The following is a 249,017-nucleotide window of genomic DNA, read 5'->3' as shown; positions in this document are numbered from 1 at the left end:
GTGAAGCTCTGGCCCATGGCGGCGCAGCTGGAGGGCCTCAGATGCCTGGGGCCTATAAGTTAACTTAGCAACACTTCCCTCCTCCTCCCTTTTCTGACACTGCTGCCCAGTCCCGGCAGGATGCGGCTTCATAGGCTTTACTTCCCTCCTCCCTGCTCTGATGTGCTACTGCTTGATGCTTATGCGGGTCCACTCTCCTCAGCAGCTGACCTAAGAAGTTGCATTCTGTTGGGACCGGGCAGTTGTTTTGGAGGAGGGAACTGGCTCGGGGTGGGGGGGGCAGGGCATGGACCACAGTGCCATAATCTTGTGAGCCAGCCCTGCACCCAGTATCTCATGAAGGCACAGAAGGGCAGTGGAATGTCTGATGCATGGAGTAGGTGCATTGCACTACCTGCAGACCTTTTAGATCCATGAGGTTGATTTTCTTTGCTCTGTTAAGACATCTGCTTGGTTTCTTTCTTTCTTTTTTTTTTTTTTTGTTTTGTTAGAAGGGTGCACCTGTTAACCATCAGATGTTTAAATCCAAATGGATGCTGTTCTGTCGGGCTTTTAGACACAGGCCCAGGCCCTTACGTGCTTAGGAAAGCTTTGCATAGTGTTCTTCAGACCACTGTACACTTTGAAACAGCAGCTGGCATGTTTCTGGTGTGAAAGAATAATGTAAATATCTATACATTATGCAGTGTTTGTATACTTTGAAAAGCAATGTGATTAAACAAGTAATTTAAGCTGCTACCTGGAGTTTTGGATGTGGTTCTTCTGCCCACATGATGGTGCTGTAGCACTGATTATTGAAGTATTAAATTTGGTAAAAAGGATAAGCTTTCATACAAGGGGGGTCTATATATGAAATCTCGAGATTTCATCAAGCTGTCCAAAACATTCAAATCCAGCCCAGGTCTCTTGTGACCTTTACATTTGTGGAGAATTCTTGACAGCTTGGCTTACACCACTTTTTCTCACCTCTTAGCTTTCCGCAGACCCAGAATGATTTCCGAAGATGTTAATAAGTCTGCTCGGCCTGTCACATGATTGTATGTGGAGGGATGTTAATAGGACGTGTGTGTGTCTGTATGTGTGTGTGTGTTGACATAAAAAAATCTAAACCGTGATGACAAAGCATGCATTGTTCCTAGGTGTTCTGTGATTCAGGTGCTATAAGAAAGAGCCTTTTGCAGAATTACAATGTTCAGCTTTTTAGAAGTTTTGTTCAGCACCTGGCTGCACTTTGACCTTTTTCTAAAGTGGTTTCCAGCGTTGGGTTCCCTTTTTGAAACTCTTGTCATAGCTCTAACCCAGCAGTAGCCCTAATGGTTAGCGTGATGTCTTGAGAACAAATTCCCACCTCTGCCCCTTGTGACCCTTGGCAAGTACAAAATAAGTACCTGTATATAATATGTACACTTGTTTGATTGTTACAACAGAAAGGCGGTACATCCAGCCCCCAACCACTTTCCCTATCCTCTATACCAAGTTTCTAAGTTTATTCCAAGTTTATTAAGTACAGTGGTACCTCGGTTTACGAGTGCACCAGTTTGCGAGTGTTTTGCAAGACGAGCAAAACATTAGCAAACTTGGTGCCTCGTAAACCGAACCTTTAATAGTAATGGGAAACTGGAGTTTGAGACCTCAGTGTAAGAATGTGCTCGCTTGGAGCGGTGATCTCCTCCCATGGCTTCCAGTATCACTTCTATGCTGATGACTCCCAGATATATTTTTGCTGAAACCCAGACCAAAGTCTCAACCTGCCTGTTTGACATTGCCGCCTGGATGTCTCACCGCCATCCAAAATTGAATATGGCTAAAACAGAGTTGCTCGTCTTTCCGCCCAAACCCACCTCTCCACTTTCCTCATTCTCCGTGTCTGTGGACAACACTCATCCTTCCTGTTTTGTCTGCTCGTAATCTTGGGGTCATCTATGACTCCTTTCTCTCCTTCACCGCCCAGATACAACATATCACTAAAACTTGCCACTTCTTCCTCTATAACAGTGGTTTCCAACCTTGTCCTGGAGAACCACCAGGCCAGTCGGGTTTTCAGGATATCCCTAATGAATATACATGGAGCAGATTTGCGTGCCTGTCACTTCCATTATATGCAAATCTCTCTCATGCATATTCATTAGAGCTAGCCTGAAAACCTGATTGGCCTGCTGGTCCTCCAGGACAGGGTTGGGGAGCACTGCTTCATAATATTACCAAAATCCAACCCTTCCTCTCTGAGCACACTAGCAAAACACTTATCCACACCCTCATCACTTTGCACTTAGACTACTACAACTCGCTACTCAGGCCTTCCGCTTGGCAATCTCGCTCCCCTTCAATCCATCCAGAATTCGGCTGCACGACATATTCTGGGAGAGCCGCTTCACTCACGTTATCCCTCTCCTAAAGTCGCTTCATTGGCTTCCCATCTGTTTCCGAATACAATTCAAACTCCTATTACTGACCTACAAATGCACTCACTCAGCTGCCTCTCACTATCTCTCTTCACTTATCTCCCCCTGTGAGCTCCACTCAGCTGGTAAGTCCTTCCTATTGGTGTCCTTCTCTTCAGCTGCCAACTCCAGACTCCATCCCTTCTGCCTTGCTGCACCATATGCTTGGAACAAGCTGCCCGAATCCCTTCAGTGGGCTCCGTCTCTGGCAGTGTTGAAGACCCGTTTAAAAGCCCACCTCTTTGAGAGTGCTTTCGACTCCTAACTCCTCTCACCTTGGGTTCTGCATCCCCTACACCAGTGTTTCTCAACTCGGTCCTGGAGTACCCCCTTGCCAGTCAGGTTTTTGTGATAGCCACAATGAATATGCATAAACTTGATTTGCATACACTGCCTCAATTATATGTAAATTTCTTTCATGCATATTTGTTGTGGCTATCCTGAAAACCTGACTGACAAGGGGGTATTCCAGGACTGAGTTGAGAAACTTCTCTACACTCTGTCATGTCTTGTTTGTCCAAGCTAGATTGTAAGCTCCTCTGAGCAGGGACTGTCTATAAATGCCTTTCAGCTCTACATAAGTGATAAGTAGTAGTAGTAGTAGTGTTCTTCATAAATGACCTGCTTTCTTTGACTTCATTAATTATATTTGCTATCTTAGGAAAAGTATAGCCTCTCTACCCCCCCAGAGAAAAATGCCAGCTTTTCCTTGAATGAAAGCTGCATCAAAAGTACCTGAATATAGCACTTGCATATCGATACGTGTCTTTAAAAAGGTTTTTATTTTTCCAAAGATTTTTATGAGAAATAAAATGACATTAAAAAAAAAAAAAAATTGATTCTTGCTTCTCTGTTAACCAGATTTGTTTTCCCCAGAAATAACAGATTGAAGGGAAGAGAAAATTTAAATCTAACGTTACTATGGCTATAGAATCCAAGTAACCAGGGAAAAAAAAAAGTATCTACCGTATTCTTAGACAAAAGAGCTCCAGAAAAATTAGTTAGAAAATGGTAGCAAATAGGCAATGGCCAGCTTGACATTTTGATGTCAAAAAGTAATCCTGGCTCCCTGAAGCATAGAGCAAACATGGAGGCCTAAGACAAGTTGCCTGGTTACACCTTCCTAATTTTGGCTCTGGGAGCTGATCCCTATAGTGAAATTTAGGTGTGATGTAGCACTTCCCTTGGTACTAGTTGTAGGTGAGACCCACCAATCTCTGAAGTGTGGCTACCTATCAACAAATGATGTGTATTCAGGATGGCCTACAAAGTCTTCCACAACATGGTACCAAACTATACACCCCGAACTGGCAACTTTGCTCACAAGAAGAAAAAAGATTACACATATCTTCAGGACACGCTCTAGGCCTTGAGAATGCCCAGAAAAGATTCTACTAGAGAAGGACATGGGAACAAATTTGTCCCCGTCCCCACGAGTTTTGTCTCTGCCCCTGTCCCATTCCTGTAAACTCTGCCTTAACTGCACAAGCCTTGAACAATTATGATTTTAAAGTGTTTGAGGCTTGTGCAGATGAGGACAGAGCTTAGGCAATGGTGGAATGAGGCATTATGACATCACAATCTTGAGCTCTACAATGTTGCAACTTATGATTTTAAAGTGTTTGAGGCTTGTGCAGATGAGGACAGAGCTTGCAGGAACGGGGATGGGAAAATGAGTTCCGTGGGGTCGGTGAAAAATTGGTCCCCGTGTCATTCTCTACTACCTACCACGCTTTTAAAACCAACTACCACCTCACATCAGATCACTAGAAGGACTACTGAACTTCAAGAAGGCAATTAAAACTCGCCTCTTCCTCTAACCTTCTACAAAATACCTCCAATCTAAATACCAACAAAATCAACCATTACTGATACTACCATGCCCTGCCATATATTCCATACCATGTAATACCTAACACATATGCGCTTTCATGTATAATATCTTGCCATAAAAAACGTTCACTAACAAGAAAGAATGTCCAAATATTCAATATCCAAATCAAACATTCAATATAATTTTGCACTACCTATGGTACCCAATAAAAAAGGAGAAAAGACCTCAGTGTCTAATAGGGGTTCTGAACAAACTACCCAAATAGACAAGCCAATCTCAAAAACTCAAGTTTGAGACCAGCAGACACATCCTCGGTCAAAAACTCCAAGATAAGTGGTATTATAATATAAACAAAATAATAATAATAACTTTATTTTTATATACCGCAGTACCACAAACAGTTCAAAGCGGTTTACAGTGTAAGAGACTGTACATTTACAGCGAAGATACAATGAGAACTGTACATATTCAGTAAAGGTGTTTATACAGCAAAGAACAGTGTAGATTTACCATGCAGGAGACTGTACATATACAGCAGAGATATGTATATAGTGGAGAGGCAGTCATTCAATATCATCACTTATCTGAAAATATGGTATTCCAAAGGTTCCTTTACATAGTTCTGAAACGTGGAAGCAGGAAAAAACCAGCACAGTGGAGCACAGAGCAATAGCACAGCAGCTAAACAATCATCACCGCTAGCATCAAAGGTTCCACAATATCCAACAGAGCCCCCTGTTTCACAATCAAGCTTCAGGAATTTGAGCATCAGTTAACCCGCTTCACCTCCTGCTTAACTGACGCTCAAATCCCTGAAGAAGCTTGATTGCGAAACAGGGGGCCCTGTTGGATATTGTGGAACCCTTGATGCCAGCGGTGATGATTGTTTAGCTGCTGTGCTATTGCTCTATGCTCCACTGTGCTGGTTTTTTTCCTGCTTCCACACTTCAGTACTATGTCAAGGAACCTTTGGAATACCATATTTTCAGATAAGTGATGATATTGAATGACTGTATTTTGTTTATATTATAATACCACTTATCTTGGAGTTTTTGACCTAGGATGTGTCTGCTAGTCTCAAGGAAAGCAAACCAAATGTTGGGTATCATCAAGAAGGGTATCACGGCCAGGACGAAGGAAGCCATCTTGCCACTGTATCGTGCAATGGTGCACCCGCATCTGGAGTACTGTGTCCAGTACTGGTCGCCGTACCTCAAGAAGGACATGGCTGTACTTGAGGGAGTCCAGAGAAGAGCGACTAAACTGATAAAGGGTATGGAAAACTTCTCATATGCAGACAGGTTGAAAAAGCTGGGGCTATTCTCCCTGGAAAAGCGGAGACTTAGAGGAGACATGATAGAAACCTTCAAAATCCTGAAGAGCATAGAAAAGGTAGACAGGGACAGATTCTTCACACTGTGGGGAACCACAAGTACAAGGAGGCATTCAGAGAAATTAAAAGGGGGCAGGTTTAGAAGAAATGCTAGGAAGTTCTTTTTCACCCAGAGGGTGGTGGACACATGGAACACACTTCCGGAGGCCATGATAGGCCAGAGCACGTTACAGGGCTTTAAAGAAGGTTTGGATAGGTTCCTAGAGGATAAGGGGATTGAGGGGTACAGATAGGAGTTGAGGTAGGTTATAGGAATAGTCAGGGACCATTGCGCAGGTGATGGGCCTGGAGGGCCGCCGCGGGAGCGGACCACTGGGCGGGATGGACCTCTGGTCTGACCCAGCGGAGGCAAATTCTTATGTTCTTGAGTTTTTGAGATTGGTTTGTCTATGTGGGTAGTTTGTTCGGAACCCCTACTAGACACTGAGGTCTTTTCTCCTTTTTTATTGGGTACCATAGGTAGTGCTGAATTATATTTTGCCATGCCATGTACTGTCATACATTGTCATTGCCAGTAGTTTCACACTTTGTTAAACATTCCATGCTATACCACACCTAGCATATATTTTCATTCACAGGTATATATTATATTGCCATGCACTGTTACATTTCTGCCATGCTCCTGTATGCATTGTCTGCCATACCATGTACTGTCGTGCATCCTAAATTACTACCATGCTCTGTTATGTACTGCCTTACCATGCGTCGTACTGTCAGGCATGATAAAGTACTGTCAAGCTTCTACTACTACTATTTAACACTATTCAGCATCCCCAACCCTATATGTCATGTCTGTCTGCCCAAGTTAGATTGTAAGCTCTTCCAAGCAGGGACCATCTATAAATGTCAAAATGTACAGTGCTGTGCACTCCTTTCCGCGTTATACATCCTGGGACTGTCTGCCAAGTCTCTTCCCTGAAGAAGCCCTTTCTGGAAACGTCAATCGCTCCTCCTAAACTTACTTGCTCCACTTCATCACTGACGCTGAAACCGTGGATTGAAGACAAAGTTTTATTTTATTTTTCTTTCCAGCTTATGATTTATCTTTAATCTTATCTATTGTTTTGCCTTTTGTCTTTGTTTTGTTCTATTTCTATCATTTAAATTTCTCCAGAATTCTACTGTTCAACGGCTCCCCCTTCTGCTTCTATTCCTTTCTCTCCTCTCTTCTACCTTCCAAAGTATTTAGATCAATGCTGTCTAGTTAAAATGTTTATTTTATTTTTATTTTTCCTCTAACTCTACTTTTCACTTCTCTATTACCCTCCAGGTACTTTAGTTAGATTGTGAGCCTTTGGGACAGTAAGGGAATTTTTCAAGTACCTTTCTTATTTCTAATCTTAATGTATATTTTCTGTAAACCGCTTAGAACCTAACGGATGTAGCGGTATATAAGAAATAAATTACATTACATTACATTATAGATGGTCCCTGCTTGGAAGAGCTTACAGTCTAACTTGGACAGACAGACATGACATGTAGGGTTGGGGATGCTGAACCCAAGGTGAGAGGAGTTAGGAGTCGAAAGCACTCTCAAAGAGGTGGGCTTTTAACTGGGCCTCGAACACTGTCTGAGATGGAGACCGCTGTAGGGATTCGGGCAGCTTGTTCCAAGCATATGATGCAGTAAGGCAGAAAGGACAGAGTCTGGAGTTGGCAGTTGAAGAGAAGGGCACAGATAGGGACTTACCAGCTGAGCGGAGCTCACGGGTTGGGGGGGGAAGGGATCATAGGAGTTATAAGTGAAGAGAGATAGCAAGGGGCAGCCGAGTGAGAGCTCTGTTAGTTTTCAATGTCATACCAAGCTCATAATCTCCAATAGTGCACAAAAACTTCAAATTGAATAGTGCATCAAAATTTAGTTACCACCACTAGTATTGTAACTTTTCACACCATGTTCTTCAAAATGCCACACAAGATAATAGTGTGGTAGCCGTCCTCATAGGAACCTTATACAGTGTAACTTTTTCAATAAATCAACCAATAATTTCATTTGGAAGTGCTAAAATCTCTAGTCATCTCTGTTTATAGACATTTATAAAGTGCCAGTGCTTATATTTAAATAGATAGTCTTAACTACCAAATGTATATGCAAAAATGCCACTTAGCTTAGAGCAGCTGTGCCTCAATCCCCACCGACGCGTTTCATTCTTTCATCAGGGTCGGGGAAGGAGAATGCAGAGTGGTTCAAAAACTTAGCATAAGCTAAATCCATAAATTGTTCGCCGGGACCAAGCTCATAACATCGCCACCCCATGCTGTATGAGATCTTGTCCTGCCATATCCTATTAAGTATTGCCATGCTTTTTCACTACTACCCTGCTTCCCTGTATATTGTCCTATCATGTACTGTCCTAAAATGTACTGTCTTGCTCTACATTACTATACCCTATTATGGTTCATAGACAACGGCGCGAAAGACAAAGGCGCGCCCGGACAATTGAGCGCAGCGCGGAGGCATGCGCCGCTCAAAATTACTGTTTTTAGGGGCTCTGATGGGGGGTTTTGTTGGGGAACCCCCCCCCCCCACTTTACTTAATAGACATTGCGCCGGCATTATGGGGGGTTTGGGGGGTTGTAACCCCCCACATTTTACTGTAAACTTAACTTTTTCCCTAAAAACAGGGAAAAAGTGAAGTTTTCAGTAAAATGTGGGGGGTTACAATCCCACAACGCCCCCACAACGCGGCACGATGTCTATTAAGTAAAGTGGGGGGCTTCCCCCCACGCCCCCCCCCGTCGGAGCCCTAAAAACAGTAATTTTGAGCGGTGCGCACCTCCGCGCTGCGCTCAATTGTCTGGGCGCGCCTTTGTCCCGGCGTGCTTTTGACCTGACACCCCCTATTATGCTTTATTATGTATGTAAACTTGTAACCCGTTCTGAGCTCTTCTGGGAGGATGGGACATATATCCAAATAAGTGAGATCTCTGGGTGCATTCCGGAATCTGGAAGCTGTGCAGAGGAAACCTCTTATGGTAACCTTGGAATCGTTTGGCTTCCTGAAGCTCTGTTCAAGAGCTACTAGGTTGGAAAGTGTTGAATTGGGTTCTGTTTTGGAACCTGCCATATTTTTTGCACTATAAGGTGCACCTGGGTTTAGAGGAGGAAAATAAGAAAATAAATATTCTGAACCAAATGGTGTACTAATATATTTAATAAAATATAGCAGACTAATATTTCAGCCATGTAGAGTCAACACATGGAGGAGAGACTTTAAGGTTTTCTGTACCCTGTCCCACCTGCCTGCCGTGTACCCTGCCCTTTGGTGGTCTAGCGGTAAGCTGGGATAGGAACCATCCATCCAACAATTTTTTACACTCCCCTCCCCCAGTACCTTTTTTCACCTTTTTAAATCCTAGTGGTCCAGCAGTGTATTGGCAGGAACAAGCTTTCCGTGCTCCTGCCCTGCGCTGAGCCCCTCCTACACTGGGCAGCTGCCTCAGATCTCGCGGTTAGTGGCACACAAGACAGGCGTGAGCTTTTCACGCTCCAACCTGGGCCCGTGCAGCTCCCTGAATGGCTGCCGTTAGTTCTCGACAGATCAGAGGCAGCCGTCCAGCGAGGGAGGGGCTCAGCACAGGGCAGGAGTGCGGAAAACTTGCTCCTGCCAATACACCGTTGGACCACCAGGGTTTAAAAAGGCAAAAAAAGATATGTTTCCCTAGCAGACAGCTGGACGCTCACCTAAATTAGCTGGGCGCAGCACCCGGCTAAAAGACGCTAGGGAGAACACTGCACATCTGTGATGCAATATTTGTTCCATAAGACACACAGCCATCACCCACTTTTAGGAAAAAAAAGTGTGTCTTATGGAGCAAAAAATACGGTACATACTACTGTCTGCCAGAGCCTGGGTGGTTTACCACAAATAGCAGTTCAGCAGTGAGCCAAGTTTTGAAGTTTTTCTCCACCCTTATTCCCCTTTAATTCAACTGGTACTAATGCTGCTTCACAGCTGGGTTCTCTTGGAAAGTTCACAATTGGAATCATGTTGGGACAGTGTGCAAAAGCTTGTGCACGACAAATTTCTGTATCAAATTTTCAAAAATGTTTCCAGAAAAAAAAATTACAGCAAGATCTCACCGATTTAGCTGAAAAAGCTGAAGCAGGGTAAACAGGACCAAACTTTGAATTCAGCAGCAGTAAGTTATGCTGACAGGCACAAGCTTTGATTATATTTTGGTCATATACAAATAATGGGAAGGGTTTGTTGTTGGTTTTTTTTAGCAGATGAGGTTAGCACTTGACGATGTCTTTTTTTAGTCCGGGTTCTGAGGCTTTTTCCTTCCCAGCTGTCGTTAGCAAACAATGTTACAAACTGTTCTTTGTGACTGAACAATTTAACACTGATTGTGTATGGTGGAAATTGGTGATTTAGTTACAGTTGGGAATATTCCACGTTCCTCTGGTTTCAAGCACTTGATTGGTGGTATCTGTGAGTGACTGACTTTATCACCTCCAAAATTGGATTTGGTTTCCCATATCTCCAAAGAAGAAATTTGGGAGCAATCCCTCCTGTCCCGGCCCACCATGCCATACGGCAGGCCTCCTGGAGGCCTGCAGGACATCGGGAGAGAGGGAGGACAGGCAGGGAGGGGGGCTAGGTGCAGAGCCTGAGAGGGGGGATGGTGGCAGTCTAACAGGGAGGGAGGGACAGAGTGGGGAGGGAGGGGGCTGCGTGCAGAGCCTGGCAAGGCACATGAATATGAACCCCCATCTTATATTCGAGTCAATCTTTTTTTCCTCGTTTTTTTTGGGGGGAAGGGTACCTCGTCTTATACTTGGATTGAAAAATTCAAGTATATACGATGATCAGATCTGATAATTGAAGGCTCCATTAAAAACCAATTAAAATTATTAAAAAATTAATTTGATGGTAACTGTCTATACTACTAATCATTTCTATAGCGTTACTAGATATACACAGCGCTGTGCCTGCCAGCAAGTAGGTGTGATTAGGGGCAGATTCGGGCCGGAGTTTGTGTGTGGATTGACCAAGGCACTCTCATTTAGGCCAAGAAAAACCTAAGAACGCTAGGTGTGATTTTGTAAACGGCGCTGAGTGGTTGATAGGTGCCGATCGGTGTGGTTGTCAAAGAGAAGACTGCGAGGGGATATGAGAGAGACTTTTAAAATACTAAAAGGATTCGACAAAATAGAGCAAGAAACATCGTTATTCACATTGTCAAATGTGACATGGACAAGAGGTCATGGACTGAAACTGAGGGGCAACAGGCCCAGGACAAATGTCAGGAAGTTCTGTTTCACACAGCGAGTGGTGGACGCTTGGAATGCTCTCCCAGAGGAGGTTGTGACGGAGACCACCATTCTGGGATTCAAAGGCAAGTTGGATGCACACCTTCTTGCAAATCACATTGAGGGATACGGGTTAACAAGGTATTCATCAGGGAACACCTAGCTTAGCCTCCGCGTGCGCGGGTCGCCGGTCTAGATGGACCTAAGGTCTGATCCGGTGAAGGCATTTCTTATGTTCTTATATTTAGTGTGGAATGGTCACACACTGATTGGGAACAGATCATATTCTGGCAGTGCCCAGGAATTTGCCTTCATTCTGCTTATGAGGAGCTAGGTGGTTTTAAGTGTAATTCACTTGAAAATGAGATACCTGGTATTCTTATTTGCTGTTACAGCCGCCCAGGTGCCGAGAAGTTAAAAGAAGTAGCATGTATGCCAAAGACTGCCTGGGTTGTGGCCATTTCCCTACCAGGCTGGCTTTGAATCCACTTTATTGCTGCCAAACAGGCGCAGATAGGCTTGCTAGGTTGTTGCAACAAGAAATGGGGTGGATGTTGATTGTCGGTTCAGTAGCTACACTGATGCCAGCCATGCTGAGAAGGGGTCTAATGTGCTAAGGGAGAGCAGAATCAAATAAGGTTTTATTAGCATACTAGTCTTTAAGCCTGTTACATTAACGGGTGCTAGAATAGATGTGTCTGTCTGTCTGTGTTTCTTTATCTCTCTCTCCTTGGACGCTGTCTGTATCCTTCTGTCTCCTCCCCCCCACTCCCCCGAGCAAAGCTGCCTGCCCCCAGCACACACCTCCCCCCCAAAGCAGCCCCCTTTCCCTCTCCCTAACTGTCTCTCCATAGCCCTCTTCTGTCTTCTCTCCCAGAGCAAAGCTGTCTGTCCCCAGCACACCTCCCCCCAAAGCAGCCCCCTTTCCGTCTCCCTATCTCTCCATGGCCCCTTCTATCTCCCCCCAGCACACCCCTCCCACCAAAGCAACCCCCTTTCCCTCTCCCTGTCTCTCCATGGCCCCTTCTGTCTTCCCCCCCCCGAGCAAAGCTGTCTGTCCCCAGCACACCTCCCCTCCTAAGAAGCCCCCTTTCCCTCTCCCTATCCATGGCCCCTTCTGTCTCCCCCCAGCACACCCCTCCCCCCAAAGCAGCCCCCTTTCCCTTTTCCTCTCCCCCTGGCTCCTGGTATTGATCCCCTTCTTACCCTCCCTCTATCCCCGCGTCTTCTGGCCTGCTCCTCTTCAAAGCAGCCTGCGATCGTGGTGGCTGGCTTTAGCGAACCTAGCAGGCCGCTCTCCAACTCGGTAGCATGTTCCCTCTGACGCGATCCCGTGCAAGTGCCGTGAGGTGTCAAATAGAATACTGCCACAGAAGCACACCTCACGGCGCCAGAAATCACGAATTTTCAAGAGCGCATGCTCTAGGGTTTTATTATTATAGATTTTAAGCAGTAATAAAATGCTCAGTTCTGTTCGGTTCAAGAGTTGCTATGTGAGCTATGTCACGTTTTGTCCTTTACCCTCAGTCCTACCCTTGCAGCATCTTCTTACTGACATGAAATTAGTGATGTGTTTTTTTACTGAGAGCTGGCAGCCCTGCTGGGGACAGTATTGGCATCCTTTGCCTTTGGCTTGGACTTGACAACAGGAATTGGTCTTAAGGGCTGCTGCTGGGCACGTGGAGGGGCAAAGTCAACACATACGTCCAAGTCTGATTTGGACGTATGGGACTAGACGCCCAAAGTTGGCACTGGGAAAATGCCCATTCTTGAAAGGCAAATCACTATACGTCCCAAAAATTATTTTTTTTTTTCAACAAATCCATCTATTTCAGGGATCTCAAAGTCCCTCCTTGAGGGCCGCAATCCAGTCGGGTTTTCAGGATTTCCCCAATGAATATGCATTGAAAGCAGTGCATGCACATAGATCTCATGCATATTCATTGGGGAAATCCTGAAAACCCGACTGGATTGCGGTCCCTCAAGGAGGGACTTTGAGACCCCTGATCTATTTGGTAGTTCAGGCGGTTGATCGTCCATATTTTCGACTAAAATTTCATCTAAGTTCCAAAAGTCCAGAACAAGACCATTTGAATGTGGGAGGGGCCAGCATTATGATGGACTGGCCACCCAGACATGGCAACAGAGCAGTGAGGCACCTTATAGGGCACTGCTGTGAACGTCACAAAAAGGGTGCCAGATAAACATCTCACCAGAACTCATATAGGTTATGATTAGCCTCCCCCCCCCACGTAACACCCCCAAAACCCACTAACCCCCAATAGTCCTTATGGCTGCAGGTGTCACCTATATGACAGTAGAGTAGGGTTTTGGTGGCCTCACATTTTCCACTATAAATATAGTGGTTAGAATGACTTATGGGCCTGGGTCGTCCTCTCTATGGTTCACTAGCCCACCCCCAGGCTACTTAAAGACACCTGTATGCAGCTTTACTGGGCTTTCCTATACCAGGTGCTGATGTTCCGGAGACAGGTATGTATGTTTTTATTCTGATCTTGGGGGGGGGGAGTTAGTGCTCACTGGGGGAATGTGTGAGGGATCTTTACTTTGTCTCTGCAGTAGCTATCTGGTCACTTTGGATACCTTTTTGGAATTATACCTGTTTTCACATTGACTAACTCACATTGAATAAGTTTTCGTCCAGGAAGTCTCGTAAAAACATTTGATTATCCCTGAAGGACAACTAAATGTAAGTCGGCCCACATACTGCCCTAACCACTCCTCCAGATACACCCCTTTAGATTCGTCAGCTGTGGGTGCACAGCAGCATTGAAAGGCCTAAAAAGTCCCTCGATATGTCTAGAAATTTATTTGATTATTGGCACTTGGATGGGGTTTTGGATGGGTTTTTAGACATGTTTAACGTTTGATTTTGAGCCCTATATGCTATAAACTACCACTACTATTATTATTTCTATAGCGCTACCAAATGTACGCAGCATTGTACAGAGTCACAAAGAAGCCAGTCCCTGCTCAAAGAGCCAACAATCCAAACAAGACAAACAAAATGTCATGGATACAGTCAAGGGGAATGGCTAATCTGCTGGCTGGGTTGGAGGGCAGTGGGGAGTAGGGTTATGGATTGAAGGCTTTATCAAAAGGGTGGGTTTTCAGTCTACTTTTAAACATGGGAAGGGGCTTGGCGGACAAACTCGGGTAATTTATTCCAGGCATAGGGGGCAGCTAGATGAAAGGAACAATGTCTGGAATTGGCAGTGGAGGAGAAGGGCACAGCCAAGAGCCGTCCATCCGAGGGCCGGAGTTCTCTGGGAAGTCAGAGTACTCTCCATCCAGACCAGTAGCCTGTGCCTGACAGTGTCCAATCTAGATTACAGGTACTTGGAAGACGGTGTCAGGTCAAAAGCGTGCCAGGACAAAGGTGCGCGCAGACAATTGAGCGCAGCGCGGAGGCGCGCACCACAGAAAATTACAGTTTTTACGGCTCCGACGGGGGGGGGGCGTGGGGGGGAACCTCCCACTTTACTTAATAGAGATCGCGCTGCATTGTGGGGGCGTTATGGGGGGTGTGGGGGGTTGTAACCCCCCACATTTTACTGAAAACTTCACTTTTTCCCTGTTTTTAGGGAAAAAGTTGTTTACAGTAAAATGTGAAGGCTTACAACCCCCCAAACCCCCCATAACGCCGGCGCGATCTCTATTAAGTAAACTGGGGGGGCTCCCCAACAAAACCCTCCGTCTGAGCCCCTAAAAACTGTAATTTTCTTCGGCGCGCACCTCCGTCTTGTGCTCAGTTGTCGGCGCGCACCTTTGTCTTTCGCGGGGTTGTCTATGAACCTGGAAGACATTAAGTGAGTGAAGAACGAGAGGCAGTTAATATTTGCACTGCTTAGTACCTGCTACCCCTGTCAGTTACACTATGGATGGTGAGTACTGTGCCAGTTTCCATTCACCCCCATCTCAACAATGTTGAAAAAAGGGTCAAATTCCTTCTTGCTGAAGAAAGGCTTAACTTTTAGATATGACTAGACACTTGCCTATGGCTGTAAATATATACTCAAAGCAAAACAATACATCCTGATGTTTGCTCTGAATAACAGATTTCATACCCCTCAGTTCTTCCTTCTATCTCTGAAGGAGACCAAGGCAAAATCCACCGGACACAATTTGTAGTTTTAAACATTCAAGGCCTTGGGCGTTCTTGGCATTCTACTAACTGGTAGAATACCAACTACGAATCTCCCCGAATTACTGGTGACTGGCCAGTTTATTGGGTTTATGACATCACTTAAGGATAATTAAACATATGTAGTTGGTACATCTTCTAACTGAATTACAATTGCTTCATTAAGGTCCAATGATGCTATTCACTCTGCAACAATTAACCATTCATTGATTAATAATAATTCTGTTATTTCTTATTCCATTTCTCATGAATTATAAATTGCATACTCTGGCAATGTTCTTTTGGTTAGTTTTGATCACATGATTTCTTTCATTAGTCATTTTCCCTAGCAACAATAATGACTTAGGGACAAAATTAAGTAGCATGTGAGAACTGTCAGCAATAGAGGGGGTTTTCTATTTCAGTGCATTGTACATCTTGTAACAACCTTCATTTAAGAGACACTGACCTGATCCCTTAGGCACTTCCTCTTTTCTGTTAATGGAACAGTATACAGCTGTGTCAAACATCTAACCAAGCAATCTTCTTTTTACTGTAACTCTGAAGCATTATTGCTTTTGGTTTCTTCAGCGCGTTCTCTGCAAATTTCCACGCAATTGTTCTTTTGGATTGATTAGTTTTTTTCCCACATATCTACTACCATAGGACTATCAAGGACCCCTGAAGAAGACTATGTTGTCAAAATACAGACTGTGTTGGGTCCTACATGCTGCGGACTAAGTCCTTAAGGTTTTTATGTGGATTATTTTACTTTTATGTGGATTGTTCACATTGACTTTTGAAACTTTTAAATTTTTAATAAAGTCCATTTCAGGAACATCGTCACTCCAGTGTTTTTTGGTTTCTTTTGCATTTTTATATCCTTCAACTTCATCTTTTTGGGTTTCCTAGGCAAGGGGTGTCTCATACATATTGGGTTATGGGTCCCCCTTATCTCCTGCTTTACACTATTATTGCCATCACCGACAGCCACACAAACTGAACCATCAATGCCCATTGACTTGGGTAAATGACTTTGAAATTGCCTTTATTGTTTTATGCATACAGCCACCAAAGTTTAAATATTTAAAAAACATGATAAGGGGCAAATTAGAGGCCTGAAAGTTAATTGGGTTGTGCCTAAGGGTGAAGTTTTGAGGATGGTAGGGTTAGATAGCCTTTCTCCCGGTTCATCTTTGCTAAAGATGGAAAAGGGTAGGATACAAGTTTATAAAATTATGAGTGAAGTGACATGGTTAAGAAATGCAGTTAAACTATTATGTTCACTTTTCTTTCTGATTATCCTTCTGTATCCTAGGACCTAGGCTGTCTGAAATCATGTTTTCTGTCATAACAAAAGCATTATTAGGAAAGGTGGTTTTAATTACGAAAAACATATTACAAAGCTGCACAGCCTCTGCAAAACAAAATCAGAAGGAGGCGCGCAGCAAGTTTAAGTCTGGCTGGGTCCTGGGGAACGCACTGTATCTTGCCAGTCCCTAGAGCTACTGACACCTGCTTCAGCCCGGCACTGACAACCCACGTGCTCCCTGGAGAGCGCGCATCGCTCAGTGGCCTTAGGATAAGCACAGCCTGCCCTTTTGGGAAATTATTGGATCGACAGGCACAGACCACAACGTCTAAAACTACAGCGAAACGTTTAGTTCGCCTAAGCTCCTGAATCCTGCGCAGCAAACTAATTTTCTTCCTCCCCCCTCCCACCGTCTTCCGTTTTTTTCACGCTGCGACCAGATCTTTGAAAGAACTACTTTCCAAAGCGCCGCGCTACCATAGAACGGGGATTGGCACAGTGTCTATTGCTAGGCAACCACAAACGCTTGAGAGCTAGTAATACCAGGAAGGGAGGAGGGGTGGGGAAAACAATGGAACTCCCGCAGCCAATCAAAATTAAAGATGCTCGCGTTCAGTCAATTGTATCAAGAATGGGAGGCGAGGCTAAAGAGGAACAAAGCCCGGTAGAATCTTAGGAGCGGCTAGCGGGCAGCTGTTTGCTCGCCAGACATGGATGGTGCAAGGATGCATTAGGAATTTGGGATAGTAATTATTATCAATCACCGGAAAAAGGAAAGAAGGAGAGAGAGAATATTTTTTAAAGTATGATAAAAAAAAATGTGAGAATACAATTGATAAGATTTAGGAAAGGGGGCTAGATCTTTGAATAAGGATAAGTTTAGAATAAAGAGCTAGTATAAGGTAGGTTGATAAAAGTCTTTGTCATAGACTAATAATTAGAATTTAAATGCAAAGCTAATTTTGTGAGGGAAAAGGGGGGGCAATGCCTTATTCGGTTACTCTGAGTGAGTTGGCCAACCTCTCCATCGGCACCCCAGAAATCGGGGCTGTGAATTTTAATGCCCTCCACGCCTTGATCCATGCCATCATCCGGCACCTCAAAATACAAGATGTCAAGACGGAGATCTCTGATGATGAGAAAGATTTCTTTAAACCTCTGATGGCCCTTTCCCAGTTACAGGAGGGAGACAAAGAGGAGTTTGGAGAGCTTATCAGGGTGCCAATTGGCTATGAGCAGCTGGATAGGAAGATCACTGACATTGCCAAACAGATTGACGTCTTGAACAAGTGGCCGACCGCAACTGACTTGCTGGAGAGAAGCAAGGAAATCCCAGCTGGGTCTCCAGTGGGTGAACTGTGGCATATGATGCAGATGAAGAGGAATATAGAGTCCAATGCAGATGGTATTTCCAAGGTAAAGGTTCCCATTTCTTGAGAGATGGCAAAGTGCAAATATATGTGTGAATAGATCAGTTGCACTGGGACTGATCCAGTAACCCAGTGGTTAAAGCAGGGCTGGCAATATAGGTGCCACCCCTCTCCACCCCCCACCCACCCCCAGTTGGGGCAAAGAAGTTGACTTCAGATATAAATATAATCTTTACTAATATGCACATTTTAAACGATTTTTATTAGAAATGTGTGCATGGTATTGCAAATGGTAATTTAATAAGTTTAGGGAATAATAATTCACAGGTTGACTGCCCCCCCCCCCCACCAAGTGCAAGTTCCCATCTTTCACTACATTTAGCTGCCAAAAGCACAAAGCTGTGTTACTACTTACTGAGTGACACTGATTCTTCTTAGGTTATAATGGGTTGGGTTTTTATTTTGTAAACCAAAGTACAAAAATGGACCCTTCATCACCTAGGATACTAGATCTTTAGTTTAGATGGTTCAAGGAAAGGTGGATACTAGTTTTCTGATCTTTTCCAGATAAGCCCCACCAAAAAGTTAACCCCTGCCACCCAAAAAAGATTATAAAAAAGAGGCGCAATCTGTATAAAGTAAAGTGGGGGGGTTCCCCCCCACGCCCCCCCCCCCGTTGGAGCCCTTAAAAAAATGGTCGACAGTTTATCCTATTTTTTATAATGTTAAGTTTCATATCCTCTTTTTTATAATCTTTTTTGGGTGCTCCGACGGGGGGGGCATGGGGGGAGAAACCCCCCCCCCCCACTTTACTTTATACACATCGCGCCACGTTGTGGGGGCGTTGTGCTGAGAACTTCACTGGTTAAGGTTGCATGCGCTGGCAAAAGGTGGTGGGGCTTAACTTTCGGCGCATCCACTTTTTCCATTAGTGGCGGGGCTTATCTGGAAAAGATCCTAGTTTTCTTCAGGGTTAATACTGCTTTTAGTGCTAATTTATTATTTTCAGCAACTGGTTTGTTTCTAAATCAGTATCACTTTTGCATGTAAAAGTGATACTGATTTAGAAACAAACCACAATCGGTTGAACAATAATGAAACAGAATCTTTGAAACAAGTAGAATCTACTAACTCAGACAACCTGCTCCAGTGTACAGCGCTGCTTGCATCTGGTAGCTCTATAGAAATAATACATTGTTGTAATGAGTCCTCCAGATTGGCATTCTGAGCCTGCTCAGAAGGAACAAGGGAGTCAGCCCTGGTTTTTGCAACAGCTATTTCAAAGTATTGCTCAAAGTATTTCAAAGTATTGCTCAAAAGGAGAGTTAAAAGTCGGCTTGTTTTTTTTTCAGAGTTTGTGGGATGGAAAAGTCATTCTTGCATTGACAGTAGAAAGTGACTTGGGGACAAAGATTCATCCTTGTCCGCTCACTGTCCCCGCACCTTCATCCCCGTCCCCACAGTCTTAATTTTGTTTCTATGGATTTATATCCCATCCTCCCAAAAGAGCTCAGAACGGGTTACAAGTTTACATATATAATAAAACATAACAGGAATCCGAACGCCCCAGAACTCGAACAACTTGGAATCTGAACTATTTTGTAAATTAAAGTTTGCTCTGGAATCCGAACGCTGCTTTGGAATCCGAACGTATGGGAACTGCAAGCATTGCTCAGCCCAAAGCTTCCCCTCTGACGCAACTTCCTGTTTCCACCTGGGCGGTTTGCGTCAGAGAGAAGCTTTGAGCTCTGCTGGTTGGGGTGCCCGATCTTGCTGTCTATGCTGGTGGGGACCTGATCTTGCTGTCTCTGCCAGGGGGGCCCGATCTGAGTTTGTTGGACCAAGGAACATATTAATCCAGTTTCTATTAGTTTCAATGGGAAAAATTGTCTTGGAACTTGAACGTTTTGGAATTCGAACGGGGTTCTGGAACGGATTAAGTTCAGATTCCGAGGTACCACTGTAGTAATGTAGAGCATGATAGTACATTTTAGATCATGATATGTTTGAACAATACATTTTTTTTCTTGCATCTTCCTGCTCAAAGCAGAAAAATGATTTTATAAACCTTTATGGGCCTAAGGCATTGCAAATAAACATTTTAAGCCTATAATTGGGGGGGGAGGGTTCTACTTTTATTTTGATTGAAAGAACATCAATAAAAGTACAACTTGTAAGGCATGCTGGGTTCTAAATTGTTTTCCATTGTAAAAGCAAACCAATAGCACATGGCTTAGTGGTTTTCTCAGTGTGAAGGCAAACCAAACAGCACACACAGACAATGTTCATTTCCAAGCAACAAAGCCAGCAAAAAAAAAAAAAAAAAAAAATCAATCAAGTTCACATGCAAATAACTTTGTGCTTTTCTCTCAGTCATTTCCAGGAACCTTGAAACTTATACAGGCAATCCTTAACATTATTGCCTTTTTTTCTGAGAAACCAAACAGGACGTGCTTCAGAAACAGGAGGATGGATTGAGACATCCAGGTTTTACTTTCATTGAAAACAATGGAAGATGTTTCAATCCGTCCTCTTTTTTTTTTTTTTTTTTTTCTAGAATTATATGGTAATCCTAGGGCAGTGATTTCCACTCATTTTTAAGTGAGGGCCATTCTGGATCCAATAGGGCTGAAGGAGAACCAACAAATATCTTCCTGCTTGGGGTCATGACACCAATAACACTTCTCAAACTTCATTCCTACCAAAACACCTGGCCTCAATCACACATGCAAAACACAGATAAACCCTAAGCAAATACAGGAGCACAAACTAAAAGTCCTAATGTACACAAACGAAACCCTAAGATGCCAGACTCTGCAAGCAGTACAATACAAGAGAAATAACATAAGAATTGCTGCTGCTAGGTCAGACCAGTGGTCCATCGTGCCCGGCAGTCCACTCACGCGGCGACCCTTAGGTCAAAGACCACTACCCTGAGACTAGCTTTACCTGAACAGTGCAAAATATAGACAGCAGATGTAAATTTTCAAAACTGACACATTTTAGTCACTAAATTTAAATAAAATAAGTTTTCCTACCTTTGTTGTCTGGTGATTATATTTTTCTAATCATCTTTTCCCAGTCTCTGGTTGCACTTTCTTCTGTCTGTGCTCTTGACTGTTTCCAGGGCCTTCTTATCCATTTGCTGTTTTTCTCTCCTTCTTCACTTTCTGCTCTACATCCATCTTTGGCATTCATTTTTAACATTCAACTTTCTCTCATTTTATCTGCTTTCTTCTCAGATCTATCTACTTTTCCCCTTGTCTTCCCTTCCCATCTATCCTTGTGCACCATCTCCCCCACCCTCTATGCTGCTCTTCCCTTCTACGCCCCATCCATGTATACCATCTCCCTCTTTCTTTTCCCCATTCCCATCTATCCATAATAACATTTCTTCCATCTCTCTTCCTTTCCCCAGCCATCCCTGTGTACCATCTCTCTCCCGTGTTCTGACATCGCTGTCTTCCCCTTTGCTCCTCCTACAGTCTGTTACCTTATATCTTCTCCTTCCTACAGTAAGGCAGTTCTCTCCCCTCCTTCCCTTCCATAGGTTGGCATCTCTCACCCGCCCTTCCCTGATCTGGCATCTCTCTCCTACCCTTTCCTAGTCTGCCATCACTCCCCTTCCCTTCCTTTCCTGCCCTGCCATGTCCCGGTCTGGCAAATCTCCCCTGCCCTGGTCTGGCATCTCTCCCCTGCCTTGGTGAGGCATCTCTTCTCTGCCCTGCTCTGGAATCTCTCCCCTTCCCTTCCCTGACTTGGTATCATCAGGTTCCACAGTCTTTTTTGTTCTGGACTTTTACCCTTCTGTGGACCCAAGGAGTCATATTGATTGCTGATGTCATCGCTTCACACCCGTGCATGCTCGGAGGTCCTCCAAACGTGGTTCTGAGCTCAAGGAGAAGAGGTTTGGTTGGCAGGGCTGGGGGTGGAACGGGGCGTGGCTTAAGCGAAACAGGGCTGGGCTGGGTGGAACTGGATGGGGCTGGTGCCATGTGTCCAGATTTTACTCATGTTAAATCTGGTAACTCTGTGCCTACACGAACACAAAACAAGATATCTATGTCATGAACCCTAACGAAATAATGTAATCCCTGTATTCTCCCGTGGCAAATGCACTGAAGCCCACCAGAATTAAATGGGCTTCAGTGCATTTGCCATGGGAGAATCGCTACTGCGGTTTTGTAGAAGGCTGTGTAGGGCTGTGTTTATGAAACTTTAACACACACTAAAAATGTTGCTGTGTGTTTTTGCTGTACCCAGTTTGTTCCTATTGGCACAATGGCAGTTAGTGTAAGCTAATATGGAAGAAAGAGAAACATAGAAACATGATGGCAGATAAAGGCCCAATGGCTCATCTAGTCTGCCCATCTACAGTAACCATTATGTTTTTCTCTCTCCGAGGGATCCCACGTGCCTATCCCAGGCCCTTTTGAATTCAGACACAGTCTCTGTCTCCACCACCTCTTCTGGGAGACTGTTCCGTGCATCTACCACCCTTTCTGTAAAAAAGTATTTCCTTAGATTACTCCGTAGCCTATCACCTCTTAACTTCATCCTATGCCCTCTCATTTCAGAGTTTCCTTTCAAATGAAAGAGGCTCAACTCATGCGCATTTATATTACGTAGGTATTTAAATGTCTCTATCATATCTCCCCTCTCCTGCCTTTCCTCTAAAGTATACAGATTGAGATCTTAAGTCTGTCCCCATACGCCTTATGATGAAGATCACATACCATGTTAGTAGCCTTCCTCTGGATCGACTCCATCCTAATGGCTAGAGCAGTAGTGCACTTTCTTTGGGCAGAAGGAGTGAAGCCTGTGGAAATTCGCCGTCAGATATTGCCTCAGTGTGGGCATAGCACCATGAATCAACGAAAGGTTTAAGAGTGGATTAAAAAAGGTTTAAAGCGGGAAGAACAGATGTAACCGACACAAGAGCACATTGACAGGGTGGATGCCTTGACGGATAGTGGTGTCTTAACTGGCTGCAAATTTGGATATCAGCAACGGATCTGCATTTGCCATAATGCATGATGACTTGAGATACAGGAAAGCCTGAGCACGATGGGTTCCCAAACAGCTTACTGATCTGCACAAGCAACAGCTTGTGGAGGTTGCGACCCAGTTGTTGACACGGTATGAACAAGATCTGAGCATTCTGGAGAGAATCGTCACCGGCGATGAGACACGGGTGCATCACTTTGACTCGGAGAGCAAAAGACAAAGCATGATGAAGGAAGCTGTGCTCACCTGGCTTCGGGAGCAGCCGAAAAACTTGAACCATACAACAAATGCGTCGTCTTGCACGGGGACTATGTGGAAAAGTGATATGTTCAATTGCTCACAGTTGCTTCTATTAAAGCCGTTAAATGTATTTTGCCTTTACTTATTGATTTACTCTCATAGATGGAATATCAACAGTGGCGTAGTAAGGAGGGGCAGGGCGGTCCGCCCCGGGCGCTGGCACCCCTCCGCCTCTCCCCATTCCTCTCCTCACCATGCACGCGCCCTCCTTCCCATCTCCCATTCCTCTAGTTGTTCACCGCCATGAGCAACAACTTTAGCATTCTCGTGACTGTGTCATCTCTTCCACTGACGTCGCCTAGGAAGTGACAGGAGAGACGACAGGGTCACAAGGAGCATGTTGAAGTTCTTGTTGCTTGTGGCAGTGAACAACTAGAGGTGTGGGGGAAGGGAAGGGGGAAGAAATGAGGACGGGGGAGGGGCACCACCGCCCCGGGCACCTACCCTTGCTGCGCCACTGAATATAAATGTTATCAAATTAAATAAAATTATTTTTTTATATCTAACCACAGTTAGATGCATTTTTTCCCTCCAGCAGAGGGAAAAAATATATTTTTATTATCCTGTAAACCAGATGCATCCTGGGCTAATAACATTCCACAGGATCATAGAAAGTAGGAATAAAACATGCAACAAAAACTGAAAGGTCACTTGGACACACAAAGGCAGAGGCATGAAGAAAGTACAAGAAATTTATTACGGTATACCGGACTCTAGTGCAGTTAATAGCCTGCCTACTAGAGTGTCAGAAACAGGAAATACACGGACTTTTATGCCCTTTTTGCAAACTAATATATGCAAAAACTACAATTTTCATTTGTTACTTCTATAACTTTTCTACAATTATTATTGGTCCTAAGCTCACACTAGTAAGTCACTTATCTAACTCTTACAGTTCTAAATGTTAAATGTACAGAAGGGCAGGGTACATCATGGCTCAAACTCTTATCTATTTAGCTTACAATGTGGTAAGGCAGGGACATACATTTTAGGCAGATGAAGTCAATAGATTGTACACTTTCTTCAGCTATGTAGGCCAGAGCAATATTTTAAACAACAGTTAACCATTTCATGACCCTACAAAACCAGTCTGATTCCTTTGTTCTTCAGGTAAATCTTTATTGTGACATAGTCAAAGCCATTTTGTTGGCCACTAGGTTCTAGCGGGATATTTTTCTATGGGTTCTGTGGCAAGTGAGACGGTTGGTTCTAATTTTCTGCCACGCTGAAAGTTTTCTCCAAAATAACACGAGAAGTACAGCTAAGGCTGAAAACCAAGAAGCTTGAGATTCAACGAAAGTGTACTTCTAATTAAGTCTCTGCTCGATTGATTACAAATGTTTGGCCCGAGAACAGTCAGAGAAGAGATCTCATGTATTGATTGTCTCCACGGTGCAAAACATTATGATAACGGATGATCATAGACCCTCCTCCCTCCCATATGTGCTTAAAATTTATTTCCGTATGGGTCTTTGATGTGATTTGATTTGATTTACACATGCCAGAAACTCCCAGTTAGGGAGGATGATTAGCGGATTAAACAGCTCAGAAAATTCATGCTAAGATCTGTAGGATGGTGAAGGGGTGTTGTGGGGGGGAATCAACTGAATCCCGGGTCACTGTAGGACCTGATCCTTTTATATGTGGCTGTGTGATGTGTAGCACAAACTTCTCTATATTCCCTAATCTGTAGGCCTCAACTCTATGTTCCTTAGACATGGGCAAAGGGCAGAAATTCTCAGGTCAGGTGGCCTTTTTTTCCCCCCCCTGATTTTCAGATGTATTTTTTTTTCTGTTCATTTCTCCTTGCTTTTGTTAAAAATTGTTTAATGTGTTTTAAAAACATGCAGTGGTTTAACAAGTGTTAAACTGATTTAGCATGCACTAAGGGGCTCTTTCATTAAACTGCATTAGGCATTAACGCATGCCTAACACAGACTATAATGTCAGACCATGAAATGCGTTCAGGTGTCCTGCGGTAAGTACCAAATGCCTGCATGCTAACCATGCACTAGAAAATATTTTTAATTTTTTTTAAGGGAACATATCAAGGCATGGCAGTTCCTGTGCTTATCAGCTATATGACTGCACACGAAGTCCATACCAGATTTGATATACGGCACTATCGGCAGTGGCCGCCTTAAAAACAGTTGCCGATTGCCTGTCAGTCACACGACAGCACCGTTTATAGCAGGGGTGGCCAACCTGCGGTGTTTACTGTCTTGCCGGCTCCCTCCTCTGTCTTGCTGCAGCGTTTGTGCGGCCCCAGAAACATTTTTTTCGGCCAATGCGGCCCAGGGAAGCCAAAAGGTTGGACACCCCTGGTTTATAGAATCGCGTCATCGGGAAAGGTAGGCATGGGAAATGTACCGTGGGCTGGGGTTTTCAAGGCCTACATTCTGGCGCCTTCCTATTAGGTGAATCGCACCTCCGGAAGCACTTTATGATGCTTAAAGTCACTTTTGGCATTAGCCCCCATCTACAATGACATTAAGCGTCATGAAATGCCTCCAGAGCACTGGCGCAGGAAGGGGGTGCAGGGGGCAGTCTGCCCCAAGCACGGTCTTTGTAAAGGGCACAGGCACCCATCCTCCACTCTGCCCCCCCCCATCACACACATTTGCCTCTTCCCTTCCCTCGAACCTCTTTAATTTTTCCTGCATGAGCAGCGTTACGAACTTGCTGCCTGTGTCGGTGTTGCTTCTCTCTGATGTCACTTCTGGGCCCCACGCTTAGGAAGTGACACCAAAGGAATAGCCGACGCGACGCGGGCAGCAAGTTTGTGCCGTTGCTCTCGCCTGGAAAAAGGTACAGGGGAAGGGAAGGAGCGGAGGAGGGGCACCAGCACCATGGGCACCACTTAACCTCGCTACACCGCTGCTCCAGAGACACGATTCCAGCGCAGGTTTTATAGGCACCGGTAGGCACCTACATTTTCTCTTTTTAAAGACTTTTCTTTTTCAAATGGCGTTTTCAATTTAAGCTAACTTAAGGCACCATTTGTAGAATCCGGGCCTGTTTTGCACAGGAATAACACGTGAGCCCTTACCGCCTATAAAATAGGTGGCAATACGTGTACGTGCCGTAATTTTTTAACGGCCACGCGCTCATGGCTGTTTAATGGGCACATTCAGCTGAGGTCTTTTCCTCCATTCCAGCAAGAAGAAAGTTTTTATCTAATTTATGAGAAATCTCTGTGGAGGGTCGGCACGGGAGGGGAGAAGGACGGAGGATGTTACTAGGGAGCTGACCAACACATGCCTGGAATGATTTGTGCAAGTTAATATTTGCCTGAAGATTATCCACCAGAATTGTCCCTCTCCACTGAGCCTATCTGGACTATTTCCATGCAGTCGAGCCTAGTGGAGCCAGCTGCACTGTCACGGTTGGAAAGTCACATCTAGGATTAAGAACTGAGGCCAAAAACAGTGAGCATGGAGCACAAGAACCGGTCTGACGTAGAGATAATCAGAGAGGCAGCAGTGGCCCTCACTTCTTTAAAAGAATAAGGAGAAGGAACAAGATTCGTTTGCCCCATTGATGAAATTATTCATCCTTCACAGGGGCACCTTTACAAATAAGAGAACTGTTGTAAATTGCAGAGAGAGAATTTTTTTTGTGTGTGTGCAGGTCACAAAGCAGAACTATTGCAACCCAAGCTGCTTGGGGCTTTAAATCATTAATTATCTACCTTATCACCCTTCATTCTTCAAATATATATTTTTTTTTTTGATTAATGCTTACATGTACAAAACAAGTGTATGTTGCACAAATTTCATCTACACAACTGATCCCTATTTTCCAGTATCAGATAATTCCCTTCCCCCAAACTGAAACACTTTCTCTGGCCCGGTACAGTAACATAGAAACATAGAAGATGACAGCAGAAAAGGGCTACAGCCCATCAAGTCTGCCCACTCTGCTTACCCACCCCCTGTCTATGCCCTAATGACCCAATTTCCTTATCTTGACCCTCGTAGGGATCCCACATGGGTATCCCATTTATTCTTAAAGTCTGGCACGCTGTCTGCCTCGATCACCTGCACTGGAAGCTTGTTCCAATGATCAACCACTCTCTCTGTGAAGAAATACTTTCTGGTGTCGCCATGAAATTTTCCGCCCCTGAGTTTGAGCGGGTGCCCTCTTGTGGCCGAGGGTCCCTTGAGAAAGAAAATATCATCTTCCACTTCGACACGTCCCGTGAGGTACTTAAATGTTTTGATCATGTCTCCCCTCTTCCTACGTTCCTCAAGAGTGTAGAGCTGCAATTTGTTCAGTCTCTCTTCGTACGAGAGACCCTTGAGCCCCGAGATCATCCTGGTGGCCGTCCGTTGAACCGATTCAATTCTGCGCACATCTTTACTGGTATGTGGCCTCCAGAATTGCACACAGTACTCCAGATGAGGTCTCACCATGGCCCTGTACAACGGCATTATGACTTCAGGCTTTCGGCTGACGAAACTTCTATTGATACAACCCAATATCTGCCTTGCCTTAGATGAAGCCTTCTCCACTTGATTGGCAGTTTTCATGTCTGCACTGATGATTACTCCTAAATCTCGTTCTGCTGAAGTCCTAGTTAAAGTTTCTCCGTTCAAGAAGTACGTCCTGCATGGATTTCCGCTTCCGAGGTGCATGACCTTACATTTCTTAGCATTGAAGCCTAGCTGCCAGGTTGAGGACCAACTTTCCAATGTAAGCAGGTCCTGCGCCATATAATTCTGTAAACTGCATTCACTTACTATATTACATAGTTTGGTGTCATCGGCGAATAGTGTTATTTTACCTTGAAGCCCTTGAGTCAGATCCCCTATGAATATGTTGAAAAGGAGTGGACCCAGGACCGAGCCCTGCGGCACTCCACTGGTCACCTCCGATGTTTTAGAGAGGGTACCATTAACCACCACCCTCTGAAATCTGCCACTCAGCCAATCATTGACCCATGCAATTAGTGTCTCTCCTAACCCCATCGATTCCATCTTGCTTAGCAGCCTGCGGTGTGGGACACTGTCAAAAGCTTTCCTGAAGTCCAGGTACACGACGTCCAAAGACTCTCCCAAGTCCAACTTTCTTGTTACCCAGTCAAAGAAGCTGATGAGATTGGATTGGCAGGACCTACCCTTGGTGAATCCATGCTGACTGGGATCCCGAAGATTCCCTTCATCTGTAGTGTTACAGATATTACTCAGCTGAATAAAAAATTAGACATACCACCTATGTCATAAGAGAAAGGACTGGGAGAATCTGATCAGAATTGTCCACTAAGCAATGAATGGATCATGCACAGATACAGACCGATCGATAGGAATAGATCAGCATTTGAGAGGAAGGTGTTAAACATGTGTAGGCCACAGTGGATTTAACTCTGCAGCTGCCCCTCATGAGCAAAAGAGGAGCCTAGAGGGGTCCCACTCAGGCCAGGATTCTCAAAAACCCGCGTTAAAAAGCGACGGACTGCTAAAGCAGCTGTTTCGATACCGAATCTAAAAAACCGAGACATTCTTAAAAAATTGCGCATGCAAATAAGATTGGCGGACAGCAGCGAAGATTTCCTGATGGGCACTTGCGCAGAAAAAATGCCATATAAAACAAAACAAAACACACTCTCCCGCTGGCAGCAGGAGAAACTTTTATCAATTGTGCATAAAACATGCCTTTCTCTCCAAAAGATCGACTATAATTCAGGTAAATTTTGTCATTTGTTTTTAATGTAAAATTTATCAAGACCCACAGCCAGAAACACACAAGACAAGGGTATCCTACACACGCTCATAAAGAAACGTTGGCTTTTATCAAGCACGCATGAAAAATGCCCGTATCTCCCCAAAACTCAAAAGAAGCGTGATTTTACTAACCTCCACTTTAAAATATATTTGATACCCATTTTTTTTTTCATTAGTCACAGTCAAAATACACTGTAACGGCACTAGAGAATGACACGGTGGTTGTTACTCGCGGCTAGCCGCGGGTAACCCTCCAAAATGGTGATAAAAAAAAATGTTCACCGCGAGATCGGGGACAAGGTCATTCACTGCCCTATGGAGTGGTGAATGGTTAGCACGCGTGGTGAACAAGCATGAACACGCGGTGAAGAGAGTTCAATCCGGCAGCCCCCTCTCTCCCACCGGCCATCCAGCCATGCATCTCCCTCCCTTCCTCCCTTTCCCTTACCTTCTCTTGTTGAAACTGGCGATTTCTATAAGGCTATGTGCTGTATTACAGCCGGAGCCTTGAAGTTGCATCGCGTTGCCTGCTGGAAAAGTCTCCTCCGACGCAACTTCCTGTTTCCGGTTGCATCGGAGGAGACTTTTCTAGCAGGCAACCCGACGCGACTTCAAGGCTCCGGCTGTAATACAGCGCATAGCCTTATAGAATTCGCCAGTTTCAACAAGAGAAGGTAAGGGAAAGGGAGGGAGGGAGGGAGGGAGGGAAATGCACGGCTGGCCGGAAGGAGGGAGCTGCTGGACCGTGTTTAAGAGTGCTGGGGGTGGGAGGATGGAGAGGAGAAGACGCTGAAGATGGGGACGGGGCAGTGAAGGGGACAGCGGGGACGGGGCGGTGAAGAAGATGGTGGTCCAGGGACGGGGCAGTGACGGGGACAGAATTTTTCCCCGTGTCATTCTCTAAACAGCACCCCTGGATCAGTCGCTGCTTTTTGTCACCAAAAGCCGACCCCGCTCTTTGAAAATGCCTCGGTGATTTGCAAATGCAAGCAGTGTCTCACTTCCGGCTCACCACACAATTGTTTCCCATGTACTCACCTTTATAGGACCCCCCAGGGACCCCTGAAGAAGACTTTTTGTCGAAACGCGGACCGTGTTGGGTCCTGTATCCCTAGCAGACTAGGTCCTTTAAGGCTCTTATGTGGATGATTTATTTTTATGTGGATGGAATTATTTTATGTGGATGATTTCAGTGTACCTTTGGAACTTTGACACTTTCAAATAAAGTCCATTTAGGAACATCGTCACTCCACAGAGTTTTTTTTTTGTTTTCTCTAAAAATTCATATGCGACATCTGTTCCTGTTTATTCCTTTCTCGTTCCATTACTAGGTATCATGACTTACAGCCTTGTAGTACTCTAAGATGGGAATTCTGGAAATCTATTTTCGCATTTGCTGATTAATCCGATATTTCTTTTATGGACATTTTTCTGCTTGTATAACCCTATGAGGCCCTTATCGAAGGCCATATTTAAGTACCGGCACTAATTGCTTTTCTATCTTTCTTTATTTTTTTTTTCCATTGTAGGCTATGAATTTGATGCAGGACTTGGTGAACGAGATCAACATGTTGAAACAATTTCAAGAGAAAAGGGAAGATGAATTCCAAACCGTGATGAAAGATTTTTTACTGGTGAGTAGGCCATCTCAACCCTTCCTCATTCGGCAATGGCAGAGTAGCAGTGATGTTGCCAGAACTGCCTTTCTGCGGGGCCCAAGGTTAATCTGGGTGGGGGTGGGGGAGGACACTAGGCTACAGATCCGAGCTTGTGCTGGATTTTAAAGTAGTCTGCAAAAGCAGCACTCAATTACAGTGGCGTAGTAAGGGTGAGAGGCGCCCAGGGCACTGGCGCCCCTCCCCTACCGCGTGCCAGTGCCCCCTTCCCGTTCCCTGTACCTTTTTAATTTCTCCAGTGTGAGTAGCATGCCCACGTCGGTGTCGGCTCGCCATTTGACATCACCTCCTAGGCGCGGGTCCTGGACGTGACGTCAGAGAGAGCGCCGATGCAGGCAGCAACCTCACGCCAGGGAAGTAATAAAGCTATGGGGTGAAGGCAAGGGGTGCGCACGTGGCAAAGAGAGGAGCAGGGGACGGGGCAGAGGGGTGCCGCGACCTCATGAAGACAGCGCCCAAGGCGTCCTGCCCCTCCCACCCCCCTTACTAAGCAACTATTCAATTATTTCAAGCACTTACTTCTATTTGTTTGTTTTTTCCAGGGACAGTGCTACCTATTTTGCTGCGCCGTGTAAATGACGATTATGCTACCCGCCCCCTCCCCCCTGAGTGGATTCCAGTGAAGCCCTTCATACGCTTCTTTTTTTGTCCCAACAATAAATTCATGGCAATCTGAACATACACCCCATTGGGAAACAAGAAGTACGACTGCTACAGCATTGGCAACCCTAATTCCTCTTAACTTCGCCACACACACACACACACACATATACATGCTTGATTCTCCCCTCCCATCACCCCAGAAAAAAAAATTAAAATTACTTTAGCTGCTGGGGATCCCTAAGGCCCCCCAAGAAGAAATCTGGAGTCACCCAAAGTCTGCTAAATTGAAGCACTCGGCGACAGCATATTGATCCACAGATGCTGGCATTGTGAGCGTGCTCAGTTCTCGAGCATCAACTGAGTATTAGGGTGGTCCAAAAAATAAAAAAATAAATTAGCATATTTTGTTTGCCCACAAGGTTAATTTTATTCCTTTATATAAAAATGAAAAACACACAAAATTTTACTTTAAAAAGTTTAGGGGTCGAACCACCCTGCTTTTTTTGTTAAACTACCGCTAAGCTTAATAGTATATTGTAATTCTTGTGCACTCGACAAATAATCAACAGTCTATGACAGTGGTCTCAAACTCGAACCCTTTGCAGGGCCACATTTTGGATTTGTAGGTACTTGGAAGGCTGCAGAAAAAATAGTTAATGTCTTATTAAAGAAATTACAATTTTGCATGAGGTAAAAGTCTTCATAGTTTATAAATCTTTCCTTTTGGCTAAGTCTTAAGAATAATATTGTCATTTATAGCTAAGGAGACATATGATCAAGAAACTGTTTTATTTTACTTTTGTGATTATGATAAAAATACCGATGGCCCCAAAATAGTACCTGGCGGGCCGCATGTGGCCTCTGGGCCGCGAGTTTGAGACCACTGGTCTATAACATAAGAGCTGCTTTTGATACAGAAGGAAATTTCTTTCGGTGGCTGGCCACTCGCCAAAGAACAAATTGCTTCTGTTCTTCATCTTCTGTCAGAGTATTGTTATATTTTTCAGTGAGGCTTATCCCTCGTTCTGCTACCTCATTAACAGTCCAAAGTTCCTTGAAAACTGGATTGTCAGTCCTTTCTGGGGGATTAGAGAATGACACAGGGGAAAAATCTGTCCCCGTCAATGGACCACCGTCCCCTTCATCACCCCATCCCCGCCGTCCCCTTCACCGCCCCGTCCCTGTCCCCACCGTCCCCTTCACCGCACCGTCCCTGTCCTCGCAGCATCCACCCTTCCCTCTCTCCACATTGCCCTTCGGCATCCCTCGCACGGTCCGTACATCTCCCTCCCTCCCCCTTACCTTCGCGGTGCGTTTTAAGGTTTGAGTAGCTTGTTAAAAGCCACCGGAATATTCATGCAGTCGCATGCGTGTGTGGGCAGAAGCTTCTCCTCTGACTCTCTCTTCCCTATTTCCAAGCGTCTTCTCTCCACTGTCTCTTCCCCATTTCCCAGCGTCTTCTCCCCACTCTCTCTTCCCCATTTCCCAGCGTATTCTCTCCACTCTCTCTTCCCCATTTCCTAGCTTCTTCTCCCTACTCTCTCTTCCCCATTTCCCAGCGTCTTCTCCCCTCTCTTTCTTCCCCAGTTCCCTTCATGCTGCTTCAGCGTCTTCTCCTCTCCATCCCCCCACCCCAAGCACCCTTCATGCGGTCCAGCAGCTCCCTCCCACCGGCCAGCCGTGCATCTCCCTCCCTCTCTTCCCCTTACCTTCTCTTCATGGCGATTTCTATAAGGCTATGCCTTATATTGCAGCCAGAGCCTTGAACTTGCGTCGCGTTGACTGCTGGAAAAGTCTCCTCCAATGTAACCGGAAACAGGAAGTAACATCAGAGGAGACTTTTCCAGCAGCCACACGCGACACGACTTCAAGGCTCCGGCTGCAATACAATGCATAGCCTTATAGAAATCGCCACAAAGAGAAGGTAAGGGAAAGGGAGGGAGGGAGATGCACGGCCAGACGGTGGGAGAGAGGGGGCTGCCGGACCTCACACTTGTTCACCATGCATGCTCACTCTTTTAACTGCAGAGACAAGACTATTCACTGCTCCAAGGGGCAGTACTCGCGAAATGTGTCGAAAGTATGCCCAGGATTAACTCTAAATCAGTCCCTGTGGGCTATGCTTTCTATAGTATCCCCTAAAACAGATAATTATTAGCAATGTGAGCTCAATTAAAGCAGACCTCGCTCTGTGATCCCTGTGTCCACTTTCATACCTTCTCTTCACTCGGGAAGCGAACACGATGAGTATTTTGCAGTTAGCGGCTTTAAAATCTGTTCATTAATGCCTCTGTTTTGTCTCCTCCCCTCCCCCCCCTTTCCCAAGGTTCTAACACTCTAATACATTTATACTCAATATTTCTATCAACCTTTATCGACAGAGGCTAAGGGATGAACATCTTGTTAATTAGATGAAAGGGAATTAAAAGTGGAAGCAGAGTGAATGTTGCCTCCTATGGGCGACTCAGGTCATGGAAGGGAAGGGAGTCACTCCTATTTATTGAACTCCCACTTCACAGCATTTAAATAATAAAGTGCCAAGTTTCCTGCTATTGAGTTATTTTATATATTTCAGCTATACCAGAAACTATTACACTTGCATGCTGGAGGAACAAGTAGGTACTATTTCTTCAAATTGGATGTTTTGTACCTAGGAGCAGCCCTTATGTGTTGCTTAAACTGTGCATATAGAGGGTAATTTTATAAGGAAGCACCTGGCTTAGGCCTGATTTCAGGCGCCTATTTTAAGTCATGTTTATAAAGACAATCCTCTAATCTTCACTAGCGTGAGCAGCTTCTCTGGTCTGATGCTTGCGCTGTTGTTGGCTTTCCCTCTGATGTCACTTCCTGGCCCTGTGACCTGGAAGTGATTTCAGAGGGAGCCAGGCTGGTGTGAGCAGCAGGCCAGAGTAGTTGCTCGTGCCGGCGAAGATTTAAAGAGGCATGGGGGGCGGGGAAGGGAGGGCGCAAGCGAGTCGAGTGCCTACATGTCTTTGTAAATTGCTAGTGTAAGTGGCAAGAGTCGTATCTACGTTGCAGGTAGACATTTAGCCTGCCTTAGCACACCTATCTTTTTAAGTATGCATGTAGATTAGCCTAATAATCTGTGCCCGTACATGTGATCTGTGCCCAAACTGCCCCATGGACAAAGCGCGCTGTGGAAACGATGTTCCTAATACAGTAGGTTATTTGATCAATAAAACATAGCAATGATACATGCAAAAAACCAGAGTGCACATATGCATGGGGTGATGCAGACCCGGCACGGTCTGTGTTTCGACTCAACTGCCTTCTTCAGGGGTCCAAGGTGATAAGCAAATGTGGATGTAGCCTAAATAACGGAACCGACCTTCACCTTTTGCTGCTTTCTTGGTAGGTGGATCAGCAACAGCATTTATTTCAATATTATCCAGATCTCCTCCTTCATCTTCGATAGGCTGGTTCAGCCTCAAAATAAGCATGTTTTTCACTCCTGTAATATCTAGATTCCTCTGCTTAAGCTCGTTTTTGAGACCTATAACTCGTTCAGTCATTTTTACCATGGAACTTCTAGGTTTCTCTTTGCTTACCGGCAAAGCGCATCACATCATTTCAAATTGGTACTTTTACACTGATCATAATTGCATAACAGGTCATTTATGTGCATATATCAGTGATTCCCATACCTACTACTGTGTTTCCATGAAAATAATTTTGGGTCCAAAAAATGCATTAGAGCTTATTTTCAGGAGATATCTTATTTTTTTTTCATGTACAACAATCATCTCTCCCTTCCTCTCCTGTACCCCAATTCTTCCTCTTTCCTTTCTTTCCCCCCCTCCCCCCATGTGCAGCATATTTCTATCCCTCCCTCCCTCCCTCCCATCCCCTTGTGCAGCATATTTCTATCCCTCTCTTCCATCCCCTTGTGCAGCAGAACCACACCGACCTTCCCTCTGTGAGACTGATATACCTCCACTCCAAGGCCTCCAAAAACAGCAGCGTTGGCAATGCTCTGAATGGGCTGCTTCGCGGTCTTCCCCACCAGGGCCAGGCCTTCCCTCTGCAGCATCTTTCTATACCTCCCTCCCATCCCTCTGTGCAGCAGAACCCCACTGATCCTCTCACTGTGATGTGGCAGAGGGAAAGCGCCAGTGGGGAAGACCATGAAGCAGCCCAATCAGAGCACTGCCGCCGCCACCACTGCTGTAAGAGGCCTCGGAGCGGAGGTATGTCAGGTCTTACCGGGGTGAGGGTCGTTGAATTGAAGAGTCTGATTTTTTTTCGGCGAATCGGGCATCACTAGTATCAGGAATGGAGTTGGGGAGTGTCGGGAGCATTCGGGAGGGTGGCTTCAAGGGTCGATCTTAACTAGGGCTTATATTAGGAGCATCTTTAAAAATCATGCTAGGGCTTATTTTCGGGGAAACAGGGTACTGCTATTAATTATTTCTAGAGCGCTACCAGACGTATTATAGCACTGTACAGAGTCAAGAAGAAGAAAGTCTCTGCTTGAATAAGCTTGCAATCTAATCGATCAAGACAGACAAACAGGATGCTAGGGTGGAGTTACAGTTAGTGAGGGAAGGTAAAACTGCTGGTTGGAGTGATGAGCAGAGGGCAGTGGGGAGGGGGGTTATGAGTTGAAGGAAATCTCAAAAAGGAGGGTTTTCAGCCTACTTTTGAACAAGGGAAGGGGTGTAACGCATGAACTCAGGTAGTCTGTTTCAGGCAACCTGGTCCTAGAGGCATCCCAGCCAGTCAGGTTTTCAGGATATCCACAATGAATATTCATGAGAGACATTTACATGCACCGTCTCCACTGCATGCATATTTCTCTCATGGATATTCATTGTGGATATCCCGAAAACTTGACTGGTTAGTGTCTCCAGGACAGGTTTGGGAATCACTGGCATAAGGTTACCAGATTTTTTGTCTGGAGAAACCCGGACACATGGCTCCGCCCAGTTCGGCCCCTAGCCATGCCCCATTCCACCTCCAGCCCCACCCTGTTTCACCTCTAGCCCTGCTCCCCCCCCCCCCCCCGCAAAGCCTCGTCTTTGTTTTCCGACCTTTGGGCTGTGTCTGGAGTTTTTCCAAGTACGCACAGAAGTGTGTGACGTCGTCCGCACATGCCCGGAGGCCCTCCAGACACAGCTTGGAGGTCAGGGCTTTCCAAAACCCAGACAAACTACCAGGTTTTGGAAAGTCCATCCGGGCACCCAGACAATCCTCTAAAAAGAAGACATGTCCGAGTTTTCCTGGATGGTCTGGTAACCCTATACTGGCGTATGTAGTGACATACGTGTGGAAATAACTTTATAAAATTACCTCCCAAAAGCTGAACTGTGATCCAGTACAACTTTTTGGCTGAAGACAGAGGAAGCAACTGATGTAATACAGTTTTGATATTCTGCAACAGCTTTCACACTAGAATGTTTTTTAAGATGTGTCATGTCACTCATGTTCCCAGAGTGGAATGCAGGCATTGTTCCCTCTAAGCTGAGCAGAAGTCCTCCAACTGTATTGCTGCCAGTGGCGGGTGGTATTTCAATCTTGTGTTTTTCAATAGCTAGAGACAGGCAGGTTGCCTTGGGTCCTGCAGAGCTTGCCTGTCCCTCTCTATTGAAAATGTGATAGTGAGACAGCACCACCCACTGGCAGCACTGTACATGGAGGACTTCCATTCTAGTCAGAGGGAACAATGGCATAAATGATTTTCCATTGCGGGAAGGCGTCAAGTGAATAAACAGTATGTGATATAGTATCCATGAAATCCTGCTGTGATGCAGTGTAATGCAAAGGCACAGTTAGATGTTGAGTCGTTATTTCCTATGCAGTCCATTGGATTTAAGAAGGTGCTGAACATTGCCATCTCTTTGTGTCCAGGACCAGCCCAACGAAATACAGAAACAACGTGGTGAGCTGGACGATCAGCGCATGAAGCTGGCAACCATGCACCAGGCTCTGGTACGTTTGTAAGCTAGGAGACAGCAGCAGTGCATGAATGAGAGCCCCCATTCATATAGTCCTTTGAGTACTACCCTGTATGTCAGCCACTCAGGTCTTCAGGATAGCCCTAATGAATATGCATAGGGAAGATTTGCATGCCTGTCAACTTGTAGAATAGGGATGGGCAATCATTTAAAACGAATAAATGGCACCAAAAAACCACAATGCTCAACATTATTCTACAATGGGCACTCAAAGATGAGCACTCATTATAGAATTAGCACGGTGTGCCGATTTTAGAGCCCAAATTTGGGCACCAGGACATAGGCCTGCTGAAACTAGGAGTAATTCCCGGCGCCCAATTTGGGCACACGTTCCCAGTTAATAATAATAATAATAACAGCTTATATACCGCAATACCATGAAGTTCTATGCGGTTTACAAAAGATTAAGCAAAGGTACAAATTGACTGACTTCAAGAGGGGAAGAAGAAAGAGAAGTAATTAGACAGGAAATTCATTGTTGAGGAGAAAAGTGATCAAAAGGACAGTAGGTCGCTATTGAGAGGAAAGAGATAAGTGGATCAGTTGTCAAGATGTTTTAGGAACAGGTGTGTTTTTAGACGTTTCCTAAATTCCTCATAAGTAGAGGGTGAAAGTAATTGTTCTAGGTCTTTACCCCATGATGCTGCTTGGTGTGAGAGAAGGAATTCATGGTGTTTTTTCAGTTTGCAACCTCTCACTGGGGGGGAAACGAAGTTGGAATGTGAACTTCTCTTGTGTCTGTTGGTTGAGAAGGAGAAAAGGTCAGTAATGTATTTGGGGGCAAGTCCGTGTAATGCTTTAAAGCAGAAACAGGCAAATTTGAACTTTACGCGTGCCTTCATTGGCAGCCAATGTAGCTGCCGGTAGTAGGGTGTCACGTGGTCAAATTTTTTTAGTCCAAAGATTAGTCTGACTGCCGCATTCTGCAACAGTTGTAGGCGTCGCATATTTTTTTGGGAAATTGCCAAATAGGCGATGTTACAGTAGTCAAACAGGCTTAGTACGAGGGATTGGACTAGGATTCTAAAAACCGATGTAACAAAATAAGCTTTAAGGGATCTGAGTTTCCAGAGAGTGAAAAATCCCTTTCTGATTAAGAGTCTACTTGGTCTTTCATGGTTAGGCATTGATCCAGAGTTACACCTAGTATCTTTATGGAGGGCTGGATAGGGTAACTAAGATTATTGATACAGAGGGGTGATTTAATGTCAAGTGGATGTGGTGAAGCAATGAAAAAAGTCGTTTTATCTGAATTAAGTTAACACTACGTGCAAATTTTTAGGAATGCCCCTGATCCACTACTGCACCTCCTATGCAGTGGTGTAGCAAGGGTAGGAAGCGCCCAGGGCGGTGGTGCCCCCCATGCCCTCCTTTCTACCCCCCGCTCCGTCCATATCACAGTTGCCAAATTTTTCTTGGTATTAGAAAAGCAAATAATGTTAAAGTAATCCAGATGGCTCAATAATAGTGACCGGACCAAAACTTTGAATGGAGAAATTTCAAAGTATGGTCATATGTTTATGTTTTTATAATTGGATATTTTATTTTTAATAAACTTTTAAAATCCGATTGTTCCTGCTACATCCAGAAATGATTGTTCCACAGAAGGGGTGTGGTGATAGAAGGGTCAGAGGCAGATTAATGGCAATCCTGCAATTTACACACACACAGTTACATAATAAGGGGGAATCTCCGTCTAATTTAGGCGTGAGGATTCATACCACGTTTCACTTGGTTTAAATGGCCGTGTCTATAGAAAGCCGTGGTTCCTGGCGCGAAGAGCTATTCTACAAGCAGTGCTTAACTCTGAGCACCACTTATAGAATATGGCTCAGTGCTATACTTTTAGGCACCATTTATAGAATCCAGTCCTTAATGCCTTCAGATGACTTTTTTAAAAATCTGATTACATGAGCAAGCATTGTCAAAAAACATGCTTGCTTTCGGGCAATTGAAAATCAGCTGACACAAAGGGCCAGATTCGGTAATTGAGCGCCTAAAACGATAGGCGCTTAAAGTTAGGAGCCTGTCTCTTGGAAATCACACATAGGCGCCTATTACAGTATCATGCCTAACTTAATAATAATAATAATTTTATTCTTATATACTGCCAAAGCCGTAGTAGTTCGAGGCGCTTTACAATAAGAGGAGCTGGACAATCAGCGAAGATAGGTACAAAGTAAGGTTTTAAAGTACATGAAGCGGATATAGGGATAAGAGGGCTGGAACAGGCTGCAAACAATCAGCGAGAATAGGGGCACTGGACAGACATCAATACATGTAGGCAGAGAACAGAGCGGGAATGAGAGATCGTGGTAAAAATCAGATGGAGTAATGCGATAGGGCAATGGGAGCATTTAGGTTACAAATCGGTTGAACAAGTTTGTTTTTACTAATTTTCTAAAACTTAGATAGGAGGAAGAGTGCGTTATGAAGTTGCTCAGCCAGTTGTTCATTTGGCCTGCTTGGAAGGCAAGTATTCTGTATCGGCAGGCCTTTATTGATGGATGGGTGAACATGTGGACTCTGCGTGTAGGTCTGCTGGGGCAGTCCAAGTTGAAATGTGCGACCAGGTATGTGGGGGGACGAGCCAAGTATAGATTGAAAACAAAGACAGGCAAATTTGAACAGGACTCTTGACTCCAGGGGCAACCAATGAAGTTTTTGGTAATAGGGGGGTTATGTGGTCCCATTTTTTATGCCAAAAATCAGTCGGACGGCTGAGTTTTGGATGATTCGGAGTCTTTGAATAGTTTTCTTGAAAGATCCCAGATAAATGATGTTGCAGTAGTCGATTAAGTTTAGTATGAAGGCTTGCACCAATAAACGGAATGAAGTTGCATCGAAGTACTTTCTGATGGTTCTTAGTTTCCAAAGAGTCGAGAAGCCTTTTCTAATCAATAGTTCAGTGTGCGCTTCAAGAGTAAGGTGACGGTCCAGGGTTACTCCCAGAATTTTTATGGAGTTGACAGTAGGATAGACATGACCATTAAAACTTAAGCGCCTGCAATGTAGGCCAGGGTTTTTAAGGTCTACATCAGGGCTGCCCAAGTCAGGTCCTCGAGATCTACTGGCACAATGAATATGCATGAGAGAGATCTGCATACCAAGAAGGTAATGCGGGCAAATCTCTCTCATGCATAGTCATTGTGGATATCCTGAAAACCTGGCCTGCCAGTAGATCTCAAGGACTGGACTTGGGCAGCCCTGGTCTACATTATAGGCGCTTAAGTCCTTTAGAGCAGTGTTTCTCAATTCCGTCCTGGAGAACCCCCCTTGCCAGTCAGGTTTTCAGGATATCCACGATGAATATGTATAAACTTGATTTGCATGTACTGCCTCCATTATATGCAAATTTCTTTCATGCATATTCATTATGGATATCATGAAAACCTGACTGGCAAGGGGTTACTCCAGGATTGAGTTGACTCATGCCTAGCGGCACCTAAGTCCTTCTCCGCAACCTAAACACGCCTGCTGTGGAGTTAGGTGCTATTAGCTGCCATGAGATAGGTGCCTATCTTTTGTAGAATCAGGTGCCTATCACCCAATTAGTTCATATATTTTTCAATAATGAGCTTGTTAAAGCTCATAATTGAAGCCAATTTATAAATTAAGAACATAAGAATTGACACTGCAGGGTCAGACCAGCGGTCCATCATGCCCAGCAGTCCGCTCAGGCGGCGGCCCTTAGGTCAAAGACCAGTGCCCTAACTGAGACCTGCCTTACCTGTGTACATTCCGGTTCAGCAGGAACTTGTCTAACTTTATCTTGAATTCCTGGAGGGTATTTTCTCCTACAACAGCCTCCGGAAGAGCGTTCCAGTTGTCTACCACTCTCTGGGTGAAGAAGAACTTCCTTACATTCGTACGGAATCTATCCCCTTTCAACTTTAGAGAGTGCCCTCTCGTTCTCCCTACCTTGGAGAGGATGAAAAACCTGTCCTTATCTACTAAGTCTATTCCCTTACACTGTTAGTAGAGTGTAGGATAATTGCGCCCTGCCAATTCTGCTCTGTCAAATGCGCGCACCAACAAGTGCACGCATGAAGGTGAGCAGGATGTTTGTGGTGGAATTGTAAGTGTGTTGGGGTGGTTAGCGCCAATTTAGCGTGTCGGTATCCGCCACGATTGTAGTGGGGAGGTTCCCCCCCTCCCCTAGAGCAGAAAAGCAAAAAAGAGAAGTGAAAGCATGAATTGTATTGTAGTGGGGGGTTCCCCCCTACACACACACCCTCAACGAGAGCGCAAATGTGTAGGGGGGCTCTCCCCCAAACCCTCCCTCAGAACGCAAATGGACAGGCATGAAAGCGGTTAGAGCAGCAGCGCGCATGTGTCCTGCGCACAGATGTCGAGGCGTGATTGTCGGCACGCCAATGTCCAGGTCACCGCCTAACATAGAGTGCCTATTTAGGTGTTTATCTTGCACTTATATTCAGGCGTCTTTTATAGAATTTCCCTCAAAATCACCAAATCTTCCACATTAATTCCTACTGTATGGCATCTTTGAAAATTTACCCATGCATACCGTATATACTCGAATATAAACCAAGAGAGCGGGAGCCAGCAGGCCTTGAGCATTTGCAGATGCTCGAGGCCCTGCACCGGCCCAGCACATGTGTGGACCTGGGAGTAAAATCTCAGGCACATTGAGTGGTGAGATCTATGGGCCGGATTCTGTAAATGACGCCTAGAAAAAAGGCATCAGCCGTGTGTCAATCAAGCTTAGGCACCGTTTACAGAATCACGCCTAACAGCGCTTATCAAAAAACTTAGGCACCAGGGTTTTACTTGCCTAAATTGAAGGCACCTAAGTTCTTTAGAGAATCATGCATAGCGGCGCCTATGACTATTTCTACCTCCAAACACGCCCACTTAGGCGTTAGGCACTGCTAGGCACCATGCAATAGGCGTGTCTACTTTTTATAGGATCGGGTAGGTGCCTATCAGCTAATTAATTTTTTTTTTTCCAATTACAAGCATTATAAAACTCATAATTGAAGCTATTAAGATGATTTGAGCAATGAAGGTAGGCATCTCTTATAGAATCTAGCTATATGTACTTCTATTTTTAGGATAATCTTGATGAGAAGCTGAGTCAATACCCGCCTCCAAATGAGGTAAACAACATGGTACGCTGGGAAATCCTGCAAGACACATTATTGACAGCAGACAAAAGAAAGAAGTTAAAGGTAAGTCCAGTCTCGGTCACAGAGTGCAGGGCTGTGAAACCAGGAAGAGAGATGGGGAGAATGAAAAAGAAAGTTAAAAGTATCATGTCAAGTGTAAACAATTACAGTACAACATGGCGGGGGTCAAAGTACACCCAACAATTTGAGCAGAAAAAAAGCACAAAGGCGCAAATTCTCATTGAGATGCTGAAAGTTAGACGGTTAACTTAATTGTTTTAATTGGTGTTAAATGACGCAGTAATTGACCATGTCATTTAAAACCAATTAAAAAGTAATTACAAAAAAAAAATGCCACTATGTGGCCTCCGGGACCAGAAGTTGGCGTGGTTAGGAGTGACACCAGACTTCGGCATCACTATGCCTTTGAAACCCTGACAAGTTTCAAGTTTATTAGGTTTTTAAATACCGCCTATCAAGGTTATCTAAGCGGTTTTACAATCAAGTACTCAAGCATTTTCCCTATATTACTGATGCCTAGGGTCCTATCACGCCGTGATTCTGAAAGTGGCGCCTGTCAGCAGTGGTGTAGTAAGGGGGGCGGGGGTGGTGGCCCCGGGCACCGTCATGGTGGGGGCACCGGCACCTCTTGCCCCCACACACACCATGCTTGCTCCCTCCCTTCCCCGTCCCCCCGTACCTATTTAAAATCTTGCCAGCGCGAGCAACTGCTTCTCACACTGGCCTGGCTTCTTCTGAAATTACTTCCGGGTTTCGGGGCCAGGAAGTGACATCAGAGGGAAAGCCAACGAGAGCAGCAGGCTGGAGAAACTGCTCACACAGATTTTTAAGAGATAAGGGGGTGGGAAGGGAGGGCACAAGTGTGGTGCAGAAGGAGTGGGGGCGGAGAGAAGGGCACAGGAGGATTAGCATGGAAGGTGTGGGGGTGGGGGCAGAGAAGAGGGTGCAGGGGGTGCCACCGCCTCAGGCACCTTCTACCCTTACTATGCCTATAGTACAAAACGATCTTCACACTAGAGCGTTGAAATTCAGCATCCCTAAACAAACGGCAGGAAACAAAGTGTATACGATTAGCATTCAGAACTGTCTAAAAGTCTGTCTGGAAAATCCAGACCCCCTAGACCTGCCCCCCAGTCCTACCCAGTCCCACCCATCCCTGCCCCATCATACCCTGGTTCTGCCCCATCACACCCCCAAGCCTGCCCCGGCCCCACTTCCAACCCCCCCACCCCCCACCCCTCCACTGTTCTCATAGGGCAACACATCCCCCTCGATCGCCCATTTTCCGATCAGGCCATGCAAATTTGTAAAGCCCCACGCAAAATAGCCAAGTGATTGATTCAGTAACATTTGCTTGGCTATTTTGCATCGGGTTTTATGATCCTAAAACCTGACTGCTGTAGATCTGTTGGGCCCACTCCCTCCTGTCATCTGGTCGGGTCGCACCCTCCTCCTCTGTCGCACCCCTCCCCCTGTACCTTTAAGTCGGGAGCAGGCATCATGTGATGCACAGGGAGGGGCCTAAGGCCCTGATTGGCTCAGGCGCCCCGGGCTCCTCCTGAGCGATTGAGTCGGTGAGTTTGCATGCAAATGATTTGCACCTCTGTGCAAATCATTTGCATGCAAACTTGATAGTGAATCAATCGCTGTTTGAAAATCGGCCAACAGCGATTGAGTCGCTATCTTTAGTGAATCTGGCCCTATGCTGGTACAGTGTTGTTTGTTGTTTACATAGGTTCCAAAATGGTTGGAAATTTAGGAGAGAAAGAAAGAAAGTATTCTGATTCATACAAAAGAGGGTTTATATCAGATGATGTTGGCAATTAAACCCCAGTTTTCCTGCGTTATTTAAGTGTTTAATATTATGATACAAAATGTGTCTGGATAGGTGGCACTATGTTATTTGGGAAGCAAGTGCCCCGTGTCATAATATATACCTATGTAATAAGAGATATTCAAACAGATCATATATACTGGTTATAACTCAGTGCTGTAATTGTATTTCAATATCCCACTGCACATCTCCTAAAGCTAGTGATTGAGTTTTTTTTATTTATCTCTATGACATGCAGCCCAAAGAAGACATAGGTGCAGAACCCGAAGATGCATCACGCTCATCAAAAACTTCCTTACCCTCAACCCGCAAAATCCAACCCTCCTCTTCCTCCCAAGCGCTTCAAGCAAAACCTCACAAAGCTAAAGGAGCCCAGCATCCTTCGAAAGGTGCACCAGCCAAACACGTCGCCCAGCAGTCACCAAGACAAGCAGCCCAGCAGCCAGCCTCAGCAGATCAGGCTGGACCAGGAGCCCAGCAGCTAGTCACAGGAGCCCAAGAGTTTCCCACAGAAACCCCAACTGGACCAGGAGCTCAGCAAGTTCCCACAGGAGCCCCAGCGGGACCAGAAGCCTCACCATCAGCCACAGGACTCCAGTTTGGACCAGAATCACAGCAGGCAGACACAGGAATCCCAGGTGGACCAGGTGCCCAGCAGTTGCCCATGGGAATCCCATTTGGGCCAGAAGCCCAGCAATTTCCCATGGGAATTCCATCTGGACCAGGAGCCCCGCAGGTGCCCATGGGAATTCCATATGGACCAGGAGCCCCGCAGGTGCCCATGGGAATTCCATATGGACCAGGAGCCCTGCAGGTGCCCATGGGAATTCCATATGGACCAGGAGCCCCGCAGGTGCCCATGGGAATTCCATATGAACCAGGAGCCCCGCAGGTGCCCATGGGAATTCCATATGGACCAGGAGCCCAGCAATTTCCCATGGGATTTCCATATGGACCAGGAGCCCAGCAATTTCCCATGGGATTTCCATATGGACCAGGAGCCCAGCAATTTCCCATGGGATTTCCATATGGACCAGGAACACAACAGCCAGTTGGACCTGTAGATCAGCAATTTGATATAGGAACTATAATTGAACCAGAAGCCCAGCCAACTGGACCAGGAAGCCTATCTAGTGTAGGAAGCCCAGGTGGACCTGGCACCCCAGTGTTTGCTCCAGCTGGATTAGGAACCCTATCACCAACTATGGAAATTCATGAGGGTATGCCATGCTTCTATGAAGTAGAGCCTCAAATCCAAGAGGGTGGGAGACCATCCTCAGAAACTAAACCACCCCCAGGATCACCTGCTCCTTCCAGTTTACACTCTAAGATTAAGAGCGCAGAGACCGTGACAGCTTCCAGTCCATCTTCTAGGCTGAGCAGTGCTACGGTACGCTTCATGGAGACAGTAGATGCCCTTCGTCAGATTGGACAAGTGGCCAAGTTATACGGAAATCTGAAAGAACAAGTGGATGATTTGTACATGATCAAAGCTGACCGCTCAGAGCTTTTCCGATTGCCAGCACTGCAAGGGATGCAGAGTCTGCAGGGACTGCAAGGGATGCAGAATCTGCAGGGACTTCAGGAGTTGCCAGGATTTCAGGGACTGCAACTCTCAGAGGCTGGTACAGTAGATGTTTCTTTAGCAAATGTCTCTGGAAAAGAGTGGCGGTATCTACATGTGACTATCAGGCTGTTTTTCAAAGCACTTAGACACACAAAATACCCCTATGGTACTTTGTGTGTCTAAGTGCTTTGAAAATGAGCCCCTTTGTGTGTGTCTTTGTGGCTGTGTGCATGCAGTGGTGTAGTAAGGGGAGGGCAAGGGAGGCGGTCCGCCCCAGGTGCCATCTTGGTAAGGGTGCGGGCACGCATCCTCCTCCTCCCCGCCTCTCCGCTCACTCCCTCCCACTGCTGCGTGTATGCACCACTTCCCTACCCCCGTACCTCTGTAACGTTCCTGGCGTGAGCAGCAACCCCCAAGCTGCTGTCACGCCAGCGTTGGCTCTTTCTCTGATGTCACTTCTTGGACCCGCACCTAGGACGTGACACCAGAGGATGAGCAGACGCTGGCGCGAGCAGCAGGTTGAGGATTGCTGCTCGCACGTGGCAGGAGGGGGTGGGGAAGGAGCATGTGGAGGTGGGGGGGGGTGGAGAAGAGTCACCCTCGCTACTCCACTGTGTGCATGTATCTGTGTAGTTGTGCATTTGTGTATGCGTCTTTGTGGTTGTGTGTGTTTGTGCATGCACATATGCAGGTGTCTGTACATTTTTTGGTTATATGCTACAGATTTAGCCAACACAAGTGAAACAATTCATTTGCTTTCCTTGGCGATGGGGCTGGTAGAAGTTTGTGATGTTTCCAAAATCCTTTTAGATATTCCCAGACTAACTTCAGATGTGCTGGAACAGCTGGCGTCCCTGAAGGACCTGAAAGAAGACCTGCAAGAAAATAAGCAAATGGTAAGACAAGGGAAGCGGAGCAAAAGTTTGGTCTTGCTCAAAGTCGTTTGACCTGTTTGTAAGTAGAGAATTATTTGGTTCCAAATCTGTTTTGATATCCCAAAGAGTCCTGATGCGGATGGAGTCACCGGGCCATTCTTCCTTCATTCGTGGGTTCAAAGGTAGGCTTACAGTGCAAGAGAGAGTTTCTTGTGGACAAAAGTGCCACAAGCTCGTACCTTTTACATGCACGAGTTCGACTTAACCATTAGGCAAACTATGCAATGGCCTAAGACGGAAGTTTTTGAAGGGATAGCAATGAAGTTTCAAGTTTATTCAAATCTTGATAAACCGCTTTTATAGTCAAAGCGGTTTCCAATTAATACAAAGCTGCAGGCCAAAGCAAAATAATAGAGCATAACCGCCCTGGTGCATATAGTTACCCACGAGGAGTATGGGTCAGTTTTGAATAGTTTTACGAAATCCTTCTCTAGTGCCAGAACCCATAAAGTTAATTTCCCTTCTTTATTTCAGTCATTTAATGGCGAAAAAGGACCTCAGTGCATGTTAATCAGGTTTTCTATTCTGCCTTTACCTATTCAGTTCAAGGTTTGATTACATTATTTATTTTAAGTATTTATAGACTACTTATAGCCTAAGTGGTTTACATTCAGATACTCAAGTCCAGGTGGGCTCACAATATGACTAATGTACCTGGGACAATGGAATGTTAAGTGACTTGCCCAGGGTCACAGGGAGCAGTGCTAGGCTTGAGCCTGCAACCTCAAGGTACAGAGGCTGCAGCCCTAACCACTAGGTCACTCCTCCACTTATTACAAGAGGTTGGGTCAGTTACCCAGGAAGTTGCCCAATGGACAGTTTGACATGGACATTCAATAGGGTAGATCTGTAAAGTTACTAATACAGTTAAATCATAGTTACAAATACATAGTGCATGCTATCTGGTCGCTAACAAGAAAAACAAATAAAAACACAATCATTGGTCCTAAAATAAATTCCACCAATTATCATCTTGTATTTAGCAATTAACCCCTCGTTTTACAAAACCGTAGTGCGGTTTTTTGCACCAGCCACAATGGTAATCGGTCCAACGCTCATAGGAATTCTATGAGCATCGGAGATATTACCGCCACGACCGGTGCTAAAAACTGTGCTACAGTTTTGTGAAAGGGGGGGGGGGGGCAGTATGTAAATGTCCAAATGAAGAAATCGCTTTTGCTGATATCAGAAAAAAAAAACTGTGCACTTATCTTGAAAGGAAGGGAAGAATTTAACTCTCTGGCTTCTTCCCTGGTTGTTTCAATAGAAGGTTCACTCTCTGTTCAAGGATACTGCATTACTACTGCAACACCGGAAATAGAGAAGACAGAGCATTAAAGATTTTTTATATTACAAAGGTGATATCTGCATTTTGGTCATATAATCTTTCTTTCTAAGGATGCATTTGATAGTTAGAAAGTCTGATTAGGAGCCTCCAGTGGCGTACCAAGGGGGGGGGGGGGGGGGGCGATCCGCCCCGGGTGCACGGCTTGGGGGGGATGAATAGCCGGCCAGATCCGGGTCCTCCTGCCCTTCCTTTCCTCCTGCTGCGCCGCTACAATCCTAATTCCCCCCGCCGAAAAGAAGTCATTCCGATGTCAATTCTGACGTCGGAGAAAATGTTCCGAGCCAGCCAGGCAGTGATTGGCTGGCCCGGAACGTCCTCTCTGACATCAGAATTGACGTCGGAAAGACTTATTGTCGGCGGGGGAGGTAAGATTGCAGGCGCGGACCGGGGGAAAGGAAGAGGAGAGGCACTTTTTTTTTTTTTCTGTGGCAGGGAGGGCAGGATGTAGGCAGGCAAGCTGGCTGGTTTTAACGCAGCAGGGAGGGAAGGAGATAGGTAGACAGGCAGGCTGGCTTTGGGGGTGGCCAAAATCTGGAAGTAGGAGGACATAAGAAGGAGACACTGGGGGCACTAAGGACACGGTAAGGAGGCACTGGAGGCACCATGGACATGGGACGGAGGCACTGGGGGCACTATGGACACAAGACAGAGGCACTGGGGGCACTATGGACACAAGACAGGGGCATTGGGGGCACTATGGACACAGGACAGAGGCACTAAGGACATGAGAAGAAGGCACTGGGGGCACTAAGGACATGGGAAGGAGGCACTATGGACACGGGAAGGAGGCACTGGGGGCACCATGGACATGGGACGGAGGCACTGGGGGCACCATGGACATGGAAAGGAGGCATTGGGGGCACTATGGACATGGGACGGAGGCACTGGGGGCACTATGGACACAGGATGGAGGCACTGGGGCCACTAAGGACATGGGAAGGAATGAGGGAGGGAATAGAAAGGGACAATTGTTGGGCCTGAGTGCAGAAAGAAAGAAATGAAAGACAGGATACACAGTCAATTAATAGATGTCTCCTTTTGATGAAAAAAATAAATGGTCACGTTACTCTGATTTACTTTCTCTGCAGCAGAGTCGGCAGCCGTGCTGAGGTGCAGGAAGGTCCCGTGCTGACTCGTTTGCTGGCTCTGCTCCAGAAGAAGTAAGTTACGTCGGAGGGGGTGGACCCGGCAGACGCAGTCATTGGATAATTTGCCACAACTCCCTGCGTCTGCCGGGTCCACCCCCTCCATCGTAACTTACTTCTTCTGGAGCAGAGTCATCAGACGAGTCATCATGGGACCTTCCAGCATGCGGCTGCTGAGTCCGCTCCAGAGCAAGTAATTCGGAGTGGGGTGGACTGGCAGCAGGCAGCTACAATTATCGTGCATGAAGGTAGAGAAAGGAGCAGGATTGCTGGAATGGAAGAGTGGTGGAGGGAAAGAAAGGGGGCAGGGTGATATGGAAGGGTGGTGCTGATAAAATTGATGTACAGAGAAAGGGGAGAGACATAAGGGGGAAGGATATTGGAGGGAGAGAAAGGGGGCAGATGCTGATTGAAGAGGGGTGGATGGCGAGAGAAAGGGCAGACATTGGACTATGCTGGATGGAAGTGCAGATGGGAGAGATAAGGGAGCAAATGCAGGAAGGAAATAGGAGGAGAGAAAGAGGGGAGCAGACGCTGGATGGAAGTGGACAGAGAAAGGAGAAGGTACCAGATGGAAGGGTTGGAGAAATAGGGTACATGATGGAAGGAGGGGATAAATAAAAGGAGGGCACATGATGGGGAGAAAAGGATTGAGTTAGGGAAACACTGGAGGGTGAGGGAAAGAGGTGGCAAGCTTTAGATAGACAGTAAAAAAGGACATTGATGAGACGGTAGTAAGAACGTAATCTAGACAGATGCAGAAAATAAATTGAAAAGGAAAATGAGGGAAAAAAGGGAAAGGGATTGCAGAGGAGAGGTGTGGGAGAGGGAAGGAGAGGAGAGAGATGCCAGACCAATGGGGGTGTAAGGAGAGATAGAAGGGAGGCATACAGTTTCTGGAAGGGGCATAGAAGGAGAGAAGATGCCTTATAGGGGAAGAGAGACGGCAGACAGTGGATGGAAGGAAGAGAGTTACAAGAAGATGAGGAAAGCAGAAACCACAGAAGACAAAGGTAGAAAAAAATTTTCTATTTATTTATTGCTTTAGGAGATATGTGTCACTGTTTCAGTGGTGTTGCATTGTATGCAGAGTCCAGCTTTTTGCTGGTTCAATTTAACCTTTGTTTATGTATTTCTATTTTATCCCCCCTTTTACAAAACTGTGGAGTGTTTTTCAGCGCCAGCCATGGTGGTAGCAGCTCTGATGCTCAGAATTCTATGAGCGTCAGAGCTGTTACCACCGTGGCTAAAATCCACACTACAGTTTTGTAAAAGGGGGAGGGGTTAGTTTGTGATGACATATTCCATACTAGGCAAAGGTGTTTTCTGTGTTCTGTGTGTTCGAAAGACATGGTTTTCTGTTAGGATTGACGGCATAGGATTGATCTGTACTAGTCTGGCTTGTTTAGTTTTACAAAGGGTGTATTGATGTTGTACTGCTCACTGCAGTATGTAAGATGCTGCCTTTTCCTAGGTACTCATGTGTGACGTGTGGCTTGTTACTAAAAATCATATTTTTCATACAGATGGGGGGGGGGGTCAAAAAATGATGGGCCCCGGGTGTCATATGTGCTAGGTACGCCACTGAGAGCCTCATTTCAATTCCACTTCATAATCTCTCTGAAGTACATTGCTCTCTCCCTTCCTATTGTTTTTTCCCCATAAATGTCTTATTTAATATCAACAATTTGTATTTCTCTTCCCATCCTTTCCTTGTTTTAATATGTTTGTAAGGTTAGTCTTTAATATGTTTTGCAAGGTTGAGTTTTTACCGTTTGTTTTGTTGCCCCCTAAAAATTTGTAATTTTATTGATGTGTACATCGCTTAGAATTTTGAATAAGCGATCAATCAAATTTATAATAAACTTGAAACTTGATAAGCGGGCAAGAGAGTATCCTGCCTGTTTAAGCCACCTACCTTCCAATATTCAGCAGCAATAAACCAGACAGTGCTGTTGAATATCACCTCTGACCGCTCATTAAAATAAAAATGGGCAGGTCAGGGCAGTATTGGGGGGGGGGAAGGTAACATTAGGAAGGATACCTAAGTGGGTGCATTTAGGCCTAAGTGGGTGAATTTAGCTAAGTGGGTAAATTTAGGCCAGCTCAAAAGTTGTCTTAATTTTTCCTATGTAACTATGCGGGTGCTGACACTGGCCTCCTGACAAAACCTCCTCCTTCTCTTCTCCTCTCCCCTGCCTGCCACCATGAAGATGTATCCCCACCCCAAACTCCCCCCTTACTATAGCTGCCGAGAGAGTTTGTGGCAGCCATTTTCATAGGGAAGTCGCATGGGGCAGGAGTGAAAGGGGCCCCCAACAACCCCCAAAGACCACCAGGGACATCAGATAGGCACAGGGGCCTACCTAGAAGGTGGGGGGTTGTGGGTGGTGTCATTTTGAGGGGGAACTTTTTATGGGGGCAGGCTGGGAAAGAGGGAGGGAAGGAGGAGGCATTGTTGGAGGGCCAGGAAAGGGAGAAAAAAATATTATGCAGTTGTTATCCGATATTCAGCCGGGATGTGTATAAGCCCGGCAGCCAGAATGGGTCAAATTAGCCCCCAATATTCAGTGCTGATACCCAGATATGACACAGCACTGAACATGCGCACTAATGTAGCCATTGACTGCGTTTTAAAAAATATTGACCTGTGCTGGCTGGCCAGTTAATTGCCAAATATAGGGCGATACTTGGTGAAGTTTTGGGGGGACCAGTGATAGTGTTTTTGATTGGTCTTTTTTTAGTGATTTGATAGCATGCACTGAGGTCCTTTTTCTCACTGAATTTCTAATTTCTGCCACTAGAAAAGGATTTTGTTTAACTTTTTTTTATTTTATTTTCTGTGAATTATTTTTGAATAGCCATTTACCTGGATACATGACTTTTGGAAGTTTGCTTTCACTATACACTGTGAACTAAAGAAAGACCCCACCAACCAAAATGTTTTTTGTCGTATCTTCCACAGTACTTGGCCGATTGAATGAAGTTGAAGCAAATTGTTGTAAATATTTCCCACCGCACCACACTACTTTGTGAAAGTTAATTGTTGCTATGGGATATGCAGAGAGAGGCAAACGACAGTTTGTAAACAGTCTCTGTATCAAAATGGTTTTCACTGCAGAAGATCAAATTCTGATAAAGAACTTGGTTTTCTAAAAGGTTACAGCAGTCAATGATTGTTGAAAGAGTTCCCACAGAAGGGTTGGAACAAAAATGGCCTTGATGTGCTTCTGCACAAGATCCAAGCAAGGGCACTATGGATCGTAACAGCGGATGACCATGCTCAATTCGCACAGAACACGTTGACGTTGTATGCAATCTTGTACTGAGCCAGGAGGACATGCCGCAAACACACCGATCAACTTGCCAAATAGCAAGAAAAGCAGGAATAAGCCAGACAATTGTGGTTACGATAATTCGTGATGATCTGAAATTAAAATATCTTAAAAAGTGTCATGCCCAAGAGTTAACATTACACAACAAAGACACACGCCTGAAACAGTGCAAGTAGCTTTTGACCAAGTACCCAGAGCACAGCGTCAGCTCCATCTGGTTTACAGATGAAAAGATATTTACAGTAGCTCCACCGACTAACACACAGGAATGATCACCTGTATGTGCCTTCAACAACACTGATGCGTGAGGTTAATGCCAAATGTCTACTACGGACCCGCCCAACCTTCAGTCAATCAGTCATAGTCTTGGATGCAATCTCGAAACTCGGATTCACAGATCTTCATCGATCCTAGGGTTAAGATCAATGGCACATACTACTGAGATGTCCTCTTGATGCAGAAGTTGTTGCCAGTGATCTGTCGCTTGTCAGGAGACTACTTTATTTTCCGACAGGACAATGCTCCAGCACATCGGGCAAGGGACACTGTTGAACTGCTACATTGGGAGACCCCCATACTTCATTGGTCCAGTCCTCTGGCCTGCAAATTGACCAGACCTAAAACCCAGTTGACTACCAGATCTGATACAAGAATGTATCTACCAGACAGTAATATCTGATGTTGAAGACCTTAAACAGCGCCTCACCTCTGTGTGGGCTGAGCAGAAGCAGAGCGTCGTTGACAAGTCCATAGATCAGCGGTGGCCAAGGTTTAGGGTGTGTCTTTGTGCAAAGAGAGCACACTTCAAACATCTGCTTCACTGAAACATGACTTTTTGACTTTACATTTTTCTGCAAGATACGCCATAAAACATTTCAATGTGTTTTTATTCAGTTCACAATTCATTTTCAGAAGGTAGTGTTGTAGTGCGGTGGGAAATATTTACAGCACTTTACGTCAACTTCATTCAGGACACGATGCACTAAATTTCATAAGAATCGGCCGAGTTCTGTGGAAGATCCAACAAAAAAAACATTTTGGTGTGGTTTTTTGTTGTTTTTTTTGTTCACAGTTTAATATTTAGGAGTACTGTATGTCGTTTAGTTATACATTTATACTGGATTGTTATGAAAGAGATGATTTTGGGATCATGATAATCGCTGGATTTAACTCCCCTCCCCCCCCCCCACGCTTTTACTAAGTCGCGGTAGAGGTTTCTACAGCAGACTGGAGTGTTAAATGGTCCAAAACTACTCTGACGTTGGAGCAGTGGCGGAGCATTTAGTGCCCCAGGCTGCAAAAGAGGGCCTTATCAAAATTTCAGAGGGGCTTTTGTGGCCTGAAATATAATTTAGGGGAGGGGGAAGGGGGCAGTGCAAAGCACTGAAAGTTTGTTTAGAGCGGTGGTTCTTAAATCTGTACTGGGGGACCCCCAGCCAGTTGGGTTTTCAAGATATTCCTAATGAATATGCACGTGACCTGTATTGACCACCTTGAAGATGGGATTCTGGGCTAGATGGACCATTGGCCTGACCTAATAAGGCTATTCTTATGTTCTTCTGCATACCTGCCACCTCTATTATATGCAAATCTGCCTCATACATATTCATTAGGGATATCTTGAAAACCCGACAGGCCGGGGGGGTCCCCTAGGACAAGTTTAAGAACCACCGGTCTAGAGGGTCCAATGCTTTTGCATCGGTATTTAGTCCCTGCAAAAGGCTTAATTTGCCCACTAGCTTGCCTAATTTAACCCCCTATTTTATGAGATTTTGAAATATTGGGGTTGATATTCAAAGCAATTTAAGTGGCCGGGAGAGGTTCCTAGCCACTTAAGTCATCTGTGCTTGGTTATTCAGAGGCACTTAACTGGTTTGCGCCACTGAATATTACCACAGACCATTAAAGTGAAAGCTGGAGATTTTGTGGGCAGTCGGGGGGGGGGGAGAGGGCTGAGTCAGCACATATGGAGACCATGTCCAGGCATCAACACTGAATATCCAGATTTATGCTACTGACTCTCTCTCTCATGCATTTAAGTGCAATATTCAGCACTTAACTGCTTAAGTTAAATGGCCAAATTGGACCACATAAAAGTTAAAAACATAATGGCAGATAAAGGCCAAATGGCCCATCTAGTCTGCCCCATCCACAGTGTCGCTTAGGCAGTTACAGTTAAGTGTTGAATATCGCATTTAACCACATATGAGATAGCTGGATGAATAAAGCTGGATATTTAATGCTGATGCCCGGATATGGCCTAGTATTGAATATTCAGGGATAACATTGGCAGCAGCTATAAAAAATAACCCACATTCACTGCCATCTTCTGAATCTCTTTTCCATTGCCTTTATAAACTGAACAAAGCATAAATGTGTTTCATATTCTTGTGGACCAGTTGATTATCAAGGGTAAGATAATAACTTCCTGTGTTCTTCGCCATGGGGAATAAGTGTTGAGAAACATAGAATATGTCGGCAGATAAGGCCCATCTAGTCTGTGCAGTTTGCTTACTGGTGCAGTTTCCCAGATCCCAGTGGATCGCTGCCTTCTTTTCCCCTTCACTTCTTCTTAACAGGGTTTCTCGAATTCTGCTTCCACCGTCTCTACTGGGAGACCGATCCATGCATCGACCACTCTTTCCTTGAGAAACATCTTCTGATGTCCTCCTTGGACACACTGGTCTGGGTGAACATTGGACCTCCCTCTACCTTTGTTCCCACTTAAACATATTCCCACAAAGTACAAAATATTCAGTGAATGCTTTGGTTACAAAAGTAGTGGGAAAAAAATCATCATATAACAAGTTAGTAAGAAAAACCCAATACGGATTTGTGACAAACCAATTATTTGAAGTAAATCTAATTTTATCTCGGACAGAATAACAGGCCTTGTAGATAAGAAGGAAAATGAAAATGTGATATATCAGTAAGGCTGATATATGATGTCTCACATGATATTCTTATAAACACATATAGGACACACAAAAAGGGACAAACCCCACGCAAAGTCAAATACCAAAGAACAAGTGGGGAGTGGGATAGACTGCGTCAACCTGGATTAGACACTCTTTATTTATGCAAATCAACTTAAAATATAATACATATAAAAATGCAATACATTTAAAATAACACGAAAAGTCCAAGATATAAGTCCTATAAGCAATGACCCAAAAGGTTCTGTATCCAAAGATCCGACACAGTCCGTGTTTTGGCCTCCAAAGGGGAGGCCTGCCTCAGGGGCATAATATGTCGGTGTTTGTTTCAGGCTACCTCCATTTGCTCTGGCCAAGATTCTGTTACAGCCAGGGCAGGATTAGTTTGTCGAGGGCCCCTAGGCATATGTCCACTGATCCCCCTACTCCCCCTCGCCCACCCAACCCCATCCCCACCATGCCTATTTACGCATTTTCTTATTTACTTCTTTATTCCCACTTTATTTCTTTTATTTTAAAATTCAAAACAAACAATAAAGATTACTATACCAGTGCCAGTGTACAGTTTTTCTTATATGCAACCTCCTAACATCTCTGAACAAAACTCCCCTTCCTTCCTAGAGGAAGAGATCTTCAGCTGGCAGGGCTTTGGGAAGCCCACCAATTTATATTTTGCATTTGGATAGGAGGCAAGCAGCATGACAGGAAGAAAATTTAGTGCCCGTCATTTTATTGGACTAATACATTTCTCAATTAGCTTTCAGGTCAGTAAATTATACTGCTGTTACAGTATCCCTGTCCTGACCCGAGGAAAGGTGTTATGGTCTCTGAATTAGTAAAAAAAAAAAAGTTAAAATTAGTCCAATAAACAGGATCACCTTATTTCCATTTTCTATTAATAAACGATTATTAACACAGCTACAATAATACTTTATCCTAAAGCAGAAATAAATAAATAAAACAAATACAATTTTTTTTCTACCTTTGTTGTATGGTTTCTGCTTTCCTCGTCTTCTCATCATTTTCTTCCTTCCATCCACTGTCTACCATCTTGCTTCCTCTTCCATAGGGCATTTGCTCTCTTTCTATGCCTCTTCCTTCCATCTCTCTCTCCCCCCATTGGTGTGGCATCCATCTACTTCTCTCCACCCCCAACCATCTGCCTCCTCCTCCCCCCATCATGGTGTGGCATCTATCTTCTTACCTTCCATCTCTCCCTCCCTCCTTCCCAGCCAGCAGATTTTAGCATCTCTCTCTCTCCTCCTTTCCTCCCCTCAGATCTGGTATCAGTCTCCCTCCTCCTTTCCTCCTCCCAGATTTTAGCATCTCTCTCCTCCTCCTTTCCTCCCCTCAAATCTGGTATCTGTCTCCTCCCCTTCCCCCCTGCTCTGGGATCTCTCTCTCTCCAATCCCTTCTTCCTGTTCTTCCTGGTCTTCCTTCTCAATTTATTTTCTGCCTCCGAGGCTGACTAGTAAGAGAGAATTTAGACAATTTCCCTCTTTCATTATGTCTACCTAGAGTTTGCCACCTCTTTCCTTCACCCCTTCCAGTATCTAACTCTATCCTCTTCCCCAATCCAGCATGTGCCCTTTTATCTTTCTCCTCCCCACTTCCTTCCAGTGTCTGCTCCCCTCTCACCCCCTTCCATTCAATGCTACCCCCTCCCCCACACTTCCATTCAGTGTCTGTCTACTCTGTCTCCCACATTTCCATCTACTGTTCACCCTCTGTCTCGCCCCTTCATCCACTGCCCTCTCTGCCCTTTCTATCCAGTGTCCGCCCTCTCTCTTCCATATGGCATCTTTCTATGTCCCTTTAATACACTGTCTGTCCTGTGCCCCTTCTCTCCTTTCATTTCAGCTTCACCCCCTCTCCATTTTTCTGTCTCCATCCCTTCCCCTATGCTCTGGCATCTCTCTCTTCTCCTTTCCTTCCTACTCAACCTCATAGCCTAGCATCTCTCTCCTTTCCTTCTTTTCTATCTCTTCCTCCCCCTCCATGCTGTGGCATCTCCTCTCCTTCTTTTCTCTCTGGTCTGGCATCTGTCTCCTTAGTTTATCTTCCCTTCCCCCATGCCAGGTATCTTTCTGCTCTCCTTCCCTTCTATCTCTCCCTTTCCCCCCCCCCCTCCATTATCTGGCATTTTCTCTCCTTCCCTTCGCTCTCCCTCCATGGTCTAGTTTCTTTTTTCCTTCCCTTCTCTCGAAAACCCGTGGCATTTACTATGCTTCTGCTGCCGCCTCTGTGTTTGGTAGCCAAGCTGGAGGTAAAGGGCGACATCACCCCACACGTTACAAGGTCCGGTTTGGACCTCTCAGACATGCCGGTTAGTGGCCCAGGGTCCCTTGCCCTGCCTTCTGGAGAAACCCCAGTGAAGGAACAGGACGCAACCACTTGCTTTCTCTGGTGCTGGAGTGGGAGAGGGTGACAGAAAAGTTGATGGGGAGAGCGGTACTCACCCATTTTTGTTTGGCGGTGCTCTCCTCGGGGGCAGACACAAGCGGAAACTTTCCACAGGGCAGGAAGGTGACGCTCAGAACGGGGCTGCCACATGCTGCCCCTGGTCCTTCAGCTGTCCAGACACGTGCCGCTGTGCCGCATGAAGGAGATGCGCGAGACACATCTGCAGCCAGCTCCCAAGAGTCTCGCGCCCCGGGGCCGGAGCTTGCCAGGTGCGCCATTCCTGTTTTGGAACGCGCAGTGTTAGAGTGAACTGAACCCAGGCGGGGGCTCTAACACTGCGCGCGCTGGCTTCCCTTCTGAAACAGGAATGACATAACTTCCTGTTTCAGAGAAGGGAAGCCAGTGCGCGCAGTGTTAGAGCCCTGCAGCCTGAGTTCAGTTCGCTTGTGGGTAAGAGGGCAGTCAGGGACTGGAAGGGAGGAAAGCTGTCCTCACCAGGCAGTTGCCTGTTTGCTCTGGGGCCCCTCTGGTATTTTTGGCCCCTAGGCATGTGCCTACTGGGCCTATCCTTTAATCTGGCCCTGGTTACAGCACCACTCTCCTCAAAGTTCATAGCCTCACACGGCTCTGAGGTTAGGCGGTCTGGAGTCAATCTAAGCTCCTCTTTCTCTTCAGTCATTTCTTAATCAGGACTGCTCACCTCAGCTGTCTGGTCTGTGTGTGAGTGAAACTCCATCCCATTCTGAGCTTCTTCCTGACAGGGACAGAGTTTCACTTACACACAGACCAGACAGCTGAGGTGAGCAGCCCTGATTGAGAAATGACAGAAGAGAAAGAGGAGCTTAGCTTGACTCCAGACCTCCTAACTTCAGAGCCATGTGAGGCTATGAACCCTTTTTATGTACCCCCACTTTATGTATCATTTTAATGTACAACACTTTGAATTTTATGATTAGCGTTTAATCAAATTTTAATAAACTATGAAACTATGAACCTTTTGGGTCATTGCTTACAGGACATCTATCTTGAACTTTTCATGTGATTTTAAATGTATTGCACTTTTATATGCATTATATTTTAAGTTGATTTGCATAAATAAAGAGTGTCTAATCCAGGTTGACGCAGTCTATTCCACTCCCCACTCATTCTTATAAACACACCATACAAACTGCTGCTTGGTAGGGACAGAGGTGGTGCAGCAAAATGAGACTCGAAAGAGTAGACATGAACCTGGAAGGCCATGTCCAGTAGGGTTCCATAGAAGCTGGTCCTGGGTCTGGCTGTATTCAGTTTAACAGCCTGGATAATGGAAGAGAGAACACTCGTAATAACATGTATGAGCGGGAGGAACTGTAAACATCGCAGAAGTTGAGATTAAGTATGATCCTGACATTTTAGGGAAAAATCTAAAAATAAACGGAATGAGATGCAGCAAGAATGAATAGAAAAGTTACATTCATAAGTTATAAAAGTGGGAATGATTGTGGCACTGAGAAAGCGGTAAAGAAAGTCAATAAAATTGTAACTTGTAGGATAGGGCCTGGGGGCTATGGTAATAAAAAATGAAAATGCAGTATTGAGAGGTATTAACGGGAATATTACATGCGAGATACAAAAAGTTATTATTCATTTCTATGCAACATTGCTAACCCACTCCCAGAGGGTTGTCCTTGATATTGGACCCACACTCTACAGCTCACTAAAAGGCTGACTTTTCAGTCATGGCCCCTTATTTTCACAATCAATTGTCTCAGCAGATTTAGGAGGAATCCTACTATTTGTGATTCTGTAATCCTGGTGATAATGAGGCAGGAGATAACTAAATAGTGGTGTTTATTTTATTCTGTATATTGTTTTATTGGTTATATATAATCTTAAGCTGCTTTGCAAATCACTTTAATGATTTTTATAGAAGTGATTACATTGATATGTTATGTTAAACAGGTTTTCTATTCTGCCTTTACCTATCCAGGTCAAGGTCAGATTACATTACAAGAGGTTGGGCCAGGAAGTTACAATGGCCAGTTTGACAGGGACATTCAATAAAGTTGCTAGTACAGGTAGATCAGTACAACTATTAATACAGTTAGGTCATAGTTACAAATACATAGTTACAAGTTCAAATAGGTCATCGTTGGCTCAGCATTATGTCCCAGGAGTTGCATTAGACAGTTTAGAAATTGCCTTTTACAATTACCATTTCAGTTACTTCCAGGTTGGCTCCCTGTCTTGGTACAGGAATACTTTTAAAAGTTTTCTGAACCTGAGATGTTGGTCACAAGATCACAGTGTAAAGTGGTAGTTGGTTCCAACATTTTGCTAATTGATATTGGATGGATAAGGTAATTTGTCTGTAAGACTTTGCATTGTTGCATGCTGGGAATTTTAAATGGAAAAGATTTCTGGTGGAGGCACCCTGGAGTAGGACGGCCAACTCTGTTAGGTAGTCGAGGCATTCTCTGTCAGGATCTTAAAGGCAGTGATGCCTAATCTAAACTTGATCCTTTCGGTTATGGGCAGCTAGTGTAGTTTTATATATGATATAAATACAGTAGAATTAATTAATAATGAAAAGTAGCTTATGTATATATGTTATCCACCTAGATAATATGATCTTTGAAGATCGGCTGAAGGAGCTGGGCTTATTTCAGCCTGGAGAGGAGCGAAAAAAGACTGGATAAGTTGTCTTAAATATATCAAAGGAGTGGGTTACAGTGTTCAGTGGTTTTCCATATCCAGTGGGGAAATGATAAGACATAATCAATATACGAGTTGTAGCTGGAGAAAATCAAGTTAGAAATTAAGCAGAATTTTTTAACCTATAATATCGTACTGATAGATCACATTTGTGCAAAAAAAAAAAAAAACTGAAAGCAGAAGAGTGATTTGGGCAGCAAATATAATTTATTTTAACTTTGCAGTAGGAATGCCTTTGGGAAGTAATGAGAAGGAGTTAATGTTGGAATTGGACGGGGGCTTTAGGGAAGACGGTGTTGGTGAACAGGTGAACAGGTTGTCTCCTGCGCTCACTTGTCACGTGGGAGGCAGAGTAACTTTGTGCCTGTTGTAACTTGTTGTTGAAATATACACTTCTCCATCCATATTCGTGGTGGATACATTCAAAGACGGGCCTGCGAACACCTCCAGAAATACACAAATAACATTTTCATATCATATTCACAGGTTTTGGGTATAGAGCCCCACGAATACCGTGAAAACGCGAACAAAACTCTTGTTCAATGCTGCTATTTGCCACACCACGCTGAAGCAAGTGCTAAAAAAACACGCTGAACTTTCTCGGCACTCCAGGCTGACATCATTTGGGTGTCAGAGCCATCAAGACAAAAATCACGAATAACTGAAGTCATGAATATGGAGGGAGAAGTGTAAACAGTTTAAGCTGAGAATCTCGGAGAGAGCGAGAACCATTAGGCCTTGTGCATGCGCAGATGCTCAAGGCCCAGGCAACTGGAAGGATCTTCGTTCACCGGCACCGGCACATCCTGGGGCTGCGTGCCGGTGCCAGATGGTGTAAGGCTTCAGTTCGGGCTGGTGGGGGATGCCGGTTCGCACGGGGAGGGGGGGCGTTCAGGAGCGTGAGGGGGGAGCAATGCCGGTTCTCGGGGGGTGGGGAGGAAAGCAGCACCACTGGCTTCGGGGGGGGGGGGGGGGGGTGGGAACAAATCAAGCGAGTTTCCCTTACTTCCTATGGGGAAACTCGCTTTGATATACGAGTAATTTGGTTTACGAGCATGCTTCTGGAACGAATTATGCTCGTAAACCAAGGATCAAGAGCATTGTTACGAGAAGAAACAAAATCATTTCAAAGTATGACATTCTACATCACCTGAATTCTATATGTATGCAAAATTACAGTCAGATAGAAGACTCAAAGTATATATGTTCTCAAAGCCTTTCATATGAAGCCAGTTTTGAAATATATCCTGGAATATAAAACAGCAGAGTTGATTATTCCGGACAACAAAATAACCCCCTGTTCATCTTCACAAAGGGGCTGATTCTATACGTGGCGCCTGAAACAGCAGGCACCTAGAAAATGGCGTCTGCTGCAGGTCAATCACATTCAGGCGCCACTTAGATAGTCGCGGCGACTGGTGTTTAACTTAGGCGCTGCTAATATGCGCCAGGGTTTTAAAGGCATTTATTTCCGGTGTCTAGGTTCATCATAGAATCGCACTTAGCGATGCTTAGTAATACCTAAGTCTAACTCCGCCCCTAAACACGCCTACTTAGACATACAGCAACACTAAGTGTCACTAGGTGCCCGGGTGTTAGCTGCCAGTCCTGGGAGGTACCTAGTGGCACGTACGTTTATTAATGGCACGTACATTTATTATTATTATTTAATCAGCATTTAATGGGGTGACCTATCAAAAGCGCGCAGGACATTGGCGCACTGACAATCCTACCCCGACATTTGCGCACAGTTACAAATGCACGCTGCCCTATTTCCTTCCATATTGCCTTCCCGTTTGCGCTCTGAGGGAGGGTTGGGGGGAACCCCCAATACATTCCCACTCTCGTTGAGGGGGGTGTGTGTGAGAACCACGTACAACTCCTGGTTTCCTCGCGCAAACTCCAAACCTTCAATTTTCTGCTCTAAGAGGGGGTGTGGGGGGGAACCCTCCCCCCACTGAAATGAGGGGGATGTCGACGCGCACCATTGCTACAAACGCCCAGCCAATCTACTTACAATTTTGCCCCCAATGGAAGGAAATAGGGCGGAGTGCATTTGTCCTGCGCTCAAATGTCAGCATGGGATTTTCGGTGTGTTGATGTCTGCCGTGCTTTTGACGGTATACCTTGTACCCATACCCAAATACAAATTGTTGTGAGAATCAGACCAGTTATTTTTGAGATACGATGTAATAACTTGTCTCCCAATGCAATTTTTATGGCAGCATACTGAATTAGTCTTCTGCTCGTCTGACTACCTCCCCCCATTCTCATTACATCCAACTTTGGAAACGTAGAAAAATTGAGATGTCTAGCCGGGGTTGATGCAGAATTTTGTTCAACAAAATCAAATTGTTTTGAAAACATGTGGGAGGAAATATCATGTTGCCATGTAAACAGTTGCTAACCGAGGACCGGTCTTGGTTTAATTCCATCCTACTAAAGCTCCATATGCCTTATGTCCAGATTTTGTTCAAATCAGCCCAATGGTTCTCTAGAGATGAGTCGAATTTGATCTCTTCATACATAGTAACATACCGTGTTTCCCTGAAAATAAGAACTACTCCAAAAATAAGCCCTACCATGATTTTTGGACTTTGGAGTAGGTCTTAATATAAGCTCTATCCCCATAATAAGCCCTAGTTAAATCGCCCCCGAAGCCCCTCCCGAATGTCCCTGCGCTCCCCCCATCCCCCTGCGCAGCATCTTTCCATCTCTCCCTCCCATCCGAACTCCACCAATCCTCCCACCGTGAGGCCGACATACCTCCCTCCAAGCAGCAGCGTTGGCAGCCTTTTAAACAGGCTGTTTCGCGGTCTTCTCCCGCCGGGTCCTACCCTCCGCCGCATCACTGATGATCAAGTTTCAAGTTTATTAGGTTTCTTGATTAATCGCTTAATCAGACTTCTAAGCGATGTACATATTAAAATTTACATTTGTTAGGTGACAATACAATACATAAAATACTTAATAAGGACTAAATTGGACTCAATTTAACATATTCTTAACATTAGGTGAGGAGGGATGAAATACAATTCATTAAAGTAAAGAAAAGACATTAAGGGAAAATACAGAAGGTTAACAAAATATAGTAAAATAAAATAAAATGGGGTTGTAGGATAATAAAATTAGTTTGCAAAGGCGTCCTTGAAGAGAAATGTTTTTAAGTTACTTTTAAATTTTCCAAATTCCTTTTCTTCCCTTAAAGATATAGGGAGGGCATTCCAAGTCTGCGGTGCAGTACATGAAAAAATAAATTGTCGTCTAGTGTTTATAATTTTCAACGAGGGAATAGACAATAAGTTTTGTTCATTAGATCTTAAAATTCTCCTTGCAGAATATGGAATTAATAACTTAAATAAAAAAGCGGGGGTCATATTATAGAGGGTTTTGAAAGTAATTATACAAAGTTTATACGTTATTCTGTGAATAACTGGAAGCCAGTGAGCATTTTTAAGAAGTGGTGTTACATGATCAAACTTTCTAGATTTGGTTATTAACTTAATTGATGCATTTTGTATAATTTGAAGACGTTTAATTTCATGTAAAGCAATTCCTTTAAAAAGAGAATTGCAATAGTCGATTTTAGACATCACCAAGGAGTGAATCAGGATGTTAAGTGATTTGGGACATAGAAATTTAGAAATAGATCGAATTTTACGTAACCTATAAAAGGTAGTTTTCATGATGTTACTAATATGGTCGTGAAAATTAAGTTTGTTGTTAAAAATTGCCCCTAAAATTTTAATATTTTTAACTGATTGTAGGGGGACATTTTGAATAGAGATAGGAGTAACAAGAGGGAAACTATCCTTCCACGGAAAAAGCATGACATTAGTTTTTTTGACGTTAAGTGCCAATCTGTTTGTATCCAGCCAATGATAAATTTGGTCAAGTTTTTCATTGATCGCTGAGATTTCAATTGTATTATTATTATTTAAAGGATGCAATAGCTGAATATCGTCAGCATAGGCAAAAACATGAAAGCCTACAGATTGGCATAAGGTCATTAGTGGTGCAAGAAATATATTGAAAAGTAAAGGTGAAAGAATAGATCCTTGGGGGACCCCATGTGCAATCTGTGTAGGTTTGGAGGAAGATTCCTTGAAAAGAACGGTAGATGTGCGATCGATGAAATAAGATGTAAACCAAGCAAGAACTTCATCTGTAACCCGAATAGATTGGAGTCTGCTAAGAAGAAGTTGATGATCAATCGTATCAAATGCTGCTGAAAGATCAATAGAGATTAACAGCACCGATTGATGATGATCTAAGAAATATTGAATAGAAGTGGTCATGCCGATTAGTGAGTGTTCCGTGCTATGGTGCTGTCTGAAACCAGTTTGATTCGGATGTAACACGTTAGTTTTTTCTACAAACTCTGAAATTTGGTTGAAGACAATTTTTTATGTTAATTTTGCTAAGAAGGGAATATTAGATATAGGTCTATAATTGGATAGATCATCGTGACCAATATTTTTATCTTTAATAATGGGACGGATGTATGATTTTTTCCAATCCAAGGGCACAGTATGTTGGCTTAAACTTTCGGTAACTAATCTATGAATCAAAGGTCCAAAGATGTCAAAATATTGTTTAAGAATTAGTGGTGGTATTTGATCAGCTTTAGAACCTTTGATATTCAGAGTTTTTAGAGTAGCTTCAATCTCATTTAAACTAGGTATTTTAAATTTTGAACATTTAGAAGATAGTGAGTCTAGATTAACTTGTTCAAGTTCTTTTGTAAGTTGTAAGTTATTTTTAAATGTTTTCCTAATGTTGTTAATTTTTTCAGTAAAATAGTCAGCGAGTTCTTGAGCAGTGGGAACTGTACTACTTGATTCACATTGTTGATTATTATTCGGTGTTATATTGTTTAGGATGGTATAAAGAAGAGAAGGATTTTTCGCTTTTAGTATTTTATTGGAATAGTATTTCATTTTGGTTTGATTTATTTTTGCTTTATAGAATTTCGAATGTTCGTTGTATGTTAGTAAATTGCTTTGAATTTTGTCTTTCCTCCACATTCGCTCGAGAGATCTTAATTGTTTTTTAAGAAGTAAGAGTTCTGCAGTAAACCAAGGATTATGGATTTTACGAACAGAAATGGTTTTATTTTGTACTGGAGCAAGTTTATTTATGGTAGATTGTATGGCTATATTCCAAAGATTGGTTAAGTCATCAATTGAATTAGTGACTGATTCAGAAAAATCTAATTTAAGTGTTGCTTGTATTGACTCTGATGAAAGTTCTTTAAAGTTCCTAAAAGTGATTGTTTGTTGTTTAGTATTGGATTTGATGTATGGACTAGTATAGGCTAATGAAATTAGGTGATGATCTGACCATGGGACTGGGAGGCAACAATTTAAGGAAAAGTTGTTTCTTGCAGATGCTGTTATTAAAGCTGTGTCAATAGTATGACCAGCTTGATGTGTTGGATGTGCTATTAATGAATATAATTGTTTTATATGAGAAAGAATTGTTTTAGTATAGCTGTTATTGTGATCATCAAAATGGATATTGAAATCTCCCAAGATTAATGGATGTCAACAGCGATGTGGCATTCCAAGCATTCACCACCCTTTACATTACATTTCTAGACCGCAAAACCTCTCGGATTGATGTGGTTCACAAAAGATAGAAACTGACCATTCCCAGCGATCTACAGATTAGGCTTCTCTAAAAATCTTGTAAATAGTATCGATTTTAATAATTTTCTGAAATGTATATAAGAGCAAGACCTTGTGAATAAAGAACATAACTCCTTATCCCAGCTCGCTGCCTGATAAGCAAGTAAGCACTATTGGAACTTCTTGTGACTACAACCTCGAACAGGAGGGAAAACAAATAAAGATGTGGGTGCATAATGGATGATTTGCTTTGAGCAATGTAGATTGTTCTAATAGATATTCAAGTGCCTGACTATATAAGGTTTTATAACAAAATATCCCCAATTTGAACAGCACATAGGCTTCAAATGGGAGCCAATGAGCTCCCTATAAAAACTTTCAAGTTTCAAGTTTATTTAAAAATTTGATTAATCACCTAATCGTATATTCTAGGCGATGTACAATATTAAAATTTGATTAAACATCAAGTAAGGGTATAATGCAAAAGCTACACACATGACTTACATGACTCGCAGAACCATTGGGACAGCAGGGCTAGAAATATAATTCTTAATAGCAAGTGAGACAATTAAGGAAAACAATACAAGGAAGGGATTTAAAAGAAGTCAGGGAACTGAAGTTGGGTAATTGAATATCAAACTGCTACATTCTGTATTGTTTGTAATCTCCATAAAAAAGTATTTCCCAACTTTCCTCCTGAATCTACCCCTCCCTGGCTCCCCCTCTCCCCCCCAGCAATCTCATCTTAAGTCTTCTAGTGTTACCATTTCTCCATCTCTGGAAGCGATTTGTTTGTAGATTAATACAGGCTACTGGGCTTGATGGACCATTGGTCTGACCCAGTAAGACTATTCTTATGTTCTTATCTCCTCTATAAAGATAAACACAGGAGAACCAAATCCACAAACTCAAAGTCGCAAAGCAAAGAGTGGATATAACATAAGAACATAAGCAATGCCTCTGCTGGGTCAGACCGGAGGTCCATCATGCCCAGCAGTCCACTCACGCGGCTGTCCATCAGGTCCAGGACCTGTATAGTAATCCTCTATCTATACCTTTCTATCCCCTTTTCCTTCAGGAAATTATCTAATCCCTTCTTGAACCCCAATACCGTACTGTGTCCTATCACACCCTCCGGAAGCGCATTCCAGGTGTCCACCACACTTTGGGTGAAGAAGAATTTCCTAGCATTGGTTCTGAATCCGTCCCCTCTTAATTTTTACGAATGCCCTCCCGTTCTTGTAGTTTTTGAAAGTTTGAAGAATCTGTCCCTCTCCACTTTCTCTATGCCCTTCATGATCTTGTAAGCCTCTATCATGTCCCCTCTAAGGATATGTCCTAATAAGATTGGTGAACACTATTTATTACACAAAAGTCCTTTATTCATCAAATAATTGAACAATTTCAAACTCAATGACTCGACATATACATGTTTTGGCCTCAACCAGCCTGCCTCAGGAGTCTTAAGAGTCTTGTGGGTTAGGTTTCATAGAACCAATAGATTTATCATACCAGAAGTTTGTGCGTTTGTGGGTTTGTTTCACCCACAAGACTCTTAAGACTCCTGCGGCAGGCCAGTTGAGGCCGAAACATGTACATGTCGAGTCATTGAGTTTGAATTGTTCAATTGCAACTTATCTCCTCTATCCCTTCTTTCCTCTACGTCAGTGGTTCCCAAACCTGTCCTGGGGAACCCCCAGCCAGTCAGGTTTTCAAGATATCCCTAATGAATATGCATGAGAGAGATTTGCATACCTGTCACTTCCATTATATGCAAATCTCTCTCATGCATATTCATTAGGGATATCTTGAAAACCTGACTGGCTGGGGGTCCCCCAGGACAGGTTTGGGAGCCACTGCTCTACGTATACATATTCAGGTATTCAAGCCTCTTCTCATACTTTTTTTCGGCTCAATCCCAATATTATTTTGATCACCTTCCTCTGGACCGCTTCTCACATCCTTAGCAAGATAACGACCTCCAGAACTGAACACAGAATTCCAGGTGGGGCCTCACCGATGATTTGTACAGGGGCATCTGCACCTCCCTTTACCTGCTGGCGATTCCGCTCTCTTGACAGGCCAGTATCCTTCTGGCTACAGCCGCTGCTTTGTCACATTGTTTTATAGCCTTGAGATCCTCAGACATTATCACACCAAGGTCCTTCTCCTGGTCTGTGCTTATCAGCTTCTCACCCCAACCCACCACCCTAGCATATACAACTCCTTTGGATTTTTACTCCCTAAATGCATCACTCTTCACTTCTTCATATTAAATTTTAAATGCAATTCTTATGGACAAAATGATCAACTTTGCTCCTCCTGCATCCTACAAAATCTCTCTTGAAAACTGAAAAGTACCAAAGTGGATGTCCTGCAGTTGAAGGGTAGGGGTGGTGACGGAGACACAGCCACAGTGGCATAGTCAGGGTGAGAGGTGCCTGGGGTGGTGGCACCCCTCCCCCACCCCACCCCCCTTTCTGCTCCTTTTCCACCCTCTCCTGCCGGGTGCGCGCGCCCCTTCCCTTTTGTCGCACATCTTTAACATTCGCGGCGCAAGCAACGACCCCCAAACTGCTGCTGGCGCCAGCGTCGGCTCTTCCTCTGACATCGCTTCCTAGGTGCGGGTCCAGGAAGTAACGTCAGAAGAAGAGCCAACACTGGCGTGAGCAGCTGGTTGGGGTTGCCGCTCATGCCGCGAATGTTAAAAAGTGGGGGGGAGGGCGGAGAGGAGGATGGGTGCAGGTGTCCCCCATCAAGAGGGCATCTGGGGTAGACTGCGCCACTGTACAGACACACACATGCACAGTCTGATAAGATCTTGTTCTGTATGGGACTACGTTTAATCAGAACTAATAACTGTTTGGATAGACAAGCCCAGCTGTGACATCCCCATCACCGGATATTTTTAATTGCAGGGTAGACAATCACATCGGTCTGGGATGATTTAGATCTTTCGGGCTCTGCATTCAGTCAGGTTTTCAGGATATCCACAATGAATATGCATGGGCAAACCAATAGACCACTTGCATGCATTCAGAGAGGTTTCACCAGGGATGTCCTTCAGAGGGGATATGTAAAACAGGTGACTGCACTTTTGGGGGAGGAGGGGCCAGGATGATATAGTAGCCAGTTCCTTAGCACAGTAATGTCCTGTTTGTCTATGTTGGCCGATAGCAGCAGTTGGGGCATAAGAACGCTGATGGACGGGAGCTACCGTGTGCGGCACAGTGACAGCAGGACAGTCAATGGACAACCTTGTTCTCCACCCTCCATACAGTCATTCATTCTCAAGGGAGCTCTCCTTTCCCCTGCCCCTCTCCCCTCCAGGCTAGTCAGTCTCAGCAGGGGGATTCATTCCTTTTGAGTTGCCCCTGGACTTACACTCACCTGGGGGTCAGCTCTGGTCATCACTAGAAGATGGAAAGAACTACATTACATTCATTAGTGACTTCTATTCCGACTATACCTCGCAGTTCAAGGCGGATTACAAAAGAGTTAACTGGACATTTCCAGTGACGTTACAATTGTTATTTTGGTTATAAAAGGGGTAAGATAGTTGGATAATTTCCAGGAGAACTTGCAAATTGGATAGAAAAAATGACTGGACATATCTAGGTAATATTACAAATTGGTTACAAATAAGATTACATTACATTTTAGGGGCCTGCATTCTTGGTTGGTATTTTTTGAGGAGGAAGAGATTACCAAAGTGGAGGCTTTGAGAGAGGAATTTACCTGGGAGGAGAAGGAAGAGGGGGGGGGGGGTTATGGTATCTGGATAAATGTTTTGAGATCTCCCGTTGCCCTCAGCAGATTGGAGATGGAGTGGTCAAGTTTCGCTGCTTGCGTCGCAAGAAGGTTGTCAAACATCTTCTTGCACTGAGTGCCTTTGAGCGGAGGGTAGGCAAATGGGATCAGGGTTCTTCTTTGTCTTGTGGTGAGGATCTGATTTAGGCGGTTGTTTAGGTAGGAGGGGGCAGAGCCGTTTAATGCTTTGAATAATAGACAGTAGAATTTGAATAGAATTTGTGCTTGTATTGGTAGCCAATGAGAGTCTAGGAAGGCAGTGGTGATGTGATCATATTTTCTCAGAGAGTAGATCAGTCTGAGAGCGGTGTTTTGTGTTGACTGAAGTTGTTTTAGCATGTTGGCAGGGCAAGGTAGATAGAGGGAATTGCAATAGTCCAGTAACCTAGGACTAGGGATTGGACAATTAGCCTGAATTGCTTTGGGTCGAAGAATTTTCTTATTTTACGTAGATTTCTCATAGTTAAAAAAGCTTTCTGGGTTGTCTTATTGATTTGGGCCTGCATTGTGCAGCATCTGTCTGTCGTTACTCCTAGGAGTTTAAGTTTGGGCTGTATTGAGTATTTGGTGTTCTTAATTTCCAGTTCTATGATGGTGGGGGTTTTGGCCTTTTCGAGCAGAAGGATTTTTGTTTTATCTGAGTTTAGTTTCTTCACACTTCTACCTCTAACCCTCTGTTGTAGTTCCTTCCTATTTCTCCTACTGTAAACCGCGTCGAGCTCTACGAACGTGGAGATGATGCGGTATACAAACCTAAGGATTAGATTAGATTAGATTAGATTAGATTTAGTTTCAATTTGTGGTGTACCATCCATTTTTCCACTGTGTCTAGTGTTTTTTCCAGTTTTACTGTTGAGGTGCGCTCTGGTGGGTCAAAGGGGAGGAGTATGGTGATGTCATCTGCGTAGCTGAAGGATGTAACATTTAAGTTGTCTAAAGTGGCTCCAAGGAAGGAGATAAAGAGGTTGAAGAGCGTAGGTGATAGTGGTGATCCTTATGGAACTCCGCAGGGGTTGGACCATGGTTCTGATTTGGTATCGTTGGACTTTACTCTGTAGGTTCTTGATTTGAGGAATCCTTGGAACCAATTGTAAACCTTGCCTGAGATCCCAATGGTGTCAAGTATTTGTAGCAGTATGGAGTGGTTGACCAGGTCAAATGCTGCAGAGAGATCAAGTTGGATTATCAGCATCTTTTTGCCTTTGCTAATATGCTGTCGAGCTGTGTCTAGTAGGGTTACTAGTAGTGTCTCTGTGCTGTGGTTGGTTCGAAATCCTGATTGTGAAGGGTGAAGTATGTTATGGTCTTCCAGGTAGTTGGTGAGGAATTGTGCAACTAGACCTTCTATTAGTGTAACGTATATTGATATTGAAGCGATGGGTCTTTAGTTGGAGGGGTTGTCTATTGGGCCTTTATGATCTTTCACAATTGGGGTGATTATGATCTCTTCTAGGTCCTGTGGGAATTGTCCTTCCGTTACCTTTATACAGTTTTCTGATAAGACAGCATCTTGAGAGCTGGGTAGACCATATCTACTAAAGGATATTGAATAGGAAGAAGTCAAGGAAGGACTATTGAAAAGATATGTGGCCTACACTGTAAACCATAGAGAGATTAAGGGAGATGTATGCTCCAGAAGGAAAAAAAAGGAAAGGGAAAATATAGTACAAATATTTATGGTCCAATGTTTAATCTTAATGTTGGCCGTGGCATTTAACAGCTGTCTCGAGTATAGAGAATGACACGGGGACAAAATATTCCCCGTCCCTGCGGGAAACTCATTTTCCTGTCCCATCCCCATGAGTTCATTTCCTGTCCCTGCCCCATTCCTGCAAATTCCATCCTCATCTGCACAAGCCTCAAACACTTTAAAATAATAAGTAGCAACATTCTAGAGCTCAGATTGTGATGTCATAATGCCTCATTCCACCAATGCCTAAGCTCTGTTCTCATCTGCAAAAGCCTCAAACACTTTAAAATCATAAGTGCTCAAGGCTTGTGCGGTTAAGGCCGAGCTGACAGAAATGGGGCAGGGACAGTGACAAAACTCGCGGGGACGGGACGGGGAAATTGAGTTCCTGCGGGGATGCGGACAAATTTGTCCCCATGTCATTCTCTACTCAAATTTGCAGATAGTTATCCAGATCCTGGAGCTAAGTACTGCCAGTATCTAGATTATTTTCCAACTCTGTTCTTAGGCCACTCTAGCACTATCCAGATCATGCTGGAGTGGTTTAGAATGAAAATCAGCAACTGGCCCCAGTCTGAGTAGCAGGTGCTGCGTCCCGGATAAGACTTTAAATAACGCGCCCTAAATTGTCTGGCAGACTTTAGTTACAATGACAGAAGGAAGCATTTTCCACAGAGTGACAAAATTATGGACAAGTGGGATGAAGTTGGAGAGGAGTACAGCAGGGGGGGGGGGAATGGCCAAGATGGTTGCAGGAGGTGAGCGTTAGTCAGGAGTCTCTCCTCGTTTGCTAGCTTTTGCTAGATTTTCCTGCTGTGATGCCTCATACGAAGCGCAAAGGCGCGGTCTGGAAGGGACCCTCACTGACGGATGCTTCAATGCCGCTGCACCAGTCGACCATTGATTTCGCCACCAGGACTCCTTCAAACACTGGAGAGCGAGCCTTGCTTGCTCTGGCGCCTAGGGAGACGACTCCCGTGCTGGAGTCGGAAGTTTCATTATCACCTCCAGAACCATATGTTCCTCCGTGTCCTGCGGGTGGGACGCCCGAACTGCAGAGCAATCCCGATACCGAGGTGGTTGCGAGAACGCTCTTTGTGGAGGGGAGTTAGGCGGAGAAAGGCCCCGCGGAGAAGGTGAAATTGACTGGAGGTAACTTTACTGGATGTTTGGAAAATGCTCCAAAGAATGGATGAAACAATTCAGAAGTCTGCTCAGGAAACAACAGATTTAGTAAGGAAAGTAGACTCTCTAACTAGGATTGTTGAAGACTCTAAATCTGAGAATGAGGTTAAATTTTCAGCAGTAAGTGAAGATATATCAACTTTAAAATCAGCAGTGGATACTTTGATTAAAGACAAACTTATGATACACAAAAAAATAGAAAATTTCAACAGAATTAGCGTTTGTTAAATTTTTCAAGAACACCAGCAGTGGAATTGTTTAGAAAATATTTAACGCAAAATCTTGGTTACTCTCCCAAGGCCATGCCTCCTTTAAATAAGATTTATTACTTACCTTCGGGCACAAAAAAAAGCCAGGGAGCAATCCAGTAAAAGAGAATGAAATACAACAAATTCAAACCGTAATGGACTTGGGAAATGTTTCAGAAATTTCGGAATCAACAATATCAACAATCGAAAAAAGAGCTACTCTGCTCGTTTCCTTTATTTTTCAGCAAGATTTAAATTCTGTCATGAAGTTTTACTTTCGAAAATTGCAAATTCCCTTTTTTGGGCAATGGCTATGGATATTCCCTGATGTGAATAAAGAAACTCAGAAAAGAAGAAAACTCTTCTTAGTAATGAGGCAAGAAACATCCATGCAAGTGCCTCATTAAGTATGCAAAGACAAAATATACCTTTTTTGTTCTTGACCATCTGCGGACTTTTCTAGACTTAAAGAAGATCTCCAGAGGTTAAAAGGAGGTAATACAGATACCAGGAGTCACCGTTTAAGTCTTTTAGTTCTTTCTTTTTTCTTCAAAATTTTAGTCCCATGTATTAAAGTCTTCTCCTGCAGAGGTTTTTGAGGTCAAAGAAGATAAAATAATAATTTGTTTCCTATATAACACTTAGTTAATTCTGAGATTGTCAATTGTTTTCCTACTCAAGTTGTAATGCTTGTATGATTTTTTCAAATTATAATAAATAAAGAATTAAAAAAAAAAAAAAAAAGATGAAGTTGGAGTGAGGGAAGCTCAAAAAACCTGTAAGAAAATGCTTCTGTGCTGAGAGGGTGGTGGACATCTGGAACAGGCTTCCAGCAGAGGTGGTAGAAGCTGAAACAGTGGCAGAGTTCATGCGTGCATGGGACAGACACGAAGAAAGGGAGGGAGAAGAGCAGAGATCAAGTCTTAAGACTGCACAAGAGGCCGGTACAAATGGACAGACAAGGTGGACTAAACGGTCCTTTTTGCTGACATGTTCTATGTTTCTATGCTTGCATACATTAGAAGTCCAACATATCTATATGTATCCTCATGCATATTCATTATGGATATCCTGGAAAGCTGACTGGCTGCAAGGTGCCAAGAATAGGTTTGGGAACCACTAAAACAGGTACGGTGCATCCTAACTACAAGCTGTCAGCTAAGTTTTCAAAGTAAGCTTGGTCAGTTTGGTTTTCAGGACATCCGCATTGAACATGCACGACATATATTAGCATGCACTGTCTACATAATATATCTCACGCATATTCACTATGGATATTTGCAAAGCCAGATGGTCCTTAAAGGCTGGGTCAGGAACGAGTGGCCAGATAACCTTTGCCCTAGGTTGCGATGATCATAGCCTAAGAAAAAGTAGCTCCAATTCCATTATTGTGAGTTAATCAGCAAAGGGAACAAAACCCCAAAGCAGCCATGACGATTTGGAAGACATGATGGTATTCTTGTTGAATACTGTTTTGGGATGTGTCATTGTTCTTTGATTTTTTCATGGTTGCAGTTGCTGAGGCTGCAGAGCATCATAGACCAGCTTCTCACACAGTTTTCAGCAGAAGCAGATCCAAAGCTGGAGGGAGTCTCTCAGATGAGACTGCAGATATCCTCCCTCAGGTAAAGGAACCAGCCAGTATGGGTAGTCCAGACTATGTGTGTCTATGTAGAAGTGTGTGAACATGTGTTAGAATCTGCACTGTGTGGTATCCAAAGACAAAAGTGCACGCCTGCTCATTGCTGTAACTCCCTATGTTGGGGCGGTATGGGATTTCACGTGATCCCCGACGTGATCCATGGTTTCTTTCACGTTAATAATACTAAACATTAAGGGGTTCATAATCAAAACGGAAATACGTCTAAAATCCCACCTAAATCGGCACTTGGATGATCAAAAAGACAAGTCGTCCATGTGCCGATAATCGAAACGGGTTTTAGACGTATCTAAAAACAGCTTAGGTCTTTTCAGTGCTGCTGTATGTCCAGAGCTGAAAGTGGCATTTTAGGAGGAGTGGTGAGGGTGGGATTTGGGCAGGCCGTGGGCTGAGCTAGACTTAGTCGTACTGCAAGTATAACCAAAAGTTTAACGAGACTGCCTAGACAGAACCTGTATGTTGTGACTTAGGCGATGTAAATCAGTTCTAAGTGCCCAGAAGGTATCCAAAGTGACCCAAATAAGCACTGCAGACACAAAGTACAAACCCCCACACACTGCCCCAGTGATCACTGACCCCCCCCCCACCACACAACACCATAAAAATCGGAATAAAAACGTACATGCCTGCCTCGAGAACATCAGCACTTGGCATAGGAAAGCCTAGTAGAGCAGCACAGTAGTCTGGGGCTATTGGGGTTGTAGAAAAGTGGGTCTAGTACAGTGTTCTTCAACCGCTGGTCCATGGACTGGTGCCGGTCCGCAGAAAATTCCTGCCGGTCCACAGAGGGCCGGCGACATTGACGAGCTGCAATTTCCTGCCGGTCTGCGCAGGGCCGGCGAGATTGATGAGCTGCAATTTCCTGCCAGTCCGTGCAGGGCCAGCGAGATCATGGGGAGCCTCCGACAGTGGCTTTCTCCCCTCCCAGTAGCTGTCAGTATTTGCCAGTGCAGCGATTCACTAAGGCAGCCTTTGGGCTTTTGCTGAGTCATGGCTGCCTCTGATGATGCAACTTCCTCTTTCCTCAGAGGCGGCGCAACCCATCAAAGGACCCAAGGCTACCTTAATGAATCGCTACGCTGGCAAATACGGAGAGCTGCTGAGAGGAGAGAAAGTCACTGTTGGAGGCTGGGAAGCTGCTGGGCAAGGGAAAAAAAAGGGACATCTGCTACTGGACCTGGAAGGAAGGAGGAGAGATGCTGCTGGGAGGGGAGTAGTGAAAGGAATCTGGGAAGGTGTTGGACAAGGGAAAATAAAGGGACAGCTGCTACTGGACCTGGAGGGAGGGAGAAGGAGAGATGCTGCTGGGAGGGGAGGAGGGAAAGGAGTCTGTGAAGCTGCTGGACAAGGACAAGGGAAAAAAGGGACAGCTGCTACTATACCTGGAGGGAGGGAGAAGGAGAGATGCTGCTGGGAGGGGAGGAGGGAAAGGGAAGGGAAGAGAGTTATTGCTGGACAGGAGGAGGAGGGAAGAGAGAAGGAAAAAAAGGAAGGAAACAGCTGGCAGGGAGATTAGAGGAGGGGAAGGGGAGAGACAGGAATGAGAAAGTAGAGAGATTGATGATGGGAAGGGGGTCAGCAGAGAAATAAGCAGAGAGGGACAAAGATGCTAGATCTGGTGTAGGAGAGATAAAAATGAAGAGAGCAGTGAAGCTAGAATGAATTATGTAAAAAGGAGAGGGGGCGCAGGCTGGATGGAAAGGGGAGAGGGGCATAGAAAGAAGGCAGATACCATATGGAATGGGAAGAGGGCAGACAGTGGATGGAAGGGGCGATGATGGATTGAAGAGACAGAGAGGGCAGACGCTGGAAGGAAGAGAGTGAAAAGAAGATGAAAGCAGAAACCAGAGACAACAAAAGATAGAAAAAATAATTTTACAGTATTTCTATTTTGTGATTAGACTATATCAGATTTGAAATATATATCCTGCTAGAGCTGGTGTTAGACATAACTGGGGACTGCAAAGCCCAGGCAGTGCTTCTTTAGCTTCCAGCTGGCTTAGGGTTTTCTCTGACCAGGGGGCAGTTGCCCTAGATGCACTCCTCTAACACTATTCCTGTCATGTGTGACTGTGGCATTCTATTAGCATGATATTTCTGTGTAGCATTCTATAATAATTTGGCATATTCAGATTTCTTGATAGTAGAGGGAATATATGTGACAGGAAGGGAAGACAGGGGTTTTGTTGATCCTTTCTCTGTATTATTTGTATTTATAAAATGACAATTGTACAGAATATTGTTTCTTTTTTTACTCTAATAAAATATATTCAATAAAAAATCATAACTGAGGCTTGTACGGATGGGATCAGATGGTTTGCGGGGACCGAGCTCACGAAGACGGGGCGGAAATGGGGTTTTTTCATTTCAGTCCTAGTAGTTTGCCGGTTCACAAAATAATTATTTTATTTCTGCCGGTCCATAGGTGTAAAAACGTTAAAGAACACTGGTCTAGTAGATTTTTTTTTTGGGGGGGCTCACCATGACCTATAAGGGAGTTCTGATGAGATGTTTATGTGGCACCCTTTTTGAGAAGTTTGCAGCAGTGCCCTGTAAGGTGCCCCACTACTGTGTTGCCATGTCTGGGAATCCAGTCCATCACTTTTCTTGCCTCTCCCATGTCCAAAAGGTCTTGTTCTAGGTGTTTTTGACGTGGACAAATTTTTGGACGAGAATGGGGTATAAAGACAGATGACTTAGCGGTCTGGACGATCAAACGGCTGGACGTATAATTAGATAATTCTTGAAAAAAAATAATATTTTGGACGTATTTTTCGAGAATGGACTTTAGACACTGCTGACTTTGGGCGACTAGTGACTTAGGCCCAAAACGGACATAGACGTATCTTTTGATTATAATCCTCCACGGCTTTATATTATAATTTTAAATTTCTCATTAGCTTACTTTGCATATATTTGGTACGTGAGATTTAGGACTGAAGGGAGAAGTGTCAACCTTTTTCTTGCCAGGGCTAGATTTTCTTCTATACAGTTTATTTCTGCTCTGGTTTTGTTAGAGTCCCCATCTTACACGTTGCATACTTCATTATAATAACTTCTTTGCAGTGAATCTATTGTCTATTCTTAAGAGAATCTTAGTCTCAGAAATTTCTTGATATCGATTCATTTAGTTCCAATTTATATTCCAATTTATATTCCAAATTATATTCCAATTTTATCCAAAGTAGAGTACAAAATAACATACATATTAAAAACAAGAAGAAATAGGGCCCCTAACAATAATAAAACAGAAAAACAATTAATTTGAAGTCCTCCTACAATCATGGCAGGTATCACATTAGAGTAGAAGGTTAAGCTAATAACCATCATTTTAACTTATCATTAATTGAAACTGAGTGCCGTGTTCTTTGCATATTTTGTAATTTATGTGCAAGAACCTTGATGTAGATGTCATGGGACCAAATTCATAAAACCCATATGATAAGAAATATTCAAAGGAAAATAAGCAGTGGGCTGTCCCTATTGCTCAGTGGTGGTGCTTCGCGCTGGCATGTGGATGGTTCCTACTTTAATCCTCGAGCCGGGGCTTCTGCTTCCCCAATTAGCTGAGGCTGGAGATGCTGCAGAAGTAGCATTCACAGGGGTAGCGTTCACAGGCTTTGTGTTGGGGGAGGAGGGGGAATGGAACCATGATCATTACTCAAAGATGACACCTAGGGGTCAGATTCAGGGCCTGTGATTCCACAGCAATGATGCATGGCTCTTGGATTAGTCTAGAGCAGTGTATCTCAAATTGTGTGCCTCCTAAGATTTCAGGTGTGCCGTGGTACACTGGGGAGGAGAGGCGCCGGCACCAGCTGACTGCCGACAGGATGTGCCTCTCGTGGCGAGAGGCACGTCCTGTAGGCAATCAGTGGGCGCCAGCACCTATCCTTCTCTCTGGCCCTCTTCCCTTCTGGCACCCCCCACGGGCATCTCAGGGCCCGCCTGGAGGGCCTTCACACACACATGGACATCAACATGATGATGTCACACATGCGCTTGATGTCATCACGGCGATATCCGCACACTTCCAGGTGCCTCGAGCCGTAGCCACTACCTTTAGTGTGCCGTGGCTTGAAAAAGTTTGGGGGGCACTGGTCTAGAGAATGACACAGGGACAAAGTTTGTCCCTGTCTTCATCCCCAACCTATCCCCACGGGTTCCGTCTCCATCCCCACCCCTTCCATGTAAGCTCTGTCCCCACCCTGTCCCCGTGGACCTTGTCTTCATTTGCACAAGCCTAATCACTTATGGTTTCATATTTAAATCTTTTTATTAAAGTATAAAAAGGGACAATAGTCTATATTTTGATCTGGTTTTGGTACAACCTTTCCAAAGATTCAGTTGCCTGTGTTTCCAATCATCCAATTATCTAGGAAGAAAATTGGATTGTCTTTCAGACATGGGTGTAGAAGAGAACCTACATTGTATGGTGAATGAACAGGAAAGTCAGTGTCTATTAAATGCAGGAAATGCTTCTTGATGCCAGCAATGATGGATGAATCGGTTGTAGTAACAGTAAGATGCTTGAGCAGTTAGGCACATGATGGAAAGACATTGTAGATGCTATGGAAAATTGCAACCTGAAAACTGTATATTATGTATATTTGTATTAGATCCTTAGAATGTGTCGAGTTATACATAATGTACAGTTAACAGATTACAAGTTGCCATAGTTATAGTACAAATTTTTTTTGTACGTTTTTATCCTAACTCAACACATACTAAGGATCTAATACCAATATACAATATTAACCTGCAACCCATTCTAAGCTCATTGGAGAGGACGGAATAGAAAACAAATTAAATTAATAAATAGGAGTCTGATCAGCAGACAAGACACAAATAATGTCACTTAACACTATTTATTGATTTTAAAAAAAATTATATACCACCTAGAATCTAAGCGGTTTCCAGTAGTTCATTTAAATCCAAAAGCAGCTTCTGCTGGGTTTTTTCAATCATTGAATTCAGTTGCCAGTTGTCTAAGATGTGTTAAGTTTTTACATATTGATACTAGCATTTTACAGATTCTGTTCCATCTCGTTGGAACAGCCTGTTTAACGCTAGTCTCAAGCTTTTAGTGAATGACATGGGGGACAAAGTTTGCCCCCTGTCCCCATCCCCACAAGATCTGTCCCCATCCTCGCCCGTCCCCATAGGTTCCATCTCTGTCTCTGCCCGTCCTCATCCCCACCCTGTGGTACATGTCTCCGTGTCATTCTCTAATTAGTACCATCATTGCAATGGCCCAACTCTGTACACTGGGAGGAATATAAAATACATGGAAAAATTCCCTGGCTAGATGCAGACAAAGGCTTCCGAGTCTGACTGAGCTGAAAGCCCAAAAGAGCAGACAGAAACTGGTGGGTCAAAGAAAACATGGCCATTTTTCTTTCACTGTATTTGGAAATCAAAGGTCTCTCTCCCAGTGTCCTACAGAGACTCATCAGTGCACTTCTCATGACTCAATACAACAGCAACTCATCGGCGACCGCTTATCATTTAATGTTCCTGAAGATCTGGGTCTACTGTTAAAAGCAGAACAACTTTGACCAGATGTTGACCCTGTACATTGCTGTCCACATACATATTTACACACACCTTATTTTCCCAGTTCAACGTGTGACAGTAACAGGAATTCTCACCAGTACGTGCCATTGACCATTCTTGTTGCTTTCGCATGCCAGCCTTACAGTGCAGAAAATAGAGAAAGAGCTGAAGGAGCTGCGAGAGAAACAGGAACAGGGCAAAGTCAAGATCGAGCAATCAGTAAACGAGTCGGCGATGAACCTGCAGGAACAGGTTAGAGTTTGTTAAAATAGAGTGGAAGAAGGACTGTCACATCAAACTCAATAAACTGTCCCCCCAACCGAAACAGAAAAACAATTCCCAAAGTAACGTTGCTTGATGGTTCTATCCCTCCAGCCCCACTCTTTAATCGTAGCCTTTCCTTTGTTAATACCATCATTTTCATCTAGAACAGGAAGTAGTCATGTGTTCACATGTACTAGGCATCCCAGAAGGTATCAAGACGTCATGCTCCATCCCTAGCAGTCTTCAAATCCAAGCTAAAAGCTCACTTTTTTAAAAACTGCTTTCAACTCTTAACTCCCACTCGCTGCTATCAGATACCTAGACCCACTGTATCATTTCCTCTACCATAATCTCCCCAACCCTGAGATGTTCTGTCTGTCAAATTAGATTGTTAGCTCTTCTGAGCAAGGACTGTCTATTGTATGTTAAATGTACAGTGCAGTGTACGCCTTGCAGCGCTATAGAAATGATAACTAGTAGTATGTTCCTATGTAGCTACCTAGAGGCCCCATAGTAAGAGAATGTGTTGTTCATTCTCTCCTACGGTAGTTAACTCAATTGCCAAAGTTAAAGTTTGGATATTTTAACTGCCCTAAAACTTGGGGGAATTGCCTCTAAGCAGATGCCCAAGGACGAAGAGTTGGGTCTAATTATTGTTTCCAGAACAATGAATAATAAAATCTATAAATTGGTTGATGGCAATGTGCTAATACCATGAAACAGAGGAATGCACACTATAAAAACCCACCAGTACATTAAGCTTGATGTTCTGTCCAGCCATAGCTTCATCAGAGACTGGTGTTTTTGAATTAGGAAATAGGGGACCATCTACACCATTGGCCTTCATTAACTTCTAAGCTGAGGCCATTTTGGATTCTAATAATCTGAATATCTTCCCATGCAGGGCCATGACACTGCTGACCAGCGTGTCTCAGTGACTTTCATCCTCACCAGTCTATGTTTGTCTAGTGAGAAATGCCCCCATCCACTTTCCTCTTTCTGTCCAAAGCCAGGGTAGAGAGGCAGAGCAGCAGAAAAAAAATAACCAAAGACAATGGGGGCTGCCACAGAGGCCCTTGGGGGCCATTATATGGTCCCCGGGCCTTGCATTGAAGAACACTCATCTACACCGTTACAAACTTGATAAGAGACCATTCTGTTATTTCTGGGCATCTTCAAATCTCTAAAAACGTGCAATTCCCAAAGGCAGTGCTGCCGCTTATCCTTGACAAATAAAAATAATGCCAATTATTATGTTTTTACTGTTTTCATCTTAGTTAGCTTAGGCATATTTGAGAGGCAGAGAGTCACGCCTAGACTCAGAATGGCAGGAAAGTGCTTTTGTAGTCATGTTGGTCAACCCTTGTAGACTCTGGTCTTTCCATTGAACCAACAAAAAGGCTGATAGAGTAGACATGTTTTTGATGCCACATAGGTCCCTCCTCCAGGCTGGAAGGGGCAGGGACATCAGCTTTAAGAGACACATCTTGTGAAAGTAGAATATGTTTACAGGACAAAATCATTGTTTTCTTTTTTTTCTACATAGTTAGACAAACTCGGGTCGATTCTGCAGAACATGATGTCCTCCTCATCCGCTCTGTTAGCTATGAGCATCCATGATGAGAAACCCATCAAGCCTGATTCTAAGCAAAAGCCCAAACCTCAGCATTCGGAGGCCACCTGCCCAGCCTGTTGCATAGATCTCAGTGAGCAGGTTAGCCGCTTGGTCACCAGGTATGAGCATCTTCAGGAACTAGTCGACAACATCATGGGCAAACAGAAAGATGGAAAAGCGCCAAGGAAGCTGCATCTAAAGGTTAAGGTAACCACCTTCCTCACATATAAAAAGCCAGAATATGTATAGAAGAAGGTGGCACTGGTCAACTTCAGCCTCTTAATAGATCAAAATTTCAGGACAACTAAACTGTAGGTCTGTCTCAGAGCTCACTGCTAGCAAGCCTAATATCTTTCCATCTTCTGAGATTTCCACTTGTTTCTCATCAAGTTGTGTGCGCTCCTTCCAGACTTAACCCAGTCAACTGTCCATAGGGTAAATCAAGGCCACTGGTAAGAACCTTAAGCACAGTGCAGCCTCGGAGATTCAACCAACTTGAATGCATGTTAATTCTGTAATGTCCAGATACACAAATGAGAGCAAGAGACACTCGTACAAACTGGTAATACAAAAATAGATATCAAATTCTAGATATCAAATAGATATCAAAATAGAACACCAATTCTGTAATGTCTACAGGAAAGAGTAGAAATTGATCCCATTTAGTGTGCCAGGGAAAACAGGACAGCAGGTGTTGTATAATGCACCCTGCTGGCCCTCTGTGCTTTTTGTTTTAAGCCAAATAGGAAGTCCTAGCATTATTCCCTAACTACACCCGTTCCTGGTAATATGGTGCTCTTCCATCTTCAGATACACCATTGCAGAGCAAGGGAATAGATAGCAAAGAGCAACCATTTCAGTCAGCAAATTGGACTATGAAAAGGCTAGGAAGGCAGCTTTATAATTTGGCACCAAGAAGTAGGTGCCACAATGGGGTGTATATTGGCACTTAGGCATGCCTAAGTCATTCTAGAATGCTTGCTCCAACCCACACTGGTACGCTAAAAGATAGGTGCAATCACTTACTGCAGGTCAATGGCTGGTATAAGTGGGCACACCTAGGTGTGGTGGCGAGGTAAGGGGGAGGTGGGGGGAGGGGCACAGACCGCCCCAGGTACCATCTTGGTGGGGGCATCAGCACCTCTCTGAACTACCCCCCATGCCCCGCTCGCACCCTGCCTAACCCCCGCCCCCGTACCTCTTTAAAATCTTCACTAGTGCGAGCAACTCCTCTAGCCTTGCGCCAGCCTGGCTCCCTCTGACATCGCCTCCGGGTCGCAGGGCCAGGAAATGAGGTCAGAGGAAAAGCCAGTGTGAGCAGCAGGCCGGAGAAGCTGCTTGCGCTGGCACAGATTTCAAGAGCTATGGGGTGGGAAGGGACTAGGGAGGGCACAAGTGTGGTGCGGAAGGAGCAGGGAGGGGAGAGGTGGAGAGGAGGATGTGGGGGGAGGGCGCCCCCACCCCAGACACCTCCCACTCTCGCTACGCCACTGCCCAGGTGTGCCATTCAATGTGCCCAACTGATAGTAATATATAAGTTATGCATGTTGTTTGCCAAAACACCCGTAGCCCGTTTATGATCTGCCTGCGTGTATGCCCACTTGAAGTTATGTTATAACCCTTAGAAGCTGCTTTAGAAAAGAGTGCTTAGTGCACATATGAACGTCACTGCTGATTATTGGCGTCAATGACACACAAAAGTGGCGTGTACTTCTACACAATGAGATCCTACGCAAAAATAGCATGACTTGCAATGGCGTAGTAAGCGGGGAGACGAGGGGGGGGCGATTCGCCCTGGGCGCCATGTTGGTAAGGGTGCTGTCACCCCTCCTCCTCCTCCTCTGCGCCCCCCTCCACCTCTTCCCATTCCTCCCCTCTACACGCGCACCCCCCTTCCCTTCCCCCTACCCCTAGTTGAAGTTGTTTGCGGCAGTCAACATGCTCTTCGCAACCCCTTCAACTCTCCCGCTGATGTCGGTTCCGAGTGTCACGCCCAGGAAGCGACATCAGAGGGACAGCCGACAGGGTCATTGTTGACTGCCGTGAGCAAACAACTTCATCTAGAGGTACAAGGGAAGGGGGGATGCACAGGTGGAATCGGGGAAGGAGCGGAGGGGGGGGGGGTGTGCGTGCACCAGGGTGGGGGAGGGGCACCACCGCCCCGGGTGCCTCTCACCCTCGCAAGGCCATTGATGACTTATGCTGAAATAACCTATCTTAACTGTAGTCCTTGTTGATAACTTTCCCCCTTAGTAGTAAGATAATGTCTTAACAGTAGCTCATGTAATAACGTTGATAACTACACTCTTAAGCTTGATGCCCAGTCCAGCTGTAGCTTCATCAGCAACTTTAGTGTTTTTGTACTGAGGAACTGGGGAGGGAGGGGTTGATGTATGTGCATAGGACCACATTTTTTTCATTTTCCTTTTACACATTTACGGATTTATTTATCTTGATATACCGCCTCACTACAAAAACAATCTAAGCAGTTTACAAAGTTAAAATACACCCAATATACAATAGAAAAATAACTTCTCCTCCCCCCCTCCCCCCACACACACATTCTGCATTGAATATGCTTATCCCGGTTGGAAGGGAAATTCTAAGAGAACAAGTAGTATGATATATTCAGGAATGCCAAATGGAAGTATTTTTTCACAGAAAGTTGATATTTGCATGGAACAACCTTCCAGTAGACTTGGTGGAAACAAAGCCCACATCGGAACGGTGCAGGCTACAGCATTTTCAATATGTAAATATAAAAATGCATAAATAAGAAACCTTGGTTAAGCAGAGAAGATCCTTGCTGAGGGGGAAAATGAGAGTAAAGTGGGGTCCACTGGAAGGGGAAATAACTAGACAAGATGGCCTAGGGTCTTTATCTGCCTTCATATTCTATCGTTTCTAATGGAGACAAAACAATTAGCCCATCGTCAATTTCATATATTCAGTGAGTGAAGTCCTGCTGGTATCAGCTATATTTAGTGCAGTGTATCGCAAACTGGGTGCCTCCTGAGATTTCTGGTGTGCCGCGGTACACTGGGGAAGAGGAGAGGTGTCGCCACCGTCTGACTGTCTACAGGACGTGCCTCTCGCGAAGAGAGGCACGTCCTGAAAGTAATCTCCTGCCGCCGGCGCCTCTTCTCTCTGCCGGCCCTTCTCTCCAGCGCAGGTCCATCTCTCGGCACAAGGCCCTTTGCGCATGCGCTGACGGCAGCGCGTTGATGTCACGCATGCGTGTGATGTCATCACGCCGACGCCAGCGCATTTCTGGGTGTCTCGAGCTGAGAACACTAGGGGCTCCTTTTACAAAGGTGCGTTAGGGCCTTAACGCACGGAAAAGCACGCGCTACAATGCCGTGTGCGCTAGCCGCTACCACCTCCTTTTAAGCAGGCGGTAATTTTTCAGCTAGCACATGCTATAGCGCGCGCTAATCATGTGCGTGTGCTAAAAACGCTAGCGCACCTTAGTAAAAGGAGCCCTAGGTTTAGGGATCCTTTTATCAAGCTGCGGTAGGGGTTTAACGCGCGGAATACCACACGTTAAACCACCTGCCACGCTAGGCGCTAACGCCTCCATTAACGAGACATTAGTTTTTTGGCTTACCGCAGGGGATAGCGCATCACGAAATGTCCAACGCGCTAACCCCGCTAGCGCACCTTGATAAAAGGAGCCCTTAGTGTTCCCCAGCTCGAAAAAGTTTGCGAGACACTGCTTTAGTGACTCTGCAAAGTCACAAAACATGTCACCCCCATGACTTCTAAGTCCTTTAGAATAAAAATTCTCATGTTTCTAGAAGTGCTGCTCACAAACTGTCCTTTATTTCAACGTAACACATAAATAGTTTTTGGATGCACAGAATAGAACTCTCCGTGTATCATTATTCCCGCCCTTCCCTTTTGCAAAGCGGCGTTAGTCTTTTTTTTTATCGCCGGCCATGGCGGTATTAGCTTCGACATTCATAGGAATTTTATGTGCATCGGAGATACTGCTGTGGCCGGTGATTTTAAAAAAGCCTAATGCGGCTTCATAAATGGGGGTAAATGTTTTTGGGGTGTCAGGATTGTGCCAAATCAAATTGCAGCTCTGTGGCTCTGTGCCATAAGTTCAGGGAAGAGCGCAGTCGTGTGGATTTGCCCAAGGCGTTCTCGTGGGAATCCTGGGGTAAATCGTTGAAGCAGGTGAGGAAGGAAGTGTGAGGTTGTTCCGCCCTTTCAAGGAGGAGATTGGTCCCTCATTTTTACTTTCTTTGGCTTAGGATGGGGAGCTGCAGAAACATTGCCAGGAAGTCATCCTCCAGCTCCAGGACGAATGCGAGAAACTCAACTCCACTACCAGAAACCTGATTGAGGACCATAATGAAAAACAGAAGCAGATAGATGTAAGTGCCAGTTCTGGGGGGAGGGGGGAGGGAGGAAAATTAAGTTCGGTGGTGATATCACACCGCTCTTTATGGAATCTGGGCCACAGAGTGGAATTTTCATGAAAATGCCAAAGTTAACATTTTGCCTTTCAGATCTAGGCCTGTATCCTTGGGGCCCCTCTGGTCTCACTTGTTTGCTGGTCCTTGCTGCTTTGGGGTTCTCATATTCTTGTGTTCAAAGTTGACTAGAACCTCTTCTGCAGGAAATTGCAAAACAGTTCAATGGGTATTATAATGATTCCGAATATTCAATTTCCTTATTATCTATCAGTACACGTTGTGCTTTCTTGCTAGACATGTAGAATTGTGACGGGCTCTAAATTAAAAGGGCTGAGAACGGACTGAGGCACTTTGACACAATAGAGAATGCATTGTATGAAAAAAACAGGGGAAGCAAATAAGTATATCCAATCGTAAACCAGCAAATCTCAAGACAAATTGTACTGAAACAATCCGGTACTCCCAGTGGCAGTAGGGCTCGCAGCCGACTGCAGGACCTCATAAAAATGTGGCACACACATACAGATTGCAGGTGAAAGTAAAAAGCACTTTATTTATGTACACCAAAAGGTCTAATCAGGCTCAGTGGTGTAGTGGGCGGGGTGGGGGCATGCCTAGGTAGTGACTTTAGAGAGAATACCAAAGCCGACACGAGCAGCAAATTCATGGTTGCTCGTGCTATAGATAAAAAGGTACAGGGAGGGGGCAGGGGAGAGGGGTCCCACCGTCCTGGGCGCCGCTCACTCCTGCTACGCCACCGCGTAGGCTTAGTCCATTTTAAGCAGAGTCTTCCTCTCTCCCAGTCAGTACTCTTCACAGGGTCTGACTGCTAGCCAGGGCCAAATATGTTAGCAATAAATGCCATCTCGGGTCCCTTCTGGGCACATCCTTTTAAGAATACACTTCAAGGTTCTCTCCAACACTGGCAGTCTTCTGTGGCATAGCGAGGGTGACCGATGCCCGGGGCAGTAGCGCCCCCTCTCCTGCCCTCTTCCCCGCTCCCCCTCCCGCCACGCGTGCACCAGTTCCCCGTACCTTTTTTATTTCGGCACAAGTAGCGACAAACTTGCTGCCTGCGTCGGCTTCGGAGCTCTCTCTGACATCACTTCCTCCACATCAGAGAAAGCACCAAAGCTTGTGCCGCTTGCGCCGAAGTTAAAAAAGTACAGGGTGGAGGTGCAGGCGTGCAGCAGGGGGAGGAGTGGGACGGGACAGAGACGAGGAAGGGTGATGGCACCCTGAAGAAGACTGTACCCCCCTCCCCAGCTTACTACGCCACTCCAGAGAAACAGCTCTAGCTACTTCTCCTTCCTGGCACTCCCCTCAGTCACTGGGTAGCCTTGGTTGCCACTCCCTTTGAGACGTCTTTTTTTTTTTTTTTTTAAATAAACTTTATTGATTTTCAAATCTAGAACAGTGCTTACAAAATATATGCATACAATTATCATCAGAGATAGCACTTACAATCAATCAGATATTAATACAAGATAATTATCCCCACCCTCCCTCCCACCAAAAAGAAAAACAGTAAATTATATATGAAATTAAAATCCCAGACAACATTTGTTAAGTATATAATCCCCCTCCCTCCCACCCATCCTGGATATGCAATCTAAAAGGGAAAATAAAGGTAAAATTCAATTTAATTAGTATGAACAAAATTAGTCAATGGACCCCATGTTACTTTAAACTGCTTATTATGGCACGATGTTTCTGAATTAATTCTCTCATCCGCTATAATAATTCCTTTAGCGCGCATGCGCACTTCAAACCTGGTGGCTCCGTGCGTCCGTAGCTCCGTGGCCAGCAGAGAAATTGTATTGTAAAGCAGAGAAGTTGATAAAGCGTGCGGCGTGTGCGACGCTTGCGCGTGTTCAGCGAGTGTGTGCACGTTCGATTTGCTGTGAGTGGCGGATTACTTTACCCAGCAGCGGTTATTCTGTGCTGGTTGCTGTTTCCAACACAACGCGTGATAAAAAAAAAAAGGTAGGTGGGAGAAGGGGCACGATAATTGTTATCCCCCCTAACATCTCCGATATTCTCCCGACATCCCCCTGACATCTCCACACACACACAGAAGGACAGGGGGCCAAACAGACGGGACATTGACAGACTGACAGAAAAGGTGGCAATGAAAGACACTCACAGAAGGACAGGGGGCCAGGGAGAGAGATTGAAAGAAAAAAAAACAGACAGCGGACAAGGAGAGAGAGACACAGAAAAAAAAGACACAGACAGCGGCCAAGGAGACAGACAGCAGAAAAAGATAGACAGACATACAGCAGCCAAGGAGACAGACAGCAAAAAAGAAAAAAACAGACAGACAGTGGCTAAGGAGAGAGAGACAGACAGATAGCGGCCAACGAGAGAGAGAGAGACAAAAAGACACACAGACAGCGGCCAAGGAGAGAGAGACACAGAAAAAAAAGACACAGACAGCGGCCAAGGAGACAGACAGCAGAAAAAGATAGACAGACATACAGCAGCCAAGGAGACAGACAGCAAAAAAAAAAAAACCAGACAGACAGTGGCTAAGGAGAGAGAGACGGACAGAAAGACAGACAGATAGCGGCCAACGAGAGAGAGAGATAGAGAGATAGAAAGACACACAGACAGTGGCCAAGGAGAGAGAGAGAGAGACAGACAGAAAGACAGCGGCCAAGGAGAGAGAGAGAGAAAAAGACAGAAAGACAGACAGGCAGCGGCCAACGAGAGAGAGAGAAAGAGACAGAAAGACAGACAGACACACAGACAGTGGTCAAGGAGAGACACAGAAAGAAAGAAAGACAGACAGACAGTGGCCAAAGAGAGAGAGAGAGGCAGAAAGAAAGACAGACAGACACATCTATTCTAGCACCCGTTAATGTAACGGGTTTAAAGACTAGTATTTATAATATAAGCATAAAGAATCCCACCAAAAGGTAAATTGGAGTCTGTCCCAATTTATCCAGTTTTCAGTGATCATTTGCATGGCTATCCCAGTCATAATCATAAAAAGCCTACTCTTATGCTTATCTAATGAAGGTTTAGTTTGTAATGATGTCCCACATATTACCATCTCATAGGTCAATGGAATTGAGGATTCCAATATCAAATTGATTTGCCCCCATGTAGATCTCCAAAAATTGAGTATCAAAGGACAATAGAATAATAAATGATCCAGTGTCCCTACATCAAGATGACAGTGCCAGCATCTATTTGACTTGGAACAGTCCAACTTTTGCAAACGAACAGGGGTCCAAAAATTTCTATGTAACAAATAAAACGATGTTTGTTTCATAGATGCTGATGCTGTACATCTCATCCTCCAAGTCCAAATCCTTTGAGACTTCTTGACTCTGGACCTCCTTCCTGGAAACCTTTTCACTCAGGGCCTGATCTGTTTTACCTCAGGATATTTTACAACCTCTCTATGAGGAGAGGCTAAAGCTGCTAGGGCTCTTCAGCATGGAGAAGAGATGGCTCAGGGGTAATATGTCAGAAGTCTATAAAATACTGAGTGGAGTGGAAAGGGTAGATGTGAATCACTTGATCACTGTTTCCAAAAATACTAGGACTAGGGGACATGCGATGAAGCTACTAGATTTAAAACAAACTGGAGAAAATATTTCTTCACACATGTAATTAAACTCTGGAATTCATTGCCAGAGAATGTAGTGAAATCAGTTAGCTTAGCAGGGTTTCAAAAGGCTTGAATAATTTCCTAAAAGAGAAGTCCATAGGCTATTATCGAGATGGCTTGGGGAAATCCACTGCTTATTCCTAGGATAAGCAGCATAAAATCTGCTTTATTACTTGGGATCTAGCTAGGCACTATGGACCTGGGTTGGCCACTGTTGGAAACAGGATACTGGGCTTGATGAACCTTCGGTCTGTCCCAGTATGGCAATCCCAATGAAATCATTGATCCCTCTGCTTCTCTCCATACTACCCCCTTGAGTCATTAGACCGAAACAGGTTTTTCGATTGGATAAACTGTGGAGACATCATAACACATTAGACCGGGGGAGAGAACAACTATAACAGAAGGAGAGAGGAAGGATAAGAAGGGGTATAGTCTACCACAGGGGTGGGCAACTCCAGTCCTCAAGGGCCGGAATCCAGTCGGGTTTTCAGGATTTCTCCATTGGGGAAATCCTGAAAACCCGACTGGATTCCAACCCTTGAGGACTGGAGTTGCCCACCCCTGCTCTACCAATTCCGCAGAGTTTAACGACCTAAGAAGGGCAATGCTACATTTAACCTGTCCAAAAGATTCGTAGTGCGGATTTTAGTACCAGCCGTGGCAGTAACAGCTCCAACGCTCATAGAATTCCTATGAGCATCAGAGCTGTTACTGCCATGGCTGGCGCTACGGTTTTGTAAAAAGGGGGGGGGGTGTTAATGAGGCTAAATATAAAGCACTACAGAAAGATCTTTTCTTCATTCCTATCACAAGATATAATGCCTTTAACACATAGGACAAAACTACACAAATTCATGAGAAAACTTAAAATAATAGACTACTTTTCCATCCAGACTGTATGCAACAATCATGTGTCTATTGTTAAAAGAAACAGTAGAAGACAAATACTAACTCTACTACTGCTATTAATGTAATGTAATGTAATGTAATTTATTTCTTATATACCGCTACATCCGTTAGGTTCTAAGCGGTTTGAAGAAAGTATACATTAAGATTATAAATGAGAAGTAAGAAGGTACTTAAAAAATTCCCTTACTGTCCCGAAGGCTCACAATCTAACTAAAGTACCTGGAAATTAATAAAGAAGAGAAAATAAAGATGGTTGAAAAAAAGAAAAATTCTATGTGAACTTTATAGGATGGAAATTAAACTGACAGTGAAGAACTGTATGAAAAATACATATGGAATGCAGTTAGAGAGGGTAGGTTACAATCTATTTATGGTATTTGTTTAATTGGAAGGTGTTAAGGTGGGTAATTTGGGGGAAGTTTATCTGAAGGTAGGTGAATCTTCTGGAGGTAAAAGAGGAGGGGTTAAGATATATAACTATTCCTATAGCGCTACCAGACTCACACAGCTCTGTACAGTCACAAAGAAGACAGTCACTGCTCCAAAGAGCTTACAATCTAAACTGTGGGTTTTTCAGTCTGCTTTTAAACAAACTCGGTTAATTTATTCCAGACATAGGAGGCAGCTAGATGAAAGGAACAAAGTATGGAATTAGCAGTGGAGGAGAAGGGTAGAACAGCTAAGAGCGGCTGATCTGAGGAATGGAGTTCTCTGGGAGGTATATAAGGAGAGAGGAGAGATATTGAGGGGCAGCAGAATGAACACCCTTGTAGGTCAGCAATAAGATCTTGAACTGTATGCGATGGCAGATAGGGAGCCAGTGAAGTGACTGAAGGAGAGGAGTGACATGAGCTTAGCGAAGTTGGTAGAAGATGAGTTGTGCAGCAGAGTTTTGCACAGATTGCAAGGGGGAGAGGCGACACTGAGGGATACCAGTTAGGAGTAGATTGCAGTAATCTAAGCTTAGACAAGGGTCTGGGTAGTGTGCTCAGAGAGGAAGGGGCGAATTTTGGTGATGTTGTAGAGATAGAAGCGACAGGCCTTAGCAGTTTGTTGGATGTGTGTGGAAAATGAGAGGTCGGAATCGAAGATGACTCCAAGGCTGTGAGCAGAGGAGACTGGAACGATAACAGTATTATTTACTGAGATGGAGAACAGAGAAGGAGAAGCAGAGGGTTTAGGAGGAAAGAGAAGCAGCTCAGGCTTTGGCATGTTTAGTTTCAAATGACCCTGCAAGACTTTCTTTCGAATCACTAGTTTTATAGGATGTAGAGAGATTGGAATGACAAAGAAACAGTCTTTTTACAGTTAGGAAAATATTTTTTTTTGTATTCTTAGGGTCTTCGGCTTTATATATGGTGTTAAAAAACATCTGTTTAAAAAGTATGTTTTTAGTGTAAATCATTTTTTATTGTTGAACATCACTTAACAGCACACAAAACACAAACAACAAGCACAAACACAAACAACAAACACAAACAACAAACACAAACAACAAGCACAAACACAAACAACAAACACAAACAACAAACACAAACAACAAGCACAATCAAAAAGGTTCAACAAATACAACATTTTCACTTCCCCCTCAAAAACCCCAACCCAGCCAATGCACCCCCCCCCCCAAGGCTCCCACTCCCTTGCAAAGTCCCTCCCCAGCACTATATAGGCCTTAGCGTACAACAGAAGGCTGTGTTCTTATACCTTCCAACTATCCAGAAACCAAAACCACCATCCCCCCAGCAACCCGAACACCCCACCCCAACCTAAATCCCGTACCCCCCCCCACAGAATCCAGTTATACCAACAGCCATACCACCATTCACACCCTTCCACGCTCCCTTCGATGCTCCGGGGTATCTGTGCAGATCCGGAAAGCTAGAAAGAGTTCAGTACTAAGCTCCGAGCCCTAGAGACAATGACGGACTACAGGAGTCCCAAGTCAGCAGGAAAACTTTTTTCCGTTTAAAAGAAAGACGGGCTTGGCGTTGTTCCAAAAGCTTTAAACTACGGAGGCGATTCCGCCAGGCCCAGAAAGCAGGTGTGGTTGGTTGCATCCAGACACTAAGGGCTTCTTTTACTAAGGTGCGCTAGGGCGTTAACACGTGGAATAGCGCGTGCTACATTGCCGCGTGCGCTAGACCTTAACGCCAGCATTGAGCTGGCATTAATTCTAGAAGCGTAGTGCGCGGTACTTTCCTGCATGCGCTAAAAACACTAGCGCACCTTAGTAAAAGGAGCCCTAAGAAGTATGTTTTTTAAAGATGTTTTAGATTTTACGTAATTTGTATAATAGAAATTCTCTGTACATGAACAATATTATAATTCCTGGAAATGGCTAGCCTCTTTGTACTCTGAGTCACTCTGAGCAGATGAGGGATGAGCAGATTGCAAATCGAGTTATTATATTACCAAGGAAGAAAAAGAAAAGCCATGTATAACTTAAGTGATGCCACCAATATTGTTATGAAACCAGCAGATAAGAGTGGAGCCATAGACGTTATGGGCACAGGCAAATGCGTTGCTAAATTACAGCCCCTAAGGACGATGGGGGGAGGTAACCTTAACCACTATTCTGGGCAGGCTGGATGGGCCACGTTGGTCTTTATCTGTCACCGCCATCATTTACTCTGTTACTATGAAAGGTCATAAGACCACTCAATGACATCAAGTTTTATAAGAAACTAAGTCCCCCGCTCCCTTCAACTCCCACCCCTGCTGTGGGCACGTGCCCCTTCCCCTTCCTCCATAACCCTTTAACTTTCCTGGCGTGAGCAGCATCACCAACTTGTTGCCCGCCTTACTCGTCGTTCCAATTTCAGGTTTCGGGTTTATTAAAAATTTGATATACCGCCTTATCAAATATCAAAGCGGTTGTACATAGAATAATAAATAAATTATAAATCATATATTAAAAACACATTTCAATACAATAACACTAACAGTCTGATGCACTGACAATGATTTACTGATACGAGAGGTAACGGGTAGAAGTACAATATTTAGATAGAAAAAAGATGGGAAGAGGGTAAAAAAACAAACGGAAGGGAAAACGGGAAAATTATCTAAAATACGAGGCTAATGGAAGGGAACAGACTTCCATTACCGTCCTTAAAAGATCGTTTATAAATAATTTAAATAGCATCGGTCCCAGTACAGATCCCTGCGGCACTCCACTGTTTACCCTTCTCCTTTGAGAAAAGTGGCTGTGTAACCCTACCCTCTCTTTTCAATCCGATAACCAATTCCTAATCCACAGCTAAACATTGCCTCCTATCCCATGACTCTTTAATTTTCTCAGGAGCCTTTCATGAGGAACTCTGCCCAAAGCTTTCTGAAAATCTAGATACGCCTACATCAGCCGGCTCACCTTTATCCACATGTTTATTCACACCTTCAAAGAAGTCAAGCAAATTGGTGAGTCAAGGCTTTCCTTGGCTGGACCCATGCTGATTCTCTCCCATTAAATCATGTATGTCTATGTGTTCCACAATTTCATTTTTTATATCTAATCTAATCTAATCCTTAGGTTTGTATACCGCATCATTTCCACGTTCGTAGAGCTCGACGCGGTTTACAGTAGGAGAAATAGGAAGGAACTACAACAGAGGGTTAGAGGTAGAAGTGTGAAGAAAATTTAGAGGACTTGGGATGCCAAGATATAAGAGTTTCCTTGATTCCTAAGTTGAAGGGAGACTTACATTTTTTGAGAAAAGCCAGGTTTTCAGATGTTTGCGGAAAACTTGGAGAGAGCTCAAGTTCCGAAGAGGGGAGGTAAGGTTGTTCCAGAGCTCAGTGATTTTGAAGTGGAGGGAGGTCCCTAGCTTTCCTGTGTGGGAAATGCCTTTTAGCGAGGGGAAGGATAGTTTTAATTTGTGGGAGGATCTGGTGGTATTAGGGTTTGAGGAATTTCAATTTTGCCTGGCACTGAAGTCAGGCTTATCATTCTGTTGATAGATACACGTCCTTTATACTGTCTTTGATCGAAACTTAGAATATGGCCAACACAGTGCTCTCTTGCCCTTATGATATTCTAATTCATTCTTTATGAACATCTATCTCGGTTTTATCTATCTTGTTTTTAATGAGCGTTCAGTCGTAGCTAATCTTTCATTGTATTTTTCATAGGCAGACTTTGGGCTTCTTTTATGAAGGTGCGCTAGCGTTTTTAAAGCACGCACCGGATTAGCGCACGCTAGCCGAAAAACTGCCACCTGCTCAAGAAGAGGCGGTAGTGGCTAGTGCTTGCGGCATTTTAGGACGCCCTATTCCGCACCTTTGTAAAGGAGCTCTTTGTCACAATTTTTTAATGTTATAAAATTCAGGTTTGTTTAGGCTTTATCTGAAAGATCACATCATGCTCTTCATGGAAATGTAATTTATTTTCTAAGATAAGCAAAATAAAGGGTTGGCCTAGTTGTTAGAGCTGCTGTCTCAGCAGCCTGAGGTTGTGAGTTCAATCCCAGCCTGTTCCTTTTGACTCTGGCCAAGTCACTTAACACTTTATTGCCCCAGGGATCACGGTTAGATTGTGAGCCTGCCAAGACAGATAAGGAAAATACTTTGGATGAACCTCTTCATGACAAGGCAGTTAATAAATAAATTAACAGAGCCCTTTAAGTTTTAATATTGCAGCTATCTTGTTTATGCTGATTTTAATCGTGATGTTAAAATTGTTTAAAAAGCAGTTTGTCAATTTGTCACACAAGCAGCCTTTGCCCTTCATGATTATACCTTTATTCTGCTTAAACAGATGTTTTTAGAGTACTTTTTTTTATAGTTTTTAGTTGTGGCATCCATGACATCATTCAAACTCTTGGGTTGATTTTTTTAGCATTTTTTAGTTGTTTTTATTAACTTCTGTGTCATTTTGGCAATTCTTTTCTTTTTTTTAAGATTATGCAGATAAAAAAGATAAAATTCAGCTTCATTTTTTTTTACTGCATACTGCTATGCTATATTTTGCATTATTGCAGTATCACCAATGGAAAGTGAAAGGTTTATACCATAAGGGTACGTAATGAATCTGATTTTGGTCCTCCTACACATTTTCATATTTGTCAATGTAATACGAATATGTCACTTTGCATGTTTTTTGAGATGCTCTTTTTATAACCACTTTATTATTATATATCTGCTTGATGACATAATCATTCATTTATTATTATATAATATTTATCATGTGTGTGTGTATATATATATATATATATAGGTGTTATATTCTTAATATGATTTGATGCCGTATGATTTTATGATGCTTATATAAGGTTTTATTGTTTTAACAGTAATGTTTTACCCCTGAAGCAGCCCTTGCTGAGTGATATACAGCTGTGCTGGGTACACTTTTTAATTTTATGTTTAATAAAGCTGCTTGTTCCTTCTACCACCACGTCTGCTCCAACAACTTCTAACATTAGCTCATGACCATAAATACTAAAACTATAAAATTGCCGTTGTGCTTTCACATTCCCTTTCTGTAGTACAAATGGCCTGAGGGCACGGAAAAAACCTGCTTAAGGGCACGCTAAGGACATTTTCCACTACAGCTTTGTAAAAGGACACTTAAAACCATTAGTGATCTATTCTTTCTCTAATGCAGTGGCGTACCTAGGGTATGTGGCACCCGGGGCCCATCATTTTTTGACACCCCCCCCCCATGTAAAAAAATATTTTTTGTAATGACCATGAAACAGAATAAATGGTCAGAATAGAAACAGGCAGTGAAAATTTTCTTATATTCCAAACATAACATAACATAAATTATGTCTGAATTGTCATGACATCAGAAGTACATATGGAGTAGTTGCAGGTGATGCTTGGGACAGTTCTGATTGTGTTAGTTCGGTTTTATGTGTTTTTTGAATAGAAGGGTTTTTATTTCTCTTTGAAGGTTTTGCAGTATGTGGTCGAAGTCAATTGGTTGTAGGGTTGGGGGTCGAGTGTTGCAGCTCGAATGACTAGGAGGTTGTCGAACAGTTTTTTTCTTTTGACGTTTTTGGTTGGAGGGTGTGTGAATGGTGCGTGAGTTCTCCTATGTCTGTTTGAAGTGGATTGAATTATTTAGCTGAAGAAATTAGTTACCCCCTCATCCCACACACATTAATTCTCTTCCATTTTTGTTCCCATTATAAAAAACACTGATAAGTTCCCAGAAAAAAAATACATTAAAATAAGAAGTGAAAACAAAGGCCCCTACAGATGAGAACATAACATAAGAATAGCCTAACTGGGTCAGACCAATGGTCCATCATGCCCAGTAGCCCATTCTCATGGTAGCCAATCCAGGACACTAATACTTGGTCAAAACCCAAAGAGTAGCAACATTCCATGCTACCGATCCAGGGCAAGCAGACACTTCCCCCATGTCTTAATAACAGATTATGGACTTTTCCTCCAGGAATTTGTCCAAATCTTTCTTAAAACCAGCTACACTATCTGCTTTTACCATAACTTCTGGCCACTTCATTTTTAAGTTTAGATCTTTCCTTTCAAACAGAGACCTTGCTAGATGTCAAATACAGCACAAGGTAACTTCACATGGACTTAGCTGTGCAGGAAATGTGAATCTCCTCATACACCCACCATATAGGGCAAAAATGTGCAAAGGTCTGTTTTTTTCTTTCGATCACTACATAGCCTAATGCCACACAAGCAGCGCTGTTACAAACATATTCTGTAAGTCAATGCTAAGGATAACAAAGTTTCCTTCCTTGGACCAGAAGGAGATACTGATAAACCACTGGAAGAGATCCCAACACAACACCCAAAGACCCACTCAGTGTGTGAACCAGTTGAGTGGAGTGGACTAACTGGGGGGTGGAAATGGGCCCGGAGTTTGCTCAGCAGAATTTCCCAGACCACCTCTTCCTCTCAACACATTGACACGCTGCTGCCACCACCACCACTAGAAACACCTCACTGGGTAGGCCAGCTATGCTATAAACTTTATAAAACACATTATTATATTTTCTTATAAAGCACATATTTTAACTGAACTCTCTGACATCCTCAGCCTTTCCATTCACAAAAATAGAAGGAAGAAAAGTTCCCATTTCCTGCTGTTTCATGTCCCTGGCCTATACAATATTTTTTTTCTGCAGACCCTTCAAAAGTCTGACCAGATCCTCGTTTCACTTGCATTATAAAGTACTGAGGATGCCATCTCTCCCCAATCCCAGGTTCTAAAGTTTAAGACAGTAGCGCAAACTAATGCTGCCAGATTCAGGAAAAAAATTTTTTGATTCGATTCAGCCTATTGAATTGGTTTTTCAATTCGATTTTCCTGCCCAGTTGGGTGATTTTTTTCAAAACTCCTGGTGGGTTTTATAGCTTTTTCACCCCCTTTGGCTTCTCCTAATCACACTGGCGCTGTGGTGTAAATAAAATAAAGAAACAAAAAGGACTTTTCCTCTCTCTGTTAAATCCTAGCTCACGTTTGCAGTCCAACACCAGCTCTGTCAGGATACACATTTCAAATCTGACATATTATAATCACAAAACAGAAAATAAAATTAATTTTTCTACCTTTTGTTGTCTGGTTATATTTCAAATCTTGTTGGTCCAAGGCTCTGGTTTTCTTCTGATAACTTGCTTGCCAGGGTCTCCTTCTTTCTTCTTTCTGCGTGCTAACCATCCATCTGCCAACTCTGTCCTCCCTTTCCATTTCCCTTCCCTCCCCAGGAAGTCTGGTATCTTTCCTTTTTTTCATCTCCCTCCACAGATCCACCTTTTCTTTCTTTTTATTTTTTATTTTTACCCTTTCATCCGGCATCTCTCCCTCCTTCCCCACCACCCCAGAGTCCACCTTCTCTCCCTTTCTTTTCCCAATTACCCTCCTATCCAGTATCTCTATCCCTCCTCCACACCATCCCTTGTGTCCAATTTCTCTCCCTTTCAGTTCCTTCCCTCCCTAAATCCCATGGTCCATCATTTCTCTCCCTCTCCTCTATTTTCAGACCCATTATTTCTTCATCCCCCCTCCCAAAGTTTGGCATATGCACGTCTCTTTGAACACCCCCTTCCCTCCGTGTACTTCTAAACCAGGGTCCCCCCCAAAGGCCTGTCCCCCCTTAAAGGTCTGCCTGTCCCCCCTTGAAGGCCTGCACCCCCCTTGAAGGCCTATCCCACCCCCTTGTAGGCCTGTCCCCCCCTTGAAGGCCTGTCCCTCCCCCTTGTAGGCCTGTCCCCCCACCTTGAAGACCTGCCTGCCTGTCCCCCCCTTGAAGGCCTGTCCCCCCTTGAAGGTCTGCACCCCCCCGAAGGCCTGCACCCCCCTGAAGGCCTGTCCCCCCCTTGAAGGCCTGTCCCACCCCCTTGTAGGCCTGTCCCCCCCCTTGTAGGCCTGTCCCCCCCTTGAAGGCCTGTCCCCCCCCCTTGAAGGCCTGTCTCCCCCTTGAAGGCCTGCACCCCCCCTGAAGGCCTGCACCCCCCCTGAAGGCCTGTCCCACCCCCTTGTAGGCCTGCCCACCCCCTTGTAGACCTGTCCCCCCTTGAAGGCCTGCCTGCCCCCCCCTTGAAGGCCTGTCCCTCCCCCTTGAAGGTCTGCACCCCCCCCGAAGGCCTGTCCCCCCCCTTGAAGGCCTGCCTGCCTGTCACCCCCCTCCCCCTTGAATGCCTGCCTGCCTGCCCCCCCGCCCCACCCCGAAGGACCGCTCGCCCCCCTGGCCTCCCCGCACCACCTATGAAGCAGCACTACCTATGCTCCGGGCCTTGCCGTTCAGTCCCCACCACCACCACCACCACCCCCGAAGGACCGCTCGCCCCACTGACCTTCCTGCACCACCTATGAAGCAGCCACAGCAGGATCGCGACGTTAGCTATCCCTGCGCTGCTTAGGCGCTGCTTCCTGCGCCGCGTTCCCGCCCCTCCTCTGACGTCAGAGGAGGGGCGGGACCGCGGCGCAGGAAGCAGCGCCCAAGCAGCTCAGGGATAGCTGACCTCGCGATCCTGCTGCTTGCTGCTTCACAGGTGGTGCAGGAAGGTCAGTGGGGCGAGCGGTCCTTCGGGGGTGTGGGGGGACTGAACGGCAAGGCCGGGAGCACCTCTTCAGGGCTGGCACCTGGGGCGGACCGCCCCTCCCACCCCCCCCCTTGGTACGCCACTGCTCTAATGACTGTGGTTCTCAATTCCAATTCCCTCAAATTCTAATTCTCGGGGATGGAGGGGGTGGTTGGGGACTAGAGAATGAAACAGTGACTGTTAGCCGTGAGTAACCTGCTGAAACGGGGACAAAAAAAAAAAAACCTGGTCGTTGCAAGTACGAGGACAAGGCAATTCACCACCCCGTGGAGCGGTGAATGGACTTGTCTCCATAGTTAATTGAGGGAACGCGCGCAAAATACTTAAAATCCAATCGTGCGGTCCGAGCATCTCCCTCTCTCCCTTGCCCTTACCTTCGCTGGCGATTTTTCTCTTAACCATTAGCCGGAGCATTTTCTGAAGTCGTTTGTGGCTGGCTGGCTGGCTGCCTGAAACTTCTCCTCTGACACAACCGGAAACAGGAAGTTGTGTCAGAGCAGAGGAGAAGTTTCAGGCAGCCAGCCACATGCGACTTCAGAAAATGCTCCGGCTGCTTGTTAAGAAAAAAATTGCCAGTGAAGGCAAGGGCAAGGGAGGGAGGGAGATGCACGGACCGCGGCGGTTGAGATGGAGGGAGAGGGCTGCTGCTGGGAACAGAGGACCCAGCTGAAATTAACCTTTTTAAAAATACTGTATATATATATTAGAGTTTTCCATAGAGCTTGTGGGGGAAAAGGACACCAAAGCAAAACTGGTGCAGCGGCAGGGCTGAGTGCCTCACTTACTGATTCTGGGCTCAGAGCTGGGTTCTCAGACTCTGACTCAACTGGGATAGTGCACTTGAGTTCATGGAGAAGGGAAGGGGTGGGGGGACCGGGTAGCAGTAGTAGGAGGGGGAGGAAGAGAGATGAACTGCCAGACACAACTCAGCACTGAAATCTGTCATGTAACACACAGCCTTCCAGGCTTTGGCGATGAAGACAGCAGTGTTCCCTCATAGTAGGAAGGAGGGAATGAAAGGGGGGATGAAGTAAGAGGGAGACAAATATTGAACCCACAGCAGGAAAGAGAAAGGGGAGAAGGACAGGTAGGTAAGCCAGATGCTGGAAGCGGGAAAGAAGCTAGATCGAGTTGGAGAGGAGAAAGACACATTGGTGTGGAAGAGGAAGAGGGGAAATCTGGACATAGGAAGGTAACAAACAGAGGGGAAATTATGTGCATGGGGGCATAGGTTCAGAGACATAAAGGGGAGATACATGGGGATGGCATATGGACACAGGGGGAGAGGGCAATGCCGGGCACAGGAGGGAGTATACAGATACAGAGGGGAGATATTAGAAATGGGGAAAATAGGAACACAGAAGGGAGATGGTTTGTGCAGATGGGATCAGATGGCTTGCGGGGACAGGGATGAGCTCACGTGGACAGGGCAGAGACGGGGACAATTTTTTTTCCCCTTGTCATTCTCTAGTGGGGACTCCAAGATTGCAAACAAAACTGTAAACCTAAAGTTGGTTTGCCTAAATTTAAGAATCTCCAAAATTACAGTAGCTGTCATTTCCAAAAGACACAAATGCTAATCACTTTCCAAGTCTTTATAGTCCAACTGTATAAATTCCAAACTAATTCATCAGCTAAGTCACTCCTATCTATACCCTTCTCTTCCACCACCAACTCCAGATTCTACTCCTTCCATCAAGTTGTGCTGTACACCTGGAACAGACTTCCTGAGAGTTCGTTCATCATGCTTTGTCTCTGGCCTTATTCAAATCCAGGCTAAAAGCCCATCCTTTTGAGGCTGCTTTAAACTCATAACCCTTAATTTGCCTGTTCAATATCCATATTGTTTAATCATTCCCATAATAAATGAAACTCCCTAATCCCTTAATTGTCATGCTTATCTGTCTTGAGTAGATTGTAAATTCTGTCCTGCAGGTACTGGAGTAGAATGGAGGTGTGGCCTAGTGGTTATAGCTGCTGACTCAGCGCCCTGAGGTTGTGGATTCAGTGCCAGAGTCACTCCCTGTGACCCTGGGCAAGTCACCTAACCCTCAGTAGGGAAAATACCTGATTGCTATTCAATGCAGTATAAATTTCTTTAGGTGAATCTATTCATGAAAAAGGCGGTTAATAAATAAATATATGTGTGTTTAGTGCTGCATAAGTCTGGTAACACTATAGAAATGATGTTTAGTAATAATACTGGTGTCATGTTGGAGAATGCTTGCCTTTCTTGCTTATAAACCTTCTGTCTTTTTGTCCTTCTAGCTTCTGTACCAGTCACTTGAGAAGTTAGATGAGAAGAAGGCAGACAAGGAGCAGATGGAATTAGATTTCGATTCGGTAAAGCTACTGTACTTACGTTAGAGCCACACAGAGAGTTCCTAATCCATCCACAGAGATGCCTTTGAAAAAGCAAGCAGATGTGGCAGTACCGTAATGTGTGCCCAGTCACGCACCAGTTCACCCTTTGCGTATCCATGCACGAACACTCCTCAGCATGTACAGCTCGTTTGTGCAACCCAGAGGTTTCCACTTGGCACACTTGTCCCCTCACTCTATAACAGGTTGCATAATTTAAACACCTGTCGCACACTTAAATTTGTGCCAGCCGATATACAGCCAGTGGCGGTCAGCATTTTTGAAAAGCTGAACTAGAGAATGACACGGTGACAAAATTCGCCACCGTCCCCATCCCGGCAGATAACCGCGGGAAATAATCCCATGTCATTTTCTAGTGTCTATTTCATCCTCTGTCCTACATCAGCATTATTCAAAGCAAAGCTTGCGGGTCAGTGGTTGTGGCCATTCATACTCTGATTCTTATGTGAGCCAAGGATAATGAAGCCATTGTGACATCACTGATGTGATTGGCTCTTAGGCACTGGTGGAATGAGGCATTATGACATCACAATATCTGCTCTGGATACCAGAGACTGTCATTCTGTAGTGTCTATCTCAACTCCAATTCTTCTACACCAGCATTCTTCAAAGCAAAGCTTATGGGTCAGTGGTTGTGGCCATTCATAACTCTGATTCTTCTCTCTTTCCTTAAAGAATGACATGAAGATGGCATCCGCAGGGACGGGAACGGTGATGAATTTTGTCACTGTGTCATTCTCTAAACTGACCATTGCTGGCTACATTAGCCCTGAATGTTCAGTGCCAGGCCATATCCAGGCCCTAGCACTGCGTATTCTGGGTTAATTCAGAGGGCCCTGGCCTCCAGAGCTTCTGCGCTCCCAGCTGATGTTCGTCTGCAACCTGCATAAGACACCCTCCTCCCACTACCCTGGAATGAAAGCAATCCTCCTGGCCTGATCCCCACTCCTACCTACATAGGATGACCAGACGTCCGGATTTCACCGGACTTGTCCTCCTTTTCAAGGACATGTCCAGGGGTCCGGACGGCTTTTCAAAACCTGGCACTTAGTCCGGGTTTTGAAATGCTTCCTCGAATGCGCGTTGGGCAGGAGGGCATCCGCGCATGCATGGATGCCAGGTGATGATGTCATGCGCGTGGAATGCACAGACGCCCTCCTGCCCGATGAGAGCAGGCAGCAAGGGGGGGGGACTGGGTCATGGCTAGGGCAGGATTGGGGGTGGGACTGGCGCATAATGGGGCGGGGATGGGTGGAACTGGGGAGCGGGTCTAGGGGCTCCGGATTTTACTAAAGTAAAATCTGGTAACCCTAAACCCACCCCCTTGAAGATGTAAAAAATTAGGCTTGGGCCCCCAAACCCACCACGCACGCACACACCCTCAACACACACACAGACCTATCTTGCCGAATCCCTGGTAGTCCAGAGGTAGATAGGCAGGTGCAACAAAATGGCCACCGCAGCCATAAGTGCTATTCTCTAATTATGCATTAAAATGGCACAGTGAACAATTGTTGGAGGGGGACATAGGCAGGGCTGATATTTATGTCCCCAGCTTATAGAATAATGTAACTTAATTTTAGCACTAACATTTACGTGACCCCCCCTACAGCTGTCATAAATGTGTTCTGATGCCAGTGTTATATAAGGACACTTAAAGCAGTGTTCCCGCTAAGCTGCGTTGGCCTGCGCTCGCGCACAAAATATTACATCGCAGCGCAAAGTTTCTCTTCACAGCGCACACACGCGTCGGTAAGGTAAGGGGACGCATTGGGGGGATTGCACTTCCCCACAATTGCCATGCTTCGGTTCCTCTTCTTCCTTCCTTCCTCCCCCCCCCGCGGGACCCTGCGGCACCATCAACTCTTACTCCCTCTAATGTCGGCCCTGCAGCTCCAGACTTCCTCGCACCTTCTCCCCTCCCCCTTTGGATCGCTATTATTTTAAATGTTATAGCCGCGGAGCTGTATCCATCAGTGGAGATGTCTAACCTCGGCCTGCCCCGGAACTCTTACTGCAACAGTGACTTCCTGTTCCTGCCTAGACGGGCGTCTGCTGCAGTAAGAGTTCCGGGGCAGGCCGAGGTTAGACATCTCCACTGATGGATACAGCTCCGCGGCTATAACATTTAAAATAATAGCGATCCAAAGGGGGAGGGGAGAAGGTGCGAGGAAGTCTGGAGCTGCAGGGCCGACATTAGAGGGAGTAAGAGTTGATGGTGCCGCAGGGTCCCGCGGGGGGGGGGGGGAGGAAGGAAGGAAGAAGAGGAACCGAAGCATGGCAATTGTGGGGAAGTGCAGAGCTGCAGGGAAGAGTGTTGCGGTACCCAGCTGGAGGGAGAAGGAAGATGAGGGAGGGAATTAAAGGAGATGCCAGGGCTTGGAGCGTAGGAGGAAGGTATGCCAGTCTAAGGGAAAAGGAAGGGGGAGATGTGAGAGCATGGAGGGGGAGCGAAAGATGGAAGAAAAGGAAAGGAGAGAGATGCCAGAGAATCAGGGAAGGGGAGATACCAGACTATGAGGAGAGGTGTGGGAGAGGGAAGGCGAGGAGAGAGATGCCAGACCAATGGGGTGAAAGGAGAGATGGAAGGGGGAGGCATACAGTTTCTGGAAGGGGCATAGAAGGAGAGAAGATGCCATATAGGGGAAGAGAGACGGCAGACAGTGGATGGAAGGAAGAGAGTTACAAGAAGATGAGGAAAGGAGAAACCACAGAAGACAAAGGTAGAAAAAAATTTCTATTTATTTATTGCTTTAGGAGACATGTGTCACTGTTTCTGTGAAGCATTGTATGCAGAGTCCAGCTTCTTGCTGGTTCAATTTAACCTTTGTCTATGTATTTTTATTTTATCCCCCCTTTTACAAAACTGTGAAGCGTTTTTAGCACCAGCCTTGGTGGTAGCAGCTCTGATGCTCAGAATTTTATGAGCATCAGAGCTGTTACCTCCGTAGCTAAAATCCACACTACAGTTTTGTAAAAGAGGGAGGGGTTAGTTTGTGATTACATATTCCTTACTAGGCGAAGGTGTTTTCTGTGTTCTGTGTGTTCGAAAGACATGGTTTTCTGTTAGGATTGACGGTGTAGGATTGATCTGTGCTGGTCTGGCTTGTTTAGTTTTACAATGGGTGTATTGATGTACTGCTCACTGCAATATGTAAGATGCTGCCTTTTCCTAGGTACTCATGTGTGACGTGTGGTTTGTTACTAAAAATCATGTTTTTCTTACAGATGGGGGGGGGTGCCAAAAAATGATGGGCCCCGGATGTTACATATGCTAGGTACGCCACTGTATGTAAAGATACCAGAAAGCTGGCGTAGCAAAAACTTCTAAGTTTTGAGTATTTAACCCTCCCACAATCTCACGGGCACTCGTTTCAAGTTTATTGAGATTTTGATTTAAACGCAATATCAAATATTTTCAATGCGTATAACAAAAATAAATTTGGGGAAATAAATAAAACCATTTGAACCAGTGTTCCCGCTAAGCTGCGCTGGCGTGCGCTGGCGCACAAAATATTACATCGCAGCGCACACGTTTCTCGTCACAGCGCACGATCGGAAGAGGCGTACGGCAGATGGCAGGGCGGCGAGAGGAGAATCGGGCGAGTTGGCTCATAACTTGCTGGCGCCCGATATTTTTGGCTCACGGTGAAAAAAGTTTGCTCACAACACCCGCCCGCTTAGAGGGAACACTGCTTAAGAGCAAGGCTGCCCAATTCCGATCCTCAAGATCTACTGGCAGGCCAGGTTTTCAGGATATCCACAATGAATATGCGTGAGAGAGATTTGCATACCAAGAAGGCAGTGCAGGCAAATCTCTCTCATGCATATTCATTGTGGATATCCTGAAAACCTGGCCTGCCAGTAGATCTCGAGGACCAGACTTGGGCAGACCTGCTTAAGAGCATGTGTCTCTACAGAAAAAGCTCTACCCCCATGATTAGATGCCTAAATTAGTGGTTCCCAACCCTGTCTTGGAGGACCACCAGGCCAATCAGGTTTTCAGGCTAGCCCTAATGAATATGCATGGAGCAGATTTGCATGCCTGTCACTTCCATTATATGCCAATCTCTCTCATGCATATTCATTAGGGCTAGCCTGAAAACCCGATTGGCCTGGTGGTCCTCCAGGACAGGGTTGGGGAACACTGGCCTGGGTTGGGAACCCTAGTGTAAAACCACCTCCTTACTGCCTTAGACCCTACATGTCACAAAGAGAGGCCAAAGGGGGAGGCAGATTCCCAACTGTCCACACTGGAACTACAGTCACCCCTACACATAAATAATGTTTACCTATGGACTTTGGACCTATTTTCAAAGTGAAAGTGTATGTGGGCCTTTTGCTTTGAAACTTACTGTGGGTACAAAGTCCACAGGTAATTTGCACCTGGCTGGGAAAGTCTGTGCAAAGATTTTGATACTAAACCGAAGAACTGAATTCGACCAGAAGATGGGACAATCGAAGCAAATTATGTCCACATCTTGTGGTCAACATCACTTCTTTGTTTAATGCTGTGCCGTTTATTTCTTCTTATTTGGTATGCAAAGATTTGTGTTTTTTAAAAAATCTTTATTGATTTTCAAACAATACAATTGATTGAACATACAATATTGCATAAAAATGCACTATTAATTACACAAATAATACATAATATAATCATTTTCACTCACCCTCCTCCCAATTATTAATACAATAAGACATATTATGTGATTACATTGTTATAAATAAGTAATTTTAATTTTCAAAATAGATTTCCCTCCCCCCATCCCCCCCCACCCTGGATGTGTAAGGAAAAACTAAGAAAAGGAGAGATGCATGACCATTAATGCGAGGTAACGAATACAGTCAATGGGCTCCACACTTTATTAAATGAATCACTAGACCCCAAATATATGCAAAACGTATGCAAAGATTTGGATACGCCATCTACAGGTGCGCATCTCTTTTTCAGTGCACCTAGAAGTCCGCATGCAGTACTCTGTTCAACAACACATGAGCTTTTGGCCACATCGAAGGAGGCAGTTCTCAGAGCCACAGAGTTGACACGCTTTGTACCCTAAGAAAACCTTTTAATTTGCATGAAAAGTGATATATGAACTAAAGGCTAACCAAATATCAGTTTCAGATTCGGCATTATAACCAACCTAAAATCCGGGTTTGGGCTTTGGCTGAAAATGCCAGTACATTTTTGCCTAAAACTGACCCCCCCCTACATCTTTTTCTGCCTTCCTTCCCCCCCCCTCCAACACACACACACACACTCTCAAGCCACCCGGTACCCTCCCACCACCTAAAGGCCCTCACCAGGCCTACTTTTAAATGCCCTGGTGGTCTAATCTAATCTAATCTAAACCTTAAGTTTATATACCGCATCATCTCCATGAGAATGGAGCTCGACACGGTTTACAAGAACTTAAAATAGTGGGTAGAGAAGAAGAAAAAGGATTACATGAACTTATGTGTAGAAGGGGGGAGAGAAAGGGGGGAAGGATAGAGCTACAATTTGCTGAAAAGCCAGGTTTTCAGTTGTTTGCGGAATAACTGAAGGGAGCTCAGGTTCTGCAGCGGGGTGGTGAGGTCGTTCCAAAGACCTGTGATTTTGAAGAGAAGGGATTTTCCCAGTTTGCCTGAATAGTGGATGCCGCGTGGAGAGGGGAAGGCTAGTTTAAGCCTTTGGGCAGTTCTGGAGGAGTTGAAAAACAGTGGGATAAGAGGAGGCAGGATTCCGTGAATGATCTTGAAAGCCAGGCAGGAACATTTGAAATGGATTCTGGAGATTATTGGGAGCCAATGAAGTTTGGCAAGGAGTGGGGAGGCATGGTCAGACTTGCGTTTTGAGAAGATCAGTTTGGCTGCAGTATTCTGGATTAGCCTCCTCCACCTCAGCCCACCTGGGCCTAACATTTAAAGCTTCTGCTTGCTTAGTGGCTTCTTCCAGGTAAGAACGATCCTCAGTCACTCTTGCCCCCTACCGGTTCCTCAGCTGCCAGGACTTCCTGTGACAGCCTTGCAAGACCACCATGGGAGTTTCCAGCAGTCATTTGGGATGGGAACCAGCAAAAGCAATTTTTTTTTTCTCTGATCTTTATTTCTGAAAGTGGCAGCAATGCCTTTTGTATTCTGAAGCCTGATATTCAAAACAAGTTATGTGCTTGCTAGCAGGTAGCAAAGATAGAACTTACTTATCTGCTTATTCATGTATTTTCAACCCTTAAATGGCTAAAATCTGACTGTTTAAATTTATAACCTGCCATTTTATGAAAATACTCAAAATGTAAACTATGTAAAATACAAGTGACAAAGAATAAAATTAAAATACAGTTCTCAGCATACAGCCTAAATAAAATGGGGGGGGAGGGGGGTTAGTAAGTAGTAGGCCTCATGTGGGAAGCCATTTTGTATAAATTATTTGAGAACACATGATGCCACCCCAAAGATCAGGGACAATTAGCTTTTTAGAAATGAATATAAGGAAAAAAAAAAAAAAAAATGAAACCCCATTTTAGAGGTCGTAGAAGTAGAAATTGAGGTGTGCAATTCAGTGCTTCTTAGGGTTATCAGACTTCTGGGGAAACCCATACATGTCCTCTCTAAAGAGGACTGTCTGGTTGCCCAGAGGGATTTCCAGAATCCAGCAATTTGTCCGGGTTTTGAAAGTCCCCGAGCTCAGGGCCACGTCTGAAGGCCCAATGCGCATACGTGAACGTCGATACAATGATGTCATATGCACGCATGCATGTATGTGATGTCATCACATTGACGTCCACACATGCACAGAGGACCTCCAGACCTTGGGGAAGGAAATGGGAGATTTGATGGGGGGTGGAGCTGGAGGCAGAACAGGGAGGGGCTTAGGCAGAACAGGGCGGTGCCAGGTGTCCTCTTTTTTTTAGAGGAATTCTGGATATCTTAGTGCTTCTCATTTTCATCATTATTTTAGAATAGAAGCTAAAAACACATGAGAAATGGCCATTTATGCAATAGGGGCCTGATTCTATATATGGCACCTAAAAAATTGCACTTAGCGCAATTCTATAAAAGTTATGTGTACCTTATAAAAGCACATTTAGCGCTCCTTTTACGAAGCCGCATTGATGGCTTTATCGCACGCACCTTTTTAGCGCGCGCTAACCCCCGCGCTAGCCAAAAAACTACCGCCTGCTCAAGAGGAGGTGGTAGCGGCTACGGCGTCCGGCAAATTAGCACGCGCTCTTACGCGTTAAACCTCTAATGTGACTTCATAAAAGGAGCCCTTAGTGTCCATGCATGTCATAACGTTTAGGTCTACCCATTTAGGCTAAGGAAAGCCAGGCCCAAACTCCTGTGCCTAACTTGTACGTGGACTGGACTTAATGCACCTAACTTTTAGGAACTCCCGTGATCTGCTCGTGCTCCTCCCCTGATCATGCTCCCTTCTGAGATTCATGCAGCAGAAATGACGCAGGCCACTTTATAGCGTGTGCATAACTTCTAATTAGCGCCAATTAGCATCAATTATGAGGTGTTAATCTCCAATTATCAGCACCAATTAGTCTTGCTAAACAATTAGGCTGTGCGCATCGATTTGCGCACACATCTTATGGTCATGTACAGAATTTGGTCCTTGGCATAGTCATCATAAACATCTATTCTAGAAAAATCTATGAAAAATAGGGCTTCTAAAAAGAGAGCACAAGTACAGGAACTATTCAAAACACAGCTCTTGAATTTTCTATCGCTGATGAATACAGAACACGTGGTCTGCTTCACAAGAGCTGTGGTATAAATTTTAACTCTTGGCCCTTCTTTCTCCTTTTCTCCCTCCCTACCCCCACCCCCAACGCTGATGTTCAGAGAGCAACCAAAAATGCCTTGGAAAGCAAAGTGAGCCGCTCACAGTTCGATGCCACTGCGGAGCAGCTGAACGTGATGATCCAGGACCTGCTGAACAAAGTGACGGGCCAGGAGCAGGACTGGCACAAAGTGGTTGACAAAATATCCTTTGAAATGGAAAATAAGGTATGTGTGGCACTACTGATAATCTCTCTTGTCAACACCAAGCACGTTATGGATAGAAGCACCACAAGGCATAGAACATATTACCTACTGCCCAGCCTTGAGCAGGTCATGGAGCATAGTTCATACTGCTCAGACTTGAGCAAGATGTGGCTCTATTGTGCCGTGGAACATTCTTCCTACTGCTCAGCCTTGAGCAGGACTAGGCTCTTATAATGTGTCATGGAGCATACTCAAGATAGGGCAGTATATCAAATGCCAATAAACATGAACATACTGTCCATGCTTGAGCAGGACATGGCTCTTATAAAGTGCCTGTATAAATATTTAAGATAAGTGTTATAACCCATCTTATGATATTTATTACCAAGAGCACCTGACCTTGAATTTAGGTTTTGGCATCTGAGGATGTTTATATACCATTGGCTTTCAAAACATGGACTTATGAAGCTTGTCTAATAGATTCAGACTGCTGGGTCACATGAGCTCTGATGCATGCCTGGCTGGCAGGAATGTCTCCAAGGGGAACAGTAAGCCAATTAGGTTTTCAAGAATTCCATAATGAATATGCATGAGCTATGTTTACACGCATTGGGTCTCCATTATATGCCAATTTTATGTATATTCTTTGTAAATATCCTGAAAACTATGCCGTTGGCACTGTCTACAAACTTTAGTAGCACCAGAGGGAAGAGACTTGGTAATACTACTTAATGGTACAAGTCCTGGAAAATTTATAGAGCTGGAGTGAAGTTCCATATGACTGGGTACATCGATGTGACTCAACACGCTTCAGAGAACAGGAGAGTGTGGTATAGTGGTTAGAGCTACAACCTCAGTACCCTGAGGATGTGGGTTCAAACCCCATACTGCTCCCTGTGACCCTGGGCAAGTCACTTAATCCTCCAGTGCCCCAGGTACATTAGATAGATTGTGAGCCCACCAGGACAAGTAGGGAAAATGCTTGAAGTACCTATATGTAAACTGCTTTGAGTGTGGTTGTATAACTACAAAAAGGTGGTAGACAAGTCCCAATCTCTTTCCCTGATGTCATAATGCCTCATTCCACCAATAAAAGCCAACCTCATCAGTGATGTCACAATGGCTTCATTGTTCTATACTTGGCTCACTTCTGATATTGTATTTGAGGAGAGTGTGGTGCAGTGGTTAGAACTACAGCCTCAGCACCCTGAGGTTGTGGGCTCAAATCCCACACTGTTCCTTCTGACCCTGGGCAAGTCACTTAATCTTCCACTACCCCAGGAACATTAGATAGATTGTGAGCCCACCAGGACAGACATGGAAAATGCTTGAAGTACCTGTATCTAAACCACTTTGAGTGTGGTTGTAAAGCTATGAAAAAGCAGTATACAAGTCCTAATCCCTTTCCCCTTTCATTTTGGCAATGATTCCTATCCAAAGAGGAACAGAATCATTTAGAAGATATGTATTCAACATTTTTGTCACCCCCACTGCTCATAGTGACTTCTGTCTTCCATGCCAGAGCTGTGAGAGACCTCAAGTCTCTTAGTCTTAAGGTAGGACACCAGTTTTCTCCACAAAATTTTTCTTGTATCCAATTATCATGTTTATGGCAATAGCTAGGGACAATTGAGAGGAGTCTTCAGAGGTCAGTCAGCTGCCCTATATGACTGTCATGGATACAGGTAGAGGAAAGCAATGTTGTATAGCAACTAATTACTGTACTTAAGTAAATTAAAGAAGTAGAGGATAGCATTTGTTACTTTTACTGAAGTAATAATTTCATCAATTTTCACAACTTTTACCTAGTTACATCTGATGCTTGCAGTTAAAATTTGTCTTGTGGAGACTGATGCTACTGTTGTAGATTTTATTTATCTCTAGAGGGTAGTCCACAATATTGGAACAACAAAGAACATCCACTACATGTGCCAATGAAGAGGGCCCAACGCGGTCCGTGTTTCGGCCTTATTGTCTTCCTCAGGGGTCCCGATGCGGTCTCTTCGAAAAATGTGTGGATATAGCAAGCCGCTTCCCACACAACTCAGAAGTGGCTTTTGAGAAGTAAGAAAACGAGGGGGAGGTGTAGGCTTGCTATATCCACACATTTTTTTTGAAGATACCGCATCGGGCCCCCTGAGGAAGACAATAAGGTCGAAACACGGACCGTGTTGGGCCCTCTTCATTGGCACATGTAGTGGATGTTCTTTGTTGTTCCAATATTTTGGACTGCCCTCTTGAGATAAATAAAGTCTACATCAGTAACATCAGTCTCCACAAGGCTTTTTTGTTTTGGATTCTCGTTTTCTCTGGATTCTATGGGTCAACTTTTTGTTTGACTGCAGTTAAAAGTATAAAATAAAAGCAGAACCAAGAAATATAAATAAATAAACAGCAAAGCCTGGAACATAATTTTGCAACTGCAGATCTCACCATGCAAACAATGGACCATTTCATCTTTAATTTTGCTGTTCAGTGAATATAACCTATAAGAACAGTGGCGTTGCTTGTGTTTGTTGAACTAGTTACTGGTCTCTAGCCAAACAAAACAGCGATGAATTGGGTCACTTTGAAGTGGAGATGAAGCTGAAGCTGCTAGCAAGTCTTAATGGACAGACATATATCTCTACCATAACAGACTGCTGGTTTTCCCAAGGAAAATTTTACATTGCGTTGATTGCATACCAGACTGATAGTCTTTAGAAAAGAAGCCTGTTTTTCTGACCCCATGACTGAAGGGTTCCCACACATTTGACTTTCTTGCATTCTTCCGAGGCAATATATTTTTAATAAACTTGATCAGTTCTCAAAGATATTCAGAGTTTGCCATCAAATGAAAAATCGTTAGAAGAACAACAGACAATGATTTCAACTTTGTGAACATCTTCTCTATAATTGGCCACCATGATGATGATAACGAAGGTGAAGTTGCAAGTAATGAATTAGACCACACTGCTTCTAAGGTAGATGATAATGTATTTTTCACTACACGGAAGTCAAGTACAGTAAAACCTTGCTTTACGAGCATAATTTGTTCCAGAAGCATGCTTGTAATCCAAAACACTCATATATCAAAGCAAATTTCCCCATAAGAAATAATGGAAACTCAGACGATTCATTCCACAACCCCAAAACTTTAAAACAAAATACTATACGTACTTGTATTGCAAGACCTCACTCATTTAGAACTGTCACTATACTGCAGCGTCAGTCAGAAAGAGAAGAACCATTGGCTCAGTTGTGATGTGTGTATACTGTATGTACTTGTATTGCAAGACATTGTATATCAAGTTAAAATTTAATAAAATGTTTTGCTTGTCTTGCAAAACACTTGTAAACCAAGTTACTTGCAATCCAAGGTTTTACTGCATTTCAAATTGAGATTCCCTTGATTAATACCTGCAGACCAAGTCAAAAGGCATCAGTCTGGGCTGATTTGAAGGAACTATTTACTCAGACTGGGCAATCTACTTCCTGCCAGTACAGTTGTTGAACACCTTTTTAGCTGTGCTGGTTTAATAATGACTCACAAGCACACTTGCATGAGTGACAGTCATTTTCAAATTTAGTTTTACTAAAAGCAAAGTGGATTGAATTGTAGAGCAATAATATTGTTAGGATAAAAATCATCAGTTACATTCATTGTAGTTATGATACTTTTTGCTCAAACAGTATTATATTAGGCAATAACTTTTTTACTTTTACTTAAGTAAATATTTTACTATGTTCTTCACAGTGCTTTTACTTAAGTATTAAAAAGTATATGTATTTTTACTTTTACTTAAGTACTTTGACCAAGTACTTTTTTTTGACCAACACTGGAGGAAAGGAGGGGACAGAAAGTGAGGTCACATTCCTGGTTTCATTCCTGCTGTTCATCCACCAGGTCAGTCCCAGCCTCCTTGTTACCACCTCAGAAAATATATTCCTGTACTCCTATCCTCTCCCTTGTGTCTTCCAGCTGGACCGCATGGAACTGGACCCATTCAGGAAGCTGCTGGAGGATCGCTGGAAATCTATTCGTAAGCAGCTGAAGGAGCGATCACCAACTTACGACTTAGATGATGCTGCTGGCATTAGGAAGTAAGCTCACCAGGGCCAGAAAGAGTAGGGTTAGGCCAAGAAGCATGACAGGAAGCCTAGAGGGGAGCCACAGAGAGCAAATGATTTCTGATTTTATGCACTGCTGCTATTTTTCATATTGTGTTTTGCTGGCTATTTGTCCCTCCTCATCACTCTCATTCTAATAACAAAGACTTAGGGCTAGATTCACTGAGGGCACGGATCCGATCCGTGTCCAGGGGGGGCTGATTCACGAATCGCCCTCATGCAAATGAGGGCGATCGGAATCACGCCCCCAACTGACTGCAGGGATTGCTGACTAGCCCTCTGTCCCCACCAGAGCTTTTCACTTTTTAAAAAACTTTTTTTCGCAAGCCTGTGGTTTTAACCTGCTTTAAACCTGCGGGTTAAAACTACGGGCTTGCACTGTGGGGAAGAGAGCAGATGGGGCCGAGAGCAGATGGGGCAGAGAGCAAGACGGGGCAGAGAGCAGAGAAGCAGGACGGGGCAGAAGGCAGGGCAGTCGGAAAGGACCTGAGCGACTGGTCCATAGCAGTCGCTTATTTTTGGATTGGTCAGCCCCGTCGGTGTCCCTCATTTTTTTTAGTGAATCGCTTCCTGCCTACATTTGAATGCCACTCCCCCTCATTTGCATGCGCCGATCAGAGGATGATCGGGACAGAGGTTACTGAATCAGGTTGGAGGGAAATCAGGTCATAAAGGGGTCGCTAAGTGGTCAGAACTTGATCGGTGGACTTAGCAAATCTAGCCCTTAGTAACGTAGTAAGTGTGAGCAGCGCCCAGGGTGGTGGTACCCCTCCCCCTCCCCCTCATGCCATGCGTGCACCAGCCTTCCCCCAAACCTTTTTAACTTCTCCAGCGTGAGCTGCCTGCTCGTATCGGTGAACTGGCTAATGTAAGTGCATGCATAATTTCCGTTACATGCGGCTACTAGAGGAGTGGAATGCCTAAGAATGGGAGGGAGGGATAGAAGTTTCAAGAGATGGGAGGGAGGGATAGAAAGATATTGCACAAGGGGGTGGGTGAGAGGGGAGAGAAAGGAAATAGGAAGAATTGGGGTGGAGGAGAGGAAAGGAGAGATGATCATTACATGAAAAAATAAGACATCCCCAAAAATAAGACCTAGTGCCTTTTTGGTCCCATAATTAATATAAGACAGTGTCTTATTTTCGGAGAAACACGGTACAAGATAGGTCCGGGTGACTAGGATGATTCTTCATGGCCATTTCAGTATAATGAACTGACTGTGATGAATTGTTCAATTTCAGCATTTGGGGAGATGACGCCCCCACGCCCCCAAAAAGTTTCTGCGTATTTGATGGTGATCCCCCCCCCAAAAAAAATTTCATTGTTTGGGGGTGATTGCTGCCACCCCCCAAAAAATTATACCCTCCCCCTCTCCTCCCTGTTTATGATCTAGCATCTCTGTGGTGGCTGGCTGGGAGCACAGGCCTCTGGGGGTAGAAGCTCATGTGTGGCCGTGCCCGCCCTCTGCCGCCAGAGCTGCAGCATCACATCCTTCAAGCCCGGGCCCTGAAAGGATAAGCAGACGCCAGAGCTGCTGAGTCTGTTATGTCAGTCGCCCTCTGCAGGTACCGTGAACAGGGCAGGATTAATTTGTCGAGGGCCCCTAGGCACACAATGGGCCCCCCTGCCCCGCCCCACCCCACCATGCGTCCAGGCGGAAACAGGAAGCTGCCTCAAAGGGAAGCTTTGGGCAAGCAGTACCGCTTGCAATATTACATTTCCCATTGCCTTTCTTACCCGCTTTGCTTGCTTGTCTTACTTTCCGTCGATGGGGGGGGGGCCCCGTTGCTGATCGAGGGGAGCCCCGCGTTGCCGATTGATACTGGAGGGACCCATCACCATTTGGAAAAACCATTGTTGATGCCCTTCTTCATTGGGTCCCCCCTGACCATTTCGGACTCTAGGCACGTGCCTACTGGGCCTATTGGTTAATCCTGCCCTGACCGTGAAACCCAGCCTCCTCTTGAAGTGAGGACTCATCGCGGCCTTTTCATTGCAGCCACGCTGTAATGGCCCGCGACAAAATGGCCATGATGAATTGTTCCATTCCGAACAGTCACGGCTTTTTTTTATAGACAGGAAATTACTTTTATCGATGTCTAAGTGCTGGAATTTGTTACAGAATGGCATTAGATCTCAAACCTCTTATCTTAGATGTAGGAATATATTTGAAGTCTCCTTTATGAGAAACTTTAATTCATCTTTTTTGTTTGTGTTTTCTGATAAGTTGGTTTTTTTTAAGTTTAAGTTTTATTTAAAAATTTGAATAATCACTTAATCATATTTCTAAGCAATGAACATAGTTAAAAAAAAGTTTTACAACATTCAGGGAGTACAACGTTCAAAACATATACTAGACGTACAAGACTTACTGAGACAGATGGAAAAGGAGGGCAAGAAATACAATAATCGATAGAAAAGAAGACAAACAGGGGGAGAACCAAGGGGGTGGAGAAAGGGGATGTGGGTATGGAGAAATGGGAAGAGCAGAAGAGAGAAAAACGAGTAGAAAGGAGATAAGGTAAATGGAGGGTTAAATAGAAAGAGATTAAGAAATTGGGAAGTTTAATTCTGCAAAAGAAATCGGAAGTCGAACGTGGCTTTTTTTATATGAATTCTAATTCTCTAGATCAGGAATGGGCAACCAAGGTCCGTGAGGGCTACCACCCAGTCAGATTTTCAAGATTCCCACAACAAATAAGCATGAAATATGAGTAACCCATGAAACGCCATCCACGCCCCATGACACCCCCCTAACACCCCCTCAACACCCCTTGCAGCTCATTTACTGCTCTATTATATGCAAATAGATCTCATGTATATTCATTGATAAATACCTACTAACTTTAAGAAGCCTTCTATTGCACTTATCATGTTTTGTTTTTTATGACCACATAATAAATATATTTATATCACACTGATTTAAATAACATATTACCAAACCACATTCTTCGTGAACAAATCACACTACACAACTGTTTTCTTTATAAAATAGCTCAACGGGAATACCCCATTGGGCCAGAAAACCTGGACTGGAGCAAAGCCTTTTCAGTTTCAGTTCCTTTCAACACCACATTGTCCCATTTTTTAAATTATCACACGTTCTCTTGCTGTATTCATTGTAGAAATCTTGAAAATCTATCTGGGTTGTGGCCTTCAAGGACAGTGGTTTCCCACCCCTGCCCTAGATATTAGCTAGATTTTTATTTATTGTAATCTGCACTGAACTGGTAAGAGTAAGTAGCAGGAAATAATAATCCATATTGTACGGTATTGTTTATTGTCTTTTTTACTGACTGTCAGTAAATTTACTGACTGTTAGCACACACAATATCAATAGGACTTTTGCTGCACAACTTGTCAATGGTTTGTAATGAGAAAGTGGTGAATGAGTAGCAGATAGCAATGCGAGCGTTACTTCTAGCAGCCAACAGAGGGCGCTAGTGCACAGGGTACATGTAACTGAAGTTAAGGGGCTGGGAATAAAACCATGGAAGAAATGCCCTTCCATCAGAAAAAGAGAAACCCTGGCACATGGGTTAATTTTCTCTTTAAAAAGGTACTACCGTGTTTCCCTGAAAATAAGACTGAGTCTTATATTAATTTTGGATCCAAAAAACGCACTAGGGCTTATTATGGGGGATGTCTTATTTTTTACATGTACAGTGATCATCTCTCCCTTCCTCTCCTCCACCTCAATTCTTCCTCTTTCCTTTCTTTCCCCCCCCCCATATGCAGCATCTTTCCTTCCCTCTCACCCATCCCCTTGCGCAGCATTTTTCTATCCCTCCCTCCCATCCCCCCATGCAGAAGAACCCCGCCGATCCTCCCACAGCGAGACTGACATACCTCCGCTCCAAACAACAGCAGCGGCAGCACTCTGAACAGGCTGCTTTGCAGCCTGCCCTGCCAGGATCTTCACTCTGCCGCATCACTAATGATGTCACCAGTGACGCGGCAAAGGGAAAGCCCCCGAAAAAAAAATCAAAGAAATAATGTAATATTGTAAATAAAAATGAAAATAAAATCAATTTCTGGCAGAAAATATAAGTGTAAACTTGGCACACCACACCTAAGTACACCCACACTTTGCCTACCACATGTTCGGTAGTTTGTCTGGAACAGTTTATGGTATGGCATAGTATGGGATATAGTATTAGTTAGGCCTGTTTTTAATAGTAACTCTCAAGCAACCAGAAACTACATTTGACCGGTATCTACCAATCCCCGCGGGTGCCGGTTAATTGAGAGTCTACCATACCATACCAATTCCACTGTTTGTCTGTACCCTGCCAGGCAGCTGATTGCTCGCTTCCACTGCATCTCCTGCGACCGACCTGTGGATATGGCGGTACCCGGCCCGTAAGTACCCTGTAGCTGCTTCCTTTTAGAACTGCTTGGTCGTGTGATTTGGTGGGTGGGAAGAGTCCGCCTCTGGATGCCTGCTAGATTGCAGGCATCCATTGGGAGAGCAGGGATCCAGTTTGTGCCAGGCAGGATGCAGCCCATTTCTGAGGTATCACTCTGCTTGCAGGGTAAGAGAAATTCTTTCCCGAGGGGAGTGTATCATTGCCTGTCGCTGCAAGCAGTGTATGAAAGCTGACGATTCCGTGCTGGAGGCTTTTGATACAGACTTCTGTTTATAGAAATACCACCTGGGTTGCCAGCCCACTTAGCTTGGCCACATGGTCACTGCATTTGCTCGGGAATAAAATAAAAACGTGCTCTGTTAAATTTCCTGAGGACATTTTTCTAATGAGTCCAGTCTTAGGTCCAGTGCTTGTGTCTTCATTAATATGAGATTTTCTTGCTGCCTCATGGAGAGCTGGCATCCTCGCCGGAGGCAAAACCTGATACTGAAGGGAGTTATGAGATTGTTGACAGGTGGCAAACCTATAATTCCTCTATTTCAGGGATCTCAAAGTCCCTCCTTGAGGGCCGCAATCCAGTCGGGTTTTCAGGATTTCCCCAATGAATATGCATTGAAAGCAGTGCATGCACATAGATCTCATGCATATTCATTGCGGAAATCCAGAAAACCCGACTGGATTGCGGCCCTCAAGGAGGGACTTTGAGACCCCTGCGTCTATTTGTATGTTTTTAGAAATTATATAGACAATATCAGGTAATTTAAATTACTAAATAGCCAGGTCAGGGAAGGGGAGGAGCAGATTATATTCAGCTGCTAAAGGTCATGTTGATCACTTAGTTTAATCCTGTACATGCTTTTTCAGGGCTGTTACTTGCAACAAATAATTGCTAAATATATATATTCATTCCAGTGCTGATGCTGAAATTAATGAGGTGACTGAACGGACTCAAAATCAGACCCATGGTTTTCACCTGACCCATCTCCAGAGACCCTAAAACAGTGGTTCCCAACCCTGTCCTGGAGGACCACCAGCCAGGTTTTCAGGACAGCCCTAATGAATATGCATGGAGCAAATTTGCATGCCTGTCACCTCTATCATATGCAAATCTCTCCGAATGGCTGATGTTCCTCCAGGACAGGATTGGGAACCACTGCCCTAAAACATCCTCACAAAACAGCAGCAAGCCATGTGATTTTAACTTGCACTGCTTGCATAATGTGATTTTGGAATGGTCGGCCCACAGGTCTGTAGCCGAAGTAAAAACCTGGGGAGTAGTCAGCGATCGCATGTGGCCTGTTGTGATTTTTAATGCTCTGTGGCATGCAGGGCCAGTGTTAGGGGGTGCAAGCAGGGCACTTGCTCCTACTAGAAGGGGGCCCCAAGCCTAGGATTAGCAGATTTTAGGTCAGTAAAATCCGGACCCCTAGACCCGCACACCAGGCCTGCCCAGTTCCACTCATCCCTGCCCTGTTTTGCTCCAGCTCCAACCCCCCACTGCTGTTCGTCAGGCAGAAAAGCGTCCATGCATGCGACGTGATGATGTCATGCCCGTGCACATGACATCGCCATGTTGCACGCGCGGGTGGCCCCTCCCGACGCGATTTCTTTTCAAAACCCAGACAAAGTGCTGGGTTTTGAAAAGCCGTCCGGACCCCCGGATATGTCCTCAGATAACCCTACCTAGGCCTACCCAAAACTGAAGGCAGCACAATCTACTAGTAGGTTATGGAGCCCCCCTTGCAAATTTCTACCGTGGACCCCAGCATGTCTAACACTGGTCTTGGTAACATGGTGCGGTATCACTGCCAGGATTCTTAGGAGCCAAAGGAGACAAACCCCATCTGACACTAATACAGGCTAGGAAAAGGCCTCTGAGTCTGAGTGTGAGGGGATGGATATTTCAGAGATGCCGTGATCAACCTTTTTCTCCCTTGTTTTTTTAAGGCCCATCTTGACGATACCCAATATTCCAGGGTTACCAGGTCATCGCTCCAACCGGCCATATACCGTCTATGAACTAGAACAAGTTCGACAGCACTCCAGAAAGTAAGAATGAAAACTGGAGAGAGGGATGAGATGAGAAAACATAAAGTGACCAAATGGCTTTACCATCTCCCCTCAGCCTTGGCCTATCAACCCCAGCTGTTCCCCTAAACCTAACTACAAGTCCACTATCTGAAGCTGTATCAAACTACTCAAGTTATAGCATCTACTAGGCAGTGTCTGCCCTGAACATTGGCACCGGAATGCTTTTAATTGTCTGGGGGGGAGGGGGGGGCAAAAGCTTTGCCCTAGACTCCGCCTCCATAGTAATAGTACTAATTGTAAACGCCATTTCTTCCATTCATTTTTCATATACACACAATACAATCTTAACACATAATGGTAACCACAAAATTAAACTACACAAAGCACACTCTTTTTTCCCCTCTCCATCCCTGCACAGCATTTCTTCCTTTCTCCTCCACCCCCATATGCAACGTCTCCCTCTCTCTCTCCTCATTCCCTCCCTTGCTTTAAAGGGAGTGGGGAATGAGAGAGAGAGGGATCCAGTGTGCATCTCTCCAACTCTCTCTACTGCCACATCCAACATTTCTCCCTCTCTTATCCACCAGACTGTGTGCAGCATCTTTCACCCCTGCCCACCAGCCCTCATGCCCAACATTTCTCCTTCTATCATCCCTCTCCAGCATCATGCCACATCTCTTCCTCCATTCCTTCCACCATCATGTCCAACATTCCTCCCTCTTGCATCCTTTTCCATCTGTCCCACTGTTCCCTCTTCACCACCACATCCAACATTTCTCCCTCTCATCTCTCTCTATCTCACTCCTCTCCCACCACCATGTCCAACAATTCTTCTCTTTCTTCCTTTCCCTATGTACACCATCTCTTTCCCTCTCACTCACACCTTTTCTCAACAATTTCCCCTTTCTATTCCCTCCCTCACCTCAGCATTTCTTTCCCTCCCTCCCTCCTTCCATCCTATGTCCCAAGTTCATGCCCTCTCCCTCCCTTCTTGTGTCCCAATGCACTCCCTTCCTCCCTTCCATGTCTCAAGTTCATGCCCCTGCCCTTCCAACCTTTGTCCCAAGTTTGTACCCCCTCTCTGCCTTCTGTGTCCCAAGTTCGTGCCTCCTCCCAAGGGTGTGTACCTGTCTTCTGATCTGCTCTAAATCATCCAAGTAGGCCTCTGCCTCCTTTCTTTCAGCTGCACTTCTTTCTTCACAAAGCCAAAGGCAGCAGCAACAGAGTATGGCCAGAGGTCCTGGTGTGCTGGCTGCGCAGCCTGCTACCAAAAGATGTGCAGCCACACAGCTTAGAGGGAGTATTGCTTTATTTCTTTTCACTTTTTATCTCCTTCTCTCATCCCCTAGTTTTCACATTTCTCATTCTCTTATTCCCTTTTATCTGCTTTCCATTACCACATTTCTATTCTTATATTCTCATTATTCTGCTCACTCATCTCCTTGACAACTCTACCACATTGCTCCACTGTTTCTAGCATCTCCCCTTATCGCTTTCTCAACCCTCATTTCCTTCCTATCTTTTTTCTCTCTCCCTCCCTTCCACAAGTGCAACATCTCTCCTTTCTGCCCTTCCATTCCCTCCTCCCAAGTCTTACATCTCTCCTCCCTCCCTCCTCGAGTCCATATCCCCTCTGCCTTTCCCTGTCCATCTGTCCTCTCCTTCCTCTGCTCTCCCTGAGTCATCCAACTCTCCCTCCCCCTTCTGCCCCTCTTCTGAATCTCTTTCCCTTTCCCCATTTTGCCCTCTCCACCAAATCCATCTCTCCTTATCTCCATTTTACCTCCTCTACATCCATCTTTCCCTCTGCCCCTCCCCATCCATCTCTTCCTTTCTCACCCCCCCCCCTCTGGTATTTCTCCATCTCTCCCTTTCACCTCCTTCTACCATTTCTTCCTGACCCCTCTGGCTTCCTCATGTGCATCTCTCCCTCTTTTGCTCCCTCTGTAATCCTCCAAATCCACCTCTCACTGTTCCCCTTCTACCCCACTCTGCCATCCCAAAGCCATCCCTCCATGCCCCTCACAAATCTGACATCTTTCTATCCCTCCCTTCCTCCTTCCCTCCCTTCCCCCATTCCTGAGTTTCATATCTCTCCCTCCTTCCCTGTTGCCCGACACAATTTTGGGGGAAGCTTTTAAAAACCCGGACAAAGTTTTGAAAAGCTGTTCAGACCCCCGGACATGTCCTCAAAAGGAAGACATGTCAGGGGAAATCTGAACGTCTGGTAACCCTATCAGTATGCAAATCTATCTCATGCATATTCATTGTGGATATCCTGAAAACCTGATTGGCTGGGGTTCCCCTATAACAGGTTTTGGAACCCTTGCACTAGGCAGTGGTAAGCAATTCCAGTCCTCGAGAGCCAGAGCAGGTTTTCAGGATATCCACAATAAATGTGCAAGAGATAGATTTGCATCCCAAGAAGGCAGTGCATGCAAATCCATCTCATACATATTCATTGTAGATATCCTGAAAACCTAACCTGGCTCTGGCTCTCGAGGACCAGAATTGCCTACCCCTGCCCTAGGCAAACCTTCAGCTGTGCACCCCTTCCTGGATAACTCAGGCCCTTCCCCCTTATATCCACTATCTCCCTGACACCCAAGGGGATAATTCTGTAAGGGGTTACCTAATTTTAGGCAGAAGGAATGTGCATAAATCCCAGTATTCTGGTCATTTACATATATATATATATATATATATATATATATGTTAACATACAAATGAGCGGTGTCTGGCTAAGTGATATTCTTTAAGAACAGTGGTACCTTGGTTTACGAGCATAATTTGTTGCAGAAGAATGCTTGTAATCCAAAGCACTCGTATATCAAAGCAAATTTTCCCATAGAAAATAATGGAAACTCAGACGATTTGTTCCACAACCCAAAAGGTTTGCTATAAGGAATTGGGAGGAAGTGGCGAGGGGTGGCCCAGGGGTGGGTACCTGCATGGATGATAACCGGGTGCCCGCAACCTCTTCAGCAGGGTGACTTCCTTCAGCAGTTTGTAGGTGGCCAGGCGCTCGGGGTCCCTGTACAGCTGCAGGCAGCGCTGCATGTCACTGCCCTCCCGATGGATGTGCTTCAGGGCGATGCCTCTGCCATCCACCAGCCTCCCTTTCCACACCACTTTGGAGAACCCCATACAGGCTCAGGTCCCGCTGCCGGGCTCTCAGCTCCTGAAGTAAGCCGGCCAGTCTGGGCGTTTGAAGTGCGGGCTGCTGTATTTGAGATGAGTGCCATCCCGTTAAACGATCACATACGCGCACGTTAAGTATAAACACACACAACGTCGATGAGCGCGGCACAGAGTGCTCATCGACGTGCATGCTTATAAGTAACGCGCGTGCACGCACTCGTTTATCGAGACAACGCTCGTTTTGCGAGTTAAAATTTGCTGGACTGTTTTGATCATTTTGCAAAACACTTGCAAACACGTTACTCGCAAACCAAGGTTAGACTGTATGTGCCTAGACATGATGACATGTACTTTGCAAGTGGGCATTCACATGGGTGGAGATTGGACAGGGCATATACTTATGTCCATGCTCAAGTTTGCTAGGTGACATCACTTCCTATTTTGGAGGAAGCAGGAAGCAGGAAACAGAAAGCTTTGAGCCACAGATAATCAAGGCCCCATGTTGGCTGCACTGAGCCCTGTTTAGAGACACTGACTGCCACGCTGGTGAAGCAGATGCCTAGCGATGGTCCAGCCCTGGTAACTAGGAGGCAGGCTCTGGCCTCCTCAAGCTGTCCCCAAAGGAGTGCCTGTAGCCTGGGCCAAATGCTAAAGTGGATCCCCCACCAAAGATTAAAGAGAAGGAGTCCTCTTTCCTTGCCCTCTCCCCTTCCCCCAAAGGTGAAAGAGCTGTCAGGTGGGATGAGGACCTCTTCAGATCATCTGCCTATCTGAGCTCTCTACTACTGCCATGGCTCACTTATAGGGTTGCCAGATTTTACTATAGTAAAATCCGGATCCCTAGACCTTCTCCCCTGCCCGCCCAATTCATAAGAACATAAGAACATAAGCAGTGCCTCTGCCGGGTCAGACCACAGGTCCATCCTGCCCAGCAGTCCGCTCTCGCGGCGGCCCAAAAACAGGTCAAGACTTGTCTGAATCATCAGAAGGGGCTCCCTTGCCACCTTGGTTTCTCATTTAAGTCCTGCCTTCCTATCAAAGTCCTAGCCCTCCGGTCTTGCACATGCACGACCAGGTTGGTTTATACTCATTACCTGGTTAACTTCCTATACTTGCGTTACATCCCAGCTCCTCCCTCAGTATCCCACGATCCCTTTATCCCTCAGGAATCCATCCAATCCCTGTTTGAATCCTTGTACCGTACTCTGCCTGATCACTTCCTCCGGTAGCGCATTCCAAGTGTCCACGACCTTTTGGGTGAAAAAAAACTTCCTTGCATTTGTTTTGAACCTGTCTCCCTTCAGTTTCTCCGAATGCCCCCTCGTATTTGCTGTCCCCTTCAGTCTGAAGAATCTGTCCCTATCCACCCTCTCTATGCCCCTCATGATTCCATCCATTATGCCCCAGTTCCGCTCCCATCCCGCCCTAGTCCCACCCCACGCTGCCTGCTCTCGTAGGGCAGGAGGAAATCTGCCCATGTGCAAATGCCAAGCGATGATGTTACGTGTATGCGCATGTGTTCGTGACATCATTGCGTGACACCCACGCATGCGCGGATTTTTCTCCTGCCTCACGCGATTTAGAGGGAGGCTTTTCAAAACCGCCGGGTTTTGAAAAGCTGTCCGGATCCCCAGACATGTCCTTGAAAAGGAGGACATGTCCGGAGAAATCCGGACGTCTAGTAACCCTACTCACTTGTGCTCCAAGACAGAAAGTCTCCCTGATTAACTCCCTCCCAAGGAGAGGTCTGACTCTAGCTGTTTAAATAAATGTCCCACAAGCAACACAACTCTGTCAACAGAAACACAGGTCTCACAGAAATAGGAATTGGTTAAAAATTAAATACACTAACCCTGCTGTATGTCCAGGAAGTCCACTTATCTAAATGGAAAACAATTCCTGGCAAAGGTTTTTCAGTACAGACGTTAATGCCAGTTAAGGCCTGGTGGTTCATCTTAGCCATCCTGAAGGTCCCTGGTTTGATCGCCACATGGGGTCTTTTATTGCTTAGGTGGAATGAGGCTGGGAGGTACAGAGGGGGGCCACCTTCAAAGCCTGCAGAGAGGGAACTACGCGTACGTAGTCATTGCTGAAGAGCGTCACCTAGTGGCAAGATTCAGAACACATGATTGCAGGTTTCTAGAAGAAACCCCGGTGCTTGTTTCCTGGCCCAGGATCAGCACTGCTATAACCAGACAAGATATGTGGGGGGAGGGGGGAGGGCAGGAAGATATAACATATGGTATAAATGCATGAGCAGTTGTGAATGAAGTTCATGGTGCCAGTCGGATCCATCCCTGATTCCAATTGAATTGGAAGTACAGTCAGTGGCGTAGTGAGGGTGAGAGGTGCCCGGGGCAGTGGCGCCCCTCCCCCGCCCTCATTTCCGCTCCCCCGCTCCTTCCCCGATCTCCCCTGCCACACGTGTGCCCCGTTTCCTTCCCCCCCATACCTCGAGTTGTTCACCGCCATGAGCAACAAGAACTTCAACGTGCTCTTCATGACCCCCGTCGGCTCTCCCTCTGATGTCACTTCCTATGCGCAGCACCCAGAAGTGATGCCGGTGGGAGAGATGACGCAGTCGCGAGGGGAGGAGTGGGAAGAGGCGGGGGGCAGAGCATAGGAGGGGTGCCGGTGCCCCCACCAACAGGGCAAGCGGGATGGACTGCCCCCCCCGCCCCTCTTACTACACCACCATGTGTCCTTTCCCTGAACAGCTGACACTGCTCGCCAAAGTCTCAGTTTCATGCAGAGCAGTTGTGTGGAGTCCGACATTCTCTAAGGAGGAGTATAGCCTACGGTTACCAGATTTTACGATAGTAAAATCTGGACACGCAGACCATCCCTCAGGCCCGCCCAGTTCTGCCCAAGTCACGCCCTGTTCCATCCTAGCCCCGCCCCCAGAGCCTCTTCTTGAGCTTGGAGCTACGATTGGAGGGCCTCTGAGCATGCTGCTCTACTAGGTTTTCCCATATCAGGTGCTGCTGCTCTAGAGACAAGTATGTACTCTTTCATTCAGATTTGGGGGGGGATGGATGGGGTCAGTGACCAGTGCGGGAGTGTGGAGGGAGGTCATACCTTCATGTATCCAGTGGTGAACTGGTCAATTTGGGTACCTTTGTGACACTTAAACGCTTCTAAAACTTGTCTAGTTAGAACATCTTAAGTTTCATCCTGGACATCTTGGGAAAGGTTTGATTATTGCCGCAAGACATCCGCGTTAAGCACACCCATAATTTGCCTCCCAACGTGCCCCCTGGAACTCTGGACGCACAGTGGGCAAACGCCTCACTAGATGTCCAGAAAAATGGCCGTTTAAAAAAAAAAATTATTATGAGCCCCATAAGCTTTATTTACACAGGTCTTTTATTTGTCTCAGGTCCAGAATCTCGTTGCACCAGTGTCTCTTTGAGTTCACCTCTCATCTTCACATCTCCTAGACAGTTCTGATTTTTCCCAGCCCTGTCTTGGCTCTGGCTGTGACTCTTCTCTCTTCTCCCTTTTTCGTCCTTTCAGCATGAAGTCAGGTATAACATACGCCCGCTATGAGGCAGTCCAGATGGAGAAGAGCATAAACCAGCTGCGCCGCCTTCACACCTGCTTGCGAAAGGAGATAGAGAAGGTGCAGGCCCACTTTGGGGGCTCCATGAGGGCCAGTACTCAGACCATCAAGGAGATGCTGCAGTCACGTTGCCTTAATCTAGGGCAACACCGCAAGCGCCTGGACTCCAAGACCATAGTGTGAGTATACAGGGAATCAGAGAGAGCCGCACGGTCAGAGAAGGTCTGCTTTTATTTTTCTAATGTGAATTTTGAACAGATGTTATCAGAGGAGAGGTGTTAGACCGGTTCCGAGGTTTCCTTATGTCCCGCACCTATCAAGTACGTTTCAATTACAATCTCTCTGATACCTGGAGTAATCCATCTGGCGTTCCACAGGGGTCACCATTATCCCCGTTGCTTTTCAATGTTTACATGTCATCATTAGGTGTGCAATTGACCCAGCGGGGGGATAAAATTATTTAGTTACGCAGATGACTTTACGATCATTATCCCATTCGCTACCTCTCCCTCTGAAACTACCCCTATGGCAACAGAAGTACTAAACTTGATGGAACAATGGATGACGGAATTTAGACTGAAGCTTAATTTTTAAAAAAAAACCAAAATTCTTTGTAGCCTCGCCACACCCACTTGACACTACAGCATCACTATGCATCAATAAACTCAGTTACCCTATTCAACCTACAATGAAGGTTTTGGGGGGTAAAACTGGACCAGGGCCTAACCATGAAAGACCAGGTGGACTCTTTGGTTAGAAAGGGTTTTTTTAACTCTCTGGAAGCTTCGGTCCATTAGAGCATATTTTGATGCTTCATCATTCAGAATTTTGGTACAATCCCTTATACTGAGCCAACTTGATTACTGTAATATCGCCCATCTGGCAATTTCCCAGAAGAATATACAGCGATTACAACTGGTGCAAAATGCGGCAGTCGGGCTGATTTTTGGGTTGAAGAAATCCGATCATGTAACTCCTTCCTACCGACTCCTGCACTGGTTCCCGATGAAAGCACGTGCGAAGTCTAAGTTTGGATGTTTTTGCTTTAGGTGCTATTCGGTTCAGCCCCTAAATATATAACTGACCTCTTCTCTTTCTCAACCAATAGACATAAGAGAAGCTCACACTTGAAGTTAGTTTCTCCACCGGTTAGAGGATGTAAATTTAAAAGACATCATCAAAATCTTTTCTCATATCAGGCAGCATTATGGGGTAAAGATCTGGAAAAATTACTTATGCATGCTAATAACTATGGGGAATTTAGGAGACACCTAAAAACATATCTGTTCCTGAAGTACTTAGGTAGCTGATCTGCACAATCTCTCCCACAACAACTGATCTCTAGAACTGTTAGTCACTAATTTCTAACTTTGTTAGTTCTACTCAATTTGTAGCATTTTAAATCATTGTAAACCACATAGTCCTGCAGTATATAAACAGTTATTATTATTAACCCAGTCGCAAACTGTGTGCTGTGGCACACCAGCGTGTCTCCCAAGATTTCAGGTGTGCCACGACACACTGGCGAGAGGGAGAGTCGTCCGCACTGGCAGTCAGCCGGCACGGATGACTCTCCTCCTGGCTGGCGTCTCTCCTCTCCCCGCACCTCCCAGTCCACTCTACCAAAGCGGGCTGTGGCCAGATGGGCCTCCGCACATGAGTTGACGCCAACGCAATGATGACACACGTGCGTGTGATATCATCGCTTCAACGTCCGCGCGCTTCCGGCCGGGGCACTGGATTTAGTGTGCCGCCGGCCGGAACAAAGAAATCAAAATAATTTAAGATAAATAAATATATTCACAGCCTTCTAATCGAAGCTCACAAAAAAAACCAAAAAACCCCAGAACTAAAAAAAAACAGAAATCATGAGGAAATGGAGCAAGCAAACATGAAAATTAAAATATAAGAATGTCTGAGCTTTTCTAATGAAGCGCTATCTAGCCAGTAGCGTAGTGAGGGTAGGAGGTGCCTGGGATGGTAGTGCCGCACCCCTCACCGTTCCCTCGCTCCTTCTGCGGCTCCCCGCACCTTCCCTGCCCCCCACACCACACTCGCACCCTCCCTTCCCCCTGTACCTCTTTAAATCTTCGCCAGTGCGAGCAGCTTCTTCCCACCTGCTGCTTGCACCAGTGTTGGCTTTCCCTCTGATGTCATTTCCTGAGCCCGCGACCCGGAAGTGATTTCAGAGGGGATCCGGGCCGGCGCGAACAGCAGGCCAGAGAATTTGCTCATGCTGGCGAAAATTTAAATAGGTACGGGGAGGGTGCGAGTGTGTTGGGGGGGGCGGAGAGGTGCCAGCACCCCCTACCAAGATGGTGCCCAAGGCTGTCCGCCCCGCCCCCCTCCTTACTATGCCACTGCATCTAGCCATGCATAAACATCATTAGGCACTGACACCACCCAAACCATCTGCTTTCCTGTTATTTCAAAAGAAAAGAAGCAGCAACAGAACTTTTACCCTATTGAAGCATTTTTCCTTGAAATATGAAAACAGACTGCAATTAAAATAATAAAATCATAAGTGTTATACATGCCTATAATCCATAAAATTGGACAAATCAGCTTACAAGCTACATTATGGTAACAGACATTGCTCCACAAATCAGCCCCTATCAATTAATGCTATCTAAGAAAAGTTAAAAGAGAGGAATGCTTGACCAAAATGCCAAGATGTGGCTTCCAATTTGTACCCTATGGAAGAGACATTCAGCAGGGAGAAGAAGGTATTCTTTAATCAGATTGTAGCAATGAACCATAAGAACATAAGAGCTACCATACTGGGACAGACCAAAGGTCCATCAAGCCTAGTATCCTGTTCCGAACAGTGGCTAACCCAGATCACAAGTACCTGGCAAGATCCAAAAGAGTAAAACAAATGTTATGCTGCTTATCCTAAGAATAAGCAGTGGATTTCCCCAATAATGGCTGATGTACTTTTAAGAAGTTATCCAAACCTTTTTTTTTTTTTTTTAATCCTGCTAAGCTAACTGCTTTTACTACATTCTCTGGCAAATTCCACAGGTAGAAAAAAAAAATCTTAGTAACAAAGGGCCCTGCTCTAGGACGGTTGGGGGTAATATCTAACTAGATCCTGTATGTAGATATCTGATTTGTGTGCTTCCATCTTTCGGTCTCATCTTTGTTTTCTGCTGTTTAAAAAAATTGTTGTTATAGTCAGTCACCAAGCTATGAAAAAGCAAACTGTAGCCAGTTTAATAGTTCTGTGATGCTGCTATGGTCAGTCATAAGGAGGGGCCTGACTTTGATTCCCAGTTCAGGTGTCTGCTGTCCGAGGCAATTGGGACTTGCAATACCACAGATCATTCACAGTAGAGAAGGGAGTTATAGGTGTTGTACAATAATGACATCTAGTGGTTAGATTTTAGGGCCCACAATTGCAAGTTTCTGGAAGAACTGTCAGTGCAATGACCCAATTACAAATGATGCAGGATCCCAGCCTTAGTTCTGATGAAAGTAACAGCCCAGAGATTGGTAGATTCGTGTTACCATCTAGGATTCCGGAATCTTGCTATTCTTTGAGATTCTGAATGGAATGTTGTTACTCCTTGGGTTTTGACCAGGTACTAGTGATCTGGATTGGCCACCGTGAGAACGGGCTACTGGGCTTGATGGACCATTGGTCTGACCCAGTAAGGCTATTCTTATGTTCTTATGTTTGATTTTATATAATTCGTTCCAGAAGGCCATAACGGCAACTCAGATGATTCGTTCCAGACTTAATACCGGTAAGTACATCTCTCCGACCCAACCTGAGCCGACACCTGAGCTGACCCCTGACCCGAGCCGACACTCGACCCATATCTCTTCTTCTGTCTTCCACTGCTGTCCTCCACTTTGACACCCCACCCCGGGAACTGACTTCGCTGCTCCCCTGAGGCCACCGGCGCTGCTCCTTCCCTTCGTAACCGCGATCGCCTCCTCCCCCCACTGACCGGCCCTGTCCTTACCCGTGCACCGGTGCTGAAAGTGCCTGCCACCGGATCTCTGCTGGGCTGCTGCGGGGCCTTGAGAATCTGCGCATGCTCAAGGCCTTCTGACTCTCAACCTCTCCAAGATTCTCATGAGCCGGTGGCCTCGGGGGAGCAGCGAAGCCGGTTCCCAGGGTGGTGGTTCACAAATCGAGTCAACGCTCGGTTTGCGAATTACAGTTTGATCGAGTGTTTTGCTCATCTTGCAAAACAATCACAAACCGAGGTTTGACTGTATATAAATATATATATATATATATAAATATATAAAGAAAGCATACTTCAGATGTTTAATTGTCTAATGCTTTCAGGGCGCTACCTGACCTCAGCTCCAGAACCTATGTATCCCACCCCTTGTGTTATGATTTCAGCTATAGCAGCTGTGTGTGAAAAAGATGATAATTTGAAAACAGCAGACTGAACACAGTCTGTTTATGAGTCACCGAGCTGCAACCTGACTTCCCGGCACAAGTTGAATTAGCAGCCATCTCTGGTTCTCTGTCTGTCTACTTGTCCGTCTGGTCCCTGCACTGCTCTCTTCCTTACAAATCCCAATTTCATGATCATAGCTAGTCCCTATCTGGTGTAAGAAAGCAGGTCCTGCTTGTGCAGGGAAGAGAGGATTTACAAGTACTCTAGAGATAGGATCCATGGCAAGTCCAGTAAATATAGGAGCCACATTAGCACTGTACATTTATCCTAATCAATTAATAAATAGATATTAACTGCCTGGGTAAGTTACAGCTATACTCACTCGAGGAGCACAGAGAAAGGGGAGACATGATTGAGACATTCAAATATGTCACAGGCCGTATCGAGGTGGAAGAAGATATCTTTTTTCTTAAAGGACCCACGGCAACAACAGGGCATCTGTTGAAAATCAGGGGTGGGAAACTTCATGGCGACACCAGGAAGTATTTTTTCACCGAAAGGGTGGTTGATCATTGGAATGATCTTCCACTGCAGGTAATCGAGGCCAGTAGCGTGCCAGATTTTAAGAAAAAATGGGATAAGCATGTGGGATCTCTTCATGGAAGAAATTAGGGGGGTAGGTCATTAGAGTGGGCAGACTTGGTGGGCCGTGGCCCTTTTCTGCCGTCATTTTCTATGTTTATGAAGAGATTAGAACATAAGAATAAAAGAATTGCCATACTGGGACAGACCGAAGGTCCTTCAAGCCCAGTATCCTGTTTCTAACAGTGGCCAACCCAGGCCCCAAATACGTGGCAGAAACCCAAAGAGTAGCAACATTCCAGAGCTGAGATTGTGATGTCATAAAGCCTCATTCCACCAATGCCTAAGAACCAAGCTCATCAGTGATGTCACAATGACTTGATTGTCCTTTACTTGGCTCATATAAGAACATGAGTAGACACGCTGGACGGTGTGAATAACATGAAGAAAGACCTGGCGAAGCTTGAAGAATGGTCTAAAATTTGGCAGCTAAAATTTAATGCTAAAAAATGCTGGCAGCGATGGCCCTCTGAGCGTGCCGTGGGTAACATGGCGGCTGCCCGGAGGGAGCACGGCCTTCACTCCACCTCCCTTCCTCGACTCTCCCCTGTCCCCTCCAACGTCATCTCTGACATAGGAGTTGGCCACTTCTCATTGTCGGGATAGAGGGGGCGGAGTTTTCCTGCAGCAGCAAGAATTCAAATGCTGAACGCTGGGGAGCATTGGCCCTTTTTCCCGTGCTCCCAAGAAATGCAAAGTCATGCATTTGGGCTGCAAAAACCAGAGAAAATGGTACCGTTTAGGGGGTGAAGAACTTATGTTCACGACGGAAGATTGGGACTTGGGTGTGATTGTATGTGATGATCTTAAGGTGGCCAAACTGGTTGAAAAGGTGACGGCGAAAGCTAGAAGGATGCTAGGCTGCATAGGGAGAGGTATGGCCAGTAGGAAAAAGAAGACATTGATGCCTCTGTATAAGACCCTGGTGAGACCTCATTTAGAATAATGTGAAAAATTCTGGAGGCCACGCCTTCAAAAAGATATAAAAAGGATGAAGTCGGTCCAGAGGAAGGCTACTAAAATAGTGTATGGCCTTCATGATAAGGCATCACAGACTTAAAAGATCTCAATCTGTTTACTCTGGAGGAAAGGCGAGAGAGGGGAGATATGATAGAGACGTTTAAATACCTACGTAATATAAATGTGCATGAGCCGAGTCTCTTTCACTTTGAAAGGAAACTCTGCAATGAGAGGGCATAGGATGAAGTTAAGAGGTGATAGGCTACAGAGTAATCTGAGGAAATACTTTTTTACAGAAAGGGTGATAGATGTGTGGAACAGTCTCCCAGAAGAGGTGATGGAGGCAGAGACTGTGTCTGAATTCAAGAGGACCTGGGATAGGTCGTTACTGTGGATGGGCAGACTAGATGGTCAATTTGGCCTTTATCTGCCATCATGTTTCTATAAGAATTGCCAGAAGAAACCAAAGGTCCAGTATCTTGTTTCCAACAGTGGCCAACCCAGGACTCAAATACCTGGCAGAAATCCAAATACGTAGTGGCAACATTCCAGAGCTGAGATTGTGATGTCATAATGCCGCATTCCACCAATGCCTAAGAGCCAAACTCATCAGTGATGTCACAATGGCTTGATTGTTCTATACTTGGATCATGTAGGAACATAAGAGTTGCCATACTGAGACAGACCGAAGGTTCGTCAAGCCTAATATCCTGTTTTCAACAGTGGCCCCAAGTACCCAGCTAGATCCCAAGTAGTAAAACAGATTTTATGCTGCTTATCCAGGAACAAGTAGATTTCCCCAAACCATCTCAATAATGGCCTATGAACTGCTCTTTTAGGAAATTATCCAAACCTTTTGTAAACCCCTCTAAACTAACTGATTTCCACCACATTATCCGGCAACAAATTCCAGAGTTTAATTACACGTTTTGTGAAGATTGCCATTTTTGACCATTCTCTTTATTATTAAAATGATGACTTAGCACTAATTCTTTGTCAGAGTGCAGTGGTCAGTGTTGTGCTCCAGTTCCTTGTGTACCTTTAAGTCCATTTTGCATCAAGGGTTATCTGTAGTGTAATTCACTGTTTAAGAAAGAGCACAAGGATTATTATTATTTATTTTTTTTTTTGTCTTTATCCAGAGCTAAAGATTAGGACTCTATCAGCTGGAGCCTGATGGTTTCCTTGTTGTTTTCTGGAATAAAAAAAAAATAAATCTATAAATTCCTCTTCCTGTATAGTGATCGTGTACCGGAGGTGATGATGGATCAAAGTGCCTACCTATCTAATCGGAGCTGTGGAGGGAGCCACACCCTCACCTTTCCTCACCGGCGGTACACACGACTGCAAAACGTTACACAGTACTCCCTGCCTGGAGAGGAGGAGAACATTCCATCAGTAGTAAAGGTAACTGAGGAAGAGAGTGTGAGAAAGAAGTGGTTCAGAAACTGGACAATAAGGAAAACACCATAAGTTTAATAACAGAGGGCAAAAGAGCAATAAGGAAAGAGAGAGAAAAACTGAGGGCAGGGCCAGTGTTAGGCGTCCTGTCAGGGCTGAGATTTGGGAGGGGGTTTCAGATAGGATTACCAGATGGCCGGATTTCCCCGGACGGCTTTTCAAAACCCGGCACTTTGTCCGGGTTTTCAAAAGCTGTGTTCTGGGCAGGGGGGGAGGGGATGTCTGCGTATTCGCAGCTGTCACACGATGAAGTCGTGTGCATGCGCAGACTTCCTCCCTGCTTGACAAGAGCAGGCAGCGGGGGGCGGGGCTTGGGCAGGCTTGGGGGCGGGGATGGGCGGAATTAGGTGGGCCTGTGTTAGGCGGGGATAGGGGGTCCGGATTTTCCGAAAGGAAAATCTGACAACCCTAGTTTCAGAGCCTTCCAAGAAGGCTGTACCTCCTCCTACTTCAGGAAAGGCTTGGAGGCCTCAGTGGTATGGGGGCTTATAGCAGTTGCTCCGATTGCCTCCCCCTTAAAGTTAGCACTGGTTGAGGGATGATAGGGGTACACAGAAGCAAGGCAATAAAGTGAATGGAGGTAAGGAAAGGAAAGAGAGAAATGTGAGTCTATGCAGAGTCTGACTTTTTTTCCCCTTGTGTCAGGGAGAGGTTGACATACTTGGAATGGATGGACAGATCTACAAGGGAAGACTGGACCCTAGATTTCCACCTATTGGAGGAAAAGAAAGTAAGTTTCTTGGCACTCTTCTCCATGGGTCTCTGCCCCCCAGTTATTCCTCCATCTACACCCCTCACTATTAGGCTCAAGTAGGGTTATCAGACATCCGGATTTACCCAGACATGTCCGGACGGCTTTCACCCCTGTCTGGGTTATTCTTCCATGACCCCACCTACCTCCACTGTGAGGTGATCCTGCTGCCATCGGCCTGCCCCAGAAACCTTCTCTGTGGAGCGACTTCCCACGTAAGCCGGTGGCAGCAGGCTCACCTCATTGCTAATGTCGGCCAGCCCAAAGATTATATTTCAGTGAGGATGTAGGTGAAAGACAGGGGAGAGCTACAGGGAGAGAGAGAAAAGCACTATCTCTTCGTCAGGGGATTCCTTCAGCACACACGTTTGAAGGCTTCAAACATAAAAGAAATCTCCCGACGAAGGTTTGATTAGCCTAAACGCTGTTCCCAGGCATCGGGAGTGAGAGTTTTGCCGGCGCTGGAATCCTATGGGATAGTTAAGTACAGTGGGATTAAATTTTTGAATGTCTTGTTGCTTCGAAGAATGTTTTAGATACAATTAATTGCAAGATAGAGATGCAAAACTGATAGAAATAGGGGAGGTTGGGGGGGGGGAGGAACAAATGATTAAAGAACTGGGACTGGTGAAGCGGGTGCTGGAATAGCTGTGCGCTATAGGAGGCCCCATGATCGCTGTCCCAGGTAAAGATTTCTGATGTTTCTCTCCTTGGTTAGAAGTAGGATATTTTGGGTAACTTGGGCAGACTTGTACGGTCTGTGTCTGTGCATGGCCGTTTGGAGGAGGATGGGCAGGGGAGGGCTTCAATGGCTGGGAGGGTGTAGATGGGCTGGAGTAAGTCTTAACAGAGATTTCGGCAGTTGGAACCCAAGCATAGTACCGGGTAAAGCTTTGGATTCTCGCCCAGAAATAGCTAAGAAGAAAAAAAAAAAAAAAAAATTTAAATTGAATCAGGTTGGGCAGACTGGATGGACCATTCGGGTCTTTATCTGCCGTCATCTACTATGTTATATATATATGAAAAAAGGAACCTACCTCAATGGAATCCATTTGTTTTAAGACACTGAAGAATTACGTTGAACATTGAATTTTTGTGCCATTTCTTGTGGGCATTAATAAATTGAGAGATATTTTGGGGATAAGGACCAAAAAGTGTTTTTTTTTTTCCACTTTGTGTTGAAGAGAAGAAATTTATCATCACCCTTTGGTTCTTTTCCTCTTGATACGAATTGCGGGGGTAGATATATAACTATTTGCTCTTTGTGCATCTCCTATTTAATGTTTAAAGGCCCTGTAAAAAGCCACATTAAACCTTATTTAAGAATTGCTTGATATACCTCTGATTGCATATTACGAGAGCGCCACAAGATGATTTTACCATTGATAATAACAAACTAAGGCTCTCTTTTACTAAGCTGCGGTACGGGCTTCTACCATGGCCCAGAGCGCTCAATGTTCCAATGCGCATGAGCGTCGGAGCAACTTCAAGAGCATTTAGTGTCCCGGGCCATGGTAGAAACCTCCACCGTGGCTTAGTAAAAGGTGGAGCTAAAGAAGGGAAAAAGAAAAAAAATAAAGCACAATCCTTTTTTTTTTTTCCAAAATATATTTTATTGAATTTGTGAACAAAGAAATGTACAACATAGTAACATAGTAGATGACGGCAGATAAAGACCCGAATGGTCCATCCAGTCTGCCCAACCTGATTCAGCCCAAATTTTTTTTTTAAGTTAATTTAATTTTTAAAATTTTTCTTCCTAGCTATTTCTGGGCAAGAATCCAAAGATCCACCCGGCACCGTGCCTGGGTTCCAACTGCCAAAATCTCCGCCAAGACCCACTCCAGCCCATCCACACCCTCCCAGCCATTGAAGCCCTCCCCTGCCCATCCTCCTCCAAACGGCCATACACAGACACAGACCGTGCAAGTCTGCCCAGTAACTGGCCTAGTTCAATCTTTAATATTATTTTCTGATTCTAAATCTTCTGTGTTCATCCCACGCTTCTTTGAACTCAGTCACAGTTTTACTCTCCACCACCTCTCTCGGGAGCGCATTCCAGGCATCCACTACCCTCTCTGTAAAGTAGAATTTCCTAACATTGCCCCTGAATCTACCACCCCTCAACCTCAAATTATGTCCTCTGGTTTTACCATTTTCCTTTCTCTGGAAAAGATTCTTTGAATTCAGTCACAGTTTTACTCTCCACCACCTCTCTCGGGAGAGCCAAAAGAACAGTGAATAAGTCGTAAAGAACTACCCAACAATGAGTACACAATGCCCAACCCGCCCAGTCCTTCCCCTCCCCTCACCTCCCACCCAACCAGCTAACATAACATATTTTTAATTATTGTATCTTTTAATGCATTCATTTTTGTAAACCGCTTAGAAACCTCACGGTTATTAGCGGTATATAAGAATTAAATTAAATTAAATAGGATGCAACCTATTCCAGTGTGTCACAAATCAAAGAAATCACACATTGAACAAATGACTGCGCCCTAGGCGTCAAAGTTAGCAAAATGCCTGTCCAGGCGTCGTGTCCAAAGAAGACAATAATGATCGTTCCATAGAGACCTGCTGCAGCAAAAGAATGCGCCAATGAGCAAGCATAGGAGAATCAGAAGAAATCCAGCAATGCAATATCACCTTCTTTCCTAGCAAAATAGCACGTTCCAAGAAGCTCCAAAAGCCTCTTAGAGAAGATTTTGGAAGGGTCTCCATGGTAAATAATAATGCTGGTCCAAGCTCAAAAGGTAGAGTGCCACATGGCCACAATTTGCTGATGCACTTGTTTCCAAAAGTCTTGCACCCGTATACAAGTCCAAAACTGATGGCCAAGACATTGATCTTAGCCTTGTATAGAAAATATGGAGATCTGTACAAGTGCAGTAATCCTTTTTTCTTTTTTTAATAAATAATATCTTTATTAGAGTAGCCAGGACAATCACAACACAGAATAACATTGTCACATAGGCAACAAACTGTACAACAAAGCAGGTACAATCTCATGATGAAATCCAAGTGAGAGAATGTACCAAAAACAAAGGCACTGATGGGTAGAAAAAGCACCAATGGAGCCTGTACGGTGTGGTAACAATCCGGCAGCCCGTTTTTACGATCTACAAATCAAACAATCATCCAACTCGTAATCTCTAATCTCTGAAAGAAAAGTAAAAAGTAACGGTAACCAAATAAAGCCCATCATACCCACTCCTTGCACCCCACATTCTCTCCACCCCCGCACATCCCAACCCCTCCTGTTGCCCGAAAGATACTAAACATCGACAGAGAAAAGTCCCCAGGCAGGACAGATCAAGAAATTACAATCCTAATAATGGAGAAGAGGAGAGGGGATCAAACAAAAGGTAAACTGAGGAGGGGAAAAAAATAGGGAGGGGAAAAAAATGGGGAGGCAGAAGAGATGCTACTGATAAGCAAGGAGAAAGGAGCGGCATATGCTTGGAACAAGCTTCCCGAATCCCTACTGTCTCCGGCAGTGTTCAAGGCACATTTAAAAGCCCACCTCTTTGAAAGTGCTTTCGACACCTACCTCCTCTCACTGTGAATTCTGCATCCCCTACCCTCTATGTCAGCGGTCTCAAACTCAAACCCTTTGCAGGGCCACTTTTTTGATTTGTAGATACTTGGAGGGCCGCAGAAAAAAATAATTAATGTCTTATTAAAGAATTGACAACTTTGCATGAAGTAAAACTCATTATAGTTTATAAATCTTTCCTTAATTGCTTCTGATAATTTCAGCTATACACAGCTGAAAGCAGTGCAACATGCAGAAAGTGAAGTTTAGATAGTTTTTCACTTTCTGCATGTTGCACTGCTTTCAGCTGTGTATAGCTGAAATTATCAGAAGCAATTAAGGAAAGATTTATAAACCATAAAGAGTTTTACCTCAGGCAAAATTGTGATTTAGATTCTAAAGTATCAACTGCAAGAGACAAGATTTGAGTGTAGTCCTCTAGTCTTTTTTGTAGAGGGGAGAATCAATATCCGACTTGTGCCTTAAGTGTCTGGTAGTCGCATCCGCAACCGCCTTCAGCTCTCACCTCCTCCAGCACTGGACACAACCGCCATCTTAAATCAAGCAGTCACCACCAGGAGAGGAGCTGAATTTTGCGAGAATTCACGAGATTACGTACACATGCACAAGCTGCACTGCCTCCAATGGTTACCTTGCGTTCTGGAATGTTGCCCACCTCACTGCTCTAACCTCAACGCAAGCGCTTTCCTGCGTCTGTACACGAGTGTCCTCTCCACTCCACCTGACAATCGTGTACAGACGCAGGAAAGCTCTTGTGTGAGGTTAGAGCAGTGAGGTGAGCAACATTCCAGAACAATGGTAACATACTGAGGGCCTCAAAATAGTACCTGGTGGGCCGCATGTAACCCCCAGGCCACGAGTTTGAGACCATTGGGACAGATCAAGAAATTACAATCCTAATAATGGAGAAGAGGAGAGAGGATCAAACAAAAGGTAAATTGAGGAGGGGGGAAAAATTAGGGAGGAGGAAGAGATGCTACTGATCAGTGGCATATGCTTGGAACAAGCTGGCCGAAACCCTACACCGGGCTCTGTCTCTGGCAGTGTTCAAGGCCCTTTTAAAAGCCCACCTCTTTGAGAGTGCTTTCGACACCTAACTCCTCTCACCGTGGATTCTGCATCCCCTACCCTCTATGTCATGTCTTGCCTGTCCAAGTTAGATTGTAAGCTCTTCCAAGCAAGGACCATCTATAAATGTCAACATGAACAGCGCTACGTACACCTTTCAGCACTATATAAGTGATAAGTAGTTGTAGTTGTTCAATTGTAAGCTAACCCATATGTAATATATTTTCATAAAATACACTTTTCTTTTATTATAATTGATGGCATTTCTGTTTTGGCTTGTGGTCTGGAAATCCCCGAAATCAGTCTCAGAGCATAACATGGGGTCTTTTTACTAAACAAAGAAAAATGGGGAGACCCAATGATCCACAGTGAAAACAATCCTCTGATGAAAACAAAAACAAAAAACTGTGGATACAGATGTTCTGGAGATAATTTATTATATACTGACTTATAAAAACATGAAAATTCAATGAAAAAAGTACAATGATAAAAAATACAGTGGTCCGGTTGGATTTTTACCACTGTATTTTTTATCATTATACTTTTTTCATTGAATTTTCATGTTTTTTAATTCAATAATTTTTAATTGAGTTTTTAAAATAAAATATACATAACAAAAATCTTACAAAGAATATCATCTCAGTTAATACATTGTAAATAAATAAGTTAAAAAAATCAACAATCCATTATCATCACAATACAAACACGATAAAGTACCTCCCAACACTCCCTCCTCCCTTCCCATCCCCCCTTGCCCCCTCCACCCATCCCATTCCCAAATATTATTAATAAATTTTCATGTTTTTATATGTCAGTATATAATAAATTATCTCCAGAACATCTATATCCACAGTTTTTTTGTTTTTGTCTTTTTACTGGGTCTGTTAGTTGTGCTCTCTGCAGTTCCTTCATTGGCATTCCCTCCCAATTCACTTCACCACCACCAATGAGAAGACAGGGAGCTGGGAGAAATGTTTGCGTCATCCATATTTGCACCCTGGACGTGAATAACATCAAATATCTCTTCTCGTAACTCATTTTACAGCGATGCAGCCCAAGAATAAAGCAAAGCCTCAGACACCACCAAAAGCCTTGACTCCAATTGATCCTAACAGTCTTTCTTCACGCTCTCAGAGCGCCAAAATGGCCTGCCGCAGCCCATCCAGCACAGGTACCAATGGGTTCTAGGATTTGGGGATGGAGCAAAGGGAGAAGACCTGGAAAACGAGGGATGGATGAAAGGAAAAAACTAAACCATGAAAGGTAGAAGATTTGTCCCCGGGCTTGTACAAATCAGCAAATTGTTCATTGCATTCTGACGGAGAATGACCTTCAGATAGGGTTACCAGATGTCCGGAGAAACCCAGACATGTCCTCTTTTTAGAGAACTGTCCAGGTTCCCAGATGGGCTTTCCAAACCCGGCAGTTTGTCTGGGTTTTGGAAAGCCAAGAGCTCTGGCTGCATCTGAAAAGCCTTCAATAAGCATGCGTGGAGGTCAGAAAAAAAAAGAGATGTGGTTTTTAGGGGGCAGAGGTGGAGGTGGAACAGGGCAGGGCTGGAGGTAGAATGGGGTGGGTTGGAGCAGAATGGAGTGGGGCTGGGGGGGGCGGAACAAGGAGGGTCCATGCGTCTGGGTTTCTACTTCTTAAAATATGGTAACCCAACCCTCAGAGGGAGATTGGGATGGAGGATCTGAGCCTTTCTAATTAAATTCATGTTTTGAAATAAATATGTATATATAGTAATATACTATATATATATATCTCATATACTATAGTATACAATAATATACTATATAATATATTATATAGTATACTATATATATATATATACTATAATATATTATATATATACTATATATATAGTATATATATACTATATATACTATATAGTATACTATAATATACTATATTATAGTATATATTATATATATATATATAGTAATATACTATATATATAATATAATATACTGTAATATATAATATACTATATTATACTATACTATATCTATATATATAAAATCGGAGGTATGTATATGTGTATGTATGTGTGTATGTGCCGATCACGCAAAAACGGCTTGACCGATTTGAACGAAACTTGGTATGCAGATCCCTCACTACCTGGGATGATATGTTCTGGGGGTATCGCGGCCCACCTGCACACGTGGGCGGAGCTACAAACATAAAATCAGATATCACCCATTCATGTCAATGGAAAAAATGTAAAAAGCTGCCATTCTCACAGTAATTCAAAAACGGCTTGACCGATTTGAACGAAACGTGGTATGCAGATCCCTCACTACCTGGGGTGATATGTTCTGGGGGTCTCGCAGCCCACCTGCACACGTGGGCGGAGCTACAAACAGAAAATCACATTTCACCCATTCATGTCAATGGAAAAAATGAAAAAAGCTGCCATTCTCACTGTAATTCAAAACCGGCTTGACCGATTTTAACGAACCTTGGTATGCAGATCCCTCACTACCTGGGGTGATATGTTCTGGGGTCTTGCGGCCCACCTGCACATGTGGGCGGAGCTACAAACAGAAAATCATATTTCACCCATTAATGTCAATGGAAAAAATGTTAAAAGCTGCCATTCTCACTGTAATTCAAAAACGGCTTGACCGATTTGAACGAAACTTTGTATGCAGGTCCCTCACTACCTGGGCTGATATGTTCTGGGGTTCTCGCGGCCCTCCTGCACACGTGGGCGGAGCTACAAACAGAAAATCAGATATCACCCATTCATGTCAATGGAAAAAATGTAAAAAGCTGCCATTCTCACAGTAATTCAAAAACGGCTTGACCAATTTGAACGAAACTTGGTATGCTGATCCCTCACTACCTGGGGTGATATGTTCTGGGGGTCTCGCGGCCCACCTGCACACGTGGGCGGAGCTACAAACAGAAAATCAGATATCACCCATTCATGTCAATGGAAAAAATGTAAAAAGCTGCCATTCTCACTGTAATTCAAAAACGGCTTGACCGATTTGAACGAAACTTTGTATGCAGGTCCCTCACTACCTGGGCTGATATGTTCTGGGGTTCTCGCGGCCCTCCTGCACACGTGGGCGGAGCTACAAACAGAAAATCAGATATCACCCATTCATGTCAATGGAAAAAATGTAAAAAGCTGCCATTCTCACAGTAATTCAAAAACGGCTTGACCAATTTGAACGAAACTTGGTATGCTGATCCCTCACTACCTGGGGTGATATGTTCTGGGGGTCTCGCGGCCCACCTGCACACGTGGGCGGAGCTACAAACAGAAAATCAGATATCACCCATTCATGTCAATGGAAAAAATGTAAAAAGCTGCCATTCTCACTGTAATTCAAAAACGGCTTGACCGATTTGAACGAAACTTGGTATGCAGATCCCTCACTACCTGGGGTGATATGTTCTGGGGTCTCGCGGCCCACCTGCACACGTGTGCGGAGCTACAAACAGAAAATCATATTTCACCCATTCATGTCAATGGAAAAAATGTTAAAAGCTGCCATTCTCACTGTAATTCAAAAACGGCTTGACCGATTTGAACGAAACTTTGTATGCAGGTCCCTCACTACCTGGGCTGATATGTTCTGGGGTTCTCGCGGCCCTCCTGCACATGTGGGCGGAGCTACAAACAGAAAATCAGATATCACCCATTCATGTCAATGGAAAAAAATGTAAAAAGCTGCCATTCTCACAGTAATTCAAAAACGGCTTGACCAATTTGAACGAAACTTGGTATGCTGATCCCTCACTACCTGGAGTGATATGTTCTGGGGGTCTCGCGGCCCACCTGCACACATGGGCGGAGCTACAAACAGAAAATCAGATATCACCCATTCATGTCAATGGAAAAAATGTAAAAAGCTGCCATTCTCACAGTAATTCAAAAACGGCTTGACCGATTTGAACGAAACTTGGTATGCAGATCCCTCACTACCTGGGGTGATATGTTCTGGGGGTCTCTCGGCCCACAACTCTATGTTGCTTGCTCAAGGGTGGGTTCCCCCATCAATTTATATGTTCTTGCTCCTGGAGGTTAAACTAAAAATTTTGTTTATAATCACGTTTTGCGTTAGTTGTATTGTATTCATTTTGTCAAATATTTCACATTATAATTTGAATATTGTATTTTTTATTAAGCTGTAAAACAATAATTTCCTTCACCACTATAAAGTATCTTTATTTGAATCCATTTACAGTGTTATTGCTATAATTAAATACCTGTGCAACACCGGGTCATCAGCTAGTATATATATATATATATATATATATAGTAATTTAAACACGGGTAAATGCGCTTTCCCTTAATCAGAAATCTTTGAAAAAGATTAAAGCTGAAACATCCCATTATGAAAACAGGATAAACGATCATCCAAACAGGAGGGCATCCATGCATGTCCGGTTGCGATGCGATGATGACACACGGCATCCACGCATTTCGAGGAAGCTTTTCAAAACCCAGATAAAGTGTCAGGTTTTGAAAAGCTGTCCGGTCTCCCGGACATGTCCTACTTATGCAGGCCCCAGCTGAATATTGGCCAGGAGCCACATAAGTAAAAGAGGGTTCCCTTACTCCCTCCAATTCTCCCCCTGGTCCTGATCCCACCTCCCTCCTCCCTCCACAAAGAAAAACTACCGCCCCCCCCCCCCCCCCCCATATGACTAGGGTTACCAGATTCCTGCTGGGTTAAATTGCTTTAACTATCAGACAGCATAGAGTTTTTCTACACTGGTTGCCCACCAGTACAACAAACGATATGGGGGAGGTTTTGTTAGAAGGCAATCAAGATACTGAGGTTTTATTATGAGTTTTACCACGTCATTTTTAATTATTTATTCAGGTCTGGGCAAGAACGGGAAGGATCGACCTACAGGCTCACAGCTCATCGACAACTTAGAAGTTCGAATTGATGTACCCATCCATCGGATATCAAGTGAAGAAACTGCATTGTCCTAGTGATACCACCACAGATTTTATAATTCACAAGCACAAGAGTTATCTTTGATAATAGATAATATAATAAAGATATAATATAAACACAGTAGATTGGAGAAGAATTGCTACTGCTGCGGCCACCCAATGGTTAATGCTTTCGCACACGGGACGGAATCTTCTGAACATCTATTTCTTTCATTATTTTTAGATACTGGTCTGTGGTGAGAGCTCTTAACCACATGAGCTTGTCTTGTGAACTTTTAAAGAAATTTCTGAAGCAAATTTATTGCAGAGCTGGTTTAAGAGAACCTTCTGGTAGGAATATGTTGTCATAAAACAAACTGAAAACATCAACAAAGTTTCTTTGTCATTTGCACTTAAATGACACTAGCGTCCCAGCCACACTTTGGTACTTTAATGCCATTTTGTTTCCAAGTTGCTAGTTCATAGGGCCAATTTCCTTTCCTGTTATCTGGGCAAGTCCCACATGAGGCCTCGCCAGAGCCAACATTGGGGGAGGGGGGAAGAAAACAGGACAACTGGTGGGTGGGAAAATTGGGGGGAGGGAGCACAGAGGTAAAGAATCGGGGGGCCCCTCTTTAATTTCTGCACTGGGCCTCACCTCCCCAAGAAGAGAAACCCCGCTTCTGCACTTTGTCCGAATTTTGAAAAGCTATCAAATCGCCGTCGGGCAGCATGCGCAGATGCCCGACAAGAGCAGGCAGTGGGGGGGGGGGGAGGATTGGGGGGGCAGAACTGAGGCATGACGGGACAGGGATGGGTAGAATTGAGCGAGTCTAGGGGGGGTCCAGATTTTCCAAACGCTAAATCTGGTAACCCTACTGAAAAACCCAACTTCCTACTCACTGGAATGGATATTTGCCATTTTCACAGGCAGAAGGGACCATGGAAAAGTCCTGCCAACCCAGCAGGCATGGCCACCCAACTGTGAACGGCACTGCCTCATTCATAGTTGAACAGCTCTCCATAGTCCTTTCTTCCTGTCAATGAAAAAGAGGACATCAAGAATTATGGGCATCCTTTCTGCTGATGGAGTGTGTGGGATGGAGGGAGGTTGTTGAGAGCCTGCGTGGGGAGTTGAGGTGGTTTGGGGCAGACAGGCTTAACTCAGCTTTTGAGGGGGTGAAGGGAAGGTGCATGGTGTAGGAACTCAGGGGAAGATTCTCGAAACTTAAATGTGCCTTTAATGTGCTTGTTAAACCGGTTCCAGCCACTTTAGCAGCGGATTGTCAAAGCAGTCTCCGATTCTGCTACGCAAATGTAGTAAAATGAGGTCATCAGTATTAAAATGAGCACTCCGAGTGATTCTCTGTCATCACCAAGTAATTCTGTAATCTCGTCGTGCCACATCTGCAGCCAAAATTTGCCGACAGGTCTGAGCTGTCGTAGCCTTACTTTCTGATCAGTGTCTGAGCGCTGATTGGCTCAGGCACAGGATGGAAGGTAAGGTTTTATGGCTCAGACCACGCCCCCCCACACCCACACACACCCACATGCAAATTAAAAAATACACAAACAAACCCCAAATCAAAGATTGCCAGGAGAGATGCCCATTTTTTTTCCGCCAAATCGCACAATCCCCTGACATTACTACCCACCCCCACCCCACAGCGAGAGTGATACCCACTCCCTCCAACTGCACAGTCCCCCGACACTACTACCCACCCCTCCACCCTGCAGTGGGAGAGATGCCCACTCCCGCCATCACTCCACCCCTAGACAACTCCCCCGCACCCTGACAAACCCCCCCCACCCCTACCTATTGATGAAATCCGGCCCGAGGGATGCCTTCCAGGTCTGGCTGGCAGATTTGCCTCTTACAAAAAGGTGGGCCTGCCCCTCCCCGGTGCTGATTTAAAACAAAATTTGGGCATGTTCCTGGAGGAAAAGTCTATACTCTGCTTGCACTAGAATTGGTAGCGTTGAATGTTGCTTCTATTTGGTTTCTTATCAGGTACTAGTGACCTGGATTGACCACCATGAAGACGGACTTTTGGGCTAGATGGGCCATTGGTCTGACTCAGTAAGGTTGTACATTTGTACTCCATCTGTAAATTTGTTCAAACTTGCTACTGCCATTAATGGTTCAAAACACAGAACTATTGAAAAGGGCAGTTATTTATGAGAATATTCATACTATACCTCACCAAGAAATCTTCATAAGCCAAGTTAAATATGCTTGTCTTGGCTCATTTCCTTGCTTCTCCACCTCCCCCAGAGCATCAGGCGGTTATGACCTCACTAGGATTTCCCAGCACACCCCCATCCCCACCTCTACAGCTGCTGAAACCAAAGCACTGCTGATTTAAAACCTGACAAGCTTATTTCACCCAGAAATCCAGAGAGGGTGGACAGAAAAACCTCAAACATTTTCTCTTTCTACATGTTCCCCCTGAAAAATAGAAATGCCTGTTGTAGAGGAATATTTTATGAATGAGTTGCTTGGCCTGCTGGTTTCGTAGGGGAAATACGTTTCCTCTTCCTACCACTGAGACATTGAGAATTTGCTGAGCGGTTGATTGCGTCAGGGCACACGGCTTCAGTGTGTACATTCCTTTCTCGGCAACAGCATAAACCTCAGCTTATAGTCAAGCTCTGCCTCTCCATGCTGTAGGACTGAATATGATCATTCATCTCTTAGAAGCATGATGGCAGATAAAGGCCAAATGGCCCATCCAGTCTGCCCATCCGCAGTAACCATAATCTCTTCCTCGCTCTAAGAAATCCCACGTGCCTATCCCAGGCCCTCTTGAATTCAGACACAGTCTCTGTCTCTACCACCTCTTCCGGGAGACTGTTCCAAGCATCTACCACCCTTTGTGTAAAAAGTATTTCCTTAGATTACTCCTGAGCCTATCACCTCTTAACTTCATCCTATGCCCTCTCATGGCAGAGTTTCCCAAATGAAAGAGACTCATCTCATGCGCATTTACACCATGTAGATATTTAAACGTCTCTATCATATCTCCCCTCTCCCACCTTTCCTCCAAAGTATACAGATTGAGATCTTTAAGTCTGTCCCCAATGTACGCCTTATGACGAAGACCACCCACCATTTTAGTAGCCTTCCTCTGGACCGACTCCATCCATTTTATATCTTTTTGAAGGTGCGGCTTCCAGAATTGTACACAATATTCTAAACGAGGTTTCACCAGAGTCTTATACAAAGGCATCAATACCTCCTTTTTCCTACTGGCCATACCTCTCCCTATGCACCCTAGCATCCTTCTAGATTTCGCCATCACCTTTTCAACCTGTTTGCCCACCTTAAGATCATCACATACGATCATACCCAATTCCCGCCCTTCTGTCATGCATATAAGCTCTTCACCCTCCCCCCCAAACTGTACCGTTCCCTTGGGTTTTTGCAGCCCAAATGCATTTCTTAGCATTAAATTTTAGCTGCCAAATTTCAGACCATTCTTCAAGCTTCGTCAGGTCTTTCTTCATGTTATTCACACCATCCGGGGTGTCTACTCCATTGCAGATTTTGGTATAATCTTCACATACTGTATTTTTCTCTTCTGCCATAATTCCCTGCTTCCCTCCTGTCATTTATAACCTCGCTGCTGTAGTCATTGGCACCTTTTCTCAGAAATATGACATGTAGGGCCGGTAGCTTTATAAGGGGGGGCAGACTGGACTAGGTGCCAATTTCACAGGGGACATTGCGCCTCTCCTCCTCCCTGCCCCTCCTTTCCCCTCATATACCCCTTCCTCTTCCACTTGCAGCTCACGCCGGCCTCGGCTCGCTTCTGACATCACTTCCTGGTTCTCAGGCACACAGTGGTGTAGTAAGGAGTGGAAAACCGCAGACCACTGTACAAGAGGCAGGCAATGCTTATTTCAATAAACAAATGGCTGCGCCCAAATAAACCACCTTTTCACAGGTAAAGGGACCCGACATGGTCCGCGTTTCGATCAACACGTCTTTTGTACACACATTGTATTTCACCTTTAATCATCATTTTTATTATTTTTATGTACACCTGACGTGCGCTTATCACAATTTTGTATGAGGATTCTTTTGAATAGCCCACTTATCACATATCGCTCACTACTATCTATAATAATAAAACCCTAAGCGCGCATGTGCACTCCTACTTGTGTGATCCGTATGTCTGTGGCAGGCAGGAGTGCGCATGCAGATAGCACGGACCTCCCTGCTCTCCAGCTTCTCCAGGCATTGAGTGGCAGTCCTCCATCCAGCCCACCGAAGGGCTCTTCTGTCTGCCCTCCTCTTCTAAAAAGCCTACTGAGGATCGCGGCCGGCTGTAGCGAACCTCGCAGGACGCACTACACCTCAGTAGCATGTTCCCTCTGATGCACCGGATCGCATCAGAGAGAACGTGCTACCGAGGTGCATAGCGCCTGCGAGGTTCGCTACAGCTGGCCGCAATCCTCAGCAAGCTTTTTGATTGCAGATTGCTCTCTCTCTCTCTTCGGGGCAGACACGAACGACCAGGAAGAGCAGGTAAAGGGTGCTGCTGGACAGGGGGGGGGAAGTAACAGGCAGGGAGGCCTACTGCTGGACAGGGGGGAGCAGGGAAGAGGTGCTGTTAGACAGGGGGAGCAGGGAAGAGGTGCTACTGGACAGGGGGGAAGATAACAGGCAGGGAGGTCTGCTGCTGGATAGGGGGAGCAGGTAAAGGGTGCTGCTGGACAGGGGGAAATAACAGGCAGGGAGGCCTACTGCTGGACAGGGGGAGCAGGGAAGAGGTGCTGTTAGACAGGGGTGGAGGTAAAAGGGAGTAGGGCTACTGCTGAGCAGGGGTATCAGGCAAGGGGTGGTGGTGGACAGCCGAGGAAAGAGACAGACAGAAAGAAAGAAAGACAGACAGACAAAAAGCAGCCAAGTAGAGAGAAAGAGAAAGAAAGACAGACAGACACAAACATCTTTTCTAGCACCCGTTAATGTAACGGGCTTAAAGACTAGTGTGATAATATTTGTACTTCTCTGCACCTCTCCGTCACCCCCCACTCCCGTGTGCCTCTTTAATATGTTCACTGACGCAAGCAGCATTTTCAACTTGCTGCTCATGCCAGCCTCGGCTCCCTTCTGACATCACTTCCTTGTCACAGGATCAGGATGTGACATCAGAAAGGAGCCGAGGCTGGCGCAAGCAGCAGGTAGAAGATGGGCGATGGGCAGGGTATGCTCAAGCGGTGGGGAAGAGTGTGGGGAGGGGACCACCACCACCCCAGGTGCTAATCTCCCTCACTATGCCACTGTATAGGGGTAGGGTTACCAGACGTCCGGATTTCCCTGGACATGTCCTCCTTTTGAGGACATGTCCAGGGGTCGGACAGCTTTGCAAAACCCAGCGCTTTGGGTTTTAAAAAGCCTTCTGAAATTGCGTCGGGGAGGGAGGAAGTCCGCGTGTGAACAGATGCCACATGATGACCTCACATGCATGCGTGCATGTGCATGACGTCGCCGCATGGCGTCCGCGCATGTGTGGATTTCCTGCCCAACGAGCAGGCAGTGGGGGCGGGGCTAGGGCGGTATTAGGGCATTACAGGGTGGGGATGGGCGGAACTGGGTGGGCCTGTGGGTGGGACTAGGGGGTCCAGATTTTCTGACTGGAAAGTCTGGCAGCCCTATATACTGCCCAATATTCAGCAGTACTTAGCCAGGTTTAGCTGGTTGTTTGACATAGCGGCAGCAGGAGAGGCCTTCCTAAAATGTCATTTCCTGCTGCCATGGGAGCAGCAGGATATGATATTTTAGGAAGATCTCGCCTCTTGGCAGACCTGAAACTACTGACCACACAATGCAGAAAAGGGTTGCACATAAGAGTTTAGTTACAAAGTCCACATGAGTGAACGCTGCATTAAAATGTATGGTAATGAGACCATTAAGAATTCCTCTGCAAAGCACAGAAGGAAACAATGGCTTTCAATTGTAATTTTTAATTATTGTAAACTGCTAAAAACTTCACGGCCTTGCGGTATATAAACTGATTATTATTATTATTATTACAATGTGAGAAATCTTTTGACAAGTCCAGGGTAGCGGAGAAGGGATGGTCGAGAAGATTTAAAGCCAACTTATGGGGTTTAAATAACAGTGTTGTCTTGTTTTCAGTGCCTAAAAGGCTCATATTTTCTAAATGGCACCTTAGGCACCTAAGTTAAGTGAAAAAAAAAAAAAAAAGCCATTTAAAACGCTACTTAAAAAAAAATAATTCAAAGCACCTATTGGCACCAGTGGCATAGTAAGGGGAGTGGTCCCGGTCCCGGTCCCGGTCCTGCTCCTTCCCAACCTCCCTGCCGCACAGGAAGGCAGAGAGAAGGACAGGTGCAGGAGTCTCTACCAAAACTGATCCCTGTGGCACTCCACTGTTTACTCTCCTCCATTGAGAAAAATGACCATTTAACCCTACCCTCTGTTTTCTATCCGATAACCAATTCCTAATCCACAACTGAACTTTGCCACCTATGCCATGACTCTTTAATTTTCTCAGGAGCCTCTCGTGAGGAACTTTATCAAAAGCTTTCTGAAAATCTAGGTACACTATATCAACCGGCTCACTTTTATCCACATGTTTATTCACACCTTCAAAGAAGTCAAGCAAATTTGTGAGGCAAGATCTCCCTCGGCTGAACCCATGCTGACTCTGTCTCATTAAATCATGATTGTCTACATGTTCCACAATTTTATTTTTTTATAATTGTTTCCATCATTTTGCCCGGCACTGAAGTCAGGCTTACCGGTCTGTAATTTCCCGGATCTGCCCTGGAACCCTTCTGAAAAATCGGCTAACATTGGCCACCCTCCAATCTTTAGGTACTACAGACGATTTTAGCAGCAGGTTACAGATCACTAACAGCAGGTCAGCAATTTCATGTTTGAGTTCTTTTACCATCTGATCCAGGTGATTTATCACTTTTTAACTTATTGATTTGGCTTAGTACATCTTCCAAATTCACTGAGATTTCTTTTAGTTCCTCCGTATCATTACCCTTGAAAACCATTTCCGGTTCAGGTAGATCTCTAACATCTTCCTCTGTAAAGGCCGAAGCAAAGAATTCATTCAGTCTCTCTGCTAAGGCCTTATCCTCCCTGAGTGCCCCTTGTGCTCCTTGATCATCCAACGGTCCCACAGATTCCCTCACATGTTTTCTGCTTCTGATGTTCCCCAAAAAACTGTTATGAGTTTTTGCCTCTTTTGCAAGTTTCTCTTCATATCCTCTCTTAGTTTTCTTTATCAATGCTTTGCATCTAACTTGTCAGTGCTTGTATCTCTTTTTTGGCTCTAATAGCCTCTTTTACTTCACCTTTTAACCATGCTGGCTCTCGTTTTCTCTTCATGTCACCTTTGCTGATACGTGGAATACATCTGGTCTGTGCTCCCATGATGGTATTTTTAAATAACATCCACGCTAGAGGTCTGCATGGGAACGGGGATCGCGGGAATCCCCCCTAACCCACGGGACTCCCACGGGGAACCCCCTTTGGCCCACGGGACTCCCACGGGGACCCCCCTCTAGCCAACGGGACTCCCACGGGGATGGAAGGCTTTGGAAGCAGGGTTCGTCCATATAATATAATGGACACGTCAGCCTTAGTAAAAGAGGGGCTTTATAAGTTAATTACCTGAACAGAAAACAAAAAAAGGGTTCCACCAAAGAGATTCCACAAGGAAAACAGCAGCGCAAACACAAAAGAAACTGTGGAATTGATGATCCTGTCAGAAGTAATTGCTGCTTTTTATGGGGACGGGCGGGGATGGAGGTAATTCCTTGCGGGGACGGGTGGGGACGGAGAGGATCCTGGTGGGGACGGAGAGGATCCTGGCGGGAATGGGTGGAATTTCTGTCCCCGTGCAACTCTCTAATCCACGCCTGGTTTACATTCCTAACCTTTGCAACTGACCCTTTTAGCTTCTTTTTAACCATTTTCCTCATTTTACCATAGTTGCCCTTTCGAAAATTAAACACCTCCACAGTAGATTTCTTTTGCGACATCACTCCTGGTATCACATTATGAACACAGTTTCCCAGTGGACCCAACACAGTTAGTTCCTGTACTATGCCTTGCATTCCACTAAGGACCAAATCTAAAATAGCTCCCTCTCTTGTCTGTTCCTGGACCAGTTGCTCCAAGAAGCAGTCATTTATGGCGTCTAGGAATTTTACCTCCCTAGCACACCCTGATGTAACATTTAACCAGTCAATGCTGGGGTAATTGAAATGTATAGTTTCTGCATTTGTCATTGTGGGCGTGCTGGTGTTTTGCATTAACAAAGGGTTTTCCCTCCAGGCTGCTGGAGAGTCCCTGCTTTTCGTTATCTGCACTGTGACTTCACAGGGGAGACTGATTTTGATTGAAGCTGTTTACAAGAAGTGGAGGGGGTTTTTTTTAACCTATGAAGCCAAACTGAAGGTTTTTTCTCCACTTTAATTTTTTTTTTTTTTCCAATGTAGGTGTGTATGTATGAGTGTTTAATTTAGTAGGGTTAGCAATGACATGTGGGCCCTCTTTATTTCCATATAGGGCATAAGGTGGTTTGTTTAGAGCAGGGGTCTCAAAGTCCCTCCTCGAGGGCCGCAATCCAGTCGGGTTTTCAGGATTTCCCCAATGAATATGCATGAGATCTATGTGCATGCACTGCTTTCAATGCATATTTATTGGGAAAATCCTGAAAACCCAACTGGATTGCGGCCCTTAAGGAGGGACTTTGAGATCCCTGGTTTAGAGTGATTTTGTGTGCCCTTTACTTAGGATTATTGGTAATTGAAATCAACCATTATGTCGCCCAATTCGCCAGCTTTCCTAAGCTCTGAAAACATTTCTTCATCCGTCTGCTCATTTTGTCCTGGGGGACAGTAGTATAACCCTACCTTTATATTTCTTCCCTTCACTCATGGAATTTCTATCCATATGCTATCTACTATGCCATGCAGAATGTTTATTTGATTAGATTCAATTCCCTCTTTAACATATAGTGCAACACCCCCTCCAGTTTGATCTACTCTATCCTTGCAATATGATTGTCCTCCTTCCACCAGGTCTCTGAGATGCCCATTAGAGAATGACACGGTGAAAAAATTGGTCCCCGTCACCGCCCCGTCCCCGTCTCACCATCCTCTGCACCGCCCCGTCACCGTCATTCCCTTCACCGCCCCGTCACCGCCACTGCCACCCCATTCACCACCCCGTCACCGTCACCGCTGCATACATAAAAGCCTCAAACAGGTACAATTTTATATACTTTTCTAATATCTCCCCTATGTATCTGCCATTGCCCCCCCCTGTGTCCATATACCATCCCCATGGCATGTCCCCTTTTTGTCTCTGTCCCTATGCCCCATGCACATAATTTCCCCTCTTTCTGTTACCTTCCTGTGTCCAGATTTCCCCTATCTTCCTCTTCCATACCAGTGTGTCTCTTCTTTTCAACCCCATCTAGCTTTTTTCCCTCTTTCTTCCCCCCCCCCCTGCTTCTAGCATCTGGCTCACCTGCCTGTCCTTCCCTTTCTTTCCTGCTGTGGGTTTTTCTTTCCGTTTTCATCCCCTTGGCCCAGAATCCTTTTCCCTTTCACTCCCTCCTTACAGTCTGAGCCGGGAACACGGATGATCGCACGGTCCTCGCAGCCCCCACCCGCCTGCCCAATCGATCCTAGTGTTTAGCCAGTTCTCTCCCTTCTCCTCACCTTAATTTGCAGGCTTTCTTTTTCAGCGACCTGCACGCTTTCCCAAAGAGCCGCACACGCGCGGCTGCTCAGTGTTCAATCTTCTGCTCTGCTGCAACTTCCTGTTTCCGGTTGCGTCAGAGCAGAAGATCGAAACTGAGCAGCAGCGGCTCTTTGATAGCGTGCGGGTCGCCGAAAAAGAAAATCTACAAACTAAGGTGAGGAGAAGGGAGAGAGCTGGCTAAACACTAGAATCGATTGGGCAGGCGGGTGTGAGCTGCGGGGACCGCGCGATCCTTCATGCCTCACTGCGGGGACAAGACCCATTCACCGCCCCGCGGGCGGTGAATGGCCTTGTCCCCGTCGCCGCAGCGACTGCTAGTTTTCTTCCCCGTTTTCGGCGGTGACCCGCGGCTAAAATGCGGTGGCCGCGGGTAAACCGCCACCGTGTCATTCTCTAATGCCCATGATATCTACCTCATCATTCAGTGCTATATACTCTAACTCTCCTATTTTATTTTTTAGGCTTCTGGTATTTGTATACAAACACTTCAAATTGTGTTTTTTTCCTTGTAACTACAAGCTGCTGAGAAGACAGGGAAAATTTGAGTCTTTTACTCTTCCTTCCTCTTAAATCCTCCTGGCTTTCTTTCTCTACTGGGACTCCCTAAATAACCTGTTTCAATAGTATCCCTTCAAGGATACCTCACGCTAGTGCTTGGTGTACAATCATCAAAATTTTAGACTCAAAACACCTGTGCAAAGGAGTGAAGGAATGGCCTAGAGCAGTGTATTGCAAACTGAGTGCCACGGCAGATTCCAGGTGTGCCATGAGATGCCTGAGGAGGAGAGATGCCGGTGCTGGCTGACTGCTTATAGGAGATGCCTCGCGCATCACGTCCTATATGCAGTCTGCCGGTACCTCTCCCTCTCTAGAAACCCACCGCCGGCGACAATAGAAGTCCCAGGCCGCGGCTGGAGCATATGCGCGCATGCGCAGACATCTACGTGATGACATCATATATGCGCGTGACATCACTTCCGGATGCTCTCCAGCTGTGGGCCGCGGCTTTAAAAAATTTGCAGCACACTGGCCTAGGGCAGGGGTAGGCAGTTCCGGTCCTCGAGAGCCGGAGCCAGGTCAGGTTTTCAGGATCTCCACCATAAGTATGCGTGAGATAGATTTGCATCTCAAGGAGGTAGTACTTCTTCACCGAAAGAGTAGTGGATCATTGGAACAGACTCCCACTCCAGGTGATAAAGGCCAGCAGCGTGACGGATTTTAAGAGAAAATGGGATACTCACGTGGGATCTTTAAGGGAGTGAATTCAGGGGGGGGGATACTTGGAATGGGCAGACTTGGTGGGCTATAGCCCTTTTCTGCCGCTTTTTTCTATGTTTCTATGCAAATCCATCTCATACATATTCATGGTGGATATCCTGAAAACCTGACCTGGCTCCGGCTCTCGAGGACCGGAATTGCCTATCCCTGGCCTAGGGGTTAAAGCAGCTGCCTCAGCACCCTGAGGTTGTGAATTCAATTCTCACTGCAGCTCCTTGTGACTCAGGGCAAGACATTTACACTTCATTGCCCCAGAGACAAAAGAAATATACCTATCTATAAATATGTAAACCGCTTTGATCATAACCACACAGATAAAGCAGTATATCAGGTCCCATCCCCTTTACCTTTACCCTTGGTAGTTTTAATTTATAACATTTTATTGAAGGAATCAAACAAGTATACAATAAAATAATACGGAGAGATATTCAATACAGTTAGATTCACAATAATAATAGTTCCATACATATGTCTATCATTCCTCCAAAATTTATTTCCAAATGACCTAATCCATTCCTTTCTACATACCCCTCCCCCTCATACAAATTACATTCAAACATTTTAAAAATGAAACTGTACGCACACTCCTTCTAGAACAGGGGCGGACAACTCCGGTCCTCGAGGGCCGGAATCCTGTCGGGTGTTCAAGATTTCCCCAATGAATGTGCATGAGATCTATTTGCATGCACTGCTTTCAATGCATATTCATTGGGGAAATCCTGAAAACCCCGACTGGATTCCGGCTGTCGCGGACCGGAGTTGCCCACCCCTGTTCTAGAAACTGGTGCCAAGACTTTGGGGGGGGGGGGGGGGAGTTTATACTAGCTGTAAACCAGGGATCTCAAAGTCCCTCCTTGAGGGCCGCAATCCAGTCGGGTTTTCAGGATTTCCCCAATGAATATGCATTCAAAGCAGTGTATGCACATAGATCTCATGCATATTCATTGGGGAAATCCTGAAAATCCGACTGGATTGCGGCCCTCAAGGAGGGACTTTGAGACCCCTGTGTAAACTTTGCAGCAGGATGGCCCAGCACAAGCTGATCTTTGGCACATTTATATTACAAAGTATGTTCTCCTTCACATCTGCTCTCTCTTTTCACAGTGCTGTAACGTTTTCCATGCTGCCAGCTCTGTCCTGCCAACAGCCATGCAGAACATGCCAAAAATCAGCAGCCCAACCAACCTTAGTCATAACATTAGGCCTGCCAATATGTTTGATGTCAGGGTTATGGCTTTAGCGAAGATGGCCTTAAGGCTGATTTTTAGAGCTTCCAGGTGGGATAGTCCGGTACCATATTTTACAACCACGAGTACGTCTTTACAACTCACATATCATAGGTATTCCACTTCAATCCACTTCTGATAAATGCTCTGCCCCTTAGCTCCCCCCCAACCAAGTTGCGACCGACACCCCCCAATCCCAAACCGATCCCCTCCCCCCAACTCACCACTCCCCCAATTCTAACCGCTAGCAAGGGTGGGAGGGAAAAGCTCAAATCCCTGCCGACTCTCCTTGCCTGTTTTCTCATCGTGCAATTTCATTTGCCCGCCAGGTTTCTCAACTTCCTCCACCTCTTCAACTCCTCCCCCTTTTCTTTTCCCCCCCAGTCCCTTACTTCCCCCCACCACCACCAATGAGTCTTTTCTTTTTTTCCCCTGTTACTACCTAACCTCACCCCTCCCCATTCCTTCCCCTTCCCATCTTTTTAACCCTTTATGCCTGGCTTTGATGTCGCCCAGTGTTATTAGCTACCCAGTTTAAACTGCGTGGCCTTTTTTATATGGTTTATTATTTATAATTCACCTTTGTCCAAGGTGGAGCAGGAAAGAACATTCAAGAACAAACAAAACCACAATGAACTCAGAACTAAATATAACAATGACAGAAGCAGTTCAGGTCAACAGGTACGTTAGGTAAGGCATAAACCTTCAGTATATATGCATGTGTTTAAATGAGCCCATATGCCAGCCATAGAGCTGGCACAAGTGTGTACACCTACGTTCTGGTGATACGTGTGTAACTCCAAAAGTTATTGGGAGGGGGGAGGGGCAGGATTCAATAAATAATGCTCAAAAACGGGTGCAAAAAAAATTGGTGCTAAGTACCAAATCCTGAGGCAGATTTACGCCTGCTGGAACCTGGTATAAATCCTGGCACCCAAGCTGGACACACGGACCCATAAGAACATAAGCATTGCCATACTGGGACAGACCGAAGGACCATCAAGCCCAGTATCCTGTTTCCAAAAGTGGCCAACCCAGGTCCCAAGTACCTAACTAGATCCCAAGTAGTAAAACAGATTTTATGCTGCTTAGCCTAAGAAAAGCAGTGGATTTCCCCAAGTCCATCTCATGGACTTTTCTTTTAGGAAATTATACAATCCTTTTTTAAACCCCGCTAAGCTAACTGATTTCACCACAGTCTCCGACAACGAATTTAAATTACACCTCGTGTGAAGAAATATTTTCTCCGATCTGTTTTAAATCTACTACTTAGCTTCATTGCAAGCCCCCCTACTCCTAGTATTTTTGGAAAGCATAAACAAGCGATTCACATGTACCCTTTCCACTCCACTCCACTCAGTATTTTATAGACCCATTATCTACAACACTGCATGCAGCTTTATAGAATGGTCCCGACATGCTCATGCCCCTCCCAGGGTCACTCCCCTTCTGGGTAAGGCAGGGCGCCTTATAGAATAGCACTCAGCCATGTATGTACAAATGAGCTTTAGGTTGTTGGAACCCAATTCTTGACAGTTAATAGCTGGTTAACCAATTAATTTGCTCAGAGTCCACACATGGGCAGACCTACCTTAAAATATACACTATGTAAGATATGTTTGTATTTACAGAATATTTGGTCTGTATGTGCTGTGTGTGCACATGTGCATACATGCTAGTATTCTGAACATTTATACTAACAACTGGTGTGCAGATATTAGCCAGCACAAAGAAAGGGAAGTACAAATACACAAAAAGCCAATTACACCATAAAACAATGTACAAGCCTGCAGAACTGGGACTTAATGTTCTTTATTCAACAATGACCCAACACAATCAGGCTTCCTTTGAAGAGAACCAGACGTTGATAGCAGTGGCATTTTATACTTGGACAACATTATCTATAGAAGAATCGTATGACAGATAATTGAAAAGACCCCTGATGCAGGCCGTTTGCCGAAACACTGACAGGGTTGGATCATTCCTGCAAGTTCCGTCCTCATCTGCACATGCCTCAAGCACTTTAAAATCATAAGTAGCAACATTCTAAAGCTCAGCTTGTGATGTCATAATGCCTCATTCCACCAATGCCTAAGCTCCGTCCTCATCTGCACAAGCTTCAAGCACTTTAGAATCATAAGTAGCAACATTCTAAAGCTCAGCTTGTGATGTCATAATGCCTCATTCCACCAATGCCTAAGCTCCGTCCTCATCTGCACAAGCTTCAAGCACTTTAGAATCATAAGTAGCAACATTCTAAAGCTCAGCTTGTGATGTCATAATGCCTCATTCCACCAATGCTTAAGCTCCATTCTCATCTGCACAAGCCTCAAACATTAAAATCATAAGTGTTCAAGGCTTGTGCGGCTAAGGAAGAGCTTGCAAGAATGGAACAGGGACATTGAGATCCCACAGGGAAGGAGAGAAATTTGGCCCTGTGTTATTCTTCTGTCTGCTTTAAACAAATACCCCTCCTAAAGTGAAAGTTCCTATTAGGGCTGTGATATGAACAGGGAATGGGGTGAGGCTTGTAACAACCTGTATGTTAACTGACTAATGTGACAGATAACAGGGCACAGGGAGCCACACCTACATTCTGTGCTAGCAGCTCTGCTAAGACACACTACTACAGCTGTGTGGCCTTCCTTTTGAAGAGAAGTGGTATCCTTTTTTTTTTTTTCTAAGTTCAATCATTTTTGTTAAGTATTTTTAGAAAATACAGGAAGAAGTTCAAATACATAAAATTGAAATAAAGTTTTCTGTATAAAGAACCTGCAAATCTATATTCAACTATAGAGGAACAGAATAGTAAGAAATGTTCCTACTATTAGAACTGCATGTAAAGAATATACAAGAGAGAGTGAGGGAGAACAAGAAAAGAAAAGAGAAAAGGAGAGAGAGCAGAACAGAAGAGGAAAGGAAGGAAGGACAGGAGTGTCTACGAAGCAGAGCGTACATAGGTATCTAGGAAAGACCAAGGTGATTTGTTACGTTTCAAGATAATTGGGGTTCTGGATACAGTTTTTTTTCTCATGCATAGGATTCAAATCTATGATACATACACAGGGAGTTCCACCAAAAAGTGTAGTTTAATAGCGGAGATGATTTCCAATTTTTCAGAATGTGCATAAGAGCAGTCACAAGCATGGTATCGATAAGTTTAGGAGGACAGTTTGATTGTGTAAAGCAGGGATGTTGAGAGCGAAGGATTACAATGTCCATAGTGATCTCTTCCGAGCAGTTAGTAATAGATTGAATGGTGTTCCAAATGCAAGTCCAAAAGGAGCGGACCAGAGTACAGTGAAAAAGCATATGGTCAATAGTTCCCACATCTTTTAAACAGTTCCAGCAAACAGAATCTTGTTTTAAGTTGGCTTTCCACATGCGAGAAGTGGTATCCTGTATGGGTACAATTTTGAATACTATTGTTTCTCTCTCGGCGCCTGGTATGCTCTTTTATCATTTTACTTTGTTAGATATGCATCCTGCTCGGAAAAAAACTGTTTTTGGCAAATGTTATGTTATCGGGACGAAGTGTATTATGAACCATTGGTTGTCGGACCAACCTCCTTCTGTGTGGTATTGGAGAAATAAACTACATGTTTTGCTGCGGTGAGAGGTGACAGCTGTTGCTGGTTCCCGGAAGAGACGTAAAACTTTCCTTCAAGTGTGGACCCCTTATTTGAATGTATTGAGTCCGAGAGGCCGCAGTCAGATTCTAAATCAGGGGTGTCCAACCTGCAGGCCCTTGAAGTATTTTTTGTGGCCCCGGTTGAGGGTGATGCAGTGTTTTCCTCTGCTGCTCCCGGGTGTTTACCGTCTTGGCAGCTCCCTCCTCTGTCTTGCTGCAGCGTTTGCGCATTGGCGCAGCCCTAGAAACATTTTTTTCGGCCAGTGTGGCCCAGGGAAGCCAAAAGGTTGGACACCCGTGTTCTAAATACTCTCTGATATGGTGATTTGTGTTATTTGGCCTGTAAACTTGGGTTGCCTATTGTCTGTGGGAAGGGAGGTGGAGGGGGGGAAGAATGATCCTGTATGGGTGGGGGGGAGGGGGTTGGGGGTGGTACGGGCACGGGATGAGGTTACAGAATTGTATTGCCTTGGTGTGTTTGTTATACTTTTCTTTGATTGCAATAAAAAGATGATTAAATAAATAAAATAAAATGATGGGAACAGCCCCAAACAGTTAACCCAGAGATTTTGCACCAAATGCATTTTAACTTTGGCTGCTAATGCACATTTGGTGCAAAATTTGAGAACGTGGGGTCTTCAGAGTATGATAAAACAAGAAAAGCGTTGTGAAATAGCGTGAATCGGGAGATAACTGGACATCCTAGAACTATTTTTTTTTTCTGTGCATACTATGGAGCGTTTTTAGCGCGCGAAGAATTATAGCGTGCGCTAAACCCACGCTACGCGGCTAGAACTAACGCCAGCTCAATGCTGGCGTTAGCGTCTAGTGCGTGCGGCAATTCTGCACGTGCTAAGCGCGCGCTAAAACTGCTATTGCAGCTTAGTAAAAGGAGCCCTATGTTTCTTCTCAAGCTGGGGAGCAGACTTCCGAAATGGGCTGCAGCGATTAATCAGCATTTCATGACGAAAAAGCAAAAATGCAATACCAGTTAGAGCAGTTGTTTTCTCTACCGAGGACTGGGAAATTCTATACATAGCTGTATTTTGCCACTACAAATTAGGGTAGGAATCGGAACGACCACATTTTCTCCCTGTTCTAGTTATTTGGAACACCAAGTTACCCATGCGTTGGTGAATGTGTCTAATCTAAATTCTCCATCCAGTGCTCAGGGCACACCAAACCGGTGGCGGAGTAAGTGCTTTGGTGGGGGTGCCAGTACCCCTCCTTCTCTCCACTCCCCCCCCTGCCTCTTCTCATTCCTCCCCTCCACATGCCCACCCTCTTCCCCCATACCTCTAGTTGAAGTTGTTGTTCGCAGCGGTCAATGTGCTTTTCACAACCCCGCCAGCTCTCCCACTGATGTCACTTCCAGGTGCCGCGCATAGGAATTGACTTCAGAGGGAGAGCCGACGAGGTTGCCAGGAGCATGTTGTTGACCGCCACGAGCAACGACTTCAGCTAGAGGTATGGGGGAAGGGGAGGGGGTGCACGCAGCAGGCAGGAGTGGGGAAGGAGCAGGGGGGGGTGGAGATGAGGGTGGGGGAGGGGCACCACCACCACACGCGCCTCTCACTCTCTCTGGTGGTTCCTTCTCCTCTTAATCAAGCTGGGCACTATAGCATTTAGACCGTATGACTCCTGAGGCAGGCATTGCTCACTGAAACACAGTTCTCTGTTGAATCCATTGTATTCTTTTCGTGCTGTATCAAAGACTTCCTGGTGATAAAACTGTTGGTTCTACCTTGGCTCTTTTGGCCGCCTTTGGTGATTTTTTTAAATACACCTAACATTTTATTCCTTAGCTAAAATGGTATGGTAGACATGTTAGTCCACTTTTAAAGGTAATATGTCGAAATAAAACATAAAGGAACTAAGGTGCTATGTAACACAGATGAACACAGAAGATTTAGAATCAGAAAATAATATTAAAGATTGAACTAGGCCAGTTACTGGGCAGACTTGTACGGTCTGTGTCTGTGCATGGCCGTTTGGAGGAGGATGGGCAGGGGAGGGCTTCAATGGCTGGGAGGTTGTAGATGGGCTGGAGTAAGTCTTAACAGAGATTTCGGCAGTTGGAACCCAAGCACAGTACCGGGTAAAGCTTTGGATTCTTGCCCAGAAATAGCTAAGAAGAAAAAATAAAAAAAAAATAAAAAAAATTTAAATTGAATCAGGTTGGGCAGACTGGATGGACCATTCGGTTCTTTATCTGCCGTCATCTACTATGTTACTATGTTATATCCAGAGTTGCATTTTTTAAAAACTTTATTTAGGTCAACTTGAAACAACATACAATCAATGAACAACTGTCACTGCACAAGCCAGTGGCGTACCAAGGGGGGGGGCGTGGGGGGCGGTCCGCCCCGGGTGCCAAGCCCTGAGGGAGTGCTCCTGGTCCGGTCCGGTTTTCCCCCCCCTGCGCCGGGTGTCGCGTCTGGAAACAGCCTGCAGCAAGATCGCGATGCCAGCGATCTTTGCCTGCTTCGGCTGTTTCCTCCGCCACGGTCCCGCCCCTCCTCTGACGTCAGAGGAGGGGCGGGACCGCGGCGGAGGAAACAGCCGAAGCAAGCAAAGATCGCTGGCATCGCGCGATATTGCTGCAGGCTGTTTCCCCAGGGAAATAAAGCGGGGAGGCCGGGGGAATAAGCAGTGCTTCGTGGTGGTGGTGGTGGGGCCGAGCGGTCCTTCGAGGTAGTGGGGGGGGGGCAGCAGGCCTTCAGGGTGGGGTGGGCAGGCAGACCTTGTGGAGAGGGGGAGACAGGCCTTTAGGGAGAACAGGCAGGCAAGTCTTCAAAGGGGGGACAAGCCTTCGGGGTGGTGCAGGCCTTCGGAGGGGGGACAGGCCTTCAAGGGGGACAGGCAGGCCTTCGGGGGGGTGACAGGCCGTCGGGGGAGTGCAGGCCTTAGGGGGGGGACAGGCCTTCCAGGGAGGGCACAGGCCTTCAAGGGGGGGGGTCAGGCCTTCGGGGGGGTGCAGGCTTTCAGGGGGGTACAGGCCTTCAAGGGGGGACAGGCCTTCAGGGGGGCAGGCCTTTAAGGGGAGCAGGCAGGCAGGCCTTCAAGGGGGAGACAGGCCTTCAGGGGTGGGATGCAGACCTTTAAGGGGGGGACAGGCCTTCAGGGGAGGGGGCCCCCTATTGTAGAAGTACATGGAGGGAAGGGGGAGGGGTTCAAAGAGACGTGCATATGCCGGACTTTGGGTGGGAAGAAATAATGGGTCTGAAAATAGCGGAGAGAGAGAGAGATGATGGACATGGGTTTTAGGGAGGGAAGGAACAGAAAGGGAGAGAAGTTGGACACAAGGAATGGTGTGGAGGGGGGGATAGAGATACTGGTTAGGAGGGTAGTTGGGAAAAGAAAGGGAGAGATGGTGGACCCTGGGGTGGTGGGGAAGGAGGGAGAGCTGCTGGATGAAAGGGTAGTTAAGAAAAGGTGGATCTGTGGAGGGAGACAAAAAAAAGGAAAGATGCCAGACATCCGGGGGAGGGAAGGGAAATGGAAGGGGAGGACAGAGATGGCAGATGGATGGTTAGCACGGAGAAAGAAGAAAGAAGGAGACCCTGGCAAGCAAGTTTTCAGAAGACAACCAGAGCCTTGGACCAACAAGATCTGAAAAATAACCAGACAACAAAAAGGTAGAAAAACTAATTTTATTTTCTGTTTTGTGATTACAATATGTCAGATTTGAAATGTGTATCCTGCCAGAGCTGGTGTTAAACCGCAAACGTGAGCTAGGATTTAACAGAGAGAGGAAAAGTCCTTTTTGTTTCTTTATTTTATTTACACCACAGCGCCAGTGTGGTTAGGAGAAGCCAAAGGGGGGGGTGAAAAAGCTATAAAATAAACCCACCAGGATGTTTGAAAAAAACACCCAATTAGGCAGGAAAATCAAATCGATAAACCAATTCAATAGGCTGAATTGAATCAAAAATTTTTTTCCTGAATCTTGCAGCACTAGTTTGCGCTACTGTCTTAGACTTTAGGACCTGGGACTGGGGAGAGATGGCATCCTCAGTACTTTATAATGCAAGTGAAATGAGGATTTGGTCAGATTTTTGAAGGGTGTGCACTCTGCAGAAGAAAAATATTGTATAGGCCGGGGACATGAGACAGCAGGAAATGGGAACTTTTCTTCCTTCTATTTTTGTGAATGGAAAGGCTGAGGATGTCAGAGAGTTCAGTTAAAATATGTGCTTTATAAGAAAATATAATAATGTGTTTTATAAAGTTTATAGCATTGCTGGCCTACCCGGTGAGGTGTTCCTAGTGGTGGTGGCGGCAGCGTGTCAGTGTGTTGAGAGGAAGAGGTGATCTGGGAAATTCTGCTGAGCAAACTCCGGGCCCATTTCCACCCCCCAGTTAGTCCACTCCACTCAACTGGTTCACACACTGAGTGGGTCTTTGGGTGTTGTTCCTGGGTAGTTGTTTTGGGATCTCTTCCAGTGGTTTGTCAGTATCTCCTTCTGGTCCAAGGAAGGAAACTTTGTTAACCTTAGCACTGACCTACAGAATATGTTTGTAACAGCGCTGCTTGTGTGGCATTAGTCTATGTAGTGATCGAAAGAAAAAACCAGACCTTTGCACATTTTTGCACTATATGGTGGGTGTATGAGGAGATTCACATTTCCTGCACAGCTAAGTCCGTGTGAAGTTACCTTGTGCTGTATTTGACATCTAGCAAAGTCTCTGTTTGGAAGGAAAGATCTCAGCTTAAAAATGAAGTGGCCAGAAGTTATGGTAAAAGCAAATAGCGTAGCTGGTTTTAAGAAAGGTTTGGACAAATTCCTGGAGGAAAAGTCTATAGTCTGTTATTAAGACATGGGGGAAACATCTGCTTGCCCTGGATCGGTAGCATGGAACATTGTTACTCTTTGGGTTTTGACTAGTGACCTGGATTGGCTTCCATGAGAATGGGTTACTGGGCATGATGGACCATTGGTCTGACCCAGTTAGGCTATTCTTATGTTATGTTCTCATCTGTAGGGGCCTTTGTTTTCACTTCTTATTTTAATGTATTTTTTTTCTGAGAACTTATCAGTGTTTTTTATAATGGGAACAAAAATGGAAGAGAATTAATGTGTGTGGGATGAGGGGGTAACTAATTTCTTCAGCTAAATAATTCAATCCACCTCAACCAGACATAGGAGAACTCACGCACCATTCACACACCCTCCAACCAAAAATGTCAAAAGAAAAAAACTGTTCGACAATCTCCTAGCCATTCGATCTGCAACACTCGATCCCCAACTCTACAACCTATTGACCTCGACCACAAACTACAAAACCTTCAAAAAAGAAATAAAAACCCTTCTATTCAAAAACACATAAAACCGAACTAACACAATCAGAACTGTCCCAAGCATCACCTGCAACTACTCCATATGTACTTCTGATGTCATGACAATTCAGACATAATTTATGTTATGTTATGGTATGTTTGGAATAATGGTTACATATATGAGGTTCAATAAAAGAAAATTTTCACTGCCTGTTTCTATTATGACCATTTATTCAGTTTCATGATTATTACAAAAAATATTTTTTTACATGGGGGGGGTGTCAAAAATTATGGGCCCCGGGTGCCACATACCCTAGGTACGCCACTGGCACAAGCATATCAGCAACATCAAGAACCAAACTCAGTAAAACATTGGTATGGCCCGAAACGATTGCAAAAACCAGAACCCTAAAAGATGTTGTAAAGCATTATGTCGCACTGTCCTGGAAAGAAAAATACTCTGTCATTTTCTTCTGGGCTGCATTTTGATACTATATCACCGGCACACCACCTGCATGTCCGTTATAGCCAAATAAAACTACAGTTAAAAGCGGCTCTGGGGACCACATTGGTTCTCCGTTATATCCAAAAGTCCATTATATGCGAGTCCGCTATATGAGATGATTTTCTGCATGTTTATAAAGGTGCACGGCCGGAACCAGCAGACCTCGTCCGCTATAGACGAGGTTCCGTTATAAGCAGGTTCGTTATAAAGAGATTATACTGTAACTATTTTTTCTGAGGACCTCCAAATACCTACAAATCCAAAATGTGGCCCTGCAAAGGGTTCAAGTTTGAGAGCACTGCTCTATTGGAAGGCTTTATGAACTGATCCTGCACTTTGGTAAAGAAGGTGGCCATGTCTTCTAGGTGAGTTAACTCTCACACTTAAACACTTTGGTGCATTCTGCACCCAATAACTTAAGCACATGTCCGCGATAGCTGTGAGCATCGTCCCCTAAGTGCAAAACTGTCATTAAAGCACCTTAGTAAATCAGGCTCCAAGTTTGCACCTGTGGATGGAGGATTAAGTGTTTGCCAGCATCACATGCAGCACGAGTGAGAGAAGAAAAAAAAAATTGAAAGCATGGTTTCTCTGGCTCTTTCCTTCTCTGGTCTGAAGCCGGCTGCTCTTACTACCAGACTTCTCCCTCACCAGTTAAGCTAGCACACAGCTACTACAGAGACATCACTGGAAGAGAATCAAGATATGGAATAGCATGCCCACAAAACACTACAGCTTAATGAATACAGTACAGACGACACACCACAAGGCACAATCACAGCTCTCATCATAAAAACAGCACAGAAACTGATTACAGCCCTTAGCTGAACTAAAAAAAAAAAAAAAATATATATATATATATATATAATATAAAAACAGTCTGCCATCCAGACAAACATATGGCCACCCAAGCAGTAGAAAATTGATTTAAGAAAAAGATATAGCACGTGCAACTCATTGTCCACATCACTCCTGAAGCCAGGGAAGAACTCTGCAATGCTGCAGGTCACCCGTCTTAAGTAGGGGGGGAAGAAGTTAGAACTAATCCCCATGCCAACCGGTGGAGGCGGGCTTAAATGTCAGAAAAATATGGCAAAGAGAGGAAGGCATTTTGCATCTCTTCACATGCATCCATAAAACTCACATCCTTTTCCAAGATACATTTCCAGATAATGCTAATTGGCCAGATTGGCAACATAGAATGTTATGCATAACTAAAAATGATAGAAAGATGCTGTTTAGCAGTATGAGGATCCTTTCGGTGTTGGATAAGCTGTAAAAAGCAGAAATGGGCCTACAATCGGGGTGTTGCCGTATCTACTACGGTCAGCCAGGCAATGAGGAAATCTATGTTATGAACAGATTTATAGCCAAGTAGCTGGCAGCAAAGACAGAAGAAATGAACCAGTCTATGGTCTTGCAAAATTTACACTTCTTTATCGTCCCTCCAGACCAGCACAGAAACGGATGGGTTTATGCTCCTCTGCCAGCAGGTGGAGACTGAGACATTGACTTTTGGCATCAGTACAAGTGGGCCTCTTACAGTCAGTCACTCTGATTCTTATGTGAGCCAAATATAGCACAATCAAGCCATTGTGACATCACTGATGAGGTGGGCTCTTAAGGCATTTTGAAAAGTCAGGGTTGAGTTTGCAGAAGCAGCTAGATGCGAAACGCATCAAAACCTGCTTAAAACCAGTTCAGCTCCAGCACAGACAAGTTGCTTTCTTTATTATTTTTTTTTTATGCAGCATAAAGTTTGTCGTTGAAGAAGATATATTTAAAGTGCTGTGATTGAAAAAGGAGAGATTTCGGCTGGTCTCTCAAAGCCTTTTTATTGGAGAACTAACAAACACGATACATTGTCTGCTACTTATTAAGGACCAGGAATTGTTTTTGCTTTATACATTGTAGTTCATTATCCTTGGTGATACATACGATCTTAATAGCCCTAGTATGTGTTTGTGGGATTCTCCAAGACAGGCTATGTTTCGGCAGAAAGCCTTCATCAGGAGTCCGAAGTGATTCAACATAAACTTGAAACCACCCAAGAAATATGGATTCCCACAAATCAAAGTGTGCGCAGGACAATTGTGGCCCATGAAGGACATCTGGAAGGCCTTGATTTGCCGAGACTGGGGAAGATTTAAAGAGGTGTGGGAAGAAGGAAAGCACACGAGCATGGCATGGTGGGTGCGGAAGGAGCCTAGGTGGAGAGGAGGGCTTGGGGGGATTCCACCACCCTGGGCACCTCCCACCCTCGCTATGCCACTGCCTCGACTGGCCACCGTTGGAAACAGGATACTGGGCTAGGGTTACCATAGGGCTCCAGAAAAAAAGAGGTCAGATTGAGATATCATTTTACTTCCCCTGAAAGCAATGGACGTAAGGAGGACAGATAGAGACATCTAGGGTTGTATTTCTATTGAAAGCAATAGAAGTAAAACCCAAACGTCTCAATCTGTCCCCTTTTTTTCTGGAGCCTTATGGTAACCCTATAATGGGCTAGAATGGATCCTTGGTCTGGCCTAGTAAAACAAATCTAATGTTTTTTATTTTATGGAGAGAGAGAGAAGCCATGTGTTACACTGGAACTTACACTGAGCAGGCTGTGATTGACAGCTTGCAGACATGGGCATTCTCAGCCGTTTTTATTTTATTTTTTATAGGTTATTAACAGGAGCATCTTACTGCCGGTGTCAGGTCAAAAGCGCGCCGGGACAAAGGCGTGAGCAGACAATTGAGCGCAGCGCTGAGGCGCGCGCTGAAGAAAATTACTGTTTTTAGGGCTCCGACGGGGGGAGTGTGGGGGGGAAACCCACCAATTTACTTAATACAGATTGCGCCGCATTGTGGGGGCATTGTGGGGGGCTTGGGGGGTTGTAAACCCCCACATTTTACTGAAAACTTCACTTTTTCCCTGTTTTTAGGGAAAAAGTTAAGTTTACAGTAAAATATGGGGGTTACAACCCCCCAAACCCTCCCACAACGCCTGCGCGATTTGTATTAAGTAAACTGGGGGTGCTCCCCAACAAAAACCCCCGTCGGAGCCCCTAAAAACAGTAATTTTCTTCGGCGTGCGCCTCCATCTTGCGCTCAGTTGTCGGCGCGCACCTTTGTCTTCCACGTTGTTGTCTATGAACCCTTACTGCCCCCTAACTACTTATAAAGGATTATCAAATTATTTTTTAAAGATCCTGTCAGAGAACCGTCTATTTCTGTGCACCTAATGTGTATAAAAGGGTTATTCCCAGAAATGTGTTGCAATTTCTTATGAAGTGGATCTTAGCAGCCATTTAACAAAGGGATCCCTTGGGAGACTCCTCTCACATATCACGGGTTGGTCTAGAAACCATGCCAGAAAGCCATCAGAGCTTTTTTTTTTTTTTTTTTACAATCTCTCCCTTTCTGTCCCGTGTCAAAAGTTCAGCTTCCCCTTTCTCGGAAACTCCCAGATGAGAGAAGCGAGCCGAGAAAAGCGCAGCACTTCGGCCGGATCAGGCCTGCGGGAGACCTGTGTGAACAAGACTGAGCTGGCAGGAGGTCCCGCAGGCTTCCCGCAGAAACAGACACACAAGGCAAAGTTGCAAGCCATCATTTGGTCCTGATTCATCTCACACCAAGTTCCCCATCTGGCATCGTTGACTCAGGGTGGTTTCTGCTTTCTCATTTCAGACGTCAAACCACATTCGACACTGGATCCACCATGAAACACAGTGTAGCCCTTACACAGACACGCTGGAAATAAATAACACAAGCAAAGCGCACACTCTTCCGACAGCAAAAGAAAAGAGCGAGATGCTGAAAAGCTGGCGTGACGCTGCTGAGACCAGCCGTCACTTCCTCCTCTGCCACACCTTTTCACTGTCAACACAACACAGCGCAAGGTCCAAAGCTGCAAACCTGTCTTACGCCTCAGGAGAGCGAGGTGAAAGCATAAGGGAGTGCTGCCTAGACCTCTCCTGGAGACGCCCCTGTCACTCAGATTTTCAGGATATCCACAACGCATATGTATGTGGCAGATTTGCATAGAACGGAGGTAGTGGATGCAGATTGGCCTCATGCATATGAATTATGGATATCCTGAAAACCTGACCGGCTAGGGGTGTCAGGAGGACAGAGGTGAGAAAGGGCTCCTTGAGGCACTCCTCACCAGGTGTCTTTTTGGGGGATTATCACATTACCTATTTTGGAGACCCAACATATGTGAATTTCTCTCAGGCACACGGCTAGATTCACTAACCTGTCTTCCGTGGGCAATCTGTGGCCGATTCTAGCAGGCCCGACGAATTCACAACAGGGAAAAATTCAAATGAGGGCGATCGGAGGAACACCCTCATTTGCCAACACGGATCGCTAGTGTGCGATCCCTCGCATGCGCAGACCATCTATTAGCATGCAATGAAAGCAGTGCATGCAAATAGATCTGATGCTTATTTATTGGGGAAATCCTGAAAACCTGAATATTTAATCTGCATGGAATGTTGTTACTCTTTGAGATTCCAGAATCTTGCTATTCTTTAGGATTCTGAATGGAATATTGCTACTCTTTGGATTTTGGCCAGGTTCTAGTGACCTGGATTGGCCACTGTGAGAACGGGCTACTGAGCTTGATGGACCATTGGTCTGACCCAGTATGTTCTTATGTTCTTGCATTCTCTGGTTATCCAGCAGATAGATTATTGTAACTCTCTCTGTAGATTTAACCAATGGTGTAGCGAGGGTAGTTGGCGCCCAGGGTGGTGACACTCCCATGCCCTCCTCTCCGCCCTGCTCTTTCCACACGCACGCCCTCCCTTCTCCGGACCTCTTTAAATCTTTACCAGCGTGAGCAGTTTCTCTAGCCTGCGGCTTTGGCTTTCCCTCTGTCACTTCTTGGCCCCGTGACCAGGAAGTGATTTCAGAGGGGAGGCAGGCAGGCCGATGAGAGCAACAGGTCAGAGTGGTTGCTTGCGCTGGTGAAGATTTAAAGAGGCATGGGTAAGGGACGGTGTGAACATAGCTTGGGGTGGGCGGAGAGGTGCCGATGCCCCCACCAAGACAGTGCTCAAGACTGTCTGCCTTCCCACTCCCCCTTACTATGCTGCTGGGTTTAACTAACAAACCTGTAGAAAATGTGTGTTGAAAACCATCAAGAACAGCTTTTGTTCAATAGAAAACTCATCAAGTTAAAGGGGAAAAAATTAACAGGACAGATTTATACCGTTGTTAGGCCTTAGACATATGGACAACCAGCTGCCCTCTCCAAGCTTCAGATGGAACAGTACAGCATTGCACAGCAGCCAGAACGGATGCTGTTCACATATTCATTACTAAAAACCACCCCCAACTTCTGTGGAGAAATATTTTCTAATCTTCTTGTCTCTGCCATCTCTTCAGCTTCATCTCCATATCATCCACTTGTCCAAGCGCTTCCTTTCTATCCAGAACACACTGGCTTCTTAGGGAACCGTAATAGAATCGCACTGGGCAAAAACACGCTGACAATCCTGTGCAGGACGTATGCGCCCCGGATTAAAACAGTAAGGGGCTCATAATCGAAAGAGAAAAAACGTCCAAAAACCGGCCTAGGTCGGCACTTAGATGAACATTGTCAAGTGCCGATAATAAAAATGGGTTTTGGACGTATTTCTAAATGACCTAGGCCTTCACAATGCCACTGAATGACCATAGCTAAACGAGGCGTTTCAAGAGAAGTGTTGAGGGTGGGAGTTGGGTGGGACGTGGGCCGGCTTAGACTTAGTCTTACTGCATGTATAACCGAAAGTTATACAGCACAGGATCGATGTAACTTGGACATTGTGACTTAGACCAGTTAAAGCATGATCTAAGTCACAAAAACCCACCTAAAGTCACCATATAAACACTGCAAATACAGACTCCCACACACTACCCCATAAAAATCATAATCACACCTTTAAAATTCAGCCTCCAGACCAAAATAACCTAGCAACCTGGCAAAGGAAAGCCTAGTCAACCTGCACAGAGGCGTCTTAAGCCGTCTTGGGGGTGGCTTAGGGACCCATGGAGAGGAAGCCCCATGCCCCTGTAATCACTGCATTGATACTGAAACATATGCACTCCCCTATACACCCCCAAAACCCTTTTGTACTGGCATATAAGTGGCTCCTGAAGCCATAAGGGCTATTAGGGTGGTAGATAAGTGGGCCTAGGGGATTCTGGAGGTGGTTTGGGAGGCTCACCGTGACCTATAAGGGAGCTGTAATGAGATGATGACATGGCACTCTTTTTGTGAAGTTCACAGCAGTGCCCTGTAAGATACCCCACTATTTAGGTGCCATGTCTGGGTGTTCAATCCATCACTTTGCAGACCCCTCCTACGTCCAACAGGGCTTATTCTAGGCGTTTTTGACTTGGACGAAAAGTTGGATGAAAATGTGGTATAAAGATGGACGATTTAGCGACTTGGACAATCAGATTGGCAGGACGTATACTTAGACGATTTTCAAAACAAAAAAAATTTGGACGTATTTTTTGAAAATGTTTCTTAAGCTGTTTTTTTTACTTTGGACGACTTGCGACTTAGACGAAAATGGACTTAGACGTCCCTTTCGATTGTGCCCCTCTAACTGTTCAGAACAAACTAAGATGGCGACAGAGCAGGACCCGCATTTGTGAGCTCCTGTTCTGTCGAGTTCTACAATTTCCCATTTAGCTATGATTACCTTTTTTTTTTTATGCCCAAAAGAAGGGGAATTTAATGGTAAGAAATAGGACTAGATACCAAATCTTCTCTTAAAGTAGTAATTGATTAAATGCAAAAGCCTCAGTCCCACCACTCCACCGCTGTTGTCATTTTGAACCGCGGGAAGAAATTACGTGGTGACTTTCATCATTGGCTCTTGTGCATTAACCAGTAGTCCAATACTAGTGTCTAGTTTTTTTGCATTTAAATTTACGTTTTCAATTTTTCTTCAGTTATTTTATCATATATAATGTGCACTTATCTTTGCATCGGCCAACACCTGGGAGCATGACCCGACATGTTTCGCGCCGTTGCGCTTTATCAAGGGTCTCCCAAGGTGGCTGTTGTCATCCGACTCCAAGTGTAAGCTTTTAAAGGAGAAAATATCAATTACTACTTTAATCAATTACTACTTTAAGAGAAGATTTGGTATCTAGTCCTATTTCTTACCATTAAATTACTGTATTATATGGATGGATATTAAGGCTGGAATAACACAACTAGCATAGCCATTATTCAAGTGCAAAAGAAGGGGAAGGCAGAGGATCACCCCTCTATCTCTGTCTGCTACATCCAGACCACGCCAGACTGTAATAACTTCTTTTACAGTCGCCTCGGCGTTGGGCATATCTGCTGCAGAGCCACAGGAAAGGCTCAGCTTAGACAGTGAATTTTCGCTGAGCCCTGCTGGACCTGACCCTCCCACTGCACCTGGAAACGCAGCTGCGACAAACTTCTGATTAGAGGGCCCCCTGGGAATGGAGGGGAGGGAGAAAAATCCGTTGAAGCTTGCAGGTTTGGAGGCAGAAGCTTCAATGTTGTCGATCCTGTTGAAGCCGAGTAAGGGAGGGTCACCGATGGAGAACAGTGGTGAGTCAGGAGGAGACATGGGCCGCGATAGAGTTCTGTGGCCGGAACAAGACCTGTCTCAGTTGACCCAACTCAAGTCGCTTCTCAAACCGCCGGTAGTAACCCTGGACTCTCTTTGGTTACCAATGGAAAACCTACATTTGGTATATACCAACGTTATTTCACTAACACTTGGGCTTCCATTAAAAATTAATCAACTTGAAACTCAGGTTCAACTACAAAACCTGACTGGATTGTGGCCCTCGAAGAGGGACTTTGACATCCCTGTCTAGAGTGTTGCGCTTCTTACCAAGCTGTATCAATAGCCCTGCACATAGGAGGCTGGTGCTGTATTCAACATTGTAATATCCAAATGAAAAGGAAACATAGAAACCTTGCTTTACATATACTATACCATCCAAAAGAGGAAGGCTATAGAATACTCCACTCTTGAGATGAGCTATAAGAGACTCACGTCTTCCTTCCTGCTCACAAGCTTGCCAAAACCTTAACTGCAATTCCACAAGAACATGGAAATAATATTTTGCAACCAGCAGTTTAGAGAAAACCACATCCATCTGACAGAATTGCCCAGGGCTACACTTGGTGTGTTCCAGCAGCACCTCTGACCCATCAGTGGGAGACCGCCAAGTTGTCCCACTATGAGGTGGTGGGTGTGCACGTGTTCAGAGAACGGTAGGAAATAGTTTCATAAGGCGACTTGCAACAGACATAACTAGTTTCATAAATCACCACACTGCCTTCTCTCCCATGAGGGAAGTTTCATAGCTTCAGGTCAAATACGAGCAAACAGAGGTGACCTCAGGCTTGTATTTGCTCAACTGATGTCATCACACAAGGGACCAAGAACAGCACGTGCCACTATCCACATGCACCTGAAGAAATGAAAGGGCCCAACCACCAGGGTTTTGGTATTCAGTCCCAGTTTGAAGAGCTTCCAAGCGTCAAATGTTTAGGATATTCCTTCATGAATATAAATGAGAGATTTGAATACCTACTACTTCCTTTCTATGCAAATCTCTCTCATGCTTATTTATAAGGGCTATTTTGCTAACCAGAGCCCTTGGCAAATCTAGAGGACTGGGAGTAAAGACCACTGCACGAGGGTTTCTATTAAATTGTTACCACCAGGTTGGACCTCTTCAGACCTGGATTAGCCTATTAGAACCTGGACGTTCTTTTTGATGCAGTCATGACTCTTCCCCTCCCACCCCCCAAGCTACCTCTACCGCTTCCTAAGACATCCAGTAGCAGCTAACAGCAAAGAGATATGGGGTCACTAGAGGTAGGTCTTGTCAGACAAATCTGATCAATTTCTTTGACCAGGGTAGACTGGGTGACCAGGGTATTTAGACTTTAGCAAAGCCTCTGACAGTGTTCCATACGGATGTCTAATAAATAAACTGAGTGCCCTCAGGATGGGCCCCAAAGTGACAGGCTGAGTCAAAAATTGGTTGAGTGGAAAGCAACGGCTGGGTCAGGAACTGGTTGAGTGGAAGGCGACAGAGGGTAGTGGTTAATGGAGATCGCTCCGAGGAAAAGGAAGTCACCAGTGGTGTGCCTCAAGGTTCTGTTCTTGGACCTGTTCTTTTTGTACATTGTTACAAATGATATTGCTGAAGGGCTGTCGGGTAAGATTTGCCTCTTTGCGTATGATACCAAAATCTGCAATAGAGTAGACACCCCGGATGGTGTGAATAACATCATGAAAGACCTAACGAAGCTTAAAGAATGGTCTGAAATTTGGCAGCTAAAATTTAATGCTACGAAATGCAAGGTCATGCATTTGGGCAGCAAAAACCTAAGGGAATGGTACAGTTTAGGAGGTGAAGAACCTGTGCACGACAGAAAAGCAGGACTTGGGTGTGATTGTATGTGATGATCTTAAGGTGGCCAAACAGGTTGAAAAGGTGACAGCGAAATCTAGAAGGATGCTAGGTTGCATAGGGAGAGGTAGGAAAAATGAGATATTGATGCCCCTGTATAAGACTCTGGTGAGACCTCATTTAGAATATTGTGTACAATTCTGGAGGTCGCACCTTCAAAAAGATATAAAAAAGATGGAGTCAGTCCAGAGGAAGGCTACTAAAATGGTATGTAGTCTTCATCATAAGGAGTATGGGGACAGACTTAAAGATCTCAATCTGTATACTTTGGAGGAAAGGCGGGAGAGGAAAGATATGATAGAGACCTTTAAATACCTACATAATGTAAATGTGCATGAGTTGAGTCTCTTTCATTTGAAAGGAAGCTGTGGAATGAGAAGGCATAAGAAGAAATGAAGAGGTGATGGGCTCCGGAGTAATCTAAGGAAATACATTTTTACAGAAAGGGTGGTAGATGTGTGGAACAGTCTCCCGGAGGGAGTAGTGGAGACAGAGACTGTGTCTGAATTAAAGAAGGTGTGGGATAGGCATGCGGGATCTCAGAGAGAGAAAGAGATCATGGTTGCTGCAGATGGGCAGCTCTATGACCTCACAATGCAGGTGCACATAGCCTTAGCCTATAGGAAGAGGAGATGCAAATGTTAAGAGCCTTAGCCAATAGGGAGAGGAGGAGATAATGGTTACTGCAGATGGGCAGACTAGATGGGCCATTTGGCCTTTATCTGCCATCAGGTTTCTATGTATTGTTGCCGACTCCGACTGACTTCCTGTTTTGAGGCAACATCCTTTCCCCACACTTCTTTTCTGTTTGCCACTGCTGCAGGTAGTAGAGTAAACTGAAGACGCAGGGTAATGGGGGGAGAGGGAAGAAATGGGATATGCTTGAGAGTGGGTTGTATACATGAAAAGGAGCGTATTCATTGTGACTAAACTGGCTAGGTGTGTCCCAACTGGGTTGAAAACCACAGCTTTGTACTAATGCACCTTGTCTAATTTTCCCTAAGTGAACTGATGTCGACAATGCTGCCTTTATCAAGATAGACCCTCGTTCTGTGATTCCTAGATATTTGTGGAATTGCTTTATACTGGTTAATATGGTGACCCGTCAAATGCGGGCAGGACATTGGGGCGCCAACAATTCCGCCCCAAAATTTGCATGCAGGACAAGTGCGCACCACCGTATTCCTTACATTTTACAGTCTGAAGGGGTGTGGGGGAACCTCCTCCCTACAATCACACTCTGGTTGAGGGGGGGGGGTGTTCAATGCCAATGCCATCTTTCCTACAAACCCACCCCCCACTATACTTACATTTCTGCCTTGACAATTCCCCTCCGTTCATGCGTGCAAATGTCGGTGCGCCAGTGTCTTGTGTGCTATTGATGGTGTACCGGTTAATATTCAGTTAGAAACATAGAAAAACATAGAAAATGACGGCAGAAAAGGGCCTCGGCCTATCAAGTCTGCCCACTCTAATGACCCACCCCCCAACTTCACGCCCCCCAAGAGATCCCACATGCCTATCCCATCTTCTCTTGAAATCTGGTACACTGCTGGCTTCGATCACCTGCAGTGGAAGTTCATTCCAATGATCAACCACCCTTTCGGTGAAGAAATACTTCCTGATGTCACCATGAAATTTCCCGCCCCTGATTTTCAGCGGATGCCCTCTTGTGGCCGTGGGACCTTTAAGAAAGAAGATATCATCTTCCACCTCGATACGGACCGTGATATATTTAAACGTCTCAATCATGTCTCCTCTCTCTCTACATTCCTCGAGTGAGAATAGTTGCAATTTACTCAGCCTTTCCTCATATGGGAGATCCTTGAGTCCCGAGACCATCTTGGTGGCTATTCGTTGAACCGACTCAACTCTCAGCACATCTTTTTGGTAATGTGGCCTCCAGAATTGTACACATTATTCCAGATGAGGTCTCACCATGGATCTGTACAATGGCATTATCACTTCAGGCTTCCGGCTGACGAAACTTCTGCGGATACAACCCATCATTTGTCTAGCCTTGGAAGAAGCCTTCTCCACTTGATTGGCAGTTTTCATATCTTCACTAGTTGGCAGTGGTTAGTGGACTTTGGTGGGCTTTTTTTGAGTTATGACTGCTGCTAGCTACATTAGACACCAGTGTTGAAGCAGATATAAGTTGGCTGCTAGCTTGCATTCATTTGTCTCCCTTCCCCCTCCCTTCCCTAACCAGCATCCCCTGGAACTTACTTAGGGCCATCCCTGGTCTCTAGCAAGAGGCAGCAGTCCCTTTCCACTCCCACCCCATCTGGCTCCAGGTACAAAATAACATCCACTGTGAGGCCCCACTTGGAGTATTGTGTTCAGTTTTGGAGACCGTATTTGGCGAAGGACATAAGAAGACTTGAAGCAGTGCAGATGAGGGCGACGAAAATGATAGGAGGTTTGTGCCAAAAGACGTACGAGGGTGCAGATGGGCTGGAGTGAACTTTGACGGAGACTTCCGTAGTTGGAACCTAAGCACAGTACCGGGAGGAGCTTTGGATTCTTGTCCAGAAATAGCTAAGAAGGAAAAAAAAAAAAAGAATTGAATCAGGTTGGGCAGACTGGATGGACCATTTGGGTCTTTATCTGCCGTCATCTACTATGTTACTTCAGTTGTGGTAGCCAGATGGTAGTACTGCTACGGGGTCCTAAGTCAGGGGGGAGGATTGAATTGGCAACCCAGTGGTCATGACCTGGAAGTTACACTGGTGCTGGCTGATATTCCAGTGCCAGAACCCACATATAGCAGTGACCACAGAGAAGACTTGTCCTGTTTGGCCACTTAGCTATAGGGGGAACCAGCACTGAATACAGCCTATGTCCACATGAGAGCTGGCTCCTCCCAGACTGCCCCTCCATTGCTCAGTTTTTAAATGAGGGGTTAAAACCGATCTTCAGCAACACTTCCCAGCCTCTGCTGCCCTGTTGAACTCATTTGAAAATTACGCCAGGTTTGCTATTTTTTTTATTATTATGTCACACTATGCTTGGTAAGAGATTTGGTTTAAGCTCACACCTCTCAGTAATAGCTCAAGACAACATATGTGTTTCCTGTCCCTTGAAGGCTCACAGTAAATTTGTACCCAAGACAACAGAGCAGTGGTCTTCATTCATTTTTAAGCTGGAGTCACTTTGGATTCTAATGAGCTGAAGGAGAGCCGCTAAATACTTTCCCAGGGGAGGGATGGGCATACCTACCCACCTTCAGACTTAAGAACATAAGAACATAAGCAATGCCTCTGCTGGGTCAGACCTGAGGTCCATCGTGCCCAGCAGTCCGTTCATGCGGCGGCCCAACAGGTCCAGGACCTGTGCAGTAATCCTCTATCCCTCTGTCTCTTTTTCCAGCAGGAAATTGTCCAATCCTTTCTTAAACCCCAGTACCGTACTCTGCCCTATTACATTCTCTGGAAGCGCATTCCAGGTGTCCACCACACGTTGGGTAAAGAAGAACTTCCTAGCATTCGTTTTAAATCTGTCCCCTTTCAACTTTTCCGAATGCCCTCTTGTTCTTTTATTTTCCGAAAGATTGAAGAATCTGTCCCTCTCTACTCTCTCTATGCCCTTCATGATCTTGTAAGTCTCTATCATATCCCCTCTAAGTCTCCTCTTCTCCAGGGAAAAGAGACCCAGTTTCTCCAATCTCTCAGCGTATGAAAGGTTTTCCATCCCCTTTATCAGACTCGTCGCTCTCCTCTGAACCCTCTCGAGTAACGCCATGTCCTTCTTAAGGTACGGCGACCAATACTGGACACAGTACTCCAGATGTGGACTGATGTAAAGTGTAACTATCACTGATGTAAAGTGGAAAGAAGTTTTTGTCTGAATCATTACCAACCAGATTTTATGTTCAGATGTGCATAAGTAATACTGATGCTGCCAGAAGTCGACAGCTGGTAACGTTGTCTCTAGAGGCAAAACAGATACTACTCGCTTCTGGTCTGAAACCCTTAAATATTTAGATAAAATAGAAGAGAACCCTTTAAAAATGATATTCCCCCCCCCCCCCCCCCTTCATTGGAGAGTATTCTCAAGGTTGTGACCATTTCCAAATGCATTCTCTTGTCTATTGCGAAAAGAAACTAATATAGCATTAAACAAAACAGTATTTGCAGTATTCTAGAAATATAGACAGGTATTTTCACATTTAGTTCCCAGGAAGCCCTTATGCCCAGCTTCAGCATTTTCCTGTTAACCATGTGAAGCATAGTGTTTAGCAACATTGTAATAAGTGCTGTGGTTACTGGCAGCCATAAAATAATTTGTCTGTTTTTTCAGAAGGTTGCTGTGTAGCCACTAGAATTCAGATCTTACTGTTGACTTACATAGAAACATGATGGCAGATAAAGGCCAAATGGCCCATCCAGTCTGCCCATCTGCAGTAACCATTATCTCTTCCTCTCCCTATTGGCTAAGGCTCTTAACATGTGCATCTCCTCTTCCTATAGGCTAAGGCTCTGTGCATCTGCATTGTGAGGTCATAGAGCTGCCCATCCACAGTAACCGTTATCCTTTCTCTCTCTGAGAGTTCCCACGTGCCTTTCCCAGGCCCTTTTGAATTCATAGAAACATAGAAGATGACGGCAGAAAAGGGCTACAGCCCATCAAGTCTGCCCACTCTGCTTACCCACCCCCTGTCTATGCCCTAATGACCCAATTTCCTTATCTTGACCCTCGTAGGGATCCCACATGGACATCCCATTTATTCTTAAAGTCTGGCACGCTGTCTGCCTCAATCACCTGCACTGGAAGCTTGTTCCAATGATCAACCACTCTCTCTGTGAAGAAATACTTTCTGGTGTCGCCATGAAATTTTCCGCCCCTGAGTTTGAGCGGGTGCCCTCTTGTGGCCGAGGGTCCCTTGAGAAAGAAAATATCATCTTCCACTTCGACACGTTCCGTGAGGTACTTAAATGTTTCGATCATGTCTCCCCTCTCCCTACGTTCCTCAAGAGTGTAGAGCTGCAATTTGTTCAGTCTCTCTTCGTACGAGAGACCCTTGAGCCCCGAGATCATCCTGGTGGCCGTCCGTTGAACCAAATCAATTCTGCGCACATCTTTACTGTAATGTGGCCTCCAGAATTGCACACAGTACTCCAGATGAGGTCTCACCATGGCCCTGTACAACGGCATTATGACTTCAGGCTTTCGGCTGACGAAACTTCTATTGATACAACCCTCTATTGATACAGTCTCTGTCTCCACCACTTCTTATGGGAGACTGTTTCATGCATCTACCACCGTTTCTGTAAAAAAAGTATTTCCTGGAGCCTATCACTCTTAACTTCATCCTATGCCCTCTCATTGCAGAGTTTCCTTTCAAATTAAAAAGACTCAACTCATGCGTATTCACATCACGTAGGTATTTAAACGTATCTATCCTATCTCCCCTCTTCCGCCTTTCCTCCAAAGTATACACATTGAGATCTTTAAGTCTGTCCCCATACGCCTTATGATGAAGACCACATACCGTTTTAGTAGCCTTCCTCTGGACCGACTCCATCCTAATGGCTAGAGCAACAGGCTGAGAATCAGGGAAGCTCCAGTACAAATCTCACTGCCGCCCCTTGAGATCTTGAATGTCGCTTAACCCTCTATTGCAGTGTTCTTCAATGCAAGGCCTGGGGACAATAGCAGCCCCTGGGGACCTCTTTGGTGGCCTGGCCTTTCTAGGTTTTTTTTTGGGGGGGGGGGATGTTTCCTGCTACTCTGCCTGTACCCAGGCTCAGGACACAGAGGAGAAAGTAAATGGGGGACAAGAACACATTCTTGAAGGACAAGGTATTTTTCACAAATACGATAGATAGCCATTTAAATTCATGGAGTATATTCCAGCTCAGTGTGTCACAAACTTTTTAAAGGTGCGGTACACTAATTTCACAGCTGCGGCAGGAAGGCACCCAGAAATGCGTGGGCGTCGACACAATGGCACCACGCGCATGCACGGATGTCCTCCAGCCGCGGCCCTGAGCCTCTTATTGCTGGGGCACACACAGTTTGCGATATACAGTATACCGCCCCGTGAATTTGCGTTTCAGAGTTCACGCCCCCAGTCATTCATGGTTTTTCCCTCCACAATTACAATTAGAAAAATATTCTCCATCCGCCTCTTCCACGACCCGGGACCCCGCCGTGCGTATCCTCCGGCCCCGCAACATCACCAATCCGCTCTACCTGACCTGCAATACGAGCAGCAATCCCAGCCCGGGTCGGTGCAGCAAGCGCCACTGCCCTCATCGGCTCTCGCAGCCGCCGCCACCCCTGCAGCCCTCTCCCACATCCGATCCCCACTCCTCTTCCACATCCAATAATCGCGGTTTTTCACAATTCGCGGTCACTCCAAGAACTTAACCCCCATGAATTTCGGGGGAGTACTGTACTATTCTAGCTGATCAAGCATTTGAGGTTTCTTCTGGTATAATCAGTGTACATATCATCAGTAGCAGAGTTACTAGGGAAGGCAAGCTGGTGCATTCTGTACCAGTCACACAATGAAGAGGTCCTTCCTTGCCCTGTTCAAAATGTTCCTAGTGTCCCTTTACTGTAAACATATTTGCTGCCCCACCTCATCCCATCCCACCCTTCCCCAGTTTAGTCTTCCGATACGTCACCTTCTACCTATGCATGCAAATTTCTCTTATGCATATTCATTATGGATATCCTGAAAATCTAGCTTGGGGGGGGGGAGGGGAAGACACTGAACAACTTTGCTCATAGAGTTTGCAGTGCAAGGGCAGCTTAGAGGTGTTCAGACACAGAAACATAAGCCTTTCCAGTCCCAGAACTGAGCCAATCACAATGGAAGACTCCCATCGACACACTGCAAGCTCTTTCCAGAAGCTGCTAGTAGAGGCTTCAGTCTCAAGAGCTGCAAATTTCACTTCATACAAGAGTGTTACATAACCTCGGAGCAGCAAAATAAATAAATAGGGCTTGTGCAATCTGTGAGCCATGGTTAGCAACGGGAAGGACAAGAGCTCAGTGCAAACTGCAAACGTAAAGGAAAAAGTATGAGGTTGGTGCTCTTATTTTGTGTTTAATGAGCATTGTTACATAAAAATGGCTTGCTATCAGGGGAATCTGCCATGCTTCAGATAAAGGGTCAAGACAAGCAGAGTACAGTAGCCCTTACAGAGCCAGCTCAAGGACAGATGATAACCTAGGCCAGTGGTAGGCAAACTCGTTAGTCAAAAGAGCCAAAGATCAGCAGTACAACGATTAAGATTTCTTTTGAGAGCCATACGACGGCTACATCAACCCGACTGACACCCACCCCGCTTGCCCGCACGTAGTCAAAATCGATTCGTGGCAGAGCCTAGAGAATGACACGGGGGAAAAATTTGTCTCCATCCCTTCCCCGTCCCCGCAAGCTCGGTTCCCGTCCCCGCAAACCATCTGATCCCATCCACACAAGCCTCGAATAGTTTTATACTGAACTTATTATATTAAAGCATAAAAAGAAACAATATTCTGTACAATTGTCAATTTATAAATCAGCGTCTTCTCCCCACTCTCTCTTCCCCATTTCCCTTCAGCGTCCTCAGCCCACTCTCTCTCCACTTCCCTTCAGCGCATGCACATAAAAACAAACAAGCAATTGTATATCATTTTCATTCTATTCATTCATAGAAATTAAAGTCTAAATAATGCCAGTCACATAACAAAACATGATTTTACAAAAATAATTCCCTGCACAGTCAAGCCTGCAAGGATTACTAGATGTCTTTCAGCAGCTCCCCTCCCTCCCCCTTACCTTCGTGGCCAAGTCAAAATGATCTACCAACAATAAAATTTAAAAAAAACAGAAAGCACACTGTACGCAGAGAAAATGTTAATTATCATTTATATTCCGCGGGTTTTCAAAGATGTCAAGGCAGATGATTTTGTGCAATGTCACCTCTGTAACAACTATACAACAATGGACAAATATACCCCCTCCCTTTTTACTAAACTGCGATAGCAGTTTTTAGCGCTGGAAGCTGCACTGAATGCCCCGCGCAGCTCTCAACATTCATAGGCTCCCTGCGCTAAAAACCGCTATTGCAGTTTAGTAAAAGGGGGCCATAGTGCAAAATATAGACAGCAGATATAAATTCACAAAACGGACACTTTGATCACTAAATTGAAAATAAAATCATTTTTCATACCTTTGTTGTCTGGTAATTTCATTAGTCTCTGTTTGCACTTTCTTCTGACTGTGCATCCAATATTTCTTCCCTTCTTTCAGCCTCCTGTATGCATCCTCTGCTCCAGACCTCATTCCCTCCAACTTTTTCTTTCTTTCACCCTGCCCCCTTCTTTCTCCATGCCCCCTTTCTATCTTTCTCTCTCCATGCCCCCTTTCTGTCTCTCGTCTCCCTTCTTTCTGTCTCCCTGCCCCTCCTTTCTTTCTTTCTCCTTGCCTCCCCCACCCCCCATTGGGGAACAGGCCACCACTGCCACGGGGAATAAGCTACCACTGTCATCAGGGAACAGGCCGCCGCTGAGTTTTGAGCTCTCCCTGCTTCCTTTCCCTGTAAAGAGGACGCTGAAGCACTGGGCTGACCAACCTTCCCCACCCAACGTCAATTCTAATGTCAGAGAGGAAGTTCTGGGCCAGTTGCGATTGGCTGGCCCAGAACTTCCTCTCTGATGTCAGAATTGACATCGGGTGGTGAAGGTTGGTCGGTCCGGCGCTTCAGTGTCCTCTTTATGGGGAAGGGAAGCAGGTTGGGAACCCCTGCTCTAGCTAGCTGAGCCGCGAGCCGCACTCAAGTGGCTAAAGAGCCGCGGTTTGCCGACCACTGACCTAGGCCAATGATCTTCACTATTTTTCAAGATTCAGGGTGAGAATCAGACACATTGCTCAAGTGGTCAGTGTCCCAAAGGTCCTCAACAATTAAGCATTCAGTCTACTCATAGCTGTTCAAGCACACTCAGGTCAACATCGAGAACAATGTATCGCAAACTGTGTGGCCACGTTGGGGAGGAGGAGAGGAGCCTGCTCCAGCTACTGCCTACATGACATGCCTCTCACGATAAGACGTACATCCTGTAAGCAGTCAGCTGCCACAAGGGCCTCTCCTCCTCCCTGCACCCTCCACTGGCAGCTCAGGGCCCTATCTGGAGGGCTTTCCCACATACATGGACATCAACGGGATGATGGCATCACGTTAACATCCACACACTTCCCTTGAACCGTGTGCCCTTGAACCAGATCAGTGTGCCAGAGCTGGCAAAGTTTGCGAGACACTGATCTAGAACTAACACCACCACATCTAGATCAGCATTTATTATTTCGGTCTCCAGTTCCAGAATTTTATTGCCTAAACTGTGTGCATTGACATACATAGCCCTCCATGCCTTGTGATTGCTAGGACCCTGCGGGTAGTTTCCCATCCGAGTTAGTGTGGCCCCAAATGCATTGTTTGCAATGTGAGTATTTATCACGGACTCGGAATTATTTGCAATGTGAGTACTTACCTCGGACTTGGAATTGTTAGTAAAGTGAGCACTTACCTCGGACTCTGAAGTGGAGCTGTGACTCTCCTCCTCAGGATAGTTACCTACTGCACAGGTACCCTCCCCCAACTTACCTAGTTTAAAGCCCTTCGAAGCAGATGTGCTAGTCTGTGTCCGAAGACATACTTACCCCTGCTTGTTAAATGAAGTCCGTCTGGTGTAGTGCCTCTCCATGGTTCAGGAATCCGAAGTTCATCTCCCTGCACCATCCGTGACCTATGGTCACCTTAATCTTGCCGGCCCTGTGCAGACCGGCAGAAATTTCCTGCGGACCGGCGGTTGAAGAACAGTGATCTACAGAATAGTGCTCAACACTATTTTTTCAGAGCTGATTTTTTTTTAGTTGCCATTTATAGAATTGAATCCTTATTCCATAAAGGAAAGTGGGCACCTATTTTCCCCTATAGAATACTAGTGTAGTTGGGTTTGCAATATACAGTGCACGCATATGGGTTTAGGGACAAGCACATACACCAGTCACAGAGCTGTGTAAATGCTCTAACCTCAATTCTGCTAATACAACATAACTAGCGGTATTCTGTAATTTAGCATTGCCGATTCAGCAGGGCCAGTTAAGCACAGTTATTTCATCATGGCCAGGGAGCTCAGAACGGTTTAAACTAATTTATTCAGATACTCAAGCATTTCCTTGGCTTTCCATTAGGGGTAGGCAATTCCAGGCCTCGAGAGCCACAGGCAGGTCAGGTTTTCAGGATATCCACAATGAATATGAGATGGATTTGCATGCACTGCCTCCTTGAGATACAAATCTATCTCATGGATATTTATTGTGGATATCCTGAAAACCTGACCTGCCTGTGGCTTTCGAGGACCGGAATTGCCTACCCTTGCATTAAAAAATTGCTCGCTGTAGAAACCTCCCAAGAACCACAGAAGAAAATTAAATTAAATTCAATCTGTTCCCTAGCTCCAATGATGAAAACAAGGAACAGCCTGTAAGCGAGTTAGGGCTAGATTCACAAAGGCCACAGATCGGATCGAAATCACGTCCCCAACCAACCGCACGGATTGCTTTCCAGTGATCCCGGTGCGTGCGCTGGCCCTCCGTGCCCGTCAGAGCTGGAAACTTATTATTATTTTTTTTTTTAACTTTGCGAGCCTGTGGTTTTAACCTGCTTTAAACCCGTGGGAAGGGCAGTGAGAGTTGGGGCAGAGAAGAGCGGAGAGTCAGGACAGAGAAGAGGGCAGTTGGAAAGGACCCAAGCGACTGGTCCTCTGCAGTCGCTTATTTTTAGATTGGCCACCCCAGTTGGTGTCCATCTTTTTTTTTTTTTTAGTGAATCACTGCCTGCCTGTATCTGCATGCCATTCCCCCTCATTTGCATGTGCGGATCGGATCGGGTGTGGATACGCTCGGGATGAAGGTTAGTGAAATGGGTCGGGGTCACAAAGTGGTCGGGACACGATTTGTAGGCTTAGTGAATCTAGCCCTTGGAGCTTTATAAAGCAGAGCCCACTTCAGCTGGAGACACTCACACAGGAGACAGGAAAACCCCCCTCCCAAAACGTCAATGTAATCTCACCTCACTGTACTCCAATCTGAAGATTCTGTGAATGAAAGAGTGGAATGTAAACACAACACATGCCATGAGAGCATTTGCCTAGTTTACTAGCCCAGGGGTGGGGTGTTGGGGGGAGGGGGGAGAGAGAGGTGGACGAGTTAGCTTTATTTTTTTATAAAAAGAATAGGGTTTCAGCTACAACAGTAGGTTGTGTGCAAACTGAAATCCTCAAGTATCATTCCACACGGCCTAAACAGGTCCATTATCAAGTACCTACGATATTCAAGCCCCTTACAAAAGAAAATGCTAGAATCTGACATCTCGGCACTGGCTCCCAGCCTAGGAAATCCCAGCAACATGTTTTTACAAAACATTGCACTGAGAGCTGCGGACTCCAGAACGAGAGTCCAATATCAATGAAAAAGAGAACAAAATCCCTCGAAACTAAGGGCTAGATTCACTAACCTCCCAGATCGTGATCGTTCCGTGTCCGATCCGGGCAGGTCTGATGGATTCACAAACCAGCAATATTCAAATGGGGGGCGATCAGAGGAATGCCCCCATCTGCCGACACAGATCACAAGTGTGCGATCCCGATACATGTGCAGACCATCTGTAGATGGTCTGCGCATGTGTCTAAGACCCATCTGAGCCATAACTTAATATTTTTTTGTAGCCCTGTGGGTTAAAACCACGGGTCCATAGTGCGGGGAAGGGCAGGAGAGATTCGGGGAAGCAGAGAGCAGGGCTTCAAAGGAGCTGGAGAGTCGGACAGGACGTTTGCAACTGGTCCCCAGCAGTCACTTCTTGGGTTGATCGGCCAGCCCAGTCGGATCATGAAATTTGTTTTGTGAATCACGTCCCTGCCTACTTTGCATGCTGTTCCCCTCATTTGCATGTGCGGATCGGCAGAGAGGTAAATGAATCGGGCCGGAGCAAAATCGGATCGCAAAGGGGTTGCAAACCGATCAGTACACCATCGGTTTGCATAGTGAATCTAGCCCTCAATTTACTAGAAACTAGTAGAGAGGGGCCCTCAAAGGAAGCCAGGCCCTGACGTCCACCAGAAAGCTTGTGTAATCCTTGGCCCACATCTTTTGTGGGGCTAGTTTTATCTTGCAGGAGATTATATTGGTTGTTTGCACAGGGAGCACCTCTTCCACTATGAGATTAATCTCCTGCTTTTGAAAGCTCTGAAGGAAGGTGTTTGCTTCCACAGTCGGTTTTAGGATGGCGAGACAGGCTAGGGTCTAAGGATTATAGAATGGCTTCAGGCATTGGTTTCATAGGAAAACCAGGTTGCATCAGTTTTGGAGTTTTGTACATGAAATGTTGCTTACTTGGCTTACTGAATCACACCCATGGAACCCTAAGAGTTGTTCTTTTACCCCAGCGGTGGGCAACTCCGGTTCTCGAGGGCCGGAATCCAGTCGGGTTTTCAGGATTTCCTCAATGAATATGCATGAGATCTATTTGCATGCACTGCTTTCAATGCCTATTCATTGGGGAAATCCTGAAAACCCGACTGGATTCCGGCCCTCGAGGACTGGAGTTGCCCACCCCTGTTTTACCCCAACACACTCTCTGCACACCAGTAGAACTCAAAAGTTTACTTTTACCTCAGGGCATACTTTATTCCCCCAGCTGTGATATTTAGCCCTTGGATACTCTCCTCCAAAGGAACCTCAAGAACATGAGAGATGGTCACAAGGGGGTCATTTGCCCTCCCCTAGACCAGGGATAGGTAAATCTGGTCCGCGAGCCAGGTCAGGTTTTCAGGATATCCACAATAAATATGCATGAGATAGATTTGCATCTCAAGGAGGCAGTGCATGCAAATCCATCTCATACCTATGCATTGTGGATATCATGAAAACCTGACCTGGCTCTCGAGGACCGGAATTGCCTACCCCTGCCCTAGCCTGACTACTAACTGCACCACCCTTCCTATTACTAGCTACTCCATAGAAACCGCTGCTGGGTAATGCAAAAATATATATATATATATATATATATATTACTTTGCCTCTCCTAGGAGCAGTGGTGTAGCAAGGGTGGGAGGTGCCCCCTTCCTTCTGTGCCAAACCCCCCGCACCCTCCTCTCTGCCTTCCCTTACTTTCCATGCCAACCCTCCCCTCCACACTCTCTTCCCACCCCCATATCTCTCAAAAATCCTGACCAGCACAAGCAGCTTCTCCAGCCTGCTGCTCATGCTGGTGTTGGCTTTCCCTCTGATGTCACTTCTTAGCCCCATGACCCAGAAGTGATTTCAGAGGAAGCCAGGCTGGCATAAACAGCAGGCTAGAGTAGTTGCTTGCGCTGGCAAAGATTTTAAAGAGGTACGGGGTGGCAGGGAAGGCGTGGGGCAGAGAGGTGCTGGCGCCCCCACCAAGACAGCACCCAGGGCGGTCTGTTCCCCACCCCCCTTTACTACACCACTGCTTAGAAGAAATTATTCCCTACAGCAGTGTGTCTCAATTCTGTCCTGGAGTACCCCAATGCAAATCAGGTGTTCAGGATATCCACAATATGACTAAACTTGATTTTCATACACTACCTCCATTATATGCAAATTTATTTCATATATATTCATAGCAGATATCCTTAAAACTGGATTGGCAAGGAGGTACTCGTCTCCAGGATCGACTTGAGAAACACTGCCCCACAGCAATGTGCACTTCTGCCTCAAGGTACACTTTACTCCCAACAGCTGTGCTTCTCTCTCAGCTTACTCTGCACCAGCTGAAAGAATGCTGCTGTGACCTCACCTATTTAACATAAAAGGGTCACTGCAACTGTCCCTGGTTAAGGAACATGAAAAGCATGATTACTCTGTGCCTTCAGCTAACAGCAGCCTTGACCCCTCAGGTCCACCGCCTGTTGTCCCTGAAAGAGGCTTTACTCCTATAGCCTTGCCAAAAGTTACTAATAGCAAGAATATAATTAACATCTGTAACCAATATAAATGGTGGACAGCATAATGCATAACTGAAACCAGTAACAGCCTGGGTAGGATGCAAGTTCATGAAGGTTAAGTCTGCAAAGCATGCAACATGTCACACGGTATGGTGGCTTGATATCATAGAATGTCTAGCAGGATCCAATCTGCAGAAAAAACATTGATCTCTTGTTTAGATCTGCAAAATATCTGCCCCATTAAAAGAAAAAAAAAAAGGAAAAAAATCCCCCACCGCTGCCAACGGCCCTCCCCCAATGACCCCCGACAATCACACGCCCCCCTCCCCCAAGCCATCATTCACCCCCCCACTCCTAAAAGATGGCAGGAGGGAAGCCCACTCCCTTCTGCCAGGAAAGACCTTCCCCCTACCCTCCATCCCCCCTGAAAAAAAGTCAGAAGGGATGCTCATTCCCTCCTGCCACGAAGGCTCCCACCCACCTGCCCCCTCCCCCGAAAAAAACAGCAGGAGGGATGGCCAATCCATCCTGCCACCGCAGTACCCCCTCTCAGCCCTGGTGCCTGTACCTCAAAGTTGGGAGGAGGTACCAAAAACACCTCCTGCTCCTCCTCTGGTCGTTACGCTATTGGGCTTAAGGCCCCTTCGCGGTGCATCATGTGATGCACAGGGAGGGGCCTAAGGCCCTGATTGGCTCAGACGCCTCGGGCTCCTTCCTTGGGCGTGGCCTGAGGCATCTTAGCCAATCAGGGACTTCCTTAGGAAGACCCAAGGGAGGAGCCTGAGGCGTCTAAGCCAATCAGGGCCTTAAGAAGACCCAAGGGAGGAGCTCAAGGTGGCTGAGCCAATCAGGGCCTCAGGCCCATCCCCATGCATCACATGTACTGGGGAGGGGCCTTAGGCCCAGTGTTGTAGCAACAAGCGAAAACCGAAGAGGATTGACCCCCAAAGTATCCACAGAGAAGAAAATCCAGAAGAAACCAAAAGAAACTCTGTGGAATGACAATATTCCTTAAATGGACTTTATTTGAAAAATGTCAACGTTCCAAAGGTACAATAAATCATCCACATAAAAGTAAAATAATCCACATTATTCACTTTGGATGCAACGTCTTACTTGCAGTTAACCAAATATTAGCATCTCCATGTATTCACCATTATAGGACCCTCAGGGACCCCTGAAGAAGACTCTTTGTCAAAACGTGGACCATGTTGGGTCCTGCTAGTGGACTAGGTCCTTTAAGGTTTTCATGTGGCTTATTTTACTTTTATGTGGATGATTTATTGTACCTTTGGAACTTTGACATTTTTCAAATAAAGTCCATTTAAGGAACATCGTCATTCCAGTTTCTTTTGGTTTCTTCCGGTGTTGTAGCAACCAGAGGAGGAGCAGGAGGTGTTTTTGGTAGCTCCTGCTCCCAACTTTGAGGTACAGGCACCGGGGCCGGGAGGGGGCACTGTGGTGGCAGGAGGGAGTGGGCATCCCTCCTGCTGGTTTTTTGGGGTTCAAGGGTGCTAGCGAGGGGGGAGGGAGATCTTTTTTAATGGGACAGATGGTGCATGTTTAAAGTCGTGCAGAACATCTGTTCCATTAGAAAAAAAAGCAGAAGCCCTGACAGCAGTGACAGAAAGCTGCTTCTCCTGTCACTACTGTTAGGGCTCTGCGCATGTCTCAATTGCTCACTGAGTGATTGAGTCAGTGGATTTGCATGCAAATGATTTGCACCTCTGTGGAAACCATTTGTATGAAAACTTGATAGTGAATCAAGCGCTGTTGGAAAATCAGCCAGAGAATCGGCCAACAGCGATTGTCACTATCTTTAGTGAATCTAGCCCCAACTCCTTGGATGGCCTATTGAGAAGGGTCATTTTAGTAGTCTATTTGGTGTATAGTTGATATTGGAGAACAGGGGGGGTGGAAGAGATAGGGGAAGGCTACTAAAATGGTATGTGGTCTTCATCGTAAGGCGTATGGAGACAGACTTAAAGATCTCAATCTGTATACTTTGGAGGAAAGGAGGGAGAGGGGAGATACGATAGAGACATTTAAATACCTACATAATATAAATGTGCATGAGTCAAGTCTCTTTCATTTGAAAGGAAACTCTGCAATGAGAGGGCATAGGATGAAGTTAAGAGGTGATAGGCCCCGGAGTAATCTAAGGAAATACTTTTTACAGAAAGGGTGGTAGATGCATGGAACAGTCTCCCAGAAGAGGTGGTGGAGACACAGACTATGTCTGAATTCAAAAGGGCCTGGGATAGGCACGTGGGATCTCTCGGAGAGAGAACGAGACAATGGTTACTGCGGATGGGCAGATCTATGACCTCACAATGCAGGTGCACAGAGCCTTAGCCTATAGGAAGAGGAGATGCAAATGTTAAGAGCCTTAGCCAATAGGGAGGAGATAATAGTTACTGCAGATGTGCAGACTAGATGGGCCATTGGGCCTTTATCTGCGATCGTTTCTATGTTTCTACGAAGATATATTTGGTGACCACAATCTCTAGACATTTTATGTTTGTATTTAATCTCTTTGTATTTGAAGTTGATTACTTTGGTATTCACTGTTATGTATCTCTTGATTGTCATAAATAAAATTGTTAATTCTTAACCCCCCCCCAAAAAAAACAAAACAAACAAACAAACATACATCCAACAACATTGATCTCTTGAAAGTCTCTGAATCACTGTATCACCTAACCAGTATTGCCCAGTACTAGAAAAGTAAACCAAAGAAAACTGTACTAGTTGTGTTAAAAAAGTGATTATTTTTTTATTATTATTTTTAAATTAAAAATAACCCTTCAACCTGCTTTTAAGCATGATTCCAAAAACTAAACCACCGACAATACAGCCCCTCTGTTCCTCTGATGCCACGTGCACTAAAGTCTTTTGTAGAGTTCCTCAAGGTCCACAGCAGACCGGCTGCCCAGGGTGGACAGGCTGGCCTATTTTCTGCACAGGACTGGCGGCAGGGCGAGCGTGCCGACAGTCTGGTTACATGCCTATACAGTGCCTTTGGCTGAGGAGGAGGGTGCTATGGGCGCTTTCCCCCCCACAACCTCCTAGCTGGGGAAGACAATCACTTCTACATGGTAACAAAACATGCTCTTCTGGACATCCCATGAGCAGCCACAGGGGTCTTGCAACCTTTCCGCAGGATACTGAAGTGTTTCAGTTGCCATAGGAAACTTACAAAGTTTTTATATTTCTTTTGTGTTTTTAAAAATTTTAAATAAAATCCTCAGCACCATCCATCTTGGTACCGATAACTCTCCCACGGTGGAAAGATGCAGTCTGATTTGCCATGAATCTACAGAGAGGGGATGAGCAGTAAACTGGAGCTAAGAGTGAGAAAAAACAAAAAACAAAACCTCACCCAAAACAGGTTGAGAAAAACCAAATCAGTGGAACCTTTGTCCTGGGAATCATCCCCTGCAAGCTGGGACCAATGCTTTACAGCTGCCAAATTCTCCTTTTAGTTTGAACATGAAGAACAGGAAGAGGCTGAACCCACATTGCCTGGTTTATTCAGTTATGAGGGATTATAAAACACAGGGAGAGAAAGTGATTCATCCTCTTCTCCCTCCCGCCCCCCCCCCCCCAAAAAAAAAATAAAAATTGGCTGTTCCAAACTACATGAATTCAAAATCTTTAATTGGCCAAGAGGTGCTAGCATCATTCGCACCCTCCACTCCTCAGTCATATGGCCTGCCTGGGAGAGCCAAACCCACATAGCTCCATGAACATGCCTCTTTACTGCCCCCCAGAGGCACCACAGAAAGACTTTCTAGACCTTAAGTGGTGACACATCCTTCATAACTCTTCCCACCAAGTTGGATGAAACATCCACAGAACAAACACTTGGAGAAAAGAGTGGTGGAGAGAAAGGTCGTGGGTATGGTTTTTCCAAAACGGCTGCAATGCTTTCTCCACTGCTGCAGTGATTTAACCAAGCACATCACCTTGATGAAGCCACGCTTGGTGGCAAACTAAGTCTCTTGCCTCTCTGACCCCTCTGGGTTTTTATGTACATTACATATATTTATATATTATAGTTATATATTAAAAAGAGAAAGACCAGTTAATTTGCCTCTCCTGAAGAAAACAAGGCCAAATTGCTGTATCTGATTTACAAAAACAAAAAGAAAAAAAAAATAGAAAAATCTTCCAGTCTGTTCCACACCGGGATTTCACCATCTCTAGCCCCAGAGATTCTTCTCAATCCCCCATCCTACTTTTGATAGGCAGGTACCAAGTCTTATCTCTGACCCTCCATTGCAGTCATAGCCTTTGGCTGTGCATTGCCTTGTTGGGACCCAGGGGGCCAAACCGGTTGCTGGTGGTGAAGGTGATGATGAAGGTTGTGTCCTGTAGGAGAGGAAGGTGGCATCCAGCCAGGTTGGTGGTTGGGTGGGGAGGATGCCCAGAAAGGGCTGAAGTTTCCCGGAGGGGAACATGCCATGGAGGTGATGGGGCTGTTGCTGCTCTGTAGGCTCTCCGAGGTCCGTAACTTCGAAAACATGGCCAAGGCGTCGGGGAAGTTGGGCGGTGTTGCTGGGGTGTTACTGGGGGTACACATCTGAAGAGAGAAGAGGAGCGAGTAAGCAACTGAGAAACAATTACGGATGTGAACAGAACAAACATTTGTGGTTCACCCCTAAAATTTTAGGCGTTTTCTCGGTTCATTTCACACATTCAGTTTAATAAAGCAATTATTTTTCACATGCTTTAAAAACTTTGCAATGCACATTAATCATCTTAACCCACAAATAAATGCATGTTAACGCACAATCTATTTAGCATATAAAATTTTAAGTACATTAACGATCAAACACATACCGAGGCCTGGATTCCGTAACCGGCATCACTGTTGGTGGCTGTCTTAAAGACAGCTGCCAATCGCATGTCAATCACACGAAGGAGTCAGGTACAGAATCACGCCTCTGGCAAAGGTAGGTGCCAGAAATGTAGACCAGGGTTCTCCAGGCCTAAGTTCCTGACGCCAACCTTTGATGCGAATTGGGCCTCTGTAGGCGCTTTAAGCTGCCTAACGCCACTTCCAGCACTAGCCACACCCACAGTGGCGTGAGGTGGCCTGAAGCAGTGGTCCTAGAGGACCACCAGGCCAATCGGGTTTTCAGGCTAGCCCTAATGAATATTTATGAGAGAGATTTGCATGTAATGGAAGTGACAGGCATATAAATCTGCTCCATGCATATTCATTAGGGCTAGCCTGAAAACCTGATTAGCCTGGTAGTCCTCCAGGACAGGGTTGGGAACCACTGGCCTATAGCACCCAAGGAGACGCGATTCCAACGCTGATTTTGTAGGCGCCTTGAAACTGGTGTTGTTTAAATGGTGTGAGCTTGGGCGCTTACCGGTGCCGGTTAGAGAATCTGGGCCCAAGTATATGGTTCAAGGTTGGCACAAGTCACTTTTTATGCTATTTCCCATTCATGATTATTATTTATTATTCTTCCTCTACCCCAGGGGTGTCAAAGTCAGTCCTCGAGGGCCGCAATCCAGCCGGGTTTTCAGGATTTCCCCAATGACTATGTATGAGATCTATTTGCATGCTCTGCTTTCATTGTATGCTAATAGAGCTCATACATATTCATTGGGGAAATCCTGAAAACCTGACTGGATTACGGCCGAGGACCGACTTTGACACCTGTGCTCTACCCTGTTTAGGACCCCTGAGGAAGGAATGTTCACCGAAACACGGACCGTGTAGGGTCCTGTTGTAGAGAATGACACGGTGACAAATTTCATCACCGTCCCCGTCCTTGCGGATAACCGCGGGAAATAATCCCATGTCATTTTCTAGTGTCTATTTCAACCTCAGTCCTTCTACACCAGCATTCTTCAAAGCAAAGCTTGCGGGTCAGTGGTTGTGGCCATTCATACTCTGATTCTTATGTGAGCCAAGGATAATGAAGCCATTGTGACTTCACTGATGTGATTGGTTCTTAGGCACTGGTGGAATGAGGCATTATGACATCACAATATCTGCTCTGGATACCAGAGACTGTCATTCTCTAGTGTCTGTTTCAACCTCAGTCCTTCTACACCAGCATTCTTCAAAGCAAAGCTTGCGGGTCAGTGGTTGTGGCCATTCATACTCTGATTCTTCCCTCTCTCCTTAAAGAATGACATGAAGATGGTTTCCCGCGGTTAAACGCGGGGACAGGAACGGTGATGAATTTTGTCACCGTTCCCATCATTCTCTATCCTGTTGGACTATTACATATGTATTTTTATGTTTTTATTGTGAAAGGACGTATAATAAATCATTTTCAGAACATCAGCATCCACAGTTTTTTGTTTTTATCATTGGATTGATTCTCCTGTGGATTTTTGGGTCTTCTTTTCGCTTTTGTTGCATCCTTAGAAACTAACTACATTACAGACTGGTCCAGAACAGTAAGTCAGAATCGGTCAATGAAATTCACTTTATGAAAAAAAAAAAGGTACCACTACCCAGGAAAAATTAAGTCTAATCATGAAACGTCTTGATAAGTGGCAACCCAAGATCATTTTGCTTTACTTCATGGCTCTAAACCTAGGGCTCCTTTTATTAAGCCACACTAGTGGTTTAAGGCACGTAATAGCATGTGTTAAACTGCCAGATGCGCTAGCTGCTAACGCCTGCCTTAAGCAGGCAGTAGTTTTTTGGCCAGCGTGGGGGATAGCACGTGATTAAAAGTCACACGCGCTAACCACGCTAGCGCGGCTTGATAAAAGGGGCCCTTGATTTTTGTACATAGTTATGAACAAATGTATTTTATTGAGCTCAACAAGAAAAAGAACAAAGGTGCAACGAAATACAAAACAAGCTCACATTATTACTGTCAGAAGAAACCCCCTCCCCATCAATTCCTTCTGCAACCCTTATCCCAACACCAAATTCCCTGAAAGAGACCAAGACTTTAGGCCCCAAAAGGAGCAGACCAAGAACAAGAAAAGAGAATACATTCCAACAGGGAAGATAAGTATATGAGTAAAACAATACTAACCAACTCCCACCCCAAGGCCCACCCCCAACCCCCTCCCTCCCTCGGTCCTCCTTCAAGTCCACCCCAAGATACCAAACAGGTTGAAAATGCAAAAAATCCCAAAGAAAGCAAAAAGTAGTAACAGCAGCCCCAGACAATAAAGCAATAGATCAACAGTTCAATAAGCGACTACGAGCCCTTGAAGTCAGGGTGTTCCAAAAAGGCTCCCAGGTCCGCTGGAACATACGTCCAAGTAAGGAAGAAAAGTCAGTGACGTCTCTGCGTTCCCCCTGCAACAAGGTGATCAGACGACATCACCAAAGAGAATAATCAGGACTCTACCTCCAGCCATTTAAGCAGGATGCACTGTAAGGCTATCGTGACTGTCCACTGGAGGAAAACTGCAGTTCCCGGTCGTCGAGGAGAAAAGTGAAGAGGAACCCCAAATAGGAGCAAAGGGGAACGTTGGATGCGTATCTGCCAGATCCGTTCCACAAAAAGAAAAATGGTTTCCCAAAAAGCCTGAACGGCAGGACAGGAGCAAAACATATGACCCAAGCCCGCTTCAGGAGCAGCACATCGGATTTGTACATTTTTATATATTTTATTACACAAACATACAAAGCCAGAGTTTCTTTTCTCAGTTTTAACTATTCTTATGCCCTGGCAATGCGAGTCTTGCCCAATTGCTTATGAACTATAGGGGTAGCACCCAAATATGTACATGGGCCCAAATGAAGCTGTTTAAAACAAATGCTGCGAGAGCCACATAGAAATGCCCATTTGCTCAAAAGATCCTTTGAACTGCAGAAAAACTGTGCTTAGTGAGGTCAAGGTGGTTAATTATACAAGGACTTGATTAGTGGCAGAACTCAGTCTGGATTTTCCTAGACCCTGTGCCCACTCACACAAACAGCCTGGATTCATTCATTCAATTTTCTATACCATTCTCCCAGGAGAACTCAGAACGGTTTACATGAATTTATTCAGGTACTCAAGCATTTTTCCATGTCTGTCCCGGTGGGCTCACAATCTATCTAATGTACCTGGGGCAATGGAGGGATTAAGTGACTTGCCCAGGGTCACAAGGAGCAGTGAGGGTTTGAACCCACAATCTCAGGATGCTGAGGCTGTAGCTTTAACCACTGCGCCACTCTAGAAATCAAAATGAAGTAAAAGTGAGCCAAGTAAAGTACAATCAAGTCATTGTGACATCACTGATGAGGTTGGCTCTTAGGCATTGGTGGAATGAGGCATTATGACATCACAATACCAGCTCTGGTTATTAGAGGCTGCAATGTTTCACACTATTTATTCAATTTTCTATACCATTCTCCCAGGGGAGCTCAGAACGGTTTACATGAATTTATTCAGGTACTCGAGCATTTTTCCCTGCCCGTCCCGGTGGGCTCACAATCTCTAATATTGCAGGTATAATACCGTATTTCCCTGAAAATAAGATCAGGTCTTATATTAATTTTGGCTCCAAAAAACACATTAGGACTTATTTTGGGGGATGTCTTATTTTTTTCTTGTACAATCATCTCTCCCTTCCTCTCCTCCACTCCAATTCTTCCTTTCTTTTCTCCCCCCCATGTGCAGCTTCTTTCTATCTCTCCCTCCCATCCATCCTCCTGTGCAGAAGAACTCCACCGACCCTCCCACCATGAAACTAATGTCATCAATGACATAGCAGAAGGATGGCCCCACCGCGGAAGGCCGTGAAGCAGCCTGTTCAGAGCGTTGCCGCCGCTTCTGCTTTAGGAGGCCTTGGAGCAGAGGTATGTCAGGTCTCACCGGGGGTCGTTGAATTGGCGAGTCTGATTTTTTTTTAAGCAAATCGAGCAACACTAGTGTCAGGGATAGAATCGGGGGACAATCAGGGGGCCCTTCAGAGGATGATGCTAACTAGGGCTTATTTTGGGGGTAGGGCTTATACTAGGAGCATCTTTAAAAATCATGCTAGGGCTTATTTTCGGGGAAACACAGTAGTATTTTATTAAGTACAGACCGGCGTCTGTTACCTCACAGGCTCTGGTAAGGCAAAACCCTTTCACAGCTCAATGATAAAACAGTTTTGGTTAAGCAAGGTTCAAGGCCTGGTCCCAGCCAGACTCATACATAGTCCATAATCCTCAGTATAACAAGGTTGGCTGACCTTAACCAGCCATGTACCAAAGATCTCGCACTGTCAGCTCTTCTAGCAGTACTTGCCAGATTTCTTGACTTCGCAGGGCTTTTCCTCAGCCCACAGCTAGGAAAGTCTGGTAGTCTCTCTCAATTTCCAGAGACCTCTCTTGAATAACTCTGAGCTAGGCATATATCTTTCTCCCTGCCTGAGTCAGCAGGACTACATCACTTCATTAATGTATCTCAGCACTGATGTTGCAGTTATACCCCTGATTTGTCCAACACCACCTGCTTTCCAGAGGTATAACTGCAACATTAGTGAGGGAAAACCCCTGAATCTCTCAGAATCTCATTGCTGGATTAAATTTGGCATTCCCTATCAAGATAACATTATATTCTCCTGAAGCAGGCACAAGCCAAAACATAGCCAAGTTAGGCAGGTGACTTCTGTACCATCAAATGAGCTATCTAAATTTACCAGTTTTGTCTCTTTCCAAGAGAAGCGCATTATACATTCAATCACAGGTTTCATCCTCCTCAAAAGGTGTGCATACAACTTGCTCGGTTTGTGCGCTTCCTCTGTGGGTTTTCTTTTAAAAACCACACCTGGAACATTCTGAGAAGAAAAAGTGCACTATAGGGTGAAGCTCTTACTTTAACTTTACTGGAAAGGCAAAAACAGAAACGAGGGCTGGAATGTGGAGGGCTGGCAAGTGTCCAATTCACCAGCCGCACATCTCCAAGCAAGTTAAAACACAAAAACTCCACAACATTCTAGTGAAGTGGGAGCACCAGATTTCTTGCTTGCCCCTGTTATGGGATAACCATAAGAGATTAGGGGAGCAAGCATGAAACACCTTTAGCCCAGTTATGTGACCTAGGCTGAAGGTCACAAGTACAGAATGACACAGGGCCAAAATTTTCCCCGTCTTGTCCCCATCTCTACCTCATTCCCACAGGCTCCATTTCTATCTCCGCAAACTGTCCTCGTTTGCACAAGCCTCGAACATCTATGATTCTATACAATATTCTGTACAACTGTTTATAAATGACAAATAAAGCCTTCCATTTCAATCTGGTTTTGGTACATCCTTCCCAAAGATTCAGTCACCTATATTTTTACATCATCTGGAAAGGTAATTAGATTGTTTTTCAAACATGGGTATAGAAGAGAACCTATAGTGTGTAGTGGATGAACAGGAAAATACGTTATCTATTAAATGTTAGAAATGTTCCTTGAAGCCAGCAGTGGTCGATGAATGTGTTGATGCTTTAGCAGCTGGGCACATGATGGAAGGACGTTGCAGATGGTAGGAGTCTGATCAGCAAACAAAACTCTTGTGGCCACACCAAAGGCAGACAAGACACAAATGATGTCAATTAACAGTAGTTCACTGAAATCCAAAAGTAGCTTCTGCAGGTTTGTTTGTTTGTTTTTTAAAATCATTGAATGTGTTACGTTTTACATATTGATACTAGTCTCATGGTTTTAGAGAATGACACGGTGACAAAGTTTGCCCCTGTCCTTGCAGGCTCTCTCCCTGGCTCCGTGTCATTTTCTAGTCAGAAGCTTAATCTAACCTTCCCAGTCTTCACCTCTGAGGTACGAACACTGAGCCACCACCTACCGTATTTTCTGCATTTTAAAAGATGCACCTGACCATAAGATGCACCTAGGTTAAGAGGAGGAAAACAAGAAAAAAAATATTCTGACCCATGGCTGGCCCAAATGATACTCGAGGCCCCCTCCTACCTCGACTTCAGAAAATCACTCAAAACTTACCTATTCAGCAAACAAGACCCCTAACGGCCCCACCCGTTCACATTAACACTTCGCCCCCCCCTACTCTCCTCCCCCCTCATAATAGCTTCTCTCTTCCCTATCCTCAACAAGCTCCCTCCATCCTCTGTCAATTTCGGTTATACTTATTACATAGTTGATAATTTGTTTGTAAATCTGCTTGTAAACGTAGATCCTAATCTAACTGATATAAACCGCCTAGAACTCGCCGGGTATGGCGGTATATAAAAATAAAATTATTATTATTACTAACATATTTAATCAAATATACCAGGCTCTACACCCAGCTCAGCTCACTCCCTGCCATGCTCTGCATCCAACCCCACACTCATTGCCAGGCTCTGCACCCTGTTTCCCCCCCCCCCCTTTCCATGCCAGGCTCTGTATTCTGTCCCCTCTCTGGTGGTCTAGTGATAGGCCAGAACAGGTGGGATCCATCCCAGCCGACCAATAATTTTTTACCCCCCCCCCCCCACCCGTACCTTTTTAAATCCTGGTGGTCCAGTGATGTATCAGCTTTCTGCACTCCTGTTCTGCACTGAGCCCCTCCCTCACTGGAAGGCTGCCTCAGATTTCACAGCCAGCAGCATACAGGGCAGGAACGAGCTTTTCATGCTCCAGCCTGGCCTTGCGCTGCTCCCTGAATGGCTGCTGTCAGTTCTTGCGAGTCCCGTCCAGTGCTATATGGTGCAGAAAATACTTCTGATCTTATTGACTACCACCTTCTCCTTCAGACTACAACAGAGCGGATATAGCACTGGACTGGTTCTCCTCTTACTTAACCAACCACCAATTACAAGTTGTTTCTGTCCCCTGAAGAAGGCAGTTTTACACTCCTGAAACTTGGATCCTTGTTGGGACCCAAGATTATCATCGTGGACTTATACGATTGTCAAACTTAGATAAATAAAGCGCAATTTGGTTTGATTGGACATCTGTCTTGCTTTTTCTCAGTTTTGGTTTGCTCCATTCAGCAAGATATTTCTCCTTTTTCTTTGTCTTGCATCCACTGTAAAATGTGTCAGACATTTCCTGTTTCTATACAAGGGAGGCAGGGCATGCTAATACATCTGATCCATATTCATTATTATGGGCATCCTGAAAACCCAACTGGCCAGGCGGTCCATGAAGACTAGATCAGAAACCAGTGAACGAGGACACGACACAAAGCATCTCGGCCTTTATGTTGGTTGGACTACACACACCAATTTATCAGTTCTGTAGATGACTTTTGGCCTTATTCCTAGGTCCCATGCCAGGTTCTTTCTTTAAATGATATTTCATAGTCCCTCCTTTTTTTTTTTTTTTATACCATTGGAATATAAAAAGGGGTACCATGATCATAATTGTTCTATGTGTTCTCTCCTTACTGTATATACTCGAACATAAACCTATCAGAGCATATACCAAGATGACCATTCCCCCTTCCAAAGGGTGTGTGTGTGGGAGGGATTATATTCAAGTATTCCCCTCAACAGGGCTGCTGTGTCCCTGTTCCTATTTCCCCTCTCTCCAACCCTACTTTTCTGTGTCCCCATCTTCTCCCCTTCCCCAATTGGCATTCTTTCAAAATCCCCCTCCCCCCACCAACTCAAGATGCCAACTCTACAGCAACCAACATTTCTTCCTCCCCCTCCTCCAATAATCAGCTCTTCACTTACCAGCATTTGCTTCCCTGGCAAAGTTGTGCTCACTGGATCGAAGCAGGGCCTTGAACATCTACACATGCTCTTAGGTCTTCTGGATCTCGCCCTCTCCAAGACTCACACAGAGGGCAGGAGCTAGCAAGTCTTTGAGCATGCGCAGATGCTCAAGGCCCCACTCCGAACCAGTCAGCATATAACTTTTGTCAGCGTGTGCCAGGGAAGCAAATGACAGTAAGTGAAGAGCTGATTCTCAGATGATCAAGGGGGAGGGGGAGAAATGTTGACTGCTATGACCGTGGCATCAAAGTCAGTGGTTGAGAGGAGGGTTTGGAAAAAAATGTGTCAGTTGCTGTGAGGGGGTTGGAGGTGATGCTGATGAGGACCACTGCAGGAGGGTGGGGGGAGTTGAAGAAAAAAAAAAGCTGATCATTGGGTGGCATGGAAAGATGAGAGACTCTAATATAAACAGAGATCCTCATTTTTGGTCTTTTTTTAGACCAAAAATCTTGGTTTATATTAGAGTATATATGGTAAAACCACAAGCTGTTTTTACAGACAGAGCTGTATTAACAATAAACCGAAACCTAGGCAAATACAAGTTTGTGAGCCTCTGTTTAAAGTAACAGACATAAAGACCCAAATGGTCCCTCCAGTCTGCCTAACCTGATTATGTCTTCCCCCCCCTTTCCTTCATGATCTTTATCTTGCCTCACAAAAAATTTTTCCTTACACTTTTATTCACAACCCACTATCATACTTAGGACCAGTCCTTGCAGGATTGCTTAGGAAAGCTGGAGCAGAGGTAGATGAGAAGTGAGGGAAAGTGTGGTTTCATGGGGCTGGGGGGAGGAATGGAACCATACAGAAGAAGTGAGTCAAACATATCTACTGCCAGAATGTACGCAATTAGTAGATTAATGGCAATTAGTTGCCAATTTAAAGATTCTGCTAGTTACCAACATCCTTTAAAGAAAACTACTGTTTGGAAACCCTACTCTGGCTTCCTAAGAACATAACAGTTCATCAAGCCCAGTATCCTGTTTCCAACAGTGGCCAACCCAGATCACAAGTACCTGGCAAGATCCCAAGGAGTAAAACAGACTCCATACTGCTTATCCTAGGAGTAAGTAGTGGATTTTCCCAAGCCATTTCAATACTGGCTTACGGACTTCTCTTGTAGGAAATTATCCAAACCTTTTTTTAAAACCCGCTAAAGCTATCTATTACAGCTTTATCATCCTCAGGTGGCAGACTTGGCAGATCTGTAGACTCCCTCTTGGCTGCGGGCCCCGGGCATGTACCTCTTTGAGAGTGCTTTCGACTCCTAACTCCTCTCACCTTAGGTTCTCTGTATCCCCTATGTCATGTCTGTCTGTTCAAGTTAGATTGTAAGCTCGTCCGAGCAGGTTCTGTCTATAAATGCGTATGCCTTTCAGCACTATATAAGTCAGTGGTCTCAAACTCAAACCCTTTGCAGGGCCACATTTTGTATTGGTGGGTACTTGGAGGGCTGCAGAAAAAAAATATAGTTAATGTCTTATTAAAGAAATGACAATTTTGCATGAGGTAAAACTCTATAGTTTATAAATCTTTCCTTTTGGATAAGTCTTAATAATAATATTGTAATTTTTAGCTAAAGAAGACATATGATCAAGAAACTGTTTTATTTTACTTTTGTGATTATGATAAACATACTGAGGGCCTCAAAATAGTACCTGGCGGGCCGCATGTGGCCCCCGGGCCGCGAGTTTGAGACCAATGATATAAGTGATAAGTAGTAGTAGTAGTTTGCTTTTACATTAATCCTGCCCATTTATAAAACTTTGCACACATCAGAATGAAGGTTACACACAGGGTCATCATCTGCAGGACAGCAAATCACAACACTCTGGTTTACATCTGAAAAATCATGGAACTAGCTCAGAGAGGAGCCATAACATTTAAATAAGAAACAAAACATATGCACAGCCTAATCTTATTCCTCACAGCTATTTGAGTTCTAGGGCATTTTTTTTCCTCCCCCACAAGCGCTGCAGCTTTATGACATCAAGGGATGTGAGAACAGCAGCAAAACCTTCTCTGAACAACTACACCCAGAAATGTTATAAAATGCTAAGTTATGTTTCTATTTATAACACACCGAGTATGCAAGGATACTAAACTCCCCTTCTAGCTGTCTCTGCGATTTGAGGTACTCTGATTACAACAGCTTCCCGCAGGGATTACCAAAAGGCTTTTACGCAGTGGAAACTGAAACTCGCTCCAAGCCTCCATCTGAGCAGACTCTGATCTATTTTCACCTCTGAAAACAAATGACCATTACCGCTGAAGGAGACATCAGGACTGGGCCAAGAGCCAAAATAATCACAATGACTTCACTAATACAACCAATACATAAAGGACACCTTGTGGGCAGCCCAATTATAGCTGGTTCGTTTTCAAAACAGCTCTAAAACCATGAAACACCGTGCAGGGGCAGTCCGAGGCAGAGGGAGGCTTATACGACCTCCTATTGCTAAACCACACCATGCGGGTTTAGCAAGCAGGTGGGATTTGTTTATTGGCAATAAAAACACCCTATTAAGTCGTTACCCTTCTGGATGGGAACGACAGAGGAGAGTTTTCAATTATCAAACATCAGATGGAAACCAACCGTGGAAGAAAGCACACAAGTAATAAAATTTTCTCCTCCGTGGGAAGGGACGAAAGTCGCACACTCCACTGGAGCCTCGGGTGGTACAGCAGCGGTGCACAACACAGGCACGACGAAACCTCCCTCAGCAGGATGCACAGTCGGTGCTTACATTTCTGGGGGGAACAATTTAGAACACAGTTGCGGTTCACCCACTTCTTTGGAAATGCCAGAGCGGCAGGGATGTTCGGCTCCAGCCCTTCCCTTTCAGGCTGCCTGCAGAAAAAAAAAAGAGGGGGCGAGCCCGAAGACCAGCAGAGAACAGTCACTTTGCCCCTAATCCAGCCCCTCTTCTCATGCTGCTCCTGCCTCTAGCCCTAGCATCACAGATCCCCTTATCAAATCCCATGTACTGTGATGCACGGGGCCAGGGTATTGGCCCTTGCATTTAATTGGCCTGAGATATTACATCAGTCAATTTTTTTTCACCGATCATATAAATACTACTATAATTATTACACTGCTCCCTCCGTATTCGCTGTGGTAGGGAATTAACAGACCCGTGAATACAGAAAAACTGCGAATAACTTTTTCATATGTTATTCACTGTTTTCAATTAAAAACCATCGTGAATAGGGTGAAACCGCGACTAACATGGTGGGAGACCTGGCCTGTTCCTGAAGGAGAGGCAAAACACGGTGAAGAAAGTACTGGGAAGCAGCGATTTTCTCTGCAAATGCTTGGAATCAGCGATTTCTCTATGCAAGCTGACGTAATTTGGGAAGGGCAAGCTAAAAACTGTGAATAATCGAAACTGCGAATACGGAGGGAGAATTGTAAAAATAAAGTGCTCAGGCCTAACAGCCAAACTAAACAGCTAAACTGTGGTTGCCTTCAGGGACCATCATAGCCTTATTTGGAGCCCCCCCCCCCCGCCTTCGTGCGCTCCCTTCCCCCAGCCCCGCACCTATTTAAATCTTCGCCAGCGCAAACAGCTTCTCCAGCCTGCTGCTCATACCAGCGTTGGCCCCACGACCTAGAAATGATTTCAGAGGGGGACCCAGGCGGGCATGAGCAGCAGGCAGGAGAATTTGCTCACGCTGGCGAAGATTTAAATAGGTACAGGGAGGGGGAAAGGGAGGGCATGAGCATGGTATGGGGGGGCAGAGAGGTGCTGGCACCCCCCCAAAAACAGCACCTGGGATGGTCTACCTCATGCCCCCCCTTACTGCGCCACTAGTTCCAAAACCTGAAACTCTCCCTTAAACCCTGCAGCAAAAGTCCCTCTCTCAACAATCCAACTATGCACAGCAACATCAAACCCTGCAGCAAATGGTCCAAATCCCATATTTATTTATGACATTTATAGCCAGCCCGCATGCGGATAACATCAATACGTACATAATTCAAACAAAACATGACATATATCCACAAACAGAACATGGCAGATCATTATAAAATGACAGCATACAGTAACCACAATCTTAACCATATTCCTTAAAATAATTAAAGCCAAGCAATTATAAACTTACAAAATGGCCTAATTTGAAAAGGCAAGTTGAAAGAAGAAGGCTGTTTCAAAATGCCGGGAAATCAGAAATCAAACGGATGGAATCTGGAACCAAGTTCCACAGTAAAGGAGCATACGTGATCAATTTACAACTTAAGTGACAGAATGAACTGTGGGAACAACTAAGAAATCTCTATCCTGTGACCTCAAAGAACGAGAGGGTATATATATCTGCAGAAGAGAAGCAATCACCTTAGGCCAGGGGTGGGCCAATAAATGGGTTCTTAAATTTGACAGAGGGGCCGGACCAAGAGCAGATGTCTGGTATAGATGCACCTTCTTGTCCAATTTGTCTTGCTAAATTGTAAGCTCTTTTGAGTACTGGGGTTTAAGAAAGGTTTGGACAAATTCCTGCTGGAAAAGGGGATAGAGGGGTATAGATAGAAATTTACTGCACAGGTCCTGGACCTGTTGGGCTGCCGCGTGAGCGGACTGCTGGGCGCGACAGACCTCGGGTCTGACCCAGCGGAGGCATTTCTTATGTTCTTATGAGTAGGGACAATGTCTTCTGTGCTGTGATGTACAGCGCTGCGTATGTCTAGCAGCGCTAAAGAAAATAAATAGTTTCTCTGCTGAGTTTAGCACCCGTTATTTTGAAAAGTTAGCGCCTACAGATCAGAGTGCCTTCCAATGAGCACGACACCCTGCTGAGCAAGGCTTGCCATCTCCAGGTCGCTGTAGCTCTTTGCTACAAAGGAGCAAGTTTGCATCAGGTGAACTTACAAAACACTTTAAACCAAGGCCTCCTGTAAAGTAGAAACTAGAGGGGCCACAAGTCCACAACCACCAAGTTCGCACAGCTTTCACTAGCTTAGAACACTAGCAATTAAAAAAAAACAAACCCAAAACCACAGGGAAGGTGAAGGAACAGCTGTGACGGCAGAGGATGCAGGGAGCCGGGCTAGCAGGCAGTTTTCCGGTACTCACGCGGAAAACTCACCTCCATGTCGGCTCCGGCCTTCTCCTTCTCCACAGCCCGCTACCACAGTGCCTAGCAGATGTAACCCAATCCAGAATTTCCCCAGAAAAATCACACTCCAACCAGACAACCACTCTGCCAGATTTCCCGCGTGATTAGGGCCGCCGCCAGTTTCTGTGCGGGTATGCTGGGAATTGTAGTTCAAAGTAGCTAGGGAGCTAGTGGATGACATTTACTTTATAATACTTGTGACAGAGAGTAGCCGTTGTGTGAGAGGTCACAGAATGACTCTTTTGAAGAGGGGGGAGTTTATTCAGGAGAGTTAGTGGCGGGGTAAGGAAGGAATTTATCAAGCGTCCTTGGCCAGTCCGTGTATGCACAGTTTAGAAATGCCACGTCACTCTAATTTGGAAAGCTTTCTCACTTTATACATTTTATGTCGTTTAATAATAAAATTTAGACAAATTTGGCAGGCCGGATTAAAAAACTAAACGGGCTGGATATGGCCCACGGGCCGTAGTTTGCCCATGTCTGCCTTAGGCAATAGGTCACGTACAGATCTGAATACCAAAGTTAAAAAGCTTGAATTGTATTCTCCATATAATCAACAAACAGTGACATTCGGTCAGTACAGGTGTAACATGGGAATAGCGGAGCAATCTAGTTAGGACCCTAGCAGCGGTTTTCTGAACCACATGAAGCGCTCTGAGTGATGTTTTTGGCAAACCACAAAAAAGAGAGTTACAATAATCTAGGTGTGGTAAGACATAACTCTGCATAACTAATCTAAGGTTTGCAGCTGACAGCAAATCCCGTAATTTGAGTACCATCCTAATTTTGAGAAAAAAAATACATCTTAACTACTGAAGTGGTGACGGGACAAAAGCGCACAAGACTTCGGCGCGCTGACAGTGCAGCGCAGACAATTTGGTGCAAGACCCCAGCGTGCCGCCTAAAAAGTTACTTTTAAAGAGCTTCATGCTGCCGTTGAGAAGGGGTGGGGGGTGCAACCCCCCACATTATAGAGAAAACTTAACTTTTTCCTAAAAAAAAAAAAAAAAAAAAAATCGGGAAAAAGTTAAGTTTACTCTATAATGGAGGGTTCAAACCCCCTCTCCAACGGCAGCGCAAAGAGTATGAAGTAAACTGGGGGGGGTTCCCCACTTACACCCCACGTTGGAGCTCTTTAAAAGTAACTTTTTAGGCAGCGTGCAGGGGTCTTGCGACGCTTTGTCTGCATTGCAATATCGGCGCGCCGAAGTCCCACACGTGAATGACTATGAACCACTGAAGCAATGTGGCTACGAAATTTTAAGGATGTATCCAGAATTCATATGACTCGTTGTAGGCCTTTACCTTGTGCAATGTGTTGGAAAACATAAGTTCTAATTTTTTTTTTTTAACATTCAATTAAATAATTCCACCCAATACCAACAGCCTAAAACCCTGCTACACAGCAACCATTCCAACGTCCTAGTTCCGCAATGGTGAAAGCGGAAAAAAACATGTTGCCACAGATTCCTGCTGCCATGTCAGCAAACTCTTTTCTGTTTCCATCTACCTTATCCTCCCCAGAGGCAGCAACAGAAGACAAATCCCGGAATCAAGAGTAAGCAGATGGACAAAAACACAGAATAAAAGCAATGGGAGGGGGGGGGACGGGACCGTTTTAAAAGCTTTAAATACAGTAAGATGATTCCGAGAGCAAAACCCAATACAGTGTTCCCCCAGTCATTCGCGGTATTCTCCGACCGGGACTTCCTGCGCTAAAGTCGGTCTTCACCAATCAGGAGCTGCGTGTAAAAGCAGCTCCTGATTGGTGAAGCCTGACTTTAGTGCAGGAAGAGGCGGTCGGAGCATACCGCAAGTGATTTCCTTCACTCGCCGGCGCTCCAGCTGCCCTCTCCTGCCTCTCTAGTCGAAAAACAGTATTCGCAGTTTTTTGATATTCACGGAGGTTCCTGGAATGGAACCCCAGCGAATATCAGGGGAGTACTGTACAGGTCAGTTGCTTTACAATCGAATCACACCGGTGGAATCAAGGTGCATTAAAAGTCAAAATCTGCCTGGAATGGAGGGATGGGGTTCTTGAAAGAAGTAACTCACATGCTAGAATGACTGTCAAGGAAAAGAAAAAACAGGTGCCCTGTGGCAAAGTGTGACTTGCTCGCAGGCAATCACGCCCCTTTGGGCCAAACTGTCTGTTCTTAGTGTGCACGCAGGGGTTCAGAGCCTCCAGTGGCATAGTAAGGGGGGGAGGGAGCAAACTGTCCCAGGCGCTGTCTTGGCAGGGATGCTGGCACCTCTCCACCCCCCCATCCCACACCTGTACCCTCTTTCCACCCTACCCCACCCCGTACCTCTTTAAATCTTCAACAGATGCTCGCGATGGCCTGGCTCCCCTCTGAAATCACTTCCTGGTCGTGGGCAAGGAAGTGATGTTGAAAGGGAAGCCAACAACGGTGCAAGCAGCGTCCTGGAGAAGCTAATCGCACTGGTGAAGATTTATTTATTTATATATATATATATATATATGTATATATATATATATATATATATATTCCGCATATCCTACAATTCTATGCGGATTACAAATTATTCAGATACTCAAGCATTTTTCTCTATCTGCCCAGGCGGACTCACACTATCTAATGTACCTGGGGTACAGGGGGATTAAGAGACTTACTCAGGGTCACAAGGAGCAGTGCTGAATTTGAACTCACAACCCCAGGGTGTAGATTTAAAGAGGAACAGGGGTGGGTGGGGGTCAGGGAGGGCATGAATGTGGTGTGGGAGGCAGTAAGGAACAGTGGGTGGAGAGGAGGGCACAGGGGGGAGGCACTATCGCCCCGGGCACCTCCTACCCTCGCTAGGCCACCGAGAGTCTCCCCTCTCCTTTGGTATGATAGGGACGCCTAAATGTTTGCTACTGACCCCCATACCCTTTGTCACCTCAGCTGGGGAGGGAAGGACATGCAGAAATTTCGTATCTCCTCCTTTATAGGTCTCTTCCACCCTCTTTGACCAGCTAGAGGAAGTCAAAGACTCTAATCTCTTTGGTAGGTCACTGGTCATTCACTACCTCCTTTCTCCTCCATAGGGTTAACATAATGAGACGTAGAAAATTATTGAGTACTCAAATTGTAATCTATCAGCACAGTATAAAGTAATATACTGTAGATATTTATACCCTCCAAGTGTCAGTTATGTTAATATTGTCAGAACAAACAAGGCAAACATTTTGCTGAACAAAGACCGTGTAATCATAGGAAATAACAGTCCATTTCTCAGGGTCATGTTTTGTCTTATGTCATATAATACTCTTGAGGAAAAGAAACACAACGATTTCAGCGATAATCCAATAATTAGAAGCAGTAACAAACTCTGGCTACACCTATGGGAACCATAACAAAGCAAGGGAACGTATCTATTTCTGGCATGTGTAGCAGAAAAACGAAGGATAAATTGGCCTGGCATGGTCATTCTACATGAGAAGAAATGGAGAAAAAGTGAAAGAAAAAAAACACAATTTGCATTATTGCTGCAATCGTTGCAGGGTTTTTACATTCATTCTTCAATCCAATCCTTAAGTTTATATACCGAATCATCCCCAGAACTGGGGCTCAATTCGGTTTACATCATTACTATGAAAGGAGGCAATAGGACAAAAGAGGAATCACTGTTGAATGCGGTATAGTAAAAAAAAAAAACCAACAACTAACCCCCTCTTCTACGAAACTGCGCTTTCAGTTTCTAGCACAGAGAGCCACGCTGAATGGCCCGTGCTGCTCCCGACGCTCATAGGAACTCTATGAGCACTGGGAGCCGCGTGGGCCATTCAGCGCGGCTCCCCACCCTAGAAACTGCTAGCGCAGTTTCGTAGAAGAGGCCCTAAATGTTATTCTGATGCAGCCACTGAATTGAAATACAGCAATGTCAGGTCAATACCGAATGTGATCTTTCATTCTATATCAGTGTTCTTCAACCTTCTGACACCTATGGACCAGCAGAAATAAAATAATTATTTTGTGGACCGGCGCCTGTCGCAGACCGGCAGTTGAAGAACACTGGGCTAAGTCGTGGGGGCCAGACCCCGCCCATCTCCACCGAATCTCCGCCCCCATAATAGTACTAATTGTAACACCATGTTTTCCATTCATTTTTCATTTACACACACACAATTTAATCGTATTAACAACACATAATGGTTAACCACAAAATTAAACTACACAAAGCACACTGTATGCTTCGCAATATTCATTCCTACCAGAACACAGATAACCCCATGCAAATACGGGACCAAAAACGAAAAGTACTAATATATACAAACGAACCCTAAGGTGCAAGACTCTGCGTGCAGTACAACCCCTAAGGAAAGGAAACAAATGCATTTCTTCCTGAACAGACAGCAGATGTAAATCATTCACTAAATTAAAAAATAAAATCATTCCCCCCTACCGTTGTTGTCTCCCTCCTCCGTCCATGCTGTGCCTTGCCTTCTGACCTGCCCCCTCCCCCAATATCATTATTGTAAGAGCTGTATTTTGGATGGCAGAGATTGTGAGTCCGCTAGGAGAGAAGGGGAGAAATGCTTGAGTACCTGAATACACTCATGTAGACCGTTCTGAGCTCCACTGGGAAAACGGTATAGAAAATTGAACAAAAATCATATAGAACGGTGTCCTTCAACCGCCGGTCTGCAGAAATTTCCTGCTGGTCCGCAGGGCTGGCACATGCATCGGGCCCCAGACAGTGCTCTTCAGCTGCCGGTCCACGGTGCGATCGATGCGACGTTGTCTTCGGGCCGGCTCCATCTTCCTCAGTGCTGCAGTGCACAAAGCAAGCTTTCCCTCTGACGTTGCAACGCCAGACAGAGGGTTTCCGGTTCAGGCACAGGACGCGCGTAGGAGCCTCTGCCCATGGCTTCCCGTGGCACATCGTATCCTATATAAAATTTGTTTGCTTACGTTCAAATCAATAATGTCCCAAACTCCAGCTTTTATTTTTAGAGTTCTAATTCCCTATATAACTACAAGAACACTTAGATCACAGGACCAACATCTATTGGCTATTCCCTCATTGAAAGTTATAAACACTAGACGGCTTACTATTTTTTCAGTGACCGGCCCACAATCTTGGAATAATCTTCCTATTTATATAAGAGAAGAAAAGAACTTAGTTAATTTCAAGACTAAGCTTAAAAGTTTCTTATTCAATGATGCTTTTAGTTAATATTCAATGATGCTTTTAGTTAATAAATAACTTTATAATCCTTCTTAATCTTTTATTTTCTTATTTGTGCTTTTATTCCCTCCCTATTGTTGTAATCCTGAAATATAAAATTTGATACAGAATGTAACCCTTTAAATATAGTTTTCCTAATGTTTCATGATTGTAAGTTTTTGTAAGTATGTAATTTTATTTGTCTATGTAATAACTACCCCAAGTTTTTATTCACTCATTATTGTTTGTATATCGCCTAGAATGTAGAATAGGCGATTAATCAAATTACATAATAAACTTGATAAACTTGAAACTTGCACTACAGTACCGAGGAAAAGGGAGCCGGCCCGAAGACAACGCCGCATCGATCGCACTGTCTGGGGCCCGATGCATGTGCCAGCCCTGCAGACCAGCAGGAAATTTCTGCAGATCAGCGGTTGAAGAACACCGTTCTATATGATTTTTGTTCAATTTTCTATACCGTTCTCCCAGTGGAGCTCAGAACGGTCTACATGAATATATTCAGGTACTCAAGCATTTCTCCCCTTCTCTCCTAGCAGACTCACAATCTCTGCCATCCAAAATACGGCTCTTACAATAATGATAACAGTGCTCACATAGTTTTCTATTTTCCAATTCAGCAATCCTGTTTACAACCCAGAATTTTCCACCCAGCAACGTTAGAGGTTTCATGCAAATACTACAAAAGGGCGTTGTGTCTTATGGGCCCCCCAGTGAATAGCCAAACTAACCCCACCCACTAACTTTGCAGTTATCAAACTACAGTAGAATCTCAGTTGATCGGGTCAAGGTTAGCAGGCACTCTCAACCAACCGGCAAAAGAAAAATTGCTAGTGAAAAAAAAAAAGACCGCGTAGCACCAGATCGACAGCGGTCCTGAGCCATAAAGCCCTCCTCCCTCCCTCAAACTCTAAAGTGGCAGAAGCAGGAGCCGCAAACCCCCTCGCTCCCTCCCTCCCCCGAAGCACAGCCGGTCAGCAGGATGCGGCTTTAAACCACGCTGCTTGCGGCCAGCACCAGCAGGAACCTTCCTCTGAAACATCATTTCTGACGCATCACAGGAAAGGCCCTGCCGGGGATGGCTGCGAGCAGCCTGTTTTGAAGGGAGAGAGGGCGCGAGGGAGGGATCAAGGGGATTCACGGCTCAGCATGCTGCCTGCTTCTGCCTCTTCGGGGCTTGAGGGAGGGAGGAGAGCTTCGGGGGAGAGGGTGTGTGGAATTGAGACTGTGTTAGACAAAGTTTCTAATACACTCTCAATTAACCAGTATCCACTAATCTCCGTGGGTGCTGGATAGCTGAGATTCCACTGCGTCCGTTCCTTTGCCAAAACTTTCCCAGTACTCTACTCATCCCATCACATTTTTAACCTTAATTTTAAAGTATATTTACCTTTTTTTTAAAAAAAAATCTACTAATTTATTACAACCGCAATTACACTATTTATCAGGGCTTAATTTGGTGGGGGGAACGGCCTAGAATGCAGTTCATTTTTTCCAGACTCCAGAAAAGTAAGGGCATTCTGCCCTACTCCCTCCCTTCCAAGCAGCCTTTAGGGAAGAGGAGGGTACAAGGGGTGTTCAATAATTTATCTACCCGAGTATGAAAAAAAAGTAGCAAGCATGTTGAAAGAAATCTGTGCATATTTGTGGCATGTCTCAAGGTTACTCATGCACAGTTGCGGCTCAGAGTCTAACATTCCAAAAGACAGGATGTCAGAAGAGTCCTCGAGCAAATCAAGTAAGAAAGTGCTAGGTTTGGGGCACCGTTCCATGATAACATTGCTCAGAAAAGAAGGGAACAAGCCGAAGGGGATGCATGAACGCCCCATCATCCTACAAAGTAAAATTTGGAGCAAGCAGTTTAAGTGGGGTAGAGTCTATTGAAGATGACCCTCATGGTGGATGGCCTATGGAAGCAAATTCCATCGAAATGTGCAAATAAAGTCAATGATTTAATTTTGTCCGACAGACAAATTAAGGTTTTCCAAATAGCTGACAAAATGGGCATCTCGGCAGCAACAGTTTAGAAAATTCATTGAAAGTTAGGCATGTCCAAAAGGGTGCCTTCAAACTACACCCCTCACCAGCCATCTCTTTTCTTTCAACCCAGGGGCTATGGAATTCCTTTTTGGTTGGAGGAATCAAATAAACCATTCTCTGGCTGCCCCCCCCCTCCCCAAGTTATCCAGTTGTTGCTGCTGCTGTATTAAGCAAAATATTGGTATAGTAATGGACCCAATGGCCTACCCTGTTTTGCTGCTTATGTTCCAACTCGTCTTGCATAAAAGAGCAGAATTCCCCCCATACATCCATTTATTTTCTGCTTCCCCAAACACAATAAAACTGCTCAAAATGCACAGCATGATACATGACACAAATATCACATTTAACATTTTCATTAGAATAATGGTGCTCTCTAAAACATTAAGGCCTTGGTTGAAGAATTATTACATCACAAGGCAGGGAAACTGAAGCGAAAAAAGCAAGCTCATGGGCTAAGATTTATATTTTCAGTATGTAAGGCCTTGCCCTACACAGGAAGTGGTTATGGGACATAGAAGAGCAATTTACTTTCCAAAGTAATATGGTTACTGCTGCTCAGCCAATCAAATTCAGATCAGTACCGTCAGGGCCTTCGGGGGGAGGGGGGGTTTCATGCATCAAGCAAAAAGTAAACAAAAAATTAAAACAGGAGGGCTGTCGAGCGGTGACAGGATAATCACGTGCCAGACGCCAGCGCGCCGACAATTCGGCGCAAGACAGAAGCGCGTGGGGGAAAAAGTAATTTTTAAAGAGCTCCGACTGGGGGTTTGGGTGGCAACCCCCCCACTTTATTGGTTAGTGTTTGCGCTGCCTTTGCAGGGGGTTGTGGGAGGTGAAACCCCCCACATTATAGAGAAAACGGAACTTTTCCTGAAAAAAATAAGAAAAAGATCCGTTTTTGTTATAATGGAGGTTTCCAACCCCCTCCGAACCCCCCTCCAACAGCAGCGCGAACACTAACCAATAAAGTGGGGGGTGCCACCCCATACCCCCTGTCGGACCTCTTTACAAATTACTTTTTCCCCCGAGCGCTTCCGTCTTGCGCCAAATTGTCGGTGCTGGATTATCAGCGCGCTGGCATCTTGCGCGCCACTGTCTATGAACCCTGTCGAGCTGGGGGTTCACTGAATCCCCTGAAAGCCTTCACCGCAAACCACAGTGTAGAATGAAATCTATCCCATTGGCAGTGGGGTTTAGCGTCAGAGTGATAAGGTAACAGAGACTCAAAATTACAGCAAGTTAAAAATAAAAATAAATAAAAACCACACACAGAAACATCTCTGCTTAGTCCTCATATGTAAGTTCCAATGTTTTGCCTGCTTAACTTATGTTTTACATTCCTGAACTGCTCTGAAGCTTTCTTTTACTATCCCGTCATCAAAAGGTCATTAATACACTGCTCTAGTTCTGAAAAATACAAAATCTCCCTCTCCCAAACTAAAACACACCCTATAGGAAAGAAGGGTGCGAGACCTACTCTCTGAGGGGGGGGGTGTAAAAAAGAAGCTTGGGGGGGAGGCAGTTGTGAAAGCTCTTCCTTCATCCGGCAGGAGAAATAAGCAAACTTGATCTCCAACCACATTGGGAGGACAGGCAGCAAAACCTGAGAAGTGTCTCTCAGATGACTTATGGGTGGCTGAAAGAGCTGATGCAATGCTCACATGAAAGTAAGTCATTCTTATAGCAGAGGTCATTTGACGCCAACAGCAACAGCGGCAGCAACAACAAACAAAAAAATGTTAAAATTAAGCAGGTTAGAAAACTACAAGCTAAAAGGCAGGGTACTTGCTCAGAAGACCAGCAAAGGCCAAGAGAAAGTGTGTACGCGCTTAAGAGACAGAACTGGCTCTTTGTCACTAGGATACCAAAAGAGGCCATGCAAGTGCACGAAAGGTTTGGTGCTTAATAGATCTGCGTCTCACAAGTTTTCTTTATCTTGCTTATGTTTTGTAATTAAGCTGGAAGCCTTTCCTAGAACCAATCTCCAGGGTCTCTTCCCTCTCTAGGAGGAATGAAAAACAGAAGCCCACCGATTTATGAAAAGAAAACACATTTTGTTTCTCTAAAATAATTCCAGGACAGCATGCAAAGTGAGGCTTCTGAAGAGGGGTCGGACAACAGATGCCAAAAGAAAATGTAAATTAGGCCCCGGTAGGCTAAAGGACATTTTTATGCACCATGGAAACAAATTCAAGCCGACAAGCTCTGTGTTCTGGACACTCACACACGTACAATAACCCCCCCCCACACACATACACACACACTTTATGAGCACAGGGAGAAGGTACAATATTACACATTTGGAGCCGAGATGGTAGAGATACATGGGCTGAAGAGACTCACTGAAGGTCATACAGTGTCAGCGATGAAGGAATTTGAACTCACTTCTCAAATTTCACCTAATTCATGGTGAAAGCATTCACTTCCAACAGCATCTAGTTTTTTTCCCCAAAATTGGTCATTTTCACTTTAGTCACCTTTAACCCTTTCAGGACCAAGGGACATATTTGTCCCATAACTTTAAAATCCTATAAATTTTGATTGGGATAGTCTACAGTTCTAAATTTGATATGTACGGATTCCATATGATACTGCCTTTATGTAAACAAACTGGTTCCGACATTCATTCATTAGCGTCGTTGCTAGATTGACGAGAAGATTCACTTGCCACACTGTCCATAAGCCAGAAGTGTGATTTTTTTAAATAAAAATAATGATATTTCACAAAAAAAAAATCAATTTTTTGGCATCTGCAAGCCCTTTTTACCATAAAAATGTCGTCAAAACCACAAAAATTGGCCTACGATCCTTATGGTCCTGAAAGGGTTAAATGCACAGAGCATGTGAGGTCCAAGGCTGTTTTCAGCTTAAATGTATTGTTTTTGTGTTCTAAAATATACCCGAGATCCAGAATCCAGGTCACCACTCTGGAATTCACTAAATTCAATGTTATCACAATGTCAATGCTAATATTAGTGTTAAGTCTAAATGAGCAAGCTACTAGATCTTTACATGGATTTGGGAGGCCATTTTAAAAGCATTGACACATCAAAAGAGAGGCATTTAAACATGCAGATCACACTGCATATACCTGTATGTATAAATAGTGATTTAAGAAAGCTGCTAGTTACAGGTGCTCATCCCCGGAATAGTTCAAGGGGGCATGGATCTATTGGCCAAAAATTTACGCACATACATTTAGAATGGGAACACGTAGACGCAAATAAATTTCACTGCTCAGAGGCAGGCACAGATTTTTTTTTAATGCTTCCTTCTCTGCTCTGCAGCCCTCTCCCCCTTTGCCAGGAAAGTGGCAACAGATCCAAGAGTAAGAGGGTTCATAGACAACCCCGCGAAAGACAAAGGTGCGCGCCGACAACTGAGCGCAAGACGGAGGCGCGCGCCAAAGAAAATTACAGTTTTTAGGGGCTCCGACGGGGGGTTTTGTTGGGGAGCCCCCCCAGTTTACTTAATAGAGATCGCGCCGGCGTTGTGGGGGGTTGTAACCCTCCACATTTTACTGTAAACTTAACTTTTTCCCTAAAAACAGGGAAAAAGTGAAGTTTTCAGTAAAATGTGGGGGGTTACAACCCCCCACAACGCGGCGCGATCTCTATTAAGTAAAGTGGGGGGTTTCCCCCCACGCCCCTCCCCCGTCGGAGCCGTAAAAACAGTAATTTTCTGCGGCGCGCACCTCCGCACTGCGCTCAATTGTCTGCGCGTGCCTTTGTCCCGGCGCGCTTTTGACCTGACACCGAGTAAGAGATGCTCACTCTTTTCAGTGATGCAGAACTGGAGGAGGGGGAGTTATGAGGAGGTGAGAGGGAGGGGAAGTAGGATTGGGTGGAGGGGGCAAGAGGGGAGGATACGAGAAAGTGCACAGTACCTCACCTGAGCCATCAGCCACCCATCTCCCAACAGATTTGGGGGGGTAAGAAAGCAAGGTTATCTGCTTGAAATCAATGCATTGGTCAGAATTGGTCCTTTGCATCCCCTCCTACTCAGCAAATTCTTCTCTGGCTGGACAGAGAGGGTCCACTTCATTCGTGTGAAAACTTTAGGGATCACCATAGTAAAAGTCTGTCCCATCTGATGTCATAGGAGGGAAAGAGAAAGCCTTGTGCATCCGGCCCTTTGTGCTCTCATTTCTAGTCTTCCAGCTTCTGCCAGCAATTCACGACGTAATTTAATCCACACACAATGCTACTTTCTATCTGAACTTTTGTAACTTCCGTGTACATTTGTGAAGTGCAGCACCATCAGAGATTTCACAAGACAAGCATCGCAGTGATTGCTGGAGCTATAGTGATCATCACTCATACAGATCGACCACTCCCTGCACAGAAAATTGGCACAGCACACCAGGGAAATCTTAAGAATAAAACTGAAATGTTCAATAGATAAAACACTGATACACCTTTCTGTGGGTAATATTCCAAGTTAATGTGTAAGTAAGCTATTCCAGGAATGAACATGGTTCCTATGTGCTACCTACATTCTGCTTGACATGAAGGGTCAATAACATTTGAGGGTCCTTTCTAATGATAAAGGAACGATTCTCAAGAATTTCAGGGACATAGAGAACCTTCAACACTCACAAACTCTGATCTACTGGGGATAGCTCGAAGACTGGAACAAGTCTGCTTTAAAGGATATTCATATTATACAATGAAGCATCAGGGCAGGTGATAAATTAAGAACAAAAATCAAAGTTCAAGCACACCTAGGTTGGAGGCCACAAGCCAAATTCTACCACGATCAATATCTCATGATCTAGAATCAGAAAATAATATTAAATATTGAACTAAGGTCAGTACTGGGCAGACTTGCACGGTCTGTGTCTGTATAGGGCCGTTTGGGGGAGGATGGGCTGGAGAGGGCTTCAATGGCAGGGAGGATGTAGATGGGCTGGAGTAGGTTTTGACAGAGATTTTAGCAGTTAAAACCCAAGCACAGTACTGGATAGAGCTTTGGATTCTTGCCCAGAAATAGCTAAGAAGAAAAAATTTAAATTGAATCAGGTTGGGCAGACTGGATAGACCATTCGGGTCTTTATTTGCCATCATCTACTATGTTACTATGATGAAAATAGGTGCAACAGGAGTATAAAAACATAGAAATAGACGGCAGATAAGGGCCACGGCCCATCAAGTCTGCCCACTCCAGTGATCCTCACTATCTATCTTTGCGGATAGATCCCACATGTCTATCCCATCTGGCCTTAAAATCCGCCACACTGGTGGCCTCAATAACCCGAAGTGGAAGACTATTCCAGCGATCAACCACCCTTTCAGTGAAGAAGAACTTCCTAGTGTCACTGTGCAGTTTCCCGCCCCTGATTTTCCACGAATGCCCCCTTGTTGCCGCGGGACCCTTGAAGAAGAAGATGTCTTCTTCCACCTTGATGCGGCCCGTGAGATGAGTATGAACCGTTAACTGCTCACCTACCACCCATCTTTAGAAATGACAAGGATGGATATTGGCAAGTGCCTTTGGGGATCTTATACTAAAGCCTAGTGCACGCTAACGGAATTAGCACATGCTAAAATGCTACACATCCTATTATATATCTATGGCTATGTGGCACTTGGCACTTGCTAATTTCCAATGTCTAAGGTACCTTCCTAGACTTGTCACTTTGCAGACATAGTAGCGCTATACGTGATTATTAAAAAGATAAAACAAATTCAGATGTACAGAAAAGGTGGAGAATCTTAAAAATCCAGAGGATTTCTTTAATTAATGCTCGAGTACCTGAATGGAAACCACTTAGGCAATAAGTGGTATATAAATACTAAAAATAAATAAATAATTATTAGAAGGGGACATCAATGTAGCGAGGGAAAGAAGCGTCTGCTGTGCGCCTCCCCTTCCCTATCATGCATGCCACCCCCCCCCCCACGTACCTTTTCCCCATCGCGCACCTCTTCAAAATATTCAGCAGAAGTGCACAGCATCTCCTAGCTGTTGCTTGCGCCAGCCTCAGTTCTTCCTCTGATGTCACTTCCTGGTCCTACATCCAAGGAAGATACGTCAGAGGGAGAGCTAAGGCTGGCGCAAGCAGCAACTAGGAGATGTTGCTCGCTGCTGCTGAAGATTTTAAAGAGGTGGGTGGGGCAGAGGAGAGGTGCCGGCCCGGGGTGGTCCGCCCCCTCTGCTACGCCACTGGGAAGGCATAAATTCAAAACCAGTTTCACTGTTTAAACAGAGCTAATGAATACAGGGTGAAATGTGTGGCCAACAGTCACCATCTCGATGGCCAAGCACTGATAATGACCCGATTTGTAAGACGTGTTTCTGACACTGGCACAAGAAGGAAGAAACGGGGAAAGCAGACAGTCGCCCAGGAGCTGATGGTTCGATGTGAGGTATCCTTGAAGGATACTATTGAAACAGGATATTTAGGGAGGTTTCAATAATGGTGAAAGAAAGCCAGGAGGGTTTAAGAGGAAGGCAGAATGAGCGACCCAAATTTTCCCTGTCTTCTCAGCAGTCTGTAGTTACAAGAAAAAAAACCCCACAATTTGAAGTGTCTGTATACAAATGCTAGAAGCCTAAAAAATAAAATAGGAGAGTTAGAGTATATAGCGGATAGCGTAGCTGGTTTTAAGAAAGGTTTGGATAAATTCCTGGAGGAAAAGTCCATGGTCTGTTAGATCGGTAGCATGGAATGTTGCTACTTTTTAGGTTTTGGCTAGGTACTAGTGACCTGGATTGGCTACCGTGAGAACGGGCTACTGGGCTTGATGGACCATTGGTCTGAAGGCTATTCTTATGAAACTACTACTACTACTAATAGTTTCTATAAAGCTACTAGACATACGAGGTGCTGTACATCAAAACACAGAAGAGAGTCCCTGCTCAAAAGAGCTTACAACCTAGTCAAGACAGACAAACTGGCCAAGAAGGTGCATCAATACCCAGAGCTCAGGTGGGGGAATTACAGGGGGAATGATAAGACAGACACTGATGCTTAGAAGGTGGGTTGGAGTTTGGAACTGAAAGCAGCATTGAAGAAGTGGGCTTTGAGTCTGGATTTGAATATTGCCAGAGATGGAGCCTGACCTATCGAGTCAGGATTCCGGAATGCTATTGTTCTGTTGAGATTCTGGAATGTTGCTATTGTTTGGAATCCCCCAAAGAATGGCAACATTCCATTACTACTACAACTAAGCATTTCCATAGTGCTACTAGACATATGCAGAATTGTGTATCAAAACGCAGAAGAGATGGTCCCTGCTTAAAAGAGCTTACAATCTAGCTCAGACAGATAAACGGGACAAGAAGATGAATCAATACACAGTGCTCAAGTGGGGTAATTACAGAAGGAATGATAACACAGATATTGGTGCTTAACAGGTGGGTTGGAATTTGGCATGAAAGCAGCTTCAGCGAAGTGGGCTTCGAGTCTGAATTTGAATACACTTCTCCCTCCGTATTCGCTGTGATAGGGAATTAACAGACCCGCAAATACAGAAAAACCACAAATAACTTTTTCATATGTTATTCGCTGTTTGCTATTAATAAACATCGTAAATATAGTGAAACCGCGAATAACATGGTGGGAGACCTGGTCTGTTCCTGAAGGAGAGGCAACACACGGTGAAGAAAGTGCCGGGAATCAGCGATTTTCTCTGTAAATGCTTGGAATCAGCAATTTCTCTATGCAAGCTGACATAATTAGGGGGAGGAGCCAGCAAGCTAAAAACCGTAAATAATCGAAACCGCGAATGCTGAAACCGCAAATACAGAGGAAGTTCCAACAATATTCAAGTTCCAACAATATATATATATATATATATATATATATATATATATATATACACACACACACACATATATATATATACATACGCATATACACACACACACATACATATATACATACGCATATACACACATACATATATATATCCTATATAATAAAACCCTAAGCGCGCATGCGCACTTAGGGTTTCGTGTTCCCTGCCACGATTCTATTTTAGAACATGGCGGCAGGGAACACTCTAGCCACTCCCCTCCTCCCGCCCTCACTCACCAACTCTCCCTGCCTGTGCCTTGGCCGCCCCGATTGCCCTCCGTGGCCTTATTCGGTGGCTTGATGTGGTGCGGAGCGGCACTGGCGGCGGCTGCCGGGAGGGCTTTGAGCCGCTGAAGACTCTCCCCAAAATGCAGCAGAGGGTTGGGCGACTGTACCAAACTTCGCAGGCCGCACAGCACCTCAGTAGAACGTTTCCTCTGACGTACACGATCGCGTCAGAGGAAACGTGCTACCAAAGTGCAGATAGGCCTGCAAGGTTCGCAAAAGCCGGCCGCGATGCTCACAAGGCTACATGCTGGACCGGGGGAGCAGGTAAGAGGTGCTGCTGACTGGGGGAGCAGGGAAGAGGAACCGGGGTAGCAGGGAAGAGGTGCTGCTGACTGGGGGAGCAGGGAAGAGGAACCGGGGGAGCAGGGAAGAGGTGCTGCTGACTGGGGAAGCAGGGAAGAGGAACCGGGGAAGCAGGGAAAAGGTGCTGAGCAGGTGTGGGTTTTTGCAGCTACGTTGAAGTTTTCTAAACAAGTTTGGTGCATGATTATAAGGAGGCATAGCCCCTAATGAAACCGAGTGTGAAACGGTTGGGCAGCCGTCGGGCACAAAAGATAAGTGCCTTCCTTTCTTCAGCACCCAATGCACTTTATATTTATTAAAATTGAATTAAAAAACATACTTATAAAAATTTTGCACAGCACATGTCACCCTACCAAGACCAATGATGAATTTACCACCCCCAGTAAGGGCACGAAAAATGATTTAAGTAGTGCCTTGGGTATTTGAGGTCTGGTGATTCAATATAACTTGATATGAATTTGTTCTCTGGTTTATATTAGTTTGAACAAATTTCTATTTTTCTTCAATTTAAGTTGTCCTGAAGGAGAGGCAACACACGGTGAACAAAAGTGCCGGGAATCAGCGATTTTCTCTGTAAACGCTTGGAATCAGCAATTTCTCTATATAATTTGGGGGGAGGAGCCAGCTAGCTAAAAACTGAATAATCGAAACCGCGAATATGGAGGGAGAAGTGTACTGCCAGAGATGGAGCCTGATATATCGAGGCAGGTAGTTAGTTCCAGGCATACAGTGTAGCAAGGTAGAAGGGAAGGAGTCTGGAGTTGGCTTTAGAGCAGTGTTTTTCAATCTTTTTACATCTATGGACTGGCAGAAATAAAAGAATTATTCTATGGACCGGCATCAGTCTGTGGACCGGCGGTTGAAGAACACTGGGCTAAGTCGTGGGCCAGACCCCACCCATCTCTACTCAATCTCCACCCCAGACCCCACCCCCATAATAGTACTAATTGTAACACTATTATGCTTGAGTACCTGATTGTAAAAACCGCTTAGATAACCTTGGTAGGCGGTATATAAAATCCTAATAAACTTGAAACTTTCCATTCATTTTTCACAGATGCACAATATAATGTTATTAACAACACGTCAGAGAGGCGGCTTCCGGTTCAGGCGCAGGACGTGCGTAGGAGCCACTGTCCTTGGCTTTGTGCACTGAATCAGTGAGGAAGAGGGAGCTGGCTCAAAGATAACGCCACATCGATCGCACTGTTTTGGGCCTGATGCACATGCTGGCCCTGTGGACCGGTAGGAAATTTCAGTGGACCGGCACCGGTCCATGGACCGGTGGTTGAAGAACACTGCTTTAGAGGATAAGAAATCCTTTTATCGAGCAAGCCCAGCCTGAATCCTAAAGATGACCAAAGGGCCACAAAACAGACTGCAAGATTTACTGCAGCAATTAAGTGTTTGCAAGACAACTGCTAATGGCAATGCTGTGTACATACAAAATACTTATTGACGACATTCAGTGTTATTTGCTGAGGCAGCAATTCCTGTATATTCACTAGCAGCAGCTCAGAAACGCAAAACCCTTTTTCCAGACAGGACCTAGGAACCGATTCTCAGAGCTTTTTATCCCATACTCAAAGAATTAAATTCTTGGTGCGATTTACACCTCAGTTCTGGAAAAACCTTTCACAGAACACATCATTGCGTTGTCCATCATAACCAAATTAGACCGTACACCACATAGAAGCTACTCTGTTAGACACTGGCAGTTTTGTATTAAGAAATTGAAAATAAACAAAACAAACCAACATAAGAATTGCCCTACTGGGACAGACTGAAGGTCCATCAAGTCCAGTATCCTGTTTCCAACGGTGGCCAACCCAGGTCACAAGCACCTGGCAAGATCCCAAGGAGTAAAACAGATTTTACATAGAAACATAGAAATAGACGGCAGATAAGGGCCACGGCCCATCCAGTCTGCCCACCGCAATGACCCTTCCCCACCTAACTCAGTGAATAGATCCCACGTATCTATCCCATTTGGCCTTAAAATCAGGCACGCTGCTGGCCTCAGTGACCTGAAGTGGAAGATTATTCCAGCGGTCAACCACTCTCTCAGTGAAAAAGAATTTCCTGGTGTCACTGTGCAGTTTCCCTCCCCTGATTTTCCACGGGTGCCCCCTGGTTGCCGTGGGACCCTTGAGAAGGAAGATATCTTCTTCCACTTCGATGCGACCCGTGAGATACTTGAACGTCTCGATCATGTCTCCCCTCTCTCTGCGTTCCTCGAGTGAGTAGAGCTGTAACTTATCCAGCCTTTCCTTGTAAGGGAGATCCTTGAGACCCGCGATCATCCGGGTTGCCATTCTCTGCACCGACTCTAGTCTCAGCACATCTTTTCGGTAATGCGACCTCCAAAATTGCACACAGTACTCCAGGTGTGCTGCTTATCCTAGGAATAAGCAGTGGATTTCCACAAGTCCATCTTAAAATGTCCTATGGGGTTCATAGACAACGGCGCGAAAGACAAAAGCGCGCGCCGACAATTGAGCGCAGTGCGCGCCGCCGCACCGCTCTAAATTACAGTTTTTAGGTGCTCCAACGGGGGGTTTTGTTGGGGAACCCCCCCAGTTTACTTAATAGACATCGCGCCGGCGTTATGGGGGGTTGTAACCCTCCACATTTTACTGTAAACTGAACTTTTTCCCTAAAAATGCCCCCACAACTCCCCCACAACGCGGCGCGATGTCTATTAAGTAAAGTGGGGGGGTTCCCCCCCACGCTCCCCTGTCGGAGCGCTAAAACAGTAATTTAGAGCGGCGCACACTGCGCTCAATTGTCTGGGCGCGCCTTTGTCCCGGCGCGCTTTTGACCTGACACCGTCCTATGGACTTCTCTTTTAGGAAATTATCCAAACCTTTTTTAAACCCCACTAAGCTAACTGATTTCACCACATTTTCCAGCAATGAACTCCAGAATTTAACTGTACGTTGTGTGAAGAGATAGTTTTCTCTGGTTTGTTTTAAATCTACTACTTAACAGCTTCATCGCATATCCCCTAGTCCTGGTAATTTTGGAAAGAATAAACAAGCGATTCACATCTATCCTTTCCACTCCACTCAGTATTTTGTAAACCTCTTTCATATCACTCAGTTCTTCAATTATGCTCCTTTCCCATGACGTACCCATGCACCCCCCCCCAAAAAAAAAAGCCCCTAGTTATTAAACATTTGGGGCCCCTTTTACAAAGCCATGGTACAATTCTCCCATTTGTCGCAGGGTAATCGCTACCGCGGTTTTGTAAGACGAGTCCTTGAATCTTATGTATTATTACAATAAGTAAATTAATTTCTTGGGTTGCAAATATCTTGGTAGGGAAAGGGGATGAGATCTGATAAACCGGTTTACATATTACATACAGCTATTATTTTTGTACCTGGGGCTGGAGGATTAAGTGACTTGCCCGATATCATAAGGCATTGCAGCGGCATCAACCCTAGCTCCCCTGGTTCTCAGGCCAACATACTCTTAGGCTACTTCTCCAGGCCTGCACGCCATCTGACTGTGCTCCTTATGCACAGTAAATTGTTCAGATGATAGCTTTTCTGCTGCTCTCCTACTGTGGAAGTTACCACCAGCCCAAGCAAAGATCTAAATATGAGCTACAAGACAAAATTCATCACAGTTTCTGTCCTCATGGATAACCGTGGGAAACCATCTCCATGTCATTCTTTAAGGAGAGATGGAAAAATCAAGAGTATGAATGGTCACAACCACTGAGCCTTGCATTGAAGAATGCTGCTATAGAAAGACCGAGGTTGACATAGACACTAAAGAATGACACCAGATGGTTAGAACATAAGACCATAAGCGTTGCCATACTGGGACAGACTGAAGCCCAGTATCCTGTTTCCAAAAGAAGCCAATTCAGATCACAAGTACCTGGTAGAAACCCAAAGAGTAGCAACATTCCAGAGCTGAGACTGTGATGTCATAATGCCTCATTCCACCAATGTCTAAGAGCCAGCCTCAGCAGTGATGTCACAATGGCTTCATTATCCTATACTTGGCTCACTTAAGAACCAGAGCATGAAGGGGCCCAGCCACTGACCCTCAAACCTTGCACTGAAGAATGCTGGTGTAGAAGGGATGAGGTTGAGATAGACACTACAGAATGGGATTGTTTCCAACGGTTATCCGCAGAGACGGGGATGAATCCTGTCACCATATCATTCTCTAGCTGTAAAAAAACAAAGCAATAAGCTTTTTTTTTTTCAGCAAGAGGTTTGCCACCACTGCCAGGACAAGTATATAATGTCATTGTGTACATAATAGGGTTGGGTGGTGGGGTATTAGAACACTCTGTTGTTCAGGGTTTCTAAAATGGGACCAGTTCAGCTCAGACCACACACTTGGATTTCAACCAAAAGGCTGGGAATCCAAATTAAATTCCATTCTAAAGCACTGCCATCTACAAGTGTAAACACACTCCTTGCTCAAAAAAACAATCTCCTTTTTAATGAAGCAGCGGTAGGGGTGAATGCATTGAAGAAACACTTGATCAGCGCATTCCCAGCCCTAGTGAGGGGATGTCAAACACTGGGTAGTGTAACATTCTAAGAAAAAGCAAAGGGGTGCAATATTGACCCTCTACCACACAAGCATTACCCTTGGTGCAAAGAGTGCACCAAGGGAAGTCAGGGTTCACATCTCACTTCTCCCACAGATGTGCATTTCTGATCTTAGACAAGCTACTTAGCCCTCCACTACCTCAAGACACAACTAAGGATGGGGAGGGGAGCTATATTACACTTCCCCCTCCCCATTCGCGGTTTCTCTACTCGCGATTTCACATAATCACAATTTTTTTTGGGGGGGAGGAGGAATAAAAAAAACCATATTTTTGTCTTCCCCCCGGCATCCCGGCCTTACCTGGCTGTGTCGTGCAGGATAGCTGGGTGAGTCATTTAGGCTTTGTGCTCCATTTTGTGCAGGCCTCGTTGTTCGGGACAGTCGCTCCGCTGTAGACACAGAGGCATCGACGGCACGGGGAACGAGGGAGCAATTGTTTTCTGGCCGTTTGAGTTCAGGCATCGGGCGTGCGCCTGTCCATGGTAGTGTGCATGAGCTGAATTCCGACCTGCGGGATAGTGCGCTTTGCTAGTTGGGAGTTCTGGTTTTCGGGGCAGGAGCGATCTTCCTACACTCTTGCCACGTGCAGATAGCCATTAGGAAATGGCTGTGGGGAGTTCCCGTAGTCTCTCGAGAGACAACGGGAACTCCCCACAGCCATTTCCTAATGGCTATCTGCACGGGGCAGGAGCGTAGGAAGATCGCTCCTGCCCCGAAAACCAGCTAGACCACCAGGTAAGGCCGGGATACCAGGGGAAGGCGGAAGGGAGGCGGGGGTGGGTCTGAGCCGGATATTCACGGTTTTTCGCCGGTTTTTGTGGTCCGGCTCTGCCCGTATCCCCCGCGAATAAGGAGGGAGAAGTGTACCTCCTTTTGAGGCGGTCATAATTTTGGCTGCATTGTTGGCAGCTGGCACAGCTAGCTCATGGTAAAGATCCATATGTTAGCTGTCACACCCAAAGCAAAGAACAGGAGAACCAAATCCACAAAACTCAAAGACGCAAGATACAGAGTGGAAATGTCCTATAATGATCGACGAGTTCAATTTGTTCTTAAAAATCCTTTATTCATCAAAAACTCAACGTATATGTTTCGGCCGAAATGGCCTGCTTCAGGAGTCTGGGTTTCAAGTTGTCACACCCAGCCACACCTCATTCTACTTGATAAGAAAAGAAGAAAAAAAAGAAAAGAAAAATAACCGGAAAAGGAAGAAGAGAGAGCAATTTTAAGAGAGAATTAAAGGCTGAAAGCATCAGTAAAAATAACATGCCTTTTCCCCTGTTTTTTAGGGGAAAAGTACAGTTTCCTCTGTAATGGGGGGGGGGGTTTCCCCCACCCCCAACAAGAGCACCAACAGTTCTAAGTAAAGTGGGGGCCCCCCATACACCCCCTCAGAGTGCTTTAAAATATTATTTAAATTCAGCACGCAGACGGCCTGTGCGCGATTGTCGGCACTCCATTGTCCGCGCGGCTTTGACCCATCACCGTATATCCTGCTCTTTGGGTAGGACGAGATAGAATGAAAGAGACAGACAGACAGAAATATCGGTAAATAAGGCATATTATTTTACTGATGTTTTCAGCCTTTAATTCTCTTTTAAAATTGCTCTCTCTTCTTCCTTTTCCGGTTATTTTTCTTTTTTTCTACTTTTCTTTCTTTCGCTTTCCCACCCCTACCTTATGGTGCGTTCCATACATGTTACTTCTTCGGACTTTAAAAACCAGATTGTAGTTCTACCCCCCTCTACCCTTTTGTATTAGTTTGGCTGTATGTCGGTTTAGTTTACCTTATTTTATGTTCAGTTCTTAAATTGGAATAGTATGTCTTTTAATGCTTTTTAAAAAATGATTGCATTTCACTTAGTAAAACAAGATAAGCGATCAAATCAAATTTTAATAAAAGCTTGAAACTGTTAACTAGATCTCGCAGCGTAAAATGGGACCTGTGCTGAAAGAGAACCAGTTAGTTGTAAAACAACATATCATAACGGTAGCCCTTGTTATAACTTCTCCCCCTTAGTATGAAGAGATTCTGGTACCCAGAGCTGATATTGTGATGTCATAATGCCTAAGAGTCAACCTCTTCAGTGATGTCACAAAGGCTTGACTGAGCCAAGTATACTAGTTTCATAGAAAAATCTCTCTTTTCATTAAATAAGGAGGGAAGTCAAGATATGGCGGGGGGGGGGTTATTGTTAACCCCAGTTATTAGTAACTAGCGCTCACTGCATAAATTAGGACCTGTGCTAAAATTGCATGAGTTAATAGTAAAATAACATCTTAGCCCACATGGATAACTACATCCCTTAGATCAGGGGTAGGGAACTGCTTTCAATGCATATTCATTCGGGAAATCCTGAAAACCCAACTGGAATACGGCTCTCGAGGACCGGAGTTCCCTACCCCTGCCTTAGATCGTAACCTCTCTGGAGAAGTAACTGTAGCTGAATTTAATTCTCCCTGGTTTGGAAAGGCAAGTAAAACAATCTCAAATGCAAATCCACTTAAATCACAAAGCTCATGTCTCTGCAGGCTATCAAAGCTAATACACCGTTATTATCCATAGCTGGCCCTTTGAAAACAGAAGCCAAAGGAACACAGCCCTGCTTTCCCTTCAGCAGAGGGAGACATGCTTCCAAACTGAGCTGGAATTGGGGGATGGGGGGGGCAGTTCTTGACAGCCAAAGCACATCTTGAATAAGGATAAAGCATTTTCCTTAGTGCAATGAACTAAAAAAAAAAATATATATATATATATATATATATATATATATATTCCATGTTCGATTTATTATGACTGCACCACTGTTTGCAAAAGTAAAGCAAGCAAACAGAGCACATTTCTGCCCCATGACGCTCCGCTGCAGTCTGACATCATTAAGCTAAAAATAAAGACTGCAATATCCCGAAGGAGTACAATGGATCTAAGCAGTGCTATCAAGAATATATTAAAATTGAGTGTGCAGTGTTAAAAATCATTCAGCTCATCCTTTTACATTCCAAGAATAAAAGTTTGACAGTAGATGTAGCTAGAGAAAGAAACCAGGTGGAAGGTTTTTCCATGTTTATTACCCTTTTTAAACACACAAAAAAGGAATTACATGTCCACAATATCAGGCAGGTCAATACAAAGCACTGCATCTCAACTGGTGCTAGACTGGCCCGCTGCATATAGCCACATGGACAGGGGACGCCTGATGTTATGTCAGAAAATGTGCCCGCTTGCCGAAAATGCATTGTGCAGAGTTGGACTGTTGTGGATCCCCCAACCTTTTGGCACTGGCATAATCATTTGCGTCAACTTGCGACTTGGGAGGCCAGAAATGCCAGGGGGACACGGAAGAGAAAGCTTTTATTTTGGAAAATCTGGGACCCCCTAAGTACAAACCTTACATTCAAGGGGGGCGTAGTTAGTTAAATAAATTGTAGTTTTGAACTCCAATTTACGGATGGCTGTGTTTTGCTGGGGGAGCCATAATGTTTCTGTTGTACGGTAGTGCTGGGTTGGGATGGAAGAAGGGCGAGGGACGTGGTGGGTGAGTTTTGAGGACTGTGCGGTTGGAGTAATTGACCTGGGACTAGGTCGGGGGGGGGGGAGGGGGAGTTTACTTCCTGAGAGTGTGTGGACTGTTTTGGAAATGGAACAATTTTGTTTATGTTAATGTTTGATATTTGTTCAACAATAAACAGATTTGAATCAAACACAGAAAAGGACTTTTGTGAAATCAATCCGTGGGACTTGCTTACCTAAATACTGGCTGGGGTATCTGGAGCCATAGTTAAGATGAAGCAGAAGCAGGAATATGTGCACGTATTCTGTGCATGTACACATCCCCCTCCATATTCGCGGGTTCAGAACTCATGACTTCAGTTATTTGCGGTTTTCGTCTGGGTGACCCACCCCCACCTCCCGGACCTGCCCAGCGTGCAAGAATTTAAGAGCAAATGGGATGCCCATGTGGGATCCCTTAGAGGGTTAAGCCAAGGGAACCTGTCACCAGGAGTGGGATCCCTAGGATAGTAGACTTGGGGGTGGGTCAGTAGAGTGGGCAGACCTGATGGGCTATGGCCCTTATCTGCCGTCATCTTCTATGTTTCTATGTTAATGTACTTACTTTTTAAAACCTGGTGTTCTAGCGGTGAAGCAGGGCAGGAGCGATCTTCCTACGTTCCCGCCCTGTGCAGAACTGGGAACCAAAATGACTGCCGTGAGTTCCCATGGTCTCGCAGGAACTCACGGCAGCCATTTTTGCTCCAGGCTCTGCACGGGGCAGGAGCGTAGGACGATCGCTCCTGCCCCGCTAGACTACCAGGCTTTAAAAAGTAAGTACAGTGAATAGGTCCGGGAGGCGAGGATGGGTCAGAGGCGGCCGTAAAGTCATTTGTGATTTTTCCATATTTGCAGGCCGGTTTTGCCCCTAGCCCCCCGCAAATATGGAGGGAGACGTGTACTCTATTTTATAAAACATATATTACAACATTTTCAGAGCAGATGTAAATGAGTACACTGATATTTATGAATTACTGTGCAGATTATTTTAAACAGATGCCTAAGCACCTATGTTATCTTTACAAAATCCACCCAAATTTTTTTTTTTTTAATGTTTAAATTATTTTTTTTTATTTTTTATTTTTTTTGTTTTAAATCAGTTGGATCATCAGAAGGTGAATCTGTTACGATGATTCAACACACCCACTTTCACCATAGCTCCATTATTCCAGGATACATATTCGTACTAAAATAATCTAATTTTTTTCAAAAACAAAAGAACCAGAAACATTTAATAATCACTTATCTGATTAACATGCTCCAAATCAGTTAAGTTCATATACATGATAAATATACTGGTACAGTAGACTCAATATCAGGCCCCAAAGGAGTAATATTTATTTATTCAATTTTCTATACCGTTCTCCCATGAGAGCTCAGTACGGTTTACATTAATTTATTCAGGTACTCAAGCATTTTTCCCCCTTCTGTCCCGGCGGGCTCACAATCTATCTAATGTACCTGGGGCAATGGAGGGCAGCAAGGGTTTGAACCCACAACCTCAGGGTGCTTTAAACCACTGCACCAAACTCTCCCCCATGCTAATTCTTGCCACACTTTCTCCATCTCCTCCTTCTGCCCCTCTTTAGACTGCAGCTCAGTACAAAGAGCGGCCAACAGGAAGAACACATCATGTGTGGCTGTAACATCTACCTTTTCTCTACAAATAAAAACAGCTGAACCCTGGAACCCAGGTAAAACCAGATATAGAAAAAGACCAAGGCAGAAAAACCAAGAAAAGTAATCGGGGAAAATTTTGAAAGCTTGTATTTTTGCTTTAAATGAGCTCGGACCATGACTACAGATGGCTTATCTAAACTTACTTTGATGCTTGTGAACAAGGTCTGGTTTCATCTGAACGGCACAGACGTTGACTGAGCAGTGTGTGGTCGAGCCCAGAATGCAGCAGACCAAAGGATCCTTGCTGGAACCTCTTTGGGTATACACTTCTCCCTCCGTATTCGCTGTGATAGGGGATTAACAACCGCAAATACAGAGAAACTGCGAATAACATTTTCACATGTTATTCGCTGTTTTCTATTAAAAACCATCATGAATATGGTGAAACCGTGAATAACATGGGAGACCTGGCCTGTTCCTGAAGGAGAATCAGCGATTTCTCTATGCAATCAGTTGTAATTTGGGGGGAGGAGCCAGCAAGCTAAACACAGTGAATAATCAAAACCGCAAATGCTGAATCCGCAAATAGGGAGGGAGAAGTGTATTCAAGTTCCAACAGGATATTGAACTCAAAAAAAAAAAAAAAAAGAGGCGCAAGAAAAGACATTGACCTCCCAAAGCATAGATTAACTCTGGAATAAAAAGTCAACTGTCCTGTACAGTCAAGATTCACTTTACTTAGTAAGTATGAACCTTCTTTGGCCTAACGGTTAAAGCAATGGGTTAAGAACCAGGGATCAAATCCAGTATCTCCGACTGATTTATTTCACCGTGACCTTAAGCAGGTTGCTTTCTCTCTTGTTGCTTCAAACACTCCGACTGTAAGCTCCCATGGATAGGGGCTACTTGAATCTGAACACTAATATACTGCCGTTGGCTGCCTTGAGCAACATTTGAAAAAAAAAAAAGCTGGCTACAAATCCAACTCCAATCCAATCTTGCAACTGATCAACACCCACAGCAGATGGCAAGAGACAGATCATATTCAAGTATTGTAATTAACAAGAAAACTCAAAAAAAGATCAACACAAGAAAATCTAGACTTTTAGCGTGTTTTCAATAAAACACGAGTGTTTTTTGAGTAGCCAAAATAAGAGGTATGGCAAGTGACTGAAGCAGCATTAATAGACCTGAAAAACCACAGCTCCTGGTTAGAAACCTAGAAGATGACGGCAGAAAAGGGCAATAGCCCATCAAGTCTGCCCACTCTAATGACCCACTCCCCTTTCGGTGGTTATGCAGAAAGTGGAAACAAAAAGAAAGAGGAACACCTCGCCTCAGAGTACAGACAGTCAGACAAAAAAAGGCAAGGAAGGTGTCTTTTCAACTAAAAATAAAGTCTTTATTTGAAACGGTGGTCCCAACAAGGATCCCTGTTTCGGTGTATAAGAAAATGTCTTCCTCAGGGAACGAACACGTGTGCAGTCGAGCTGTTTTGTCTGACTGTATGCAGAAAGTAGGACAACCACCAACCTACCGACTATAAAAGGGTTTTGCACATGCGTTATCAAGGTCGGCAAACTAGATCTCACCACCCCCAGAAATGCCCAGGGCCCTCATACCAGAGGACTGAAAATCATTTTCCCTTCTAAGTATTCTGAATCTGGAAATTACACGTTTTGCAAAACCTCGATACCCCCCCCCCCCCCAAACATGGGGTTATGTCTATGTAGAAAGCACAGATAGGAGGAACATAAGACAAACAGTTCATGGTAGCAGCACATCATTTGTGGTTGTATTGACTTCTAAAGGACAACCATTCAAAAATACATCAAGATCAAAAAATATTTTTTTAAAAAAGCCGTATCTACTCCCAGCAGAACAATGATTCAGTTGCACCCATATAAATAAAATACACTGAAGCTAAGCAACCATCTCAGATCCTTTATGTTTGTCTTTTGACCATCCTTTACCTAACAGCAGAGTTTTTGCTTGCAGTGAAATTCACACCCGATTAACATTCCTGCCTAGATTTTTGAACAGAGGTGCCCATACTTTGCTACGGGCAGTTCTTTGTATAGGTTTCACCTATAACCTGTTGACCACTTCCTCCCACATACTCAAAGCACTAACACTGCAACTATGATTCTTTATCAATCATGAGGGGGGGGGGAGGCATGCAGGGTTTGAAGAATGAACACTGATCCCTAGGATAGCAAAATTATATTCAAACCATACCTACTACTAATCATTTCTATTAGTGCTGCCAGCAGCGCTGTATATTAACATGTAAGAGACCAACCCTGATTTCTTATATCTCTATTCTCTGCTCTAAAACAGGCTTGTCCAAGTTCATCCCTCAAAGGCTGCAAACAGGTCACGTTTTCAGGATATCCTTAGTGAATATGCATGAGAGAAATCTGCATACAATGGAAGACAGTGAGCATGCATATTTAATTTAGGGATAACTTGAAACCCTGGCCCATTTGCAATCCTCAAAGTCTGAGCTTGGACAAGCCTGCTCTAAAAACAACTGTGGGCAGAAAATCCTCACAGCACAGGCCAACTAGGTGGCTCAGTGGTAAGTGTTGGCATGGGGATCACTTGAGTTACCTTTGTGGTTCAGGTGCTTGCCTTTTTGGGCTGCCCATGGATGCTGCAGAGACAGCACTCACAGCCCTTCTGTGGAGAAGAACATAAGAACTGCCATACTGGGACAGACTGAAGGTCCATCAAGCCCAATATCCTGTTTCCAACAGTAGCCAACCGGGTCCCAAGTACCTGGCAAAACCCCAAACAGTAGCAACATTCCAGAGCTGAGAGTGTGATGTCATAAAGCCTCATTCCACCAATGCCTAAGAGTCAAACTTGGCAGTGAGGTCACAATGGCTTGATTGGCCTATACTTGGCTCACATAAGAATTGCCATACTGGGAGAGACCGAAGGTCCATCAAGCTCCATATCCTGTTTCTAATAGCGGCCAACCCAGGTCCCAAGTATTTAACAAGGTCCCATGTAGTAAAACAGATTTTATGCTGCTTCTCCTAGGAATAAGCAGTCTCAATAATGGCCTATGGACTTCTCTTTTAGGCAATTAAGTAATGGGCTTCTCTTTCTCCCAATGTACACTTCTTCAGATTGGCAGTTAAACCGGTCCTTCTTAGAGATGCATTGACAGCTGCCAAATGCTCCAGATGGAGCTCCCAGGTGTCTAAAAAGATGACATCATCATCAAGATATGTCCTAGCATAATCTCAATGCAGTCAAAGCACCTGATTCATCACCTGTTGTACTGTAGCTGGGGCGAAGCCCGAACAGGAGTACCCTAAACTGGTACAACCCCCCATGAATTATGACTGGGGTTTTTTTTTTCTTTGAATGGTTGTCCAGCGGGATTTGCCAGTATCCCTTTATTAAATCTAGGGTGGATACGAATCGAATACTTCCCAAGGGGGAGAGGCATCCCAGTGCTCATACAACCATTATGAGCAATGACCAGATTTAGGGATTATGACTGCAAGATCTCAAATCCAAGTTAAAAGCCCACTTCTTCAAGACTGCTTTTAACTCCTAAGTCCAACCCACTTGTAAAGTACCCATGTCATCGAAAGATAGAAACACAAAAATATGATGGCAGATAAAAGGCCAAATGGCCCATCTGCAATTCCCCACCTCAATTGTCCTGCTTATCTGTCTGATTAGATTGCAAACTCTGTAGAGCAGGGGCTGTCTCTTACATGGTTAATGTAATGTACAGAGCTTTGTGTGTCTGGCAGTGGTATAGAAATGCCCTGTGGTGCCGACCTCAGCCAAGGGCCATCCCTACAATAACTGGAAGAGAGGGATTGAAACAAAACAAATCAAATTAAAGCCTAAAAATGACCAAGCAGATCTGAATGAGGCCCAGAGCACCAGTTCCCAGATTAGATTCTGACTAACTTAGACACACAAAAGGGTAAGGAGACATTGCCGGGTCACAACATAAGAACTGCCGTTGCTGGGTCAGACCAGTGGTCCATCGTGCCCAGCAGTCTGCTCCCGCTGACCATTAACAGCAGAATTCAGCAGCGATAATATCCCGCTCCATTCTCCGACTTTCCCCCGGGTCTTATCTGCTCCACTTCCTCCTTCAGCCTCAAGTCGGTTACCTCCTTTCTGTCCAATTGTTTTTAACAATACTTTTGGGCCTCGGCACCCTGAAGTTGTGGGTTTATGTCACGGGCTGCTCCTTGTAACCTTGGACAGGTCACTTGGTCCCCCATTGCCCCATGTATATTAGATAGATTGTGAGCCCACCAGGACAGACAGGGAAAAATGCTTGAACACCTGAATTAATTCATATAAACTGTTCTGAGCTCCCCTGGAAGAACGGTATAGAAAACTGAATAAAATTTCTGGTCCACTCGTCTTCCTGAACGTTCCCTGCCCTCACAAACTGTGCATCCTTTGAGTACCTCCATTTTTGCCCTTTCTGCTCCATGTACCCCTTCTTTCTATAACTTGGCACCTGAATTTAAACGCCATTCGCATACTGAAATTTCTAGAATACTAGCGCTAAAATTACTCAATACTATTCTATGATTGACACCCGCACAACACATAAATGCAAGTGGGTGTTCATAGGGGAGGAGCATGGATTGAACCAGTGTTTGCACGTCTAACGTACAGAGTATAGGCAGTCCCCGAGTTACAGATGCCCGACTTAAATACGACTCGTACTTAAGAACGCGGTTGCGGCTTCATTTGATTTCACAAATTACAGCTATACTCGCTCGGGGAGCGCAGAGAGAGGGGGGACATGATCGAGACGTTCAAGTATCTTACGGGCCGCATCGAGGCGGAGGAAGATATCTTCTTTTTCAAGGGTCCCACGACAACAAGAGGGCATCCGTGGAAAATCAGGGGCGGGGAAACTACGAGGTGACACCAGGAAATTCTTTTTCACTGAAAGGGTGGTTGATCGCTGGAATAGTCTTCCACTGCAGGTGATTGAGGCCAGCAGCGTGCCTGATTTTAAGGCCAAATGGGATCGGCACATGGGATCTATTCACAGGGCAAAGGTAGGGGAGGGACATTAGGGTGGGCAGACTAGATGGGCCGTGGCCCTTATCTGCCATCTATTTCTATGTTTCTATTTCCAGTGGCATAGACTCCTACACTTCTCCTGCAGCAGATTCAGGAATGAAGCATGGCACATTAAGAACAGTGTATGGTTGTACATGTTCTATCTTAGAGGAAACACTGGTAGGGGCAGTTGGCCCTTTTCTCGGCTGGGAGCAGAGGGAAGCAGCAAGAATCTTAAAATCTACAAGCTCTGAGTTGCATACAAATCCGACTTAAGAACAGCTTTAAAAACATAACTCGTTCTTAACCTGGGTACTGCATGTATAGGTATAACCAAGCCATTGTGATATCACTGATGAGGCTGGCTTTTAGGCACTGGTGAAATGTGACCATTGTGACATCACTGATGAGGCTGGCTCTTAGGCATTGATGGAATGAGGCATTATGACATCACAATATCAGCTCTAGAATGTTGCTACTCCTTGGGATCTTGCCAGGCACTTGTGACCTGGGTTGGCCACTGTTGGAAACAGGATACTGGGCTCGAGGGACCTTCAGTCTGTCCCAGTATGGCAACTCTTAGGTTCTTATGCGAGTCAAGTACAGGCAGTCCCTGAATTAAAGATGCCTGACTTAAGTATGAATCGTACTTAAGAACGCGGTTGCAGCTTCTTTTGATTTCACTGAGCAGTATTTCCAATGGCATAGACTCCTTCAGCAGATTCAGGAATAATGCACGGCCACATTAAGAACAGTGTGTGGTTGTGCATGCTGTACCTTAGAGTAGCGGTTCCCAACCCTGTCCTGAAGGACCACCAGGCCAATTGGGTTTTCAGGCTAGCCCTAATGAATATGCATGAGAGAGATTTGCATATAATGGACGTGACAGGCATGCAAATCTGCTCCATGCATATTCATTAGGGCTAGCTTGAAAACCTGATTGGCCTGGTAGTCCTCCAGGACAGGGTTGGGAACCACTGCCTTAGAGCACAGGTGTCAAAGTCGGTCCTCGAGGGCCGCCATCCAGCCAGGTTTTCAGGATTTCCCCAATGAATATGCATGAGATCTATTAGCATACAATAAAAGCAGTGCATGCGAATAGATCTCATGCATATTCATTGGGGAAATCCTGAAAACCTGACTGGACTGCGGCCCTCGAGGACCGACTTTGACACCCCTGCCTTAGAGGGAACACTGGGGCAGTTGGCCCTTTTGTCAGTAGGGAGCAGAGGGAAGAAGCAAGAATCTTAAAATCTACAAGTTCTGAGTTACATACAAATCCGACTTAAGAACAGCTTTAAAAAAGTAATGCATTCTTAACCTGGGGACTGCCTGTACTACACTTAAGCCTACGCATTTACACCTATTGACACGGTGTAGGTGGACATTCCTAAACACAAGCACTTTGATGTCCATTTATGCCAGTATTTTATAAAAGAATCTGGGCATCCAGAAGCCATTATTGAATTTTAGCTCTGGGCATAGCATCTAACCACTTAAATTGTGGTGCCCAGTTATTGAATTGCCCCCTTACTGGGTAAGACAATTTGAGACTTTGAAATTTGCCTCTGTCCCTCTAGGGGAGGGTGGGCAGTTAGGCCCAGATTCTCTAAAAGCTGCCAAAAGTTATGTGCTTCTAGATTGCACCCGCCGATGCCGAACTTAAGTGGCATGATAATTTGGTCGAACCATTAAAAACTCATTAAAAAATTAGGCACCCTCTGGGACTGGCACATAGTGATGTCAAAGCCCGGACGTGGGCGTGCTTAGGGGGCGGTGCCGGACTTCCGTGTCAATAGGCACCGCTGGCCGCAATTCTACAAGGACCCTAGGTGCCAGAAATGTGGGCCTGTAAAACCCTGGCCTACATTTTCAGCGCCTTGTGTCCTTGCTAGCCGCGATTATCAGTCCCTTAGTGAAAATTAATTGCAGAGCAACACACATTAGCATTATGCAGGAAGGATTAGAAGACAACTTGACACCAAGCCGAGAGGCAAAATACAGTTCCCATCCCTGTTCTTCCACACATGAGAGCACGAATTGCAGCTCACAAGCATAATTCACATATACACACAAGAGCAGTGGTCTCAAACTCGCAGCCCATGGGCTGCATGCAACCCACCAAGTACTATTTTGAGGCTCTCGGTATGTTACCATTGTTCTGGAACGTTGCCTGCCTCACTGCTGTAACCTCATGCAAGCGCTTTCCTGCATCTGTACGCGCTTGCGAGGTGGAATGGAGAGGACAATCGCGTACAGACGCAGGAAAGCGCTTGCGTGAGGTTACAGCAGCGAGACGGGCAATGTTCCAGAACGTAAGGTAACCACTGGAGGCAGTGCAGCTTGTGCGTGTGTACGGAATCTCGTGGAGTCTCACGAAATTTGGCACTTCTCCTTGCGGTGACTGCTTGATGTAAGATGATGGTCGTGTCTGGTGCTGGAGGAGGTGAGAGCTTAAGGCGGTTGCGGACGCGACCACCAGACACTTAAGGCACAAGTCGGATATTGATTCTCCCCTCTACAAAAAAGCCTAGAGGACTACACCAAAATCTCATCTCTTGCAGTTGATACTTTAGAATCTAATCACAATTTTGCAAGAGGTAAAACTCTTTATAGTTTATAAATCTTTCCTTAATTGCTTCTGATAATTTCAGCTATACACAGTTGAAAGCATTGCAACATACAGAAAGTGAAGTTTAGATAGTTTTTCATTTTCTGCATGTTGCACTGGCTTTCAGCTGTGTAAAGGTGAAATTATCAAAAGCAATTAAAGAAAGATTTATAAACTACAAGGAGATCTACCTCATGCAACATTATCATTTCTTTAATAAGACATTAACTATTTTTTCTGCAGCCCTCCAAGTACCTACAAATCCAAAATGTGGCCCTGCAAAGGGTTTGAGTTGGAGATCGCTGCACTAGAGAGTTGTGTGGGGACAGAAATCAAGCTCGTCTGCGCTAGAAATCAAACCTGTCCCCGCCCGTCCCTATAAACTTCAGAAGTAGTTATTTCATTTAATTATGCTACTGAATTAAAAGCTCTGGTAGAGACCCATTTACAAATAAGCAAAGACACTTTATTCATTTGGAAATATTAATTGGGAAGAACGCATACCTTGTAAATGAGTCTCTGCCAGAGCCTCTAATGTAAATATAAAATATAAATACTCCAGCTGATGAAGACCCCCCCAAGCTATGTCAGTTGAGGATTTCCTCTGAAGGTGGCCAGGCGTCCCTTTTGCCAAGCTTGGCAGGCAGCAGTAGCATCCGTGAGTCACAGATACTGGCACCTCAGTGATGCTGACAGCGACTGCCGCGCTTAGTGGAGAGGAGTTCTGGCCGTCTTTGGAGGAGGTCCTCAGCTGGCGGTACTTTGGGATCCCCACCAGCCACTTGAGAAATAAAACCAGAAATGCATTTCCTTTTCTTTTGAACACAATACAAATACATATGCTATATACATTTCCCAAAGCTAACATATTTCAGTCAATAAATTCCTTTTTTACCTTTATTGTCTGGAGATTTCTTTTTTCCATCAAGTCGATCCCAGTTTCTCTTTTTTTTCTACTTTCCCGTCTTCTGCAAATCCTTCTGTTACTCCTACCATGGTCCAGCATTTCTCCCTCTGTACAACATCCTCACTCCTTTCTGTCCTGGATCAATCATCCTCCTCCCACCCCCACAGCATTTCTTCCTGTCTCCTCCACCCCTATGTGTAACATGTATCCCCTGTCTCTGTCCACCATCTCTTTATCTCTCATTCCCTCCCTTGCAGCAAAGGGAGAGGAAGAGAAGAGTTATCCAGGGTGCATCTCTCCCGCCTCCTCGACTGCCATATCCAACATTTCTCCCTCTCTCAACCCCCGGATCATATGTAGACAAGGAATTGTTCTTATGCACAGCTGATTAGACCCCTGCTTTACGGCCGAAACACATACATGTCGTGTCTTGAGTGAATAAAAAGATTGAGCACCAAAGGTCTTCTCTTTTGTTTTCCTTTGTTCCCTCTCCACCACCATATCCAACATTTCTCCCTCTCATCTTTCTCTTCCCCGTGCATCTGCACCTCACTCCTCTCCCTCCCTATGCCCCAAAATTCCCCCCTTTCTTCCATTTCCCGTGTGCACCATCTCTCTTTCACTCTCACATTCATGCCCAACAATTCTCCCTTTCTATTTCCATCCCCACCTCATCATCTTTCCCTTCCTTCCTCCATCCTATGTCCCAAGTTCTTGCCCCCTTCCTCTTTCCCTTTTCTGTCCAAAGTTCATACCCCCTCCCTTCTGTGACCCAAATTTGTGCCCCCCTCCTTCCAGCCTTTGCCCCATGTTTGTGCTCCTCCCATGTCCCAACACGCGCCCTCCTCTATCCCAAGTTCGTGCCCCCCTCTCTCCCTTCCTTGGTCCAACGACTTTGGTGCCCCCCTCCTCCAAGACTGTATTGGAGCCATCCAGGTCAGCCACCTCCTTCCAGCCAAGGGCCCTGCATGCTGCACATGGCTGACCCAGAAGTCTTCTGGGTCAGCTACAGATGGCGTACTTGGAGCACTGCACGCTGCTTGGTGGAGGGGAGAATGCGACTGGAGGGCAGGAAAAGGAGGCACACAGGTATTGGAGCTCCTTGAGATGCTTCCATCTAAGGGATCCCTGTGACTAGGGGGGACACCGCAGGATCCCCACGGTTTTCCATGGGATTCCCATTATCCCCCTAATACACACTTCATCACCAACAGAAACTCTGCCACAGAAATCAGCACAGTGCATGATACAGAAGACTACTAAAATCCCAACCGTAACCTACTTTCCAAAGTTCATTATAATACTAGACAGATAGTATCCAGCATGTCTAAAAACAATTTGGAGGGGGGCAGGGACCACAGCAAAACCCTTTGCCACAAAAGCAATATTTCATGAAAGAAAGAAAGAGAGACAGAATATGACAAGACCACATGAGCTTTATGGTTTTAATCTCTCATTATAATCTAAGTTTAAATTTGCCCTACAATTTGCAACTGACTGAATACTGGTCTAAACGTGTAGGGCTGAAGCAAGGACTGCCTCCTTATTGAGAAAGCTGAAAAAGATCAACTCAGCCATTTCCTGGAAGACATTTTGGGTCTTGTTTACATTTGGAGGGCTGGCTGTGTGTGTGTGCCTGCCTTTTTCAGCTGCTTGTACAATATGGCTGTCAGAGGAGGGTCTGATAGTGCCCAATGCAAAACTAATAATCCTGCCAGCAGCTTTCCCTACTATTACAAATAAAGTTCCAGAGACAAACATTGCACACACACACACACACACACAAAAAAAATACAAAACCCTCATCACCTTCACCCCCCCCCCCTGAAGAGCTGTGCTCCTTTAAGATCCCAGGCTGAGTTAAGTGTCCAGATCACAATCTGAAGGGCAGCTTAGTTCTATTTAGAAAATAAAAGTAGTGGGTTGGTTGGTTTTTGTTTTTTTGGGGGGGTGTTTACATATACGTGTGCTGAACACATATCTACTTACCATCTGATGATGGTGGTGGCTGTTGGGAATGTTAGTTTCTTGAAAAAACGTGCTCAGGGCGGTCTGCATTTGAAATAACAAAAAAGGAGATCTTAGTCACATCCCAACATACGATGAAAGTAAACAAGAAGCTTTCTTTTTAAGTTAAACAGTGACGGCGCTGAATTCAAAGACGGATCCGATCGCGTAAACAAACGCCGTTCCTCCGCAAAACAGCTCCGACAGCCTTTTTGCTACATTTCCCGTTCTGCTTTTTAAAGATCGCACAAAACAAATATACACGAAAACGAAACGAAACGCTCCGCAAAAAAAAAAACAACACCACAAAACCCGCACCGTATTCCCAAGGATCGTAACTAGGAAGTAAAGGGGAGAAAAAAAATGGAAGCATGACAATAACAAACAAACAACAACAACAAAATGGAAGAAACTTGAAATACCACGAGGGGGCTTCGCTTCCAATTCCCCGAAAGTGAGAGATCCGCTTCCGGATAATTTACTGCGCCTTTTAGGCTCAATAAATCTCCTAACGCATTGGTTAACACAGCGCAGATGGAACTGTTTGTAAATAGTACAGTATTTTCAGAGGGATCACTTTGACGGCACTTATAGCACAAACCATTCCAACAACAACAACAAAAAAAATTAATAAGCTTTTTATAGTTATATATCACAGCTGTTTTCAAAAAAAAAAAAAAAACAACACACACACTAGAAACTAAAAACAAAAAGTGTTTCCAGAAAAGGTGCGCTACGTGTACAGGGACTACAATCAAGGTTTTCACGCACGTTGAATCACAAGGTAAACAAAAATAAGGGATTGTATTCAACGCACCAAGAAGAAGCGCAAACTACGCCCGAGAAGCTTTAAAGACATCTGTAAGAAAAGGATGCAATAAGACCCCCCCTCCAATCCAAGAGCGACCATAACATAAAAATAGCAATGCTACAACAAATTGGGGGGGGGGAGGGGAAAGGGAGCTTAAAGTCCTGGGGATTTAGCGCACATTTTAAGAATGCGCGGAGACTCCTGCCCTGGCCGCTCCTGTTACACTGTAGCGGCTTATAAATAGCAACAAGGGGATTTACAGGGGGGGGGGGTGGACTCATCCGTCCTTTCCATCCCCGGGAACGCGATCTGCCTAACCTGACGGGGGAAGAGCCCGCTGTATTCCTGCTCTTGACGCTGCAACATAATAACAATCCTTCTCCTCCTAATAATGCATCGGCTCCAATTCCCGGGTCCCCCATTCAGCCGGGCCACGTTCTCCAGTGTGTTGTTATTTAGGGCTCGCGATCCTGAGGGGAAGGTGTGTGTGTGGGGGGGGGGTAGAACGGGGGGCCGCCCCAAATCCCCAGACCGGGGGCGGGCATGCAGATCCCGTTCCTCCGTCTCCCTCTCCTGATCGAACGGGGTCGGGACACCCACCTCGAACTGCCAGTGGGCCGCCTGCAGCAGCTGCTTGGCTTGATCCGCCGCACACCCCGCCGCCAGCACGAACTGGTTGATCATGACCTGGTGCCGCAGCTCCTCCATATTCACCGACATGGCGAAGAGACGGGGGGAAGGGGAGCGCGCGGGGAGGCTGCAAACAGACGAGAAGAGGGACGAGGCGAGCGGCCGAACCGCTCCGCACCGGAGTGGGAGAAGGGGAGGGGGAGCGGGACGGGGGCGGGGGACGGAGAAGAGGGAGCCCGGGACACCAGCGTGAAGAGGGGGGGGGAGATAATGAGCCGAGCGTGCGGCGGGCCCTCGCTTCCTGCTCGACTCCGCGGGCAGCGCTTGTTTGTTGTCGTTCAGCCCCGCTTCCTCCCTCCCCTCTCCGGCACAGAGCACAACAGCGGCCCGCTACACGTCAGCCGCGCGGGGCGGAGCCTGGAAACTGTCTCAGCACCTCACTTCACCCCTTTCTCCTGCCGAACGCTCGGCGCCGCGCTGATTGGCCGGCCGAGGCCCTTCGAACGTCCCCGACAAACGACCGAACGCCCCCCTCGACCCTGATTGGCGCCACCCGTATCGCGTCTCGGCTCGGGCTCGCGGTTGATTGGACAGTGAAGGAAAGTGGCAGCTGCCTTTTCCGCCTCCTCCCCTCCCTTTAGGCTTCGTGTGGTTGTTGTGGCTTTTTGCTTTTTTTTTTTTAGCTGTGTTTTGGAACGCTTTGATTGGACTGTTGCCTTTCGAGCGTCTCCCGGTTGGCTGCAGTGATTAGGAGAAGGGGCTCCGCTACTGTTGATTGGCTCGGCGCGCATAGTTTTTTTGAAATAGCACTAGAAGCTCGTGTTCGCTCGCTGATTGGTCGAGACGTTCTGTTTCTTTTGTAGCAAAGGTTTGTACCAAGTTCATTGAAGACTTCATTGAAAGGAACGTGCTGAAGCCGGAAAAACAAGAAACGGCAAAAACCTGACTCATTTCCTGTAAATCGATCAGCATCCTGAATATAGAAACCGTCGGAAAAGCTGAGCATTGGTCAGACTGCAGCAGTTATCTCATTTGCATGTGTGTAAACTGAGAGGATTCACTCTGTTGTACCTTTAAGGGCTATTTTATTTGGTAAAAGAATGTACTGTACTTTGCAAATACATCACATACGCTTCAGAGACCAAAGTTCAGATTTAGCCTAGACTTTTTCTGTTTTGCTGCACGGTTGCTGAATTTGTTTTTGTTGGAAGCTTCTGATTGAAGTTAATGATCCCCATAAGCAGACAGAGCCGAACGCGTCCAAGGGTTGAAAATTAGGGGGCTGGAGAGAAACTTTTGATGACCAAGGAGTGCTGTACTAAAATAAACATGTGAAAAGTAGGAGAGGATGATCGTCCCATGTATATTAGTGTCAAACAAAGAAAATGTTAATGAGGTGGTTAACAGTGCCCGAGGGAGGAATAGATCTCTGTAAACAGAGAGATCATAATAATTTCCTTGTAGGTTTTCCACTCTAAACCTCAAAAGGCAGCGTAGCAGAAGTGAAACAAGAGTGTTATCTTCTGCCCACGTAGTGGATGACTAATAACATACCGTTTCTTTAGTTCTTTCAAACAGCCTTCTCATGAGCTTTGTTTTGCCAATAACTTTTTTTTATGACTACATCTTGGTCTCTTTGGTATTTTTTAACAAAGGCTAATGCTGTGCCAATGATATTAAAGATTAATACGACTGAATTAAAGAATCCAGTCCTATGAATCTTTTATATGCCTAACATAGTATCAACCTTTTTTTATTATAGGGGCAGGTATGCCATTTAAAAATTATCATTTTTGTTAAATTGTCTCATCACCGAACATGCCACTTCACTCATTTCTTTGGTAATACTGGCACTTGTAGAGTACATGACACTATAGGAGCTGGATTCAATAAATGGAGCCCAAAATTAGGTGCCAGAATGATCTGTGCTTAGAGTTACCATTATGTCCCAGACATGCCCCCAATCCCACCCTAGCCCTGCCCCAGTCCTGCCCCCTGCTGCCGGATGTCATCTGTGCATGCATGGATGCAACGCAATGATGTCATAGCGGCATCCAAGCATGCACAGATGCCCTACGTGATTTTGAGTAAGCTTTTCAAAACCCAGACAAAGTGTTGGGTTTTGAAAAGCCGGCCAGACCCCCGGGCATATCTTCGAAAAGGGGAAATCAGGATGTCATCTGTGCTAAGCTAGTATTCTGTAAAAGTTGCTCTGCACAGAGTGTCTTTTATAGAATTCTAGCTTAATGTGCATTTTGCATATAATTATGAGTGCAAGCTGGTGCAAATGCAGATATTTATAACATTGCACCTAATTTCTGAGCTCGCCCCACTGGGGTGCAGTCAGGGCCTTCAGGGGATTTGCCCCACCTCCTAAAGGCCCCAAGGGCACTGCTCCGAATTTGATTGGTTGAGCAGGTGCCTGTTCAGCCAATCAAATTCAGTTCAGTACTTTCAGGGAATTCCCAGCCCAAGAGCCCTGCTTTTTTGTTTGTTTTTGTTTGATGTAGTTTGACTGATTGAGCAGGCTGCCTACTCAATAAATCAAACTGCATCAAGCAAAAAAGGGCTGTAGTGCTGGGGAGTCACTGAAAGCCCTCACCGCATGCCACTGGACTTCCCGTGTCCCTCCCATGGTCATGCCTCCTTTGGAATTACAGGCTATGAAAATTAGGCACAGGTTATATAATAGGGCAGTGGTCTTCACTTATTTTTAAGTCTGGACCACTTTGAATCCAAATCAGCTGAAGAAGAATTACCAGTTATCTTCCCATGCATGACCTGGACACTGCTGATCAGTGTGTGCCAAATGCCATCCACTCTCCAGCCTGCCTTCAAACATTTTATTGGGTGTATTCTCAAGGAAGTGGCCATTTCGAAATACAGTCAAACCTCGGTTTGCGAGTAACGCGGTTTGCGAGTTTTTTGCAAGACGATTAAAACACTCCTGCAAACTTTGACTCGTAAACCGAGCGTTGACTCGATAGGCGAGCCCCCACCCAGGGAACTGGCTATGCACCCCCCGCAGCCCACCCTCAAACTCTTACCTCGAGAGGATGCCGAAAGAGGTTGCCGCTGATCTATGCTGGGTTGTTGCGGGGCCTTGAACATTTGCGCATGCTCAAGGCCTTCTGGCTCCCATCCTCTCTGAGATTCTCATGAGATTCTTGGAGAGGGTGGGAGCCAGAAGGCCTTGAGCATGCACAGATGCTCAAGGCCCCGCAGCAGCCCAGCATAGATCAGCGGCAGACTCTTTCGGCACCGGCACACATATGTCCTGTGGGTTGGTGCATGCCAGTGTCCGCTCGAGGTAAGGGTTTGGGGGTGTGAAGCCGGGTTCCCGGGGTGGGAGTGAGCAGTGCCAGTGGCCTCGGGGAGAGGGGGGGGGGGGTCTTTTTGGGACGTGGAATGAATCATCCGAGTTTCCCTTATTTTCTATGGGGAAACTC

The 249,017-nt window shown here is 45.1% G+C and overlaps 2 protein-coding genes across 5 annotated transcripts; one reads left to right on the top strand and one right to left on the bottom strand.

Annotated features, from left to right (window-relative positions):
* The first annotated feature begins 17,106 nt into the window (after positions 1-17,106).
* On the top strand, positions 17,107-145,697 carry QRICH2 (glutamine rich 2). 3 transcript variants are annotated; one of them, XM_033961362.1, is made up of 20 exons: positions 17,107-17,797; positions 30,311-30,415; positions 36,929-37,009; positions 42,111-42,227; positions 44,258-45,644; positions 46,397-46,482; positions 74,465-74,574; positions 80,303-80,417; positions 81,976-82,251; positions 86,304-86,426; positions 102,289-102,363; positions 110,236-110,400; positions 114,341-114,462; positions 118,786-118,851; positions 120,807-120,908; positions 127,548-127,772; positions 134,801-134,966; positions 135,666-135,750; positions 141,444-141,569; positions 145,243-145,697. In XM_033961362.1, exons 1-20 carry the CDS (start codon positions 17,366-17,368, stop codon positions 145,356-145,358), a joined length of 4,080 nt encoding a protein of 1,359 aa, XP_033817253.1. In that variant the 5' UTR covers positions 17,107-17,365; the 3' UTR covers positions 145,359-145,697. The 3 variants fall into 3 exon arrangements, with proteins under 3 accessions (XP_033817253.1, XP_033817255.1, XP_033817254.1); XM_033961363.1 differs by lacking the exon at positions 17,107-17,797 and adding an exon at positions 21,545-21,658; XM_033961364.1 differs by lacking the exons at positions 74,465-74,574; positions 80,303-80,417; positions 81,976-82,251.
* A 47,462-nt stretch (positions 145,698-193,159) lies between these two features.
* On the bottom strand, positions 193,160-245,975 carry UBALD2 (UBA like domain containing 2). Of its 2 annotated transcripts, none has more exons than XM_033961951.1 (3): positions 245,539-245,975; positions 244,110-244,172; positions 193,160-194,994 (listed from the first exon to the last, which is right to left on the bottom strand). In XM_033961951.1, exons 1-3 carry the CDS (start codon positions 245,656-245,658, stop codon positions 194,674-194,676), a joined length of 504 nt encoding a protein of 167 aa, XP_033817842.1. In that variant the 5' UTR covers positions 245,659-245,975; the 3' UTR covers positions 193,160-194,673. The 2 variants fall into 2 exon arrangements, with proteins under 2 accessions (XP_033817842.1, XP_033817843.1); XM_033961952.1 differs by lacking the exon at positions 245,539-245,975 and adding an exon at positions 245,257-245,392.
* Positions 245,976-249,017: the final 3,042 nt, after the last annotated feature.

This window comes from Geotrypetes seraphini, chromosome 10 (assembly GCF_902459505.1).
Source record: "Geotrypetes seraphini chromosome 10, aGeoSer1.1, whole genome shotgun sequence".
Lineage (NCBI taxonomy): Eukaryota > Metazoa > Chordata > Amphibia > Gymnophiona > Dermophiidae > Geotrypetes > Geotrypetes seraphini.
The sequence above is the reverse complement of the archived record's forward strand: the minus strand, read 5'-3'. Positions and strand labels throughout refer to the sequence as shown.

Coding starts and splice junctions, on each gene's coding strand:
- QRICH2 (XM_033961362.1), top strand. CDS start 17,366: ATGCCTTATTCGGTTACTCTGAGTGAGTTGGCCAACCTCTCCATCGGC. Junction 114,463..118,785: donor GATGCTGCTGGCATTAGGAA/GTAAGCTCACCA, acceptor GTACCCTGCCAG/GCAGCTGATTGCTCGCTTCC. Junction 120,909..127,547: donor GTTCGACAGCACTCCAGAAA/GTAAGAATGAAA, acceptor TCGTCCTTTCAG/CATGAAGTCAGGTATAACAT.
- UBALD2 (XM_033961951.1), bottom strand. CDS start 245,658: ATGTCGGTGAATATGGAGGAGCTGCGGCACCAGGTCATGATCAACCAG. Junction 244,173..245,538: donor CGGCCCACTGGCAGTTCGAG/GTGGGTGTCCCG, acceptor TTTCAAATGCAG/ACCGCCCTGAGCACGTTTTT. Junction 194,995..244,109: donor GCCACCACCATCATCAGATG/GTAAGTAGATAT, acceptor TTCTCTCTTCAG/ATGTGTACCCCCAGTAACAC.